At 41.6% G+C, this 253313-nt stretch overlaps 3 protein-coding genes, 1 long non-coding RNA gene and 1 other non-coding gene across 10 annotated transcripts; 2 read left to right on the forward strand and 3 right to left on the reverse strand.

Moving 5' to 3' along the window:
• Positions 1-13358: 13358 nt before the first annotated feature.
• Positions 13359-52785, reverse strand: LOC132378347 (uncharacterized). The gene is made up of 3 exons (XR_009506985.1): positions 52679-52785; positions 36075-36201; positions 13359-13655 (listed from the first exon to the last, which is right to left on the reverse strand). It is a non-coding gene; the product is annotated as an uncharacterized LOC132378347 (long non-coding RNA).
• A 55-nt stretch (positions 52786-52840) lies between these two features.
• Positions 52841-150020, forward strand: lars2 (leucyl-tRNA synthetase 2, mitochondrial). 3 transcript variants are annotated; one of them, XM_059945178.1, is made up of 21 exons: positions 52842-52994; positions 65787-66037; positions 67764-67892; positions 74896-74987; positions 78808-78868; positions 79893-79982; positions 85343-85486; positions 89209-89316; positions 89593-89752; positions 94967-95071; positions 96101-96216; positions 98118-98401; positions 103170-103268; positions 109317-109454; positions 113077-113180; positions 115119-115301; positions 116412-116581; positions 118841-118918; positions 127991-128102; positions 141670-141797; positions 147844-150019. In XM_059945178.1, exons 2-21 carry the CDS (start codon positions 65804-65806, stop codon positions 148021-148023), a joined length of 2715 nt encoding a protein of 904 aa, XP_059801161.1. In that variant the 5' UTR covers positions 52842-52994; positions 65787-65803; the 3' UTR covers positions 148024-150019. The 3 variants fall into 3 exon arrangements, with proteins under 3 accessions (XP_059801163.1, XP_059801161.1, XP_059801162.1); XM_059945179.1 differs by having other exon boundaries at positions 52849-52929; positions 147844-150020; XM_059945180.1 differs by lacking the exons at positions 141670-141797; positions 147844-150019 and adding an exon at positions 131779-131911 and having other exon boundaries at positions 52841-52994.
• Positions 59399-59505, reverse strand: LOC132378719 (U6 spliceosomal RNA). Its single transcript, XR_009507168.1, has one exon. It is a non-coding gene; the product is annotated as a U6 spliceosomal RNA (small nuclear RNA).
• Positions 134810-167644, reverse strand: LOC132378346 (uncharacterized). Of its 2 annotated transcripts, none has more exons than XR_009506984.1 (3): positions 167535-167644; positions 140865-140979; positions 134810-138839 (listed from the first exon to the last, which is right to left on the reverse strand). XR_009506984.1 is itself a non-coding variant. In XM_059945182.1 (3 exons), exon 1 carries the CDS (start codon positions 155108-155110, stop codon positions 153911-153913), a length of 1200 nt encoding a protein of 399 aa, XP_059801165.1. In that variant the 5' UTR covers positions 155111-158741; the 3' UTR covers positions 134810-138839; positions 140865-140979; positions 153212-153910. The 2 variants fall into 2 exon arrangements, 1 of the variants encoding a protein (XP_059801165.1); XM_059945182.1 differs by lacking the exon at positions 167535-167644 and adding an exon at positions 153212-158741.
• Positions 167645-199991: 32347 nt separating this feature from the next.
• Positions 199992-248414, forward strand: limd1a (LIM domains containing 1a). 3 transcript variants are annotated; one of them, XM_059945183.1, is made up of 9 exons: positions 199992-200298; positions 201477-202692; positions 219520-219621; positions 231906-231973; positions 234189-234251; positions 235879-236009; positions 242381-242432; positions 244302-244370; positions 247894-248414. In XM_059945183.1, exons 2-9 carry the CDS (start codon positions 201588-201590, stop codon positions 248026-248028), a joined length of 1725 nt encoding a protein of 574 aa, XP_059801166.1. In that variant the 5' UTR covers positions 199992-200298; positions 201477-201587; the 3' UTR covers positions 248029-248414. The 3 variants fall into 3 exon arrangements, with proteins under 3 accessions (XP_059801166.1, XP_059801168.1, XP_059801167.1); XM_059945185.1 differs by lacking the exon at positions 201477-202692 and having other exon boundaries at positions 199995-200298; XM_059945184.1 differs by lacking the exons at positions 199992-200298; positions 201477-202692 and adding an exon at positions 213649-213676.
• The last annotated feature ends 4899 nt before the right edge of the window (positions 248415-253313 follow it).

Consider the following 253313-nt stretch of genomic DNA (forward strand, 5'->3'; position numbering starts at 1 on the left):
GTCACTGAGGGTATGTTCATGCCCATCAGCTGCTGTAGTCCATCTACTTTCGGATTCAATGTGTTGTGCATTCAGAGATGCTCTTCTGCACGCCACTGTTATAAAACATCGTTATTTGTTTTACCTTCTCCTTCCTGTCAGCCTGAATCAGTCTGGCTATTTTCCTCTCACCTCTCCCATTCACCCACAGAACAGCGCTCACTGGATGCTCTTTGGGTATTTTGTTTTTGCACCATTCTCTGTAAGCTCTGGAGAATGTTGTGCATGAAAATCCCAGGAGGTCAGGAGTTTTGAGATACTCAAGTCACCCCGTCTGGTTCACATTTCTTCCCCATTCCGATGTTTTGTCTGAACAACAACCAAACCTTTTGACCATGTCTGCATGCTTTTATGCACCGAGTTGCTGTCGCATGATTGACTGATTAGATATTTGTATTAATGAACAGGAACACTGGTGGACCTAATAAAGTGGCCACTGAATGTCTATTAATCCTATTTCATTCTCCCCACCTTCTCATCACGTTCTACCACTCACCTACGCACTGGGGGCAATTTGCAATTTCCAATTAACCTACCAACCCACTTGTCTGTGGGATGTAGGAGGAAAATGGAGCAGAATCAGAACCGGATTTATTTTCACGGTTATATGACATGAAATATGTTGGCTTTGCAGCAGCAGTAGAGTAGAGAGATATAAAAACCTATAAATTATAGAAATAAGTAGCGCAAGATGAAGGAATAACAAAGTAGTGTTCATGACTGTTCTGAAATCTGATGGTGGAGGGGAAATTGTACATACCTCGTGCCTGATGACAGTAACAAGAAGAGATTGTGAGAGGCCGTAATAACGGATTGCACCTTGTTGAGGCACACCTTTTGAAGATTTCCTTAATGGTGGGGAGGGTTGTACCCATGATGGAGCTGGCTGAGTCTCTAACCTTCAGCAGTCTCTTGTGATCCTGTGCATTGGAGGCTGGAATACAGCTAGTCAGCAAGCTCTCCACTACACAGCTGTGTGACTCAAACTCCTATGAGGATAGAGCCACTGATGTGCCTTCACTGTGATTGCATCAATATGTTGGGCCCAGGACAGATCCTCTGAGATGTTGACATCCAGGAACTTGAAGCGGCTCACCCTTTGCTCCCTTTTCTGCTAACCCCTCAAGGTTTGCCATCAGTTCCTTGGTTTTGCTGAGATTGAGGGCAAAGATTTTGTTGAAAACACCACTAAACAACCTCAATCCTGTAAAGTTCCTCATTGCCATCTGTGCACCTAGAGGAAACCCACACGGTCACAAAGAGAATGTGTGGAATCCCCACACATACACACACACACGGGTCTCTTGTGCAGTGAGTCAGTGGCTTTACCATCTGAACCACTGAGCCAACCAGACACGACAAACAGAAATTAATCCCAGTCAGGAGTACATTATCTTGGTCTAATTTTGGCCAATCTTGAACAATGCTGCTCCCTAACTTAGAAAGAGCATATAAGGGAAGAATGTGTCAGAATAGGCACACAGAGTCTGTTAGAAAGTCTAAATCATGCTCGCCAGAATTGATGGAGATGGTGTGACCATGGAAACTGTTTATCATAACATATTCTGTAACTATAGAGAGAGTTTCATCATAAGGTTAACCAAAAATGGCAATAGGAAGGAGCTTTGTTCTATAATCTTTATCATACAGTTAAAGGTATGATTATACTGTTCACAGACCATCTGCTCAGCACAGATGAACAGAGCATTTTGATACAGAGACAAACAAAATAACATTCCATGAGGCCTGTGCAATTGTCACATTTCTATATGAAGTTTAGTCTAGGTTTCCTGATGAATATAGCCATCTGGATGACTGACACAATGGTTATTGAGAGGTGACATGAACAGTGACCATGGTGCAAGGAATAAACCTTCCAACACAATAGAGCTGATTTAAAGAGAAAAAAATAGCCTGCACCATTATTTTCAGGAACAATTATTTTCACGAACAATCATCTTGGTTCCTCAAAAGTAGCGAATAGAGATACAAACGTGATTTTTTTGACTTGAGCTATTTAGTATTATACAATGAAATTGAACATAAAAAAAGACCTTGCATTTCCATAAGCAAACACGAGGAAATATGCAGATGCTGGAAATTTCCTGGCTTGTTGTGTTCCACCAGCACTTTGTGTCTGTTGCTTGCATTTCCATAACATTTTTTTCCGATCACAGTTATCCTCGAGTTCATAAGCCAATGAAATACAATTGAAGTGCATCATTTTTGTATATCAACAGCAGCCAATCTGCTTTTAAGTCGCCAAATACCGGAATGTGAAAATGATCAGGTAATCTGTTTCAATGAAAATCACTAAGAGATTAAAGTTGGCAGGGACACCCAGAACAGAAGAGCAGTTGTGATGTCTCTCACATTCATCCAAAGGGGAAGACAGCTTTTGGTGAAATACAGCTCTGCTGATAGTGCTGAACTTTCTTTGGACCAACCTTTCCATGTGGTTTGGGGAAGGGCCCCGAATATTCTATTACCGTATCACCCCAGGGAGTGGCAACAAAGCCTTCAGCTTGAAAAAGTAGGTTAACACTACAGAATGCATTGTCCCGGAAGGAAAGGTTTTGCACAGTTTATTCTTGTATACATATTGTTATTGAAAATAAAGTTTATTTTGGTATAAAAAGAGAAATTCCTATGTGCTGAGGGAAGCCCTGAAGTTGGTGCAGCCGATACAGAGTCTCTGTGGGAAGGACCACAATCCAGGGTGAGACGGTAGCAGAGTAGTTAGCACAAACGCTTTACAGCGCCAGCTGTAAGATCCGGGTTCGATTCCCACTGCTGTCTGTAAGGAGTTTGCATGGTCTTCATGTGGGGTTCCTCCAGCTGTCCCGGTTCCCTCCCACATTCCAAAGATCTACGGTTAGTGAGTTGCGGGCATACTATGTCGATGCCAGAAACGTGACAACACTTGCTTGCCGTCTCAGCACAATCCTTGCTGATTTGATTTGACACAAATGACAAATTTCATTGTACATACGACAACTAAAGCCAATCTTTAAATCTTTAGTCACTGATGTGATGTAAGAAACTGGGCAATCTGTACACTGAAAACTCCCTGAATGTGGTAGTCGGTTACAGTATCATTTGGTAAGGGATAAATGTCACTTTCACACCTGGGATTAATTCTGCTGATTTCAGATAGGGCAGTGAGATTTTTGCATCCATATGTGAGAGCAGAGAGGGTTCAAGTATAACGCCTCATCTGAACGGTGGCACCTCTGAGTGTAACCACCCCTTCGCTGTGGCACTATGAGAGTTGCCACCATTCAGATGAGGCACCTTGCCCTCAAGCCTCTGGAGTAGGCTTCAACCCACAACCTTCTGACTCAGAGAAAAGAGTACCGCCCTCTGAGCACAGTGCACTGAAATCATGATGGATTATGAGAGTTGCCTGTCAATCAAAGTACTGCGTGGGCATCCCGCTAGGTTCTATTTATATCTGCAGGCATATAGAGAAGACTTAAAAGTAATGTTGCTATTTTTCGTGATTAAAATTTAATCCACAGACATTCTTTCAGCTTAAATTGTGATGGCTGAAGGAAAGCTTAGTCTACACAGATCGCAGAATTATTGAAGTACTGCTATATGGTTTGCTATTATCTGCACTCTCAGAATTGATTGCATGGTTAAGGAAGAATAAAACAAAATTACAGATGTTGCCTAATAAGCGCAACACAGAAACAGTAAAGGAATAAATAACTTAAGATAAGGTTATTAAAATATTCCATAGATTGAAGTTCTGTGTCAACAATTACCTCATACTTTTAACTCCAAGTATGCTGTGTTGGTTGCCCCGCAACCCTAAAGGAAAGTTCACCGCCGGCCCAATTATCATTTTACCTCGGTGATTATACTTGTATCTTTGCAATCGTACACAAAATGTGGAGATGATGTTGGCTTGGGGGTAGAGTGGAAACAGTGGGAAGTGGCAACTTCCCCTTCAGCGGGGTGGAATTAAATGAGGGAGGCGTCCCGCCTTGGTCTCCATGCCGATTCCTGATGGGTACATCAGGATCTTCAATAAGGGAGTTAAAGTTGTGTTGTGAATGACATCACTCTGCTGTGACATTTATCTCTGAAGTAAACCCTCAGCTGCCTGGGCCAGGCTGACCGCTGCCTTCTTGTGCAGAGTTAACAAAGCAACAGACACGAACATATCAGGAATGTCGGTTTCATACATCTTGGCTAAGGCTCTAACGTCATGATACCTTCTTTTCTGGGTGCATGTTTTCTTTGGAGCGCTTGCATTGTTCTACAGTTAGAACCTAGTTATTTCCATTTGTTACTTTCTTTACATGCACCGAAACCATGTGGACTGGAGGTCTATTTTAGGTTGATTATCTTTGGGAATCTGTGTGTATTTAACTAGCGTTTCCTGTCAAAATAGTAAGTAGGTTAGAAACTCTGCCACATCGCCGGCTGGCACTCTGCCTGAAACAACACGGGCAGCTTACCAAGCAGAGGAGATTTGGTTCGTCGACTGAAACACTTGAAAGCTTCGACAAATGTACCATGACTGGCGGCATCACCACCTGGTACGGGGCGGGGCGGGGCTGATGCACTAGTTCGAAATAAGTTGCAGAAACTTGTAAAGTAGTCAGCTCCTGTGTACTAGCCTCCGTAGTATGCAAGACATCTTCAAGGAGCGATACCTCAGGAAGCTAGCGTCCATTATTAAGGATTCCCGCCACCTCGAACATGCTCTGCTCACACTGTGAGCCACCGGGAAGGAGGTACAGAAGCCTGAAGGCACACACCCAGCGATTCAGGAACAGCTTCTTCCCCTCTGCCATCCGATTCCTGAATGGACATTGAACCCATGAACACGACCTCACTACTTCTTTCTTTCTGTTTTTTTTTCACTACTTATTTTAACTTAACTATTTAATAGACATATATGTACTTTGTGTAACTGTTTTTTCTCTATATTTATTTTTCATATATTTCATTGTACTGCTGCCATAAAGTTAACAAATTTCACGACGTACGCCAGTGATATTAAATCTGATTCAGTCAATTCACTTCAAAGGCCAAGGAGGGATTTGAAAATAAAAATGTGCACTTTAAAGTTGTCGCAGCGCTGAATAAGAAGACGGGAGAGAAAAGCGAACGGGACATGGTGTGAGTCAGGGCACAGACAGCAAAATGTCTGTGAACGGAGCCTTATGAAAGTTCATATTCAACCAGGTGGAAATAGGTAGACAATAATGTGAGGAACGATCAGAAGTTCTAATGGGGAGAAAATGACGTTAAGGTTATGCACAGACTTCAGTTTCATATATTGACTGGAAAGCAGAGAGATTGAGTCTGTATGCCTATAGTACAAGGTTTAAAGACAATTACATCGTTCATCACAATATTTTGTTGGCACCTAGCGAGATTTTGATCACTAACGTTCCCAGGAGTCCTTATTCTTTACTGTAAATGACATTGATACAGGAAATGCTCAAAGGAAAATATCGAAAATACTGAGATACGAAAGAAAGGCGATCAAGTACACCGGTGACATCTATTGATAATTAATCACTGGGACATAATAAATTTAGAACAGGATATTACAAGTTCACTAGGAAAGGATTTAGCTACAATTGACATCCAAATCTATGGGGCAGGAAGAAAGCTGAGCAGAGATTCCTACTCGCACACACTATGCTGTGGCCGCTGGCTAAAGCTGGAATGCAGAAGTCCAGATGCTGAAACGTAACCAGGAATTCTTTCCATTACGCTGGCGTATTAGGCTAGAAATCATTTCATGAACAAAAGACAATTTGAAGCACTCACTGCTATTAGCTCAATAGTTCAGTTAATTAATAGGTGCGGAATTACTGAATAGAGTCAGTAATGGATCTTGAACCTACTAAGTTGTTGTTAAAAGCTCACCAGTCTCACTCAGGTCCTTAGGGAAGGAAACATACAGTTTAATTCCAGACTCACTGTAACTCAGACATGCCCTCTGAAATAGCCGCCCAAGGCAACAAGTGCGAGAGTAATTAATATTAGTAAGTGTTGTCCTTGCTTCTGATGGTCACTTTCCATAAGAGAATAATATGTACAATGGGTACTCTGCTGAACACAGATTGTGGTGAACCTCAGACAGCAACCAGAAACTCTTGTGCTATGGTATTGCTATTCCAACTCTGTATTGCACATAAGGCAAGATACTTCTGCAAGAACAAGACAGTCCAGATTCTATGCTCAGCTCTTGCCATTCCTGCCAATGGAAGGTTGTCTCACCTTCCTAAATTAATTTATTATCCACGGGATGTGAGGAAGACTGGTATTCATTTTCCATCCCTGCTTTCCTTTGAGGACGTTCCCTGAACCACCACAGTCTTCTAGGTAAAGTTGCTCCGACAGGTGTTGACTGAGCAATGCTCAAGGAATGCCAGTATGCTCCTGCTGGAGCAGATTATTTGGGTGTTACCAAACTGTTGTTTGTAGGAGCTTACTGTACATGAGTTGGGTGCTATTTTCTACACTGCAACAGTGATTGCAGTTCAGGTAAATGCATTTGTTGCCCTCAAAGATGTTTTGTGACTTTCTAAGATAATGAAAAGACCTTATAAGTATAAAATGCTTTTTGCCTCCTTTAAGCGGCATAGCTCACTTCAAACTAGCATTATGTTTGGGTTAATATTGTTTTGCTGACCAATGACAGTGGCTAACTGTTCTTCTTGAGCCACACCTGAATTGTCCGGTTCCCTCTGCTGTCGTCTCTCCTATCCACCTTCTAAAAGGAGAATCTGATAATTTGTTCAGCTATGGCAGTGGATTTCCCACCATCAGCGCAAAACCTGTGCTTGGTTCGAGCTACCAGCACACAGAGAGTACCAGAACAAGGATTGATTACCTATTTCATTCAATGATCCTGCCTGTCTCCACCTAAACCAACACAGTCCTCCGGGAGCGGAAATCCCCTCAAACTCTGCCTCATCAACTAATGGCAGTTCAAAATGGTTTAACATTGTAGTTTTAGTTAGAGCTCCATGTTATGCCATTTAGTAGTTTTAAACAATTTCAATAAATGTGAGAAATCACATTTTGATAATAGCAAAATAATTGCCCAGCCGTTGCTTAGTAACATAAAGATAGGAATACATAACAATCTATTTTAAAAAATGCTTGGCATGTTCAATGCCTTATGAGGAAGGAGAAGTACATTAATTTCACTAAATCCATGCCAGCAGAGTAAATTCTTCCTCAGTACTGTAGACATGATGAGGCCAATAGGACAACGTGTAAAATAATACTGTGAAGACATTTTATAATGTAATGAATGAGGATGAAAAACATGTAGGTTACATTTTACATCAAACCTTGAACTGCAGGTGCAGAGCTTTTGATACCATTTCTTATGCTAGCAATAATTAAGTCTCTCATTAGTAGATAATTATGAGAAGAGATACAACAACTCACATGACACTTTCACCACAATGATACATCACAAATTGTTACAGTACTAACATTAGAATGTTCATAGTTTGATATCGAGACATATAAGCAGATATTAGGACAGAAATCCAAAAACTTAATCACATAGGTAGGTTTCATGGAGGGAGGAAGAGAGGGGGTGAAGGAGGTTCAGTGAAGAAATGCTGGAGTTTAAAGCTTCCGTTCCTGAAGGCAGAGCTCTAAGTGGTGAAAAGATTAAATCCGAGGATAAAAGAGGGGCAAATCATAGACACAAGACATTCTGCAGATGCTGGAGATCTTGAGCAAAATAAACAAAGTGCTGGAGGAACTCAGCAAGTGCGGTAGCATCTGTGGAGGGGAGTAAACTATCACTGTTTCGGGCTGAGACCCTTTTAATCAGGACTGGAGAGGGAGCAGGACAAGAATAAGAAGATGATGGAAGGGGAAGGAGTATAAGCTGGAAAGTGATTAGGTGAGACCAGGTGAGAGGGAAAGTAGGTGGGTGAGAGAGAAGGGATGAAGTAAGAAGCTGCGAGGGATAGGTGGAAAGAGTTGATGAAGAAGGAATCTGAAGAAAGAGAATGAGGAGGGAACGCAGAGGGAGGTTGTGGGCAGATGAGAAGAGAAGAGGTGAGAAATTTACCAGCATGGAGAATGGAAAAAGAGGGAATGTGGAAGGGGAGAAATATGATTCCTCCCTCTCCCCTCTCCCCCAACCATCCCCTCCCCATTTTCTAATTCTGGTCACTGCCCCCTTCCTTTCCAGTCCTGATGAATTTTGCATCAGTCTGAAATATCAACTGCTTATTCCCCTCCATAGCTCTTGCTTGACTTGCTGAGTTCCTCCAGCAGTTTATGTGTGTTGTTACAAAAGAGAGGCAATATTTGATAGTTTTTCATCAATTGAAAGAAAAATATTAAACTGTTTTTAATACTGTTTTACACTCCACAGAAGCTCCTGATCTATAGAAATTCAAGTGTTTTTCATAATCACTCAATCTTTTAGCATTTGCATTAGTTAGCTTCTGGATTATTCCAATGGTTGGTGGAAGAGCAATAGAATAGTCAAGTCCAGAGAGGAAGTTATCAATAATGCTAATGGTTTGTCTGTGTTTCAGTTGATGGCCAGGGAGAGTGTGGAAGCTATCAGACAACTGATTTATTCACTCCAGTTTTATAGAGTCATACCATGAGGAAACAGGCCATTTGGCTCAATTGGTTCATGCTAACCATGACCACAATCTAATCTTGTCCTATTTGCCATTGTTTGATCCAAACCCCCTGAAACTTTTCTTGTCTGGCTCTCTGCAAGTGTCTTAAAATATGGTTTATGTCCTGTATCTACTTCAGGCACTTTTGTTGGCAGCTCATTCCATATCCAGATCACTATCAAAGCCAAAATTGTGCCCCTTGGGTTCATATGAAATCTCTGTCCCCTTACCTTGAACCCATGTCCTCAAGTTCTTGATTTCTCAACACTCGGGAAAAGACTGTGTGCATTCACCCTAACTATGCTCCTTGTGAATTTACAAACCTCTACAGGATCACCCTTCGTTTTCCTGTCTTCCAAGGAAAAAAGTCCCAGCTTGTCCAAACTATACCTCAAACATGTGAGGTTTTGTCTAACCTGTGCTTATCTAACAATGAATGTTGAGCAACAAGCAACAGGACTAGTTGATACTGTAGTGTTGAGAGAATTGATGACGAGCATGAACCTGCTATCATCAACGCATACATGGAATCTGTCCAATCTTAATAAAACATCACTGCTTTCTGATCACTGGTTAGTTCAGTCTACTCTTCCATTGTAAACAGAATGATTCATAATCTGATGACCCCCTTCCTCACCTGAGTGTCTACAAGAATAGGAAGGAAGCAGCACTAATTATCCATTGGCCCATTCACTTCAAAGCCAACCCATGGCTTAATGAAGCTTGGTGTCACTGCTGCTTTCACCAGCATTGTAAAACAAAATAGTAGGGACTGAAAACAAAAGAACCCAGATGCTATTTCATTCTTTTTGAATTAATTTAAAGAGAGAAATTAATTGTCCTCAGACCGGCAGAGTAGTTTCCACTATTAGAAAATGCTTTATCACCACCTTTTGTTTTGAGTACTCGCAGTTGACAGAATGTTTGATATTAATATCTGATTCCTTTGATGTTGATACATCATTGTGTTTATTCGCAGGGAACTGAAAAGATCAGTCATCTGCAGAACTTACCAATAGAACGCAAGTCAGGGCACATTAGCATTTCTGCAGTAACTCCAATATAATTAAGTAGCTTAATCAAGAGTGTTATATAGCTCTTCAGCAATTCTTGAAACTATTCTGTACCTATTTATCCCTTTGTAAACTATCCTGCCATTCCCAAAGACGTTCCCCAATACTATTCTAATATCTTCCAAGCAACAATGTCATAGGAACATGGAAACATAGAAAACCTACAGCACAATACAGGCCCTTCAGCCCACAAAGTTGTGCCGAACATGTTCCTACCTTAGAAATTACCAGGCTTACCTATAGCCCACTATTTTTCTAAGCTTCACGTACTTATCCAAAAGATTCTTAAAAGACCCTATCGTATCCGCCTCCACCACCGTTGTTGGCAGCCCATTCCACGCACTCACCACTCTGAGTAAAAAAAGTACCCCTGACATCTCCTCTGTACCTACTCCCCAGCACCTTAAACCTATGTCCTCTTGTGGCAACCATTTCAGCCCTGGGAAAAAGCCTCTGACTATCCACATGATCAATGCCTCTCATCATCTTATACACCTCTATCAGGTCACCTCTCATCCTCTGTCGCTCCAAGGAGAAAAGGCTGAGTTCACTCAACCTATTCTCACAAGGCATGCTCCTACATCTCCCCACAATTTGGTCATCTCCCAAGCCTACCTCCGGGCAATCAAGTATTACCTCATCCAACCTTGCAGAACTCCTTTAGGATGCAGACTCCAATCTGTGCTGACACATACTCTGATGTCAGAATGCATAGCAACCCCTTGTTAAGGGTCCCAGGCATATGTTGCTGCAATATTGCTACAGCAATATGTTACGTGATTTTTCTCTGCTTTAGATAGGCTCGTAGATTTAGAGGTACTCTTTAATTTCATCTGCACTGTGCATGACTTACAAATCTGCTAAATAAATGATAGCATAATATAGGTCTAACATTTAGATAAAAAATTAGTCCTTTCATATTTGATCCAATCCTTTTGAAAACTCCTCCTTCTCTCTTAGGCAATTCCTTAGGATCAAGGATGGCTTGCTCCCATAAAACCATGATATAGGAGCAGTGACTGAAAATGGACTGACAGTTTGCTCCAGTGAGCTGCGCTGTAATTGTCTTCTTGCGATCAGGAAATAAGACCATAAGACCGTAAGATATAGGAGCAGTATTAGGCCATTTGCCCCATCAAGTCTGCCCACTATCTCATCATGGCTGATCCATTATTCCTCTCAGCCCCAATCTCTTGCCTTCTCTCTGTATTCCTTCATGTCTTGACCAGTCAAAAATCTATCAACCTCTGTGTTAAATATGTGTAACAGCTTGGCCTACACAGCTGCCTGTAGCAATGAATTCCACAGATTTACCACTCTCTGGCTAAAGAAAATCCTCATTTCTATTCTAAAGGGTCTCCCCTCTATACTGAGACTGTGTCCTCTGGTCCTAGACTGTCCCACAATCGGAAGCATCCTCTCCACATCCATTCTATTGAATCCTTTCCCAATTTGATAGATTTCAATTAGGCCACCTCTTATTCTTCTGAATTCTAGTGAATACAGGCTCAGAGAATTCAAAACGCTCTTCATATAAGAAACTTCCTTTGAACCTTCTCCAGCTTCAGCACATCTTTTCTAAGAGAAGGAGCCCAAACAGTTCACAATACTCCAGGTGAAGCCTCACAAGAGCTTTATAAAGCCTCAACATTACATCCTTGCTTTTATATTCTAGTCCTCTTGAAACAAATACTAACATCACATTTGCCTTCCTCACCACAGACTCAACCTGCAAATTAATCTTAAGGAAATCCTGATCAAGGACTCCCAAGTCCTTTTGCACCTCAGATTTTTGTATTTTCTCTGCATTTAGAAAATAGTCTACCCTTTTATTTCTTCTACCGAAGTGCATGACCATACATTTCCCAGCACAGTATTCCATCTGCCATTTCTTTGCCCATTCTCCTAATCTGTCGAAGTTCTTCTACAACTTCTCTATTTCCTCAAAACTACCAGCAGCTCCACCTATATTGAACTATCTGCAAACTTTGCAACAAAATCTTCAATTTCATCATCCAAATCATTGACATATAACATAAAAATAATTAGTCCCAATGCAGACCCCTGTGGAACACCACTAGTCACCGAAAGCCAACCAGAAAAGGCTCCCTTTATTCCCATTAATTGTTTCCTGCCAATTAGCCACTAGTTTATTCATGCCAGTCTCTTTTCTGTAATACCATGGGCTCTCAGCTTGTTAAGCAGTATCTTGTGCAACATCTTGTCAAAGGCCTTCTGAAAGTGCAAGCAATCCATGTTCCTTTTTAGGAAAGTGTGTGTGTGTGTGTGGCAGAGTGAGGTCTTGGTCTATTGGCAAATATTTGGTTAGTTATTACTTGTTAAACCATGGGTCTTTAGGACAGCAATGAAGGTACTCCATCCCTCTGTGGCAAAGAGGTCCAAGACAATTGGAGACCAGGCTTTGCTTGCAGATTAAGCATACACACATATACTCACAAGTATGGAAACATGCACTTAAGATTCAATGATAACTCAATAACCAACTAGCAGGAATGAAAACAAATTAAAAGGGCTTTTATTTTTATGGTGCTGAACTACTAAAGAATATATATTATATTAAGGTCTAAATAAAAGTCCAGTTCACTTCTAGGAAAGGCACCTCCAGAGGAAATAGTGAGCTTGTGGGTAACGCAGTCATTATTCATCAGAATTACACAATGGCTGTAGAGGTTAAATGATTACAGGAAATAGACTGTAGAGACTAAGTTTATATTCCTGCATAAAATGGAGATTAAAGATTGATCTAATTAGTTAAGGTAATTAAAGGATCCAATGTTTTCTTCAGTGAATCCACATCAATCTCTGTACCAGATCATTCAAAGTTGTAGAAGTTTAGAAATCTTCCCCTAGAGAATTTAGAGAGGTGTGGAATCAATAAAAAACTTCAACACTAAGTTTGATTGACTGTGGTTTGTTTGGAGCCAAGATAGCAGAACAGAGTTAACATACAGCTAAGCAATGATCTAATTGAAGAGCAGAAAAGATTCAAGGACTGAATGGCCCATCCTTGCTGCTCCCACTCACTGAATCAACAGAGTCTTATTAAAAGAAATGAAAAATATCATTTGCTATCCTCATGACAAGTTAGTGCAATCTTGAATAATTGCTGGGATGAAGCAAATAACTCTAATTGAATCATTGTTATGTTGCATAAGCCGGTGCAGCGAGTATAGAAATCGCTGATGCCTCCGAGCAATGACTTTTATACAAATTCACTTTGCTTCAAAAATGCAACACATAAACAATGTCCAATACTTTATGATATTAATTTAACTCCTAAGCTTGGTCGGTCATTTCTTATTATTTTAAGCCATGTGTACATCACAGTTTGGAGTCAATCACACAGACAGGCACAGGAATATAAGCTTCTACCAATGTTATCAGTTTTAATTCTGCAAGTCAACTAATGAAATTATGGTATTGCCCAGCGACACGGCTAACAGAGCCTCCACCTTCCAACTCCAGTGTCCTGGGTTCAATCCTGGTCTCTGGTGCTGCCTGTGTGGGATTTGTGTGTTGTCCCTGTGATGCATCATCAATAACTCTCTGAGACATGAGGCGAAATAAAGGCTTTTATTGGCTGGAAGAAAGAACAAGCAGCAATTGACCACCATACTACATCCTGGAGACTGAGAGGCCAGGCTCAGGCTCCAATTGCCTTTATACAGGGGTCTGTGGGAGGAGCCATAGGAGCAGTCAGCAGGGGGGTCGTGTCCAGACAGGTATACGTAGTTCACCACACCCTGTGACTGGGAGGGGTTTCTCCAGATGCTCCAGTTCCCTCCGTCTCCCAAAGATATGCAGGTTGGCAGCTTAATAGTCCATTGTAATTTGTCCCCAGCCTGAGGGTGTGTGGTGAAATCTGATAAGAGTTTGAAGTTCTCTGTTGAGAATAAAATGGAATTAATATAAATGGGTTTGAAGGTCAGCTGGTGAGTCAAAGTGATTGTTTTGGCATTGCATGAATCTGTGTCTCTAACTTTTACCATCAAGCACACAAAACTGTCAGTGTGTCCAGGCAATGTGGCAATACATCAGAATTTAAAATATATAATACTTCTTCTTTCAATTTCTATTCTCATGTTTCCTTTTCTGTTCCTGTGTGAGTTACCTCCCATCTCCATGATGGCAGTTCTGAATGGGGAGAATCTTCTAATAGACTGAACACAGGCTAACAGGCACAACTCAGATTCTCATTGTATTTTTTCATTCATTAAAATGTCCCAAGAAAATATGCAGGAGTTGTATCAAAGAAAATTTGGGGAGAACTTGTAAACGTTGTTTAGTTTCTATTTCAAATGTAATAATGAGAAGCAGTAATAAGAAATAAGTTTATAACTGCCCCTCCCCCGAACATTAACAAAGAAGTTTGCTGTTAAACAATTCACAGGAATGTATATGATGTTACCGTATAAAAAGAAAAGCAAGCTATTCCTCTGCATAATAATTACATTCTTGTTAAGATATTTTAAAGGACTAGAACAAATGAACAAAAGTATAGAAAAATCAAGGTTCATGCGATTTCAAGGAATCTTCTCCGGCGACATGCATTTCTACATTTATAATGTAGCTTCTTGCCTATCCCTTAATTTCATACAAACATAAGAATAAGAGGAGGAGTCGGCCATCTGGCCCATTGAGCCTGCTCTGCTATTCTATAAGATCATGGCGGATCTGTCCATGGACTCATCTCCACCTACCTGCCTTTTTCCCCGTGACACTTAATTCCCCTACTATGCAAATGTCTATCCAACCTAGTCTTAAAGATATTTACAGAGGGACCTTCCACTGCTTCATTGGGCAGACGATTCCAGAGATTCAGCACTCTCTGGGAAAAGCAGTTCTTCCTCATCTCTGTCCTAAATCTACTCCCCTGATTCCTGAGGCTATGTCCCATAGTTCTAGTCTCACCTACCAGCGAGAACAACTTTCCTACCTTTATCTTATCTATCCCTTTCATAATTTTATATGTTTTTATAAGCTCTCCACTCAATCTTCTGAATTCCAGCGAGTACAGTCCCAGGTGAATCAATCTCTCCTCATAGTCCAACTCCCTCATCTCTGTACCAGCTCTGCACCACCTCCAAAGACAGTATATCCTTCCTCAAATAAGGAGACCAGAAATGCACACGGTGCTCCAGGTGTGGCCTCCCCAGTACCCTGTACAGTTGCAACATAACCTCCCTGCTCTTAAATGTAATCCCTGTAGCAATGAAGGCCTTCATTCCATTTGCTTTCCTGACAGCCTGCTGCATCTGCAAACCAACCTTTGTAATTCATGCACAAGCACTCCCAAATCCCTCTGCGCAGCAGCAGACTGCAAGTTTTTTTTAACCATTTAAATAATAAAATAATCTTCCATTTTTCCTTCAAAAGTGGATGACCTCACATTTACCAACATTGTACTCCATCTGCCAGATCCACTCACTTAACCTATTTACAGCTCTCTGCAGACTCTCTGCATCTTCTGCACAATTTGCATTTCCACTCAATTTAATGTCATCAGCAAACTTAGATACACTACACTTGGTCCCCTCTTTCAGACCGTTAATGAATGTCATGATCAGTTGCAGGCCTAGCACCGACCCCTGAGGTCATCCCTCCATTAGTCCTTGGCTCTGGAATTCCCACTCTAAAATTCCCTCCACTTATAATTCTCCTTAAAACCTGCCTCTTTGAAGACCACAGGCACCCCTCTCCAGCATCTTCCAATGTGGCTGTTGTCCAATTTTGATAATAATTGATTGTAGTCATGTGAAGCATCTTGTGATACTTCTTGAAAAACATTCTATAAATTCTGATTGCTATTAATGGAAAGGGAGTTATCCCTTGACTCTGCTAAAACCAGGCATTGAAAGCAAGTGAGATTTTTGCAGCATGTCAAGTATGCTGTTGCACTGTTCTGCTCCGCTGTCCGATGGTGTCAATATGGATAGCTCTATTTGTCTGCTATGAGGAAACTGTATGTAAGCAATGCACTTGGAGGAAGAGCTAGGCATGTTATGATAAAGCTGAGGAATGCAGGAATTATGTATAGTGCCTTTAGAAGGTGTGACCTGTTGCTGAAAGGGCATGCCATGCTAATTCCCCTTAAACTGAATGATTTATGGTGGATGGCATGGTAGCACTTTACAGCCCCAGCGATCGACTGGGGGATCGGATTTCAGTTCCCGCCACTGTCTATAAGGAGTCCGTATGCTCTCCCTGTGACCGCATGGGTTTTCTCCAGGCACACTGGCTCTTCCCACTTTCCAAAGGCGTAGGTGAAGGTTAGTAAGCAGTGGGTATGCTATGTTGGCACTGGAACCATGGCGACACTGGCAACTGCCCCCAGCACTCTGAGTTGGCCGTCGACACAAATTACACATTTCATTGTCTCAATATTTAGATATATATGCGACAAATAAAGCTAATCTTTATTTAGGAAGCATATAAGAATTAGCCACAGTGCTGTGGAACTGACACATTTCCTTCTTAGAAGGAGATTTATGATTCGTGTTTTTTTTCCATCATACTAGTTTCTGAGTACATAGAACATCCAACAGTACAACACAGGAACAGGCCCTTTAGTCCACAATGTTGTGCCAAACCAGTAAATCAAATATACCCAAACACTACTCCCTCCTACCTACACAATGTCCGTATCCCTCCATCTTCCTCTCATTCATGTGCCGATCTAAATGTCTCTTAAAAGCCTCTAATATTGACCACTATAACAGGCAGCGCATTCCAAGCATTCACCACTCTCTGAGTAAAAAGCTTGCCCCTCACATCCCCTTTGAACCTACACCTTCTCACCTTCAATGCATGCCCTCTGGTATTACATATTTCAACCCTGGAAAGTAGATACAGTACTCCTTGTCTGCGCTATCTGTGCCTCTCATAAAGTTATAAACCCCTATCAGATCTCCCCTCAGCCTCTGCCGCTCCAGAGAAAACAACCCAAGTTTCTCCAGCTTCTCATGGTAGCACATGCCCTCTAAACCAGGCAGCATCCTGGTAAACCTCTTCTGCACCCTCTCCAACATCCTTCGTATAGTTGGACAACCAGAACTGTACACAATACTGTACTCCATAATGCCAGAGTTTATAAAGTTGCAACACAACCACTTGACTTTTGAACCAAAATCTGATAATAGCTTTAATCTGTAGACTAATTGAACTTAAGTTCTCCAGATCTATACTAAGTGTTTAGAATCAAAATCACTATGGTGCTTTGCACTTCATTATTAATTTTTGACCAGGGATAACCATTAATGAAATGTTGAAGTGTTAACTGGCTGAGCTCATTCCTCAAAATGGGTTCAAACAGAAAATCTCCATGATATCACATCTATCCATGGGGTCAGGTGGCGTTAGTTCACTCTCAATCTGTACTGTACCGAAAATACATGCTGCTAATTTAAACTTCCCTGTGAACATGATTATTTTTGGCATCCAAAGGCACTGATTGAACAAGTAAAGCTAAAGAAGCAAGAATAATGTGGCAAACAAGAATCCACAAAGCGTTGTGGATAAATTTAGACGTGTGGGATGGTGAGTGAACCACACAGTCTCAGAAAATCTCCATGAAATACAGCTGAAGTGGCCAGATTCTTGAAATTTTTAGACAACCCAGACTTGGCAATAGAAGTCCAAATGATCTTTAGCCTCTGGATGTCTGACAATTTGATAAAATTACAGGAAGTGTTGCTGTTCATCAGTTCAATAGAAAGGTTTTCAAACAGGGCTTAGAACACAGTGCAATACTTTATGACCTCCCTAGCAGCACCAGTAACCTGACAGATTCGACCGGTCACCTTGTCTATTAATCAAACAATTTATATTCCTCTGATCAGTTGTATCATAAAAATTCCAACGAGCAGAGGACTAACAAGTTGAAGGGATTCTGGAACCTCATAGGACAGTTTTGGAGTCAAAGTTGCCTGTGTTGAATCCAAAGAGTCCATATGACCAGAAGACCATAAGACATAGTAGCAGAATTAGGCCATTCAGCCCATCAAGTCAACTCCACCATTCCATCATGGCTGATCCTGGCTTCCACTCAACCCCATACACCTGCCTTCTTGCCATATCCTTTGATGCCCTTCTGCCTTAAATATACCCACAGACCTGGCCTCCCTGAGCATCCCACAGATTTACTACCCTCTGGCTAAAAAAAATTCCTCCTTACCTCTGTTCTAAAGGGTCACCCCTCAATTTTGAGCCTGTGCCCTCCAGTTCTGGATACCCCCATCACAGGAAACATCCTCTGCACATCCACCCTATCTAGTCCTTTCAACATTCAGTAGGTTTCAATGAGATCCCCATGCATTCTTCTAAATTCCAGTGAGTACAGGCCCAAAGCTGCTAAACACTCCTCATATGTTAACCCCTTCATTCCTGGAAACATCCCCGTGAACCTCATCTAGACTCTCTCCAATGACAACACATCTTTTCTTAGATATGGAGCCCAAAACCATTGACAATACTGCAAGTGAGGCCTGATTAGTGTCTTATAATGGCTCAGCATCATCTCCTTGTTTTTATATTCCATTCCTCTTGAAATAAGTGTCAACATTGCACTTGCCTTCTTTACCACAGACTCGACCTGTAAATTAACCCTCTGGGAGTCTTGCAAAAGGACTCCTAAGTCCCTCCCAGCCATTCCTCACTCCATGTCAGTATCTTTCCTGTAATGCCATAGGATTTTATCTTTTTAAGCAGCCTCATGTGTGGAGCCTTACCCAATGCCTTCTGAAAATCCAAGTCTATGACGTCCACCGGCTCTCCTTTGTCCACCCTGCTTGTTACTTCCTTGAAGAACTCTAACAGAATTGTCAGGCAAGACTTCCCTTTCCAGTAACCATGCTGACCTTTGGCTTATTTTATCATTAGTCTCTAGGTACTTCAAAATCTTATCCTTAATAATAGATTCCAACACTTTCCCAACCACTGAGGTTAGGCTAACTAGCCTATAAATTCCTTTCTTTTGCCTTCCTCCCTACTTAAGGAGTGGAGTGACATTAGCAATTTTCCAGTCCTCTGAGACCATGCCAGAATCAGGTGATTCTTGTGAGATCATGACCGATACATTCATTATCTCTTCAGCAACCTCTCTCTGGACTCTGGGATGTAGTCCATCTGGTCCAGGTGACTTATCCACCTTAAGACCTTTCAGTTTACCTAGCACTTTTTCTTTTGTAATAGCAATAGCACTCACTCCTGCTCCCTGACACGCATGGACCTCTGGCATACAGTTAGTGTCTTCCACAGTAAAGACTGAAGCAAAGTACCCATTAAGTTCATCTGCCATTTCTTTGTCCCCCATTACTAGGTCACCAGCATCATTTTCCAGTGGTCCAAAGTCAATTCTCACCTCCCTTATACTCTTCAGGTAACTGAAAAAACTTTTGGAATCCTCCTTTATATTATTGGTTAGTTTGCCCTCGTATTTCATCTTTTCCCTTTTTATAGCTTTTATCATTGCCTGGTGTTGGTTTTTGAAAGCTTCCCAATCATCCAATTTCCTACTCACTTTTGCTACCTTATATGTCCTTTCCTTGGCTCTTACTTAGTCCTTAACTTCCTTTGTCAGCTGTGGTTGCCTACCCCTGCAATTTGAGAACTTCTTCCTCTGTGGGACATATCTCTCCTGTGCCTCATGAACTATTCCCAGAAACTTCATCCATCTCTGCTCTGCCATCATCCCTGCCAGTATCCTTCTCCAATCCACCTGGCCAAGCTCCCCTCACATGCCTCTGTAATTCCCTTTATTCCATAAACCTATGAGTCCATCATTGTTGCTGCCCTATTCAAGTATGGATGGTCTAAATGACACCCTGAATGTCCCCTCCCATGTGGGGATGGCTTCCTTATTGTTCTGTCATAGTGTGAAAGCCCACTGGCAAGATGCCTCAGTGTAAAGAAATCAACCTTCTATTCTTGGGGTCACAAACAGCATCTTCTGTGGCAGATGGAAGATGCATGCTCTTCCTCTGGGAAGTGACTTTCTCCACAGTACTGCCTCCTTTCCTGTTAGTTGTCATTGAGTTTCTCAGATTGAATATGCCAAGTCTGTATTCCTATGCATGAATGGCATCAGTCCTCATCAAACTAAGCTACAGAGATACTGCATCACTGCATCTCCTTGAATCTCCCTGGGTTTCCTCAAACCTTTGCCATCTTTTGGATGTACCAGCATTTGCTTCAGCTAAAAGAAACCGTGGAGAACAAGGATTAGCATATGAAGCTAGGGTGAAGTAAAGATTGATGTTCAGTTGCAAAAGCAAATGCACCCAGTCAGATATTGTGCAAGAGATTTCATCAAGATAGGAAAATGAGTTAGATATGCCACAAATTCAAGCCACTACATTCAATGGATGAGACAGTCTCTGCAATCTCTATCAGATCCTCCTTGATTTATCAGGGATGTGAATGGACAAGCTCCTTCCTCCTGTTCTTCTACCTTCCTGCCATTCCCGGATCATTTCCCAAGCTCTTGCCCTAAGGAAAGGCTGAGCAAATTTGGGTTCTTTTCTCTGGACCATCGGAGGTTGAGGGGAGAGCCCATAGGTTTATAAAATCACGAGAGACACAGAGAAGGCAGTCGGGGTCTCTTTCCCAGTGCAGAACAGGCAAATATTAGAGGACACGCATTTAAGGTAAGTGGGGGAAAATTTAGAAGAGATATGCAGGACAATTTTTTTTACAAAGAGTAGTTGGTACCTGGGATAGGCTGCAAGGTTTAGTGGTGGAAGCAGATATGATAGAAGTACTTAAGAGAGTTTTAGATAAGCACGTGGATATCCAGGGACTGGAAGGATATGGATTATGTACAGATGGAAGAGATTTGCTGTAATTTGGCATTGAGTTCAGTGCAGAGATCAGAGCCAAAGGGACTGCTCCTTGTTCTAAGTTCTATATTTAAATATTCAGAAAGGTATTTACTTTCACCTGCAGCAACAAACAATCTGCTGAAAAATGTCAGTGAGTCAAGCAGAATCTTCGGGAGGAAAGGAATTGTCGACATTTCAGGTTGAAGTTCTACATCAGGACTGGTTCCTCCTGCAGATTGTGTGGCGATCCGGATTCCAGCTGCTGCAGTCTCTCGTGTCTCCAGTTTACCTTAACTGATCGTATTGCTTTGAGGCTATGTGCATCACATGGAAACGGTGGGGTTGATCATTCAGAATTGCGAGGTAGTGAATGCAGATGTCTTTTAACCATATCAGGGATTTCCCAATAGTCACACTTATAATGGACAATGAAAAATGGAATCAGGATAAAGATAGGAGAGCTGGAAATACTCAGAAATTCAAGCAGCATCTGAGGGGAGAGGGTAAACCTTTATGGTTCATTGACCTTTTAGTCCTGACTTTATCTCCTGCAAGTGTACACGCTGGAATACCTTCCTAGACCTATCCACCTCTACCTCTTTGTTCTTCTTTCAAATTCTCCCTGAAATCAAACTCTTTGACCATGCTTTAGGTCATTTTCCACACTGTTTCCTTATGCAGTTTGGCATCTAATTTTGTTTGAAGTACACTCCTGTTGAGTACCCTGGGAAACATTGGTCAATTAAAGGCAGCATATAGTTGTATGATGTTATTTTTCACCTCCAAATATGGATTCAACTAAATAAGCTCTGGTGAGAAAGTTAGTTTTTCAGAATCATGATGTCACCAGATCCTATCAATGCTGTTTGACCTCCTGGCAGCTTTCAGCATTTTCTGCTTTAAATTTAGATTTCCAACATCCTCCGTATTGTGCTTATGCAACAGTGAATGAAGAATAGTTCTTCAAAATCATGATGAGAAACTCCAATGAACTTCACTTCCCAGACATGCATGATTGCTTGGATGAAATAGATAAAGCATACAGCACTGCTGTGGATGTGGCTAATTGTCGGGCCATTCAGAGCCTCTGTTGCATTTCTCACAACATAATAGAAGTTGCAGTACTGGAAAATGTGTCAATACACATTCTATTTTAAAACTTACCTGGATGTTAATGTTTCTGATCTACAAAACGAAAACGTTATGAATTCTGCTGGAACAGCACGTGGAACTAGAACTGCAGGGAGGCAGAGTACCAGGGCAGTTAGCGGAGACGTTAGGCAGACGTTAGCAAAACTTCAGACAAAATTAGGAATCAAAAAAGTTGAGCATGGTGCGACCAGTATCCTGAGCTGACTACATAGGAAAGGCGGATGATGGTGCTGAAGACGAGGTAGCAGGTTTACCAACAGAGGCAATATGTAAAGAGGAGAGGCTGTTGACAGGGCAAAATTGCAGTCACGGGATGAGTTGTAATGTAAAAGGTGGCTTAAACCAAAAAGGGTGAATACAGGACTGAGTATGTTGTATGTGAATGTGTGCAGTATATGGAATAAGGTAGATGAACTTGTAGCACAATTGCAGATTGGCGGGTGAGAATTTGCAGACATCACTAAATCATGGCTAAAGGATTATAGCTGGAAGCCTAATGTCCGAGGTTGAACATTGTATTGAAAGGACAGGCAGGAAGGCAGAGGGGGCAGTGTTGCTCTGTTGGTAAAAAGTGAAATCAAATCATTAGAAAGAGGTGACATAGGATTGGAAGGTGTTGAATCATTGTCGATAGAGCTAAGAACTGCAAGAGTAAAAAGACCTTGATAGGAGTTGTATGTAGACCCCCGAACAGTAGTAGGGATATGGCCTACTAATTACAAATAGACATTAAGAAAAAGCATGTGCTGGAGCTTTTGGAAAGCATCAAGTTGGATAAGTCTCCAGGACTGGATGAGATGTACCCCAGGCTACTGTGGGAGATGAGGGAGGAGAATGCTGAGCCTCTGGCAAGATCTTTGCATCATCAATGAGGACGGGAGAGAATCTGGAGGATTGGAGGGTTGCAGATGTTGTTCTCTTATTCAAGAAAGGGAGTAAAGATAGCCCAGGAAATTATAGACCAGTGAGTCTTACTTCAGTGGTTGGTAAGTTGACAGAAAAGATCCTGAGATGCAGGATTTATGAACATTTGGAGAGGCATAATATGATTAGGAATAGTCAGCATGGCTTTGCCAAAGGGCAGGTCGTGCCTTATGAGCCTCATTGAATTTTTTGAGGATGTGACTAAGCACATTGATGAAGGTAGAGCAGCAGATGACTGTGTATAGATTTCAGCAAGGCATTTGATAAGGTACCCCAATGCCAGGCTTATTGAGGAAGTAAGGAGGCATGTGATCCAAGGGGGACCTTTCTTTGTGGATCCAGAATTGGTTTGCTCACAGAAGGCAAAGAGTGGTTGTTGACAGGTCATATTCTGCATGGAGGTCGGTGACCAGTGGTGGATGCGCCTCAGGGATCTGTTCTGGGACCACTTCTCTTCCTGATTTTTATAAATGACCTGGATGAGGAAGTGGAGGGATGGGTTAATAAATTTGATGATGACACAAAGGTTGGGGATGTTGTGGATAGTGTGGAGGGCTGTCAGAGGTTACAACGGGACATTGATAGGATGCAAAACTGGGCTGGAAGTGGCAAATGGAGTTTGACCCAGATAAGTGTGAGGTGGTTCATATTGGTAGGTTAACTATGATGGCAGAATGTAGTATTAATGGTAAGATTCTTGGTAGTGTGCAGGATCAGAGGGATCTTGGGGTCTGAGTCCATAGGACACTCAAAGCAGCTGCGCAGGTTGACTCTGTGGTTAAGAAGGCATACGGTGCACTGGCCTTCATCAACCATGGGATTGAGTTTAAGAGCTGAGAGGTAATGTTGCAGCTATATAGGACCCTGGCCAGGCCCCACTCGGAATACTGTGCTCATTTCTGGTCACCTCACTACAGGAAGGATGTGGAAGCCATAGAAAGGATGCAGAAGAGATTTACAAGGATGTTGCCTGGATTGGGGAGCATCCCTTATGAGAATAGATTGAGTGAACTCGGTGTTTTCTCCTTGGACCAACGGAGGATGAGAGGTGACCTGATAGAGGTGTATAAGATGATGAGAGGAATTGATCGTGTGGATAGTCAGAGGCTCTTCCCCAGGGCTGAAACGGCTAGCACTAGAGGACACAGTTTTAAGGTGCTTGGAAGAAGGTACAGAGGAGATGTCAGGGGTAAGTTTTTTACGCAGAGAGTGGTGAGTGTGTAGAATGGGCTGTCGGCGACAGTGGTGGAGGCGGATACGATAGGGCCTTTAAGAGACTCCTGAATAGGTACATGGAGCTTAGAAAAATAGAGGGCTATGGGTAACCCTAGGTAATTTCTAAGTAAGTACATGTTCAGTGCTGCATTGTGGGCTGAAGGACCTGTATTGTCCTGTAGGTTTTCTATGTTTCTATGAGATCTCAGGGTACTAGGAGGCATATGATAAAATAGGCCATAGTCAGCATGGATTCAAAGGAAAATCTTGCCTGAAGAAGTAACAAGCAGAATAGGAAAAGGAGATTTAGTTGATGTTGTGTACTTGGATTTTCAGAAGGCCTTTGACAAGTTGCCACGCATGAGACTGCTTAACAAGCTATGAGCCCATGGAATTACAGGAAAGATTCTGTTATGGTTGAAGCAGTGGCTGATTGGCAGAAAGCAAAGACTGGGAATAAAGGGAGCCTTTTCTGACTGGTTGCCTGTGACTAGTGGTGTTGCACAGCGGTCTGTGTAGTGACTTATTCTTTTTATGTTATATGTCAATGATTTGGATGACGGAATTGATGGCTTTGTTGCAAAGTTTGCAAATGATATGAAGACAAGAGGAGGGGCAGGTTGTTTTGAGGAAGTAGAGAGGCTACAGAAGTATTTAGACAGATTAGGAGAGTGCGCAAAGAACTGGCAGATGGAATACAGTGTCTTCTGCACTTTGGTAGAAGAATTGAAAGGATTGACCATTTTCAAACATGACTTGTAAAGGGACCTAGGAATCCTTGTGCAGGTTTCCCTAAAGGTGAATTTGCAGGCTGAGTTTGTGGTGAGGAAGGCAAATGCGATGTCAATTCAAGAGGACTGGAATATAAAAACAAAAATGTAATGTTGAAACTTTGAAAAGCAGTGGTGAGACCTCACTTGGAACATTGTGAGCCGTTTTGGGCTCATTATCTTAGAAAGGATGTGCTGAAACTGGAGAGGGTTCAACAGAGGTTCACAGAAATGATTCCAGGATTGAACAGCTCGACAAAGCTCGAGTGCTTTTGACGGCTCTAGGCCTGTATTCACTGGAATTCCGAAGAATGAGGGGTGACCACATTGAAATCTATCAAATGGTGAAAGGCCATGAAAGAGTGATTGTAGAGAAGCTGTTTCCTATGATGGGATAGGGAATAGAGGGACATCCTTTTAGAATTGAAATGAGGAAGAATTTCTGTAGCCAGCCAGCGGTGAATCTGTGGAATTCTTTGTCACAGGCAGCTGTGGAAGCCAAGTCTTTATGTATACATACCTAAGGCAGAGGATGATAGATTCTTGACTGGTCAGGACATGAAGATATACAGGGAAAAGGCAGGAGATCGGGGCTCAGAGAAAAACTTGATCAGCCATAATGAAATGCCAGAGCAAATTCGATGGGACAAATGGCCTAATTCTGCTCCTATATCTTATGGTCTTATGGAATGCAATTGTGCATTATTTCCTTATTTAGGCCAATGGCTGTATTTCATTTGGACTTTGAGGAGATTTGGTATGTTATCAAAGACTCCAGCAAATTTCTACAGATGTACCATGGAGAGCATTCTGACTGGTTGCATCAGAATTGCATTTGGAGGGGGTCACTGCACAGGATCAGAAAAATTTGCAGAGGTTTGTAAGCATGGCCGGCTCCATCAGGGGCACTAACCTCCCCACCATCAGGGGCACTAACCTCCCCACCATCAGGGGCACTAACCTCCCCACCATCGAGGACATCATTAAAATTCGATGCCTTCAGAAGGCGGGATGCCCACCACACAGGACTTGCTCCCTTCTCATTATACCATCAGAAGGGAGGTAAAGAAGGCTGAAAACCAGCATTAATCTTTTGTTTGCACAGCTTCTTTGCCTCTGCCATCAGATTTCTGAATAGACAATGAATCCATGAAAACTGCCTCACTATTTTTTTCTCTTTTTTGTACTACTTACTTAATTTTTAATAAGTTGCTTGTAATTTCTTATTCTAATTTATAGCATATTTTAAGTATTGCACTATCATGCTGCTGCATTATAACAATTTTCATGACATACTGTATGTCCATGGTAATAAATCTGCTTCTGATTCTGATAGGTTTGACTCCATTTGAAATGGCTCCATAACCATTCCTTTCTCTGTTCCTATTGTTACAGAACAATGGAAGGGACCTCTTGCACAGAGATTCTCAAATGGAATCCAATCCCCTAGAATGCAGAGTGGAGATGAGCTGCACATGCTCTCTCAATATCTGTGGTCCAATATCTCAGCCCTGAGATTGTCAGGTGTCACTCCAAAGATCGACAGACAGGAATGTAGGATCAGAAAGAGGTCCCTTAATCCTCTGAATTTTCTCTTGTCAATTAATGTAAGCATGACTAGTCTGTGACCTTCCTTCATATCCTTGTCCTTTCCTGTATATACTAACTCCCTTTGACTGAGAAATATTGCTCACCCACAGATTTAAAGGGATGTACTAGCCCAACTTTAATTGCTATTTGAAGATTTCCAAACTTCCGGCACGCATTACGTAAGACACATCACTCCTGAGAGATTGTGATACTCTCCAATCAGCTGAATTAATTTCTTTCTATCTGCAGTATCAGTTCTCCTTGATCTTTTGAAATTTTCAATCAAATCACTCTTCTACCTTTTGACTTCTGGAAGCCAAATAACCAAGGCTAAAATTCAGAAATTCCAAATCTTGTTATAAAAGTTAACAAATTTCACGACATATGCTGGTGATAATAAACCTGATTCTGATTCTTAAATTAAATTAAACACAACCTGCCACACCCCCATCTGCTGCTGCTTGGTTAGAGGATATAATGTTTTTTCTGAAACTAGCAAAGATTAAATTTACTCTGAGGGGGTCTGTGAAAAAGTTCTATTTGAAATGGGGACCATTCTTGTCATATTTTGGGAGTCTTAAGGAATTACCTACTAGTTGAGGGCATTTGATTGTACTTAGGAATTTGCCCCCTTTTAACACACATATGGTTTACCTCACAGGGTGGTTGATGAATTGTAATATGAGTGTATTCTGGATCATCTGACTTGTTGTGGATGTGTGTGGGCCTTCGTCTTGAAGGAGTGTTGGAGTATGGCTGTGAAATGTCCGTACTTGTATTTGTGAAGTGTTGTATTGTAAATACATTAGCTGCAATGGTATGTTCGGGGAGGGCGGGTGAGGGGAGTTTTGGTGAGGGGTAAGATATAAAAGTAAAACGGAGGAAAATGTAATGCATTACGTATTCTGTATTGTGTCATTCCTTCAATAAAAATTAAATTAAAAAAAAGAAAAAAACTAAACACCCACTTTCATTAAGGAGCAAATAGGAAACTCTTTCAATGCAGCATTTTTAAACGATGTATTATAATATTACAATATAGATGGAGAACTCTGTGATTATTAATCAATTTGAAAAAGGTCCTTTATCCAAAAATGTTTGAGAATGATTAACTGGATTCATAACAAACAATTTCTCTTACCAATCCTTAACAGGGAAAAAAAGAAAAAAGAATCTTGTACAGAAGTGATTTTAAAATCTCATCTTCTTTCCCTATCCAAAACTCAAATGTCAAGGGTCTTTCCACAGACGGATACAATAATACTGATTAATTCTCCAAATAATTATTATCAGATTCAACAGACAGGAAGATTCCTGGACCATGATGTGCTGGTCCCGCACTGAGCTGGGGCTGTGGCCTGCAACTAACAGGCTTTTGGATCGGCTGCAGTGATGACTGTCTTCGCAGCTGTGGACTCCTTCAATTCTGAATGTTATTGCCTTACTTTTATTGTTTGCTGGATTTGTTTTCTTTTCTGCACATTGGGTGTTTGATGGTTTCCTTTTTTAATGGGTTCTATCGGGTTTCGTTGTTTTGCGGTTGCCTGTGAAGATACAAACCTCAAGGTTGTATTAGTATACATACTTAGATAATCCATGTACTTTGAACTTTGAACTGCCTCTTCATGGAATCCTTAAAGCCCACCTTAGAGTAGATAGGTCTTTGGTTTAACATCCCATCCAAAAGATGGCACCTCCAAATGGCCAGCTCTCTCAGTACTGCCAAGGTTTCTCCAGAATGGTCTTCATCCCACAATCTTCTGACTCACCAAGCCGCAGCTGAAAATGCAGGGTTACTGCTTGAAACTCATGCTATTGATGTCTCATCATACCTCAGCCTAAGAGTTACGATCCAGTAATCTTGTGTGGTAGCTAAATGGCTAGCTACAGTGCCGCCAATCACTGATCAAGGCTCAAATCTCACCGCTAGCTGTAAGGAGTTTGTACATTCTCTCCATGACCTGTGGGTTTCCTCTGAGTGCTCCGGTTTCCTCCCACAGTTCAAAGATGTACGGTTAGGGTTAGTGTGTTGTGGGCACATTATGTTGACGCCAGAAGCATGGTGCCACCTGCAGGCTGCCAACATAATCCTCACTGATTTGATATGATGCCAACGATGCATTTCACTGTATGTTTTGACATACGTGTGTCCCCCGCTTTACACCACTTCGATTTACAAAAGACCTATATTGGTAACCTGTTTTTGCATTACAAAGAGGATTTTTGCTTTTACGAAAATTTTTCCCATATAAATTAATGGTTCTTCGCTTTACACCATTTCGGCTTAAGAAAGGTTCCATAGGAATGCTCTACCTTTGTAAAGGGGAGGACACCTGTACTTGTGACAAATAAAGCTAATCTTTTAATCTGAATAGTTTATTGAATCATCTCATATTAATCTTAAGAAGGTTTTATGCTATTTGCTAACGATCCTTTCCTAGAATTTAGGGGGAAATTGTTCCCACTGCATTCATGGATGAATTAACAATGTCATTTAATGTCAAGTCAAGTCACTTTTTATTGTCATTTCGACCATAACTGCTAGTACAGTGCATAGTAAAAATGAGACAATATTTTTCAGGACCATGGTTTACATGACACAGTACAAAAACTAGACTGAACTACGTAATTAAAAAAAAACACAGGGAAAGCTATACTAGACTACAGACCTACACTGAACTGCATAAAGTGCAGAAAAACAGTACCGGCATTACAATAAATAATAAACAGGACAGTAGGGCAAGGTGTCAGTCCAGGCTTCCGGTATTGAGGAGTCTGATGGCTTGGGGGACGAAACTGTTATATAGTCTGGTCGTAATAGCCTGAGTGCTTCGGAGCCTTTTCCCAGACAGCAGGAGGGAGAAGAGATTGTATGACGGGTGCATGGGGTCCTTCATAATGCTGTTTCCTTTGTGGATGCAGCGTGTAGTGTAAATGTCCGTGATGGTGGGAAGATGATCTTCTCAGCTGACCTCACTATCCGCTGCAGGGTCTTGCAATCCGAGATGGTACAATTTCCAAACCAGGCAGTGATGCAGCTGCTCAGGACGTTCTCAATACAACCCCTGTAGAATGTGATGAGGATAGGGGGTGGGAGATGGACTTTCCTCAGCCTTTGCAAAAAGTAGAGACGCTGCTGGGCTTTCTTTGCTATGGAGCTGGTGTTGAGGGACCAGGTGAGATTCTCTGTTAGGTGAACACCAAGAAATTTGGTGCACTTTACAATCTCTACTGAGGAGCTGTCGATGTTCAGCGGGGAGTGGTTGCTTCGTGCCCTCCTGAAGTCAACAACCATCTCTTTTGTTTTCTTCGCATTAAGAGACAGGTTGTTGGCACTGCACCAGTCTGTTAGCCGCTGCACCTCCTCTCTGTAAGCTGACTCATCGTTCTTGCTGATGAGACCCACCACGGTCGTGTCATCGGCGAACTTGATGATATAGTTCGAGCTGTGTGTTGCAGCACAGTCATGGGTCAGCAGAGTGAACAGCAGTGGACTGAGCACGCAGCCCCGGGGAGCCTCCGTGCTCATTGTGATGGTGTTGGAGATGCTGCTCCCGATCTGGTCTGACTGAGGTCTCCCAGTCAGGAAGTCTAGGATCCAGTTGCAGAGGGAGGTGTTCAGGCCCAACAGGCTCAGCTTTCCAATCAGTTTCTGAGGGATGATTGTGTTGAATGCTGAACTAAAGTCTATGAACAGCATCCGAACGTATGTGTTTTTTTTTGTCCAGGTGGAGGGTGGTGGCAATGGCATCATCTGTTGAGTGGTTGGGACAGTACGCAAACTGCAGGGGTCCAGTGAGGGGGGCAATCGGGTCTTGAGATGCCTCATGACGAGCCTCTCAAAACACTTCATGATGATGGATGTAAGTGCAGTGGGACAGTAGTCATTTAGGCAGGACACTGAAGACTTCTTCGGCACGCGGACGATGGTGGCGGTCTTGAAGCACGTTGGAATGGTGGCGCTGCTCAGGGAGATGTTGAAGATGTCAGTGAGAACATCTGCTAGCTGGTCTGAACATCCTCTGAGCACTCTACCAGGGATGTTGTCTGTTCCAGCAGCCTTCCGGGGGTTGACCCTGCACAGGGTTCTTCTCACAACGGCCACGGTGAGACACAGCATCTAGTCATTCGCAGGAGGGGTAGACTTCCTCGCCGCCATGTCATTTTCCGCCTCAAACCGGGCGTAGAAGTTATTCAGCACATTTGGGAGGGAGGCATCACCTGCACAGTCAGGTGATGTTGTCCTGTAATTGGTGATGTCCTGGATGCCCTTCCACATGCGCCGTGTGTCACTGCTGTCCTGGAAGTAACTGTGGATTAGCTGGGCATGTGCACGCTTTTCCCCTCTGACGGCTCAGGACAGTTTGGCCCTTGCTGTTGTTAAAGCTGCCTTGTCACCTGCTCAGCTTTAACAACAGCAAGGATACAAACTGTTCTGATCCTTTCCTAGAATTTAGGGGGAAATTGTTCCCACTGCATTCATGGATGAATTAACAATGTCATTTAATGTCATCACCTTTTGTCCACCTTCACAGCCAGATTCAGCACAAATCACATCATCAAGTTTGTTGATGAATCTATAATGGTTGACCTTGTCAGCAACAAAGATGAGTTGGCACACAGCGAGGAGGCAGGGGGGGCTTGTCAAATGGTGTGAGAACGATAACCTGAGTCTCAGTGTGGCGAAGACAAAGGAGATGATTGTTGGCTTCAGGAAGGCATAGGCTGGCCGCTCTCCATCAATGGCCCTGCTGTGGAGAGAGCGAAGAGCACAAAGTGTCCACGTAACAGGAAGATCTGACCTGGACCCACAACACCTCCTCATAAGTAAGAAGGCACAGCAGCATCTACACTTTCTGAGAGGATTGGAGCCTGCAAGGCATCCTGCCCCATTTCTCACAGCTTTCTACAGGAGCACCACTGAGAGTATCCTCTCTGGTTGCAACATTGTGCAGCACAGATGCTGCAGGGCACCCGACTGCAAGACCCAACAGAGGACAACGAAAACCACTGAAAGGATCATCGGGGTCTCCCTCTCCCCTGTTTGTTTCCTTTACTAGAAGCACTGCAGATGAAGGGCCTGAAGCATAGTGAGGATCCCTACCACTCATCCCACAAGTTCTTTGACCAACAATTGTGAGTAAGAAGGTACAGAAACATCAGGACTAGGGCTGCCAGACTGGGTAATGACTTCTTCCCTCAGGCTGTGAGACTAATGAATACCCTGATCCCACTGAGGTCTCATCACTAGGACAGCAAGCTGTTTACTGTTTACTTGTGCTGTGCACAATACATGCATTGTGAATTACATTTAATGAACTAATTTATGGTAATACCTTGATTTATGTGCTGTTTGTGATACATGTTTTGTGGGTCTAGAGGAACATTGTTTTATTTGGTTGTATATATGTACAGACAAATGACAATAAACTTGAACTGAAAGTGACAGGATATGGAATATTATGTTGAAAAATGTTTATTAAAAAATCCAAGTATATAATAACAAATCTCATTAAAATACAATAATGATTATTGAACTAGATTAGTGAAGGAAAAATCTTTACACACAAAATGCTGGTGGAACACAGCAGGCTAGGCAGCATCTATAAGGAGAAGCACTGTTGACGTTTTGGGCCAAGACCCTTCGTCAGGCTAGTCCTGACAAAGGGTCTCGGCCCATTCAAACATATTGATGCCCATTCAAAATAATTTTTATAAAGTGCAAAATTTAAGATATACTTTAATTTAAAATTCATCTTCTATATATTTAAATCCCTCTATGGACTTTCCCCTTTCCATTTCTGTCCACTTACATTTTCACAACCTCCTGACATCACTGGCTCCTCGAAATTTGGGCTCAGGAATTTCTAAACTTAATTGGTCTACAATCAGTAACTGTATCTTCAACCATCTAAACCAGGAGTTTCCAAACTTTTTTCATGCCGTGGACCAATATCATTAAGCAAGGGATCTGTGGACTCCAGGTTGGGAACCCTTGATCTAAACCATAAGCTCTTCAATTCCTTCTTTAAACCTACCTCTACCTCTTTATTTAATAATCAGCCTTCCCAGTGACTTCGGTGCAATAGCTTAAAATAAAACAAAACCTGAGTTTAAAGGTAATTAAATTTAAAACAAGTTGATCGTTCTACTTCATTGTAAACAATTTTCCACAGTAAATTTTGTTTCTGCAGAGGTAATATCGCATCATGTTCAATTCAATATTTTCATACATAAAACATGATAGGCTGACCCACACTGACCCTTATCATGTGCAGTCACTGACATACTGACATAATGTATGAAACACATGAAAAAAATTGCAGGACTAAGGGCATAGAGGGAGAGAATAGGATCAATTGATCAATCCTTCAAAGAGCTGGCCTGATCATGTCAGCTGAATGACCTCCCTCAGTGCTATACACCCAGGCACCTTTGATATCCAATAAAGTGGCCACTGAGTGTACTTCCATGGTTTTCAGCTGCTGTAGCCCATCCACTTCAAGGTTCGACTTGTCGTGTGTTAGGAGATGCTCTTCTGCACACCACTGTTGTAACGTGTGGTTATCTGAGTTACTGTCGCCTTCCTGTCAGCTTGGACGAGTCTGGCCATTCTCCTCTGACCTCTCTCATTAACAAGGCATTTTCACCCACAGAATTGCCACTGGATGTTTTTTTTTTGGTTTTTCACATCATTCTATGTAAACTCTAGAGACTGTTGTGTGTGAACACCTCAGGAGATCAGCAACCCCTGAGATTGTCAAACCATCCCATCAAGCACCAACAATCATTCCATGGTCAAAGTCACTTAAGTCACATCTCTTCCCCATTTTGATGTTTGGTCTGAAGAGCAAATGAACGTCTTGACCGTGTCTACATGTTTTTATCATTGAATTACTGCCACATGATTGGCTGATTAGATATTAGCATTAATGAGCAAGTGTACAGGTGTACCTACTGAAGTGGGCATTGAGTATAAGATTCTATTATGTGATATTTTGGATTTGAGAAAGTCATATCCTAACTTGACATTTTATCATTACGAATGATTGTCTGTTAATCAGCATGCTTCCTACAATGATATAATTCTTTATCAGTTCACCCAATGCAAAAACCATGCAATCTTCAAAATTAGGGCAAAGTCCTGTTTTTTTTTAAAGACTATGATGTGGAGATCGCTGATACACCCCAAATAGACGCCTCAGTGAGTCTGAGCCATGGGGGTCATCACACAATGATTGATTGCAATCTTATTATGAATAATATCTAAACACTTGCTTGGTTACCTGCTCGTGCTGTCAGGAGAAAAATTCTATTTTTCATGGAGGAAAAGACAGAAAAAAATGAAATGTGTTTTAGAAAAAAAGCCGAAAGGTGGTGCAGATAGACAGAAGAGCGAAAAGTAACAAACCAAATTATTTACGCTGGTGTTGCTTCTTATTCGGAAGATTAACTGAAAACCAAAATGAATTAGGGATTCATGAAAGAGCCAACAGCTGAAGTGGAGGTGGATATTTGGCTCATTCCTCATATTTATGCCTTTGCAAGGATTATCTGTCATCTTTCACATATCCTTGAATATATTGGAACTATTTTTTAAAAAAAATTCTGTAACTGAGTAGAAACAGCAAAAAATATTGCAATGAATTTTCAATTTTAGCTAGTCATAAATATTGTGGCCATGGGACATGAGCAGATATGGTAGTGCTGCATTTAATTACTTCCTTAATCCCTTTGAGATGATTGTTCATCATCAAGACTTTTGGATCTACAGTAAGAACAGGCAGCATTGGCTGGTTACATTTGAACAAAAGAAATAGTAATAGGAAAAGGACATTTGATCCCTCAAGTATGCTCCATCATTCAATTAAATCAGGCTTGAACTTCTCAATTCCACTTCTTGCATAATAATGAAATCCATGGACCCCTGCTGTGTTCATTGATAGATCAGCTGGACCTCCGAAGGTAGAAAACTCCAAAAATTCAGAATGAGAATCAGAATCAGGTTTAATATCACTGGCATATGTCATGAAATTCCTTAACTTTGTGGCAGCAGTATAATGCAATACATGAGAAATACAGAAAAAAAACTGAATTACAGTAAGTATATACAGGTATATACTAAATAGTTAAGTTAAAATAAGTAGTGGGAAAAAAACAAGACAAAAGTAGTATAGTGTTCACTACTAGAGGTAGTGTTCATGGGTTCAATGTCCACTTAGCAATTCGGATGGCAGAGGAAAGGAGCTGTTCCTGAATCATTGAGTGTGTGCATTATGTCTTCTGTACCTCCTTTCTGATGGGAACAATGAGAAGCGGGCATGTCCTGAATGGGGTTCTTAATGATTGATGCCATCTTTCTGAGGCACTGCTCCAGATTCACAATCCCCTGCATGAAGAATTTCTCTTGACATATGTCCTAAATGGCTCAACCTTCTTCTGAGACCGGTGTGCGCAGCTGGGAGAAATGTTCTCCCAGTATCCATTTTGATGAGCCTTTAGGATTTTATAGCATTCAATGATTATTATTATCATTACCAGGCGCAGATCCATGGTCTCTCGAGACCGACGGATGCCACCACCATTTTGATCTCTTGGACATATGGGTTTTAGTCTCTACTCAATCTGAAAGCAAGTGAAAAGAGCCTTCATTGAATCCTAAACACGGCAATGTGCAGCTATTCAAAGCTTATTGTCCAGGCTTGGTCTCACTCAAGGCCCTTTATAATTGCATACATCTTCTTGGGCTGGGAAGTTATCCATCTTTGCTTGAACTAAACATCTCATAGCGGCTGCGTGTAATCACTTTGTTTCCAAAATATGCTCAGATGACATGAAAAGAAACAAATTTTGGAAGCAGAGTGGAACATCCAGCACAACTCCTACATTCTGCATGGAGCACATGCAATCAAAGAAAGAATTTCTACTTCAGTGCCCTAATCCTTTTAAAATATGACAGACATTATTTCCTGTTTTGTTAGCAATGTTAGCTTTCTGAAATTCACAACAGGTCTTAAGTGAATTATTTGGGTTTTCTAGTGATTTGGTTTGATATCAGTTCCAAAACAAAAGGACTTATTGACAAGAAATATCCAAAAGAAGGGTCTCAGACCAAAATGTCGACTGTTTATTCCCCTCCGTAGATGCTGCCTGACCTGCTGAGTTCCTCCAGGATTTTGTTTGTCTTGCTCAAGATTTCCAACATCTTCAGGATCTTATATGTTTGAATGTTATTGTTTTCAGTTTTGTGCAAAGTGTGTTGAAGTTATGAACTCCTGGTTTGCTAAATCTCCCCATTTGCTATGGACAGTGCTTAATCAGCAGATTTCCTTATGCCATTAAAGGAGTCATACTTAATTGGACCCACACTTGAACTCATCCTTTCTTTCCCCGATTGGACAACATGGTGCAGAATCATTTCAGGTGATGAGCTAGACTCTATATGGTGAGGAGAGAGCAATTTAAGCAGTCTCAACGATGTCCTAATTGCGACCATTTATACGAATAGAGACATCCTGTGTGGAATTTACAGAACACGTTCCTTACTTTTTGTTACAGAGCAAGTCATTGCATAGTGGCTTTTTGATAGTTACTCCAGCTGAATAGTTCCTTCCACAGTGACAATGCAGACTCTGTCCATCAAGAGGTACAGAAGACATAATCCTCACTGTTTAGTGAATCCAAGCAAAGTCCATTAACGACTGTACATGGCCTTTTCTCAGCACAAAAGCCATTGATTCTGTCAACTAAGAGGTATAAAGTAAAATTCCTTTTAATCAAGAACCCTTTCACAAAGCTAAACTCTGGTGGCATTGAAAATTTTGCTTCTATTACCTGTGTGTTCCATGATGAGGTGAAAGCTATGATCCTTACCCAATTCCCTTACAGACGGATGTTCTGCAAGGCTGTGTTGCTGCACCAATTCTCTTCCAAAATTTCTTGCTGCAAATCATCATCTCACCTGCAACAGTGTTTGGAGAAGAGTTAATCCACTTAATGAATAAGATATTGTTTCAACAGGGGTGGGAATGGGGATAAGCTCCCATTATACTCATGCTCCCAATGGCATGCATCCCAAATATACTCTGACGACTGTCCAGTTCCCGGCCTTCACATGTGGCTTAGCTACTAAGCCTGGCAGAACTGTATCTACTGACAGGAGAAGGGGCAAAGGCAGGTTATTTGCGCCTTCAAACCAGTTGCTTCAGGCAGATGGGGCTCATCAGGCACTGTTGGCAGCTCATCTAGGGTAAGGAAAACTCTGATCTCAAACCTCCGCTGCCTTGCAGCTATGCCCACTCATATAGAAAGCTTCGGCTGTAAAGCTGGTGGGGCAAAAACTCCTGTGATGTGCTGCTGCCAAACTCTATCAGTCACTGCCTTTCTTTTGGATTCATCAGATGCATTGAGGAGCTTGAGATGTGGGCAGCAGCTTTCTCTCCATATTGTACTGCCCAGCTTGCATATCTAGACAACTAGGGCAATCCTGACCAATGGAGGCCTCCACTGTTTAACATTCATTGTCAGGGACAGAGGAGAGTCTTAGAAAGCACCACACGCTGCATGTCTCTCTGAGGGGACTATCTGGAGGCTAAGTGAACAACATCAGAATGAGTGGACAACTTTCCAAACAACTCTCCCCTCTCAAGGTCCAATTACAGTACATCACAGTGGATCAAACTTAATAGGCCAAGTGGATCCCACACTTAGCTCTTCAGTCATTTCGACACACAGAACTGCAATGAAAGTGAGTCATCCTCAACTGCGAGGGGCCATCTAAGAAGTAACACTGGCAGCATCCTCGAGAGTGCATCTCTGTTCCTGGACTTGGAAGGCAGGAGAAAGCTAAACAATGCATGTCATGCTCCATGGAACCACAAACAAAAAAAAAAATTGCCTCGTATGACACTTTTTATTATTAAACAGTGAGCACTGGTTCTAGATTCTCCCATTAGAGGATATATCTTCTCCTTATACACCCTGCAAATGTTTCACAGGATCTTATATTTTAATCAAGAACCCCCTCGCACTGCTAAACTTTAGTGGAAACAAGCCTAGCCAGTTTTCATATGGCAATCAGGCCACAGATTTGAGAAGTTCTCTCAGAGTAGCCTGTGTGAGTAAATGTCATGTTTCTCTCAATTGGTAAATACTGTAGTTACCATGCACCTTGGTGCCATGTTGTATGAAGTAGGTGATCATAGTCTCTGACCATGATTGTTCTTGGCAACTTCTACGGAAATGGTTTGTCATTGCCTTCTCCTGGGCAGTGCCTTTACAAGACGGGTGACCCCAGCCATTATAAATACACTTCAGAGATTGTCTGCCTGCCGTCAGTGGTCACATAAACAGGACTTGTGATATGCACCAGCTGATCATATGACCATCCACCACCTGCTCTCATAGGTTCACGTGACCCTGATTAGGTGCTACACCTTGCCCAAGAGTGACCTGTAGGCTAGCAGAGAAGGAGTACATGACACCTCCTTTAGTAGAGATGTATATACACCCTGTCGCCCCATCTGCATGAAACTGAGCTTCTTGAGAGTGGCTGGTACTGCACCCATCCAGTGAAACGTATTCTATCATGCTCTTAGCTTGTGCATTGAAGATGGTAGGAAGATCTCTGAGTTGATCTTAATGCCTCAGGATTTATGTAGCAGATCCAGTTGAGTCTTTGCCAATAATGAGCCTTGGAATATTGATTGTGGAGGCCTCAGTGAAGGTACAATGATTGAATGTCAAAGGTAGGTGATTAGGCTCTCTCAATGTGGAAATGTTTAGTATCTGGTACTTCTGTGGACTGGACGTTACTTGCCACTTGTCAACCCATGCTGAATGTTGTCCAGGTCTTTTTGGATACAGGCATGATCTGCTTCCTTTGTGGAGGTACCACAAATGGAACTGAACATTATGCAATCATAGAAGGAAGGTCATCAATGAGGTAACTAAAGATGGCTGGACCTAGTAAATCTCTGTGAGCATTGACTGCAGTCATTTCCTAGGACTGGGATAATTGACAGCCAACAATCACACTGCCTCTGTTTGTGTGAGCTATGACTCCAACCATTGTAGGTTTTCCCTGTGGATGCCCAGTGACTTTGGTTCTACCAGAGCATTTTGATGTGATGCTCAGTCAAATGCTGCCTTGATGTCAAGGGAGGTCACTCTTACCTCAGCTCTGGATTTCAATTCCTGGGTCAATGTTTGTACCAAAGACAGTAAGCTGAGCGGTCCTGGCAAAATCCAAACAAGGCATCACAATAGATCTGTGATGAGCTAATGCAGCTTCATGCACTATGGCCAGTTTGGCAAATGTTGTGCCTGTGACTGCACAAACTGCAGAGATTTGTGGACACTATTCAGCACGTCGCAGAAACCAGCCTACCCTCCATGGACTCTGTCTACTTTTTCGCTGCCTCGGTAAAACAACCAACATAATAAAAGACCTAACCCACCCTGTGCATTCTCTCATTTGCCCCCTCCCATTGGGTAGAAGATACAAAAGCCTGAAAACATACACCACCAAGCTTTTAACCTGCTGTTATGTGTGAGACAATTGAATGGTTCTCTTGTAGGTTAAATAAAACACTTGCATTCTGTTATTGTTTTCCCTCATACTATCTCAATGCAGAGTTGCAACAAATTAATCTGTATGCAAGACAAGCTTATTTATTTATTTATCTATTGAGGTACAATGCGAAATAGGCCCTTCCAGTCCTTTGAGCCACACTGTCCAGCATTCCCTCAGTTTAATCCTATCCTAATCACAGGACAAATTACAATGACCAATTAACCTACGAACTGGTACGTCTATGGACTGTGGGAGGAAACTGGAGCACCCGATGGAAACCCACACAGTCACGGGGAGAATGTACAAACTCCTTACAGGCAGTGGCGGGAATTGAACCCGTGTCACCTGTACTGTAAAGTATTGTGCTGATCACTACATTACTGAGTGACCCGGTACCGTACCCTACTGTTTCGTACTGTACCTCAGAACGTGTGATGATAATAAATCAACTTGATTGTAGTTTCTACCACTTTGTTGATGATTGACAGCAGACTAATGATGGCTGAATTGAAAATTGAGTAAGTGGCACAGTAGAACTGAACAGAGTACTCCAGGCACGGTGTCAAAAATCCCTAATACAGATAGAGCACAATCTCCCTCTTTTGTATTCATTCCCTGAGCAATAAATGATAATGTTCTGGTACTTTTCCTATTTATTTGCTGATCCTCCATTTTAGATTTTGGTGAATCATGCATCAGGACGTTCAGATCCTTCTGCACTCCATTCTGCAATTTCTCACCATTTAGATTATATTCTTTTTGATTTTTTTCCACATTACCCATATCATACTCTGTTACCAAATGATAAGGCCAATAAACAGAGAGCGGAACTTTAAATATTGCAAATATAAATACCACATGGAAATTCTGTATGTATAAAATGATTTACTATGTATGGAAGAATGAATAATTTTTGTTCATTATATATTTTTCAGTAATGTCACACAACATCCTTTGTAGTCCTGTTGAATCACTTTTACTTGTGTGCTGATAATGAGATGTATTATGACTGTCAACACCAGGTACTTGGAGAATAAAGTGGATACCTTAAGGGCTCTTGAATTGCTGTTACCTTCTGGAAAATGCAGTATTCAAGGAACATAAAGATGAATCTTTTAATCTTTCTTAAATTACCATGGAACAAAATATTGACAATACTCTCTTTGAGATGAGATTCTGATCTAATGACATTTTCAAAGTGCTTTGTAAGTCCCATATCCAATGGTCAGTGATCAAATTCAACTCAGGGGGACAAATGAGTTTATTGCTTGTTCATGCTTGTTCATGCTTAATTATTATGGGTTATATGTAAAAATATGTTAATTGCATATGTTATTATGCTACCAAGTGACATGTGCGCACCTTGCTTAGATCCAAAGCTGAAGGCAAGAGGCTGTGACCAGTGATAAACCACAGAGACTGGTGCTGCCTCACTTGCTGTTTGATTTGCAGGTTATAATATGGAGGAGGGTTGAATCTAAATACTGAATGATATTGATCAATCAATAATGTGGCAAAGAAATGGCGTACATATTATAATCTTGAAAATTGTGGAGTGAAGCATTTTGGGAGGAGGAATAAGCTGGGATGAACACAAGGAAGGCTACTGGGGGTATAGAGGAATGGAGCGACTTTGGTACCTATGCCTAAGGATCCCTGTAAGCAGCAGAATAGCTAGATAAGGTTGATCAGGAGGCATACCTAACACTTGCCTTCATTAGCCGAAGCATAGAATGTAAGAGTAAGGATGCTCTGGTATAAACACACAAAATATTAGTTACGCCACAGGTGGAGTGCTGTGGGTGGCGCTGATGCTATAGGTAGGACATTCCTGCACAGGACAGGGTGCAGACAAGATTCACCAGGATGTTCCCCGAGATGGAACATTTCAGTTATGTAGAGGTACTGATTAGGCTGGGGCTGTTTCTCTTAAAGAGTGTAGAAGGCGGAGGGAGGTGTACAATATAATGAGGGGTATAGATGCGGTCGTTAGAGAGAAACACCTCATTAGCAGAGGTATCTATAACGAGAGGTCAGGGGTTAAGTGGTCAGAGATTTTGAAGGGTCTTTAGGAGTTCTGATTCACTGGGAGGGTGGCTAAAATGTCAAACACACTGCTTGAGCAGGGTCGTGGAGCTTGGGACTCCCTCAACATTCAAGTATTGTTTAGATAAGCTTTTAAACACTTGCATAGAAGACCACCAGCCCATTGCTAGAAAATGAGATTTGAATAGATAGGTTCTTGATGACCAGCATGGTAATTGGAGTCGGGGGGGGGGGGGGGAGGGGAGAGACTAAAGGGCCTGTTTCCTTGCTGTGTAACTCTACAGGATGAAGAAGAAGAAGACAGACCTCAACTCTGAGTGGAGTCATCAGGACGCCATTTCTTTTTTAGCAGACTTTCTTATTTTTATGAGGCCTAGTTGCTAGCTCGATGCTCAACCCAGCACAGATGGAAAGCGTGCAATGGAGCCAGCTGGATTTGAACTCAGGAGCCTTCGCTCCGAAGTCCGGCGCTGATGCTGCTATGCCACCAGCCGGCTAACTCTATAGGATAGTGTATAATTTCTAAAGATCAGATGAAGGTTCAATTTAAAATTTCATTTGAAACCAGATGTCAGATTCTGGGAAATTACTTATTGATTCATTTGAATGATCCAGGAGATCTTTCTGGTGCTAAATTCCCTGAAAGACTCACAGTTCTGAGAGAGTTGTCACAAGGTCTAGCCAGAGACAGAAACGATATAGAGTGAGTCAATGCCTTATGAGTTATAATCTAGCTCTTTTATATACACTTGAATACATCTCTGACTTCACTGATCGCTGGTCTGCAATTAATGAACCTTTCCAGCCTTGATAAGTCTTTATAAGACTTGGTACAAGTTTTCTCACGACTGTTCACAGAAAATGCACCATCCAGTATGCTCAATTGTGAGAAATACTCCATTACATTAACTTCCATTGGTAATTATTCTGCTCACAGAGTTATATCATCCAAGCTTCTCCTGCAATGTTTGAGCTTCCTCTTGGGTTAGCATTTCACAGTGATCTGTGCAAGCCAGTTGGAGTCTACATAAGACAGCAAGCAAAATCCAGGACTATCCCTTAGCTGAATCTTAAGTACGTTTAACACTTCACCTCAAAAAATCCCACTAAAGTAACAAACTCAGGCTGATGCTTTCTGCAGAAGAGAGCTGGAACTCAGAGAGCAGTGCCATGAGGTCACTTAAAAGACCTACCAGGGTTCCTCAGAGCTTTGCTGGCAAAGCAGTTGGGATTACTGGCTGTCTTCACTCATGGGTCTGGGAAACAGAAGCACCAGGAGTGAAAAGAGAAAGGAAATGGGCTAGAAAACAACTAAAACAAGTGGTGTATGGTATCAATATTGGTCTATTATTGTCACATGTACTGAGGTACAGTGGAGAATTTGTCTTGCATACCATTCATACAGATCGATTCCAATGCAAAGCTGCTTTGAGATAGTACATAGGCAAATGATAGCAGAATGCAAAATTAAGTGTTAGTTACATAGAAAGTGCAGTGCAGGTAGACAATAAGGTGCAAGTCATACCGAGTTAGATTGTGAGGTCAAGAGTCCATTTTAATGTACTAGGGAACCATTCAATGGTCTTATAATAGTAGGATAGAAGTTATCCCTGAACTTAGTGGTACACGCTTTCAAGTTTTTGCATGTTCTGCCCAATTAGAGAGGGCAGAAGAGAGAATGTCCGGGGTGGGTAGGGTACTTGATTATGCTAGCTGCTTTACTGAAACAGTGAGAGGTACAGACAGAGTCCATAGAGGGAGGCTGGTGTCCGTGTTGTGCTGAGCAGTGTCCACAACTCTGCAGTTTCTCGCAGTCACGACTGAGCAATTGCCACACCATGCCACTGTGCATCCAATCAGAATACCCTCCCTGGTGCATCGATAAAAATTGGTAAGAATCAACGAGTACATGTTAAATTTCAAGGGATAGAGATGTTCTTGAGCTTTCTCAAGGTATAGAAGCATTCTTCAGCTTTCTTGCCATGACATCATCATGATTGGATCAGGACAGGCTACTGGAGAATAGAAAACAATGGAAGACTGCAGGAGGTACGTTGAGGCAACCGTATATAGGTGTGAAACTGATCACATCATATGTTTCACCACTTGCCGCTCTGCACTGAGCGGCCACAAGTAACTTTCCATTGACTGGGGTCCCTCAAAACCTTTTAAAATGTTTCAATACCACTTCTGTGTGTGGGTAGGTACTTACGTATTATAATTTTCTGTCAAAAGTGACAGTGATAGGCAGGGATCTGAGTTAGGAGAGGAGATAGAAAAATAGCAGCAGCAACCACTAGCTGGAGATACAAACATTTGTAGTTACGGTGCTTAAAGTGGGTGAGGCTATTGGGGGGGGGGTGTAAAATGAAGAGACAGTGTAGCCCTATGAATTTAGGGGAGAGATGGACTGGATGTGTAAATGCAGACAGTGGAATTTGAGATAGCCCCATGTTTACAAAGGGTGGAAAATGAGAATTTGTTCAGGGGGCTATCTGATTGATAAGCATAATTCTATGAAGGACACATCCCCCCCCCCCCACCAGTGACAGCGTCTTCAAGAGATGTCGCCACAAGAAGGCAGTGTCCATCATTAAGGATTCTCACCATCCTGGAGAAATGGGAGGAGGTACAGGAGCCTGAAGACTCACACTCAACATTTAGGAAGAACACCTTCCCTTCTACTATCTGATTTCTGAATGGTCCATGAACACACAAACACTATCTTGTTTGTATTACTTATTTATTTTTTGTAACTTATATTAACTTTTATGTCTTGCATTATACTACTGCCACAAAACAACAGATTTCACAACATATGTCTGACAATAAACCCGATTCTGATAAGGATTCTGTAAAGCTGCGGTATTTCACTAAAAGTACGCTGCATAAAAAGGTTAACAGGTTTAGCCAATGCAAAGATAATGTAAGCATAGATTACTACAACAGTGGCTAATGTTGGTATTGGCCGGCAAACAGAAGATGACAGGTAAAAATGCTGGCATTGCTTAACAGACAACTGGATGTTATAATGAAACAGATGGGGGATTATTTTGCATTTGAAATTTAAGGTGAGAATTAAAACTCCGATGTCGACCTTGCAAGCTAAACATCTTTTGAAGGTAAAATGTCCACAGGAATTTAACAGAACAATTTCTGTCAAATCCACATGATTATCTTTGCCTTCATTCATTTCAATAAAGAAAGACAGGATATCAAAGTACTAGCTCGGTACAGCTGAAACTCTGGTAATGCTTGAACGATTCCTGCAATATATATAATCATCAATTCATTAACCAGATGAATAGTTTTAAGACTCTAACCAATTTATATTAAATCCTATCTAAATATAGTTCAGTGAAAATCCAATTAAGGGTCAGCCTAGGCAACAGATTGCATCAATCCATTACATCTGCCCTGAGTACGACGCAGGGATTTGGAAGGGTCTCAGTGTCTTAAGAGATCAAAGTATTAACCTGGTTGCTCTGATAACAATCATTTAGACTGGTGGACTATTTCTGTAGCTCAGCAGCAGGCCCTGTGATAGTGATTGTGAAAAATTATGTCAAGATTTGTAAGTAAGGACAATGCAGTGATCATGCAGAGGACGTGATGACCAATCAGTATTCTGGTCAGATCTGGTGGCCATTTCAAGTGGTCAGTTCAGTAATCAATCATTGTAGACGGTACAGGTGATTTGATGAATGGAAAGAACAGTGAGAATATAGGTGGCCAATGAAGTTGTCAGTGTAGGAATTAGTACAAAGAATATAACAGTGGTCAAAAGTAGTGATCAAGACTACTAGGCAGGTTAGTGATTATTGCTATGGCTGGTACAAAGCCATGGCTTTACCTTTAGGAATGGGCTCACCTGTAACCCAGCCCACCATCACTACATACACATCGCCTAGCATCACTTTAAGTATGTACAATCAGTCTATGCACACAGCAGTTACTTGTACATTGTGTTTTATATTTATATTTATTGAGATATTTTTTAATGTGTTCTTTATCCTTCTTTGCATCAGATCCAGGGTAACAATCATTTCGTTCTCCTTTGCACGCGTTCATTGAAGAATGACAATGAAAAGTCTTGAATTTTTAATCTTTAGACCAGCAACATCACTAATAAATTACAAAGATTGTCATTGTAATATGTGGGGAACATCATAAAGGACTCCTCCCATCCTGCACATGGACTGTTTGAACTGCTTGCGTCTGGTAGGCGCTTCAGATCCCTCCAGACTAAGACTAATAGGCACTGGAGAAGTTTTTTCCCTACTGCGGTCACTTTGCTGAACAGTTAACTGCCGGTTAACTGTCGGCTAACTATTACTTGGATTGCACTACCTGTATGTATAATCTATATTTTCATTTATATTTATCATTATTATTGTTATGAGCAGAGAGACAACATCTGCCGGAAGTAAATTCCTTGTATGTGCACAGGTACTTGGCGATTAAAGTCTGATTCTGATTTTCACTAAGAAAAGGGACAAATGATTGAAGCTTTCTTGTGTGTAGAATGGAAATGTTTGGAGTTACTCTGTGGCACACTAGATAAGTGTTTACAAACTCCATTAAATGATTTAAAGCTTTTACAGCACCTTTTATAATCCTTTTACAGACATTGACCACTATGACAGATCTCCGATAGCTCGATTCCATTGCCCTAATATTTTCCACAGCCCTTTCTTTACCGTGTATTTTTTAATATTAATTTTAGAAATGACCATGAATTCTGTTCCTTTCTGTTTTTTGTAACCTAATCATTTTGTAACCTAATCACTTAAGTAAACTTTTTTTTTCTGATTGACGTAGTTTCTTTTCTCTTCTGCTGATAATGACTTTTTAAAATTTACCACATTGGGACATAAGGGTATACAGATGCTGGATCCAGGAACAACAAGCAATCTACCAGTTTTGAAGTTTTAATGACCAGGCTGGGATCGGTACAACGTGAATAAACATTTTTTTGCTAATCTGTATTCCCCTGATTTATTTTATCATAATCTTGAAAATACTTGTCACTTCTCAGTGAATCTCAGGGTTGTATATGGTGACATATACATATTTTGATAATAAATTTACTTTGATTTTGATATCCTCCTGTTTGAAAGAAGTGTGACCTGAGTTGACTTGATTACTCTACATAAATAAAGTCAAGGGATCATTTTTATGAAACTCACGTCCCTTTAAAGCCAAGGAAATATTTATTTCTGATAATGAGAGGCGTCAGAATTCTGTAGTGTCATTTTTAAAACCCATATGTAAAATTTATTACAAATGAGTTAGACATCTTTAAATTGAGGACAACAAGGAGATGAAGAGATGCTAAGAGAGAGAATAATCCTTATCGGATTTGCAACATGCAAAATCTACCTTCCGCATCTGTTATATTTGGTTTATTCAAAGGATACCTGGAAAATTGTCCTCACAATCAAAAGCCTGGTTGCAGTTGGATTTATTTTTCATTCATTCATCTGAGCATTGTTAACAATGGCAGCATTTATTATCCAACCCAATCTGTCCTCGCCATTGATGAACTACTTTTTCAGGGAGTCGGACTATGAAGGCATGGGAGTGCAAAGGGCTCGGAACAAAGAGGTGTGCAGCTCAGCTTTCCTTACCTGGTCACATTATTTAAAGCACACCCTGTAGAGAACTGTGCAATGCTGCTGATCTCTTTTGCCATCTTTCTCATGAAACTATGGTGGGATTCAGTTTCCTTCACTGTGGAAAGAATCCCTTTGGCTTCACAGCACCAAGGTACATATCACTAGAGGCAGTGAACATCCTGAATCCATTGTTGAAATACTTCTTAATTTTCTTCCAGCTCTAAACTCCTCCCAATTCTTTTTTTTGGGGGGGTTGGCCTTTTTAAGAGATAGCTCTTTATGTGTTGTTATTATGTCTGCTGCTGCCTACCTGACAACAAACCTGGAAGTGATAAGATCAAGAGGTGAGTGCTTATGAAGGGTCTCAGCCGGAAATGTCAATTGTTCAATTCCCCTCCATTGGTATTTATTTATTGAGGTATAGCACTATTGGGACCCTTCAATCCACACTTGTGTAGCAAACCCTAATTTAATCCTAGCCCAATCACAGGTTAATTTACAATGACCAATTAACTTACCAACCAATACATCTCTGGACTGTGGGAGGAAACCGGAGCACCTTGAGGAAGCCCTTGTGGTCATGGGGAGAACATACAAAGTCCTTATAGGGAAAGGTGGGAATTGGACCAGATCACCTGTACTGTAAAGCGTTGTGCTAACCACTATACTATCGTGCCACCCTGCTCTCTGAGCTGCTGAGTTCTTCCAGTGTTTTGTGTGTTTTGCTCTGGATTTCCAGCATCTGCAGAATCTCTTGTGTTTAAGATCAAGAGGAGGTTGTGTTAAAATGTCAAATCATATGTAGCACAATTCCTGCTGTGTGTCCCGCAGTTCACAGAATATCACACTTTCAAGTTACCCCAGAGTTATTATCTGGGCATTAAATCTAATCCAAATATCAGGTTTGAGATCACTGACATTTGTTTTTTTTTTGTAGCAGCAGTGTGGTGCAATCCATAAAAAGCTATAAATTACGATAAGAACTAAATATTCATGAGATGGTTCATTTTCCATTCAGAAATCTGATGGTGGAGGGAAAGAAGCTGTTCCTAAATCATTGTGTGACTTCAAGCTCCTGTACCTCATTCCTGATGGCAGCATTAAGAAGAGGGTATGTCCTTAGTGATGAGGGTCCTTCAGCTTTTTTAGACATTGCCCTTTGAAGATGTCCTTGATGCTGGGAAAACTAGTGCCCATGATGAAGCTGGCTGAGTGTACAATTCTCAGCAGCTTTTTCCAATCCTGTACAGTAGCCCTCCAGATGGTGATGCCACCATTTAGAATGCTCTCCATGGTATATTCATAGGAATACCAAATATGCTCAAACTCCTAATGAAATCTAGCCGCTGGTCTGCCTTCCTTGTAATTGCATCAATATGTTAAGCCAGGATTGAACTTCAGAGATGTTGACACCCAGGATCTTGAAACTGCTCACCCTTTCCACTTCAGATTCCTCAATGAGGACTGTTGTGTGTTCCCTACACTTCCCCTTCCTGAAGTCTACAATCAGTTCCTTGGTCTTACTGACGTTTAGTGAAAGGTTGTTGTTGCAACACCACTCAACCAGCTGATCTAGCTCAATCATACATGCCTCTTCATCACCATCTAGATTCTGCCAACCACAGCTGTGTCATCAGCAAATTTACTGATGCCGTTTGAGCTCTGCCTAGCCATTGTCATGGCTACAGTGAGAGTAGAGCAGTGGGCTAAGCAGGCATTCCTGAGGTGCGCCAGTGTTGATTGTCAGCAAGGAGGGGATGTTATTTCTGATCTGCACTGACTGGTGGTTTCCCAGTTAGGAAATCAAGGAACCAGTTGCAGAGCAATGTAGAGATGCCCAGGTGTTGGAGCTTGTTGATGAGAATTGAGGGTATGATTGTATTGAATACTGAGCTGTAATCAATAAACAGCAGCCTGACAGAGGTATTACTATTGTCTGAGCAGTCTAAGGCCGAGAGGAGAGCCAGTGAGATTGCATCTACTGCAGACCTACTGTGCCAATAGGCAAATTGCAGTAAGTCCAAGTCCTTGCTTAGACAGAATTTATTTCTGCCATCACCAATCTCTCAAAAGCACTTCATCACGGTAGATGTGAGTGCAACCAGATGATAGTTGTTGAGGCAGCTCACCGTGCTCTTCACGGGCACTGGTATGATTAATGCCCTTTTGAAGCACTTGGGAACCTCCAGATGCAGCAGTGACAGATCAAAGATGTCCTTGAATACTCCCACCAGTTGATTGGCATCCATTTTCAGATCCTACCAGCTTCACTCTTTTGAAAGACGTTCTGACATCAGCCTCTGAGACAGAGATTGCAGGGTCACCAGATGATGCAGGGATTCACAAAGGTTAGTATTATTCTCCCTTGCAAAGCATGCATAAAAGGCATTGAGCTCTGGGAGTGAACCAATACAGTCATTTTAGATGTTAGGTTTCACTTAACATCTATTTCTCATTCCAAGGATACTGATGTCCGACATGATTACAAGCCAATGTTTTCACTTCAGATTTCCAGACTTTGTAGTAGTAAATTGGCCTTGGATCTCTAGTTTCATGCGGGTGCTGGTGCAGAGGCCAGGGAGTGGGGAATGCTTCATATTTTGCAGAGAGGTTAAAAAGGTCATTTGTCTTCTAAAAATTCTTTTATTTCCTTCGTACTTTTGATGACTCATGAGATCCCAATGTTGTTTAGCTGCAAACCTTCATCAGTTGAGGTAAAGAGCATAAAAAAGGAGGTAATGAAGGTACAACTTTCTAAAACTTTTATTTGTCTACAGTTCCAATATTGTGTGCATTTCAAGAGGCTGCACCTTGGGAAGTTTGAGGGAATCTAAGTTTTTTATTCCCTCAAAGGTGAGAAGGTGGTGGAGGCAGGCACTCTCATGAAATTTGAAAAATATCTGAATGAGCATTTAAATAACCAAAAGAAAACTTGCTATAGAGCAAGTGCCAGGTTAGTAAAGATGGGTACCTGATGATTGGCATGAATATGATGAGTCAGAGGACCTGTTTCTGTGCTTTATGATGCTATTATTTTAAGGTTAGTTACTGTTGTGTGGTACACGATGCAGCATCAATCAGTAAGATTTGTAAGTGGAGCCACAGGAGCAGTCAGCAGAGGGGCGTGTCCAGGCACATAACCCAGTTACAACCTATATACATGGTTTATCACACAGGAGAAAGGGCAAAGGCCAGTTACTGGAGTCTTAAAACCAGTTACTTCGGTCAGATGGGGCTCACCAGCCATGGTTGGCAGCTCATCTAAAAAGGAAACTCTGATCTCAAACCTCAGTTGCCTTGTAGCTATACCCACTCATGGAGAGTAAACTCCGTGAGAACATTCTGGAGCTGGAGTCCATTAGGCAGTCCTACATAGAGTTCAATGTTGACTGGTACCTCCTGCGATGCCGCTGGTATCAAACTGTATTGGTCTCTGCCATTTTTTTGGTTTATCAGATATGTAGAGGGGGGAGGTTGCTACATGGGCAACAGCTTACTCTTCATATTGCCCAGGCTTGCATATCTGGACAGCTGTGACACAATATCCATGGTCAACTCTGACTGACGGAGGCCTCATCTCACCTCTAGCTTTTGTAGCAGTACTCTCAACCTAGATTCTGGTGTTCATCTTTCCTGTGTGACTTGAACCCACAACCAATGCATTCAGCTGAGATTGCTGCTCATATCCATCTGGGTACAATTCGATTGCTTGTAGTTAATGGATCTCTTCTATTTAAAATGGGCTCTCCTCTACACTCTACGTACATAATCCATTATAATTTTCCTAATTCATATTCCTAATCCTCAAAGACTGAGTCCCAGTCAGGAAAAACACAGTAGAGAATATTTTGTTATGAGTGAAGAGGATGGCCAAATTGCCAATGACTTTAAAAGTGACACAAAGATTGGTATCGCTAAGAATTCAGTGGGATACAGATCAGTGACAGACATGGTCAGAGAAATGGCAGATGTAGTTTAATCTGGGCAAGTTCAAGGTGAACCAGTTTGAGATATCAAATATAAAGGGAAAGCACACAGTTAAGGGCAGGACCCCAACAGTGTTGATGTACAGAGGGATCTTCAGGTCCAAGTCCATAGTTCCCTGAACGTGGCCACACAAGTCAATAGAGTGGTAAGGAAGGCGTATGATATGCTTGCCTTTATAAGCCAGGGCACTGAGTTCAAGAGTTTGGAAGTTATGTCACAGTCTTATAAAACTCTGGCTAGGCTGCATTTAGAATATTGCATTCATTTCTGGTTGCCCCACTATAGGAATACAGAGAGGGCTAGAGGTTTAACAGGGCATGGCCTGGATTAGAGGGCACATACTCTAAGAGGTTAGACAAACTAGCACAAAACCTCCTCCCTCACCACCTTCTTGCTCTGACTCTTTTTTCCAGTCCTGATGAAGGGTCTTACTCTGAAATGCCGACTATTTACTCTTTTTCATAGGTGCTGCCTCGCCTGCTGAGTTCCTGCAGCATTTTGTGTGTGTTACTTAGACAAACTAGGATTGTCTTCTCTGGACCTGAAAGATTATAAAATTATGAAAGGTATACATAAACAACCGGCATCTTTTTGCCTGGAATGCACTGCGTGGGGTGGTGGCACAGTCAGATACAATAGGGTCATTTGAGAGGCTGTTAGATAGGCACATGAATAGCAGAAAATGGAGGTACAGAGAACACGTGCAGGCAAAATGTATTGGTGTTATTAGTTTAATTAGTTCAGCATAACACAGCTCCCAGCCCTGGAGGACACCTGCAGCTCACGCTGCCTAAGGAAAGCTACAAGCATCTGTAAGGACAATACACACCCATGCAATCATCTGTTTGAACTTCTTCCATCTGGCAGATGTTATAAGATTTTCTATGCCCGCACTTCCAGACTGAAAAATAGCTTTTTCCCCAGAGCTATAATTGCTCTGAACCAATTGATCAAGCATCATCCATAAATTTGTTATATTGCTACTTTTAATACTGGTTTTATGCCTGTCATGCATCTGAGTTGCGCTTTTGTACTGGCTGGTTACATGATTTTATTTATTTTATTTGTTGTTTTATAGCATTGAGTACGAGAGTTGCAAACTCATTTTTGCTGTATTGGTGCATGACAAGTTGTACTATGCAATGACAATAAAGATACTTCAATTTCAACGTCATGGACAAGGGCCTGATCCTGTGGCAGCGATGTGCAGCAGTTTCTCCTGCAGTCACACATCTTCTGCTACCCGGTTTCAATCCTGACCTCGGGTGCTATCTGTGTGGAGTTTCCATGTCCTTCCCACTGACTGCTTGGGCTTTCCCTGTGTCATCCAGCGTCCTCCCACATCCCAGGAGCACAATGGCTGATAATGAACATAGATGATCCAGACCTGAGATGTTAAATCGATTTCTCATTCCACAAATGCTGCCTGGTTCTAATATTTTCTTACTTTACTTCAGACTTACAGCATCTGCAATTTGTTTTCTTTTTAGCTTTCACTTAAAATTGAGAGTATTAATCACCTTCACTGATGTGAATGCTCTGAGCCAGCACAGAGTTGATGGGTTGAATGGCCAACAACGCCACACAAGGAAATACAGCCGTAGAGTCAAAATCGAGGAGAAAAGCAGGACAAATCAAACTTACCTCAGGTTAGAGCAAAACTGAGAAGGATTCCGCATAATGGGGCATAAACACCATGAACAAGTTCACAATGCCCTGCAGATAAATACCTGCCTTCTGACAGCCCCGGCCAGCTCAGGAGCACGGCTTAGGCGACTGTCAAAGCCGGTCATTTAACTGTTGGGCATGGAGCTAGCAGGGATGAAGCGAAGTTAGTGAAAGGTGGGACAGGGATGGAGAGTGAGTGGCGGGGGAGAAAGAGTGAAGCGTTAATATGGTCCTCCTACATTGGATGGCTATCCCTTTCATTACGATGTATTTTGCCCTGAACAAATATCCGACTCTGATGCCCCGAACTACCGGAATGATTGATCCTGGAACATTATTTCTTCCAGTTATACAACAGACTTCTTGGAAAGAGAGGACGAGGACTGCACTGCTCGATGCTGGTCTGTCAGCCGACAACAAACCTGCAAATCGAGGATTGCAATGCGAACGGACGACCTCCGAATTTACCCGCCAACCGAAACGGACTCGCAGGGCTACGAGCCCCTGCCCAGGTGCCGTCCACACCAACAATGCGGAGCACTTACTTTTGAAGTACTTTTGGCAAATCGGCCGCGTTTCTCTGCCTGAGCCGCTGCGACAAAGGGGAACGGGTCACGTGACACACCGGCTCCGCGGTCCGGGAATGGTGTCAATAAAGTTTGCGCGCCGGCCGCCGTTTCAATAAAGTCTTGTTGCGAGCAGGCAAGATGGCGGCGCCCAGGCGGTGAGGTGTATCGGGATGGATGCGGTGGGAAGAGCGAAAGATTAGCATATAACATCTTCAAAATGTTACCATGTGAGCAGTGAATAGAGACTGATTGTTCAGCTTGGTTTCACAGTAACGCGAAATTTATTCCCCAAGTGAGTCTGAGTTCTGTTTATTCTTAATTGTCCTGTACCTCCCTGGTTTAATTCTTGTGGGAGCTGCACTGGGAGCATTGGTTCTGCTCATCATCGAGCCGACAAGAGGCCAGGGTTAAGGAAAGGCAGGTTAATTGCTGAGATTAATTGCTTGTTTTCCTAATTCCTTAATTCTTACCTGAGCTGAACTCGGCGGTGTGAGTCTGCTCATCACCAGGCACGCAGGAAGCCAGGCTAAGGAAAGGTAGGGGCAGGGATGAATTGTTCGTTCCCCTCTTGGTTTACTTTTTATTCATCTTGTAAAGTTTAATGGCGATTACCGCCACCTACTGAGTAGGGAGTGTGAAGCGTAGAGACAGGGAGTATACTCATTAAATCCACCCCCTCAAAAAAAATACAACCTCAAAAATATCAAAAAGTCAAATGTTTTTCAGAAAGTTAAATGTGAATTTCTATACATTATGGTGGCAGTGTTATCCTGACAAGCCTTCCATGTTAAACTATGTCCTAAAGATCTCAATTTAGCAATTAGATGTTTCCTTTGCACCTCAAAAACTGCATCCAAACAACATGCTGCACTATTTTTGGACATGCACTCCCTGTAAATGCCCGTATCATGCATATTAATTCTGAACAAGGATTTACTCAACCTAGTATGTCCAATATGTAAGAGTGCAAGTATAACTTCTCTTCTTTAGTGCCCATCTCTCAATTGAGTTTCCACTATCTTCTGGATTTTATATAAATGCTGTCCTTTCTTTCCTTTATTTCAACTTTGTTACCACAGTGATGGAATAGACTTTTAATTACAACTTTCAACTCCCCTATATGCAAAGGCATCTCTACATTTTAAGTGATTATTTGGCTAGAACGTCTGCCACCTTCAACCCCTATGTGGGCTGGGACTCATAAGAAATATATACATAAGCCTAGATCTTGCAGCCTCAAAAAATGTTGTCCAATCTCAAGAACAATGACTAACTTTAAGAACTGGGCTGCAGTACCCCCTTGTACAATTGGACCCTGAATTTCCTTACTTGCAGACCCCAGTCAGTTTGAATTGGCAAAAACATCCCAACCACAATTTCCATCAGCACAGGAGGACCACAGGAATGTGTACTTGGCCCTGTGCTCCACTCGGTTTACACCTATGACTGTGTGGTGAAGTACAGCTCCAACACAATATTCAAGTTCTCTGATGATACCACTGTTGTAGGCCTTATCAAAGGTGGTAATTAATCATCACACAGCTGAGTAGTGTAATAACAACAAACTCTCACTCAATATCAATAAGACCAAGGAATTGATTGTAGACTTCAGGAAAGGGAAATCAGATGTCCATGAGCCAGTACTTATCGGAGGAGCAGAGGTGGAGAGGGTCAGTAACTTTAATCACTATCTCAGAGGTCCTGTCTTGGACCCATCATATAAATGTAATTTCAAAGAAAGCATGACAGCTCCTCTACTTCCTCAGATGTCTGTGGAGATTCAGCATGTCATTAAATCTTTTTTTAAAAAAAAATTTTAATTGAATTTTCAAATAGGTTACAGAAAGAAAAAAAAATTATCAACCCTTCCCCCTTCCCTTAACCCCTCCACCCCCCAACATATCCCTATAGAAAAAAAAGAGAAGAAAAAAGAAAGAAAGAAAGAAAGAAAGAAAGAATGCCTGGATATCGGAAGATCCCCACATGCTCCATGGAGTTCATAATAGCTTTAATATGTATATTTATTTTTATTACTTTCCCCAGATAACCAATGATTTTATCTTCGGAGCACCTATATATTTAATCCTATTTTTTTGTAAATAAGGGCGCCAAATTTTCAGAAATATTTCATATTTATCTCTTAAATTATGTAATTTTTTCAAGTGGAATGCAGCTAAAAATTTCGTTCTTCCAACGATCTATACTTAAGTAGGAATCTGATTTCCAAGTAACTGCAATAGCCTTTTTGGCTACCGCCAATGCAATTCTTATGAATTCCTTCTGATATTTATTCAATTTGGATTTTGATTTTATCCCTTCAATATCGTTTAGTAAAAATAATGTTGGATTATGTGGAAGTTGTATTCCAATAATTTGTTCCAGTAAAACTCTTAAATTTGTTCAAAAAGGTTGAATTTTAAAACAAGATCAAGCAGAGTGTAAAAAAGTACCAATTTTTTGATTACATCGAAAACATTGATCAGATAAATTTGAGTTTAATCTATTTATTTTTTGTGGTAATATATATTTGATGTAAAAAGTTATATTGTACTAATCTTAGTCGAACATTTATTGTATTTGTCATACTGTCAAGACATAATCTTGACCAAATTGTTTCATCAATTTTAATATTCAAAACAGTTTCCCATTTTTGTCTTGACTTATGAATTCCTTGTTTAATTGCCTGTTTTTGAATCTAATTATACATACCAGAAATATTTTTTAAAATTTTTCCTTTATGAATTAAAGTTTCTATTTCATTAGGTTTCGGCAATAACATTGTTTGACCCAGTTTATCTCTTAAGTAAGCCCTTAATTGGAAATAACAGAAAAGAGTGTTATTTGATATTTTATATTTATTCTTTAATTGGTCAAATGACATTAATATACCTCCTTCAAAACAGTCTGCTATATATCTAATCCCTTTGTGAAACCAGTTATATGAAAGTTGATTATCCATTGTAAAAGGGGTAAGTTTATTTTGAATTAAAGGTCTCTTTGCTAATAAAGATTTCTTTATCTCATCATCAACATTTATCTTATTCCATAAATCAATCAAATGTTTTAGTATAGGAGATTCTTTCTTTTCCCATATCCAGTTAGATTTCCATTTATATATAAAATCTTCTGGTATATTGTCTCCTATTTTATCTAATTCTTTTCTAATCCATGCAGGTTTATCTTCATCAAAAAAAGATGCAATAAATCTAAGTTGATTTGCTTTCTAATAGTTCTTAAAATTTGGTAATTGTAACCCTCCTAGGTCAAATTTCCATGTCAGTTTTTCCAACGATATACTTGACATCTTACCTTTCCAAAGGAATTTCCTGACACATTTATTTAACTCTTGAAAAAACTTCTGTGGTAATTGTATTGGTAGTGTTTGGAATAAATATTGTAATCTAGGGAATATATTCATTTTGACAGCATTGACTCTACCTATTAATGTTATTGGTAACATCATCCATTTATCAAGATCCTCTTGAATTTTTTTCAATAATGGCAAATAATTTAATTTATGTAAGTTCTTTATATCATTATACCTAAATACTTTATACCATTTACTGGCCATCTAAATTGAGTTATTAATCGACATTGACTATAATCTCTTTTAGTAAGGCGTAGAATTTCACTTTTATCCCAATTTGTTTTGTACCCTGATATTTTCCCATATTCCAATCTAGAAGATAATTTACGCAACAAATGCAATGGGTTAGTTAGATAAATCAGAACATCATCAGCAAGTAAGTTAATCTTATATTCCTCCTGATTAACTCTGAAACCCATAATATCTGAGTCAGTTCTAATTAATTCAGCTAATGGTTCTATCACCAACACAAATAAAGCAGGTGTCCAGTTGACCTTGTTAACTGAAATGATGTTGAAATTTGGCCATTTGTCACCACTTTAGCTTTGGGGTTAGTATTTAAGGTTTTAATCTATTTTATAAAAGATACCCCTAATCCATATTTTTCCAATGCCTTAAATAAAAAATCCCATTCCAATCTATCAAATGCTTTTTCTCCATCCAAAGCAACTGCCACACACATTTCTTCCCTCTTTTGTGCCAAATGAATTATGCTAAGTAACCGAGTTATATTATCTGCCGATTGTCTATTTTTAATAAATCCTGTTTGGTCCATGTGTATTAATTTTGGTAAGTATTTAGATAATCTATTAGATAAAATCTTTGCTATTATTTTATAGTCCGTGTTTAACAAACAAATAGGTCTATATGATGTTGGCTTTAAAAGATCTCTTGTAGCGGTGTGCTACACGCAGCGCTAAAATTACGACACTGAGTTGGTAACGGCAGTCGAAGGAAAAACTTTATTCGAAATCCCCAGCCTCACTTTTAAGCCTCTCTCAACCTGCCCCCCGTGGCGCAGAGGCTCCAAAGCTCTGTGCTCGCAAATCCCCGCAGGCTATCTCCCTTAGCCGGAACGCTGGCTAATTGTGAGCCGGTTCGGATGTGCCAGGAAATGGGTCTGGAGAAGATCCGCGTGCCGTGCAGGTTTGCTGCAAAGTCCTGAATGTGCGGCACAGGGTAGCAGTCCGGTGTGGTAGCCTCGTTCAGCCTGCGGTAGTCGGCGCACGGTCTCCAGCCTCCCGTCGCTTTGGGCACCATGTGCAGGGGGGAGGCCCATGGGCTGTCGGACCGCCGGATGATCCCCAACTCCTCCATCCTCCTGAACTCCTCCTTTGCCAGTCGGAGCTTGTCCGGGGGAAGCCGCCGAGCGCGGGTGTGGAGGGGTGGTCCCTGGGTCGGGATGTGGTGCTGTACGCCGTGTCGGGGCAGGGCAGCTGTGAACTGCGGAGCCAGAACTGAAGGAAAATCCGCCAGGACCCTGGTGAAGTCATTGTCGGACAGCGTGATGGAGCCGAGGTGAGGGGCTGGCAACTGGGCTGCACCCAGGGAGAACGTCTGAAAGGTCTCGGCGTGTACCAGTCTCTTCCTGGGCAGGTCGACCAGTAGGTGGTGAGCCCGCAAAAAATCCGCACCCAGAAGCGGTTGGGCTACGGCGGCCAGTGTAAAGTCCCACGTGAACTGGCTGGAGCCCAACTGTAGCTGCACCTGACGGGTGCCATAGGTCCTTACTGTGCTGCCGTTCGCGGCCCTCAGGGAGGGACCCGGTGCCCTGCTGCGGGTGTCGTAACTCGTCGGAGGTAAAACGCTAACCTCAGCACTGGTGTCAACCAAAAAGCGGCATCCTGAACGCTTGTCCCAGACATACATTAGGCTATCCCGATGGCCAGCCGCCGTAGCCATCAGCGGCGGCTGGCCCTGGCGTTTCCCGGGAACTTGCAGGGCGGGCGACAACGGCGGGCTTCTGCGCCCCACCGCTGGTGGTAGAAGCACCATTGTTCGTTGGGCCCCCCACCCCTGCCCCTGGGGTTAGCGGTCTCTGCGGTCGGGCCTGGACTGGTTTGCTGCTGGGAGCATGGCCAGGTGATCAGTGAGATGGATGCCCCGCTCACCTTCTTGGCATTCCACAGCAAGTCCGCCCGGGCTGCCACCTTCCGGGGGTCACTGAAATCCGCGTCGGACAGCAGCAGGCATATGTCCTCGGGCAGCTGCTCCAGGAATGCCTGCTCAAACATGAGGCAGGGTGTGTGTCCGTTGGCCAGAGACAACATCTCATTCATTAAAGCCGATGGAGGTCTGTCTCCCAAGCCATCCAGGTGCAGTAAACGGGCAGCCCGCTCGTGCCATGAGAGTCCGAAAGTCCTGAGGAGCAGGGCTTTGAATTCCGTGTACTTGCCGTCTGCCGGGGGCTACTGTACGAACTCCGCGACCTGGGCCGCTGTGTCCTGGTCGAGGGAGCTCACCAAATAGTAGTAGTGGGTGTCTTCGGAGGCAATCTGGCGAACGTGGAATTGGGCTTCAGCTTGCTGGAACCATAGGTTCGGTCGCTGTGTCCAGAAACCCGGCAGTTTCAACGAAACCGCATGAACAGAGGCAGCATCGGTCATTTCTGGTCCAAAAATCGTTTGGACCGTCGGGGTCACCAATTGTAGCGGTGTGCTACATGCAGCGCTAAAATTACGACGCGGAGTTACCGAACTGCAGTCGAAGGAAAAACTTTATTCGAAATCCCCAGCCTCACTTTTAAGCCTCCCTCAACCTGCCCCCCGTGGCGCAGAGGCTCCAAAGCTCTGTGCTTGCAAATCCCTGCAGGCTATCTCCCTTAGCCGGAACGCTGACTAATTGTGAGCCGGTTCGGATGTGCCAGGAAATGGGTCGCCACACTCTGTCGTTATTTGGCAATACTATTAAAATAGCTGTCAAAAAAGATTCTGGAAGTTTATGCGTTCTTTCCGCTTGGTGTATTAGCTCCATAAAAGGAGGAATTAATAAATCTTTAAACTTTTTGTAAAATTCAGGTGGAAAACCATCTTCTCTTGGAGATTTATTACTCTGAAGTGATCCTAGAGCTTCTTTGACCTCTTTTAATGTAAAAGGCACATCTAATCCCTTCTGTTCTTCCGAATTCAATTTTGGGAGAGTTATTTGTGATAAAAGCCTTTCTATCTCAACAATATCATTTTGTGATTCTGATTGATACAGTTCAGAATAAAAAAATTTAGAAGTTTCATTGATTTCTAAAGGTTTATAAGTAATTTTATTTACACTTGTTCTAATTGCATTTATCGTTTTGGAAGCCTGGTCTGTTGTTGTTTTTTTTTACTTTTTAAAATTTTTTATTTTGCTTCACGAATTTGCATGTCATCCTCGCGTAGGGGCCATACTAATCATCTCTGTATCGTTCCAATTTTAGTATATGTGCTGCGGAAGCTAGCACCTGGTCTGTTTTTAACTGTCAAGCAAGAATCTTGTGTGATCTTTCACCTAGTTCATAATATCTCTGTTTAGTTCTCATAATTGCCTTTTCTGTTTGGTATGTCTGAAGTGTATTATATTGTCGCTTCTTATTAACAAAGCAAGTCCTGACGAAGGGTCTCGGCCTGAAATGTTGACGGCGCTTCTCCCTATAGATGCTGCCTGACCTGCTGTGTTCTACCAGCATTTTGCGTGTGTTTGAATTTCCAGCATCTGCAGATTTCCTCGTGTTTGTTCTTATTAACAAGTTGTCTTTGTTTTTCTTCTGTCATATATCTTTGAGATTCTTTTTCTAATTTTGTAATCTTTTTCCAATTGATCTATTTCTACGATATATTCCTTCTTAATTTTATAAATATAACTTATTATCTGGCCTCTCAAATATGCCTTCATCACTTCCCATAATATAAATTTATCATCAACTGAATGTGAGTTTGTATCTAAAAAAAACTGAATCTATTTTTTCATAAAATCACAAAAATCTTGATGTTTTAATAATATTGAATTAAATCTCCATCTGTAAATTGATTCCTCTTTATCCATCATTATTATTGTCATTATCAAGGGGGAATGATCTGACAATATTCTTGCTTTATATTCCATATTTTTCGCTCTGTCTTGAATATTCGCTGATAGTAGGAAAAAATCTATCCTTGAATAAGTTTTATGTCTATTTGAATAAAATGAATAATCTCTTTCTCTTGGGTTAATTCTTCTCCATATATCAATCAAATTTAAATCTTTCATCAATGATAAAGTTAATTTTGCTACTTTTGGTTTTGTAACAACCTTTGTTGACCTATCTAAAACTGGGTCTAGACAAAAGTTAAAGTCTCCACCTATTAATATTTTATCGTGTGCGTCAGCCAAATTCAAAAAAGCCTCTTGTATAAATTTTACATCATTTTCATTTGGTGGATAAATATTCATAAGAGTCCATAGTTCTGAAAAGATTTGACAACGTATAATTACATTTATCTTCCTGCAGAATCAATTAATACATTTTGTATTTTAATTGGTAAAGTTTTGCTGACCAAAATTTCAACTCCCCTCGCTTTTGAATTAAATGAAGCTGCTATAATACTTCTGACCCAATCTCTTTAATTTCTGATGTTCTATCTCTGTTAAATGTGTTTCTTGTATAAAAGCTATATGTATTTTCATTTTCTTAATGTATGTTAAAATTCCTTTTCTTTTCACTGGTCCATTAAGTCCATTAACATTAAAACTTAAAAAATTCAGTAAATTAGTCATTATTTTTAACGGGGTTACTCCAGCCTATAATAATACATAATATTTCAGCTCTCATAGTACCTTGGGGAATTATTTTAAAATTCTCCATGTTGCTATGTGTCTCCCCTCCGATCATCCAGGCAAAGAAAGAAAGATAAAAGAAAAATATATTATAAAGAAAAAAAAACAACCCCCCCCCCCCCCCGCTAATACTGTGAATGAAAAAAAACACAACATTAACCCCCTCCGTTGTACAGGTCATGGCAATCGCCATGATTACACATGTGAATCCCGTAGCGATCAATCCGAAGTTCCCCCAGCTCCCCTGTAACATAAAAAAGTATGTATAAGAGAAGAAAAAATAATGTCACTCGATTAATATTTCTCAAATTTTTACCTTTCTCCCCTGTATCATATAATTAAAAGTTTATTTCAATATTCTTCTGTCCTTAATGTCCATCAACTCACTTCAGTGTTCCCGTCTTCATCTTTAATCTGTTTCACTTTGAAATCTTTACTGTGTCTAGCGAATATTTGGGAGTTCTTGTGCAAACTCCTCTGCATCCTGATGATTAGTAAAAAATCATCTTTTTCCATCATCCAAAAAAATTATCAGTGTTGCCGGGTGGCGCAATTTAAATTTATAACTCTTTTCCCATAAAACTTTTTTCGCTGGATTAAATTCCTTCTTTCTCTTCAAAAGGTCATAACTTATATCAGGATAGAAAAGAACTGCTTTCCCTTCTATCATCAATGGCCCATTTCTCCTTCTGGCACATTGGGCAGCTGCCTTCAGGATCTTTTCTTTATCTTGATATATTAAGCATTTTATCAAGATTGGTCGTGGGTTTTGATCAGATTGAGGTTTTGGTCTTAAGGCTCTGTGGACCCTTTCGATTTCAATCAACTGGGTTCCCTCTTCCATTTCCAAATTTTCCAGGATCCATTTCTGAAAAAATTTTATTGGATCCTCTCCCTCTATCCCTTCTTTAAGACCAACAATTTTAATATTATTTTGTCTACTAAAATTTTCAAGCATGTCTATTTTTTCCAACAGTCATTTTCTTTCTGATGTCCAGGCAAGAATATTATCTTCCATTTTATTCACTCTATCAATAGTGCCTCCCGTTATTTCTTCTAGCTTTTTAACTTTCTTGTCCATTTTCTCCTGTTTTTTCACCATTTTATCAGTCTTCATATTTTTAATATCTTCTTTTATTATTTTTAATGTTTTTAATTCTTTTAATTCATGCATTATTTGTGCCAAAGCTTCTCTTATGTCTCCAGAATATCTTCCACTTCCTCTTCCTGTTGTTCTTCTTTTGCCTCCTCATCTTCATCTGTATGTTCCAGAGAATCCGAATCCACCTTGGGTTCATTTTCACTTCCACTTCCAATCGTAGCTGGGATTTGTAGTTCAAATTACTCATGTTTGCGCATGCCCTTTCCTTCGCGCACGCACATTTTCTGTTGTTCCTTCTTGGAGACTGTTGATGTTGCCGCCGGTTTCTGTTCTGTATCGCCAGAGGTGAGATGCACTTGAGTCCGAGGCTTCTTCATGGTGGCCGGCTCAGCTTGTACTATCTTCAAAGTAGTAGTTTTCTTCTTTGTCTGTTTAGGAGGCATACCTAAGGAATATCCTGAGTAGTATAGACGTAGTTTTTAGAAAATGTTTACTAACTTTTCTTCACTTAAACATTAATTTATTAGTTTTTTACGGGAGAGCTGGATTTCCATGTCTCGATCCTATGTCATCACGTGATGTCCCCCCATGTCATTAAATCCTTGGCAAGCTTCTACAAATGTATGATGGAAATTGTATTGACTGGCTGCATTACAGCTTGGCATTGGAACTTCAATGTCTTTGGGTGGAAAATCAGATAAAAGGTAGCGGATTCAGCTCAGTACATCATGGGTAAAGCCTTCTCAACCAGTTACTTTTTTGTAGATTTGTTGAGTATGCCCACAGGAAAAAGAATCTGTGAGCTGTATGTACTCTGATAATAAATTTTACTTTGTACTTTGAACTTTCGCCTACAATTTGAAATACCTGAATGAATCAGAGCACAGAAGTACATAATGGCATACTTCTTTGATCCATTCCAAGGCTAAAATGATAGCAACCATCTCAGACATGAATACTGATACTTCGATAATTTTTCCTTAATAACCATCTGAACTTTGGAACATAAACCCAGAATCCCAAAATGACCTGTCACTGATCTTTTGAACCATCTGTGTAGATATGTAAGAAAGCATACTATCTGCTTTGCATATGTATACTGCTGAACTTCCTGTGCCACTGATTTTCAATCATTCTTCATCTTGGTCTTCCCTTGAGGGCTAAATCAACCATAGGCAGAGAGGAAAACCATGGAAGAATGACAGAAGGGCTAACACTGGGACCACATTCTGCATTAAGCAAATTTTATTCCCATTCATTTCCCATCCATCAAAAACTGAAGACTTTATGATTGCAATATTCCTAACACTCTACTAATGTTGCCAATACTGGATGACCAACTTTATGTTCTCTTACGTTACCCAACGAACCATTGGTAACCATAACCTGCACAGATGTAAAGGTACTTCACTATTGCCAAAATTGGGGATGATTTAATAGCACAACATAAGCAATACATCCATGATCAAAGACAGATGTCGTTAAAGCAATATATATTTGTTTAAGTGACTCCTACTCCTATGCGCACCCCATTCACACCCATCTAAGCACCTCAGCACCTTAAGGGCTGTTTTACACTTCTCCAGAATTTTACTCACATGCAGCTTCCATGTTATCCTTGTGCCCATCCGCATACCTTGAAACTTTACACTGCATCTTGTTCAAAAGATTTACCATATTACTTGGGATCAATTGTAGGTGTAATGTTTCTTTTAGAAAAACAAATAATTTGAGTTTTTGCAACAGAAAATTTAAACCTCCACCAACTTCATCATTCCTCTACTTTATTAATAGCTGTCTGCATTTTCCTAACTATATAAATTTATATTCCTGCCTGTCTTTCACACTGCATCATTTAATAATTTGGAAATGAGGTAACATTTAAGAAAATGTCATTAATTATAATATTAAGAAGGAGTGGGCTACACACACTCCCTTGTGGAGTTCCATTCTCTATCTCACATTTCTTAGAGAATGTTGTTTCCACCCTAACTTTTATCTTCTTATCACATAAAAAATCTTGAATCCAATTAAATATTCTACCACCTATTCACATTTTTTCCACTCAAGCAGGAACCCTTTTGTCCACGGTTTAATACTTGTGGGAGCTGCACTGGGAGGTAGTTTTATCACACCAGCAGGAGGTCAGGACTAAGGAAAGTTAGGCACTGGGATTAAAGCTTGTTTGCTCCACTGTGCCAGTCTCATAGAACATGGGAAACAGCAGTGTAGAAATTAAAAGCTCTGAGTTTGTCCAGATTTCCAGCATCTGCAGTCTCTTGATGTTGCACAGAAATTATTTTGCATCAGTGAAGAAGAACAGTGCAAGTGTTTGAAAGGCACCCTAGGTCCCTAACAGCTTGTCACTTTAATTTTCCGTCTGACTATAATATCCATCTTTGGCTCCAACATTGCTCCAATGAAGTTCAAAGTAACTTTGTTGAACTTCACCTAATTTTCTGATTTGGCACATACACCTTTCAAGACTCAACACAGAAGTCAAAGATTTCCTGTTTTTACCGTGTAGTATTCCCAGCATTGAAAAACTCTATGATAAAAATTGTTACCTTCAAGGACATTTGGGATTGGTGCTAGATTTTGGCCTTGAGAGTGAACCTCATAACAAACACCTGAAGGAAATAAACCCCCAGATGTGATTGCTGAAGTATCCGTGTTTGCTTGGCAGGATGTATTATTTTGTTACTTCCCTTCTCTGTTTGGCCAGTGGATTATTGCATAAACTGCAGTTATTGCAAATTCAAACCAAAACACAAAAATCCTGCACACCAGATAAGATCAGTGGTGAAAACAAAAACCCTAGTTAACTAAAAATCCAGAAAACACACCCAAAATACTGGAGGAACTCAGCAAGTCAGGCATCATCTATGGAAGTGAATAGACAGCCAACATTTTGGGAGTCTTGGCCCGAAAACTCAACTGCTTATTCTCCTCCATAGATTCTGCCTGGCTTGCTGAGTTCCTCCAACATTTTGTGTTTGTTGCACAAGATTTCTAGCAGCCACAGAATCTCTTGTCTTTAAAATCAGGAAACAAATGTGTTTTAAGTTACAGAGAGAAGAAGGGGTGGAGGGGCAGAATGAATGTCAGTGATAGGGTGCTGACTGAAGTGTATTATTTAATAATACAGCAGATAGAACAGAAAATAAAAATGAAGCCAAAGTCTAGTCACATCTGTGGAAAAGGAGATTAAAATAAGAGATTAAAGGGGTTATCTGAAATTATTGAATTCAAAATTAAGTCCTGAGGACCAAGAAGAAAGATGAATAATTTATGTTGGGCGATGCTGGAAAAATGTAGGAATCCTGACATATCAAAATTTCTTTGGAGTGAAGAATTACAGTGACGGGGTCTCGTTTCCCGCAAGGACAAGGTATTATGGAGGGACCATTTTCTCTGTCAATCTCATGTCCGCTTTTTCATTTCCACCAACCATTCCCCAGACCACTTTTCCATGCAACAGTTGAAGATTCAGAACCTGTCCTTTTATAGCTTCCTTTCCTATCTTTCAGAGGTTCAGGCAATCCCTCCAGGTGAAGCACGATTCGCTAGGATTTCTCCTGCTTTAGTGGATCACAATTAGTGCATATGATCTGGGCCTCTGTCCTTGCAGAACCCAAATGCAGATTCGATGGCCTTTTATTTAAACATTTTTGTTCAGTGTGCGTTATCCATGTCCTATTCCTTCCTCCATCAGTTGCTTATCTGATATCCTCTTAAATTTATCATTAGTGATCCCTAAGAGTAATCATATTGAGAGTGGGCTTGCATTTTTTCCTGTATTGATAATTTGTATTTGATTTTTAAAGGCACCTGATTTGTAAAGATGAAGGGTGTCTTGTGGATGTTGAGCCGTCCTGCTTGCTGCTTGATGAGACCCATTTGTGGGTGGCACCGTTTACTGAAGCCAAATGGAAGACAAGCACTGGGATGCAACAGAAATATTTACAGTGAGACAGGAATATGGGAGAGAGACTATCGACCCCAGACTCGAAAAAGTGTAGAAGGATATTGGCAATCAAGAATAAAGGAACAATTTCAAAATATTTTGGAAACTGATGTAAGTATTTCACTTTCACAAAAAAACAATCAAAATGTTTCTGGAGTTGTGTCTGGTGCTCTTGATACAACCTCTACATTGGTGAGACCCGTTGTACATTGGGGCACCACTTCATTGAACACCTCCGCTCCATCTGCCAAAGCGAAACGTCCTGATGGCCCAACATTTTAATTTCTGTTTCCCATTCCTGTTCTGACATGACAGTCTATGGCCCCTTCTTGTGCAATGATGAGGCCACTCTCAGGGTGGAGGAGCAACACCTTATATTCTGTCTAGCTAGTCTCCAACCAGATGGCATGAATGTCAATTTCTCCTTACAGTAAAAACAAAAATTCCCTCCCCCTTCCCCCTTCTTCTATTCCACACTCTAGCCTACTACATCTTCTCACTTGCCTGTTACCTCCCCCTGGGTCCCCTCCTCCATCCCTTTCTCCTGTGGTCCACTCTCCTCTCCTATCAGATTCCTTCCTCTCAAGCTCTTTACCTTTGCCACGCACCTGCCTTCACCTTTCACCTTCTAGCTATCCTCCTTCCCTCCCTGAACCGTTTCATTCTGGTGTCTTCCCCCTTCCTTTCCAGTCCTGAAGAAGGGTCTTGGCTGGAAATGTCAACTATTTGTTCATTTCCATGAGTGTTGTCTGACTTGCTGAGCTCCTCCAGCATTTTGTGTGTGTGTTGATACAGAATGTTTGCAGGTTTGATGCACAATCATGTGTCAAACTGAGATTAAGATAGGAAAGAATGTAGAAGCAAAAATAGCCATTCAGCTCCTAGAATCTGAAGCATGGGCTGTAAATGTAAATGGGCAGTAAACTTGCCAGTTCCAGTCAAGCCCTGAATTCTCTCTGTTCTTGCTGAATAATTTACCAATGCGTAGGCAATTAATGATCTGTTCTACCAAGCCTTACCAGGTATGGACTGTGCAAAAGACAAAGATCCAGTTGAGATGAAATATAAAACAAAAACTGCTTAAAACACTTAGCAAATTGGACACATAAAAGGTACAAAATAAACAATTCAGGTTATCGGCTTTTCGTCACAACTGGGAAATACTACAAATAAAACATTTTAGTTACAGAAAAAGTGGGGTGGGGTAGAGGGGGGAAGAGTTGATTGGAGGGTCACTTTGCAGAACAGCTCTCTTCAGACCCCAAAAGTAACCACAAACTTCCAGTTGCTTGTCACTTCAATCTCCCATTCCACTTTGACCTTTGTTCTTAGCCTCTGGTACTGTTGTAATGAAGGTTGAAATAATTTTGAAGATTAGCACCTCATCTTCAGGTTTAGTGCATTACACATTTCAGGATTCAACACTAAATTCAAGAGTTTCCTAGATTATCAGCATTCTGGTTTGTACACTACCTCCAGCAGTCATTGATTTTTCAGTTATTGTTTTAAGTCAATGACCTTTTAACAGCAGAATGCGTACATGTTCAACTAAATTTATTTTAGGTTTTAAGAACAGAGGGTTTAGCTTTGATTTAAATAGAATTTATTTATTTATGTGACTTATAGACTTGATTGAAAATAGCACTTGTAACTAGTTATCTGATGAGGTGCCACAAGTTAAACAAATAAATAAATAAATATATAGAATATAATTATCTTGCATTTTCTATCATGGTAATTTTTTAATGTACATACTGTTACTAGTTTCCATTGAAGCTTTATAAGCTTAAAACAGAATTATTGTTCTCTACTATTTCATGCATTATTTTTCTCATAGAAATCAAAGCCAAAGTGTTATGTGCTTTCGATGTTCCCATATCCTTCTGGGAAGCTCCATATGGGGCATGTTCGAGTGTACACCATCAGTGACACCATGGCTCATTTCCAGAGAATGCGTGGCTATCAGGTAATTTGATTGCTTTGGAATATCTGTCTGGTTTAAAATGGTAACAGCAGTTTGTATGTTTATTTGGAGATATTGCCATTTGTCATTTTTAGCCTGTAGGGAGATAAAAGAGTGATCCTTCTTGTTCACTTGTTAAAACTTATATGATCACACCCAACAGATTAGCCTTGTATCAAGCCAAGATATACCAATTTACTGACCTCATCATTTATGGTTTCACATGGTCTAATTTTTCCACCCCTCTGCATATTAAAACAGGTTTGATTTATAAATTTTAATACTTCTTATGAAAATCCCTTGACCTGATATATTAATTTATTTTTCTCTTGACATATGCTGTGCAAACCTGCTGAACACTTCAAGCATTTTCTCTTTCAGGTCATTAGAGTTTGCCCCTTTCTGCTTCTCAGCTCACATTGTATTAGTATGATGTTTCTACTTCTGCACTGACATATATGCTGTCTTACTATTTCTCTCATTTCATTTCAAGAGCACTGATTAATGCAATTGAATTGCTTATCCATTTTGCTAATCATCTTATCTCAAACAGCTTGGTTTTAAATTCAAGCCATAGCGAGGATATAGCATGGGAACTGGTTTCTCCACCCAGAGTCCATACCGACCATCAAGCACTCATTCACAATAATTCTATGTAAATTCAGTTTTATTGTCCCCACCCTCCCTTTAACTCCTCTGAGTTTACACCACTCATTTTACAGTGGTCAGTTAACCTATCAGCTGCATATCTTTGGGATATGGAAGGAAGCCAGAGCTCCCAGAGCAACAGTGCGTATGTGCAAACTGCAGGGAGACGCAGAATTGAACCCAGTGCTGTAAGCAGTGGCTCTACTGCTGTGTCACCCAATTTATATTGCTTTTGTTAGCCTCTCCTAAATGTGCAAGTGTTGTCTAGAGTTGTTAGTAATTAATCACCGCTGTTTTCCTGAAATCTCCTTTTAATTTATACATCCCTGTTATTGCGATGAGTCTAGACGCTGACTAATCCCTGCACAATGGTCCAAAGGTTCTCTGATTTCAGCAGAGCAGATCACCAGCCTGAGACATTGTTCTGAAATAGTGACTCTCCACAAAGCTGAAAATAACTGACATAATTAGATAAGTCCTGTCAAGACAGATGCTTCAAAAATACTTCATCGTTGAAATATTCTCCACTTTGCAAATGTCTTCTTCAAGCTTGACTGAATTTCTATGGACTGAAATCTGTACTTTAAAAAATTGAGTAATCCTTATCCAGGTAATGTGCTAGAAAAATGTCCAGCTAATTGACAATTAATACAAATGGGTTGATATCATATTGTGATATCATTATAAAAGACATTGTGAAAAGGACAGTAAATGTGTTTAGATTTGGCAGTATCTGTTTAAAACTAAGGTAACCATATATTACAAGATCCCACATTTTTAAATAAAAAGCTGAAGTTTTAAGATTATCTAATGTCATTTATAGTGCATAAATGTAGTTGAGAATGAAATCTTTGTTACCCTGGATCCAGTGCAACACAACATGATAAGGAACACAGTAATAAACAAAACACCCGAGGCGAGGGATGGGCCGGTTCAGCTTCCTGTTCCTCTCTGCGCTGAACTAAGAGTCTGTGGACAAACTCTCCTTGTGGACCAGCTCAGAATGCTGTTTGTTTGCATGATTTGGTTTTTTTTTCTCTCTGCATATTGGGTTTTTGATGGTCTTTTAAAATTTGTTTGGGTTTCTTTGTTTCATGGCTGCCTGTTAGGAGACAAACCCTACGTAAATACGGTTGTATAATGCATACATACTTTGATAATAAATGTACTTTGATCTTTGAAATAGATGAGATGGCTTATTTGATGAGTATTTGTATGTCCATGAAGTGATGCTAGACACAGGAGTATCTGTACTAAGGTGACTCTGACAGGAAATGGTGGTGGGGGTGGGTTGGAGGTTTTGATAAGCCTGACTGCTTTTAGAAAGTAACTGTCTTGAGTAACTGGTGGTCCTGATGTGGATGCTACACAATCTTTTCCCTGATGGGAGTGGGACAAACAGTTCATGAGCAACGTGGGTGACAAATACCCAGGATATTTACAGTCAACTGAATTTCTTGGCAGATGTAGCAAAGTACAATTTATGTTATTTTATATAAATAAATATAAAATACCGACTGACCAGCCAGTGGTGTAATGGCATCCATATTGGACCACGAGGCCAGTGGTTCCAGGTTCGAATCCAGCCAGCACCTTGCATGCTTTCTATTTGTGCTGGGTTGAGCAAATGCTAAGGAAATGGCAAGGTTGTCACCTGATACACCACAAAGTGTAGAGAAGAACAACAAAAACAATATTGCAATTCCCTTTTATTAATTTCTCAGGAGACAGATTCTCCTCTGACAACTTCTACAAACCCACTGATTCCCAGTTTCCTCAACTACAACTCTTGTCACCCTGTCTCTCGCGTGGAAGCAAGTCTGTTCTCTCTGTTCCTCAGAGGAGAAGATGAGGCTTTCCACTCCTGGACATCTGAGATGTCTTTCTTTTGAAAATGAGGTCTCCCCCTCCAGTGATTTGATGCAGCCCTCACACGGATTGCTTCTATTTCCCATATGTCTGCCCTCACCCCATTCCCACCACCTCTCCCCTGCCAACCCAGACATAGCAGAAATAGGGTTCTTGTCCTCACCTATCACCACATGAGCCTATGGAGCAAACATATTCTCTGGAACTTCCACAATCTCCATATGGAATCCCCCACCAGGCCTTTCTCACCCCTCCCCTCCCCTCCCCTCCCCCTTTCACAGAGATCACTCTTTCCTTAACTCCCTTGCCCACTTATCCCTCCCCACCGATCCTCCTCCAGGCAAGTTTCCCTGCCATCATGCTAAGTGTTACACCAGCCTCTGCACCTCCTCCATCAACACCATTCAGGGCCCTAAACAGTCATTCGCACGTGAATTTGTCAGTGTCATTTACAGCACCCAAGCCACCTCTTTTGCGTTGGTGAGGTCCAAGGCAATCTGCAGGAAGTTGCTTCATCGAGTTGCCTTATCATTCAGAATTTCCCAGTGGCCAGCTATTTTAATGCGTCTTCCCATTCACATGCTGACATGTCTGACCACAACCTCGTCTACTATCGGGTTGAGATGATACATAGATTAGAGGAACACCATCTCATATTCAACTGTGGTAGTTTGACTTGACAGCATCAACATTGATTTCTCTGACTTCCGGTAACCTCTGCCCTCTGTTCCCCTTTTATTCCTTTATCCCACTAGCCCCATTACCCTAGTTTTTTCTTTCCTCTGACCTACCCATCATTCGTACACCCCCCCCCCCCTCCAGTTCCCTTCCTCACCTCCTTCCTTTGATTCCATGGGTCACTGTCCTCCCTGTCAGATTCCATCTTCTTCAGTCCTTTGACAACTCCACCTATCACCCAGCAGCTTCTTACATCATTCCCATCACCCCCATCCTCCCCTCCCTCATGTCTCATTCCACCTCTTCTCCCCACCTTTTTGTACTGGCTTTGCTCCTTGGCTTCTCTTACTTTCCAGTTCTGAAGACGGGTCTCATCTTGAAATGGCAACTGCCCAATTTCCCCTGTAGCTGCAGTCTGACTTGCTGAGTTCCTCAAGTATTTTATGTGTTGTTTCAGTACAGTAGAATCTTTTTAATGATACTATTGGAAACTAAAAGCCAGAATCTACAAGAAATACAATTGGATGGCTAAGATACAGCAGAGTCATTGGAACATTCCCAAGCTGCTGTAATTACTAAACACAATCAGATTTTCCCTTCTTACCCTAACTTCTGCACACTGCAAATGTAAATTCATTCTCCCACTAATCTAATCTGCCTTTAGTAGGTTGTCCACAGCAGAAGTTCAATCCTTTATATTATTTGTTTCTTAACTGAAGTGAAAAGCCCATAGTTTTCTCAGCCTTTGTATAACAGAGGATTTTTAAAGCTGGTTTTATCCAGTAACGCTTTTCAGAACCACTGTTTTCCCGCTCTGCGGGACGGCCAAAGCTGGGCACAGTATCACAAACACAAGAAAATCTGCAGATGCTGGAAATCCAAGGCAACATACACAAAATGCTGGAGAAATGCAGCAGGCCAGGCAGCATCTATGGAAAAGAGTAAGTAGTCAACTTTTTGGGCTGAGACCCTTCACCAGGACGAGGGGTCTTGGCCTGAAACCCTCAACTGTTTGCTCTTTTCCATACATGCTGCCTGGCCTGCTGAGTTCATTCAGCATTTTGTCTTGGGCACAATATTTTTTAATGTGGTCTGGCAATCATAAAGGGAGGGAGAATAATCTTTCTATTACTTTGTTCCACAATACATCTTCGCATATTAGCTCTTCTAGTAGCCGGTATAATTGGACGTGGAAATTTAGTGACTCATACATTATAGCCTCAAGTCTTTCCTTCCTTCTTCCCTCAGCAGCTTTAGTTTGCTTTATATTTAATAAATCAGCTTGGAGACGGGCCTTACCATAATCTTGCTGTTAAACTTATCTATGCTGAAAGCCAATTAACACATGCAGATCCATTTTCCATTCTCACTTCGAGCAATGCCTGTATTCTGTTCTGATCACGTACACTCCCAATAGTGCACACATCTTTCATGCCCTCCTTATAGTTTCTCTCAGTATTTCTGCAATTTGTTTCTCCTTTTCCTTCCACAAAATGCATTATCGGATTAACGTGCATCTTACCAATGGACGATCCACATTGGCCTATTTTGTGTTACAGGTTTTCTATGTTTCTAAATCACTGATAAATATGAGGCACAGTAGCTCTCCTCTGATTTTTGCTGCCCTCCATATGCAGTTGTTCCTCACATAAAACCACTGGAAATCTGTTGAATCCACAAGGGAGAAGAATCTGGTTTCATATCTAGCCCAGTATCTGATTAACAATCTCTAAAGCTCGGACCCTTCTGTTCACGTTGTGGGGCAAACAAACCGAGGTCTCCATGAAGTATAAACCATGGGAAACATGGCCTGCAAAACAGGGACCATTTTCTTTCGTTCTGAATTCTGCAGCCCAATTTATCATGAGTTCACTATTTCAAATACGAACTACTTATTGCATGATAGCATCAACTGTTAATGCTCAGTGAGTAACATGGCATCATCCTCAATAATGGGGTTTAATGTCAAGCAGGCCATTTGATATCGCTGACATATTTTAGGATTCTGCAGAAATATAAACAACAGAAAGGAAAGCAGCTTGAAGGTACATGAAGGCAATAAGAACGAAGTACATATGATAAATAATACTTAAGATAAAATGAAATATTATAGGCAATAAAACCAAACTAATTAACAAAAGCAAATGCTTAATAAGTTTATTAAATATAACAAAAACAGAAGGGAGGATATAGTCTCAAAAGGTTCTAAGGGCATTTTTTACACTGATTGCTAATGTTGTCTGTAGTAAATAGCCTTAAGTATTTTTAAACATCTTTTTAGTAATTACCATGTTTGTTTAGGCAGTTATCGGGAGATAGTACTGAATCCAACATGATTTATAAAAGGTACCAATATGTGATGTAAATAAATAATAAAGGGTATCTATTTAGTGGCAAAGCAGAGTTGTCTTGTTTGAAATCTCAAACAAGTTTTCCTTCCTTAAGAAAGAGATCAGTTGTCTTTCCAGTTTCTGAGCTTTTGTGCTGTGGTATTTGGTAGAAAGCAACACGAAAAGGGGGAGGACAAAAAACTCATCTTTAAAAAAAAGTCCTCTTATTCCTTGGCATCTCCTTTGGGACCAATCTGACCAGCAAAACACTGCTGTGCCATTCTCACAGAACCCCAAGCCAATAACATAAGTAAATGAGAAGGCCTTTTACATTATTTTCAAACCATATGATAAATTCAGGTATGAAAATGAGGGTGCTTGGTATTTCCACAATTTCTGATAACACAATTCCTGTGTTATCAAACTTTGTTTAATAAACAGCAATTCTGGACATTTTACTGTCTAAATGCAGGTTCTTGTTCAGCAACTAAGGTTGCTAAGATCTCAATAGAGCAGGATGTTCGAAGGGAAGTAAGAACCATATCTGATGATCTAGGAAAAACAACTCATCCAGCGATGAAAAGTAACTGGGAAGAATTAGATAACGTAAGCTCCTGTTGCCCTGGGCAGGCCTTACTTAGAAATGCCATGGAAATTTTACCTGGAGGTTTTGGTTTATAGGGCTACAAACACTTCTCTGCGTGTTCTCTGAACTGAAACACTTATAGATGAAATTAATGTTCAGCAAATTATCATCCCTTATTAATATAGAATCATTATGCAACTATATAATAGTTGTCTTGCAAAAATAAAACATATCCAAGCATGGAAATGTTCCTGGATTTGAATTCCTGTGCATGCAGAAGAAACACTGATCATATCATAAAGTAACAAAATGTAACTTAGAAAAATATGTTAATTTATTTAAAGCCAACTTTTAAGTTTCATTAAACAAATCCTTTGAGCTTTTAAAAAATGTTTTCGTGGGATATTGGTATCACCATCAGTATTAGAGTTTGTTATCCATTCTTTATTGCTCCTGAACTGAACATTATTTCAGAGGATATTTAACACTTGGTCTCATTGCTTTGAGCATGGAGTCCAATAAAGATCGGATTGAGCTGCGGCATATTTCCTTCCCTGAAGCATGTCAGTGAACCACATGGGTTTTTATAACAATCTATAAGTGTTTTGGCTAATTTTATTGAGTCTTGTTTTTCTTTCTGAATTAGCCAAGACAAGTTCTCTTTCTAATGTTTTGAAAAGCCTTATTCAAAGTACATTTATTATCAAAGTACGTATACAGAATACAGCTCTGAGATTCATCCTCCCATAGGCAGAAGGGTATCTTAGCAATGAGAGGCTGTTAAAAATACTAGTCTTTGACTGTGAACTTCACAGACCACTGAAAATACATTTAAAAGAAAAACATATTTATGTTACGAATAGGAAGATTTGTAATCTGGTTGTCTCATTTGCAGGTTTTGCATCCAATGGGATGGGATGCTTTTGGCTTGCCAGCGGAAAATGCTGCAATTGAGCGTGGCTTGGATCCAGAAGAGTGGACAAAAAGGTAAGGCATCATTCTGCAAATGTATACAGCTGAACTATTTTGTACTTTTTTTTATTAGAATGATATCCAGTATATTGTTCTTGGAGGTGTGGTAATACACTGTCACCCTGAAACACAGTTGTCTCTCAGGCAAAGGCTCTCCCACAGCAATGTTAGGTATGGATTTTGGGTATATTTATCCTGCAGCTGTGATGAAGTGCCAATAGATTACCAAATCATGATGGTGCATGTCTGTTGGGGGTTGGGGAGGAATTTGCTGTCCATTTATCGGTTATGCCAGTCAATAGAGATTTCAGGTTTGGAATTTGCTGTTGCAGTAGCCTTGGTAATAATAGTGCAAATGTGTTTATAGTGAAGTCAAACATACAATAGAAGAATATTGCAAAAAACAAAATAACTTTGGGAAAACTGAAATAAAAAACAGAAACCGCCAGGGATACGTAGCATATGAGTCAGCATTGTGGAAAGAGAAGCAGAGTTCTGATGAAAGTTAACTTCATTTTCTACACCAATGCTGCTAATCATATTGAGAATCTTTAGCAATTTCTGTTTTTATATTGGAAGTATGAAGGGATAGAGCATATTTGTGTGAGCATAGACTCTGATTTGTTCATATAAACTTTTAAAATATTCACCTAAATGTTTTAACTAATATTTTTTAAGTTTATATGACTAAATTGGGGTGGTGTAGTGATTATCGTGCACTATTATAGCTCAGGGTGTCCTGGAATTTGGAGTTCAATTCCGGCACCATTCTGTAATGAATCTCTGTCCTCCCTGTGCTCCCCAGGTGCTCTGGTTTCCTAGCACAATCCAAAGACCTACTGGGTTGGTTACTTGGTCATTGTAAGTTGTCCCATGTTTAGGTTAGGGTTAATTGGGGTTGTGGGCTTGCTGAGGCAGCATGGCTCAAAGAACCACAAGGGCCTACTTTGCACTATCACTAAATAAAGAAATAAATGATAGGTGAGGCTGAATGTGTTGTTTCTCTGCCATGAATTCTGTGTAATAAACTGAAAATTTCTCCCCTGCTCATTCAATGATGAAGACTTCTGCTTTTAAGAACTCAAATCATCTGTGGCCACAGAAGACATTCATCCCTTGGTTGGAGTCCTTTCACATGCACTTGTCAATTGTGTTGCAATTTGGCTGTGTGGCAAAATCATTTCCTTGAGCTACTATCTTAACTTCAATGCAGGTTAGATGCTTGGTAGAGTTTGCATTTCTTCACAAATGATGCTGCTGCCACCAAGGCTTCTGTTGAAAGAAGGCTATTAGGATAAGTTGGTGGCATGGTAGTGTAGCAGTCAGCATAACTCTATTACAGGACCAGCGACCTGGGTTCAAATCCCACCACTCTCTGTAAGAAGTCTGTGACAGCATGGGTTTCCTTCACATTCCAAAGAAGTACAGCTTCATTGGTCACATGGGTGTAATTGGGTGGTGTGAGCTCATTGGGTCAGAATGGGCTGTTACCATGCTATATATCTGCAAAAGTACAAGGGGTGATTGATAAGTTTGTGGCCTAAGGTAGAAGGAGTCCGTTTTAGAAAACCTAGCATATTTATTTTTCAACATAGTCCCCTCCTAAATTTACACACTTGGTCCAGCAGTCGTGGAGCATACGGATCTTGGACCTCCAGAAAGTGTCCACAGCAGGGGTGATTGATAAGTTCGTGGCCTAAGATAGAAGTTGGTGAGTTATACAGCTCTTGTTACATGCACATGCATTTCAACTCTTTGAGTGATTATGCAGAAAGCTGAAGTGAATAACCCAACAGGGGTGATTGATAAGTTCGTGGCCTAAGGTAGAAGGGTTATTAACTTCAAACTTTCTGCATAATCACTCAAAGTGTTGACCTGCATGTGCATGTAATGAGAGCTGTATAACACAACTCCTTCTACTTTAGGCTACGAACTTATCAATCAACCATCTGTGGACATTTTCTGGAGGTCCAAGATCCGTATGCTCCTCGACCGCTGGACTAAGTGTGTAAATGTAGGAGGGGACTATGTTGAAAAATAAATGTGCTAGGTTTTCTAAAATTGACTCCTACCTTAGGCCCCAAAGTTATCAATCACCCCTCGTATGTGAAGGCCATGCTGATGTGCTGCTTTAATTTACATTTTAGTGAATTTTTTCAAATGTTTATAGGAATAAATCAGGATCAGGTTTATTGTCACCGGCATGTGTCGTGAAATTTGTTAACTTAGCAGCAGCGGTTCAATGTGATGCATAATATAGAAGAAAAAAATTAATAAATCAATTACAGTATACGTGTATTGAGTAAGTTAAAATCGTGCAAAAACAGAAATAATATATAATAAAAAGGTAAGGTAGTGTTTAAGGGTTCAATCTCCATTTAGGAATTGGATGACAGAGAGGAAGAAACTGTTCCTGAATTGCTGAGTGTGTGCCTTCAGGCTTCTGTACCTCCTATTTGATGGTAACAGTGAGAAAAGGGCATGCCTTTGTGCTGGAGGTCCTTAATAACGTATGCTGCCTTTCTGAGACACCGCTCCCTGAAGATGTCCTGGGTACTTGTAGGCTAGTACCCAAGATGGAGCTGACTATATTTACAACCCTCTGTTATTGTATTGTTGCAACTGAATTAGAAGGACAATGTAACTTCTTAATATTTTCAACAGGGTCTGTTTAGCTTAATATAATGTGTGGGAATCTAATATTACTAAGGTGGTCTTGGGATTCAGAAACTTGATATCGACATATGTAGATGTAAGCTGAGCACAAACCTGCCGATGATGTGGTGGGCTGAAGATAAAAGGCAAGGAAAGGTTCAGCCTGTACTTTTGGAAAGCTCTGAAGATAATTGGATAAGGGAACGGGAGAATGTTAAAGATGTTTATGATATGTCTGCACTAGAACAGTATATTCTCCCAAGAGAACACTTCTTCATGAAACTAGATAACTTACAAGATTTTTATATTTCCAGAGAGGTACCAGCAACTATTAACATATATTGAAAGATTGTATTCCATAGCAGTAACCCACTGATTTAAAAAAAACTTTAAACAGCTGCTTTTGCCACTTTTACTGTACAATTTATAGTAATTTTGTGCACGTATAGCACAATACAAATGCATAAGCTATATTTACAAGTCAGGAAACAAAGTTTTCCTTTTTAAATAATTGTCCTCTGATCCTCGAACTATTACAAAACACTTTTGGGAAAGAATCACCAGTAATTCAACCATAACCTGCTTTGCAGTTCCTGAGCATCATCAGTTCAACTTAAAAGGAAAAGGAAGGAAATTTATATTAGAAGGACCAACCTATGTTTTGGATTAGTCATAGTTGTGTGTTAGGTCTTCATTTTAGTGTATTTTGCATTTTGCAAGGTTATGTGCCTTTGTAAGTTGGAGAACGTCATGGGTTTAAAAAGTGCCAGAAGGAAGTGTGGTTGAGTTGTCATAGTGCAACCTGTAGGTTGTTCACCCTGCACCTACAGCATTGGTAGTGGGAAAGACAAACTCCTGTACGTGGATGCTGTTGAGCTATTTGAATGTTGTTGCAGTTGCTCTCAACCCTTTCAGTGAACAATCCTCCCACTTTATGCTAATTTTTACATTGTAGTTAGAAGGAAGACTCTGAGGCGAATGATGCACTGTAGAATTTCAAATATTTACCTGATTTGACATCCTAGGAAATCTTTGGCTTGAAATATCTGAATCTGCGGTGTGCGGACTATTGGGTGCATTTTCACGTCAGTTTCTACAAGCAATAAACTTAATTGATGTGCATCTGTATGTACACCAACAAAATATAACTAAGTGTCATTAAATATATATTTCTTTCTAGTAATATTGCACACATGAAAGAGCAACTTCATGGACTTGGACTGTGTTTTGATTGGAATAAGGTGAGTGATGACATTGGTGAGGAGTTAGTTTTGAAATTGTTTTTAAAAAAATAATGAAAATCGTCAAGCTAGTTTAAAAGCTACAGGAGAAACATGAGAATACATAGTAGAGCTGCTCCCTCACCCCTCTATCTACAATAGTTGTGTGGTCATAAAATAGGGGACAAAAATAATAAAGTATGTGTGATGGATCACCACAAGGCGTGGAATCAAATATTTCTCGATTTTCTGCCTTGTTGCCATGCTGAGTTGTGTAAATGTCATTTTCGAACTTGTTATATAACACTGATGGAGTGTAAACTGTGTAAAACCACAAATAAGTAAACAAGACATAAACAAAAACAGAAGTTTAAATATTAAAATAATCTTAAAGGGCTTGCAGGACCATGGTGTTCACATATCTAGATTATCAAAGCAAACAATTTATGGAAATCTGTTTGCAATCATAGTTAGTCCTGGGATCCATTTCCTTTTTTTTGTATTAGATGTCTTAGAATCTTAATGCTACGAAAGGCTACAGAAGACAGTTCCAGAATTTTATAATCTTTCTAATAATGCTAGAAAATCACACGACAAACTTAAATAGCTAACAACAAGCTTCCTGGTAGTTTTCCTGTAATATTGCTGACTGAGGAGTAAATATGTCCCAGGACACCAATGTTTCTTTGTTCTTCTTTGTAATTGTGCTGTGTGATGTTTTGTGTTTTCCTGAGAGATTTGAAGAAGTTTCGGTTTGACATCTCAGCCAAAAGATAAAGTAACACTTCCTCAATACCGTGACAGAGTGCCAGCCTGAATTTTTATGCTAGTCACTGGAATTGAAATTCAGCCTGTAACCCTCTGTCTTACCACAGAGTCATGTCTCATACAGAGCTGTGCAAAAAGCTTGCACGTGTACAGCGGGCTGAATATTCTTTATTTTGTTGAAAGGTTATCTCGTGATTGTCAAGTGCATACGTGATCATTTAAAATATGTTGTAATTTTGTTTTCCTATGTTTTGATCTCTTCTTTTTTTCCTTTTAGGAAGTGACCACCAGTCAATCTGATTATTACAAGTGGACACAATTCCTCTTCCTCAAACTGTTTGTGGCTGGCATGGCTTATCAAAAGGAAGTGAGTTGCAGTCAGATTTTATTTATTCAGCAATGAAATATGAGCATGAATTATAAGGCTCACATTTGTTGCATTCGCAAATGTTCATCCATTAAGTAACTTGATGTTCTTTGTATGCTATTAATCGTCAACCACAGGTAGGACTGAGAATACTGCATTTTTCCTTCTCAAGGAGACACGAGATATACAAAATTATGAGGGCTATTAGTAGAGTAAATGCATGCAGGCTTTTTCCACTGAGGTTGTGTGAGACTAAAACTAGAGGTCATGGGTGAAAGGTGAAATGCTTAAGGGTAACATGAGAGGGAACTGCCAGTGGAAGTGGTGGCGCCTGTTTGATTTCAACATTTAAGAGAAATTTGGGTAGGGACATGGATGGGAGTGGTATATGGAGGGCTATGATCTGGGTGCAAATCGATGGGACGAGGCAGATTAGTAGTCCGGCATGGACTAGATGGGTAGAAAGGCCTGTTTCTGTGCTGTGGTATTCTATGGCTCTCAGATTCTATGTCTAAACCTGGATGGATGTTTAACAACTGTTTTATGGTAAATCATTATTGTTTTTCTTTTTATTTCTGACTTATTGAATTAATAATTCTTTAGATAGCATGGTGAGATTGTATCATGTGGTTTTGTATCAAAATCTTCAGACAGAATGTTCATTAACTTTTTCTCTTAGTTCTTATTCCAATGGAGTGAGGCAAATATTTCAAAAAACATTACTCATGCAATTTGTAGCTTTGAAATCATTCAACACATCTTATTTATTACAGAACAGATGGATGATCTGTGACTCATTGTGATGGTATTATCTATCTTAGGGTTTATTTGTGCTATTCCTGTTGGCTGCTAGTTCAGGTTTTTCTGACTCTCAGTGTATGAAAATATCTGTATTAGTGAGTCGTGATGTTGCCTGTTAGACACAGACACATCAAAGAGAGGAAATTGAGAATTTCATTTGAAGGTTAGGGTTCCCTGAAGGTTAACCTGTCGGTTGAGTCAGAGGTAAGGAAGGCAAATGCAATGTTAGCATTTATTTTGAGAGGACTAGAATATATAGAATATAGACTATTGAATGTTGAAAGACCTCAAAAGAGTGGATGTGGAGAGGATGTTTCCTAGAGTGGGGGAGTCTTAAGACTGGAGGACACATCCTCAGAATAGAGGGGTGTCCTTTTAGAATCTTTTAGGAGGAATTTCATTGAATCTGTGGAATTCATTGCCATAGGCAGCTGTGGATGCTAAGTCATTCAGTATATTTAAGACAGAGGTTGATAGACTCTTTTTTTTAAATAAATTTTTTTATTGAATTTTCAAATGGTTACAGAAGGAAAAAAAACTAGCAACCCTTCCCCCCTCCCCACTAACACATCCCTGTAGAAAGAGGAAAAAAAAGAAAGAAAGAAAGAAAGAATGCCTAGATATTGGAAGATCCCCACATGCTCTATGGAGTTCATAATAGCTTTAGTATATATATTTAATTCTTTCCCCAAATAACCAATAATTTTATCTTTGGAGCACCTATATATTTAATCCTATCTTTTGTAAATAAGGGCGCCAAATTTTCAGAAATATTTCGTATTTATCTCTTAAATTATAAGTATTTTTTTCAAATGGAATGCAGCTAAAAACAAAATCTATTTTCATTTTCTTAATGTAAGTTAAAATTCTTTTTCTTTTCATCGGTCCATCAAGCCCATTAACATCAAAACTTAAAAAATTCAGTAAATTAGTCATTATTTTTAACAGGGTTACTCCAATGTATAGTAATACCTAACTTTTCAACTTTCATAGTACCTTGGGGAATCTTTTTAAAATTCTCCGTGTTGCTATGTGTCTCCCCCCCCTCTCTCTCCCCCCCCCCGATTGTCCAGGCAAAGAAAGAAAGATTAAAGAAAAATAGATTATAAAGAAAAAAAATAACAAAATACCCCCTACTAATGTTGTGAATTAAAAAAAAACACAACATTACCCCCCTCCGTTGTACAGGTCATGGCAATCGCCATGATTACACACGTGAATCCCGTAGCGATCGATCCGAAGTTCCCCCAGCTCCCCCGTAACATAAAAAAGTATATACAAGAGAAGAAAAAATAATATCACTACTCTCGATTAATATTTCTCAAATTTTTACCTTTCTCTCCCTGTATCATATAACTAAGAATATATTTAAATATTCTTCTGTCCTTAAACATCCACCAACTCCAGTCACTGTCCCTGTCTTCATCTTTCATCCGTTTCACTTTTAAATCTTTGGCTGTGGTTAGCAAATATTTGGGAGTTCTTGTGCAAATTCTTCCACATCCCGATAATCAGTAAAAGATCTTCTTTTTCCGTCATCCAAAAAAATTATCAGGGTTGCCAGGTGGCGCAATATAAATTTATAACCCTTTTCCCATAAAACCTTTTCACTAGGTTAAATTCCTTCTTTCTCTTCAAAAGGTCATAACTTATATCAGGATAGAAAAGAACTATTTTCCCTTCTATCATCAATGGCCCGTTTCTCTTTCTGGCACGTTGGGCAGCTGCCTTCAGGATCTTTTCTTTATCCTGATATCTTAAACATTTTATCAAGATTGATCGTGGGTTTTAATCAACTTGAGGTCTTGATCTTAAGGCTCTGTGAGCCCTTTCAATTTCAATTAACTAGGTTCCTTCTTCCTTTCCCAAAATTTTTGGAATCCATTTTTGAAAAAAATTTATTGGATCCTCCCCCTCTATACCTTCTTTAAGTCCAACAATCTTAATATTATTTCGTCTGTTAAAATTTTCAAGTACATCCACTTTTTCTAACAACTGTGTTCTTTCTGATGTCCAGGCAGAAATATTATCTTCCATTTTATTCACTCTATCAATGGTGTCTCCCATTATTTCTTCCAAGTTTTTAATTTTCTTGTCCATTTTGTCCTGTCTTTTCATCATTTTACCAAACATAATCTTCAAATTTTTAATATCTTTTTAAATTACTTTTAATGCTTTTAATTCATGCATTATTTGCACCAAAGATTTTTTTATGTCTCCAATATCACCTCCAACCCCTTCCTGTTGCTCTTCTTTGTCTCTTCATCTTTGTCTGATTTATCCAGAGAATCTGATTCCACCTCATATTCACTTTCACTTTCAGTTCCGATCATAGCTGGGATTTGTAGTTTGGGTTGCTCGTGTTTGCGCATGCCCCTTCCTTCACACATGCGCAATTCCTGTTGCTCTTTTTTTTGAAACGGTTGATGTTGCCGCAGTTTCCTGTTCTGTATCGCTGGAGGTAAAATGCACTTGAGCCCGAGGCTCTTTCATGGCTACCGGCCTTGATTCTTTTCCAACTTGTGTTGTCTTCAAAGTAGTAGTTTTCTTCTGCTTCTGTTTAGGAGACATATCTGAAGACAATCCTGAGTAGTTTATAAGTAATTTTTTTAAAGTATTTACTAACTTTTCTTCACTTAAACATTATTTTACTAGTATTTTACAGGAGAACTGGATTTCCACGTCTCGATCCTACATCATCACGTGACGTCCCCAATAGATTCTTGATTAATCAGAATCAGGTTTATTATCACTGGCATGTGATGTGAAATTTATTAACTTTAATCAAGGCATGTTATTTAGACAATTTTGGGAATTAGTCAAGGCATGAAGGGTTATGGGAAGAAGGCAGGAGATTGGGGCTGAGAGGTAAAAATGGATTAGCCATGATGTAATGACAGAGTAGACTTGATGGGCCAAAAGGCCTAATTCTGCTCCTATACCTTATGGCCTTATGGTCTTATAAAAGCAAGGTGTAATCCTGAGGCTTTATAAGGCATTGGTCTGGTCACATTTGGATTATTGTAAGCAGTTCTGGCTGTGATGTAAGAATGATGGTGCTGGCTTTGGAGAGGATGCAAAGAAGGTTTATGAGAATGATTGTGAATGAAAGGGTTAACATATAAGCTTTAGAGTGGACATAGAGAAGATGTTTCCAATAGTTGGGAGTCTCTAGGACGAAAAGGCACAGCCCCAGAATAGAAGCGCATCCCTTCTATTGTTTGCACAAATTGTTCTTTTCTTGCACATTGGATGTGAGGTTCTCGTGGATTCTATTGTGTTTCTTTGTTTTGTGGCTGTCTGCAAGAAGATGAACCTCAAGGTTGTATATGGTATACATACTTAGATAATAAATATACTTTAAACTTTGAACTTTAGAACAGAGATGAGTAGGAATTTCTTTAGCCAGAAAATGGTAAATCTTTCGAATTTATGTCACAAGCAGCTGTGGAGGCCAAGTCATTGGGTATACTTGAAGTGAAGGTTCTTAATTAGTAAAGGCACCAAAAGTTAACAGACTGAAGGCAAGAGAATGGGATTGAGAGGGAAAATAAATTACCCATAATTGAATGGCAGAACAGATGGGCCAAATGGCCTAATTATACCACATCATATGCCGTTGTGGTTATAAGTAATGATGGTGGTGCTTAAGTGGTTTAAATTAAAATATCTAAATCTTGGTGGTTAAGTACAGTATATTGGGTTTAATCCAATGTATTCTTAAATTTAATCGTATGCATTACACAGTTGAGAGTGATTCTGAATTTCAAGTAACTTTTGGCACAAAGTGGGGGGGGGGGGTGTTTTGTGATCATTCTTGATCATGCTGACTAAAAGTTAGCATGTCCCACTTCTCAGGTTTCACTCCTTAGCCTTTTAGTTAGACCTTGTACGTCAAGGACTAATTCAGGTTTTTATTTAAATGGCGTGACATTTTCTCCCTTTAAGCTTCTTTCTGCCAAAACACAACCACATTGAACTGCAAAGGATGTTGTTGCCATAAAATTTATGTGGGAACTATTGGTCAGCAGCACTATTACAGGAAGAAGCTATATGAAGTCCTAATGAAGGGTTTCGGCCCAAAATGTCGACTGTTTACTTTTTTCCATTGATTCTGCCTGACCTGTTGAATTCCTCCATCATTTTGTGTGTGTTGCTCGGATTTCCAGCACCTGCAGATTTTCTCATGTTTGTGATAGGAAGAACCACAAGTTTAATGATTGTTAAAACTGGAATGTATACTTAATGCTCTGGTCAATTTGTGGTGTGTTACTCCAGAGCCTTTGCTGAACAAGTTGTTCTGAGCAAATTCAGGACAAGTCATTCTGTGCCATATAAGCTAATATTTGGTAGAATCCCAGTTTGATCTATTGCCTTGTTACTCCCATCCCTTCTGCTTTGTTTCTTCCCCAAAGCAACACTGCTCTTTTACTTAGCAAGATAGCTTGTCATTGGCACAAGTTTGTAGTCAGTGAACTGAATTCATTGCATCCAGATAAATCCATGAAGCTGTGAATTTTGTTTCGTTGTGTTGTGATGCAATTTCCAATACTTTTCAGGGACTCGTCAACTGGGACCCAGTGGATCAGACAGTGTTGGCAGATGAGCAGGTGGATGAAAGTGGCTGCTCCTGGCGCTCTGGGGCAAAGGTTGAGCAGAAGTACCTCAAACAGTGGTTCATAAGGACAACAAACTACGCTAAGGTGTGCAGGTCACGGAGACAAAGAGCTGAGCATGCAGTGTTTTCTCTCTCCTGAAATAAATAGCACTGTTCTCCACTGCCAGCTGCCTTTTACCTAAATTAATAGCTGTTTTCTGAATGATCACAGAAATCCTTCTTTTGGTTTGGGCAAGATAATTGTCATTGGATCATTAAATCTAGCAAGTTATACCAGTTCATTTTATTTTAAGTGATATGAATGATAATCTTGATCATAGAAAAGAGATAAAGTATATATAAAATGTTCATTAAGTGCATAACTTGTCTGGAGGGCACGGGTTCCCAAACTTAATGGTATTGGTCCATGACATAATAAAGGTGGGACCCCTGATTTAGGTATTTGGTTGTTATAGTGTCTGGTGTTTGTTATGATACTCTCACTTCTGAAAGTTACAAAATCTTGACTGACACCATTACAGTCCAGTGGATGTAATTCACTGTTGATGTTAAATTCTAGTTCCTGTACCCTCTCAGACACTACTCAGAAGGAGGCAATGGCAAACTACTCTGTAGAAACATTTGCCAAGAGCAATCATGGTCAAAGACCATGATCGCCTACGTCATAGACACGGCACATAATGATGATGAATTAAATAAGCCCCACATTGCCCTTTTTCCTCAGTATTCGTCAAAAACCTGAAAAATAACTTCTGGTTTTGTTTAGATTACTGTCTTTGGAATCTAATTGCAGTAGTGGCTCCATTTAATAAAAAAAAAAGGAGAAATTTTGTTGGAAAGGTTTATCTGGAGGCTTTGAAAGACCTGCATAAGTGCAAACTTTTTTCTCTTTCTCTAGTGACATTGATCTTAATGAATTTAGAACAAATCAAGATTGATTAACTTCATCCGTGTCTGTTCCGTTTCGTGACTCCACCACCCATGCTGCCTTCACCCGTGTCTCTTCTAATTCACATGCAATTGCAATTCACTTACTCCATCCTCCTGCCGCCACACCAAGGGTTAGGTTCCTCTTGTCCTCACCTACCACCCCATTAGTCTCCTGGTACTTATCCTTGCAAGCAGAACAAATGCCACACTTTCCCCTACATCTCCTTCCTCACTACTATTTAGCGCCCCAAACAGTCTTTCCAGGTGAGGCAACACTTTATCTGCAAGTCTATTGGGGTCATTTACTGTATCCGGTGCTCCCGGTGTGGTCTCCTGTATTTCAATGAGACCTGACATTGATTGAGAGACTGCATTGCCGAGCACCTTTACTCTGTCTGACACAAAAAGTGGTATCTCCCGGTGGCCACCCATTTCAATTCTGTATCCCTTTCCCTTCCCGACAAGTCAGTCTATGGCCTCCTCTGCTACCAGGAAGAGGCCACACTCAGGTGGAAGAGCAACACCTTATATTTCGTCTGGGCACCTCCAGCTTTATGAGATGAACATCGATTTCTAGAACTTCAAGTAATGGCCATCCCTCCCCATTCCCTATTTCTATTTTTCACTCTCACCTTATCTCCTTACCTGCCCATCACCTTCCTCTGGTGCTCCTCTCCCTTCCCTTTCTTCCATGATCTTCTGTCTTCTAACAGATTCCCCCTTCTCTAGCCTGTTATCTCCTTCAACAATCAACTTCATCCTTCCCCCTTCCCGGTTTCATCTATCACCTCGTGTTTCTTCCTCCCCTCCCTCTGCCTTCTAACTCTGACTCCTCATCATTTTTTTCTCCAGTCCTAATGAAGGGTTTTGGCCTGAAATGTTGACTGTACTCTTTTCCACAAATGCCGTCTGGCCTGCTGAGTTCCTCTAGCATTTTGTGCATGTTGCTTTGACTTCGCTCTCTCTGGATTCTTCTTAATTTGAATATAAATTTAAAATGGTGGACATTTAGCTTGCAGCAGAAGAAGTGGAAAGACTGATAATAATCAGGAAGTTTAAGATTACTCAAAGAGCAACAATCAGCAAAAACTAGAATCTTGAAACAAAAGTAAAAAATAGGAAAGAGACGCAGCAAATCTATCTGCACCAATACCAGAAAGAGGTGGATCATGCAGATCCTGTTTGTCATTCTGATGGTGCCCACAACCTGACACCATCTCTCCCTGTATCTACCCCTACTGACACTTACAGCATATTTATGTTGTAATTCTGTACATCTGACTTCTATTTCTGAAGGAAATGAAATATAAAGTAACCAAAACTGTTACCTCTAGTCCCATTATAAACTCTGTTCCCTTCTTATTGACTGCATCCTTTCTCTAATACACTGGAATTTAGAAGGATGAGAGCAGATCTGATTGAAACATATAAGATTATTAAGGTAAAAACACAAAATGCTGGCAGAACTCAGCAGGCCAGACAGCATCTGTGGGAGGAGGTAGTGACAACGTTTCGGGCCAAAACCCTTCATCACGAGTGAAGTAACATGGGATGGTCAAGGGGGGATAAGAAGTCGGGGGAGTGATAAAGTAGAGAGCTAGGAAGTGACAGGCTGGAGGGAAATGGGCTAGGGGGAAGAATTATGGGAAATAAAAGAGAAAGAAAGATAGAGCTGGGGAAGATTATAGTGGGGGGGGGGGAGAGAAAGAGAGTGAAAGAGAACCAGACTAAAATTATAGATAGGGATGGGGGTAAGAGCGGAGCAGGGGTATCAATGGAGGTCTGTGAGTTATTAAGGTATTGGACATACTAGAGACAGGAAACACGTTCCTGATGTTGGGGGAGTCCAGAACTGGAGGCCACAGTTTAAGAATAAGGGGAAGGCCATTTAGAACGGAGTTGCGGAAAAACTTTTTCACCCAGAGAGTTGTGGATCTGTTGAATGCTCTGCCTCAGAAGGCAGTGGAGGCCAATTCTCTGGACGCTTTCAAGAGAGAGTTAGACAGAGCTCTTAAAGATAGCGGAGTCAAGGGATATGGGGAGAGGGGAGGAACGGGGTACTGATTGTGGATGATCAGCCATGATCACAGTGAATGGCGGTGCTGGCTCGAAGGGCTGAATGGCCTACTCCTGCACCTATTGTCTTCTGTTTAATACCTGTTTAAAACTGAAGCAGTCTGCTCACTGCCTAAGTTTCACATTTGGCTCCAAGAAGAGATGTACACTGTATACCTGCGTATTGCGCAGACCATGGATTTCTTTCTAATTGATGTTACATGGCATCACTTCATCTCAACTGATCCGCTGAAGTGCTCATGCATATTTTTGCTATATCCTGACTTGTCTATCACCACCAAACACATTTAATTTTCTTTCCCCATGATAACTCGTGTAACAATGTCAATGAAAACTCTGCAGCTAATGCCTTAACTCTCATTAAGTCTCATTCATTATAACCTCTGAGCTTACTCAGCTATACCAACTGAGTAGTGGTTCAATTCGATCCATGGTGTAAGCTTTTCCTATCTATGTGACCCACTTCAGCCCAATAATCTTTGGAGATCTTTAAGCTCCTTTCAGTATAGCTATGTTATCGTTTTTGTTTACACGACTTGCTTCAGTTTAAAGTACACCAAGTATCTGCATTATTTGGTCTAACCTCTTCAGCATCTCCACCTTTTCATTCCTTTTATAAAATCTGTATCTGTGATTCATTCTTAGAATATTTCACTTGTCAGCAGAATAATTTATTCATTGAACAAAATTGTTAATTTGGTTAGGATCATGAGGTAGCGCACGGCCAAGGATAGTCTGAAGGTTGATGTGTGTGATTCAATATTTTACTAACTTTTAATTCAATACTTTTGTGTTTTGCAGTCTTTGCTGGATGCCCTCGAAGACCTTCCTGATTGGTATGGTGTCAAAGAAATGCAAGCAAACTGGATTGGTGCTTGCACTGGATGCTACTTTGACTTTGAGTTAAAGGTATAAACAACTTTGAGCTGAGTTCCTCTATTTTCTTGTTTGCCAGGTCTAAAGCTTTTCATTCTTTCACCAGAAAGGATGGAAAGTCATATCTGGGAAATACGTACATTGAAACTTGGATTTATTGTTTTATACATGTTAACTAACTTAAACAGTTAAATTTTATGGTTTTGGAGAAGGATTGAATATAGAAACACAGACATTTTAAATACAGTCAGCTGCATGAAGTTTCCCGTTTCTGTATGATTCAAAAAGTGTGAATCTTTTTTTAAATAGATAGATGGAAAATACATTGGTGAAAAGCTTGCGGCATATGCCTTCTCGCCAGATGCTATTTATGGAGCGTCACACCTCTCTCTCCTGCCAAGTCATAGGTTGCTACATAGCAGCAATAAGTTGAGACATTTGCTTTCAGAGCAATTCGTATCTGACTCAGGTAAGGTTTGGTAGAATCTCCTGTGTTAACAGAACCTTAAAAACTATTTGTTATCCCTGGAAGAGGACTCCACAATCAGGCTTGGGAAGCCCTGAACTGCTTAAAAATTGGGGAAAGATGAAATGAGCTGGAAAGGGATTGTGGACTTTTGAGAACTGAAAGACATTTTGGTATGAAACTATTTCCCTAGTTCATCCTCACAGAGTGATTGTTACTTTGCCAAGGTCAAGGAATCTCTTCGTTTATTATTTTGAATGAAAATCAGGTCTAGTGTCACCGGCATAGATCATGATATTTGTTGTTATGTGCAGCAGTACATTGCAATACATAATAGTAAAAAAGTAAACTGCGGTAAGTATAGATATATATATATATAGAGAGAGAGAGATTTAAAAAATTAAATAAGCAGTACAAAAAGTGAAAACAGTAGTGAGGTGCTGTTCATGAGTTCAGTGTCCATTCAGAAATCTGATGGTAGAGGGGAAGAAGCTGTTCCTGAAATGTTCACTGTGTGTCTTCAGGCTCCTGGACCTCCTCCCTGATGGTTGCAATGAGAAGAGGTCGTGTCCTGGGTGATGGTGATCCTTAATGATAATTTTTCTAGCATCTTAGCATCATTGACAAGGCCAGCATTTATTTCTCCTAAAAATAAAAGCAAAACTGCACAGTTTGGAAATCTGAAATAAAAACAAAAAAATACTCGAAAATCTCAGGAATGCATGCAGTATTTGTGGAAAGAAACAGTAAATGATTCCTTCATCACAATTAAGAGAAAGAGAACAAGCTAGTCTTGGTAGCAGAATAGGAAAGGAGGGAGAACAACATGCAGAACAAAGGGAATATCTAATGGAGTGAAAAATAATGTGGTCATTAAATTAATATAATTAACATCATAACATTATCAACATGCTGTATCACACAAAGAAGTTTAACTGCCCATTTAATGGCTCCATTATTTCACTATTATACATATTTCAAAGTTTCAAAGTGCATTTATTTTCAAATAATCGATAAAATATACAACCTTGAGATTTGTTTACTTACAGGTAGTTGTAAAGCAATGAACCCACTTAAAAAAATATAACCAGCCCTCCCTTCCCCCCCCCCCCCCCCCGCCAGTGCCCACAGAGAAAGTGAAAGCTGCTGCCATCTTTTCTAGCACCATCTTAAACTGAAACTATTAGGTTTGTTCCACCCGTTTATATTTCAGATAAACTTCTTTGGCACAGGTCATGTTGAGCTCATTGAGAGCAGTGACTGTTTTATTATCACTGACGTGTGCTGTGAAATGTTTTGTGGCTGCAGTATATAGGTCAACACATAGAATTACTATAAATTGTAATAAGAATATATATTTTAAAAATAAGTAAGTATATAGTGTGCAAGATAGTGAGGTAGTGTGCATGGGTTCATGGACCATTCAAAAATCTGATGGCGGAGGGGAAGAAGCTGTTCTTAAAACATTGAGTGTGTGTCTTCAGGCTCCTGTTCCTCCTCTCTGATGGTAGTAACAGGGCATCCTGACTTGTGCCTTACCGTAACTGGAATTGCTTTGGGATGTTAGGGGGTAAGTAACCAGCTAAAGGATGCTTAGTCTCCAATTGTCAGTTCATGCCGAAGGAGCTTCCAAAACTGTACCTGAGAATGAGTTGATGTTTTCAGAAATAACTTGGACAATCGGCAGAGAGAGAAAGGAGTAAAACTATAAGTGTTGTTGTAGAATTATTTTTCAGATATTTCCCATGGTCTCTGATCAAGCATGCCTGTTTTGCATGAGCCAACAAATGCAACATCACACGGTTTAATTCTTGTCATTACAAACCTGACTCAAGTACAGAAGTAATGCCCTAAGTGATCCAGGACATCTTTACCCTTTGCAATCTTTTGCAGCTACCTAAAAGCACTTCAGCTTGGTTCATGGATGTTTGACTGTAACACACCCTCAGTGCTGACTACAAAGATTGCTTTTGCTCCCACCTCTCTGAGGTGTAATGGTGACTAATTGATATAGAATGCCAGCAACTGACCCTATTTTATTTGTAGGTGAGAAGTTGTTTTGCATTGAGTCAGCTTTTGCCTGAGCATAGACCAGTACTACTGCTAGATTAAGGAACGCAATGCCATACCCTTCAGAATTAAAAACAAGGTCATGCTTGTGAAATATGTTGTTTGAACAGGAAATTCCTATTGTATCTGTTTCCTTGTAATGTAATTTAATGTCTAAAAATTATATTTTCCCCTCTAAATGTTGAACTGAAGGAGATCTTTTCACAAGATGTCTTCATCAGGAAGTGTCTAAAATAGGAAAATACTTCTGTGTGATCAGGTTGTAGTATGGTTTCCCATAACCAGCTGGGCTGCTTCATTTTCCAGTCCCAGCAAAATGATTCAGGCAGAAAAAAATAACAATCTGGAAAGCCGTTTTCGTGGTACCTTTTAAAGTTTCTCTTCTGTGAATTACCATGAAATCAAACTGTCAGAGTATTTACTTGTTTGTTAGCAAAGTGAAATTTGCCTGTAAATATTTTCAGCAATCTTTGTCACGGTGTGATCCATTAAGTTGTGTTTTGCCATATATTAACAAACTATGAGCTTTGCATCTGAATTGCACGGCAAGAATTTTCTGGTGTTTTTTGCTTCTCATTACAAGATACTTTCTGTTTTGTTGGCTAGCCACTTTGTCTATAAAGTACAAAAGATCTGTTATTCGTGTAATTTGGGCTACTGCCTTAATGTGACTAAATGGGTCAAATTCCATTTTAATTACACATACTTGTTGACAATAACCAGTTGCGGATTGGCTTCCATTTTCCTGAAAAAGCCAATGAACTTAAATTTGGGGGGGAATTACACTATAGTATCATCAGGAATGTTAACAGTTAACAGTAATTTGCTTTGCCCAGAAATTCAAGCTTAAAGTTTTTACTGAAAGCCAGAACTTATTGATCTTGTGTGATGAGGTCCACTCAGAAAAACAGCTGCATATGTATTAAAAAGAAATTTTAATTCTTTCAATGACCACAGGCCTGACCAGTTACCTTCCACCACCGCCTTCCTTCATCTGGCAGAACTTGCACCCACACTTAATAATTTCACTTTCAGCTCCCTCCACTTTCTCCAAACCCAAAGTGTCGGTGTGGGCGCCAGTTATACTTGTCTTATTGATGACTACTTGAAATAGTCCGTATTCCAAACCTTCCCTGGTAATGAATAATAAGCCCTACTTGGGCTTCCAGCCTGGTACAGGTATTCATTTTACTGGATGTTTTGATGACAAACTCTGCCATCTTCATCAGGGACGATGCATGGGCATGGCTAGTCTGGTGGTAGTTATACCGCATCATTCGTCTCTCCTGATTGGTTAGTCCTCATCCAATCAGGTTTCTGCTGTCCCACCTGATTTATAATTGAACTCCAGTTCTTACTTAGAGCAAGACCTTTGTCTTTGTTAAAATTCTTTTGCTCTTGTTTTATTTCAATGGCTTCCTTCTTTGGGCGGTCCCAAAAGCTATTGGCTCTGGAACTCGATTGTAAACAAGGTGGGACAGCAGAAACCTGACTGGACAAGGACTAACCAATCAGGAGGGACAAATGACAGGAGTATAAATACCACCAGACTAGACCTGCTCACACATCATCCCTGATGAAGGTGGCAGAGTTTATTTGTCATGTCCGCTGGGAAAGCACTAGATCCTTTTTCACACCCCTGGTAATGCTCCCCAACTCTTTCTGTGCTACATTGCCAACTGCATTGGTGCTGCCTCATGCACCCGTGCTGAGTTTGTCAACTTTGCCTCCAATTTTCACTCTGCTCTTAAGCTCCATTGGTCCTTTTCTGACATCACTCTCCTCTTTCACAATCTCTTTCTCCATCTCTAGAGACAAACTCTCTACTGATATCTCTTATAAATCTACTGATTCCCACAACTATCTTGACTATACCCCTTTTCACCCTTTCTCCTGTAAAAATGCTATTTCCTTTTCCCAGTTCCTTTGTTTCTGCCACATCTGTTCCCAGGATGAGACTTTATAGGACATCTGAAATCAGAAATGTCCTGCTTCTTCAATGAGTGGTGCTTCCCTTCCTCCACCATTAATCCTGCCCTCACCCACATCTTCTCCATTTCCTGGATATCCGCGTTCAGCCCATCTTCCTGCTGCCTTAAAAGGGACACGCCCCATGAACCTCTGTATCCAGCACATTGTTCTCCTCAATTTCTGCCATCTTCAATGGGATTCTACCACTGAACACATCATTACTTCACCCCCACTCTCCACTTTCCACAAGGATTGCTCTTTCCATGATTCTTTTGTCGATTTATCTCTCCCCACTAATCTCCCTCCTGGCACCTATCCCTGTGTGCAAAAGTGCTATACCTGCCTGTTCCTCCCTCACCTCCATTCAGGGCCCCAAACAGTCTTTCCAGTGACTTCACTTATGAACCTGTTGGGGTCGTCTACTGTGTCTGGTGTTCTTGATGTGGCTTCTGTTACATTGGTGAGACCCGAAGTAGACTGGGGGACCAGTTTGTCTTGTACCTTTGCTCCATCATCAAAAAGGCAGGATTTTCCAGTGGCCAATGATGTGAATTCTAATCCCCATTCCTATTCTGGAATATCATTCCATTGCCACCTCTTCTGCCATGATAAGGCCACTCTCAGAATTGGAGGAGCAACACCTTATATTCCATCTGTGTAGCCTCCAACCTGATGGCATGAACATCGATTTCTCCAGCTTACGGTAATTTATCCCCCACCCCTTCTGTCTTCTTCTATTCCCCACTCTGGCTCCGCTCTTAGCTCTTCTCCTTACTTGCCTCTCACCTCCCTCTGGTGTCTCTTCTCTTTCCCTTTCTCCTATTGTCCAGTCTTCACTCCTATCAGATTCCTCCTTCTCCAGCCCTTTACCTTTTCCAACGATCACTTCCCAGCTTCTTCTTTCATTGCCCTTTGCCACCCACATGGCTTCACCTGTCACCTTCTTTCTTATACTTCTTCTCCTCTCCCCATGACCTTTGCAGTCCTAATGAAGGGTCTCGGCCTGAAACGTCAACTGTTTATTAATTTTCATAGATGTTGACTGACCTGTTGAGTTGCTCCAGCATTTTGTGTTTGTTGCTCTGGATTTCCAGTGTCTGTAGAATACCTTGTGTTTTTGAAGATAAATTGATGCTTTAAGAGCCTAATCCTGATTCATTACTAATTGTTTTCCAGATTGTCAAACTTCAGTAACTGGTGTGAATCTTTTAAATGGTCAAGAAATTCCTCTTATCATTTCAGCCAAGAAAGAGTTTGAAGGCCATCTAGACACTGTCATAGGTAAAGCATATTTTTCTGCTTTAACTTGCCCTGAAAGGGAGAGATATTCTAGATCGTTTCATCTCTTGGCAAATGAGTAAATTTCTGAGGTGAACTGTTATTTTAAAATGTACTTTATCTTTGCAGCTGAAGGTATGATCTCCAGTGACAGAGCATTTATATTTGGAGATCATCCATAGGCCAAGATTGGTGGAGTGCTTAAATCCTGATTGGTGATAGGGCTGGGGAGATTAGAAGGCTGGGGAGAGGCAGATCCATGGAGGGATTTCAAAACAAGAATGAGTGGTCTATTTTTTCACTGCTAATATCCATATTAATCCGCTCTATCATAGAACTTTGAGAATGTTTAAGCAATTAGTACAATGAGATATTTCCTTTGTGACAGGAATGGGGTTAGTGGGATGCCGGGAATCTTCTGTTACCATATTGGTTAATGTCGCACGGGGGATCTAGGAGGAGCATAAGACCTCATCCCAGTAACGGTAGAGTGCTTCTTTCCATGGAGTCAACTGCAATGAGAAAGGGGATTTACCTTTCCATAGTATTGTTCAGGTCAGCACAAATAGCTATATAACTGTACTTTAGGAACCACAACAACGCTTCATGCTTAGTAAATAGCAATGTGATGTTGATCAGGTAATTGTTGCAGAAACATGTATTGAGGAATTAATACTGGCCTGGATGCTAATGAGAACACCTGTACTCTTGTTGAAATAATGCCATCAGATCTTGAGCTCAGCTGGTAAGCTGTCAGGATCCCGTTTTAACATCTCACCCATTAGACTGCATCTCATGATAGAACAGTGCACCATCGGTACCCTGTTCGAGTGTCAGCTGAGACTCGTGTACTTGGGTCTCCAGAGTAGGGTTTGAAATGTCGAACTTCTGACATAAAGTACCTCCCACAGCTCTTAACTAATGCTGACATGTTGTGGTTCAGAGGGGAAGAGATAGGAAAAATTGTGCTCCTTAATAAGAACCTATTTTAGTCAAATCTTTGACACATTTCTGTTTTTTATTTAAACAAAGGTATTCCAAGTGTTAATCCAGAAGATGCAGCAATTGCACAGAGGTTCTGTCTGCCATGGCGAGAGGTCTTTGAAACTTCACCTGACGGCACAGAACGTTTACAGAATTCTGGTGAGGTTAGTGTTGTAGTAGCTAGGGCTGTGCTTTGGGTCTTCATCTCACCCTGTGCATCATCTCTGTGTATGGAAGAAGTTTACTTGAGTGCTTCCAAGGGTTCGGTTGCATCAGTGTACCAGTGTAGCTAAGGTTTCCCATCCAAAGGCTTAGATAAAGTTGAGCAAAACTACTCAGAAGTTGAGGAGCCGACAACTAGAGAGCACAGGTTAAACTCATTAGTAAAAGATCTAGAAGTAACTTAATGAAATACATTTAAACAATTTGCATTTGCAGATACTAATGGATAAGATATTACATATACATTTACTAATGGCCTTCAAATGAGTTTCTGGTAGAAGAATATTGGCAGAATATGGGGAAAGGGTAGAGGAATGATATTAACTGGTTTGCTCTTTGAGAGCCTCCACAGATTTGTTGTGCTGAATGGTAACTCCGATCCTCTGCTATTCTATGGCTACTGAACACTAAACATATTAAGCTAGTGAACATGCAACTTTATAAAATTCTGATTAGACCGGACTTGAAATATTACGTTCATTTCTGGTCACCTCATTGTAGGAAAGATAATCCAGGCAACATACTGATAAATTTCTTTAGCATCCTCTCTAAAGTTTCCACTGAAGCCGGAACTTGAGAGGGTGCGGGGGAGATTTACCAGGATGCTACCTGGATTAGAGAGCATGTTGTATGATGAAAGGTGAAGCAAACTAGGGCTTTTCTCTTTGGAGTGAAGGATGAGAGGTGACTTGATAGAAGTGTATAAAAGTCATTGATAGGCAGGACACCCAGGGTGGAAATGGCTAACAGGAAAGGGCATAATTTTAAGGTGTTTGGAGGACAGTACAAGGGGGATGTCAGACGTAGGTTTTTTGCACTGTGAGTGTTGGGTGTGTGGAACACTCTGGTATGATTGGCGGTGGAAGCAGATACATTAGAGACATTTAAGAAACTCTTAGATAGGCACGTGGATGGAATCAAAATGGAGGGTTGTGTGGGAGGAAAATGTTAGATTGATCCTGGAGTAAGTTTCATTTTTGGCATGAAGGGCCCGTACTGTGCTGTACCGTTCTATGTTGTTCTATGTCAATGTGGTGCTTCCAGGATTAGGTGGAAACCCTAGGTGCATGCGTACCTACAGATACTTTTCCTGAAACTGCTGTTTCTCACTGGCAGAGAGTAGTGGCAGGTAGATGGCAGTCCATGGTATGCCAATAAGTGAAATATTTTCACTGGTCAAAAGAGTGTGGTTATCAATGTATTTTGTTACCCTAGAATTAGAAGACAACAAAAGTATGCAATAACATATTTCCATTCTGCCCTTTTCAACCTCAGGATTCTCCAAAGCACTTTGCAGTCATGTGGTCTGACCTGCTGAGTATTTCTGCATTTTCTGTTTACATTGCACTCCTTTCTGATGTGTATTTAATATTTCAGTAATAGTTGAGTTATCTTGTAAATATGTTGATGATTAAGCATTCTTTTTGCTAAAATAATTGTGGTTATATGTACAAAGTACTTCAATAGCGTACGTCATGACAGTATCACGTGATACATGCGCGCCTTGCTTGAAGTAAAGAACAAACTAAAACTCTCATCTTTTGGCTCTCTTGTTTTCCTTTAAATCCATTTAATGTTTTGGAGTTACAAAACATAAGACTTTCCACCTTGGAAAAGAAACAATCATTCTTTCGTTACTAGTGGGTCTGAACCCTGGAACTTCATGCCCAGTCGCACTGCTGAAGTGTCTACTAGGACTTGCAACAGGTTAAGAAAATGGCAAATCGTGACCTCTTGAGGCCAGTGGAGATGGGAAATAAGTGGGCAACATCAGATTCTGGAAATGGAATTAAATTGCTCCAATTAGTTTATAATGTTAAATCAGGCTGTGTTGATCTTTCAGTTTACAGGACTGGACAGACAGTCTGCAACTCAAGCCATACTGAAGCGTGCACAAGACCTTGGAGTTGGTGGCTATCTTACAAGTCCAAAAATGCGTGACTGGTTGATATCCCGGCAACGTTACTGGGGAACACCTATTCCTATCATCCACTGCCTGTCTTGTGGTGCCGTTCCAGTCCCTTTTGAAGACCTGCCTATTCTTTTACCTAAGCTTAAGTCATTTACAGCCAAAGGAATTTCCCCACTATCTACAGCCTCTGAATGGTTAAATTGTACCTGTCCCAAGTAAGTAAATATATTCTGTTTCCTCAACAGGTTGGTTTTTGCTTATGGAAATTTAAAAAAAACTGTACTGGGAATGCATGGAAGATTGAACATGAACTGATTTTGCATATTTATGGCATACTTCTCAACTTATGGTCATTCCCACATGTTTTATGTTGGAAATAAGAAAGGCAAATTTGTGAACAGCAAGCTCCCTCAAGCAACTATGATAATCACCAGATAATCTTATTGAAGGATAATCATTCTCTTGCACATGGAAGTAATTTCTCGTAACTTCTTCAAAATGGAACTGTTTAGATCCATCCAGTAGATATTCATGTCTCTCATAATCTTATAAACCTGTCAGGTCTCCCCTCAGCCTCTGCCCTTCCAGAGAAAACAGCCCAAATGTTTCGAAACTCTTTTTGTAGTGCATGCCCTCTAATCCAGGCAGCAGCCTGCTAAGCCTTTCTGCCCCTTTTCCATAGCCTTCATATCCTTTCTATAACAAGGTGACCAGAATTTGCAATACCGCAGATGTAGCCTAACCTGAGTTTTAAACATAACTTTCTGACTCTTGAACTCAGTGCTTCAACTAATAAAGGCAAGAATGCTATATGCATTCTTTACCTATTAACTTGTGCAATCATTTTTATGGAGCTGTTGTCTTGGACATCAAGATTTCTCTGTACAAAACAAGCTGCCAGAGGAACTGGTAGAGACAGGCACAATTATGATATTCAAAAGACATATGGATAGACACATGAGTAGGATAGTTTAACTCATGGGACTAACTCAGTCAGGCAGATTGGTAAGCATGGATGATTTGGGCCAAAGGGCCTGCTTTCCATGCTGTTAAACCCTAAGACCATTCACTGGTAGTTTGCAATTACAAAAGGAAATTTTTGGAAACTTGATGTGAAGACATTATAAACTGTAAAGCCCATTATATTACACTGTATATTAATTGTTTTTCCTTCTCCATTTAAGCATGTGAAAATTTGTACTGACTTAAATACACAAATGGGAAAATGTTATCACAAAGTTTGGATTAAAAAAGGACTCCACGGGATTTATGTTGTCAAAACAGTATTTTGGTAGATTTGTTGGTTGTAAAAGAGCACTCATATCATCAAAGCTAAAATAATACTTTGTATCAAATATGTTGTTTGATACCAGGTTTACTGTCTAATGCTTGCTTGAAAATCCAATTGATAACCAAAGCTAAGCACATGAACCCAAAACTTAATTAATTTTTAACCATAATATTTTAAAATAATGGATTTAAGGATAAGCAATACTGAAACAAGAGTAGATCCTTATTTACTAACATAAGATATGACCTTCTGGTTAGTGAATTAGTAACTAGAGTGTATAATGTTTTAATATCTCCATCAAAAGTCAAGACAGTGAAATCGGATCAGCAAGTGAAATGTTGTGGTTATCATAATGCTTTACAGCGACAGCGATCGGATTTCCATTCCTGCAGCTGACTGTTAGGAATTTATGCATTCCCACCGTGACCATGTCGATTTCCTCTGGGTGCTCCAGTTCCCTCACATATTCTAAAGATGTAGAGGTTAAGATTAGTAAGTTGTTGCTGCTGGAAGCATGGCGACACTTGTAGGCTGGCCCGGTACATTCTTGGACTCGGTTGGTCGTTGATGCATTTCACTGTATGTTTTGATGTACATGTGACAAATAAAGCTAATAATAATCTTAACAGATACTGTGATGGATGCTGAAACTAGGTTGGATGTAAATCCTTCATCAATTTTAAAAGGATTTGCAGGAAATATTTTGGGGCCAGAATAATTAAATAGCTGTCGAGGAATAGGGTTAGCTGCATTAGAGGTCAGTTTGGGTACACAATTAAAATCTGGCTGGCAAATAACCTGAACCCCAGTGTCTATAATTAATTTGTTACCTGATTAGCACCAGGATTCCTATATCGTCTTACAAATGCAGCACACTCCCACTCGAGCAAGAATGGGGAATTTCTGACACCTCTGTGTTTCTGCTTTTAAAACTTGTCCCATCCCACTAGCAAGATAACATTTATGTATAAAGAAGCAACTCTGAGCTTAGTACAGTTCAATCAGTCTGGTGAATTATTAGACGAGCATAAAATGCCTCAACTAGTAACACACAAACAGTTGTAGTTCTTCCTGTCAATACTGAGTACATCATTTAAACATTCACAGTCTAGGTTCAAAAAAGCATATGAACCTCTGGGGTGATGCCTTCTGCAGAAACTATTTGGAGTTCCAGTCAATGAGATGAGATTGGAGGTGTGGGTTGTAGAAGTGCCCTGCCCTTTAAAAAAGGCACACAAAATCAGGTTACTGACCAAACCTGCTCTTCTCAAGAAAGATCTGTTTATGTGCACCATGCCTTGATCAAACAACTTTCAGACCAACTTAGGCGAAGAATTGTAGAGATGAATGAAGCTGGAAAAGGCTATAGAAGCATTTCAAAAGACTTGAGTGTTCATCAGTCCACAGCATGAGAAATTGTCAACATATGGAGGAAATTCAGTACTGTTGCTACTCTCCCTAGGAGTGGGCTTCCTGCAAAGATCGCACCAAGAGCACGATGTGCAATGCTGAGGAAGGTGAAAAAGAACCCAAGCGAAAGACCTGCAGAAATCTCTAGAACTTGTTAAAGTCTCTGTTCATGTGTCCACTATAAGAAAAACACTGAACAAGAATAGTTTTCGTGGAAGGACACCACAGAGGAAACCACGGCTCTCTAAAAAAAGAGAATGCTGCACGTCTCAAGTTTGCAAAAGACCACCTAGATGTTCCACAACACTTCCGGGTCAACGTTCTGTGGACAGATGAGACAGAAGTTGAACTTTCTGGCAGAAATGCACATTGCTGTGTTTGGAGGGAAAACCTCGTCCCAACTTTGAAGCATGGTGGAAGGAGCACTGTGGTTTGGGGCTGCTTTGCTGCCTCAAGGCCTGGACAGCTTGCAGTTGTTAAGGGGACAAATGATCCAAAACACAAGAGTAAATCTACAACAGAATGGTTTAAAAAGAAATTTGTGTTTTGGAATGGCCGAGTCAGCGTCCAGACCTTACCCCAATCGAGATGATGTGGCATGACCTGAAGAGGTCTTTTCATGCAGGGTATCCTGGAAATATTGATGAACTGAAACAGTTTAGTATGGAGGAATTGTCTAAAATTCCTCCTTGCCATTGTGCAAGTCTGATCAGTAGCTACAGGGAACGTTTGGTGGAGGTCATTGCTGCTAAAGGAGGTTCTACCAGTTATTAAACACAAGGGTTTGTATACTTTTTCCAAACTGGACTGTGAATTAATAAACAATGTGTTCAACAAAGACATTGTGTGTTATTAGGCTAGGCAGATTGTGGTTGTCTATAATTATGACGTAGATGAAGATCAGACCACACTTTATGAGTAAATAATACAAAAAACCAGGTATCTACAAAGGGTTCTCAAACTTTTTCTTGCAACTGTATATGTGTGTGCCATCCTAATTACTCTTGGTGGTAGTGAGTTTCACATTCTAACTATAGATTCACTGTTGGATTAGTAGAGTCCATCTTGTATACTGTATGTGCAGCCTTTTTTCAAAACTTACACTAATTCCAATTCTCACATTGCGTCCATACTTTCATAAGACCTGAATATCTGGTCCTTCCCTTTCTCTGTAACTGCTTCAAGCCCGGTATTGCTTTGCACACCACAAATTCAAGACTTTTCAACATCCCAGGTTTATTTTTTCCATCTTTGGCTGCTATGGTTAGAGCTGTTGGATGCAGGTGTCTTGGAATTGTTTCCCTAATTGCTGGTGTTTTTCTTTCTGCCTCTAAGATGTCCCTTTACTGTCTTGTTCATGTGCTGTTCACTTGCTGTAATATCTCCTTATGTAGCTCAGTATCAGTTTTGCTGAAAGATACTTCTTCGATGTTTTAGAGCAAGCTTTACTACATCTTGTGCACCATATACAGTTAAGGATGGTTATACCAGCTTACTTTTGTTTGAAACAAGTAGGATTTCTTGACTATTTGATACTCCAACACACATTTACTTCTCTTTCTAAAAAAAAATCACACAGTTCAGTAATAAATTTTTCCACTGAACCCAGTAAGTTTAAGGAGAGCTTGAGAAAGCACGCCCTGATAACTTTCAAGGATGTGTAGGGAGAAGAGCCAGGTGGGTTTCTAGGAATGGAGGGTATTAGAGCTGGGCATTTTCCAAGGAAGTGCAGGAATCAGAAACCTGGGTGAGGGAAATGAAATGTGGAAGCAAGGTCCCATAAGTGAAAGCAAACTGGGACTCATGTGGCTGGAAAGGAGCATGGGAACAGGGACCCTAGTATGTGAAAGGTGGCACGGGAATTAGCACCCATTAAGCCAAATGTGAATCTGTCAAGATTTTCAGATAACGGTTTATTAACAGTAAATAGAAATTGTTTTCATAGAGTACACTTGATGCTGGCCAGTGTATGAAGACTGAAGCAAATAAAGAGAGTTTAATGGAGACTACTCTGGCTCCAGTTCGGAGTTCCCATCCAGGGGTCCATAGACCCCCCCCCCCCGGTTAATGTTAGGGGTCCAAGACATAAAAAAGGTTGGGAACCCCTGCTTTAGATGGATTTCTATCTTCCCAATCATTTGCCTGTGGTTAGTTAAGTTGTTGCCTTCTCATGGTGCTTGCTGTATCAAGGCTTGAAATGCTGCCTAATTCACTCAACACAAACCCCTTTTGTTTCTGGCTGTAAAACTTGCAGAGCTTACAGCTTGTCTCTTCCCGTGCAGGTGTAAATGCCCTGCCAGACGAGAGACCGACACCATGGATACATTTGTGGATTCTGCCTGGTATTACTACAGATACATCGATCCTCATAACAGTCTGAAGTGAGTTTGAAAATGACCCTCTCTATATTAGTAATTAAATATATTTCCCATGCTTTTTCTGCCTCATTCCTTGCTGGAATTAATTTCATTTAGTCTGGGGCAGTGTTGTATCACCATAATTTACAGCACAAAAGGCAACTATCAGGTAATACCACTCTTCAGCTCTTACTCTCTGAAGATTATTGGTAGTCAAATGCTTCTCAGAGTTAGAATCAGGTTTAATATCACTGGCATATGTCATGAAATTTGTTGTTTTGTGGCAGCAGTACATTTCACGAGCTTCCCCGATGGAGAGCTACCACATTTTAATAAAAAGATCTACAAATTACAATAAGAAATATATATAATTAAATTAAATAATTAGTTCAAAAAAGATAGGAAAAAATACTAATGAAGTGTTCATGGGTTCCTTGCCCATTCTAAGATCTGAAGGCAAAGTGATTCCTGAAATGTTGAGTGTGTGTCTTCAAGCTCCTGTACCACCTCCTCCTCGATGGTAGGCAATGAGAAGAGGGCATGTCCTGGTTGATTTGGGGTCATTAATGATGGGTGCTGCCTTTTTGAGGCATCACCTGTAGAAAGTCTCTTTGATGCTGAGGAGGCTAGTGTCCAAGATGGAGCTGGCTGAGCGTACAACTTTCTGCAGCTTTTCCCGATCCTGTGCCCCTTCGTACCAGACTGTAATATAGCCAGTTAGAATTTTCTGCACACTACATCTGTAGAAACTTGCGAGTGTCTTTGGTGACATACCAACTCTCCTCAGACTCCTAATAAAATATACCACCGCTGGGCCTTCTTTGTAATTGCATCAGTGTGTTGGGCACCAGGATAGGTCTTCAGATATGTTGACACCCAGGTACTTGAAACAGCTCACTCTTTCCACTGCTGACTCCTCAGTGAGGATGGGTGCATGTTCCCTCAATTTATTCTTCCTGAAGTCCTCATTCAATTTCTTGGTCTTATTGACATCAAGTGCAAGGTTGTTTTGAAGCACCACCCAACCAGCTGATCTGTCCCACTCCTAGAAACCTCCTCATCACCATCTGAAATCCTGCCAATAATAGTTGTGTCATTAGCAGCTTTAGAGAAGGCAATTGATCTGTGCCTAGTCATGGGTGTAGAGAGAGTAGAGCAAAGGGATAAGCACATAAGCTTGAGGTGCACCAGTGTTGATTGAGGAGTAGTTGTACAAACTTGTTCCGATCTGTACAAACTGTGGTTTCCTGGTGAGGAAGTCAAGGATCTCATTGCAGAGGGAAGTACAGAGACCCAGGTTCTGGAGCTTGTTGATTAGAACTGAAGGTGTGATAATGTTGAATGCTGAGCTGTAATCAATATGAAGCAGCAATGCATCCAGAGAATGCATCGTGATGGCTTTCTTGAGCCGTATGTTAGTGAACTTACAAGGGAAAATACTATCTTAGATCTAGTCCTGTGCAATGAGACAGGTAAGATTAATGATCTTGTCATCAGGGATCCTCTGGAAAAAGTGATCATAGTATTTGAATTTCGCATTCAGATGGAGGATGAAATAGTTAGGTCTAAAGCTAGTGTATTATGCTTGAACAAGGGAGACTACAACAGGATGAGGGAGGAGTTGGCTAATGTGGATTGGGAGCACAGGCTATTTGGTAGGACAGTTGAGGAACAGTGGAATACTTTCAAAGAGATTTTTCACAATGCTCAACAAAAGTATATTCCAGTGAAAAGTAAGGACAGTAAGTGTGGGGAGAGCCAGCTTTGGATAACTAAGGAAATAAAAGATAGTATCAAATTAAAAGCTCATGTGTACAAAGTTGCAAAGAGTAGTGGGAGACTGGAGGACTGGGAAAACTTGAAAAAGCAACAGAGAACAACTGAACAAGAAATAAGGAAAGGGAAGATAGAGTATGAAAGTAAATTAGCTAAAAATATAAAAACAGATAGCAAAAGTTTCTATAAATATATAAAGCGGAAGAGGGTGGCTAAAGTCATCATAGGTCCCTTGGAAGACAAGAAGGGGAAATTGATATTGGGTGATAAGGAAATGGCTGAGGCATTGAACGACTATTTTGTGTTGGTCTTCACGGTGTAGGACCCATCTAATATGCCAAAGAAGGATGTTATGGATGAAATGGGAGGTGAGGACCTAGATAAAATCACTGTCACTAAAGAGATAGTGATGAGGAGACTAGAGGGCCTGAAGGTAGTTAAGTCCCCTGATCCTGATGGGATGTATCCCAGGGTGCTGAAGGAATTGCTGGAAGTTATAGTAGATGCGTCGATAATCATTTATCAAAACTCTCTAGACTCTGGGCAGGTCCCAGCAGATTGGAAGACAACAAATATCACGGCATTTTTTAAAAAAGGATGTAGGCAAAAGACGGGCAACTATAGTCCAGTTAGCTCAACATCTGTAGTCAGGAAAATGCTTGAAGCTATCACTAAGGAAGAAATAGCAAAACATTTAGAAAGGAGTAGTCCATTAGACAGACACAGCATGGATTCAGAAAGGACAGGTCCTGTTTGACAAACTTACTGGAGTTCTTCGAGGACATAATGAGTGCAGTGGATAGAGGTGGATGCTGTATACTTGGATTTCCAGAAGGCGTTCGATAAGGTGCTGGACAAGGTACGGATGCATGGAGTTGGAGGAAATGTATTGGCATGGATGGTAGATTGGTTAACCAATAGAAGGCAGAGAGTTGGTATAAATGGGTGTTTCTCCGGTTGGCAGTCAGTGGTGAGTGGGGTGCCGCAGGGGTCGGTACTGGGCCCGCAGCCGTTTACCATTTACATTGATGACTTGGAAGAGCGGACTGAGTGTAGTGCAGCAAAATTTCCTGATGAAACTAAACTGAGTGGAAAAGCAAATTGTACAGAGGATGTGGAGAATCTGCAGAGGGATATAGACAGGATAAGTGAGTGAGCCAAGGTCTGGCAGATGGAATATAACGTTGGTAAATGCGAGATCATCCAATTTGGAAGGAATAATAGAAGAGCAGGTTATTACTGAAATAGTGAAAGATTCCAGCATGCTGTTGTGCAGAGGGACTTGGGAGTGCTTGTGCTTAAATCGCAAAAAGTTGGCTTGCAGGTGCAACAGGTTATTAAGAAGGCAAACAGAATTTTGGCCTTCATCGCTAGAGGGATTGAATTCTAGAGCAGGGAGGTCATGCTGCAACTATACAGGTTACTGGTGAGGCCACACCTGGAGTACTGTGTGCAGTTCTGGTCTCCATACTTGAGGAAGGATATACTGGCTTTGGAGGCAGTGTAGAGGATGTTCACCAGGTTGATTCCAGGGATGAAGGGGTTAGCCTATGAGGAGAGATTGAGTCGCCTGGGACTATACTCTCTGGACATTCAGAAGAATGAGAGGGGATCTTATAGAAACATACAAAATTTTGAAAGGGATGGATAAGAATGAAGTAGGAAAGTTGTTTCCATTGGTAGGTGAGACTAGAATTTGGGGACATTGCCTCAAGATTCAGGGGAGAAGATTTAGGATGGAGATGAGGAGAAACTATATTTCCCAGAGAGTGGTGAATCTGTGAAATTCTCTGCCCAGGTAAGCAGTTGAGACTTCTTCACTAAATATATTTAAGATACAGTTAGATAGGTTTTTACATAGTAAGGGAATCAAGGGTTATGGGGGAAAGGCAGGTAGATGGAGCTGAGTTTATGGACAGATCAGCCATGATTTTATTGAATGGCAGGGCAGGCCTGATGGGCCGGATGGCCTACTCTTGCTCCTATTTCTTATGTTCTTATGTAGCAAGGCATAGGTATTGTTGTTATCCATGTGGTCAAGGCTGAGTGGCATGCTTGTGAGGTTGTATCTACTGTAGACCTATTGTGACGATATGCAGATTGCAGGATGTTCAGGTCCTTGCTTAGGTAGGAGTTGATTCGAGCCCCGTGACCTACCTTTCAAAGCATTTCATCATAGTAGTTGTGAGTACAGTTGAGACAGAGTGAGTCGCCGCGACTGTACTTAGCTCACTCTGTGCTCTTCTGGGGCACTTCTATGAATGTCATCCTTTTGAAGCAGGTGGAAAACTCTGACTGCAGCAGTGAGAGACTGAAGGTGACTATGAACACTCACAACATTCGATTGGCATAGGTTCTTTGAGTCCGACCATGTATACTGCCAGGGCCTGATGCCTTGCAAGGGTTCATCCTCTTGAAATATATTCTGATGTCAGCTTCTGACACAGGGATCACAAAGTCACCAGATGCTGCAGGGATTTGCGCAAGTGCAGTTTTATTCTCTCTTTCAAAGCATGCATAAAGGGCATTGAGGTTATCTGGGAGTGAAGCATCACTGCCATTCATGACGTTAGGTTTCGCCTTGTAGGAAGTAATGGCCTGCAAACCCTGCCAGAGCTGACGTGCATCTGATCCCATCCCCAACCTATATAACCATATAACAATTATAATTGTTCAATTGGAATAACCTCAATTGGAATTGGTTTATAACTGTTAAAAGAGCCTTCTGTAGGTCATACCTGGACCTCTTATATAATCCTTGGCTCATACCTGGAACTCTAGTACTTGAGATTTTTTAAAAATGTCATGAGAATTTCTGCCTCCATGCCCTTTCAGATCGTGAATTCCAGCCCGTCCCTATCCCTACTCCTGAATGTGAAAGGAAATTCTTCAAATGCACAGTCTTTAGAAACAGGAATAGACCATTCAAGCCCTCTGTATTTTGTTTTCCCATCAGTTAAATAGTAGCTGATCAATACTTTACTGTCATTTACTATACTGTGCCCTAACAGTTCATTTATCCCACATTTCAGACTTTATGGGGAAAATGTTAAGGTCCTGCACTATCCCTTGGGCAAAATGGTTTCCTCACAATCCCCCTGAACACATTTGCTCTAATTTCAAAGTAATGTCTACTTCTGGACCTGCTATCAAGGTCTAGTTTCTCTCTGTTTAGCTAATCAATTCCTTTAACCATCTTATACACTTCAAGTAGATCACCCATGACCTGTAATGAAAGGAATACAAGTTTAGTCAATGCAAACTGATTCATAATTTAATCGTTTAGCTACCAAAGTACAGTGATTAGAAATCCAAATGTAGTCGATACTTCGGTACAACCTCTACCCCTTCGAATACCAGCTAAATTCAGGCATTTCTTAAAGTCTTCACAAAGGGCATCTTTGTTTTTTTTCCAGTTTGCATCAAACCATTCAATGTTATTGTGCTATTATAAGTACAAAGTTAAACCAAAGTGGGGGGGGGGGGGGGCATATTAACAATGAAGTGTAGAGTGTTTTACCAGAATGATTCTGGAGTTCATTTAGAGGAAGATTACACAAGTTAGGTCACGTACTAGAACTAGGTGATTTAATCAAAGTTTTGAAGGAATTTGGAGGAACTGTTGGAGGAGAGGAGAGACTAAGTCTTGTCATAGTTGGGAAATACAGGACTCTGGATCATAATCTAAAGATTAAAGCCAGGAGTGAAGTTAGGAAACAAATGCTGGAAAGAGTAGTAATTTAGCTTCCAAGAGTACCACAACCTGGTCGTAGAGTTTGTAGACTTGTGTGCTTCATTGACCCAGAGAACTATGTTGGCTAGAGTCAGGCTCTTGGTAGGGTTACCCATGCCAAACAGGTCAAAGGATAGAGGCCAGACTAAGAGTGGTCCACCACTCCTCCAGGTTTGGGGTTCAGCTCAGGTATTTGCTCAGAGAATGGGTTTGGATTATTTGTGTGGTTCCGTTTCATGGTGGATGTAAGTAATGTCTTATTAGATGTAGATGAAATTCCTTTAAGGTTAATGGCAAGAAAGTAACACATATTCATTTACAATATGTGTGGCAGTGGATGGTTATTCCACTAAAGATAGCAGCAGTAATAATCTGTGTTGTAAATTTTCATCTGGTTGCTTGGTTCATCAGTTATCCAGGAAAATTGAGGTTGGGATTTTTTTTAAAGGAAGATATTTATTTGACAACCAAGGTATGAATATGCAGTGTCAGTGCCTGTATAGCTCTTAAAACAATGCCCATGCAATGAACACAACAGCTAACTGTAACTGCTTATTTTTAAGGCCCTTTGACAGTTCATTAGCAGACTTCTGGATGCCTGTGGATCTGTACATTGGAGGGAAAGAGCATGCTGTTATGCATCTATACTACGCAAGATTTATTAGTCACTTCTGCAATGATCAAAACATGGTCAAACACAGGCAAGTCCATTTCTATTCAAAAGGTGTAAGAAACAAAGGTGTGATGTTTCTTCCCAACTGTTTCATAGTCTCTTTATCCATCTGTCATACGAGGCCATTGGAATTGAACTCTTGTGTTAGTTTTATTGTGCTATGATGTATGGAGAGGATATTTGTTATTGAGTGTACTAATTCTCAGTCATCAGCTGCAGTAGCAGGTATCTGTCCCTAGGCGGGACAATTGAGCCATATGCCCATATGTTTCCAACAGTGTAGGAAGAAGCTTATAAATGGCATTATCGGTTTTATACGGACGCTCTTCAGGATATGATTTGGCAATTAACTATTCTTCTACAAATCTCGGGTGTGCCTTTTTCAACAGTCATGTTTATGGCCATCATAAACTTTTGTGAATGTTTAAACTGAAGGAAGAATGAGTTGAACACCGATTGACAATGCACTCCAAGTTTGTTGGAAAGAATGAAAGTGGGGGTGGCTACACTTGACTGTAAACTTAGCAGAAAACTTTTGACCACCATCACAAAGCACAACTGACTGTACTGCAGGAGGAACTTCCTTTCAGATGAGATGTTGAAATGGGGTCTAGTCTGATCTTAAGAACCAAAGAGCTATACTACATTGAAAGAAGCTCTCTGAGTCTGTGCTGACCAACACGTGTCCATTCATACTCAGCCTGTTTTTTATTCTCCCCTCGACTCCTTGCAGATTCAACTGTTCTGCTACACACTGGATGCAATTTACAGTAGCCAGTTAAATTATCAACCTGCAAGTCTTCAGGATGTGTGGGAAACCCCAGAAGTTACAGGGAGAATGTGCAAATCTCACAATGACAGCACTTGAGGTCAGGATTGGGCCTAAGTCATTGGTGGTATGAAGCTGCAGCTTCATTTAACTGCACTCCTCCATCATCCTTAACAACACATAAGTGGTAACTTACTGCTATTTTGAAGAGCAGGAGTGTTATCCCTGACACCTTGGTTACATTTATCCTTCACAAAACAATGAACAAATTATCAGATATCACATTGTTTGTTGGAGTTTACTTGCCAGACAGACTGATGTCACAGAGTACTTTTGTCACAAATGAAGTTTTTTGGAACAGTAGGAAATGTAACAAATAATTTGCTTACCATTAGCTCCCACAAGCAGCAATATGATGATGAAAAATGAATCTCCCACTGTTAGAAGGAAACAAATTGACTATGGACCCAGTGATGATTTCCCTGTGCTTATTTTCAGAATAATCCTACACGATCCATCAGAAAGCAGACGGGGCCTCTACTTAAAGCATAACCACATCTCTGAGAGTGCAGCATTCCCTTGGTTTTCTATTTAAGCCACATATTTTGGCTCAAGTCTTCAGAGAGCAATCTATCTATCCCTCACTTGACCAGTTGCATGTGGCCTTAACATCTGTTATTGAGACATGCCAGAGTCTACCATCATGGAAAGTCACTTAGAAAATCTTAAAGTAATCAGAGCAAGTTCACATAACTTTATTGAAAAGAACCATATCTGGAAAAGTTGCTTAAGTTCTTCAAGGATATAATGAGCATTGTTAGTAGAGGGGAACTTGTAGACGTAGTACATTTGAATTTCCAGAAGATATGAAAAGCAGGTGCACAGTTAAGAACTTATGGTATTGGAGAAGTGTGTTAATGTGAATTGGAAATCAAAAGAATCTGTGTACACTGGACATCTGAAATAGAAATTAAAGACGTTGCCTGAATTGCTGATTCTTTCCAGCATTTGTGATTTTGATAACATGAATTGAAGACTGGTTATCACGGAAAAAAACAGAATTGGAATAAATGGGTCTTTTTCAGACTGAAAGAAAGGTAATTCACAGAGGTTAACTCTTTAATTCAAGATTCAAAATATGTATATCATTACCTTATCAAAGTATGTATGCGGTATAAAACCTTAAGATTAATCCACCTGCAGGCAGTCACGAAACAAAGAAACACTATGGAACCCGTTATCCCCATTAATCACTTGGAACAGGAAGCAAAATGTGGCCTACACAAGCTTGCTAATGACTTGAAAATGGGAGGGAAGATCATGCTACAAAGAGTGTATTTGGACTCTAGATATAGAAAGGTTGAGTGAGTGGGCAGAATCTTGGTAAACTGATTTTAGTGCAGGTAAGTTTGAGATGATGTGCTCCAGTATGAAGAATCAAAAAACAATATGTTATATAAGTGGAAAGAGACTGCAAATGCATTAGGTATAGAAGAATTTAGGTGCTCCTGGGTGAAACACAAAAAACTGGCAGAAAATGCAGTAAATAACTGATGTGGCAAATGGCATGTTGGCCTTTTCTGCAAGAGAGGGAGAGTATAAAAATAGAAAAGTATTCTTTCAATTGTACAAGACAGTATACAGTTTTGCTCCTGTTATTTACAGAAAGATAGGCTAGCAATGGAGGCAGTGCAAAGGAGATTAATTTGGCTAATTCCAGGGATGAGAGTGTTGATGTATCACAGGCAGCTTTGGAGTTTAGAGTAATAGAGTATTGCAGCACGGACATAAATCCTTCAGCCAACTAGTCCATGCTGACTACGGTGTCCACCCACCAGTAAAATAAGGGGTGATCTTCATGAAATATGTAAAATATTAAGGAGGAATGGCAGGGTAGGTCTAGATTTCCACAAGTGGGAGAATTTTGAACGTAGGAGCATAGTTACAAGGGAACAGTCATTTAAAACTGTGACATATCTGAAGTTCTTCTCTGAGGATAATGAATCTCTGGAATTGTCTGCCCTAGCAAGTTGTGCAGGATAGATCACTGGAAGTAATGCAGGAAAGGTAGATTAACTTTTGACAGGTCGGAATTGAGAGCTTTGTAGATCATGAATGATAGGTTAGTCATGAAGGGACCAGGTCACCTCCTCCTGCTGTACTTTTTTATGCATATTCTTGCTTATCTTTATAGCAAGTTGTACTTTTAGGTGAATTATATTTTTATTTAGCTGGATTGAGTGAAAAAAGATGAAAGTTCTTTAAAATCATGGTTACTTTCTCTGTCGTTTTAGCTAGGTAAACATGGACTGTTTTCTGGAGCTAGGTATAAAAGGGCTGAGGACCAATTATACCTAGATCCACTGACACCTTGTTTTTAATCCATGCTCAACAGAAACTGTCCTTTCTCTTCTTCTTGGGCCACTGCCAAACCTGGTAGACGTTTCTTTGCAGAATGCATTATAAAAAAGAAAGCTAAAGTAGTGTTGTCTTTTAGTATGAAAGAAAAATAAATGTGGATGCCGGAAATATTTAGCAATTTAGGCAGCATCTGTGGAGGGAAAAACTGAGTTAATGTTTCATGGCAGGGGCCTTTTATTTGAACTGGGGAAAAAAACGTAAGTGGTGAAACGATTTTTAAGGTACAGGGAAAAGACAGGCCTGAAAGGGTATATTGCTGGAAAATGCAGCTGACGGTTTCTTCTTAGTATTTTAATTTAAATTTTTTTGTCTTTGCTTTTCCCAATACAAGTCAACTGCAAAACCATTTTCCCTTGGTGAGAATAACTGTTCATTTTGTTTTTAATCGGTTTTCCTACTGAACAGTGCTATGGTGTTTTAATAAATGTCATTCATCTGTCATTCTCTGGTCCGGGTGCAGGGAACCTTTCCACAAACTCCTCGTTCATGGACTTATCAAGGGGAAGACCTATCGATTGCCGTCAAATGGCCAGTATCTGAAGAAAGACGAAATAAGTTTCAGTGGTATGTGATTGGATAAGGGAAGTTACCAATGATTTAATGTGGATGTTTAAAGAAAACCACCTGTTTTAGAGCAAACACGAGGAAATCTGCAGATGCTGGAAATTCAAACAACACAAACAAAATGCTGGTGGAACACAGCAGGCCAGGCAGCATCTATAAGGAGAACTCCTGACGAAGGATCTCAGCCCAAAACTTTGACTGTGCTTCTCCTTATAGATGCTGCCTGGCCTGCTGTGTTCCACCAGCATTTTGTGTGTGTTGTCACCTGCTTTAGATCCTGTTTACAGACTGGCATGCAAATATGGCAGGTTAAATTATTTGGTCCATATTATTATACATTTTCCTTCTGGACAGATAGTTTCAGGTTATTTTGATAACTATTTCAATTTATATAACACATAATGAAAGAATAAAAAATCCAAAGTACTTCTGAAGATAACTTTGATGTCACCCCTCACAATATCAGAGCAGATGTATGAAGACTTTAAAGAGTATAATAAAGGAAAGAGATGTAGGTAGATGGAGGTTTGAGCAAGAAATTCCTGTGATAAGGGCCTTTGCAAATGAAGACATGGTTGTGAATTAGACAAATGGTGAAAGAGAGTTATAATGCTAATACCCCAACACTGCCTGAGAGAAGTGCATATATGCTTATGAAGTGAAGGCAGTTGAATTGTTTATGTATGAAAGTGTAATTGTAGACACCTGAAGCTATTCCCCGGGTTCATCAAAACTGGTTTCATCCTCCTGTGTTGTCTGTACAGTTGTATCCAGCGCCTGTCATATCTGTTGGTACGCTAGCTGATATCTGCCAGATTTTTCAAGTATATTGTACAGTTACTTATTTCTCATTGTTATTCTGCTCCAGCTTGAAGAATGAGTTTTGAGTTGTGGAGAGTGACCTCAATGCCAATTAGAAAAGTAATTTTCCAACAAACCTAATTTACTTTTCCTAAAGACCTACGTATTTTTCAAGTGATACAGAATTAGGTTTATTGTCACTGGCATATGTCAGGAAATGTGTTGGTTTGCGGCAGCAGTACAGTGCAACATGACTATCGGCTACAATAAGAAATATCTAAAAGAAAAGTAAGTACTGCAAAAAGAGAGCAAGATAGTGAGGTAGTGTTAATTGGTTCAAGCACCATTCTGAAATCTGATGTTGGGTTGGGTGGGTGGGGGGGTGGAGAAGCTGCCCCTAAAATGTTAAGTGTGTGTCATCAGCCCCCTGTACCTCTCCCTGATGGCAGCAATGAGATGAGGACATGTCCTGGGCGTCTTGAGTGCTAATGATGGATGCTGCCTTTCTGAGGCATCACCTTTTCAAGATTTCCTCGGTGGTGGTGAAGTTTCTGCCCATGTTTGCAGCTTTTTCCAATCCTATGCGTTCACACCAGACAGTGACGCACTCACTTAGAACACTGACTGTTTTTGATCAGTATCAGATAAGCTGGGTGTCTTTACCGTGTCTGTGCTTTGTGGTAATTCGACAGCCCAGTTCTGCTTTATCAGGTAAGGGTGGAGTGAGACATTGTGGTTATGTTACTGAAACGAGAGAGGTGGAAACTGAAATTTCACCACAGCAGCTCGCAAATTCAAATTCTGTTGATTTCTTGTATATATCTAGATTGACAGATTAGTGTCAGTATCACTGACCATGAAACAAATGGATTATCTCAGAAATCCAATTGTTTCATGCATCTCCCGTAATGAAGGAAATCTGTCACCCTTGCCTGCTTGGCCTTAATGTGATTCCAGACCCATAACAATGTGGTTGATTTAAACCTGTCATCTGAAAACGCTGCTTTGTTCATTGCTTTGAGAATGACATTCACATCTTGTGGAGAATTAAACCAAAGACGTAGCCTCATGTTTGGACGCGACAGACTGAGCTCAGAAAATGAATATTTATTTGGCCGTTTTTATTTTTCCTCCAAGGTCCTGATCCAGTCCACGCTGAGACATCAGAGAAACTCCAGATCACCTGGGAAAAGATGAGCAAATCCAAACACAATGGCATTGATCCAACGGTAGTAATCCAACAGTATGGGATTGATACTGTGCGCCTGTATATTCTCTACGCTGCCCCTCCTGACCAGGACATTTTATGGGATGTTAAAAGTAAGTGACTTAGCTAAAGCAGCCAATAAATGTCTTATTGTTGTTTATATGGATGACACCTTCCGGGACAGAGCCACCTCCTCACCATAAACTCCCTCCCTTCAATTTGGCTGCAGCATGTATCTTCTGCAAAATGTATCCATTCGTCCAGGTTTCTTTAAGAGGATCGCCCAAATCCATGTCCTGGGCCACCTAAGGTAACAAAGGAATCATTGGAATGGGAACACTATCACTCGCAAGTTGCCCACTAAGCTAAGTAAAAAATCTGTCACCATTTGATACCATCTATCCTTTGTTCATGACTGTGTCAAAAGCCTGGTATTTTAACTTTATAGGAGTGTATTTGTACCTTCACACAGACTGTAGAGGTTCAAGGTAGCTCACCACCACCCTGAGAACATTTATGGACACACAGAAAATACTGGCCTTACCAGCGACACTCCCATCCTGCAACTTAATTAGGAATATAAACCTTAGATTTTATATAGATTTGAGAGAATAATGAATATAAACTCTGGGGCTCATAGTGTTGACAAGACAGCAGATGCTTGGAAGTCTGAAATAAAAATAGAAAATGCTGGAAATGCTCAGTGGATCAGGCCTCATCTCTGGAGAGGAAAACTGACTTAGTATTTCAGATTTATGACATTTTATCGGAACTGAGAAAGGTTAGAAATCAAATATGGTTTAATTTGCCGGGGAGTGGAGGGTGGAGGGAACGAAGGGAATGTTTCTGATTGGGCAGAGAGATCAAACAACAACACATTGTGTCAGTGTTGGTAAAGGCCTTCTTACTTGCAAATTAATGATTGATTAATTAATGATTGTGTTAAAAAGGAGATGAGGAACGGCAAGAGTCTTTCGTAACTGATGAAAAGTTTTTTTCACCCAGGTTCTGATATGCTGAACCTAACTGGTTCTGTCAGTGTTTTTTGTAAAAGAGGATCAGGCAGATTCTGGACAATGAAAAAGTCGCACATTATAAATAAAATGTAATATATGACCAAGAGGGAAAGCTCTGACAGCCAGCAAAAGAATGCTGACCTGAGATTGTGAGGTGCTGGATGGAGCCTGTAGAATATTTACTTGTTCATCATTCTCTCCCGTCAGCGGATGCCATTCCTGGTGTGTTGAGGTGGCAGGTACGGCTCTGGACACTGGTAACAAAGTTAATAGATGCTCGGAGTGCTGGAGTAATCCCTTGTCCGGACCTCCTCAATGAAAAGGAGAAATCAGAAGCCAAGAAGATATGGCAGAGCAAAAACTACACAGTTTCACAAGTAAGCATGTGTGTCTTACTGGGTTACCCTACCAGTTTGTGTCGTTTCTCTAAGACTTTGAATGCTTGGGATTGTTGCGGAAACACTCCTTCAAGATGGGTACTTTGAACTGTTCTGCTTGTAATGGTCAATTATTTTTATGTCTGAAGAGCCTGTACATAGTTAACAAAAAGAAGCCATGAAATTGCTTCCAAAATTCTCTCCTCCTTCTTCTTCGCTCCATTCCCTGTGTCGATAAATACAAGCAATGTTACTTGAAATTGATATGTATGTTCCAATATATATTTCATTTACGGCTGTGATGTTTTGGAGTTTCTCACAAGATATACAGTATACGATAATTTATAAAATACAAATGGATGCTCATTTTTTATAATGTTCAGAGTTGAGATTAATATGTGCTTGGAAATTAGACAGGCAAATAGTATGGAGCTATTGGTTCAGCCCCAGCCTAACTCAGATGTAGGGTAGGTTCAAGGACACAATGGTTTTCCACCGCTTCTATTTCTTGCAGTTAGGACTAACCTATTCGATCTTAGCGGTGAATTCTCAGTGAAGAGGCACAAATTGGTGCTGTGCGGGCTACTTGTGCCTTTGTGACTCCTAATGTCCATCCTATCTCTGCCTCATGATGTTATACACTCCTATCAAGACAGCCCTCAGCCTCCAACCCCCCAGGATTAAAAGAAAGACTGTTTGATATGTCCCAAAAGAAATGGCCATAGCCACACTTTAGATCTGTAGCAATTAGTGGGACACCATTACAGCTTGGCAGTCCAGAGTTCGGAGTTAATTACCGGTGCTGTTCTGTAAGGAGTCTCTGCACATCCTCTCCTTGGAATGTGTGGGATTTTCCTGAGTGATCCGGTTTCCTCTCTCAGTCCAAAGACAATACTGGTTAGATTAATTAGTTATTGTAAATTGCCCTGTGATTATGTTACGGTTAATCGGGACTGTGTGGTTGCTGGGGCAGCATGGCTAGAAAGGCTGGAAGAACCAACTTCGCACTTATCGCTAAATAAAATAAAAATAAAACACAGTAAGTGGAGATGAAGAATAATTTGTTCAATGTGGGAATGTAGTTGGAAAAACCTTGTATTTGCTTTCTTCTTTAAAGTGTTCATTTTACTTCTGAATAACAATGATTCTGCTACTGGAACAGTTATTAAAAACATTTTTGCATATCGATTGAGGGTTAGAGATAGCTGCGATAGTTCTTCTTGCCATCCAGTTCAGTTATGCCCTTGAAAGTAAAGCTCAACAAATTCTTGCTATCTTCATGAGAAGGGAGAAAACTGCCAGTGTAACAGGGAAAATGGGGGTGATCTTTTCTGATCTGTAATCTTGTGATTGGGAGATTATGGATAAGTCGTTGCTTATCACTGGTGAAGCTTGCTCTGTTAATTCCCACAGCAGAACTTAATAGCATCAAGAAATTAAAGCAAGCCAAAGTTACAATCCTTATTTTTTTACACAGAGAGTAATAGGTGTGTGGAACGTGCTGATAATAGAGACAGATAGATTAGGGATGTTTAATAGACTTATTGATAGGCACATGGATGAAAGAACAATGGAGGACTATGTTGGGGGGGGAAGAGTTAAGATGGATTTATTTTTTGTTATTTATGTAGAGATACAGTGCAGAGTAGGCCCTTCGAACCCTGTGAGCTGTTCTGCCTTACAACCTGTGACAATCCCAATTTAACCCTAACCTTATCACCGGACAATTTACAATGACCAATTAACCTACCCGGTACGTCTTTGGATTGTGGGAGGAAACCCGAGCACCTGGGTAAACCTGCACATTCCACAGAGAGGATGTATAGACTCCTTACAGATGGTCTTAAATTCCAAACTCCAACACCCCGAGCTGTAATAGCATTGTGCCTACCACTACGCTACTGTGGCACCCATATCGTGGAGTAGGTTAAAGGGTCGGCACAACATTGTGGGCTGAAGGGCCTGTGCTGTATTATTCTGTTCTATATTCTAAATCATGGCACTCCATACAGTATAGCAACACCCCAGCTCTCCCTTCCCACCCACCTCTGGAGTGGCATTTCAGCATCAATTTTCTGATTCCATCAAGCTTGCTGCAGCTGATCTCAATCATTTTAAATCCCCCTACCAGGGTAAAACTGCAGTAAATGTGTGCCTTTGTTTCTAGAGCAGAGGATAGTGGTCTGCAGTTTCCAGCTGGCCGGCCAAGCATTGCAACAATTGTTTTTAATTGTGTTTCCCTTGCTTAAATGTGTTTAGGTAACCAGCTACATGACCAAGGATTTCCTGCTGAATGCTGCAATATCCCGGCTAATGGGCCTCACAAACACTTTATCAGTAAGTGCAGTTCCACAAATCTCTAAGCGCAAGAAGCAGGAAGTTAGTGACTGTAAGTATCTCAGTCAGGGGAAGGACACATCTGTCAAGCAACTTTGAATTGTAATGCTAAGAATAAGAAAATTTAAAATGGAATTGAAATTAAATTTCCATTTTTTTTGTCTTGACACTGTATATGGTTTTCAAATAACTTGTACTTCTGTAGAGGATCATCTTATGACTCTTGCGTTTTTGGAAGCAAAGCCCATAAACAATGGCCTGTTCTGTACTCAACTGTTCAATGTTCTAAAACACGGCACTCCGAACACTGTAGCAAACTCCCCCCCGAGTCATCCCTGGAGTGGCATTTCAGCATCAGTTTTCTGATTCCATAAAGTTTCCTGGCAACTGTACTACAGCTGAAAGCAAACATTTTAAGTATTAAGAGCTCTGTAAGCTGTCAAATGGAAGCCAGGAATTTCCCACAGGGAGGAGAAGAAGATGACAGAGCATCTCGCTGAAGTGTTACAAGAGGACATGAAGCAAGTCCTGTTTCCTCTCTCCTGACTTCAGCTAGTCTGTTAGGAGGGCAGAGCAGCAGGTGCAAAATGCACTACATCTGAATTAATATTAGGGAGACAAGTAAGTTTATTTTTTTAAGAAAATAAATGCCGTTAAGGGCTGTAAGAATTGAGAACGAGAGGGAGATCATATCAGTTCATACTGCACAGAGATTCTTCAATTCACCAAGTTGAGTGTCAACCATCCATTTACATTAATTCCATTTCATTCCCCCTATGTTCCTTACTGCCTTCATCTGTTTTGCAGTTGTTCTAACTCCAGTGAGGTCAGGGTTATTAAATGGATGATAAATATGACTGGCATTAGTGAATAAGAGGATGCAGAGATTACTCATGTTCAGAGAAGTGTCTTCCAGATCATCCACCATTTAAATGGAATAAATAGATCTTAGTTTCATTCCCTTTGAATTAAATGGTGGAGGTTGTTCATCGTTTCCAGTGATGACAGGAAACCTATGTGGGAGAGTTTTTTTAAGTAGAAAACCTATTGCACTGGGTGAGTTCCACTCTCTTGACTTCAGAAGTTCAAGTCCAGTGGTACGAACAAGCACCACAAACTGGGGTCTTCCTTCGTTGCAGTGGATGACCATGACATTTCCTGTGCTTTGCTATGCCCTTCGCTCTCCACAGAGCCTTCCGAGCCATTGGATTGCACTGTAGATCTCATCCACCCAAACCGCTGGAGCTGACTTCAGATGCTAGGACAGGCGCGCCCCTATCTCATCGGAGTATGTGGCCACTGGCTACCCTCACCTGTGTGCTGGGCTGTGGCCGCTAGCCCACGCCAACAGCTACTTGGAGCCGCTGGTGAGAGCTAAGTGTCCACTGGGGACCAAAGGTGAGTGAGCTGCCCCAGAATGGACACGACAGGCCCCTTCAACCAGAGGTGCCACCCATCCCTGGACACCCCATACACCCCAAATTAAATAGGTAGCTCAGACTAAAGGAGCTAGGAAGTGAGAAGAGGGGAGTAACACATTTGTGCAAGAATTATCTGGCAGAAGTGTGGTGAGGTGGTAGGCAAAGCACAAATAATTAAGAGTGAAGCTGCTGTGAGCCAGAACTGACTTACACTGCTCCTCCCTCCACCCACCTCAAAATCAATCGCACCTCTCAAAACTAACTAAAGGAAAAATGGTCTCGAATAGAGAACTGAGTTTTTTTTGTTGTTGAGATATTACAGAAAGCTAAGTATCTTTTCTATACCCGTGCTCAGTATTTGAGATGCTGATTTAAACTTATGTACAGAATATTAGTGCCTGTTAGTCAGTTCCTTTTCTGCAGTAGGTTTCCTCGAGGTATAAAGCTGTGCATCTGTTGTTGAAGTATCAAATTCTATTCATTTTTCATTCAACTTTAATTGCAATCCAAATTATTTTGTTAGCCTTCAGTTGAGATTCAACTTTGTAATTGCAAAAGTCAGCTTACAATTTCTATTATTTTGACTACGCTATTCTATTATTTCTACATCGTGTCAATGACTGCATCAATGCTGTTTTTTCCATGTATACCGAGCTCATCAATTTCATCATTTTTGCCTCCAACTTTCACTCTGCCCTGAAATTTACTTAGTTCATCTCTGAAACCTCACTCTCCTTTCTCGATCTTGCTGTCTCCTTCTCTGCAGACCAGACTATTTATTGCTATCTTTTATAAGCCTACTGTCACAGCTATCCTGACTATGCCCTTTCTCGCCCTGTCACTTGTAAAAATATTACTCCCATTACTCAATTCACCTATCTCCACTGCACCTGTTCTCGGTATGAAGCTTTCCACTCCACAATAGGACATCTAAGATGTCCTCCTCCTTCAATAAATGGGATTTCTCTTCCACTTCCACTGATGCTGCATTCACCCACATCTTCTCCTTTTCCTGTACATCTGCCCTCACTCCATCCTCTGGATACTATAAGAGGGATGGAATTCCACTGGTCCTTCTGCCAACTACAACAGCATCATCCCATTAAGTACGTCTTTCCCTCCCTCCTCTACCACTCTCCACTTTCCATTGGGAATCTCTCTCTATGTGACTCCCTTTGTCCAGTTGACCCTCCCCACTGATCTTCCTCCTGGTACTTACCCCTGCAAGTGGGACAAGTTCTACCTCTGGCACTGTACTTCTTCCCTTACCACTGTTCAGGGCCCCAGACTTTATCCAAAAGAGGCAACGCTTTACTTGCAAGTCTGTCAGAGTCATCTACTGTATCTGTGCTGCCTCCTCTACATCGGTGAGACCTGGCGCAGATTGGGTGGACTGCTTCGTTGAGTACCTTTGCTCCATTTGACACAAAAGGTGGGATTTCCCAGTGGACACCGATTTCAATTCAAATTCCCATTCACATTCTTACATCTCAACCCATGGACTCCTTTTCTGCTATGATGAGGCCACTCTCAGATTTTAGGAGCAACACCTAATATTCCATTTTCCCAACAAAGGGTCTCGGCCTGAAATGTTGACTGCTTGTTTCCACGGATGCTGCCCGACCTGCTGAGTTCCTCCAGCATGTTGTATGGGTTGCTTTGACCACAGCATCTGCAGTATACTTTGTGTTTAATATTCCATCTAGTTAGCCTCCCACCTGATAGCATGAACATAGATTTCTCAAATAATTTCTCCTCCTCCTCCTCCCCCCTTTTTCTATCCCCCATTCTGGTTCCCCTCTTAGTCCCTTCCCTTCTCCTCACCTACCTGTTGCCCATCACTTCCCTCTGGTGCCCCTCCTCCTCCCCTTTCTTCCATGGTCCATTTCCTGTCCCATCAGATTCTGCCTATCACCTCCCAGCTTCTTAGCGTCTCCTACAAACCACCTCCATTTCCAGACCTACTGAAGGGTCTCAGCCTGAAACTGTTTAATCCCCTCCATAGATGCTGCCTGACATGCTGAGTTACTCCAGCACTTTCTGTGTGTTGTTCAGGATTTACAACATCTGTGGTATCCCTTTTATTTATTAATTTATTTTATTAACATTTTGATTCAGCCTTGAATCCCTGTTTGTGTTTCTAAAGTTTCTTTCATTCTCTTTATCTTTGTTTTTCCTTTGGGGTACTTGCCTCCAAGTGCGATTGCCACAATTAGTTTCCATATTTGAATTCTTGTTATTTTGATGGGTATCCAATTGTAACCTAACAGATGGAATGAATTCTATTCCAATTAATTACTCAATGAAGTTTTCTCAAGGGATAATCTGTTTAAGGTAGAAACTCACTTCGTTTGTTTCATACGTAACTTTTGTTCTCCTTCCTCTGTTGACTTGTTCATTCCTTTATTTTCCTCCCTCTCTCCCATATTTTGATCTCCATTATGAGTAGTGGATAAATACACTTAGTGGCCACTTTATAAGGTACACCTGTACACCTGCTTGTTAATGCAAATATCTAATCAGCCAATCATGATGGAGTGACTCAATGCATAAAAATATGCAGACATGGTCAAGAGGTTCAGATCAAATATCAGAATAGTGAAGAAATGTGATCTAAGTGACTTTGACTATGGAATTATTGCAGGTCTCAGATGGAGTAGTTTAAGTATCTTAGAAACCTTGGGATTTTCATGACAATGGTTTACAGGGAATGGTGCAAAAAACAAAAACCGTTCGGTGAGCAGCAGTTCTAAGGGCAAACTTGCCATGTTAATGAGAGGGATCGGAGGAGAATGGCCAAACTGGTTCAAGCTGACAGGAAAGCACGAGTAACTTAAATAACCATGCATTACAACAGTGGTGTGCTGAAGAGCATCACTGAATGAACAACACGTTGAACCTTGAAGTGGATGAACTGCAGCAGCAGAAGACCACACTGGGTTCACTCCTGTAACCAATAAAGCGCCCACTGAGTGTAGGTGCAAGCTATCAATCCTTAAAAAGAAATTTAAAAAGAAATCACTCGAGCAGTTGCCTTAGCAATAAACTATAAGAGAAATACTGTTCTAGGTATTGAGAAAGATGTTGGCATCCTCTGCACTCTTCTCTACTTTCCCACTCATTTCCACATCAGTTGGATAAACAAATCTGTGAAAGCATTTTTTGACATGCAGAGCAAGGCAATCATTTGGGAATAGTTTCTGCCTGATGAATAATGTCTAGATTTTTCAATAATAATTAAAGGAACCCCTTTGACCAATATCCAAGCCACTAGACTTTTGGCCTGCAGATAATTAACAGCTGACTTGTTACCTTATATAATGTATGATGATGTTTTTCATTGGATGCAGTTAGTCCTAATCTCCTTTGATATATTTCATTGAACTTTCCCTGTTGATTTCTATTCAAAGAGCTCCTCAAAGAATGTAGTTTATGCAATTCTTATTCCCCAAGGCCAAACTGGTTTCTTATGGTTGTTTTTTCATGATCTTGATGGAAATATTTTGAATTTATTTTTAAACTTGGAAAATATTTCTCATGTGTGAAAGTGCAAATTTGAACACAATCGCTTTTGTTGTTTTGTATTTAACTAATTTTGAGAAGCACTAATGTTGCAGTCAATAATTCCGGACAACATTTCTTGTTCTCTATCATTGACCCCAGTAAATCTTAATCCCCAACATTCTCAACTTTACCGCCCTCATTCTCGCTTCACCCTGCCCTGCAGTTGTGATAACCCTGTATTTCTCTAAAGTTAGCTTCTTCATTGTTGGCCTAAGCTTTAAAGACACTAAGTTAAACTTTTTTCAGATTGCACTTAAAAGCTTTCTCTGCTTTTTCACTTCCTCTTATCAACTTTCTCAAGCCTATTTTCATCTAACTTTCTCTCTTTCATGTCTGCAAATCTTAGCAACATTTCCTCTTTCATTTCCAGCTCATCTTCTGCTGTATGTTTCATTCTGTTAAGAATCACTGTAAGAGACCTTCTGCGTAGGAAAACACCAGTAAACCTGATATCTGTAAGAGTAGAATCAGTATTTTGAAATCCATGAGGACGTAGTAGAAGAGAGAGAAAAGGCCATGGGAAATTGAGACCTGAGGAAGGTGGTGCTTGTGTGAGCATAGTGCATGATAAACTGTGGATAATGTTACGGATTCAAGCAACAATAAATATATGAGTGAGGCAGGGGTTTTTATAACAAATAACACACTTATTAAACACTGAAAACAACCCCCCCCCAAAAGTAAACAAACCACTCACGTAACCGGAAATCGTGCAGCAGCTTAAACAGTTCTTAAAGCGATGTTGCAAAAACAGTTCTTCAAAGTAGTATTGCAAAAGTTCAAAATGCTCACAGTCCATTTAAGGGAGAGACTTTTTTAAGAAGATTTAAATTCTCTTTCACGTTGTGTTGCTTCGGTTCCCAAATCGAACTTTTCCCACTAAGAATTTACGTAGATGGACAAATGGAACGGCTTAAAGGCACTGACCTTTCCCTTACAGAACTGTTCCCAATCCTTTCTGCTATTTCACAGGGATTAACACGAGAACAGTCAACGAATTCCTTCCGAATGAGGATCAAACAAGGTTGAACCTGTTTCACCGTCGAAATCGACTTTCCTCGATCTTTTAACTCCCGAACTCCGATCTTCACTCTCCACTGATTCTCAACTAGCAGTATTGTAAAGAAATGGCTGGCAATGACCTTTTAAACTTTAGGCATTAGATAAAACTTCATCTTTCAACTAAACTGCGTCATAACGTTAAATCACGCAGTGGCATGAAGTCAACATGGCAAATCCAGCCACGAACTGCCCCTCCTCACAGGGAAGGGTCCTGCTTTTATACCCTGTAAAAAAAAAACCTGTCACATGACCTCTACTGGCGGGAAAATGACGTCACTCCACCATCATAAGACCATTACCTCAAGTCCAGTATAGCTTCAACACCTGTCACGTGACAAGTACACCACTGTGTCACGGGTACGTAACAATATGAATGAGATTTCATGAGACATCTTTGCCCCATTTAGTTGACCTCAGTAAGAACTTGTGGTTTATGGTTTGTTTAACAACAATAAACCTTTTAGCCTTAAGAAAAGATATATCTGTAACATAATCCATAAATTATTTGTTACGCTTTCCACCGCTATCTATAAGATGTTTGTGCATTCTCCCCATGACTTTATGTGTTTCCTCATGGTGCTCCAGTTTCCTTCCACATTCCAAAGACACACGGGTTAGTAGGTTAATTGGTCACATGGGTGTAATTGGGCAGCACAGGCTCATTGGGCCAGAAGGGCCTGTTACTGTGCTGTATCTCTACATAAAAAAAATTAAATAATGTTTCTGACTGTTTAAGACACAATAGTCATTGATTTCATGGAGCAGTACCCCATTAAATTTCTGGGTACTTATTAAAGCCAGTTCATTGAAAACTCTATTTGCAGATCCTGTTTCATTATAATCCATAACTTCTGTTTTAAAGTTATCACGTTGGGTGACACCTGAAGAGGTGATGTCTTACAATGAATAGATTCTTTGCAGATTGCCTAAACTGGCCACCGAATGCCCTTGTATAAATGCTTCCTGAAAAACATACAGAATTTCAAACATCTGTAATGGTATACAGGATTTTTTAAAAAAAACAGCATAATTTTAATCAACACAAAATGCTGGAGGAACTTAACAGGTCAGGCAGCATCTACGAAAATGAATAAACAGTGGGTAATTTGGACCGAGGCCCTTCATCAGATGCAGCCTGACCTGCTGAATTCCTCCAGCATTTTTTGAGTCTTGCCCTGGATTTCTAGATCTGTAAGCTCTCTTGTGTTTCTAATTTTAATCAAGCCATTGTATGTCTCTTGCCATCATCATAATTTTTTTAATAATGTATTTCCAAAAGTTGAGAATGGGATTCAACTTTTTTGTTCAGAAAATATTTTGAATGAAACAAAATTGGATTGTTTAGTTTTGAAACTGTGCTGTTTCATGTTTCCATCTTGACTTTGAAGGACTCTCAACACTAAGGCACCTTTTCAGGTGATTTGAGAAAATGTGGTCAAATGTATGGTTAAATAAAAAAAGATGCTATATTGTGGAAATATATAAGATCAACATTTCCATTACCTTTCAGTTTTAAGTTTAATGTACTTACTCTGTATAAATAATTTATTAAACTAAAGGAATAATAAATGAATTAGTGGGTGAGAAAGTGACTGTTTAGAAAGATGGGAGCCAGTTTTTTTTTTATGTTACTTCAGCTTTCAACAAACACCAGCTGAATTTTAACTTCGGAGCCAATTAATTAGCTCCACCTGAGTTGGCAAAGGTCATTTCAAATGATGTGCTTTCCTGAAATAAATCATGTCTCTAGAGGTGAACAATGCAAGTGAAAAATGCAGAATGTTATTTTTTTCTTTGATCGAAATGATTTCTTCATCTTTTTATAACAATGTTGAACTTTGGCAAGCATTCCGTGAAGACAGCATCACATTGAGAGGGCACACAACCTCTATCTACGCAATAAGTAGATGAGGGCTGAAGAGTCATATTTGGTTCAGACAGGTCACAGAGGAGGTGTTAGGTTTTGAGAGGGTTATTGGAATGAAGTTGCAAATAATGGCAGTGAAAGGTGAAGGGGTGAGGGACTTTGTGGCATAATTGGTGATGGTGGGGGTGATATAATTGGTTGGGGTGATGTAAAATGAAAATGGAGTGACTGTGTGCTGCATTTATACCACAGCCCAACCTGTCAGTAGCAACAAAAGATGTTTTTCTGGCTGCACTACTCTATATTCTCCCGCTTATCCTAAAGAAAAGAGCCTGGGAAAGACAGAATTAATAAAGCTTTTGGAATTATGGATACATAGAAGATAGCGTACAAACAAAGAGAAGATATTGATTCTTTATAAAACACTAGTTGAACCACAAATGCAGCATAGTATCCAATACTGATCACTTCAAGATGGATATGAAGGGCCATTGGAGGATGCAGAAAAGTGAATTTATGATTTAGAACTTGTTAACTAGAATAGTAAAGACAGCATCAGTGAAGACTGTAGAAAGGAAATTGGGCTGGGACATGTTAAAAATTCAGCTGTTTAGAATCAAAATGAGAAGAAATTGGGGCAATAGAGTAGTGTAGAGGTTAGCACAATGCTATTACACCATCAGTGCCCGGTTAAATTCCCGCCACTGTGTGTAAGGAATTTGTACACTCTCCCAGTGAACATGCAGGTTTCCTCAGGGTGCTTCAGTTTCCTCACACACTCCAAAAGAGTCTGGATTAGTAGGTTAATAGGTCACATGGGTGTAATTGGGTGGTACGGGCTCGTTGAGCTGGAAAGGCCTGAATCTCTAAATAAAATAAAATTCTTTATCCAAAGCTTAGTAAAATCTTTGGCAGTCGCTCTCTCTTAGGAGTCTGTCAGTGCTCAGTTATTGAGAATTTTCATTTCTGGTATTATTACGTTTTTAAACAATAAGGGGATTCAAACATACAGGGGACAGATAGGACAGAGGATCTGCTGTGATCTTGCTGAGTGGTGAAATAGCCCCCTCTCATTTCTTAGCTTTTTAAAGAATTAGTTCCATTCATACAGTAATTGAAGGCTTTAATTTTTTCTTCTCTCCTGAACTTTTCTTTCAGCAATCTACACCTCAAGTAATTCTGCATAGCAGTGAATATGAAGAAGCCCTAGCTGTCTTGTGTATTCTGGTGGCTCCTATGGCTCCACATCTGGCATCAGAGTTATGGAAAGGTAAAACAAAGAAAGCATTCCCCTTTTCTTTCTCCAACAAAGAATTGCTTTTCAAAAAAAAATTATAAACCCTGTGCATGAATGTAATGTTGATTTCATAATTGAGCCCTTTGAACTTACATTTCCGTTACTGGAAAAGGGTTATTAGTTGCTGTAGTGAAGATATTCCTATGGTGACATTGAATATCGAATTCCAGAATTTTGATTTGGTGACAAAGAAAATAAGAATATAATGGATTCCAATTAATTGGGCAATCACTTCATCAGGGCAGCTGCTTATTTGGGACAGCTCTTAAAGAACAAAGACTGATTGAGAAAATAGCCAGGATTTCCTTTGTTTACTTGGGACACTCTGCTGCTTAACTGGGGCAGCAGACTGTCTCAGAACACTTTCTTACTAGCGTGCACTTCGCATGAACTTGTCTGGCCATTAGACACTACACTGTGCTTAGAGCGAACAAATTTTAAATTGGGTCAGTAAGTATGCTTGTGTTCAAAAAGCAGCGATTTTTGTCACTGGTAGTTGGTGAGTAACAAGCAGCAGGACAATTCAGAACTGTTTTGCGCACCTTGGTTTCAAGCATTCAGGCATGGAGATGTCAGAAATGGATGGGGGGAGGTGTGGGGGAGGAGGGTGAGGGAGTGAAAGTGGAACAATTTCACTGCTTCAGCAAGTTAGGGGCTGTGAAGAATTTGAAGGTATTGACAATCATTTTGAATGTTACAATGAAAATGAAGATTTGAAGAATGCATCATCGAAAGCATTGTATAAAGGCAGTTCATTATTTGCACTTAGTGTCTGTTAATTTTGTTAATTTTAAGTCAATCAAAAGAACACGGTAACATACACTGGATGAATTCCTCCATTGATAACTAATAGGAACTACAGTTTTATAATACTGTAGTAATATTTTTTGCATTCCAATTTGTTCTGTATTTCACATAAATGCATAATTTGTGACTCAGTTAAACTGTAGTTTGTCTTTTTATACATTTGTAACTATTTCTATGAAACTTTGGCTAACTGGGGTATCCATTTAATTGGGCCAAAATGTACTGGTCCTGATGCGTCCCAATTAGAAACATAGAAAACCTACAGCACAATACAGGCACTTCAGCCGACAATGTTGTGCCAAACATGTACTTACTTTTGAAATTACCTAGGGTTATGCATAGCGCTCTATTTTTCTAAGCTCCACATACCTATCCTGGTCTCTTAAAAGACCCTGTTGTACCTGCCTCCACTAGCATCAATGGCAGCCCATTCCCCGCACTCATCACTCTCTGCATAAAAAAATTTTCCCTGACATCTCCTCTGTACCTACTTCCAAGCACCTTAAAACTGTGCCTTCTCGTGTTAGCCATTTCAGCCCTGGGAAAAAGCCTCTGATTATCCACTCAATCAATACCTCTCATCATCTTATACACCTCTATCAGGTCACCGCTCATCCTCTGCCGCTCCAAAGAGAAAAGGCCAAGTTCACTCAACCTATTCTCCTAAGGCATGCACCCCAATCCAAGCAACATCCTTGTAAATCTCCTCTGCATCCTTTCTATAGTTTCCTCATCCTTGTAGAGAGGTGACCAGAACAGAGTACTCCAAATGGGGTCAGACCAGGGCCCTATATGGCTATAACATTACCTTTTGGCTCTTGAACTCATTCCCACAGTTGATGAAGGCCAATGTACCGTATGCCTTCGTAACCACATCATCAACCTGCGCAGCAGCTTTGAGTGTCCTATGTATTTGGACCCTAAGATCTCTCTGATCCTCCACACTGCAAAGAGACTTGCCATTAATACCATATTCTGCCATCATATTTGACCTACCAAAATGAACCACCTCACATTTATTTGGGTTGAACTTTTCTGCCACCTCTCAGCCCAGTTTTGCATTCTATCGATGTCCCACTCTAACCTCTGACAGCCCTCCACACTATCCACAACATCCCCAACCTTTGTGTCATCATCAAATTTATTAACCCATCTCTCTGCTTCCTCATCTAGATCGTTTATAAAAAATCAGAAAGAGAAAGTGTCACAGAACAGATCCCTGAGGCACCCCACTGGTCACCAAACTCCATGCAGAATATGACCCATCTATAACCACTCTTTGCCTTCTGTGAGCAAGTCAATTCTGGATCTACAAGGCAAGGTCCCCTTGGATCCTATGCCTTCTTACTTTCTGAATAAGCCTTGCATGGGGTACCTCATCAAATGCCTGGCTGAAATCCACATACACTACATTTACTGCTCGTCCTTCATCAATGTGTTTAGTCACATCCTCAAAAAATTCATTCAGGCTCACAAGGCATGACCTGCCTTTGGCAAAGCCATGATGACTATTCCTAATCATATTATGCTTCTCCAAATGTTCATAAATCCTGCCTCTCAGGATCTTCTCCATCAACTTACCAACCACTGAAGTAAGACTCACCTGTCCGTAATTTCCTGGGCTATCTCTACTCCCTTTCTTGAATAAGGGAACAACATCTGCAACCCACCAGTCCTCCGGAATCTCTCCCATCCCCATTGATGAGCAAAGATCATCACCAGAGGCTCAGCAATCTCCTCCCTCGCCTCCCACAGTAGCCTAGGGTGTATCTCGTCCGGTCCCAGTGACTTATCCAATTTGATCCTTTCCAAAAGTTCCAGCACATCCTCTTTCTTAATGTCTATATGCTCAAGCTTTTAGTCTGCTGTAAGTCATCCCTACAATTGCCCAGGTCCTTTTCTGTAGTGAATACTGGAGCAAAGTATTCATTAATTGTTACCAGGTCAGACAGTGTGCAACCGGAAAGGTTATCTGAGGGTGTTAGAGTCTTTTGTGCTGTTTCCTTTGTCCTTCATGACAAAAGTCACAAGTTTGTGTGATGAACTTCACTGATGCTGTAGATTTTGTTATTGTTCCATCCTGGCAGCAATGCTGCTGGTCAATAATACTGAAGAAGATCCCAATCACGGGAGCTGCTTTATACTAGATAGTGATGATCCTTTTGTGTGTTGTTGGAGCTGCACTCATCCGGGCAAGCAGAGATTATTCCAATACACTTCTGATCTGTTGCATGTGAATGGTGAGAAGTCATTGGAGGATAATATTGTTTTGAATAGATACTTTGATATTCTTAAGTGTGACCTTGCATCCAGCTCTCATGTTGTCAGCAGCAGCAGGGATTAGGTTTCATTGCTGCCAGGTGTTTCCAATCCATATCTGCCTTACTTTTCATTATGAAGAATGCTACATCAAAATGAGATTGCCTTACTGTGACTTGTTGCTTTAGGTGTTGTAGTGTATAGTACTGTGTTAAAGTCTGAGACACATATATATAGCTAAGGTGCCTGGGACTTTTGCACAGTACTGTATATTGATTAAAATAGGAAGGTAAACAGAAATAAGAATACTTAACTTTATATTAGCTCAGTAGTATTAAGTATTATTTGGTATCTGGGAAGACATAATATACAGTACTATGCAAAAGTCTTAGACCCCCCCCCTAGCTACCTAGGTAGGGGTGTGTGTGTGTGTGTGTGTGTGTGTGTGTGTGTGTGTATATCGCCGAAACTAAACTCGAAAACACTTGTTAGAAGTCAGGAGTCCTATTTGCTAATTGGTAATTCTTTTCATTGGATTTAGTTGTTGTTGGTAAGGCTGGCATTTATTTTCTGTTTCCAACAGAGAGAATGGTGCTAAGCTGTCTTTGAAGTCACTGCACAGAGTCATTTCCATATTGCATCAGAGTAAGGAGTTCTAGAATTTGGACCCAATATTTTTCATTTCGGGAAACTGTGTGACGATGTGTGGTTTGTCCTGAGGTACATTCACATATTTGACATTTTCTCTTGTTTTACTGAACTTCTCATAATAGAGTCAAGTTATCTTAAGGTTGATCAATCATGCGCTATTATTTCTCCAGATGACTTCCAGCTGCTGCTTAGCAAACAATTACAGGAACTGTAGATACATATATATTTCTTTACATCTTCCTTCCTAACTGAAGGTTATTTTTAGTGTTTGGCTTGCCTCAAATCGACAGTTTGTTTCGTGAAATCACAGGCTGGCAATTCCCTTTAAATAGCAAGTATTGTTGTTCCTATCTTCCGCAACAACCGCCATTAGGTGTCAGCTGAGGCTTGTTGGTGAGCATTCCTGTGTTCCATGTGGCCTCAAGTTGAGTAGAAAATTGGAGGTTCAGACCAGTCCTTTGGACAGATTGCAGTGCTGCCTCTCAGATAAAATCAAGGTCCCATTGGCTCTTGGATATACTTAAAATATCCTGTGGCACTTTTTTTTAAAGAAGAGCAGAGAGTTGTGACTGATAGTTGTCATTCAACTAATATCATTTCAAGTGCTTAAAACGTGTAATGGAGTAATGTTACATGCATCCAAACCAAGCATTGTACACCGTCAGTACCTAATAACACAACTCTGGCCTCATTAGAGAGTTGCAGTGTTTTTCATGCAGGTTATTGTCAGTAAGCTTGCTAAATTCTAGAGAAGGCAGCAGCAATCACATGCAATTGGTACACTGACTGTTCTGCTGTAAAATGCTTTTTTAAATCTTTTTTTGATCCTGTTTGCTAGTTGATTGTAATTAGATCCTGTTTCGAAGGGTTTATTTTACCCTTGCTGTTTGGATTTGTTATGAACCCCGTAACTGGGTTACTTACCAGCAAAGATAGAGAGGTCCGTTGAAGTCTGATGGTACTATTTTAACAGTATTTATTGATAAAAATACACAAAATAATATCAATGCAAACATACAGATAATATACGTCGTCAATACTAAATCTAAAAGCGCAGGTATAATAGTAATCAATAAGAAATAGCTCTATCGTTGTCTAGGGGATAATGTATTGTCCGATGGAAATATAAAAGTCACTGTAAGTTCGTTCAAGCTGCAGCGTTTTGGTTTGAGAGAAAGACGGGTTAAAACTTGCCCAGTCCTTTTATGATGTCAATCCTTCGAGAGTCGTTGGGAGTTGGTTTCCCCATTGTTAGCTAAAAGCCGTTCTTCTGTGGTAAAGGACACGGTTCCGGGGCAAATGGAACCGAACGCACATGGCCTCCCCACCGGCTTCCGCTGTTACGGGATCGTTAGCGTTTCTTCTGGTGTGTCTGAGGGGCTGTTCCCACAGACCCTCTTTTATCCTGACTCACAGGGTCTCAGATGTCAATCAGGTTGAGATGATGCAATCTCTCCACCAACCTCCCCCTCGGTTCATTTCCTGGGGCTTCGATGCATTGTACAGGATGCAATACACAAGTCCGGCTCCAAGAGACAATAGCCGGTATCAATGGGTCCATCTTTCGGAGGCCAGGTCACATTCCAATCTTTGTGAATTCTGCACGTCTTTCTCTCATTTCCTGGGTCTCCTGGACTGACTCCATAGTGATCTTGCGATTCTCACAAAGGAGGGGGCTACCCCGCACCCTTTGGCCCCTCAGAGCTGTGGTACATTCATAACACCCCCTTTCTTCAAAGCGTTTTCACCAGCGGTGAAAACAAAGTAGTACAGAGTCTTACAGGATTTTAGAACCTAACACAATACAAAAGTTTTTCTTTTCACTACAGAGTAATACAGTTATACATTCAATTCAGCATCTAGATAAACAGTCCGCGAGCACATTATCACTTCCTTTAATATCTTAACATCTTGTACCTTACTAAAGTCTTGTAGCGTCAGACTTCAATTTAATAACCATCTATTTTTTTTTATTTCTTTCCTTCAGCAAACAAGAACTAGAGAGTTGTGATCTTAGCTTACGTGTATTCTACAAAAGTTCATGCAAATACTAATCTTTCTGTTGCTTTCAAACTTAACAGGCAGGCTTCCATGGGGCTGTCTTTATTATTCACATGCTTTGTCGAAATCCCGTAAAGCCGGCTTTTGCTATTTAAAAATGGCGTCCCCATTAATCCTCGCCACATTCCCATGTGGCGAGCTTGGGTACCCTGGTGAAATAGGCTATCGCCCGCTTCTTTCATAGGAGTTATTTTATCAACACTGTGTCCCAAACTTAGACCATCTTCTGAATTCCACCCAATTCTTTAATTTTACGCAAGTTGCTAGCTTTCTCTTCGGGACCCTTCAGGCTATTAGCTTTCAGTTTGAACTCTTTGTTCAAGCAGCATTTCAAATTCTGCCTTTTCACACCACACTCTGGAATAACAATAGTACGGGGGGCCCCGTCATCTTCCGACTCAATCTGTAAGCGATCCGCAGGCTTTAAATTTTCTTCATTCGATTTGGGAACTACATATTTCCCGTTTCCTTCAATAATAATATTCATCTCCTCACTTTTGATCTCTGCATTAACTTTTAACACACCTTCGAGCACAAACACTTGGGAACTATCACTTCCCACTATTACCAAGGTTAACCCTTTCTTCGCTGAACCAAGTCTGTCTGACCCACAAGGACTGCCTTCCTTGCAAACTGAATCAAATACCTCAGACTTTTTCTGAGTTCCATTACTAGGTTCAGTACCACGTGCATCCACATCTTGGACACATTCCAACGGGACATTTGCCTCTTCCAAGTTTTCAATACCTCTACCCGGTCCAAATTCTAAATTCCCCTGATTCTCCCAGCTACTCTCTGGGCAACTTTGTCTGATCAAAACCAGACAGATCATCCATGTCCAACCCTGGACCTTTTAACAGCTCTATCTGTTTCTCATCTTTATCTTCTGCCTCTAGAACTTTTCTCCTCGCTAAAGGCAGGTCTACCTCCTCTCCCTTACCCTCTTTCACTTTACTACTCTTCATTTCCAATCTTTGTGAATTCTGCACGTCTTTCTCTCATTTCCTGGGTCTCCTGGCCTGACTCAATAGTGATCTTGCGATTCTCACAAAGGAGGGGGCTACCCCGCACCCTTCAGCCCCTCAGAGCTGTGGTACATTCATAACAGATTAAAGTATGTACTTCAAGTTAATTTCACTGCCAACTACTTTATTTTTCTATTGCATTTCCTTCTCTTAATATTTTTGAAGACCACATACAGTGAGAAAGCAGCCTTATCACGAGCTCCAACCTTCGACACGGTTGGGTCATTTTTTTCCGAAATTAAATTAGCAAAAGTGGAAAATCTGAAGGCAACATCACTGAGGTGTGACAGCCAAAGACCTTACTTATTCCACTTTCATTAACGTTACTTATTTTCCGTAGACAAATGGCCTTAAGAGATGTGACCCAGACTGGAGCCCGCTGTTCACATTTCTTAATGGTCCATACATATCAGGTCGAGATCTGTGTGGATTTTGCTGACTCAGACAGCAGCAGAGCTGAAGACAATATCCTGTATGACTCATAGACCTCAGTAAGTGTAATTGGTCATATGCAAGGACCAAAATAAAGCCCGAATGCAAAAGTTGACAGATAGAAAGGTCATGCCTCCCATCTTTGTCAGAGCTGTCAAAGGTTTTCAAAGCATCTGAAATTCTCTTGATATTCAAGAAACTGTAATGATTCTAAAATTGATGTAATGTTTAAAATATAATTATTTTTAAAAAGTCAAAATACAATTTATTAAAAAATACTTTTTCAAGCAAACAAAATAGTTAAGGAAGAGAATGCAAGTTCCCTTTCTGCCTTGAAGCTGTACATGTGACTTTCAAATGATTAGGCTCACACATTCTGCTCCAGATCTTAACAATGAGTGTGGTATCTGAGAAAATATTCCCCAGTGTTGTTGTGGAGTCCAACAGCAGAGTCCATCCAGCAAATAACCATCGGTGCTTGACTAGCATGATCAGGGCCCCCTAATTTCACACAGGAGTTCCAAAATTTGAAATTCACACTTAATATGGATAAACTGCTAGAAAAACCAAGGCCTTGTTTTTATTGTTTGGAATACTTTATTGATAGACAACTTTTTTAACCCAATCTCTTCCATGTTTGAATCAGCTTTGCTACTTCATGGTATTTCTATAGTCTATTCTGTTGTTATACAAATAATTTACTGACCATTAATTGTGCTTTAATTCTTTGGAAATTATTTAACAAATTAAAAAGCACAAGTTTTCACCTTTCATTCACAAAGTACTTAACAATGACTCTCCTGAAGTTAAGTTTGTTAATTTATGAAAGCCAAAGCTAAGTACAAAAATCGAACACAAGAATGTAGCTGTGCAATTGTGAAGTAATATTTTGTGCCTGTGGTAACTGAAGGTATTAAGACTTTGGCCACATGTTATAATACTGTCCAGTTTCTGTTGATCAGTCATTTCTTCTGATACATTAATGTTTGGTTAAAAATCTGCTTGGTCAATCTGTTTTTAAATGGCTGATTTTCAGAAAACTTATATTTAGGGGAGGCAGACCTTCTGATCTATTTTCAGCATATTGAATGACAAAACAAAAATAGATTTCTATCTGCCTTTTAAATCTCATTCAGAATGATCTACTGTCAGCTATGTACAGTTTGAAGTATAGCTCCTTTTCTCATTTTTATCGATTAAAGTCTTGCAATACACAGCTTGAGAGTTGGCCTGGACTTAGATCCTGACTCTGATTGGGCAGTTATTAAGTAGTGGCCAGACCGAATGTTTTACATGATCTACCCACAACAATTATGGGTCTCAATACAGTAGCATGACCCCACTTCAGTCTTGGACAATTTGGGGCAAGAGAAAGTTTAGATCTTTCTATTAATTTCAGTTTTCTTAATTCTGCTGCAAGTTATTCGGTTGCCCTAATGCCCATGCTGACCTTAGTGTTTAAGTGTACAAGTTTCCTACAATACTTAATTGCATGTAATTGAGCAATGGGGCTTGGTGAGGAAGCTCCTGAATGACTTTGAGTATTTTTATGACACCGTTTAACCATGTGGAGAGTGTCTGGCATCTTTTCTGTTTGGTCTGTAAATGCTGCCAGTGAGGACATTTGATTGCTGAATTCATTGGCAGAATTCAGATGAACTTCTGCACTTGTTGCTCAGTACTAGGTAGGTCTTTGGATTCAGAAAATGGAAGTTAGAACAGGGTGTTAGGGTAAGTACAGAGGTTCCAATCATGTTCAAACCAAAAGTTAATTTATTATCGAAGTATGTATACTGTATACACCTTGAGATTCATCTTCTTACAGGCAGCCACAAAACAAAGAAATGCAATAGAATCCACGAAAAGCTACACACAACAAAGATTGATAAATATCCAAAATGCAATAGAGGACAAATTGTGCAAATAATAAAAAAAGTAAAATAATGCATAGAGCATGAGCTGCAGAGTGCCAGAAGTGAGTCCACCACTTGGAAATGTACTTGCTATCATAGGGTATGCAGCAGCCAAATTGTCCACAGTAGGCTCACACAAATAGCTGATGGTAATGGACAGATCATCTGCTTAAGGAACACCAATTGGGAGTGAAGAATTGAACAGAACATGAGAGATCTTTGTTTCTTCTTAGAATTGTGTCATGCATTCTTGAAAGAGTAGGTGGGCCACTCAGTTGAGAAACAGCCCATTCAACATTGTCGCGCCTCCTCACTGTTGAACTGGAGTGTCTATCTAGATTTATGCTTGCACTACTCTGGACTGGGATTTGAATGCACAAGCTTCTGACTCATTGGAAGGAGTGCTAATGTTAAGCCACAGCTGATTTTCATTTAATGGCTTGGATGTATTTATGTAATAAAGAAAATGGAAACCATACAGCTTGAAGACTGTGCAGGGTTTTAAAAATGAAGTTTCCTCAACTTGTTCTGTTTTCCCTTGCATCTGCCAACTGCCTATCTGATGAAATATGTTCAATGTGTTTCTAATCATTTGTTGGTCACAGTCATGTTTTGATAGAATAAAAGATTGGATTGACAGGGTGATTGCCTAGTGAACATTGCTGGCATGGAAGTTTCAATGCCATTACAAGATTTCAACTTAATAAAGGGAAAATCGTACTGATCTCTACGCCAGATTTCCTGATTAATGTTCTCATTGGTAGATGCTCTGAAGCTCTAGTGGCAATATATGACACATAATTATATACTTGTTTTACATCGACACTACACCTTTGAATTGGGTATATTTTCAAATGTTTCAAAGGTACATTTAATGTCCAAGAAATGTATACAATAGGCATCCTGAAATGCTTTTTCTTTGCAACCAGCCACAAAACACAGAGGAGTGCCCCCAAAGAATGAACGACAGTTAAATGTTAGAACCCCAAAGTCCACACCCCCCCCCCCCACCAGCTCCCCTCCGTTCTGTGCATATGTAGCAGCAAGCAGTGATCCCTGCCTCCCCACCACTGGCAAAAAAGAAGCATCGTCACCCACCACCGAGCTCTCAAGTGTGCAGCAAAAGCTACAGCAAAGACAGACTTGCAGTACTCCAAAGACTACGCGTTCACCCGGCATTCGACATGCCATAGGCTCTCTCTCTCTCCCTCTAATAAGGCAGAAAGAGATGTCTCCGTTTCACAGCAAAAGGGGAGGCATAACAAACAACTCGCTGGTTTATGATATTAAAAGTCAGTTGTGTCGCTTTTTCTGAGCTCTGTGCCCAAAGATCTCAGGTCTCTGTGCGCACAGCCAAAGATCTTCTGGGCCCAGGACATCGACCTTCGATCCGCCCGTCTCCAGAGCCCCGAGGTCCTAGGCCTCTAGAGGCGAGCTGAACACTTAGGCCGCGCCCTTAGCACGTTAGATAACAGCCAGTCGTGAAACCCCGAGAGCGGGTCCCATTTCCGCAAAGAACCAATGTCACCTTGTAACTCCAGGTCAGGGTCTTCGAAAGAACCCTGAAAGGGAAAAATAAAGATATTAAAGATAGAAATGAAGCTGTTCCGAAGATGCAAGCAAAGGAATCACTGTTTAGCGCCATCCTCACTAAGCTCTGCCTTCCGTGACCTGCTAAAGTGGTGGTTGATAGATTCTTGATTAGTGAGGTCCTCAAAGGTTATGGGGAGAAAGAGAATGGGGTTGAGAGAGATAATAGATCAGCCACGATGGAATAGCGGAGCAGACTCGATGGTCTGAGTGGCCTAATTTAGCTTCTATCTCTTATGTCTTACATCCATCCCACCAACGCCATGCTTCTTTCCCCTCCTCCCACCCACTTCATCTGCCTGTTTGCTGACTGGGTTCCTCTCCCCTGCTGTTCCTGTCTATCCAGTCCACCTCCCTATTTGGTTCCATGACCTGCCTTTATTTCATATCAGCTCCTGTCACCTGCAGCCCTTTGTTGCCTCCATCTATCACCTCCCATGCTCTGTCACCATTCCATTCCTTCCTTTTCCATCTGTCTGTTATCCCTTCTCACTTGGATCCACCTATTGTTTGATAATTCTTGCTTCACTCCTTCCCTTGGTTAGAGTCATAGAAAAGTACAACTCAGAAACAGGTCTTTCAGCCCATCTTGCCCATGCTGAACCATTTATACTGCCTACTCCCTTTGACCTGCATTGGGACCATGGCCTTCCATACCCCCACCATCCATGTATCCATCATAACTTCACTCAGATGTTGAAATCGAGCTTGCCTGCACCACTTGTGCTGGCAGCTCGTTGCACACTCTCACCACCCTCTGAGTGAAGAAGTTTTCTCTCATGTTCCCCTTAAAGTTTTTACCTTTCACTCTTTACCCATGACCTGTGGTTATAGTCCATTCAACCTCATTGGAAAAAGTCTGCTTGCATTTACCCTATCTGTACCCCTGATAATTTTATATACCTCTATCAAATTTCCTCTCAGTCTTCAACATTACAAAGAATAATAGACAATAGGTGCAGAAGTAGACCATTCGGCCCTTCGAGCCTGCACCGCCATTCTGAGATCATGGCTGATCATCTACTTATCTACTTGCGGAAATGGGACCCACTCTCGGGGTTTCACGACTGGTTGTTATCTAACGTGCCAAGGGCGTGGCCTAAGTGTTCATGAACTTCTACCTTCCCACAGTGACTAACTTCAAAACTGAATAGAGTCCTAACCTATTCAGTTTTTCCTCTATTAATATAGATATAGAGCCTCAACCTGAAACATCAACTGTCCATCTCCCCGCACAAATGCTAAATTTATCCTGCTTTTTTGCACTAGGTTCCAGCGTCTGCAGTCTCATGTTGCTCCAAGTAATTATATTGCAGAGGTGCTTGAGTATCATGAGCTTCTACCTTTCCACAGTGACTAACTTCAAAACTGAAAATGTTATATAATTCTACAAAACCGTCTTTCACAACAAGTTGGATCACCACAAGACTTTCAGTTTATCAGTTCTTCTATTTGCAACAAGTTACTGATTATTCAGTGAAGACGTGCTTACGTGGCCCGTTCCTTTGGATTATCTCATACCCTTCTATTCCTTATATAATCAAGTTGTCCTGCAGCAAAGAATATTGCTCAAAAACATTTTTGAGTTTAGGCAATATTACGAGATGCAGTAAATCTACCTGGGTTCAGGAATTTAATTCTTACCAGTAGGAGCGAACCAATTCCATCCAGTAAGCCTGCCTATTGAATCTCACTTCACTTCACACACCACTTTTTCCTTCCGCTAGGGTACATATCATTGCCTCCCCCAAACCTCTGGTAATATTTGCTTTAAGAGACCGCATAGTAACATGATGTATTTGCACTGTGGCAAGCATGCTAACTTGCTCTGTCCAGAAGTTTGTTATAATTGCACTGGTTTGCAATATTTTCCAAAGTTTATAGTTGAGTCTGCACAGTAAGTCTGATAGTATCCCCTGCATGCCACAGTTCAGATCAAATCTGGTTGTTAAAATTGGCCGAATGGTTAACTAATGTTATACTTGGCAAGAACCTACCCATTAACAATTATAGTAATGGGTGTCTCCTCCAGCAAAGCGCCATTCGTTGCCTCCTGATTCTTCTCTAGACACCAGGTTTGCAAGCAGCATTCATTAGTAGACCCGAGAAGTTCTGGAGTGGAAAAAGAAAAATTAAAGATACAAGACAAAAATGGTCAAAGAAATCAACAAATGAGGTGGAGTGGAACATGATTTCGTGAGTGTGGAGTGAAAGGGTGTAGTGCAATTACTTAAATGCTTTCACAGGTCAGCATTTAAAATTATCACCTTGAATCCTAAAATGTAGTATGTGACATGTTTATCTAAGCAACATATCCAAATTTGGATTGGATACCAAGTTAGTTTAGTCTATTAATTATAATAATCTCTTTGATGAATATATAACCATTTACCATTGCTAATTAAAACCTTCTTTGGAAATGTGTATTTTGCAAATTTTCTGCCAGTTTTCCTACATCTACATCAATGATCACACTTTAAAAAGTATTTCATGGCTGCAAAGGATGATGAAAGATGATACAGGAAAACAAGTTCTTTCTTTCTTTATTAAGATTATAATTCATGTTAATTATAAGTCACATCATTCATAGTATGCGTGACTGGCTTTTAATAAACGCTGTTGAAGGGACCAGTACCATGATACTCTGTTGTCGCATAGTTTGAAAATCCAGTTTTGTGCGGAATAAACAGTATTTCCTTCAAGGTGTTGCTACTGCCACCATCACCACCAGCAATCCTTCTGGGAAACTACTGTTTAGTTGTTCTGCTGATGCACAAATGAATGATTTTCTTTGTGTTGCAGGTCTTTCCAGTATTCAAAATAAACTTGTCACTCATTACCAATGGGACACAGATGTGCTTTTTCAACAATGGCCAAGCCTGGATCCAAAGTATCTGCAGAAGCCAGACACTGTGCAGATGATAGTCAGGGTAAGAGCAGAAGCGTGAAACAATCCTTCCACATGGTATACTCATGTATATCCCTTATCTACGACACCAGACCTCTGTTGTTTTTTTTGCACCACTGAACTTGTTTCTGTTTATTTTTAAGTCTCTCTGATATATTCCAATTTATTTTGTTCCCAAGGAAACCACCTCCTTGTGTCTCCAAGGTGGGTGATGCATTGGAAGCTGTAAAATATGACTTTTTTGGCTTGAAGTAACAGGAAAAATCCATTCAGTCCCAATTTCTTCCTGTTTGTACCATGGCTGATCTATGGTCCGGTTCCATATCTATCCATCTCCCTGATGGAGATACTTCTGTGAAGACAGGGAAACATGGAGACATAGGTCTTTCAGTGAGCAGGTCATGATTTCCTGATTCCAAGGGACAGTAGATGGATTTTTTTATGCTCTCATTTGCTACTTAATTCTCAACATATTTAATTCTCAGAGATGAGGAATTTCTTGAGTCAGTGCGGTGAATCTGGAATTTGCTGCTACAGGCGACTATGGAAGCCAGAACACTAGGTGCATTTAAGGTGGAGTTTGATAGGTTGTTGATTAGTCAGGGCGTGAAAGATTACGGGGAGAAGACAGGAGAATGGGGTTGAGAGGGAAATGGATCAGCCATGATGAAATGATGGAGCAGGCTCAATGGACCAAATGGCCTAATTCATCTCCTATATCTTGTGGTCTAACCTTTTGCCATCCAAGGTTTGAATTATGCTTGTCTCATCTGGGAAGAGAGATCACTCTTTACCAAGTGTAAAGTTTCCTCGCAGAAGAAGAAGGGAATGTGATATTGATGCTGTGGCTCTGGCTTGTAATGGTTGACAGTCCCCTGTCCTTGGTCAGAGTAGTATCTGCATCTTAGTAGATGGGACTTTTTTCCTTATTTTACTCATTTTATGGGGATCAGATACCATATCAATAATCATGTACAATTGGTCACTTTGTTGTAATAATTACATTTGTCAGAGCCTCAAGGACCTGAAACACTAGTTGGGTTAATCAGTAAATAGCAATATCTTCATCAGTATCAAAATGATACTTTTATCAAGATGCCTTCATAGAGATTTCGACACAAGATTTAGGAAGAAGTTCTGTTGCAGTTTTGAAGTAGTATCACACTGTTAAAAATTGTGTATTTCCAATAAGATTTTAAACCAGGCCTCTTTATTGAATGTAAATCAGTGGAGTAATCTCTTATAATGGAACAAATATTTGTCTCTTAGACATCACCAAAAAGAGACCATCTGGTCATTATCTCTTGCTGTTTGTGAGAGATTAGCCATGTCAAGTTGGAGTTCTTGTTCTTCTTTGAACATGTGCAGCTTCCCCACTTGAAAGAGATTGAACGCGCCTACCCGAAGGTTTTTTAACCAGATTCCACTCAATGACCAAACAACTTTTCCTTTTTTTTCTCCTTTTATTTTTCACAAGTGCGGCAGTTTGATAGTTCCGTTGGTTCCATCAGTCATTAGTCATAAGTCATAAGGTTAGTCATAAGTCAGTCATTAGTTTAGTCATAAGGCATAAGGTGAAAAAACTGGCTGCCTCTCGGACTTTGTAGATGAATTTCTACCTGCACAGTTTCCGTTTCTCTAATGGACCGTTATGGTCTCTGACTGTTATGTTTTCAAACCGGGTGAACCCTCCCAAAGGTTCCGAAGCTCTTCTTAAGCTTCACGCTGTTTCCGAGAAGCGCCTGTGCGCGATGATCCCCGTGGCGTAGCCAGCACTAACCCAAACACAGTGACAGCAGTGCTCTTTTCCACAAAACAGTCTCTCATGTTACTTAAAGTTCAGCATCTTACCGCAGATTCCAACGCTGCTCCCGGACTGCCGCCGTGACGCTGCGGGCCCCCCCAATGTTCCGGGCAGAAGCAGCACTCAGGCAATAGGTTCCGTCCGGTCTATCAGTGAATTCTTGCTATTACTTTTAAATATTATTTTCTTTTGCTTCTAGGTCCCAATACTTTCTAGAAACTCAAGTTTGGCTTGACAAGCCATGTCCAGTTTGCTTCTTAAAAGAAATTTGTTGTGATGCCAAAAACCTTGCCCACCATGTTCTTTTCTCACTTGTCAATGCTCATTAAAGCAGTGGCATTGTTTCAGCAGAATCTGACTTTCTAGCCATATATTTTTGAAGAAACATTAGAAATCGTAGCAGGACTAGACCTTTTTAGGCCCTAGAGCCTGCTTCAGCATTCAATAAGATCAAGGCTGAGGATCGACTGCTTTAACCTTACATCCTTTAATTCCTCTAAAATCCAGAAAAGCATCTTCAGCACACCAAGGTAAAGAATTGCAGAAAATCACTATGCCCTGAGTGATTGAAGACTGCTCCTTGATTCAGTTCTATGTGGCCTTTACTTATTTGGAAACTGAACCTTGGTCCTGGACTCTTCAGCTCTGGGGAAACTCCTGCAGGCATCTATTTTAATGAGGTTGGTTCTCATTCTTCAAAAGAAGAAGAGCCCAGTCTACTCAACCTCTTCTTTATGATAGACCTCCATCTTGATGCCATCTTAAAAACAAATGGGTGTTTTTATTTCTGTAGGATTTTTTACTCTGCATGTTGGTGCAATAGCATAATCCCATAATGAAGTTACATGGACATTTTCAATTTGGTATGAAAAATGTGCATCTGACTTTATGTTTAACAAATTTTTTTTCTGCATCATCACAGGGCATTTCAATAAAACTACTTTCATGTTGAATTCATCTCCTATTTAAAAACATTCATTGCCTTGTGTCTCTGTCCCTCTCAAGAGTTCAACTGGAAATTCTAAATCCAGTTGAATTCTCTGTGATTATTCTCTACACGTGTCTCAACTTGTCAGAGGATTTCTGTTTTATTGAAATCCCTCAAGACTATTGTAAGTAAAAAAAAATGCTGTCCATTTTTATCACACCTAACATTTCTCAGCTTAGCTGTGACTCTGCTATGTTGAGACACGAGAATGTGTCAGTGACATCTGTGTCTCATTCTTGCATTCAGTCCTGCAGAGTGTAATAAACTCTTTGCAATCCCTGCACACCTTCAGAAAGCCATCAAATTGTACAGACAGAAGTGGGCTCTTTAGTCTACCACAACCATATGGACCTTTAGCTACCTCCACCAATCTCACTTTCCTGTGATAGGTCCATGTCCTTTTTCCTATTGCATATTCATTAGCCGGTCTAAATGTCCCTTAAATCTGGTGATTGTATCTGATTCAAAGGCACATGGCAGCAAGTTTGAGATATCAATGACTCATGTGTAAATAAAAAAAAAAGCTTTCCCTCAGATCTCTATTAAAACTCTTCCTCTCACCTTAAACCTAGGGCATTTTCTTTTTGATAAGTCTACTGAGGGAAAGGTAGTGGTTCCTCTACCAAAGGAAGTGTAAAGCACTCCTTCCCTCTGCTAGCCTGAGGGTCACCCTTGCCCAAAGTGTAGCACCTGCTTAGCCCTCCGATCTGGATCATGTCAAGCCATGGGAGCAGGTGGTGGATAGTCGTATGAGTAGTTGGTGCAGATCACAAGTCCTGGTTATGCAACTGCTGACACCAGGCAGACAATCTCTGAAGAGTATTGATAATGACAGGTCACTCATTTTGTGAAGACACTGCCCAGAAGAAGACAATGGCAAAGCACTTCTGTGGAAAAATTTGCCAAGAACAATCAAGGTCATGGAAAGACCATGATCGCCTTCGGCATATAACAAGCAAGCAAACTATGGAAAAAAAGATTCTGACTATCCCCCTATCTATGCCTCCTAGAATTTTATACACCTCTATCAGGTCACCTCTAAATCTCGTTCGCTCTAGAGAATAGAAACGCAGCCATCCAGTCTCTCGCCATAATTAAAGACCTTCAAACCAGGCAACACTAACTTCCTGTTGAATTTTCTCTTCTCTCTCCATGGCAACCACATACTTCTATTATCTGGTGATCAGAACTGCACACAACACTCCTGTGGTCTGACCAGGGTATTTTTTCTATTCTCCCATTTGAGTGAGTTAAGTACAGATTAGCACTGCTCTAGATATAGGATACTAACCAAATGCCCAGAGTTCTGCATGCAACAAACAATTTTTACCACACTGACCTTGGAAAGATGAGGTTCTCAGTGCAAGATCTTGTCTTATCTTTCATTGTTCATTACCTTTGTACTGGCAATGCTACATTTTTTTCTGAAGTTAGCTCCGAACCTGGTTTAATTGCTGACCAGCTCTGCTTTGCTGATCATGGCCAATACAGCTGTAATTTAGTGCAGTGGTTAATGGCTCCTGTTTGTAGGCAGCAGTTTGCCTGAATCTGCTCGATTAGGGAAATGTTTGCATCCTGTTTTTCCTCCTTGCACTGACTCACCTGATCTCTTCACACTTCCCACCAATCCTGTGATGAACTGCAGACACAAATTAGATTGAACAAGGGTAGGACCAGATTTGGCTGAGATTCCCCAGCACTGAGTCATCCGTCTGTCATTGCCCAATTTCACAGATGAACATTGGCACAATGCCAGAGTTTGGAACAGTTCCTAGTATAGAAATAACATAATAATAGGGAGAAAAACGGCAGAGGTGGAGGTGAAAAGAGAACCGAATATGGACAGCGTATCTGTGCTGTTTGTCTGTGAATTGCTGGATCCATACTTCTGTTAAAACTGCAAGGTATTAACGTCGTGGAGAACTATATGTCATTGAAGCTCCGAATCTGCATCTGGGTTTAATCGTAGATGATTGAGATGCAATGACAGGAAACACGCTAGCAGGGTTTCAGAGGGCCCAGCAGTAACTGTGGTGCTGTCACCATATTCTCTTTGCAATGGTAAGTCAAGCTTTGGAATGCTTGCACTTAATCTAAGCAGGAGATTTGTAAGAGGACAGACTATGGGTAGATTTTTTCAAAATAGAAATGGGAAGGTCTTTTTTCTTTCACTATCAATAGCTTGGGGTCCTGCTTTTTATTCATTGGATCAGAGGGGAATGAAGAAAAGGTGGTAGGGTCCAGAATCCACAGTGTGAAAGAGTATCGGAAATTGACAGTCACCCATTTTACAAAGCCAGGGCTACAGACAAAGCACTGAGAAGTCAGATTTAGGCTAGATAGCTTTTCCTGGCAGCTGAATGGTTTCAGATTTCTCTCCATGGTCTGTACTGCCGTGATGCGGCCACACTCAGGTTGGAGGAGCAACACCTCATATTCTGTCTGGGTAGCCTCCAGCCTAATGGCATAAACATCAATTTCTTTAACTTCCAGTTATTTCTCACCCCGTTCCCATTCTCTCTCTTTTTTTCCATTCCCCATACTGGTTACTTTCTCGTCTCTTCTCTTTATGTGCCCTTTGGCTCCTTCAGGTACCCCTCCTCCTTCCCTTTCGTCTAGGATGCACTGTCCTCGCCTATCAGATTCCTCCTCCTTCAGCCCTTCACCTCCTGCCAGCTTCTTACTTCATTCCCCACCCCCCCCTTCCCATCCACCTTTCCCCTCATCTGGTGTCACCAATCGCCTGCCAGCTTATACTTCTTCCCCTCCCCCACCTTCCTATTGTAACTCCTACCCCCTTCCTTTTCAGTCCTGAAACATCGACTGTCTATTCCCCTCCATAGATGTTTCCTGACTTGCTGAGTTTCTTCAGCGCTTTGTATGGTTTTCTCAAGATTTCCAGTGTCTACAGAATCTCTTGTCTTTATAAATGTTTTTCTTCTGTACATTAAATGTCTTTCATCTTTGCATATTGGGAAGAAAACCATGAATGGGTGAGGCCCTACAGTGAGAATCTTAGAAGTTACTTTGAGGTGTTCTGGAGGAATTTGACTTCGGGAGGGGGGTGGTGTTGGTGTAATATTGAAAATGAATTTAGCATCTAATCCACATTTGCTGGTATTACAAAGGTCAAATGTTCATTTTATTATCAAAGTATGCATGCATAATACAACTTTGATATTTGTCTGCTCCAGATATCAGAGTGGCAGTACAGAGTAACTATGTCTGTGACTGATCTAATGCTATGTTCAGCTATGTGCCATTTCTCCCCAACAGATCAACAACAAGGTCTGCGGCTCGGTAGACGTGCCCCAGGAGGTGGTCAAGAATGCAGAATGGGTGCAGAGGTTGATCCTACAGAGTGAACTGGGGATCCGGCAGCTGCAGGGGCGCCCCATCAAGAAAGCCATCCTGTCTCCCAGGGCCACTCTCATCAACTTTTTAGTGGAAGATTAAAGTTACTAGAGAAGCCATGCCATGGGTATGACTTAAATTGTCACTTTATAATAGCAAGTGTATTGAGAGCCGGGCCCTCAATTTACCAAGAAGGTCGATTTGATGGCTTGTATTTTGCTGCTGTCAGCTGCTTTCTCCTGTCTGGAAATCTTCAGTTAAGGCTATGATCGACAAGGCAGTGAGTTGCTTCATCTCCATGACAAAACTCTGTTAATAATGATGTTTATCATTCACTCCTCCAGGCTAGAATAAAGGCCCTGTGATAGAACACAGAGCTATACTCACAAAATGCTAGAGGAACTCTCCAAGTCAGGCAGCATCTATGGAGGGGAAATAAACAGTTAATGTTGACTGTTTATCCCCCTCTATAGATGCTTCCTGTCTTGTCTCGTTCCTCTGGAATTTTGCTAGATTTCCAACCTCTGCAGAATCTCATGTGTTTGCAAGAGAAGGCAACAATCTGCTGCACAAAAGAGTGGACAGAAGTTTTAAAGTGATCACAGATGTGGAAAATCTGAAATTAAAATGAGAAAAAGGCTGGATAAATTCAGCAGATCAGGGAGTGTCCACGGAGAGAGAAGCAAAGTTAACCTTTTGCTGAGTATTGTCTGTTTTTATATAAGACTAAAGCTGTTGGTTTTTGTAATCAAAGCATTTTGGATGTACTATTTTACAATGTTAATCACCAAACCTTTTATGTTCTAAACATCTTCAATTGTTTTGTAAAAAAAAGTGAACTTCATATTGAGTAAAAATAAAATACTAAGTATTTTTTTAATGGTGAAGTATTTAAATGGTGATCAAGGAAATTTCAAGAAGTAATATTACTAAAATTGCATGTGTTTACTGTTAATACATGGGTCATTTTCTTACTTATTAAGCAAAGTCATAGTTTAAGTGAAAATAAATCCTCTTCCCCAACCACAATTTCTGTAGTCTGTGAAAAGGCCAGTTGCTGTGATTGTTTGTTTGATCTGATTAAGTTTACCAGTTCAATGTAACTAAGTGCCTTGTACATAAACAAAACACTAAAAAAGTTAACTCTGCAATCCCCCTTATACTTTCCTTCAAATCACCTTAAAATTGTTACCCCCGGTTAGCTATCTATGCCTCTTGCCTTGAATACCTCCATCAGTTCCATTAGTCACCTCTCATCCTTCTTTGTTGCAAGAGAGAAACATTAGTTTGCTCAGCATATCCTCATAACACATGCTCTGTAATCCAGCCTGCATCCTGGTAAATCTTGGTAAAACGCTATCTAAAGCTTCTACATTGATCCTATAAAGAGGCAACTAGAACACAAGTATGGTCTAAGCAGTGTTTTATGGAGCTGCAACATTGCCTCGCATCATGTTTGATAGATTAAAGGGAAAATTAGAAGAAAAGAATGAGGATGGGGGGGCACAAGAGAGCAAAAGATTAAGTGCAGGGATGTGGGGGAGAGAGAGGAGAACATGGAGACTGTTAGAGAGTCAGAATACAGAGGCTTTTGAAAAGGTGTGAAATACAGGGCCAGCTAGGTCAGGATACATCAATGAAAAGATAAAAACTGACCTAGTAGAGCAGCTGACCTAGGTGCAACAAGCACAACATGCTGGAGGAACCCAGCAGGTCACACAACATCTATGGAAAAGAGTAAACAGTCGACCTTTCAGGCTGAGACCCTTCATCCTGATTTCCAGCATGTGCAGCTTTTCTCATGTTTGTGTAGTAGAACAGATGAATGACGTATAGCAAGAATTGCCAGTACTGACGCAGGGAGAGACGATAAGTTCGCAGGCATTATAGATTTTGATGATGAGTCTGGGAGTCTGCAGTGTTCAAGACGGAAGATGAAAGTTGCTCAAGCTCACATTGGGCTTCACTATTGGATGTGTTTCTGCTCCTTTAACGTTGGCATGTCTAAATCCTGCAACGCCATACGGGCTACAGAGATTTAAGAAAAGCCAGCCAATTGCCACCTTCTTAGCAATAGTTGCCAACAAAGCTGATACTGAATAGATTAAAATTGTGCTCTCTCATAACTGTTTGTCCATGAGACCCAACTCCTACTTCCTTAACACATTCTCAGTAAAGCTGCTCACCACTCATCTCCTTTGCCTGCAAGCTGATCTCGTTAAAGATACTTTCTAAGAAGGATCTACTGTTTTCCCAGGGTGCATAGAACATAGAAATTTACAGCACGTTACAGGCCCTTCGGCCCACGATGTTGTGCTGACCATGTAACCTACTCTAGAGACTGCCTAGAATATCCCTAGCACATAGCCCTCTATTTTTCTAAGCTCCACTTACCTATCTGAGAGGCTCTTAAAAGACCCTGTTGTATCCGCTTCCACCACTGCCACCGGCAGTGCATTCCACACACCCACCACTCACTGTGTGAAAAACTTACCCTTGACATCCCCTCAATACCTATTTCCAAGCACCTTAAAAACTATGCCCCCTCATGTTAGCCATTTCAGCCCTGGGGAAAAGCCTCTGGCTATACACATGATCAATGTCCCTTATCATTTTATACACCTCTATCCATCGCTCCAAGGAGAAAAGGCCCAAGTACACTCAACCTATTCTCATAAGGTACACCCTCCAATCCAGGCAGCTTTCTTGTAAATCTCCTCTGCAGTCTGGATAGTACCCACATCCTTCCTGTAGTGAGGCGACCAGAACTGAACACAGTACTCCAAGTGGGGTCTACCAAGGTCTTATGTAGATGTAACATTACCTCATGGTTCTTGAACTCAATCCCACGGTTGATGAATGCCAGCACACCACCCTTCTTAGCAACAGTGATGAAAGTGCCAGAGATTGTCGTCGAAATGTCAGTTATAACCAATAATTGTATCCAGCTGGAAGCCCAAAAGAGGTTTATTGATACTTTCTACTTGAATAGCATCAACAACCCTTTCCAACACCCTTCTCAAAAGATGCGCTATCCTATTGTCATTGCAATTTCCCCCTTGCCCATGGCCTGTTTGTCAGAAAGTCGACATCAGTCTATAAACCACAGTTATTGAGCATGGCTTATGTATTTTTGTTACTGAAGCATAACATTGTAAGGTTTTAATGTTAGTCTTAGAAATATAATTATCTGCAGATGTGTAACTGTGAAGTTTTTCATGGTATTTACAATAATTTTTGAACTCACAATCATTCTTTATTTAAAATTATGACACAGACCTAATATATTTAAAGCTAAATGTTGAGTAATACTGACAGAAACAGCTGTCTCTGCTGCTGCTGTCATTAGTTACTGATGTGAGTATGTGGGTAATGTTAGGGAGTATACTGGAGTTATGTGAATACAGCAGATATTAATTCAAACAAGAACCAGGCTTCAGTTCTTACTGTATACATAAATCAGTTCAGGAAGCTTGCAATTAGCCTTCAGTTATTTTGTAAATTGCAAGCAGTATATTGAAGTTAAAAGCATCAGTTGCTCTATAGACTAAGAGATTACATATGCAACAGCCAAACATTAAGACAATGAGGTTGTGTTAATTGGCCTGCATCAAACTAGGCAACAAGAGCTAAGTTAGTCACAGGAAATGCTGGAGGAACTTGGCAGACCAGGCAGCATCTATAGAAATGAGAAAACAGTCAACGTTTAGAGTCAACACCCTTCTTCAGCACTGAAATGGAAGGGGAAATAAAAAGGTGAGGGGAGGGGGAAGAGGCTAGCTAGAAGGTGATAGGTAAAGTCAAGTGGGTGGGAGAGGTAAAGGGCTGGAGAGGAAGGTATCTGATAGGAGAGAAGAGTGGCTAAGTTATTTGCGCCATTGTGACTTGAATGCAAGCTGGCAGACCATAAGATATAGGAGCAGAATTAGGCTGTTCAATGGCAGAGTCCTCTCCGCCATTGCATCATGGCGGATCCCAGCTCCCATTCAATGCCATATACCTGCCCTCACGCCATATTACTTGATAACCCTGACTAATCAGGAATTTGTCAAATTCAGCTCTAAATATACCCATGGACTTGGCCTCCACGCAGTCTGTGTCAGGGCATTCCACAGATTCACCAGTCTGACTAAAAAAATTCCTCCTTACTGCTGTTCTAAAGGGTCACCCCTCAATTTTGAGGCTGTGCCCTCTAGTTCTGGATACCCCCACCAGAGGAAACATCCTCTCCACATCCACCTTTTCTAGTCCTTTCAAAATTCGGTAGGTTTCAATGCGATCCTCACGCATTCTTCTAAATTCCAGTGAGTACAGGCCCAAAGCTGCCAAATGTTCCTCATATGTTAACCCCTTCATTCCCGGAATCATCCTCTGGACTCTGTCCAATGACCTTTCTGAGATATGGGACCCAAAACTTGACAATACATACTCCCAAGCACAGCCTGACTAGTGTCTTATAAAGCTTCAGTATTATCTCCTTGCTTTTATATTCTATTCCCCTTGAAATAAATGCAAATATTGCATTTGCCTTCTTTATCACAGACAACCTGTGATTTAACCTTCTGGGAGTCTTGCATGAGGAATCCTAAACCCCTTTGTACCTCTGATGTTTAAAATTTCTCCCCATTTAGATAATAGTCAGCACTATTGTTCCCTCTACCAAAATGCATTATCATACATTTCCCAACGCTGTATTTCATCTGCCACTTTTTTGCTCATTCTTCCAATGTGTCTTGAGTCCTGCTGCAATCACATTGCTTCCTCAGCACTACCTGCCCCTCCACCTATCTTTGTCTTATCCACAAATTTTGCCACAAAGCCACCAATTGCATTGTTTAAATCACTGACAAACAAAGTGAAAAGTAGCGGTCCCAATACTGATCCCTGAGGCAAACCACTAGTCATGGGCAGCCAACCAGAAAAGACCCCCTTTATTCCCACTCACTGCCTCCTGCTTATCAGCCATTCCTCTATCCATGCCTGTTACGCTATAGGAGTTTATCTTGTTAAGCAGCTTCATGTGAGGCTCCTTATCAAGTGCCTTTTGAAAATCCAAGTAAATGACCTCCACTGCTTCTCCTTTGTCCACTCTACCTGCTACTTCCTCAAAGAAGTCCAACTGATTTGTTGGGAAAGATTTCCCTCAAAGGAAACCATGCTGACTTTAACTTATTTTATCACTAGTCTCTAAGTACCCTAAAACCTCATCCTTAGTAATAGACTCCAGTACTTCCCCAACCACTGAGCTTAGGCTAACTGGCCTATAATTTTCTCGCTTTTGTCTTCCTACCTTCTTAAAAAGTGGAGTGATATTTGCAATTTTCCAATCCTCCGGGACCATTGCCAGGTTCAAGTGATACTTGAAAGATCATGACCAATGCATCGGTTATCTCTTCAGGAACTTCTTTCAGGACTCTGGGATGTAGTCCATCTGGTCCAGGTGACTTATCCACTTAAGACCTTTCAGTTTGTCAAACACTTTTTCCTTTGTAATAGCAAAGACACTCACTCCTGTTCCCCAAACCCTACGGATCTCTGGCATACAGCTAGCGTCTTCCACAGTAATGACAGAAACAAAGTATCTGTAGTATCTGAAAGGTAGTGGGGAGACCCAATTATTTGCTTCATCTCTGAAGACCTTGGTGTCCATTATTTTTAAGAAAATGGCGTCTTGAGCTGATGGAGCAAGTTTATTATCATGCTCAGTTTGAGCAAAGACTGACTGACCCAGCATCTTGTTGGTTTCTTTACATTTGTTAAAGCCTTGTCATGCTTCCTTAATACACATGAAACTTGTGCAGGGTTGAAAAATTGAATGGCGGCTGCTCTCTAGCACATTGGTCTTGAGTGTGCTAACCGTCGGTTTGTGTACATTGCCAGGGCACACCTCTCCTATCACCACCCAGCCCAGATGCAGGTGTTGCGCAAAGGGGGCGTCGTGTGGTCCATTGACCTGCTGCCTAACCTTGTGCACCTGGAGAACATCTCTTCATAATAGCCAGAGTATTTCTGCTTTTGGATCCAGTCCTGGGATGTGCTTGGCAATGTGGTGGAGATGTAGCACCGCACTTGGCGTCGGGATCTCAGTGTGGCTATTCAAAATTTCATTGCACTCTAAAAGTGGAGGGAGACAGATAACAACTTTACCATCCAGGAACTCGAGCTGGAAGCCTTCTGCCTTCCTTCCATAAGTTTCCACGCTGCCTGAGCAAGTTCTAAGGTAGTATGGGAACTGATTACTCTCAATGTTGAACAAGTCAAAGAACTCTGGACTGACTAGTGAGCGATTGCTCTGATCGTCCAGAATTACATAGGCTTTGATGGCCTTGTCTTTGGCTCCCTTAGGGTACACCTTAGTGAGACAGATCTTTGAACAAGAACGGCTTGACTGAGCTTGACCACAAACTTCTGTGCAGCTCGAGCTGACAACGGTTGTCCTGGAGTGAGCCTCTCCCTCCCCGCTGTCCTGTTGTGAGGGTGAAGGAGCGTTGTCGGTTTGCGGTAACGGGCGGGAATGCATGGCCCCATCATGATTAGTGCTATTACATTCCGGGCACTTCACGGAGATCGTACACTCTCTAGCAAGGTGAGAGGTAGAGGAACAGCATTTAAAACATTTTTTTCTCCTTGAGAAGGGCCATCCTCTCTTCAAGGGGTTTTTTCTGCATTTTTTGAGGGGGTGGGGTTTGTTATGCAATGGACAGTTCTTGCTAGGGTCATTGTTAGTTGTAAAGACTTCAGTCTTAAGCACTGAGACAGGAGTATTAACGTTGAAATTATTTGAAGTGGATTTAACTGGCTTGGTGTAAATTGTACTGCTACCTGGACTCATGAAGCTCGGGTCGTTTCGCTTCTTCGTCTCCTTGCACACAAACCTAATGAAATACTCAAAGGGAGGAAATTGAGCATCGTTCCCTTCCTTGTACTCTGAGCCAACAGACACCCACCTCTCCTGCAGCCCAAATGGAAGTTTGTCCACGATTTGTCTAATCCCGGATAAAGTATCTAGGTATAATAGACCAGTTAAATAGCCGTCTTCTTTGGCACCTTGAATCTCCATGAGTAAATCTCCGAGCTCTCTTAACTTAGTGTAGTCCTTGGCTGACACCTTAGGAAAATTTTCCAGACGTCGGAATAGTGCCGCTTCAATAATTTCAGGGCCGCACAGCACTCCCGAAGTCTCTCCCATGCTTTGCGTAAGGCTAGCTTGGGGTTGTTAAAGTACACTGAACATATGCATCTCACCTGTTCGCATTATTCTTTTCCCAGCCATTTCGCCATAAGATCCAACTCTTGGGTTGCTCTGAGCTGGATTCCATCGATAGCATTGGTGAATGTGGAGTACCATGCACAGAAATTTTCAGGTTTATCGTTGAACTGGTATAGTCCTGAAGTGACGAGATCTCGTCGTGCTAAATACTGTGCCATGGGTTCAACTGCAAGTGTCATGCGGGCTGGGGGAATATGTCGGCAGGTATATGACTGAGGGCGTACATCTGTTATGGAATTCGCTGTTCTGAATTCAGCCTTTGCCTCTCTTCTCGCCAAATCTGTTAAGTTTGGTGTCGAGAAGTATTTGTCATCAGCCCTCTCATTCTTGAAATCATCGCAGAGTTGCAAGGGTAAATTGTCTTCCTCGGATGGATGTGATGCAATTGGGCCTCTCTGAGACTCCTCATGAAATGGGGCGTTAGCGTATAAGTATGGAGAGGAAGAACGAATTTTCAAGTCTATTTGAGATCGGACATAGTCGCTTGTGCGTTCCAATCTGATCTTTTCGGAAGTAGATTTTACGTCAACCAGATTGTGCATTTCTTCAACATTTTGTATTAACTCTGCTTCCACCCTGGCAGCTTCTGCTTCTCGGTGTAGCGTCAGCACTTCTAACTCTGACTCTATCCTTACCTTTTCCATTTAGTTTTCGGCTTCTCTGGCCGCTTTCATTTTCAATTTTGCTTCTTGTTCGGTGTAGAATGCTCGCACCTTGGCAGCTTCTGCCTTAGCTCTTGCATGGGCGGCCTTACTTGATGATGCCCTACTGCCACTGTCGCTGGATGGCAACGACTTGATGCTGGATCGAGTTGTCATTGTAGCACTTGAAACACCTGATAGTGTTACCTTTTCACTGTAGTGTTCTTGCTCGGGTGTAAAAGAACTCTGAACTAAACACCGAGGTAAACTGTAGTCAATGAAGACAGGATCGCAGTAAGATTAACCGTTTACTGTTCACTTTTCCACATTAATGTATGGTGAAAACTGTTGATAAAGCAATACAAAATATATACAGTATTTGTTTCCTTCTTGATATCACATTTACATCGTAAATACTTGCAAAAGTAAAACTATATTACATTAAAGTGCAACATACAGTTAGAATCTACCTACACCATTGACTGCTTTAAATACACTTCAACACAAACTATCCACAACTCTTTAAATAACAAAAACATAAACTTTATCAACCATCATTACTTTTAACAGAATCAGCATTAACATTTTTAATTCAACATATCGATTATCTCATGAACTTATGGTGATGCTTCACTAATGTTTCTAGTGCGTAGAAAGAAAACTTTTCTAGCGCTGATCCTGCACATGTGAGCCCCCTCCTTCCCGTTTCTCCAAACCGGTATTTTCCCTCAACGCGGCGAAACCGGGTGTGACATCATCGCATGCTGCGATATATCACAGACAACAAATTTACTTTAAACAATCTTAACTTTAACTAGAAAATGATAACAAACGAATTACTAAAGTGAAAATATTATAAACTAAATAAATGCCATAAAGGCAACACAGTATCTATTAAGCTCATCTGCCGTTTCTTTGTCACCCATTACTACCTCGCCAGCATCATTTTCCAGTGGTCCAATATCAACTCTCACCTCCCTTTTACTCTTTATATAAGTGAAAAATACTTTTACTATCCTGCTTTATATTATCAGCTAGTTTGCACTCATACTTCATCTTTTCCTTTCTTATAGCTTTTTTAGTTGCCTTGTGTTGGATTTTAAAAGCTTCCCGATCATCCAACTTTTGCTACCTTATATGTCCTATCCTTGGCTTTTATGCAACCACGGTTGCCTCGGGACATATACTGACCTTGTGAACTATTCCCAGAAATTTCAGCCACTGCTGTTCTGCCGTCATCCCGCCAGTTCCTTCCTCCAATCCACCTGGGAAAGCTAATCTCTTAGGCCTCTGTAACTCCCCTTATTCCATTGCGATACTGATACATGTGAGTTAGGCTTCTCCCTCTCAAACTGCAGTATGAATATTATGATCACTGCCTCCTAAGGGTTCCTTTATGTTAAGGGGACTAATAAAGTCTGGGTTATTACACAACACTAATTTAAGATGGCCTTTCCCCTAGTAGGTTCAAGCACAAGCTGCTCTAAAAAACCATCTTGTAGGCATCCAACAAATTCCCTCTCATGATCTGACACCAACTTGAATTTTCCAATCCCCTTCCATATTGAAGTCCCCCATTACAATTGCGACATTATCCTATCACATGCCCATTTCAGCTCCCTTTGCAATCTCAGCCCCACATCTTGCCTACTATTTGGAGGCTTATATATAATTCCCATGGAAAAGAGTACAGTCGATGTTTCAGTCCTGCTGATGTCTTGGCCCAAAACATCTACTGTACTCTATTTCCATAGATGCTATCTGGCCTGCTGAGTTCCTCCAGCATTTTGTGTGTGTTGCTTGGATTTCCAGCATCTGCAGATTTTCTCTTGTATACGATTCCCATAATAGGTTTTTTTTACCCTTTCAGATTCTTAACTCCACCCACAAAGATTCTCTGAACCTATGTCACCTCTTTCTAAAGATGTAATTCCGTCTCTTACCACAGACCCACACGACTGCCTATGCCTTCCTGCCTGTCATTTCAATACAAAGTATATACCTTGATGTTAAGCTCCCAACAATGACCTTCATTTAGCCATGACTCAGTGGTGCCCACAACGTTATACCGACCAATCTCTAATTGTGCCACAAGTCCATCCACCTTATTCCAAATGCTACGTGCATTTAAATACAGCACCTTCAGACCCGCAATCTTCGCCCGTATGAATTTTGCCTCTGTGGTATCATATATCATAATACTTTGCTCTGTCTGCAGTTGTACCCAGTCATTGACTTGTCCTTCCTTACATTCATATTACATAATACATCATCTACTTGTAAACCTGCTGGCTTATCCTCAGTTCTATCATACTGGTGCCCATCCCCCTGCTATATTGGTTTAAACCACTCCCAACAGCTCTAGCAAGCCTGCCCACAAGAATATTGGTCCCTCTCGGATTCAAATGCTACCTGCCCCAGAAGATGTCCCAATGATCTAGAAACCTGAATCCCTGCCCCAGCTCCAATTCTTCAGCCGCACATTTATCTGTCAATTCGTTCTGTTCCTATCCTCACTGTTGCGTGGCATAGACAGATGTTGTCGTTTAGCATATTAAATGCGGTCACATGTATAGTTTTGGTACACTTACCATATTTATGTACTTAGAGACAGCCCTGACAACATTAATTTTGGCTGCCTGGCTCTCTGTCGTTGAAAGGTTTTAGAATATTTCCTCCATTTTGACCTCAGAGGTGTCTTATCAATTACAATGTGCTTCCACTATGTATTTCAAAGAAGTTATTTGACCTAAAATACTGAAATAAATGAAGTAACTCTTGAAATTGTATTGAATCACTGACTGTTACCTTTGATCTTAAGGGTATAAAAATGTGATGTTCATTTGAGTTTGTGAGCCTCCATTGAGAGTCTCTACAGGGTGATGGCAGCTCGTTGTGCTGAATAAAGACTTTATATCACCAGCTGCAGTGTCTCTCTGGTGACTTTGATCATAGTCTCAACAGGTAATATTGCCACTTCTGAGTCAGATCATTGTGTGCTTGAGTCACACTCTGGTGCCTTGAGCTCAAGGCTGATGCTCCCCTGCTAGGGTGGGGATTGTGTGTGTGTGAGAGAGAGCGAGGGGGTGGGGGATGGGGGGGGCATGCTAGTGAGTTAGACCAAGATCTAAGATTCAAGTTTATCACGTGTACATTGAAACATGCAGCGTAATGTTTGCGTTGACGTCAACACAATCGAGAGACCAAATCATAAAATGCACTGAGCCCCTAAAAGCTTTCTCCAATGGCTGTGAAAGATGCAAAGGCGTTATTTCTAAAGAGAGATCTCTGTAGTCTCCCTACCAATATTTATCCCTTCACAAGCATTTCCAAAACAGATTTTATGACTGCTGTTGGCTGAATGCAAATTAACTGCTGTATTCCCTGCAATACAGAAATGGCTCTATCTTCATGCTGTCTTTTCTCCTCTGCAAGTTACTGTGCTTTCGGGCTCTCACATTGGCCATGAAACACTTTTATGATCTCTTGATAAAGTTGCTAAAAATGTAACACCTTTCTCTCAACAAAAGATTTTCTACCATTTCACACCAATAGACAGCTTTCACTGCAGAGTATCTTAATTACTAAATGAACTGCGTTAGAAATTTCTGTGAATCGAACATTATGCAGTCAGGGTTCCAAATAAGATCATGTCAGCAGCTGATTCTGTTAGTGCAGCTCATTTAATGCTGCAACAAGGATGTTATGAAATAGAAAACTGATGCCATCAGAAGATATTAGCTGAAAATGTAGGCAACAGTCGGCAGGTCAGGAGGCAATGTGTAAAAAGAGAAATAGAGTTAAGTTACACATTAAGGGCCCTTTGTCCTGTTCTGTCCAAGGGTCTTTGACCTGAAATATAGAGCCTGCATCTCTTTCCATGACTACTGCCTAACCTACTAACAGTTTCCAGCATTTTCTGCTTTTATTCCAGTTTACCAGCATCCATAGTTTTTTTGATTTTCAGATCACCAAAGCCCTGGTTGTAGAAGTTGGCCCTGATGAGGCTATGAGACTGGTATAGAGGCCGGGTAGTTTGCGGAGAGAACATCGGAGTCTCGGCAAGGCTACCAGTGGCAGAGTGATTAAATTCAGGGCTGTTTAAAACAAAGAGGATTCACAAACACTGAGGGTCATAACGGTGTAGGAGGAGATTGGGTGCTTAGTCCACTGCTCCACTCTCTACACTCGCGACCATGGGACTAGGCACAGCAAAGAGCAAATTTCACAACATAAATCAGTGAAAAAAAAGCACAAGCTTCTGGTCTTGCCCTGATAAATGGTCTCAGCCCGAAACGACGATTGTTTATTCCGCTGCTGCCTGAGTGACTGAATTCTTCCAGTATTTGGTCTGTGTTGCTGAGTGACAATAACCCTGATTCTGAGGAGAGTGATTGTGCTTTCGTGGTTTTGAGGATGACGTTGAGAACATGATCTAAGATCAAGGATGACAAAGCTTGAGAACAGATTTTGGTAGTGGGCAACAGTGGTCTCATGTTTAATGGAGTAGAATGAGGGAGGGTGGCCATGTCTGCAGTGCAGTTGTAGGCCTGGAGGGGCTAACTGTGAGTACTGTAACCGTCTGTAATAGATGAGTTCAGGCCGTGTATTGGAGATGGGAATCTGGTGGCTGAGATGATGCCTTGAACGTGACCCACAAAATTCATCCGGGGACTGGCACGGCACCAAGGTACCGAAAAGGCTGGTTTAAGTTTTGACAGTTATCAGGATTGAGTTGGTAAGTTCAAGTCCAAGTGCAAATTTATTGTCATTCAACCATAGACACCACCAAACCAACGTTTCTTCTGGCCAAGATGGACAACGTATAAGGTAATATTACTAGAAATGAATTAACAAATTACGGTATGATGGTGGCACGCCCGGTCGCTGTGGCTTCTCTGAATCCAAACAAAGGTGTAATTATTTGTCCTGTTCCTCTTTTTTACTATCACGAGACACTGCTGGATATTAAGAACGCCGAGTATTGTAGGTATCACTCGCTTCATGGAGGAGCTGTTTATATGTAGCGAGGACTGGTCAGCCTGCAACTTCCTAAGGTTCACAGTCACCTCTTTAGTCTGGTCCACACTGAGATTCCAGTTGTTACACTCCACCATTCTGCCAGCCACTCTACCTCCTCTCCATATGTCATCTCGTCATCGTTGTTGAAGATGCAACCCAGTGTTGTGGCATCAGCGAACTTGAGGATTTGACTTGAATTGGATCAAGCAGCAGCATCGTGAACAGTAGTGGGTGGAGCACACAGCCCTGGTGCTCAGTGTGACAGAACTAGAGATGTTGCTGTCAACACAGACTGGCCGTGGCCTTTCTGTCAAAAGGTCTTTCGGTTACACTGAAAGGTAGTGAGAACTAAGGAGGACAGTTTAAATGCTGAGCTGAAGTCAATAGGCAGCATCCTGCCGTATGAGGCACCATTTTCCAAGTGGGACGGGGCAGAGTGGAGTGCAGGGATTGTGGCATCGTCAGTGGACCGATCTGAGTGGTAGGCAAACTGGAAAGAGGCCAATGTAACAGGGAGATGGGATTTACTCTGATCTAACCATAAGCAGCTGCTCAGTGCACTTCATTATTACTGAGGCCATGTGCCTGGACAGTAGACGGCACTACCGAGGGACAGTACGTGTGACCTTTCTCTTTGGAAAGAGATTTCTGTTCCTTGAGGACGGACGGCAGGATGAACAATGTGACAACCTAGAGGCAGCAAGATTCAATGCAAAGATGGAACCAGACTGTGATGAACTGAAACGAAAGCAGAAAACGCTGAGAAACACTCAGCAGATTATAAACACAAGAGACTCTGCAGATGCTGGAAAGCCAGTGCAACACACACAGAATGTGGGAGGAACTCAGCAGGTGTGGCAGCTACCGTGTAAAGAGAGCTAGGAAAGTGAAATAAAGAAGTCTGAAGTTGCAGCTTGACTGAAAGAAGGATGGACCATTGGACCATAAAACCATAAGACATAGGAGCAGCATTGAGTCTGCTCCACCATTCTGTCTTGGCTGATTTGTTAACGCCCCAAACCCATTCTCCTGCTTTCTCCTTGTAGTATTTGACTTTCTTACTAATCAAGAACCTATCAACCTCCGCTTTTAATAAACCCAATAACCTGGCCACCACAAATGTATTTCAGAGATTCACCACCCCCTGCCATATTAGTATAAACCACTCTCAACAGCTCTATCAAACCTGTCAGCAGGAATATTGGTCCTCTTCAGATTCAAGTGCAACCTGTCCCTTTTGTACGGGTCACACCTGCCCCAGAAGAGGTCCTAATTATCCAGGAAACTGAATCACTGCCCCTTGCTCCAATTCCTCAGCCATGCATTTATCTGCAATTTCATTCTATTCCTATCTCCCTATCGTGTGGCACAGGCAGCAACCCCAAGATTACTACCGTTGAGGTTCTGTTTCTCAGCTTCCATCCTAACTCCCAGTATTCTGTTTTCAGGACCTCTTTCCTTTCTCTGCCTATGTCATTGGAACTGATACGTGCCATGACTTTTGGCTGCTCACCCTCCCAGGTCAGGACATTGTGGATGTGTTCAGAAACATGGGGGACCTTGGCACCTGGGAGGCAAACTACCATCTGTGTTTCTTTTTCATGTCCACAGAATTGCTTATCTATCCCCCTGACTATAGAGTCCAGTATCACTGCTGCCATCTTCTTCAGTTCCCTACCCTTCTGAGCCACAGGGCCAGACTCAGTGCCAGAGGTACAGACACTGTTGCTTCCCCCAGGTAGCTCCCCCCTCCCCCTCAACAGTACTCAGAATGGAGTAATTATTGTTGAGGGGAATGGCCACAGGGGTGCTCTCCACTACCTGATGTTCTCCCTTCCCTCTCCTGACAGTCATCCAATTATCTGTCTCCTGTAGTATTGGGGTGACTACCTCCCTATAGCTCCTGTCTATCGCTGCTTCACTTTCCCTAACAAGCTGAAGGTCTTTGAGCTGCAGCTCCAGCTGTGTTTCGATGCCCCTGGTGCAGATGTGGCCCTCAGGGAGGCTGTTAGTCTCCTGGAAATCCCACATCTGACACCCAGAACAGAACAGCGGCTCTATCAACAGCCCCTATCCTCTCAAGAATTAAATAAGGAATAAGGAATGAACTTATCTACTTAACTTGCCTCCAAAGAAGAAGGAATCTGATAGGAGAGGACAGTGGACCATGGAAAGCAGGGAGGAGGAGGGGAACTAGAAGGAGGTGTTGCACAGGTGAAGAGAACCAAAGGGCCGGACGAGTTACGGGGATGGTGAAGCACCTCGGCCTGAAGGATTGGACCAGTGAGCACTGAATATGACTCTTCTAATTTTGTGTTTTATTTTCTGTGTTTTTGCTTGTTCTTTCTTGTTGCCATTTGTGCGATCGGTTTTTTTTTTGTGCGTGGGGGTGTTGATGTCCTTGTTGCTGGTTGTGCGATTTGTCTTTTTGTGCGGGGTGGGGGCAGGTTGACGTTTTTCTCTGAACGGGTTCCACGGCTGTTTCATGTTTCGTGACTGTCTGTGGGGAAGATGAACCTCAGGGTTGTGTACCGCATACGTACTTCGATAATAAATAGACTTTGAATCCTTACAGAGATGCTGCCTGCCTTGCTGAGTTCCTCCTGCATTCTCTGCGTGTTGCTCAAGATTTCCAAAACGTGCAGAATCTCTTGTGTTTCTGCAAACATCAGTATAAATAGGGTGAAACGGATTTCAATGAAATGGGTTAATATTCAGTCTGCGTTCTGTAAATGCTGCGTTCAGTGGCTCAGAAAGTGCAACACCAGGCTATAAAATCATTACATTGACAAATGAAATAAGTCCAGATAAATACCCAGGATGCCAGTGTTAGAACTGTTTGGCAGCCATTTGTAAATTATGTTGGAGAGCAACTCCAAATAAGGTATCAGGAGTGGTTTAGAATGCCATAAATGGATGTGGCAAGAAATAATGGGAAATCTGTAGTCGTACAAAAAGCAATGCATCTCTCATATAAAATGAAAAGGAATAGGGTGAATAGAGACACTATAAGGTCACAGCATAGTCCTCAAGAGCAAATCTTCAGCATACCTAACTTCATCAGAGCTCTACATTGTTGGTGCTATGTTCTTTAATTTGAACTCTTTGTTCATGCACATGTCAGTATAGATGAAAAATGCTTTGAGTTTTGGAAATAACGTTCCTTCCCAATTCTCTTCAGAAGTGTAGGAAATCTGTTTATACCTAGGTTTCATTCCCCTCCAGATGTTTTCTGAACAGCACACAAGTGACATATTTGTTGGGTCTTCTTTTCATTTTCTCACAATCTCAATTTGTTTTTCGACTGTGCCTGGGTAGATCAGTTCTGATCTCCTTGAGCGCCTGAACCCGAAATGTGATCTACAACCCAATGACTGTAAGTCATTGAATGTCCCTCAGATGCATTAGACTAGCCACCCAATTAGAAATGAGCTCTGCACTTCAGAAGGGCCCAGTATTTATATTTTTTTCTGTTTAGTTGTCACTTCACCCTGGTTAAAGGTTCGGTGCCATCTGTTTCTCTGTTCATGTCATTTCCATTCGGAACTTTGTGGAGTGAGTCCAACTTCAATGATTTAAAGCACCAATTTTCTGTGCTGTCACTCCTGTAGTGAGGGGACGCTACATTACTGAAGGTGATACCTTTCAAATGAAATATTATTACAGGGTCTGTCGTATTCCTGCGATTGTGTAAAGATCTTGTGGCTTCATTTTGTGGGACTGTAGAGAAGTTCCCATTTAATTGCTGTGGCAGAAAGGGAGGCTATTTGGTTCATTGGACCATAAAGCAATCCAGTTCCCTGACTCTATTCCCATAGTCCTCCAGATTTATTCTCCTCACATTGATCATCTCCATTTCCAACAGGTTCCCAATCATTTCTACTCACTGCATAAGAAGTTCTTCCACATTCTTCCTGGAATCTATGGATAAGGCATTTGGGCCTTGTTTAAACCTTTAAATCAAACTCCCTCTGTCTGTGTGCCATCAGTGGAAGCAATATTTGTTGTCTCTGTTTCAGAGGCCGATGTTAGGATGTCTTTAAAGAGAGTGAACCCTCGCAAGGCGGAAGGTCCAGATGGAGTACCTGGTAAGGCTCTGAAAACCTATGCCAACCAACTAGCCGGAGTATTCAAGGACATTTTCAACTTCTCACTGCTACGGGCAGAAGTCCCACTTGCTTCAAAAAGGCAACATTTATACCAGTGCCTAAGAAGAATAATGTGAGCTGCCTTAGTGACTATCACCTGGTAGCACTCACATCGACAGTGATGAAATGCTTTGAGAGGTTGGTCATGACTAGACTGAACTCCTGCCTCAGCAAGGACCTGGACCCATTGCAATTTGTGGCTAGGCATAGATCAAATTTCATCTATAAATTTGCTGACAATACAACCATTATTGGTAGAATCTCAGGTGGTGACGAGTGGGAGTACAGGAGTGAGATGTGCCAACTAGTGGAATGGTGCTGCAGCAACAACCTGGCACTTAACGTCAGTAAGACGAAAGAGCTGATTGTGGACTTCAGGAAGGGTTAGACGAAGGAACACATATCAATCCTCATAGAGGGATCAGAAGTGGAGAGAGTGAGCAGTTTCAAGTTCCTGGGTGTCAAGATCTCTGAGGTTCTAACCTGGTCCCAACATATCGATGTAGTTATAAAGAAGGCAAGACAGTGGCTATACTTCATTAGGAGTTTGAAGAGATTTGGCACATCAACAAATACACTCAAAAACTTCTATGGATGTCATGGAGAGCATTCTGACAGGCTGCATCACCGTCTGGTATGGAGAGGCTACTGCACAGGGCCGAAAGAAGCTGCAGAGGATTGTAAATTTAGTCAGCTCCATCTTGGGCACTAGCCTACAAAGTACCCAGGATATCTTCAGGGAGCAGTGTCTTAGAAAGGCAGCATCCACTACTAAGGACCCCTAGCACCCAGGGCATGCCCTTTTCTCACTGTCACAATCAGATAGGAGGTACAGAACATGAAGGCACACACTCAGCGATTCAGGAACAGGTTCTTCCCCACTGCCATCTGATTCCTAAATGGACATTGAATCCTTGGAATCTACCTCACTTTTTTTTAGTATACAGTATTTCTGTTTATTTTGCACGATTTTTAATCTATGCAATATATGCACACTGTAATTGATTTATTTATTATTATTATTATTTTTAAAATTTTTTCCTTTATATTATGCATTGCATTGAACTGCTGCTGCTAAGTTACCAAATTTCACATCACATGCTGGTGATAATAAACCTGATTCTGATTCTGTTTCTGCTTGTCTATTTTATCCAAACCTGTTACAATCTTCTACAACTCTGCCAATCTCTCCTCAATATCCCTTGCTTCAGGGAGAACAATTCCATCTTTTCCAAAAAGACCTCACAATTAAAATCTTCCATCCCTTGAAATATTCTGAAAAATTTACGCTTCACCCTTTGAACTATCTTCAAGTCCTTCCAAAATTGTGGTGACCAGACTATTGTTCTAGTTTTGGTCTAATTAAAGCTTTGTAAAGTTTCAGTATAACATCCCTGCTTTTGTACCCAATCCCATACCCTTTGTTTATGGAGCCCAATTACTCTCACATTATGTTCTGCCAAGTTCTCAGATCTATATACTTGAACCCTCAAGTTCATCTATTCTGCCTCTCCCCACATGCCAAAAAAAATCAATTGGCATTTCTCAGCATCAAATCCCGTCTGCCTATTCGTGGTACGTGCCACCCAGCGCCAGGAGTTTGGCCCAAATCGTGACTTCATTCTTTTGCAAAAAGTTGTCATCACCTTCACCTTTGGCAATGTGGGCAGACTTTGAAATGTTACTCTGTATTCAGTTATGCTTGGGGATCAACGTTATCAGCAAAGCTCCTCCGCTAAAGAGATCTTCCTTGATCAGTGTGTCTGGGCTCAAGTAGGAATGATGCTGCATCATTTACCATGACTTGTTCTTTTCTTTAGGCAACTTAGCTACATTTACACAATATTAACACTGACATCCCCACTCCTTGAGCCAATCTTGTGTCAATCAATCTTTTAAATGGTTCACAAGATTTTTGCTTGAGGATTTTACCTTGGGTGTCTTCCCCCTTGGCCTGGCCCAAAATTATCTTTAAGTTAGTATCTATTAAAACATAATTATCTGGTCTTTATCACTTTGCTACTTGTAGGATGTTGCTAATATATGCTGTCTATAAAAGCTTAGGCATTCTAGAAGAGACACAACTTAGGAATGGAAACCTTTTTTTTTAATTATGAGAAAGGGGAAAACCACAACTAATTTGTACATGATCACACAGACTTATGGACATTGAGTAAGAGCGGATGTAATTCAACTGTGTTGTTCCTACAAATAAACAGAACTATACACATTTCAGTTGCAATTGAGGAACAGTTTAACATTTCAATATTAGCTATGTTCTTTAAAATAATTTTGGAAGAAGAACCAATGGAGAACATAAACTCAAGATATTCTGCAGATGCTGCAAATCTTGAGTAGTCCTGATAAAGGGCCTTGACCCGAAACATCTCCACTACCTATTCCCCTCCAAAGATGCTGTCTGACTTGATGAGTTCTTCCAGCAATAATGGAGGATTTTTTTTCATTAAAGTTATAGTGTCTAACAAAAAAAACAAATTGCAGCAGTTACCGAATGTGGATTTTCTCCCTTACCTGTGAGAGATTTGCAGCTTCTGGGCTCAGTTGGAGAACCGGGTGTTCTCTGTGGTGCAGAGCAGGCTGGGAAATTTAGTGGAGGCATTCAATATCCTAATGACTTTGGATGGTTCCAGGCTGAAGATCAGCTTTGCTTGACAAATCTTGGGATGCATTGTTGCCTTGCAAGTGGTTGGGATTTGGAACGAATTTCTTGATGTTCAGTGGTAATTTTAAAAAGGCTATTTTCATATTCTATAGAGTGGAAGTTTATTTTAAAATCCAAGTCAAATGAGACAAAACTAAAGGACACTGTATCTCTTGTCCATAAAATGCAGGTTTCATTCCATGCATAGAAATAACTCAAATTTGAGATTTGAGATTGTTTTCTTAGCATGAATCATACCTTTGTTTATTTTGAGCTGTGATAGATGCATTGTAGTGCTGGGAATAGGTATCTAAAGCAAGATGAACGTCTATTTCCTGCCCACGTCTAAAAAAAGATCATTTTTTAAAAGTTTAGGCTGACAGAATATCCACAGAATCTCTCAGAAGATGTGGCAAAAGACAGCAGCAAGCCAATGTATGTTCCACATTCCCTCACTCAACACACCTTGGAGCTCACAGTGTTCTCACTGTATGATAAAATCGACATTCTGACTGAAAACTGCAATATATAAAGTGTATGATCCTCCTCTCTGATACCTGTGCTCTCTGTCACCATGTACACTATGAAGCTTCCAAATTTGAAAGATTGAAAGTTGCTCTCCAAGGTCTTGATGACAATTTCATAAATGTCCGGAGAATTCCCCTTCCCATCTTATTTGGCAATATACAATGTTCCTTCATCAATGATTGGAACTCCTTGCTGTACAGCACTGTTGGTGTATTTCACCAGGCAAATCACCATCACCATGCCTCTGGCACTTGGGCCTAGTCAGTAAATGCTGATCTTGCCAACAATAGCCATGTCCCATAAGTAAATAAACTATTAAAAATAACACACTTAACTTTGAGCTGTTACAGATAGAATTAATTTTCACCAGAAATCTGTAATGAGGGAGTGTACTGCTGCATCAAAATGCAGGGCTAAGATGATACACAAGCCTTTACTGAGAGAGTTGTGAATGTCTGCCTTTCTCTGTTCAAGAGGGCTGTCAATACTTGCTTGTTAAATACAACTAAGGCTGAGATCAATAAGCTTTTGTCTCAGAAGAAATCCAACGGTATGAGTGGGAATCTGGGATTAAGGTAGACAATAAATGATACATATACATATTGGTGCCAGAAAAGGGCCAGTAACATCATGAAGGATCTCACCCACCCTGCTCATGGACTGTCTGTCCTACTCCCATCAGGGAGGAAGCTACGTAGCATCCACGCCAGGACAACCAGATTCAAAAACCATCACTTCCCCCAATCAGTAAGGCTGATCAACACCTCCCCACCCAACCATTACTACTTGATCATTTCCTGTCAGTCACCTTATGTGCAGACACTCCTGTGCCTCGTGTCATTTTATGAACATACAATCAATCTATGGATATAAGCTATCTATGTATTTATATTTATTGTATTTTAATATTATTGTGTTCTTTATCTTAGTTGTGTTTTTTTTTGTGCTGCATTGAATCCAGAGTAGCAATTATTTCATTCTCCTTTACATTACTGTACTGGAAATGAGATTAAACAATCTTGAATCTTACTGAATGATGGAGTAGTCCAAAGGAGGCCTGTGGTAAGCTGCTTCTACGTATGTTCTCAAACAATTAAAACTGAGCTTCAGGAACATATACTGAGCCAGGGCTGGAGGACGTGAGTAATAAGAAAAGATTGAATGTTAGGGTTTTATTCCTTGGAACATAGAAGACAATTTGATAGAGGTATACAAAATTATGGGGGTGCAGATAGGGTTAAATGCAAGCAGGCTGTTTCCACTGAGGTTGGGTGGGACTACAGCTAGAGGTCATGGGTTAAGGGTGAAAGGTGAAAAGTTTAAGGGGAATATGAGGGAAACCTCTTTAGTCAGAGGGTCTTGTGAGAATGTGGAGCGAGCTGACAGCTCGAGTGGTGCATGTGAGCTCGAGTTCAACGTTTGAGAAAAGTTTGGATAGGTACGTGGATGACAGGGGTATAGACGGCTGTGGTCCAGTTGCTGGTCGACAGACTAGGCACCTTAAATGATTCGGCTTGGAATAGATAGGCCAATGGGCCTATTTCTGTGCATTGCTTTTCTTTATAGCAGAGGTGATTTATGGAGTTTAACGTAACTATCCCAAGTTTTATCAGACTCAGGAGTCCAATATTACCATTGACATGTAGATTTCAGAAGGATAAATCATTGGAGGTCACACTTGATCCATTACTCCTTGTCCTGTCTCTTTCAAAGAGCAATCAATTGGGTCTCACTCCCCCCCCCCCCCTATTCCTCATAGCTTCGGGTTGTTTCTTCTCAGGTATTTATGCAATTCCATTTCTTTCACTCTTATTAAGTCTATTTCGACTACACTCACAAGCAGAACATTCTAGATCAACACATCTCATTGTATTTCCTCATTTTACCACTGGTTATGAAGTCAATTATGATTTTTGGGCTGATTTCTGTCGTACTTCAAGCAAGATGAAGAGTCTAGTCAGGGAACTGATTTGATGAGTCTACCTTTCAAAAGGGTATTTGTTTTGAACCAAATAAATTTGGAGGGAAAATCTATATGGAAGACTTCCACTGCATTTCATACCATTGACAGACACCTTGTAATTGGGATAGGTCAGGGAAACACGGTGAAATTGCTTCACATTGAACTTTGAAACATACAAAAAAAATATGTATACAGGTCTTTCAATAGCAAGACATCACAAGTACTTCACAGGAGGTTTAGCAAATGCATTAAACAACTTAAGGTATCAAAAAAAATGAAGCAAAGAGAAAGGTACTCTTCTCCCTGGCAGCTAATCTGATTAACCACTCTAATTATCCCTCGCCACTGACCCTTCACGCTCTCTATCTATTACCCCATACTACACTGCAAATATTTTAAACCACTTTTTATAATGCTGTTTACATTGTAAATATATGCTGGTATTCACGTATTTCACATTTTATTCCATATCCGTACTTTAGCCTCTAACTTTGATTTTTGTACAATTATTTATACATTATAATTGTTGATTGGTGCTTTTTTTGCATGTCACACCTCAACCGACACACCACAGCAAGTTTCTAAAACGTGTAATATCCAAAATGCGGCAAGTGAAGTTGATTCTTGATTTTAGATCACCTGGTGGCTGTCGCAGTTAGTAGGCCTGCTGTCTCACAGTGCCAGAGACCTGAGTTGAATCCTGACCTCGAACGCTGTCCGTGTGGAGTCTGCACGTTCTTCATGTGGCTACATGAGTTATCTCCAGGCGCCGGAGCTGGGAGGTAAATTGCCCTGAGTTTGCAGACAGGATCAGTGGGGGGGAGGGAGGAGTTGTTGGGAATATTGGGAGAATGAAAATCAGGTTAATGTAGGCCTAACGTAAACAGGTGGTTTGCGGTGGGCAGTCTGGATAAACTGAAGGACCTCTCCCTACGACTGAAACTCTAAATGCTGGAGAAGATAATGGCGGAGGGGCAAGATCATGAAGACAACTCAAAACGGGGTGAGAATTTTATAGTTGACGCATTGCCCAAATGAACAAAGTGGTGAATACTAAATCTTAAAAACAGCAGCCATGAAGGGAAGCTAAATACATATAAACCACAACTTCAACTAAAATTAAACATCTAGAACCAAGCAACAGTTTTTAGAAAAAAAGAATGAGTTAGATGTAAAGTTGGTATGAAACCCTTTACATCATTCACTATCATTGAATATAACTTTTCTTCCACCCCCGACCTTCCCAAAATTACTTAGTGCAACTGTTAATTCCAATTGTGAGTAATGTTTTTTTCAAACTATCTGCTAGGAAAGGATTGTGGTGTTCCTGTTATCATGTTACTTCACTTACTTTATCATCACCAAACAATTGATACTCGAGCGTACAATCATCACAGTGATATTTGTTTCTCATCTTGCCCTGATTTTAGCATGTATTTCTTCATGTCAATGCATCTACATCCCTGTATATGTTCAGCATGCTAGGTGGCTGTCAGTGGAAATTCAGGATTGTTGAAATTTGGATAACTCCCCCCACATACATTATTGTTGCTTATCGCAAAATACTTTCTATGAGCAGACTCCCGTCCCCAAGTGGCATGGCTGCGTAGTAACTGAAATGCTCCTGTGGATACAGCCTGTGTTGCCATGCAGCCGAAATTGAATGCAACAAGAAAAAGTTTACGAAACGAGAAAGATTTTCTTTGTTGTACCCATTATACCCATTAATTAATAAATTAAATCAAAAGTACTGTATGTGATTTTTTGCGGTTTTCATTCTAAATATTAATAGTATGTATTCAACAAACAAATAATTTAAAGTGCTGCGTAATTGTCCATGTAAAATTTCCTGCTCAGAGCAATGGTTAGTCCATGCATTTGTAAAAAAAAATTAGAGGGAATATTGCCCCTGTCCCAGATGAACAAAAGTGTATGCACATTATGAATGGAATGTTGTGTGACTCAGTGTAATTACTCCCCATATTCACTGCTCAAGATTTCCTGAAAGCAGCATAGAATGATCACTTAATGCTCCTGATTTCTCCAGTGGCCAGAAAAACAAGTTGCTAACAAGCCACATTTTTCAAACTGAACTATGAGTTGTTTATTTAAAGAAAGAAGGACAGAGGCAAGTTCAAAGAGCAGATGAAAGGACAGGATTTTACATCGTTTTCATTGGCAATTTCAAATGTTTTTCAGAGACCTAGATTAACAAAATCAAACTATTGGAGGACCAAAGAGGTTTGGGATCCACCTACATGCATGATTAAGATGTCACTGATAGGAAAAGAAAATAAGAAACAAAGTTAGTGCTGATTTTTATTCCTAGGGCACGTATAATTTCAGTCTATGGGAATGTGGTTAACTCTTAACTTTCCGTCATGTCCTGAATCCTGGTATTGAATTGAAAAACGAAGTTAGGAAACATTTCTGCATGTACAGGGCAGTCGAAATATGGAAGCAATTTCTGCAAATGTCAACTGATCTTTGTTCAATTGTTGTTTTTAATAACTAAGGATCTTAACATACTTTATACAAAAGCAGGTTTATGGATTTGGGTCAGGGATCAACTGAATTGAATGGCAGAAAGGAACAAGTGGTTAAGAAGCTGAAACTACTTGTAACAGGCTGGGTATCCTGCAGAAAGGGACTTGCCCTCTGCCTGACCAAATTCCTTCTGTCATTAATTAGGTACAGGTTAGAAGAGTGGTGAAGTACTTCTGACTTGTGTGGATGAGAATACCTCCAACAACACAAGAATACTACACCATCCCAGACAATGTGTCCTGCTTTTTAACATCCTATCCATTGCTCAAAAGGTACACACCCTCTGCCACTGGCAACCACGACAATGCGCGCCCAAATTACAAAATGAGTTACAATTTAGTAAGGTCCCTGCAAGGTAAACCCACAAACCCAATGCAGAAAGACCAAAAAGGCGACAGATACACTATAAGCACTACCACCTCCAAAAAACATACTGTTTTGACTCAGAAATAAATCGCTGTTCATCCATTGTCATTAGATCTGAATACAGGAACTCATCCCCATTAGTATTGTGAGAGTAACTGCTCTTGAGCATCAGCATGGTTCAAGAAAGTACCTCTCCACTACCAGCTCAGATTAGTTTTAATTGCCACATGTGCATTGAGACATCAAAGCATACTGTGAAAATCATTGTTTCTGCATCAACCATCAACATAATCCGGGGGGGGGGGGGGGGGGGGAACGTCACGTGATGACGTAGGATCGAGACGCTGGAACCCAGCTCTCCCGTAAAAAATCAGTAAATTAATGTTTAAGTGAAGAAAAGTTAGTCAATACTTTCTAAAAGTTACTTATAAACTACTCCGGATTGTTTCAAGTTATGCCTCGCAAACAGAAGATGGAGAAAACTACTACCGTGAAGCCAAAGCAAGTTGGAACAGAATCAAGGCCCACTTCTGCCGAAGAACCGCGGGCTCAGGTACATTTTACCTCCGGCGATACAGAACAGGAAACTGTGGCAACATCGACCATTTCTAAAGAAAAAGACCAACCAGAACTGCGCAAACGTGAAGGAAGGAGCATGCGCAAACGAGAGCAACCTGAACAACATATTCCAAGGATTCTGCTGGGGTTAGACTGCAAGCGTCACCATGCTTCCAGCGCCAGCGTAGTACGCCCACATCTTACTAACCTTAAATGTACATCTTTGGGATGTGGGAGGAAACCAGAGCACTGGGAGGAAACCAACACTGTCATGGGGAGAACGTACAAACTCCTTACAGACAGAGGCGGGAATGGAACCCCAAGCAGTGATTGCTGGTTGCTGTGAAGCAATGCGCTAACTGCCACACTACTGATTTAACTCAATGCTAAAAGAGAATAAGCAGTATTCAAGCAACACACACATCCAATGTATCAATGTAAGCTGGTCATGTAGAAGACAGGAGGATTATCATTCCTGCTGGTTTCAATACAAAGCAAAACTGGGTGGCCAATTTTAGGTCAGAATTTATTTAGGTAGGAATTAATCTAGAAATTGTCAGCCTTTTTTAATTTCAAAAGATCTAATAAATAATATCAGTAAAACAAAGGAAACTTACTGCTTCATCTGATGCTTTTATGAATCTTAATCTGTCTTAAGCATGTGTTTTCATAATTTTTCCAAAGCTCTGACAAACTGGAGCCTGAAGACCCACACACAATGATTTAGGGCAACACACACAGAATGCTGGAAGAACTCAGCAGGTCAAGCAGCTTTTGTGGAAAAAAGTACAGTTGAAGTTTCAGCCCGAGAAGTCTATGGTACTTTATTCCATAGATGCTGCCTGGCCTGCTGAGTTCCTCCAGCATTTTGTCTGTGTTGCTCGGATTTCCAGCATCTGCAGATTTTCTCTTGTTTGTTTACAGTGATTTAGGAACAAATTCTTTCCTGCCGTTGTCAGAATTCTGTTCGGTCTGTGAAACTGAACACCACTTTGTTATCCCTACGTAACTCTCTTGTCCAAGGTGGGGGGTTATATGGGAGGCATGGTTTGAGGGTCGGCACAACATTGTGGGCTGAAGGGCCTGTAATGTGCTGTACTATTCTGTGTTCTATTTTCTATGTTCTAAACCTACTGTCTTTCAAACTCCTTCAACTAAATTCAGAAACACTTTTTAATATACTTTATTCATCTAAAACTATCTGAAATCATATGAGCAGAAACAACTATAAACTTTAGATGTGAATTAAATATTTTCCATGTCTCAAAAACTCCTATTATCAAACCTTGCATCTCCTAAAATGATTTCACTTCTCTAATGCTCTTTATTAATGCAATGTTATGAACCAGGAGCAACATTGTGAAGCCTTTACTAGACACTGTAATTTTACTGATACACTTTTTAAACATGTCTCTTCAAGATGGTGAACTATCTATAAACATTAGACTAGCTTATTGTACGTGAAATTTATAAATAATCATATCACATTTACAATGAGTTACAGCTTATTTCATAGAAAGGCTTCATAAAATGGGCAATGGCAGAGCATGCCATGTCAGTAGCGCTTGTGGATAAATACAGGAAAATCCCTGAAATTAGTGGGGAGTTTTGCTACCTTACCCTTATTTTCCTTCACCGAGGATCATAAGCATGTCGCAGCTTGTGAGTTCTTGAGATCCAGAGAGCGCTGTCATCTGGACTTTAGCTCTATCCAACCGAGGAATCAATGATGGAGCTGGCAGAAGATGGTGACACATCACAACACCGTGAAGACTGAAGAAGAATGCAGCAGTGAAGGGTCTCCAGTTGTCTTGCATTCCAGCCCACTGGACTCTGACCCTGATTCTGTCCAGAACCATGTAGTGACTCCCCATGCATCAGATTCCTCATGTCAAACTAAGTCAGACATAGGCATTTCCATCCAGGGAATGATCTCTTAGGAGAACATCATACTCGACTCAATAGATAACACGATTACTACCTCTAATTTTCACCCCAGAGTTTAATCCACTGAAATATGTCCCACCTTGACAGGTTGAAGAGATTTGTGCATTTTTACTTTGGAAGGAAAGAATGTAGTTATAGACGATTCTAGTTAGTTGACTGAGTCAAAAGCTTTGGGTTAATGTCCTGCTCCAAGCATAAGTGCTGAAATTCAGTGGCTTGTCAAAAAGGGTCACTCTCTTTGAATTAGATGTTAACTTAAGTTCCTGTCTTCCTCTGAGGTGAACATAAAGTGTACCGGACAACATGATTTTGAATGAAAGAAGGGGGAGTTATTCTTGTGGTGTCTTGGACAGTATTTATCCTTCACTTACAAGTCACTGAAACCAATCATCGAGTTTCAGCCAATCATCACACTGCTTGCTGTACACGATCTGGCTGCCACGTTTCCTACCTTAAACCAGTGGCTGGATTTCAGAAGAAGTAATTTTCTGTGAAGTTGCTTGCAACATCCTGAGGTCATGACAGCGCTCTGCAGAATTGTACTGGAAGTGGTATGAGGAGAGAACGTTTCCACACAGGAGGATTCATCAGCTGCCACACAGAAGTAATCACTCTTTCTCGCAATGTCAGCTGCTGCAGTGTGGAGCATCAGAAATGGTTCCGCCAGAGAGCCTGGACTATTTCAAAAGGAAATTTGACAATTGCAAACGAGAAAAGAGAATCTGATGAAGTGCTCAAATAAAGGGGATTCCTATGAGGCTGGACGGTGTGTTTCTATGCTGTATGTCTTTCACAGATGATTAAGTCAAGAAATCTAACCACCAATGGTAATATCAGCCTCTGTTGTTAGACTTCCAGCATCTGTAGTTTTGATTTTTATCAATTGTTGTGCATCCGGAAGGCTATTAAACCCAATAGGCCTCTTCAATTGCCAGGCAATGATAGCGGTTTCCCAACCCCAGAATAATTAGTGGACCAGATGAGATTTAATGACAGTTCTAACAAGGTTTAACTAATGTTACGAATGTGTTGCAACTCTGAGGGGCTGAAGGGTACAAAGTTGCCCCCTCCTTTTTGAGAATCGCAAGATCGCTATTAATTCGGGTCTGAGACCCAGGAAATGAGAGAGAGACGTTCAGAATACACAAGGTTTGGAATGTGTCCTGGCCTCAGCGAAATGGAACCATTGATAACAGCTATTGTCTCTTGGAGACGGAATTGTGTATTGAGTACTGTACTATTCATTGAAACCCATCAGGGGACAACCAGAGTGGGCTGGTTGAGGCATTGCATCATCCCAACCTGCTTGACATCTGAGACCCCGTGAGTAAGGATAAAAGAGGGTCTGGGGAACAACCCCTTCAGACACATCAGGAGAAACGCTAGAAATCCCGTGACAGCGTTTAATAGCGACAGTCGGTGAGGGGCTCACGTGCGTCCTTCCCTTGCCTGGGTTGGCAGGCTCACCACGGAAGAACGGCTTAGCTAAAGGAGAGGCCACAAGTGAACGGCCACACCAACGGGACTACCGACGGATCGAAATCATAAAAGGAAAGCCGGCAAGTTTTTCTCCCAAATCTCTCTCTCTCTCTCTCTCTCTCCAACCATTGCAACCCAGCGGTCCCCAAAGGCTGAAGCCTGCATGAACTGAGTGAACTTTATATTTCCATCGGACAATACAGTATCCCCTAGACAACGATAGAGCTTATTTCTTATTGATTATTATTATAGGTGCACTTTTAGATTTAGCATTGACAACATATATTATCTGTATATTTGCATTGATACTATTTTTGTGTATTTTTACTAATAAATACTGTTAAAAATAGTATCATCAGACTTCAACGGACGTCTCTATCTTTGCTGGTAAATGACCCAGTTACGGGGTTCATAACAACGTGGGGCCTCGTCTTGAGATTTGATACCAAATTGGAGGGCCAGTGAATCGGGCTTTTAAGTCCAAACGTGGGTCTGGTTGCGCGGGTAACCAGACGGGAAACCAGCAAAGATGGACGTAGATGAATTTATAGAAAACCCGACTCTGGAGGCGCTAGAGGCGGCCACAAAGTCAGACTTGATAAATATTGCGAAAGGACTAAATCTCGCAGAGGTGAGGTTGTCGATGAAAAAGCGGGAGGTGCGGAGGGCCATAACTCAGTATTATATTGTGAAGAATGTGCTCTCGGCTGAGGTATTGGAAAATATCCCTGAAAAGGTACCAGCTAGTGGGACGGCTCAGTTAAAGTTGGAGAAATTAAGGTTGGAACATGAAATTAAGTTAAAACAGCTGGAAGCAGCTGAAAAGGAAAAAGAAAGAGCTGAAAAAGAGAAGGAAAGGGCCAAAAAAGAGGAAAGGGCCAAAAAAGAGAAGGAGAGAGCCGAGAAGGAGAGGGAGTATGAGGACAAGGAGAAACAGAGGCAACATGAGATGGACCTGGAGAAGTTAAGGCAAGAGTGAAGAGCTCAAGGGTCTGACCAAGAGGAGAGATTTACTGTTAGTAGGGAGTTTAGGTTAGTACCTCCATTCCAGGAGACAGATGTTGATAGCTATTTCTTGCATTTTGAAAAGGTGGCAGTGAGTCAGAAGTGGCCCAAAGATCAGTGGGTGGCGTTGTTACAAAGTGTGTTAAAAGGGAAGGCCCAACAGGCATATGCGGTATTGTCCATGGAGGAGGAGGAGTCTGAGAATTATGAGAAAGTAAAGGAGGCCATTCTTCGGACCTACGAATTGGTACCTGAAGCCTATAGACAAAAGTTCAGAAATTTAAAGAAAAGGTGGAATCAGACGTTTGCAGAGTTTGCCTATGAGAAGGGTGTGCTCTTCGATTGTTGGTGTGCAGCAGAAATGGTGGAAGATTTTTGGCGTCTCAGGGAGTTAATTCTGATTGAGGAATTTAAAGGTTGTGTTTTGGATGATATCTGGATGTATTTGAACGAGAAGCCGAATAAGTCCATATTTGAATTTGCTAGGTTCGCAGATGAATATGCCCTAACCCACAAGACAAAGTTTTCCTCAAATAAAAGTTACCAGAAAGACCGTGGGAACGGTAGAGAAAGCCCGCCGGCTGAGGCAGAGATCCAGCCGGGAGCTAGTGGTAAAAATAAGGAGGAAGAAAGGCAAGCTGGCAGGAGGGGTCCTGGCTTGACCTGTTTTAATTGTGGAAAGGTGGGTCATATTGCATCTAAGGGCTTTGCTCCGAGGAAGGAGGTAGGAAAAGGGAGAGCAACAGTCCCTAGAGGATGTGTTGTGGTGATCAGTAAATTGACGAGAAAGCCCCAGGTAGACAGAATATGAGAGGGGCGTGAGAAATTTATTTCAGAAGGAACTGTATCTGTGAAAGAGGGAGACTCACCAGTTCCAGTGCGGATCTGGAGAGACACTGGAGCTGAGCTGTCATTGATTCGCAGTAAGGTACTAGATTTTGGTCCCAAGACTGGAGAGGTAGCTTTGAGAGGCATAGGAAAAGGGACAGAAGCGGTGCCTTTGCATAGGGTCGTTATAAATTGTGAGCTAGTATCTGGACCAGTTGAAATCAAAATTTCCGAGAACTGACGTAGATACCCTTCTGGGTAACGATTTAGCTGGTGGTGACGTTTGGTCAGCCATGGAGCTGACGAGCCAGCCTGTAAGTGTTGAGGACCCACCCCTAGATTCCAAGATCTATCCCGCATGCACGACCACTCGCAGCATGTCGAGAAAGGCAGCTGAGAAAGAGGCCAGTATCGATTTGGCTGAGACGTTTTTACCGACCCTGTACCAAGAGGGGTTAGAGGGTGGTAAAACGGAGAATAGGAAGGTGAAAGAGAGTAAGGGAGAGGAAGTAGACCGGCCCTTAGCCAGGAGGAAATTTATAGAGGCACGGAGTAAAACTGAGAAACAGATAAGGCTGTTAGAAGGTCCAGGGTTGGACATGGATGATCTGTCTGGTTTGACAGAACTGTTTGAAGAAGTTGAAAATTTTAAAGGTGTTCCCGATAATGAAATGAGGGCAGTCCTAGATGAAAAGGATGCCATTACCTTGAAGAAGTCTGCTGGGTTGGCAGATGAGGTTGTTTCAGCCCGCAGGGTTGAGTTTACTCCAGAAGGGAGTTGCCCAGAATCTGGGAGGATCAGGGGAACTTAGAATTTGAAAAGGGTACGGGTATTAAAAGCCTGGAAGAGGCAGATGTCCCGTTTGAGTGTGTTCAAGATGTGGATGCATGTGGTACTGAACCTAGTAATGGAACTCAGAAAAAGTCTGAGGTATTTGATTCAGTTGAAAAGGAATGCAGTCCTTGTGGGTCAGATGGACTTGGTTCAGTGAAGAAAGGGTTAAACTTGCTACTCGTGGGAAGTGAGAATTCCCAGTTGTTTGTGTTCGAAGGTGTGTTAAAAGTTAGTGAGGAGACAAAAGGTGGTGATGTAAATCTTATTATTGAAGGGAAAGGGAAAAGTGTAGTTCCTAAATTGAATGAAGAAAATTTAAAGTCTGGATTGATGTCAGAAGCAGTAACCAGGCTGCAGAGACAATGGCTTGGTAACACGGTGCCTGCGAATCAATTACAGGTTGATTTGTAATGTAAAGGTGCCCCACACGCTATTTTTATTCAAGAGAGTGCTGTGAAGAGGCAGAATTTGAAATGCTGTTTGGACAAAGAGGGATCTCTTGCAGATTTTAAACTGTAAACTAATAGCATGAAGTGTCCTGAAGATAAAAACTAACGACTTGCTTAAAAATAAAGAATTGGGTGGAAATTCAGCAAATGGGCTACGTTTGGAACACATTGTTGATAAAATAACTCCTATGAAAGGAGCATGCAAAAGCCTATTCCACACTTGTGCGCAAGCTAACCACGTGGGAGTTAACTGGAAAAGAGGCGAGGGTTGACGAAATGCCACTTTAAATAACAGGATCTGGTTTTAAGGGATTTCGACAAAGCATGTGAATTATAAAGACAACCCCCATGGAAGATTGACTGTTAAGTTTGAAAGTAAAATACAGATTAGTATTTGCATGAACTTTTGTAATATACACGTAAGCTAAGATCACAACTCTTTAGTTTTTGTTTGCTGAAGAAAAGGAATAAAAATAGGTGGTTATTAAATTGGAGTCTGATGCTACAAGAATTTATTAAGGTACAAGATGTTAAGATATTAAAGGAAGTGACAATGTAATCGTTAACTGTTTAGATGCTGAATTGAATGTATAACTGTATTACTCTGTAGTGGAAAAAAATTCTCTTGTATTGTGTTAGATTCTGAAATCCTGTAAGACTCTGTATTAATTAATTTTTACCTGTGGTAAAAATCTTAGAAGGAAGGGGGTGTTATGAATGTGACGCAACTCTGAGGGGCCGAAGGGTACAAAGTCGCCCCCTCCTTTCTGAGAATCACAGGATCGCTATTAATTCGGGTCTGGGACCCAGGAAATGAGAGAGAGACGTTCAGAATACACAAGGTTTGGAATGTGTCCTGGCCTCAGCGAAATGGAACCATTGATAACAGCTATTGTCTCTTGGAGACGGAATTGTGTATTGAGTACTGTACTATTCATTGAAATCCCTCAGGGGACAACCAGAGTGGGCTGGTTGAGGCATTGCATTATCCCAACCTGATTGACATCTGAGACCCCGTGAGTAAGGATAAAAGAGGGTCTGGGGAATAACCCCTTGAGACGCACCAGGAGAAACACTAGAGATCCCGTGACAGCGTTTAATAGTGACAGCCAGTGGGGGGCTTGTGTGCGTCCTCCCTTGCCTGGGATTGGCGGGCTCACCACGGAAGAACGGCTTAGCTAAAGGAGAGGCCACAAGTGAACGGCCACACCAACGGGACTCCCAATGGATCGAAATCATAAAAGGAATCGGCAAGTTTTTCTCCCAAATCTCTCTCTCTCTCCAACCATTGCAACCCAGCAGTCCCCAAAGGCTGCAGCCTGGATGAACTGAGTGAACTTTATATTTCCATCGGACAATACATTATCCCCTAGACAACGATAGAGCTTATTTCTTATTGATTATTATGATAGCTGCACTTTTAGATTTAGTATTGACAATGTATATTATCTGTATATTTGCATTGATACTATTTTTGTGTATTTTTACTAATAAATACTGTTAAAAATAGTATCATCAGACTTCAACGGACGTCTCTATCTTTGCTGGTAAGTGACCCAGTTACGGGGTTCGTAACACTAACAAATTAAATTATTAACATTTTAAAGCTCTTGTCTGCTCTGATATGATTTGAACTCATGTCTCCACTGCATTGATCAAAGATGTTGGATTATTAATCCCATATTCTACTCAGGGTGTTGACATTGGCATGATGTACTGTATGTAGTAAATAGGGTGGAGCTGGATCTGGTCTGCAGTAACTGCACTCCCAACTTTCCCTGAGTGGGGCGGACAAGGTCTGTCTCACTGGCCCTGTGTGTTCATCACTTCAGGAGTGATGGCAGTGAAGTGTGGAGGTCCTGTGCTTGAAACACTCTGATAACCTCAGACTGCTGGCAACAGAACTTTGTCACTTCAATACTTCACGTGCCTTTGATGTATAGGCATTTAAAATATTTTAAAAATTTAAGTAAACAATTTTAATAATCATTTTGAAACATTTAAAGTAAAATATAATGCCTTCATTAGTCAACATAGAAGTTGGGAAGTCATGTTGCAGCTGTACTAAACTTTGGCCAGGCCACATTTTCCAAACTCTGTGCAGTTACGGTTGTTGCATTATACTAGACACAGAAGCTTCACAAACAGATGCAGAAGAGGATCTCCAGGACATTCCTTGATCTCACTTTCAAGAACTCTTCATTTCATGTTTTTGATATTTATTTCTTATTTTTGTACAATTATTTTTCTTAATTTATTTTTGTATTGGCACAATTTGTTGTCTCCTGCACACTGGTTGTCCATCCTTCTCTGCAGCCTTTCATTTATTCTATTTATTTATTTATTGAGTATGCCCACAAGAAAATTAATCTCAGGAGTGTATATCGTGACATGTATGTACTTTGATAATAAATTTCCTTTGAACTTTGGGATTAGGAAGTACTAGTTACAACGAAAGATTAGACAAACTTGTATTGCATCAGAGACTGAGGAGGTGACTTGATAGAAGTATAAAGGCATTGAAAGAGGAGACAGAGTCTTTGTCCCTCGGGATAAAAATTTCACAGACTAAAGACATATCTTAAAGATGAGAGGGGAAAAGTTCATAGGAAATTTATAATTTTTTTTCCACACAGAACATGGTAGGTGCTTAGAACTTGCTGCCATGGAAATGGTGAAAGCAGATAGGCAGCCAGCTTTAAGAGGCATTTGGAAAGACACATGAATGGAAAGGGAATTGGGGATATAGATGACATGAAGCGAGATATACACTACAGTTTAAATTAGCATCATAATCAGCACAGATATCATGGGCCAATGCTCATATATGTCCTATAATGTTGTACTATGTCCAAATAAAGTTAAAAAAGGAAAACATAAAATTTAACACTTAAAGGCCACTTAGAGATCATAAAAAATCTTGAAGCAAGATAATTTAAAACCAAGAGCAACATCATCTTAAACACAAGAGATTCTGCAGATGCTGGAAATCTTGAGCAGCATGCACAGAATTCTTGAGGAACTCAGCAGGGCGGGCAGCATCAATGCATAAATAGACAGTGTTTCAGGCCAGGACCCTTCATCAAGACTCATGATATATTTTATTTGTGTTTGATTATTTATTTAGAAATACAGTATGGTAACAGACACTTCTGTCCCAACGAATCTGTGCTGCCTAATTACAGAAATGTGACTAACCTACTAACCCGCCTTTGGACTGTGAGAGGAAACTGGAGCACCCGGAGGAAACCCACACGATTAGGAGGAGAATGTACAAGCTTCTTACAGACAGTGGTGCAACTAAATCTGAGTTGCTGGTGGAAGTTCTCAGCCTGAAATGTCAACTGCGTATTCTTCATAGATGCTGCCTGACTTGCTGGGATCCTCCAGCATTTTGCATGTGCGGAGTATTATCATCTCCTCTCCCAGCCAAGTATTCATTGAAATCGGCAGGCCTTCAGGTCCTGTACCAAGGGGAAATCCAGTATCTCTGGGCTATGGAAGCCAAGAAACTAACAGATTTCAGCCTCCAAATCTGTCCACATGCTTGGGACTCAGTACATTCGTGTAAGTGTGCATATTGCTTCAGATTAAGTGGACGAATGCCAGCAATTCCATTTGGTACTGACTTTGTCAGCCAGGGTTACTCATCCAATAGAAATTCCACTGAGGAAATTGAGTATAAAATTAGAGTAATTTCTCTTCATAATGTCTTGTAGTTTCTCTGCAAACAGGCCATATGTTGCTAAGGGGAGATTTTTGACTCAAGACGTCGCTGGCCAGGCTGTACTCTGCTAACAGCTGATTCACCTAGAGATATGCCACGTTACCAATAGCAGGAAGGTGTTCTGCAATTTCAGATCTACGTCAGATGTGTGTCTAAATATATACACCCGAGGAAGAAAGAAAAAGAAAGAGAAGAAACAGAAGCAGTGATAGGCCATACCTGTTCTCTGTAGAGTGTTGGTAATGGCTGGGGACACTGTCTTTACAAGATGGGTGACCCCCGCCATTGTCAATACTCACCAGAGACTGTCTGCCTGGCGTGACCAAGACTTGCAATGTGCTCCAGCTTCCATCAAGTGTGCATCTAACACCTGCTCCCATGGCTTCAGTGACCCTGGTTAAGCAGGTCCTGCACCTTGCCAAGGCTGACCTGTAGGCTAGTGATGGAGTGCCTTACACTTCCTGCTGCTTGATTGAACTATCGATTATTGTTTTGCTGTTGAGTGAGAGTAGACTAATGGGACAATAATTGGCCAGTTTGTATTTGTCCTGCTTCTTGTGGACAGGACGTATTCTGGCAATTTTTCACACAGCTGGGGAGATGCCGGTGTTATAGCTGTCCTGAAAAAGCAGGGTCACGTTCCGGAGCGCATGTCTTTTGTATGTGTGCCAGAATGTAGGAAATTCCGAAAGTTCATTTTCAACTTTGTGTTAAATGGCCAACCTTCATTCCTGACACTCTGCCCCCAGTTACTGACTCATCACTGAGAGAATCATAGTGGTTAGTGTATCGCTATTACAGCTCTAGAGATCTGGGTTCAGTTCTACTGCTGTCTGTAAGGAGTTTGTACATTCTCCCAATGATCATGTGGGTCTCCTCAAGGATGCACCAGTTCCCTCGCCCATTCCAAAAAGACATACAGATTAGTAGGTTAATTGGTCACGTGGGTGTAATTGGGCTGGAAGGGCCTGTTACCAGGGTGTATCTCTAAATAAAATAAAGCCTCTTGTTAAGTATTGTGAATCCTTCACTGAATCTCAACACGATCACCTCCGATTCTTCAAACCTTCGGTGACATGGCTGATCTTCCACAATCTTTCTTTATAGGACAGCCACCTTAGCCAAGGAATTCACATGCACCAACTCTAAGGCAATATGTTGGTCTCCATATCTAGGCACTGAAACTGTAGTTGGTATTCCGATATATCCTCAATAAGGCCTTCTGCGATCCCAGCTAAACCTCACTGATTTTATTCTCCAACAGAACTTTTGCAATATTGCCATTTTGAACTTTTATACTTAACTGAGAGACAGGGTCCCATAAGACCATAAAACACAGGAGCAGGGTATGATCATTCAGCTCATTGAGCCTGCTCCACCATTCGATCATAGCTGATTTATTTTCCCTTTCAAACCCATTCTTTTCCATTCTCTTTGTAACCTTTGATACCCGTATTAACCAAAAACCTATCAACCTCTGCTTTAAATTCACCCAATGATTTGGCCTCTACAGCCATCTGTGGCAATAAGTTCTAGAGATTCACAATCCCCTGGCTAGAGAAATTCCTCCTTCTATCTTTTCCAAAGGGATGTAATTCCCTCTGTTCCTGGATTCTTTCAAAGTTGGAAACATTCTCTCCACGTCAAGTCTCTCTAGGTCTCAGTTTAATGTCTCATTCAGAAGATGATATATGAAACGGAGTGACACTGGCCATGTCATCCTCGGCTTTGTGCTCAGCTCCTCAGAGTGGAACTGGAACTTGGAATCTTTTAATTCAGAGGCAAGGGGGCTACCCACTTAGCCACAATGAATAAAACAGAATCATACGAGGAAATTGAATGAATCCTAATGCTATTTTACAGTATTTTACAGTCCTGATGAAAGGTCTCGGCCCGAAATGTTGACAGTGCATCTCCCTATAGATGCTGCCTGACCTGCTGTGTTCCACCAACATTTTGTGCATGTTGCTTGAATTTCCAGCATCTGCAGATTCCCTCGGGTTTGCTATTTTACAGTAACTTCTACTTTCTAGCCTTGCAGCTTGCAATTCTTTCGCCAACAATCTACTTTCATTAAAAAGAAGAAGTGGTTACAGCCCAGTCCATCTCTGGTAAAGCTCTCCCCACCATTCAGTACATTTACATGGCCAGGTGTTGCAGGAAAGTAGCTTCCATCTTCAGGGACCCCCAGAACCCGGGTCGTGCTCTCTTCTTGCTGCTGCCATCAGGAAGAAGGTTCAGTAGTGAGGACTCACTCCACCAGGTTCAGGAGCAGTTATTACCCCTCAACAACCAGGCCTTCAACCAGAGGGTATAACTTCACTGGCCCATCACGGAACTGTTCCGACGACCTATGGGCTCACTTTCAAGGACTCTTCATCTCACGTTCTCAATATATATTGCTTATTTATGTATAATTATTATTATTTGTTTTTGGTTTCTTTTTGTATTTGCACAGTTTGGTTTTTCTTGCACACTGTTTGACCGCCCTGTTGAAGCAGTCTTTCATTGATTGCATTATGGTTATTGGATTTACTGAGTATGCTCAGGGAGTATATGGTAATGTATAATGTATGTACTTCAATAAAATTTACTTTTGAACTTTGAACTTGTTCTCTGAACTTACTTCAGAAGTTATTTTGTTAATCACCATCAGTCATAAAATCATGCATATTGCCAAGCAGATAGATTGTCAGCTATTATGATCCGTCAGCTATCTAAATATTACCAAATATTGCGCCAGTTTAAGCAAAGATAAAGATTGCAGTATTGACCTCGTTCCAGCAAGTTTTAGTGATAAGAATATAACAGTTTGATATTTAACATATTGGGAATTTTGTCTTCACTCTGTGCAATGTAACTCTATGACTGTATCATTTGTTATATTGTTCATATAAGGTCACAGTCTCCCAATTGACCATTTGCCAGAGATACAGAGAATAATGTTAGCTGGAATACCAAATAAGCAGTTTGTCTTCAGCTTACACAGACTATTTATATTTTCAGAAATTTACTGAATTAATGTATATCTCAACCTTCCCTTTCCACGAGAAAGAATCCCAGTCCTGTTTGGTTTTATCTGATACCCTAACTTGAGTTCTGGTATCATCGTTGCAAATCTTTCTGCATTTTTCCAATGCCTTCATATCCTTTTCCTCTAATATAGAGACTTGATAAATGGATGGGACTCCAGGTGTGATCTAACCAATGTTGTGAAGTATATACATTTAACAATTTTTTGTCTTTATCAGTAGGGGTGTCAATGGTTACTGGGAGAAGGCAGGAGAATGGCATTGTGAGGGATAATAAATCAGCCATGATGGAATGGCAGAACCGACTCAATCAGCCAAATGAGCTAATTCTGTTCCTTTGTCTTATGGTCTTTGTGTGTCCATAGTGGAGATATTCAAAATATTATACACTTGTATTGATTGGTAAGCTTTTTTCTTCTATTCAGCCCAGTGCAACAGTTATTCCTGATTTAGCAGCTTGGCTTTGATTTGTCCCATTTGGGGAGATAAATTGCACCAAGTCATCCATTGTTTCCTTCTGCAAAAATAAGAAACTCACTTTACATTTATGGTGAGCCATAATCTACCTGTGGTTCCAAACCTGGTGTGGGATGGTGACTAGTAAGCCTTTGTGTTTTAAAAGGTTTTACTTAAAACCTTTTGTGTTTTAAGTATATTCCAGTTAACATAATGATCAGGAAAAACATTTATATAACATATTCCATGTTTTTTTCAGGTCATCCTGCCATCCCAAGGCACTCTGTGGTCAGGCATCATCACTGCTATGTCATAGGAAATGTGGCTAATTTGCAGAGGAATACTTGCAATGGAATTTGTTTGTGACTCCGAGTGAGAGATAAATACTAGCCGAGAGAGTTGAGAGACTCCTTTTGAAACAGTGATGTTGTATCTTTGGCATTCATCTGAGAGAGGAAAGAGGGCCTTGGTTTACCAGCAGAAGTGAAAGATGGCACTTCCTACAACGCTGCACTGTCCCGCTGCTCTACTGAAGTATCAGCCTACATTCTGTGATCCAGTCACTGGAGCGGACGAAAATTCTCTTCCATCCACTCTAGGAACTCTAGGGCTTTGTTTGTTACTATCCCTGGGATAATTGAAGTATCCGCTTAACCTTTCTCTGTAGTTCTGATGTTTCTGTGTTTTCCCCCCATGTTCTTCCCAGTACTTGCTTCCCTATTGTGTATAACCAGTGGAAAGCCTACAACACTGTCTGCCCGCAAGGCCTGTGGAGGATCATGTCAAAGTTCCGCTGCCCCGCCAAATTCATTCAGATGGTACACCAGTTCCATAATGGCCAGAGAATCCTCTAAGGCGTTCCCAGTCACCAGTGGTGTCAAACAGGGCTGCGTGCTTGAACCCACGCTGTTCAGCATTCTGTTTACTGCCATGCTGAATGATGCCTTCCAGGATCATGATGTGGAATCAGCCTCAGGTTCCGAGTGGATGGGAAGCTCTTCAACCTGAGGAGACTCCAAGCTATTACCAAAGTGAGGGAGACTGTTCTGAGAGACTTCCTCTTTGCCGATGTCTGCGCCCTTTACGCTGGCTGGGAGCCAGAGACACAAGTCAACATGGACAAATTCTCTACGGCTCGTGACAACTTTGGTCTCACCATCAACATCAAAAAGACCGAAGTCATTAACCAGCCTGCTCCTCGTGCACCGTACACAGAACCCAAAATCACAATCAAAGGACTGAAACTACAGGCCGTGGACCAGCTTACTTACCTTGGCAGCACCCTCTCCCGAGCAGTGACTGTTGACACAGAAGTTAACTGCAGAATAGCAAAGGCAAGTTCTGCTTTCGGTCAACTGCACTCCACTGTATGGGAATGCCGAGGAATCAGACCAGCAACAGAACTTAAGGTTTACAGAGCAGTGGTACTTTCTACCCTCCTGTATGTCTGTGAAACATGAAGGCATGCAAGACAGCTCAACCATTTCCACATGACTTATCTTCGCAGAATATTGGGCATCTGTGGTGAACGACGTGTGCCTGTCTGGACACGCTCCCTGCTGACTGCTCCTGTGGCTCCTCCCACAGACCCCTGTATAAAGGCGATCTTAGCCTGGGCCAGGCCTCTCAGTCTCCAGGATGTAGTATGGTGGTCACTCACTGCTGGTTCCTTCTTCCAGTCAATAAAAGCCGATATCTCGCCCTTACGTCTCAGAGTGAGTTATTGATGGTGCATCAGCATCAGATGGCACGACAAAGTAGCAGACACTGAAGTTCTCTCTAGAGCAAGTCTACCATCAGTCCAGATGCAGATGAGAGCACAGACCCGGTAGGCAGGTCATGTTATCCGCATGCCAGACGAGCACATACCCAAGCAGCTCCTCTTTGGGGAACTCTCTGCTGGAAGACGCTCCCATGGAGGGCAGAAGAAACGTTAAAAGGACACACCGAAGGCCCCCCTGATGTCGCTTGACATAGGCACAACCACCTGGGAAATGCTGGCACAAATCCGCTCTACCGGGCGCGGCCTCATCCACGACGGCTGTCAAGCTTACGAAGCAAGGCGCACTGCTGAAGCAGAACATAAGCACGAGCTGCGCAAGTCCAGAGCCACCAGCGCAACAACTGCGGTGCCTGCACACGTCAGCCCAACATGTGCCAGGGCATTCCGTGCCCGAACTGGCCTGACCAGACATCTTCGGACACACCGCATCCAGTCTCAAAGTGATGAATGGTGTCGAGGTCTTCCTCGAAGACGATGGACGAACAACAGAACAACAATAACCAGTGGAGTCATAGTCTCAGCTCAATGTGCTCAGTTTCTCCAGCCATTTGCTTTTTGCTCAATGCTCCTTTGTTCTTTAATTCAAAGCAAGTGGATTCTTTCCTTGGCTTTTCACCTCGGCTTCCAAGTACTTTCTATCCAGGAATATAAATGTCCCCATCCTTCTCTTTCAGCTGTTTCTCTGTTAACACCATTACATATTATTGTTATCTGATGATTTACCATGTTCTGTGCAGCTATCTTTTTCACTCAAGTGACATCTTAGATTGCTTCACATTTCCTTCTCTGTTAATCCTTCCTAATGAATTTGAAACAGACAGCTCATGATAAATTCAATGCATAAATATGACTAATAAGTCCAATATAGAATCCAAGGACAACTCATTACCCTGAGGTATGGTCAAAATGATTAACATAAATGTAATTCATATAAACATAAAGCACCACAGGAGACCCTTCTGCACATCAAAAAGTTGTGCTGGCCTTTGAGTGACATAGACTCAGCGGCCACTTTACCATCTGTACCTAATAAAGTGTCATCTGAGTGCTCGTCTCTGGTCTTTTGCTGGTGTATCCCATCCACTTCAAGGTTCAACATGTGGTGCCTTCAGTAATGCTCTTCTGCACACCACTGTTGCAACATTGGTAATATGAGTTACTGGCCAACTTGAACCAGTCTGGCCATTCTCCTCTGACCTCTCTCATTACCCAGGCATTTTTGCTCATAGAACTGCTACTCACTGGATATTTTTATTTGTTTGTTTTGTTTTGCACCATTCTCTGTAAACACTAGAGATTGTTGTGCATGAAAATCCCCGGAGATCAGCAGTTCTGCGATATTCAAACCGTCCCGTCTGGCACCAACAATCAAAGTACTGTCAAGGTAACTAAGATCACATTTCTTTCTCCTGTTCTGATGTTTGGTCTGAACAACAACTGAACCTCTTGGCCATGTCTGCATGTTTTTTTGCAGTGAGTCGCTGTCAATTGATTGGCATTAAAGAGCGTGCGTACAGGTGCACCTTATAAAGTGGCCACTGAGTGTACCCTAACTAGATCTTCTCTTTCCACAGCACTCTGGAAATTCTTTACCCCAGGTGCTTATCCCCTGATATCAAATTGCTGTCTGAAAATTATTATCAAAGTTAATCCAATGTGTAAAGAACCAATTTTAACATAAGCTTTCTCAACTTGTTCTGCTACCTTTGATCACCATGTGAGTATATATCCTGATTACTTTCTGTCACATTCAGTTAATGGACCCTCTTCTCATCTTTTATGTCAGAAAGGAATCCCATTCTTCCTTGTAATAAATGCTGTCTGCATTAAATTTCATTGCATTTCACTGAACTTAATTTCCTACTGACGTCCATTAGACAATGTTATGAGGGAGGAGAGATGGAAGGTTAAGTTGAAGGGGGAGATGACATAAAGAGAAAAGGAAGCTTCAAAGAACATAAAGACTGATTATGGGCAGTTTGAACTTCAGCCAGTTTCTGTGCTGTACATTTTCTGTAATGCTAACACCTGTTTTTATAAGGATTAACACTTAACACTAAAGGGGTTAACTGCTCTCTTGTAAAGGAGCAGCCATTTTAGACCACAAATTCTAATTGGTGTTAAGTATGAGGTCAATTAGCATTTAATAACGGTTTGTGAGATTTTTCCACTGGGGTTTGGAAGAGTGACAGATTACTTCATTGAAATATGTAGGATGCTGAGGAGTCTTGACGGGGTGCATGAGGAGAGGCCGTTTCCTCTTATGGAAAAGCCTAGATTTTCGGTTCACTGCTTAAAAATAAAGGGTTGTTCATTTATGACGAAGATGAGGCAGTTCTCTGTCTTTGTCAAACGGTCTTGAGTGGAGTATCTTTAAGGCAGAATTTTGAGCGCTTTTAAGGAATAAATAGATATACTCACAATAGGGAAGGGGTTGAAAGGTTACCTGGTTACACAGGAATGCAGAGTTGAATTTACAATCGGATCATTTATGATCCTTTCAAACGTCAGCGCAGACTTGAGAGGCAGGCTCCTGCTCCTAATGCTTACGCGTGTTTCAACGTTTGTTAAAATGAGGCTTTAGCTCAGGGATTTCTTTGATTCCTTTCTGATTGTTTTCTTTTCTGCAATCAAGCACAACTTCTGTTGCCTGGGATTTGTGGAGTATAATGGTTGGGTGAGGATGCAAGAATTTTGATAAAGTCTAGCAGAAGCTCCACAGCATTATTCACGGTGAGCAACAGAGATTATTCATGGGAGAAAAACACTCTTTAAAGTCAGCTGAACTGAATGTGGGGGAGCTGAATATAATAGTCAACAGATAGTTAGGAATGAAAGACATTCCTTTCCTTTCATGTCATCTCTGTAGGACTAAGGAGTTAGGCTATCTGAATAAATCCATTTCTGGTTACATTGGATTTTGGGATTTTTATTGGCATTCAAAGCATTAACAATCAAATATTTGCCCATTATTGTTTTCAGATTTTAAAGGTAGAAAGCATTGCATTATTGCATTTACAATGGTGTGAAGTTAAAGAAGAAAATTTAGCAGAATCAGGTTTAATATCACCGACATATGTTGTGAAATTTGTTGTTTTGCAGCAGCAGTATATTGCAATACATATTTTTAAAAACTATAAATAATTATAATGAATATATAATTAAGTAGGGCAAAAAGTGAGCAAAATAAAATAGTGAAGTTGTGATCATGGGTTCATTGTCCATTCAGAAATCTGATGACAGATGGAAGAAATGGTTCCTGAAATCTTGAGTGTGTGCCTTCATGGCCCTGTACCTCCTCCCCAATGGTAGCAATAAGGAGAGGGCATGTCCTAGGTAATGGGGGGGGGGGGTCCTTATTGATGGATGCTGCCTTCTTGGGGCATCACCTTTTGAAGGTGATCTCAGTGCTGGGGAGGCTAACGTTTACAACTTTCAGCAGCTTTTTCTGATCCTGTGCAGTGGCGCCTTCGTACCAGATGGCGATGGAACCAGTTAGAATACTCTCCACTCATGTAGAAATTCGCGAAAGTCTTTGGTGACAAGCCAATACTCCGCAAATTCCTCAAAAATGGCCGCTGCCAGGCCTTCTTTGTAATTACATCAATATGTTGGACCCATGATAGATCTTCAGCGATGTTGACACACAGGAACTTGAAACTGCTCACCCTTTCCACTGCTGATCTCTCAATGAAGACTAGTGTGTGTTCCCTTGACTGACTCTTCCTGGTGCACAATCAATTCCTTGCTCTCACTGATGTTGAGTGCAAAGGTGTTGTGGTGACACCACTGAACCAGCTGATCTACCTCGCTTCTCTATGCCTCCTTGTTCGCCTCAGAAATTCTGCCACCAATAGTTGTGCCATCAGGAAATTGATAATTGGCATTTGAGCAGTGCCCAGCCCCACGGTCGAGGGTGTAGAGCAGCTGCACACATCCATGACGTGCGCCAGTGTTGATCGTCAGCGAGGAGGTGATGTTATTTCTGATCCACATTGAGTGTGGTCTCCCGGTGAGGAAGCTAAGGATCCAGTTGCAGAAGTCCAGGTTCTGGAGCTTGTTGACTAGAACTGAGGGGTGTGATTGTGTTGAAAGCTGAGCTGTAATCAATGAACAGCAGCCTGACGTGGGTATTGCTATTGTCCAGGTGATCCAAGGCTGAGCGGAGAGCCAGTGAAAATGCATCTGCTGTAGAACTGTTGTGGCGATAGGCAAACTGCAGCGAGTCCAGGTCCTCGCCAAGGCAGGAGTGATTCTGGCCATGACTGTCCCCTCAAAGCACTCCATTACAGTAGATGTGAGTGCAACTGGGCGAGAGTCATTTCAAAGGCAATTCACTAGGTTAGAGTGTAGAAACCGGCCCTTTGGCCTTACTGAAAGGCAGCTCACCCTGCTCTTCTTGGACACTGGTATGATTATCATCCTTTTGAAGGAGGTGGGAAGCTCAGACTGCAGCAGTGCGAGACTGAAGATGTTCTTAAACATGCCCATCAATTGGTTGGCGTAGATCTTAAGCGACCTTGCAGGTGCCCCTTCGGGGCCTGGCACCTTGCGAGGGTTCACTCTCATGAAAGATGTTCTGATGCCAGACTCTGAAAAAGAGATCACAGGCATTCATCCGTCCTTCAAAGTGACATTACTTTGCTCTCCCAAACAGCCAAGAATTTACAAAAGAGCACTCCAAACCGAAAGGAGGGAAACCCAATATCAGCACATCCTTGATGAAAAGAGTAAACCTTCGTAACCAGCAGAGAGTTACTGTGTCTACCCAGATGTATCTATGGGGAACAGGGTGGTCAGATTGATGGACGCCACCCAGAGGCATGGAGCTATGATCTGGATTTCAAATTCATCCAGAGCAGCTGAAAAAATTAAATTCAATTAAATTTGGGTTTAAAACACCAATATCATGAGGGCCAAATCGAATGAGAAAATAGCTGAACTAGAAACACAAGGTAAGGGTTTAAATGAGTGTGTACTCTTGAATTAAATGACGTGCAGGGAAATCTCATCCAGACTGTATCATGAAGGGGACAGAGCAGACAAATGTAAGAGACAGCAGCGCATTCAGTTGAAGTGACCTGAAAGACTGAAAGTAAAGGCAAAGATGCAGAAACTAAACAAGATTTGGACAGCTTATGGCTTTTAATGAGGTCAATAAAAATGAAAGCAAAATCACAAAATGAGTTTACTGCACATGTGTGAATGTGCAGATTGAAGTATATAAGATTGGTGAATTACATACACAGATGGGAATATGAAATGTGGATAACAACATAACTCCTGGCTCAGAAAGAGGTAGGATTAGGCATGAAATATTCCTGGCTAAAATATGTTTAGGAAGGGGGAGGCGTAGCTGTGTTGATTAAAGAGGATATTACAATGCTGGAGAATGATGAAGTCTTGAGTGATAAAGGACAGAATCTCTTTGATTAGAGCTAAAAATAGTCCAAGAGAAATAATACTGCCGGGCGTATTCCATAGGTCAGCAGCAAATATCCCTGCAACTATTATAGAGTATTTGGAGCAGAATTAGATGTGGCCTAATAGGTATGGCTTATGGTCTTATGTTCTTGATTAGTCAGGGCATGAAGGGTTACAGGGAGATGGCAAGAGATTGAGGCTGAGAGGGAAACGATCAGCTACGATGAAATGGTGGCACAGACTCAATGGCCTAATTCTGCTCCTATATCCTATGGTTTTATTTTCATTCCCTAGAATGAGGAATTTTAATTACCCCATTGTAACTGGACTGGCAATAGTATTAAGAGTGGAGATGATGAAGAGATTCTAAACTGTATTCACAATCAGATTCTGTTACAACAAGGATGGGAGGCATTGCTAGATCTGGGTCTTGAAAGCGAAGTGGGTCAAGTATAGCAAGATACAGTAGGAGAATGTTTAGGAGATAGTGATTAGAATATTGTAAGGTTTGGGTTAGCTTTGTAAAAGAAAAAAGAGCCATACAAAAATATAAATTAATTGGTGGAGCCAAATTTCAATGAATGGGAGTGGCCCTGGCCTTCGTATATTGGAATCAAGGCCTGGCAAGTGAATTTGTAAATGATCAATTGGCTGACCTTTAGAACGTTGCTCCCGTGGTCTGAGGCAGGTCTCTCTGTGGAAGAGGCAGCTGAGGAGAGATTTGATAGAAGCATAATAAGTAATGAGGAGTCTGGATAGCAGGAGGCTTTTCCTTTTCATGGAGAAATTCAGAATGAGAGGCCATAGGAATAAATAAAAGGGAAGAGAATTAACAGAAAACCCTTTTTGTGCAGCATGTGGTTGGAATCTGTGACGCACCCTCTGCAGAAGCGGCGGGGGGAGGGAACTGGATGATCACATGGTGAGAAAAATTAGTGACACTGCTGAGAAAGGGCCAATGGCTTGCTCTGCTGAAGAGCTGGTACCGACAGGATAGGTTGAATTGCCTCCTTCCGTGCTATCGCACTTAGATTCTAAGGTGCCCCTTGAATGGGCCATTTCGGAGTCAACCTTAGTTTCAGGTTTAAAATCAGAGAATGCTTTCCTCCTGCCCACAAAAGACTTGTAGGGTTGCAGGTTAATTTGCCAGCGTATATGGCCCCCGGTGTGTAGGGGAGTACAGCGCAGTGGCAGAATCAATGGGGAGTCAATGGCAATGTGGAGAGCGTAAAATGCCATCAGTATAAACAGATGCCTGATAGTTGGTGTGGAGGGGGCTGAAGGGTTTGCTTTCAGTGTCACTGTGAACAGATATTGACTGACATGTTCAGGTTTTCAGCATCAGCATTATTTTACATCACAGATTTCATTTCAGTGATCCAAACACAGTGAGCTGGCATTTTCTGAGTCTAAACTGTGGTGGGATTTCATCTCATGTCTCTAGATCAATCGGCTAAGCCTCTGCGTGCATTATCTCTCTACTACAGCCCAGTATTTTCCGAGTATGATGGCAACATAGCAGTTAAATGAAAAGCATGTTAATATAAAGAACTGGGCTGACAACTAGAATCCTGAGTTCGAATGCCACCATGGCAGATGTGGAATTTAAATTCTGTTAATAATCTGCTTTTCCCATCTGACACAGGGTTTTCAATCAAAACAAAGGAAACAATAAATGTATATAGGGTGGGGAAACCACATTAGACAGTATGGCTGGAGCTAGGCAATGGCTAGCATTCAAAGATATCGTACATGATTTGTGACAAGTATATATTCCTTTAGGCACAAAAGCACAACAGGAAAAGCGACCCAAAAGTGGACTACAAGAGAAATTAAATATAAAAATTGGGCCAAAATCCAGAAAACCCGAGGATAGCGGGTGGTTTAGAATTCAGCAGAGGATGACCGAGAAATTAATGAAGGAGAAATAAAATTAGCGATTAAACTAGCACGAGACTTAACATCAGACTGTAAGACTTTGTGCATAAGTCGTTGTGAGGGCATATGACAGGAAGAAGAGAATTCAGTAGTTTAATCGTTCCATTTAATATCAGAGAATGTGTACGATATACAAACTGAAATTCTTGCTCTTCACAGACATCCACAAAAACAGAAGAGTCCCAAGGAATGAGAGACAGTAAATACATTCAACCCCCAAAGCCCCCCCTATGCCCCCTCCCAAGCAAAAGCAACAGCAAAGTGTCAGCACCCTCCAAGCAATCCATAGCAAAGACCCCAAGAAAGACCACGATCCTGACCAGTACAACTCATTCACCCGACAATTTGACATACCACAGGCACTCTCTCCCTGTTAAAGGGGGCAGAGAAGTGTCACACAGCGAGAGGGGAGGCTAGCAAGACAGCAACAAAAAACAACTTGCTGAGTTGTGATGGTAAAGCCTGCCACATTGCTTTTCTCCCCCTGAGTTCACCGACTCAAGAACTGGCAACAAACTCTCCCCCACCAACGAGAGAAGGCGGGTGATCCGAGTAGCGGGGCCTCCGACAGCTGATCCGCCATTCCTGATGTTCAGTTTTCTCCTGCGATGCTTCAGTCGGCGACACCAGCATAGAATCGGCTCAGGCCCCAGGGCCGCAGAGCCTCAGCACCCCGAGGGCGCACTTATCTTCTCGGCCTCCTCCTTGGGATATCGGAAAATGGCCAGGGGAGCGGAAACGATTGCCATAAGGAACCGAAGATTGGGTGCAGTCTGAATTTATAGTGGGCGAAGAGGGAATGTCCGAACAATTAAATAATAGCATGGACGAAGTTACTGAAAATTGTTGGTACTTAAATAAATATTCAGAAGTAAAGGAAATTATTATGACTACAGAAATACGTCTTGTTAGGTTAATGAACCTAAATCTGATGAATCCCCACATCCGATTATCTGCATCCCAGAGTTTTATACAGGGTAGCAATGGAAGCAGAGGGAGGCCAATTTATTGAGGTCCTCCGTCGGTTGGGATTGACCATGGATGTTTACATCCCAGCTGCGTACATGATACGCAATCCTGGGCAGTATGATATTGAGAGCAAGATTTTGCCTGCGCAGCAGCCCCACCCCTCCTCCATGATGAATCCAGGGGAACGAGTGACTGGCACCGTCTGGCACCGCTGGCATTGCAGGAGCTGCCAGCCAGTGTTGAAATCACATGTCAAGCTGCCTCAGGAGTTCCAGCTCTGCACTTTCCTTCGGGATTTACTCCCGGAATCTTCCCCTTGAGTGGGTGTAGCTGCAAGGCAGTGAAGGCTTGAGATCAGATCTCTTTCTTCTCCTAAATAAGCTGCCAATCGCCGCTAATGAGGCCCCATCTGCTCGAATTTTAGGGTGCCAGTAACACACCTTTGCCACTTCTCCTGTTGGTAGAAATGGTACTTCTGGGCTTGGTAGCTAAGCCATGCGTGAAGGCCAGGAGCTGGCAGAGGCTATTTGAGACGTATGACATTGGGAGAATTTAATAGGTAGTGAGAGGTTATCCCCAATACCAGGTTACCATCTTACACAATTCCGGACTGTTTCCTTCAAATTAGGGGGAAGTTTCTTAGAAACAAAAGGAGAAAGAAAAACAGGTAAATCCCAACCTGGTAACCGAACATTGATAACGGGGACAATAGCTATTTGAAATACTTTTATTGAGCAGAATCAAACCTAGAATTTGGAGAGGAAATTATGCCTGGAATTCTTTATAGGTGGTATAGGTGAGGGGAAACCAATGGGTGCCCTGTGTTTGGAGCAACACCCACAAAATGCTGGAGGAACTCAGCAGGTCAGGTAGTATCTATGGAAATGAATAAACAGTTGACGTTTTGGGCTGAGACTCTTCAGCAGGATGGGAAAGGAAAGGGGAAGTCAGCAGAATAAATCAGTGGGGGAGGGGAAGGAGACTAACTAGAAGGTGATAAGTAAAGTCCGGTGGGCGGGAAAGGTGAAGGGCTGGAGAGGAATGAATCTGATAGGAGAGAATAGCAGACCGTAGGAGAAAGGGAGGTCGGAGGGGCACCAGGGGGAGGTTACAGGCAGGTGAGAAGAGGTAAGAGGCTAGAGTGAGGAACAGAGTAAGAGGAAAAGGGGAGGGAAAAAAATTACCTGAAGGAGAAATCAATGTTCATGTCATCAGGTTGGAGGCTATCACGTATTGTACCTCTACCCTGAGTCACCATATCATTACACAATAGGTGGCCATGGACTGATATGTCAGAACAAGAAAGGGAATGGGAATTAAAATGGCCACAGGGAATCTGATTTTTGGAGGATGGAGTGGAGGTGCTCGTCCCTCAATTAATGACGGGTATCACCAACGTCGGGGAGGTTGCGTCGGGAGCACAAGGTACAATCGTCGACCGCAGTGGATTCACAGGTGAAGTGTTGCCTCAGCTGGAAGGGATATGTTGGAATTCCGGTAAGACTTTCTGAAACAGGACAGGGTTAGAGAAGATAAAATTAGAGAAATGCACTGACGTGGACTATGAGTTGGTTAGCAGATAGAAAACATCAAAAAAAGTAATAAACAGGTCTTTCTGAGGACCCCAGTTTCTTCCCCCAAACCATCAGATTCTTCAATACCCAGAGGCTAGACTGACATCTACATCATTTATTATTATATCGAAATTTGTCCTCTACTATGCCTATTGTCTTGTTTATTAATTAATTATTGTACGGCCCTGCACTGTTTTGTACACTTTATGTAGTCCTGTGTAGGTCTGTGGTCTAGTGTAGTTTTTGTGTTGTTTTACGCAGTCCAGTGCAGCTTTGTGCTGTCTCACACAGTCTAGTGTAGTTTTGTGTTGTTTCATGTAGCACCAGGGTCCTAGAGGAACGTTGTATCGTTTTCACTGTGTACTGTAGCAGCAGTTTATGGTCGAAATGACAATAAAGTGCGACTTGACTTGTGTGCAGGATGCGGTCAGTAACGTGCGGCAGGAATTGGTGTTGGGGCTGAACCACTTGGAATCTTTAATAACGATCTGTCTGAGAAAACCAAATATGACATTTTGAAGATTGACCTAGATGGGAAAAACTAAGTGGGAATACAAATAGTGATGGGGTGCAAAAAAGCTTCGAACAGAAGTGGACACACTCAGTAAGATGACAACAATGTAAAATGTGTGAAACACTGATGTACTTGGGCAGTTAAGTTGTTTTTGTGGGTGTTAGGGGAAATCAAAGGAATTGAGGAAAGTTGCACAGAAATGGATTCAGTTACGATCTTATTGAACGTCGGAACAGGCTCGACGATCCGAATGTCTTACTCCTGCTCCTATTTCTTATGAATGGTAAGATTTTTTTTAAATTGTGAGGTCTCGGCACGGTTTCTCTTTAAGACCAAGATTGCCAGCGCATTGATTTGCACTCGTTCTCCAGCGAAACACCTCCCGGTCGGTGTCCGTCCGCTCCTCTCTGAACTATTTGCCGAGTGCTACATTCCTGCCTTGTCCCTGTGGGTGCCAGTCACTATCTGGCCGTTGGTGTTGCAAGCTATTTGCGCTTCGGCCTGCGACCGCCGCCGTCCGTGGCGAGACTTTTAAACTTTCTCTTCCTAGAAAGGAAGTCAAACTTCAGGAAAGTTGCCTGAAAAGTTGGAGGCCGGCTTCCGCGTTGCGTGGCTGTTTGCGGGCGATGGGATGGTGGGAGTAGAGAGGCGCCCGGTGATCGAGAGGGGAGCGGTGGGGCGGCTGCCCCGCTGTGTGTGCAGGGGAATCCGGGTAAGCACTCGGCAAACCTTCCAGATGTTGTAATTCTGCTTTGGAAGTGATTTTTACCCCCCCCGCGGCGGAGTTTATGGGGCAGCTTTTGGGCTTTTTCATTCGATAGGTAACAAGGCGGGGAGCTGAGGTTAACGTATCCTGTTTGGAAATTATGGAGGGAGGGGGTTAGTTAATGTATCCTGGGAACTGGGGTACGGGGGAGGGGCTGACATATCCCGGCCGGGAACTGGGGGGTGGGTAGAGAAAGAAGGGGGGTATTGTTAACATTCCGGGGCTGGGGGTGGGTGTGGAGGCAAGAGAGCCAGGAACTCGCGGGGAGAGGGAGGGAAGGGATGGCCACTGTATCCCTGGAACTGGGAACGAGAGGAGAGAGAAGGGGGGTGGCGTTAATGCGTCCCGGGGTTGGAAGCAAACGGAAGGAGATTTCGCGCATCCCGAGTTCGAGAAGTGTTTGTGGCGAGTTTAATGCCTGGCGGGATTGAGGACAACATGAACTGCAGGTGCCGGAGTCCGGAGCAAGTACAGAGCATACAACTCAGTGAGTTAGCCAGCCTCTTTGGAGGGCAGTGGTGAAAGACCCTACACCAGGGCTGAAAGGGAGCTGGAAAGATTTCTAGTCAACAGGGGTGTGAAATCAAAGCTTACCTGGTGCTACACACAAAATGCTGGAGGAACTCACCGCTGAGGCAGCATCTGTGGAGGGGAATAAACAGTTGACGTTTTGGGCCTGGACCATTAAGGGGACCCTTTATTCACCACCATAGATGGCTGCCTGACCCACTGAGTTCCTCCAGCATTTTGTGTGTTTGTGTTGCTCTAGATTTCCAGCACCTGCAGAATCTCTGGTGTTCATGATTTACATGGTGCTAGGTGTAACTGTCCTGTCCACCTATCACTACAAACCTCTATTTCATCCCACTCCATGCTGCCCTCCTATCTCCTCTACCCTCCTCCCCTACTCTATTTCACCATCCTTCCTGTACCCTTTTGGTTATGATGTGGAGTCTCATGGGTTGAAATGCATCTTTTGCCTCCATAGATGCTGCCTAATTCTCTGAGTTCCTCCAGCATTCTGTTGTTCACAGTGACGAGGCAAAAGTAGTTAGCTCGGGGTGGGGGGAACCTAATGGGTCTGTAGACTTCAACTGTGTTTCTGTGTCTCTTCTTCCCCACAGGCACTGTTAGGGTTTTGCACCATTAGCACAGGGCAGTGAGTTTAGCAGGGTAAGAGTGGACCCCCCCCCCCCATTGAAGGTTAGAGTGCACCCCCCCCCCCCAACTGAAGCATGGATAAGTACGAGGATTTGGGGCTGGAGGCCAGCAAGTTTATTGAGGACTTGAATATGTATGAGGCATCCAAGGATGGGCTCTTCAGGGTGAACAAGGAGGCTTGCAAGCCCGAGTTCGAGGAGACCCGGCGGGTATTCGCCTCGAAGATGAACAGGATTCACCTGCAGAGGCAACAGGAGATGTTACTCATGGGAAATCCACAGGGGGCTGCTGCCAGAGTCAATGGCGGCTTTGGCCCAATGGCCAATGATCCCGAGAGCGTGCCCTCTGCTGATAGAGCCCGGCCTCAGAATCGCCTCAGTGGGGAGCTTGGAGCCAAGCCTCCAGTGTCTGCCACACCAGTGTCCAACCTCCCCGGCCACCCGGGACAGCCTTTACCCAACCGATACTCTCAAGACCTGACCCTCAGGCCCAGCCTTTGTCATGAGAGTTCTACCACTGAACACTCAGGGCCTGAACCCCATGGCCCTCCCTCGAGTGTCACTCCACCTGGTGCCCCAAATTATTCCCAGTCGAGCCCCAGGTCAGGCTGTCACCAGGATGGTGACTCGAGGTCCAGCCTGGTCAGTCCTCGATCCAGTCTCCTGGAGACCCATCAGCTCTCCTCCAGTCCAAAAGAGGTAATCCAATTTCAGGTCAGCCCTCACTCTGCCCCAGGTGCCGGTGAATCCGGCAAGCACCGAGCCCTACCCCAGCATAGTCAACGCAGCCCATCCGTTTCGGCGAACCCTGGCCCGGACTGGTCCGAAATCAACCATCGCGCCCCCGAGATTGATGCCCGGCCGTCTTGGGCTGGTCCCAGACCTGCCAGTGTACCCAGCAGTCTGGCCATGGGCCTGCCGGATGCTTTTGCCCAGGCCCACCCTGGGGCTGTTTCCTGTCCTAGCTCCCTGGCCCCAGTGCAAACCCACCTGTCCACCTCAACCCTGAACCATGATCCAGATTACAGCACCCAAGACTCTGCCTCTAAGGTACGCCTGCCCTGTCAGCCTCTCCTCATGCAGCAGGACCCAGGACCGTCAACAGCCGAATTAAAACTAGAAGCTCTCACTGAGCGTCTGGAGCAAGAATTGGATGCACACCCCAAGGCAGAGTATTTTGGTAAGCTTTCATTGATGTATCTGTTGCTAATTTGATCACTTCTTTGCCAATTCTTTTACTTTCAATCCCCCCAAACTTTCTTCAGCCCTCTTAATCCTCTCAAATCTCTCTACTCCGATTCTGCCCTTCAATTGCTGGCACGTGACTTCGAACCACCAAGTCTCTAACTCTGGATTCCTTCACAAACTTCTTTCTTAGATATTTCTCAAAACCTGCTAGTGGTCACCTGCCTTGGCCAGGAGCTCTTTTTTTTTGTAAGGTAGTAAAAATCATTCCATGGTTTTTCTGGAAAGTTTTGTCAGTGGATGTTATTGGCTAGAATTACCGTGTGAATTGTGTCCATTTAAGCAGGTTTCCTAAGTGTTCTGCCAATTTTGGGGTGTTTCTTGTAACTGTTCCGCTGTCCAAGAGGCAGTGTTGATTAAAGATTACCATGGTATGGGATGAAGTTTTTTAACAGCTGCAATTAGTATTTGTTGGCAATAGTGTTGGTTCTGTCACCACAACCCATGCATTCATTGTATGTGTTGCTATTTAAGGTGGCAATTGGAATTTATTGAACTTCGAACAAAAGCCAGTTATGAGTGTTAGGATCTTAAGTGAACGTGATGTTCTCATCCTTTGCACATTTGAGTGGCATGTTTTATGGTTTTGTAGTGATCATTAAAAGAAAATTGCCTTTTTTGTTCTTAAACTAATGTATAAAAGAAAGTAAATTACATCTGGAATTTAGCAACTTGTGCCTCTCCTAGGTCTTCAAAAACGGTAGAGCTGCCTAGTTAGTCCGAGAGCTCTCAAACTTTTGTCCCCTCTTCAGAAATTAAATGCAATCTCTTTTCAAAAGTTCCTTTCAGGTAACAATACGTTGCAGATTATATCAACTCTCAGTGTACAGGAGTTCCCTTATTTCACCTCTGGCTCTGTCATCAAGTACATTTAAGTCCATTTATAACCCATTTACAACTGGAACTAGTGCCTCCTACTTATCCATGGAGATAGAATTGGAACTGGCTTGCAGTAATTTCTGAGGTCAAACCTAACACAGCCACAAAAGGCAGGATTGTATCATTCCCCCCACCTTTTTAAAAAAAAAAATAAATTCATCTGGGCAAGTTGACCAATCTATTTGTCCCTCTTGTTTACTGAAATGTAATTTCAAATTGCACTGATAATTGCAATGTAGTACACGTATGACTAGGAACAGTGAGAGCAATAGAAGTGCAGATTGAGTTTGAGGTACGCATCCACTCAGCAATGGGCTGAAAGTGATAGCTTAACTCCACTTTGGGTTGCGATTGCCCAGAATGTGCTTGTTCTGATGTGAAGCAATATCACAATTGCAACAGCATTCGATGTAAACATGTCCCGAAGGACAAACACGTTTAGCCGAAGCGGTGATTAAATGTATCATTGCTTTTAGCTTTGCACAAATCCAGTAGAACAGTGGCCGTTATTGTGCCGCTTGATCTGGCTGTGCCCAGCCTGCTCCTGTGTTCCATGTACATCGTGTTATTTGATTTGGCAAACAGAAATTCAGAAGAGATTGGCCCAGTACCAAACGTTTGTGAAAGAGTTCCAAGCTGCTGTTGCCCCTCGTGTGATGTTTTCAGCAATTTTACTCCTAAATAGATGGGGTCTGGCTTTCAGACTCTGCATAAGAAAGCAAAAAGTGGATGTTGGAAACCTGAAATAAATACGCACAGTGCTCGAAATATGCAGGAGATAAGATCTTTTGTGGGGAGATTCAGTTAACCTTTCCGCTGAAAGACGCTTCGTCGTCTGCCCTAGAACATTCACTTTGCCTTTCCTGTCTATTGATGCTGCCTGGCCTTGAGTGCATTTCTTCCTCAGTTCTTTGCTCCCAAACAACAGAAACTGTTTCTCTCCATGCACCTCATCGGGTTTCCTTAATATCTTAAACTTGTGAAGTTGACCTAAAACATTCAAAATTTGAGGTAAGTGAATGTAGTTCTCATTTTCTTTCTTCAAAACCTATATATCCTTTAATAGTTAATATTCCACTCTCTAAGATCCCATTGCCAGTTTTACACCTGTAAGTCTGTTGTTGGAGCTCCTTTCTGTTCCTGTTCAGAGCTCCACTTGTCAACTTGTTTGCGTACATGGCTGGTATTTAGGGGAGCAATGAATGTCCCTTATTGCCGCTTCCATAACAATTTATTTTGGACCCATCAGGTTGTTAGCCCTGAGTTGAACCCCCTAACCCGGAGGACTGGTAGACCACTTTTAGTGTGGCCCCTACCCTTTGATCTGTTTGTCTTGGTGATCCTACCAAGAGCCAAAGCAGAAAGCCTTGACTCCAGCCAGTGTAGCTCTCTGGGTCATTGAGGTTCGTGGTCCTCCCATGTTGTGGAGGTTACCAGTGTGTACTTGAGGTTGACCTATTTAACTATAGTCTGGTAGTTATTGAATTTGGGGCATAGGATGTGCAAATTTACCACCCTGTAATGTAAAGAATATGTTATTAATTCTATTTATTTACTTTTGCAGTAGGAAATTCTGTAATCTCTCCAATCCAATTATTCTAATTTAGTCAATGGCAGTTGCATTTTTTCCCTATTCAAACAATTCCCAATGGTTTTTGCTAAAGTTGCCAGGCAGAAATGGTTGAAGCAGAATTCCTTTCTTCTTTTTCCAGTGCAACATTGCTATTGTGGATTCTAGTTCCTGTTTGTATTCACTCTATTTCAGAGAATAATAAGGATAAAAAGTTTGCCTTTGTTGCATTTTTTTTTCAAGCTTTTGTGGTGCTTTTGGAAGCGTTAAACAAGAAAGAGTTGTGAGTCACACTGTTCAGGTATCTTCTGGTGTAATGTTACAAGATCGGGTGACAAGCAGGCAAAAACTCCCTGACCTTTGCCCAAATGTAGTGAGAACTGTTGAAAGAGATCCCCAGTGGTTTATTTAAGGGAGGTGTGAGGGTATTGACTTTGCCTGTCATACCTGGCATAATGCAGAGTTTTGTGTATCGTACACTCTTCATGATCTCGCTCATTTATGTGATCTCCAGCTTCAGGGATTAACACACCTGGCTCTCATAACATTTATTCACTGAGGGCAGTAGTTCCAAGAACAGCTCCTACAAAAAAAAGAGCCAAACTGGAGAAATTAACAAATTCAAACATAGATGCATGCAGGTGACTCCTTCTCCCCTCTCACTTCTTCCACACTCCTCCCCGCAGAATTAACAAATTCCCCAGCAAACTAAAATGTGGAATAGTATTTGTTCTGAGGCGTGTGTGTGTTTAGAATCAATACAGTTTTTATTAACTTGCATTTCTTGACGCACATGCAGATGATACGCAAAATTGTGACGCAGACTCTTCTACCTCCAGTTTTCCCCCTAATTTGGGCCTTGAAGGCCCACAGTGGTACATTTATTTGCCAAGATGATTAGTCACATTATCACATTATCAAACAAGATTTGGCGTTAAAGCGCTAAGTTTTATGTCCGTTAACTAAGATCCTGATCAAAGAAGGTTTAGGAGAAGGCACCAGAAGAGGGATAGAGAATTCCGAGTAATGTGCTATGTCAGCTAAGAGCGCCAACCTCCAACTGATAATTATGTTGTCTGTTACGTGTGTGAATGTTTTTTTAATTGCTTTGATTTGTCCGTCAGAGTGAAGCTGAGCAGCATTCTCGGCTTGGTTCCCCTTGACCACTTCAGGGAGGGGATTAAAGGAATTCTTCTCTATAATTACCTCAGGTTTCTTAACACTTCACTCCCCACATTCAAAGATTTTGTGTCGCTCCCCTACTATTTCACCCACATACTACCAACTTGGCAAAATCATCCAGGTGAATGGTGCCAAGATCTAACTTGGCACACCATGCTCCCCCACATCCCTAACCTTGTACCATTGATGATGGAATGCTAACCCAACATTGGCTCTTCTCCAAAGACCAGGTCAGTGCAGCCACATTCCACAAAAGCTGACATTTTTGAAAAGCATTTTTGCTTTTTCATCATTCTGAATTTTTGATAATTTCTTCTTGCAAGCTCTCTTCCAGTTTTCCCACTTTGCAAAGAAACGTTTTAGGTTGTAGCCTTTTGACTGCCAACACACTTCAGTGTGGGGAAGGAAGCGTTCAAGCTCTTCATCACTACCTTGGCATAACTGGAAAAATATTTTACTATTTAATGGATGAGCTTTAATCTTGTTGGTAGTAGATATCACAAGGGTCACGCTTGTGAAAAGTCACTGGCTGAGGTTTTGCCTGTGAGATGTTGACGATGGATTACAAGCAGACTTGGAATTTCTTTTTTCATAAGTGCCACTAAAGCAGTATGGCAACCTGTCGTATATCGTGCTCCATCTGTTGCACAAGAAATCATGTTCCTAATAGGAATACTTTTATCCTATGTATACATTTTGAGCTTGTTGTAGTTTGATTCTCTGTTGATATTTGTTTTTAAGAGAATCTCTTCATAAATTTTTCCATTTTTGATCAACTGTACATATGCTATTAGCAAAGCCTTGTCTCATTCAGCTGACTCATCCAGTTGTATCCCAAATTGTGATTTTGTTTTTCTTTTTGTAGCTTTGTTCAAAGCTAACACTCAGTCTTCACTCATTTTGTCAGTACAGTGAACTACAGAGTTACTGCTCAGAGGAATTGATTTTAAAATGCTGATATCCATTTTGAGAATAGTGGTGAGCACTTCTGGTACAGCAGACAATCTTTCACCAATTGTATGAGATTTTCCGCACTTTTTTATCATTTGGATATATTTTAAGAAGCAATGATACCACTATGAAGGTCATTTTTAGCTTTCTTGGCATATGACTTGACTGTACAATGCTTTTCAAATGCTTCTTTCATCTCCTGGAATTGAGTAATACAGTAAATAGTCTTTTATGGAAGCGATCCTGCAATTTTGATGGTTTCATGGCTTCATTAGACAGTACAATATTGCAACCAAGACACTTTGTCATTGATCTGACAGGAACGGAATGAAATCATACTCCAGGTACTTAAGATTGCATTGATGCACTTTCTGTCGTTTCTCTTTCTTATCAGATTTAGAATTCACGGCTTCACTGCCTCCAGACCCTTAGGGATAGTGCTGTAGGTATTTATCCATCAACAAATAATTAACACAAACTGGGAATGCCTTTTGGATGTTGACGATGGGAGCGAGTTGACACGGATGGAACGATGGTAGTGGCAAACAAATGTCAAGGCGAAGATGAAGATCACAACAGCGAAAATTGTGTTGACAAAGATTCAGATTGGATTCTGATTGTTAGGATAAAGCTGGTGTTCGGCAAGCTACCTTTATACTATTCCAGTTAATGTGATTGAACAACCGTGTAAGGTCTCATAATCCCTGAAGATGGTTCTTGACTGCACCTATGAAGCAGAGGTCACTTTGAACACCTCGAGGAACCCTTGGGGTTGGCAAGTTCACTGGTTCCATTTCATCATTTGGTTCCAGCCAGCATTGTATCATTATGTGACCTGTTTTCCATTGATTTGTAGAGAAAGTTGAAAGGGTGTTTGAGACTTACCAACTATTAAACTGCGTGAAATCGTTCCCTTCAAGGGGAATTATTGGGCACCCTGGTTACTAATTTATGCATCCCCGAAGACGTCTGTGTGGTTGGAAAGGTCGGATGAGATTGCTGAATTTCAGAAGTAGGGTGACGATGAGTGCTCACCACCTGCAGAGCTACGGTTCTTTGTGTTCCAGAACCAGAATCAGAATCAGGTTTATTATCACCAGCATGTGATGTGAAATTCGTTAACAGCAGCAGTTCAATGCAATACATAATCTAGCCCAGAAAAAATAAATAAATAAATAAAATGAAAATAATAATAAATATACTATAATTGATTTACTTATTTACGTATATTGAATAGATTTTTAAAAATGTGCAAAACAGAAATACTGCATATTTTTTTTAAAGACAAGGTTGTGTCCAAAGATTCATTGTCCATTTTGGAATTGGATGGCAGAGGGGAAGAAGGTGTTCCTGAGTTGCTGAGTGTGTCTCTTTAGGCTTCTGTACCTCCCACCTGATGGTAACAGTGAACCCTTGGGCACTCTCACTTTTTTTTAAATATACGGTATTTCTGATTATTGCACTTTTTAATCTGTTCAATATATGTATACTGCAATTGATTTACTTATTTATTATTTTTTCTCTCTTCTATATTATGTATTGCGTTGAACTGCTGCTGCTAAGCTAACAAATTTCACGTTACGTGCCGGTGATAATAAACCTGATTCTGATTCGTCCTCCAATTTGAATTGTACACCACAGTTGTCATTGACTTCGTCAAGACCCGTGTGGATGCCTTTGGGACATACTGGACATACCCATACAAGAAGACATGGTTGAACTATTTTTCTCGTCTGTTGAGGACTAGGTAAGTGGTGTTTGAGACTGGTGATGCAGAACATTACAAGATGTCCAACTGTGACGTATGGAAGGCTAGTTTAAGAGTGAAAAAACAATTCCAGTTGAAGTTAAAGACTGAATTAGATGCACATTAGTGCTGGTAGGCTTTGCAAGCCATAGCTTCCTACGAGGTGAAACCTAACATCATGGAAGGCTCTGATGCTTCACTATCAGATGAGCTCAGTGCCTTTATGCATGCATTAAAAGGGTGAATAAAACTAGACCTTTGTGAATCCCTGCGGCATCTGGTGGCTCTGTGATCCCTGTCTTGGAGGCCAACGTCAGAACATCTTTCAAGATGGCGAACCCTCACAAGGCTTCAGGCCCTGATGGTGTACCTGATAAAGAGCTGGCGGGAACGTTCCAGGCCATCTTCATTCTCTCACTGTTGCATTTGGAGGATCCCAGCGGCTTCAAAGGGTGACAGTCATACCTGTACCCAAGAAGAGCAGGGTGAGCTGCCTCAACATCTATGGTCCAGATTCACAGCCTTCAAATGTGAAGTGGTTTGAGAGGTTGGTCATGGATAGAATCAACTTCTGCCTAAGCAAGGACCTGGACCTGCTGTAGTTTGCCTATTGCCTCAGTAGATCTACATCAGATGCAATCTCACTGGCTCTCTTTTCAGCCTTGGATTACCTGAACAATAGCAATAGCTACACCAGGATACTGTTTATTGACTACATCTTGGTGTTCAACACAGTCGTACTCTCAGTACTAATCAACAACCTTGAGTACTGGGCCTCGGTGCCACCCTCTGCAAATGCATCCTTGACTTCCTCATCGGGAGATCACAGTCAGTGCAGACTGGAAATACCATCTCCTCCTCATTGAGAATTAACACTGGTGCGCCTCAAGGATGTGTGCTTAGCCCACTGCTCTAGTCTCTCTACAGCCACCACTGTGTAGCTAGGCACAGCTCAAATGTCCAACTCTGAATTTGGTGATGGCATGACTATTGTTGGCAAAGCTTCAGATGGTGACAAGGAGGCTTACAGGAGTGAGATGCATAGATCAGCTGGTTAAATGGTGTCATACCCAGCAACCTTGCATCGAACATCAGTAAGACCAAGGAATTGATCATGGACTTCCGGAAGGGGAAGTAGAAGGAACACACACCAGTCTTTAACAATGTATCAGTGGTGGAAAGGGTGAGAGGTTTCCAGTTCCTGGATGTAAGTATCTCTGAAGAATCTATCCTGGGCCCAACATATTGATGCATTTTCAGAAAAGGCACTACAGCGATTATTTCATCAGGAGTTTCAGGAGACTGAAGACTCACAAATTTTTACAGATGTACCGTTGGAGAACATTCTAACTGTATGCATCACTGTTGATGTGGAAGGGCCAGTACACAGGATCAAAAAAATCTGTAGAGTCTACCAGCTTCATCATGGGCACTATCCTCCCCGGTACTGAGGACATGTATCATGAAGGACCCCCCCTTCATCCAGGACATGTCCTCTTCTCATTGCTACCATCAAGGAGGTGGTTCAGGAACCTGAAGACACATACTCAAATGCTTTGAATGGATAATGAACCCATGTACACTACCTCAATATTTTTTTGCTCCGTTTTTGCACTAATTTAATTTTAAAATATATTTAGCATTTTTTAATTATGTATTGCAATGTACTGCTGCCAATAAGCAACATATGTCATGTGATATTAAACCTGATTCTGTATAAACAGTGAAATGGTGGTCAGGAAACCAGGAAGAACTCTTCTTCAAAGTGGTATCTTGGGATCTTTTGCATCCTGTCAAGAACAGCTTCTGTTTCAAACTTGCTTATGTGCCAGCACTCTGTCAGTAATACACTAATCTGACAGCACAGTTCATTGGACTCGAGGATGATATTGACCACTATTCGAGCTCAAGCAAACAAGTGACGCACAGACAGAATTAGTTCAGCCTTCTAAACATTGGTTAGATATGAGCTAATATGGAAAGTTCTTAGCCAGTAGATGACGTGGTTGTTTGATTTTAATTACAACCTATATCTGATATGTTATAGGTTCTGTTGGCTTGGAGTTCCTTAGACATTGATAATAAAAGGAAAATTTTTATATTTTTGTTTTGCTTTAAGTGGTTTGCAAGAGTTGGATTACCATTAACTGCAGACTAGTAATCATGGGCAGTAGGAACTCGAAGGTGCCCCTTTATAAACAGCAGTCAGAGATCCAATTGAACTTTTTATTCACCTAAGAGCCATCATTGATCCTGGGGAACTTGTGTGAACAGGTACCCATTGATACATCAGTTGCTATTAAAAACAAATTTAATCTTACACTGTATATAACATGAAATTAAATATTGAATGCATGAGTAATTTTCATTTTTGGGATGTAGATGATGAACTCTGCTATTGCCCTTGAAAAGATGATGGTGAGCTACATTTTGAATCATCACCTCCCTCTGGCAAAGTTCTGCCGTTGTGCTATTAGTGGGTATTTAAAAATATTTAATCCCAATGATGATCAAATGATAATACAGAAATACACTCAGTGGCCTCTTTATTAGGTACCTGAGTGCATGCCCATGGACTCGTGCTGTAGCCCATCCACTTCAGGGTTTGACATGTTGTACTCTTCTGCACACCACAGTGTTAACACGTGGTTATTTGAGTTACTGTCACCTTCCTGTCAATTTGAACCAGTCTGACCATTCTCCTCTAACCATTCTAATTAACAACCCAGAATTGCCACTCACTGGATTTTCTTTGTTTTTTTTTCCTGCACCATTCTCTGAAACTCTGAAGTCTGTTCTGTGTGAAAATCCCAGGAGATCAGTAACTGAGATACTCAAACCATCTTATCTGCCACCAGCAATTATTCCACGCTGAAAGTCATTACGATCGTATTTCTTCCCCATTCTGATGTCGGTCTGAACAACAACTGGGCCTCTTGACCATGTCCGTATGCTTTTGTGCATTGAATTGCTGACATATGATTGGCTGATTAGATATTTGCACTAATGGATAGGTGCACCAAATAAAGTGGTCACTGAATATATTTCCAAGTGTGACTGGGAGGTGGATCCACAGGTGTTTCAGCTTACCTGAAGACCTTGTCCTTGATAACAACTGCACGATAGTGTCAGACGAACTTGGATGAGTAATGGCGATGTATTTTATTGCTGTCACTGATTGCAGCTGCAGTTTGGAGATGAATATTTTGGTTAGGTAATCGAGGTGTTACTGACGGCAGCTGCTTTGTCCTGGGCAGCGCCGAGCTTTCTGAGTTGTTGAATCTGTGCTCATCCTGGCTTGCGGAGAGTAATTCTTCAAGCTCTGGATGTGTGTCCTGGAGATGGTGAAAAGCTGTGGGGTGTCAAAAGATGAGCTACTTGGCCCACATCTCATCTGGTCTTGTAGCCACGGTATTTGTGTGGTTGGTTCACTGCATTTCTAGTCAATTGTGACCTTGTATGTTTATCAATAGTAATGTCTATGAATGTGGATGATTAGTGCCTCAGTTACTCATTACCCAGTGTTTATTTTTTTCAATTTTTATTTTATGTATTTAAAAATACAGCTTGGTAAACAGGCCCTTCCAACCCAACAAGCCTTCAAATTGCACCCATGTGATCAATTAACCTACTAACCTGCACACTTCGGGAATAAAACGGAGCACCCAGAGGAATTCCACACGGTCACGAGGAGGATATACAAACTCCTCAGAGCTGGCGGTGGAATTGAACCAGGATTGCTGGAGCTATCGTGGCAACTGCTCTGCTGCAGTGCTGCCATTCTAGTTGCATGCTGCTGATTGGCCAATTCCAAAACACCGTCTCGGTCGTGCTGCTTTGCAGTGTGGGTTGCTTCACTTCCTGAGAAATTGTGCAATTTAAATCCCATTTCCAGTCCTCGGCAAAATTCCTATTTCTGACCTGATAACAAATGTGAGGTGTGGGGGAGGTATCAGTGCTGCAACTGAAGATGTTTGGGTAAAAAGCTCTGCTGTGGACTCTTCATCTCATGTTCTTCGTATGATTTATTTATTAATGTTTATTTGTTTTTGTATTTGCACAGTTTGTCAGTCCTTGTGTGTAGTTTTTCATTGATTCTATTGTATTTCTTTGTCCTGCTATGAATGTCTGCAGTAAATAAATCCTGGTAGTATTTGGTGACATAAACATACTTGGAAAATAAAATTTACTTAGTACGTCGAACTATAAAGTATCTGGTATGGCTGCAGGATTGTGTCTTGAGACTTCTTTCTTTTTAAAAGATTAGGTGCTGTCAACCATGGAATGACACTAGCATGAATGTTTATTTTAAAATTTGGTGATTTAAAAGAAAAATCTCCGGTATGTGAGCTTGATTGGCAGTTTTGTATCAAATGTATTTTATTGAGTAAGAAATGAGTGTGTTCAACAGGGATCACCTCTGAATAATGCACCCTAGTTAAATAATTATATTAGTTTAAATTTTATTTAATGGTAAATATTTGTCATCACTGCAGTGGCCCTCCGCTTGGTGAGGTAGTGTTTGCACAGATGATTAAACACTGCAAGCTTTCTGGGATGAAGAGCAAACCCTTTCTATGTACATATTAGGTAATGTAAAATAACAAGCTTAACACTCAGCACATTCTTCTTCTTTGGGTGGATTTAGCATGGGGTTTCACTTCCTCCTGCTGGTGAACTGCTCAAAATGTTTAGACTTCTATGTTAATGGCGCGTTTTAAACTTATGAATTATACTATTATACATTGGGTCAAATGGCCAAATTCTGCTCCTTCAAGTTTAATCGGCCATTCCATCATGTCTGATTTTTACTATTCCTCTCAATTCCATATGCTTGCCTTTTCCCTGTGACCTCTGACACCCTTACTAATTAACTTCTGCTTAACATATACTGTACTCGCTGACTTCATTTAGCTTGGCTTTCAAATGGTGTAACAGCGAAAAATGCACTAATTATCAGAATGCTAGGGAAGTTCCAACATTCTAATTTTGGAGTGTGCTCTAGTTGGCCGGCTGGTGGCGCAGTGACATCAGTGCTGGACTCCGGAACGGAGGTTCCCGGGTTCCAATTCAGTTGGGCCGTTCCTGAGTACGCTTTTCATCCGTGCTGGGTTGAGTGTTGAGCTTGCAACTCGACCTCGTAAAATAAAGAAAATACAGTCGGCCCTCCTTATCCATGGGGGATTGGTTCCGGGACCCCCCCCCTCCCCGTGGATACCAGAATTCGCGGATGCTCAAGTCCCTTAGTTAACATTTCAGTGCAGTGGTCTTTAGGACCCAGCGGAACCCTGGACTGTATTTAACATGTCTCCTTGCAGTGGACATTAGCACCTGGTGGTCTGGTTCAGAAACAGTGTTTCTGTTCACGAAAATAATCATGTTCGCGATTGAAAATAAAGTGGAAGTAATAAAGCGATCGGAAAGAGGTGAAACACGATCAGTCACCGGAAAAGCGTTAGGCTTTCAAATATCAGAACAATTTTAATGGAGAATGTGAAAGGCCCTGCCCCAATGAAAGCTACAATTATTACTAAGCAACACAGTGGTTAAATTATTGAAATACCTATGTTTCTTAAGTGTTTTATATGCATAGAAAGGTAAAATATGTACTATATACTAAGAAAAGCATTTGACCAACTGACGCTAAATAATACCGGATGTACCTGTTCCGACTTCAAATCCGACTTAAAGACGGACTCAGGAATGGAACTCATTCATAACCTGGGGACTGCCTGTACTTTTAAGTCATTTCTAGATTACTTATAATACCTAATATAATGTAAATGCTATGTAAATAGTTGTTATACTGTCTTGTTTAGGGAATAATGACAAGAAAAAATAGTCTGTATGTGCTCAAGCAACGAGTGCTGGAGAGAGAACTTCCGGGTTTTCCCGATCCGCGGTTGGTTGAATCCGCGGATAAGGAGGGCCGACTGTACTGCGAAATGTCTGTGTGAGGAGTGGCGTGCCACACACTTTCATTCGCGCCTTGTAAGGCATGAAAATGCCCGATGCTGGCCTCTCAGGCCTGAGGCGACATTCTTTCCCTCCCTCCCCACTAGTTCGATGTTTACCTCAGTAGAGTAAGTGATGATCTGTCAATTGAGTTTGAATATCTGTTTTACTATGAGATAATGCTTTTGAATGTTAAGGCTCTGAAGCAAGCCAGGAGCCGTAAAGTGATCATAAGTCAGCTGGAGCATCTTTTGATGGATCAAGGTGTGATTAAAGTTGTAGCATCTTCCTCTACTCTGACGATTCACTAAAGTAAATACTAAAGGACATATGCTTAAGGTGGTGGGGGTGAGAAGTTTTAACAAGGTTCAAGTGAGAAGTGTTTTTTTATCACACACAGACTGGCAAGTGTCTGGAATGAGCTGCCAGGGGAAGTAGTAAAAAGCAGATAAAATGGCACCATTTAAGAGGAATTTAGACAATGACATGAACAGACAGGGAAATGAGGGATGGAGACAATGTGCAGGCGGATGTGCAGTTTAAATTGCTATCACAGTTGGCACAGACACTTTTGGCTAAAAAGCCTGTTCCTGCGCTGTACAATTCTATATTTTTCAAACAGGTGATGGTTAAGGTCAACTCCACATTTGCATAATAGAAATAGAGACACGAGTAGGCCATGTGGCTCCTTGACCTTGGGCTGCCATTCAATAAAATAAAAGCTGTTTTACCTCCACTTACCTCTGTTCTCATGCCTTAATCACTCTCATTGATTCAATATCCATTGATCTCCAAATTGAATATACTTTGTGATTGAGGCTTCAGGGTAGATAATCTGAAAATTCTAATAGTTTTCCTGTGTTCCTTACAACTGATTAAGTTCTCTTGAAGAGAAATCGCGTTGTAATGTGAGGGAGTCAGCAAACTTATTTATAGCAAGCTCCAACAGACTGGGACCATAAGATCATCTGGTTTTGTGATATTGGTTGAGCCCTAAGACAGGGTGGGGATGGTGAGGGCGGGGCAGAGGTGGGGAATAATATTGGCCAATATTAAAATTTGCCTTGATCTTGGATTAAGGGCAAATAGGGATGGGGAGGGAAGTTGTCATTCAACAGGCAGTGCATCCAACAGGGATGTCATTCCAGATATTTGTGCTTAAGTTGGTGGAACGGGACAACCCACAATTTCCTGATGTGGAAGTCACTGGTCTGAATAAGTAACCATTGCAGGTGGATGAGGGGCAAGGACAAGTTCCAGGGAGATGTAGCATGGAACCAGGCCCTTTGGTCCATTGAGTCTACACTGCCCACTTTACAGGAACTCTACATCAATCCTTCTTTTATTCACCCTTACATTTTCTTCAACTCCCTCCCCCCCCCCCCCCCATTTCTAACACTTGCATAAGCTAGGGGTAATATACAGTGGCCAAATAACCATCTTGCACATCTTTGGGATCTTGGAGAGAAATGAAGATAAAAAAAAACAGCTATGAGAAAAATGTAGGCAGTTCACATCAACAACATCTGTGCTCACGATTCAACTTTGGACTCCATAGCAGTGGTACTATGAGATGTGTCACTCTGCTTGGGAGCTCCAAATGTATAGGGATTGGGAAGTTGTTGTGAGAAGTTCACTGGCTGCATCTTAATAAAATAGGATCATCTCAACTGGATGACAAAGAGGCAGATTGGAGGTAGATGACATGGTTATTCTTGTAGGTAAGAGTTATCGATTACTATAATGATGCCAGTGGAAAATGATCTAAAATTTTAAGTGCAGATAGGGAAATTAGGTTGGATAGGGACAAACATGCCTCTGATTTGGAAGTTGTACTATAGTCAAGATTTTTTTTGACGGGGCCATGACAAGGGCATATTTGTAAGAGAGGAAAAGCATTTGAGCAAAGACAACTTGCCAACAAAACTGAGGAGAGAAATTGTGTTATTTGTAGTTTGACAGGAATGAGGTTAAGGGAGCAAGAGGTGGATTTCATGAATAAAATTAACTTGGGGGTTTGAGCTGAGAAACCTGAGGGTCATGTGAGGGCAAGGGGGCAGCTATGGAATATGTTTAAATGGTTAGGCATAGGGGACGAGTGAGATGTGACGGAGGCTTGAGATGGTCAATGTCTTACTGACCAGGAGCTTCCCTCTAGTAGATGTTGAAAGGCAGGGAGGAGGGATTAAGGAGACCTAAAGAAAAAAAATTATGGATTGACCCTTTTTAGCTACAGGTTAATTCTGTAGCAATTAGCTGTTCGGGCACCATTTGGCAGATGGTCCGTTTGTGCCTGCTGATTAAATCATTGCAAAGTGGAGTGATTATGGCTCAGATCATCAGACCTACATTTGAGAAACTGTTCAGAGCAAGGATGATTTTATAAACCATTGTATCACATCACATCGGAGCTATCATTGTTTGGGCAGGAAAGGTGCGCTTTAGATTCAGAAATAAATATTCACCAGTTAATAGGCTCACAGAAGTGAGTTCTGCATTCTTCTGAAGAGGAAAAGGTTTGATATCTTTTGAAGCAAATAAATGGTCATTACTTATGGGGCTGAATCATTTAATCAGGAGGTAGATCTGTAGGGACACCATTGGGGAAACCATTGACCAATCTTTAGAAGGACATTGATTCAACTTTAGTCCTTTATTTGTGTCATTGTATTTGGTGTTCCCCAAGCTCCTCTGTGGAGTATTGTTGCAGAGGATTGCCTTGGAATGAGTGTTCTTTCCTCCCTTACATTATAAGGAACATACCTGCCTTGGCCCACAGAAGTTTGCTGAAATGGCAGTTGTACCAGTGACATGCAGACTGTTCGGGTAGATATGTAGTGCTGTTGAAATAAGCTTAAAAGGAATCCTAAATTTAGCACTGTTTATTTATTCATGGAATGTGAATATTATTGATGACTGTTGTTTAATGTCCTTGACTCAATCAAGGATCACATCAGTAAGAGCATAGAATTCTTTCCATTAAGGATCAATTTTTTTGAAATGCAGTAAGTTCATGGTCATCATTATCAATAAAATTTTAATTCCAATTTTATTTTATTTCAAGTATTCAGCAACTACAGAACACTGGAGTGACTCAGTGGGTAAGGCTGAATCTTTGGAGGGAACTAGACGGATGATGTTTTGAGCAGAGATCCTTCATCTGGACTAAGATAAAGAGGGGGTGAATTGAATGGTTGGAGTAGGAGCCAGCAAGTGATAAGTGAGGGGGGTGTGGGTAATTGGCTGATGAGAAAGTGTTGAGAGTGGGATGTGAGCATTAGCTTTCAGCTTTTTCAACATAAACTACCAGCAATAGCTGAGATTTTATTCAAATACACAAATTAATGTTCTTTCACTGTTGTACCAAGCACTTCTCTCAACGCAGTTAACATTCAATGCTCTCACTGGTTCCTCTCAGATTTCCTTCTCCGTTGGCATTGTTGGTTGGAATGAAATTCTCAAATTCAGCATTGTAACAGGAATGGAAGCTTTTAGTCTGGAGAACTGTTCAGTCATTGAAAAGTACAGCACAAACAGGCCCTTCAGCCCATTTAGTGCAGACTATTCTTGTTGACCTGCACTGGGACCACAGCTCTGCATGAAGATGGAAAGGGGGATTTTGGTCCACTAGGTCTCTTGCTGAATGAAGTACACATTTTTACACATTCCTAATCTAACACACTTTATTCTTAGTTTTCTGTCAGCTCCACCAAGGGGCAGTTTAAATGGTAACTTAGCCTGTCAGCCTGACCATATTTTCGATGTGGGAGGAAACTCGTGTCCATGTGCAGAAAATGTACATGCCACAAAGATAGTACTGTGGGTCGTTATCGAACCTGGGATGCAGAGTCGAGGGGCAGTTCTGCCAGCTGTGTCACCCTTTGAACGCCTGGCTGTGCTATGTATGGATTTTGTTTGGTCAAGCTGTGATGAGGGAATGGAATGTAGTTTCTGTTGCATTTAAATGTTTGCACCTGTATAGTGCCTTTCATTGTGCGTGTCAGTGCACTTTACAGTCAGTGAAAACTTTGTAGGATTAATTGCTATAGGAAGCATGGCAGCCATTTTTTTTTTGTACATGCACGTCCTCTGTTTTGTCTTTAACACAACCTGATTAGGAGATGTTGATTGGTGGATATGTACCGTTTTTTAAAACAAACTGGGGTTAACGCTTCAAAATGTTCTTTTATTTTCTACTGTCTGAGAGCAAGCAGGGTTTCTGCTTAACGTCTTGTCCGAAGGGAGCTCCTCCCCTAACTACATAGGATTCCTTCAGTAATGCTCTGATATTTTTGTACTATGGGGTTTGTACTATTGAAAATAATTTCCATTAATCTACGGTGCTGCCCAAACTGGACCATTCTTCTGCCTCACTATAATTCTGTAATTAGTGTATAGCTTTGAGTACTGGGTAAGCATGGGTAAACTTTCTGCTGTTGATCATTTAAGGTGAATGTTTCTTCTTAACTCTTTCCCAGGGACTTGTGTGAAGTGTAACAAAGCAGTGTACGGAGCACACCAGGCATGCCAGGCCATGGGGCACCTATACCATGACACCTGTTTCACCTGCAGTGCCTGCAGTAAGTAACGCTTCATCTGATTGATTCTGTGAATGACAGATGATGGTTTGTTTGCTGTTTGATGTTTTGAAGAATTGTGCCTCTCAATACCCTCTTAGTTTTTCAGATTTCCAAGAGCAAAGACATTTGGCCCATTGAATCAGTGGTTAATCTCCTGCTTTGTTGGGCATTTTCCCTCCATCCTCAAAAACGGGGCTTTCTGCTGGCCAAGCTTTGTAATTCTCTATCCATATTCCAGTTCTAACACATCTGCTCACGGCCTCCTCTTCTGCCATGATGAGGTCACTCTCAAGTCGGAGAAGGAACACCTCATATTCCATTAAGGTAGCCTCCAATTTCTCCAACTTCCAGTAATTTCTTTTCCTCCCTCTCCCTTTCCTCATCTTCTGTTCCCCACTCTCTGGCGTCTTATCTCTTACCTGCCAATCACTTCTTTGTGCCCCTCCTCCTTCCCTTTCTCCAATGGTTAACACCCCTCTTCACCTATCACCTCCCAGCTTCTTACTTCACCTATCACCTTCCAGCTTGTACTTGCACTCCTTCCCCTTCCCCCAACCACCTTATTCTGGCATTTTCCCATTTCCTTTCCAGTCCTAATGAAGGGTCTTGGCTCCTAAATACTGATTTGTTTGTTCATTTGCATAGGTGCTGCCTGACTTGCTGAGTTCCTCCAGCATTTTGTGTGTGTTTTTTTTGCCTCTTTTTCAACACTCGCCTTAAATTTGGACGCTCTGTTTATTGCACCTGGGAAGCAGTTTATTTACTCTGTCCACAGACTTCATGACTACAATACGTCTTTCATAACTGTATTGCCTTTTGCTGCTGTAGGGAGAACAATCTGCTACTTTGATTCCACCCCCCCACCCCCACATAACTTATCCTTGGAATTATTCTAGTGACTTGTACTCTGCATCCTCTCAAAATCCTTGTGTCTTGACAGTGGTACCTAGAATCTGATCCCATTCCAGTTGGGATCAAACTATCTTATGTAAGTTCAGCATCATTTCCTGGCTTTTGTACTTCCCGTAGTGTGCTTATCAATGCCAGGATGCTATATGGTATTAATCTATATGACAGATTAGGATGAGTTCCATTATTTGTACTTAAATCAGGGTCTACTCAGCAGTGCATATGGATTGTCTTTGAAACATGTGTAGAAAAGACTGCTTTTTGATGATAATGGTTGTGATGGTGCTATCTTTAAAACTCTGCCTACTTCTGTTCTAGAATCACATTATATCCCTGTTCTTTAGTTGGTTTCCTATAAATGAAGATGCAGAGTATTAATTTCATAGCCAGCAAACTGACTTTTGAAAACCATCCACATAAATCTAGCTTTAGTGTACTGATACCTCGGGCATGATTTAAATTTGGTGATGACAAAGAGGCTAGATGAGAAGCGCTAAGATCTTGAGGATTATGGGAATGGGAAAAGGTGAGACTAGGGGAAGCGAGAATTTAAAAATCAAAGCATTTTTTTTCCCCGGAAGCAAGGAAATATTTATATAAAGAGGAAGAGTTGCAGATTTTCATTAGGGCAGGAGGGATCGAGGGATATGGGGAGAGATCTGAAATATATTGAATTTGGAATATTGGATGTTACTGAATGTTGGATTGATTCAAAAGGTCAGATGACCTCTTTAATCGATTTTCTGTGTCTGAAAGTGGCAGACACAAAAAGATAATGGACAGTAGATTTGCCTACAGCAAAACAGGCAGCTGTTTATATTAAATTATTTAAATATAATAGAAGCAATAATGAAGAATTGCCTCCATTAAGGGAATTGTCACAAACTGTTTGGAAAGAAGCTGAAAGATCAAAGCTTTTAGTAAGAGTTGTCCTCAAGATGTTCCATGTTAATCAAATAAAGCAAATTAAGGTTTGTCCAGACTAGTGAAGAAAGGTGCCTTTCTTTCCTTTTTTGAATTCCTAGTTCCAACCTGCAGCTTTAACATCTAGTGTTAAGGTCAGATTATACAATGGTCAGCCATGCCGTTAATGAAGCAAAGGTTCTATGGGGAAAAAATGGCTATATGGAAAAATGGTCCTGCCGGAGGGTCTCGGCCAAAAACGTTGAATCTACCTGGCCTGCTGAGTTCCTCCAACATTTTATGTGTATTGTCATATGCTAGGCTAGTTTGAATTGGCCACAGCATTTGAGGGATTTGCATGCCCTTGAGGGAAGGGCTGCTGCTCTCTTTGCCCTGTTCTTACATGTGACTCCAGAGTCACTGCCGAAGTTACTCTATCCTTTTTGAAATGATCCAGCAAAACCACTCCGTAGAGTTGGAGTGAAAGATGGAAAATAATGTCTTCTAGCGATGTGCTACACACAGTGCTGAAATAACGACAAGCAGTCGGTAAGTTGTTTGGAGACTAGTTTATTCAAACTTCGCGGCGCTGGCATTTAATCCCTAGCGCCGTCAGAGGTGCATTACCAAAGTCTCCCCCTGCGCACTGGCTATTTGTGAGCCGGTTTGCCTGCACAGAAAGTGGGTCGCCACATAACCCCCCCCCAGAACCGGCGATACACCCCCCCCAATGTCCACAGTCTGGATCAGTCTCTGTTTGGGAGGTCTGCCTCTGCGCCGCGGTGCCTGAAACTCGACTGGCTGAGCCAAATCCACATGGGCTGGTTGAGTCGGTCCACCGTGAAAACCTCCTCTCTCCTCCCAATGTCCAGAACGTACGTGTTTATCACGAACGTTGTTGTTTATCACCTTGAACGGCCCCTCGTACGACCGCTGTAGCAGTGCCCAGTGTTCGCCCCTTCGTACAAACACAAACTTACAGTCCTGCAGGTCTTTGGGTACATGGGTCGGGGTCCGTCCGTGCTGTGAAGTCGGTACGGGGGCCAGGTTGCCGAGCCTTTCACGTAGCCTGTCCAGGACTGCTGTGGGTCCTTCCTCTTGCCCCCTTGGGGCTGGTATGAACTCTCCCGGGACGGCCAGGTACACCAACTCGGCCGACGAGGCGTGCAGATCCTCTTTGGGCGCTGTACGAATTCCAAGCAGGGCCCAGGGAAGCTCATCCACCCAGTTAGGTCCTCTCAGGCGGGCCATGAGAGCTGACGTCAAGTGATGGTGGAAGCGTTCCAGTAGTCCGTTCGACTGTGGGTGGTAGGCAGTAGTGTGGTGTAGCTGCGTTCCCAACAGGCTGGCCACAGCCGACCACAGGCTGGAGGTGAACTGGGCGCCTCTGTCGGAGGTATTGTGGGCCGGTACCCCGAAGCATGCTACCCAGGTTGCGATCAGTGCTCGGGCGCAGGAATCGGCAGATGTGTCGGTGAGCGGGACCGCCTCTGGTCACCTCGTGAACCGGTCTACCATAGTTAGGAGGTACCGTGCTCCTCGGGACACTGGTAGGAGCCCCACAATATCCACATGAATGTGGTCGAACCTCCAATGGGTGGGTTTGAACTGCTGCGGCGGGGCTTTGGTGTGCCACTGCACCTTGGTTGTTTGGCACTGTGCGCACGTTCTGGCCCATTCACTGACCTGCTTGCGAAATCCATGCCACGCGAACTTGCTGGAGACCAGCCGGAAAGTTGTCCTGATAGATGGGTGCGCCAAACTGTGTATGGAGTCGAAAACTCGCCGCTTTCAGGCTGCCAGGACGATGGGGTGAGGTTGGCCGGTAGCCACGTTGCACAGGAGGGTCCTCTCACCTGGGCCTACGAGAAAGTCCTGCAGCTGCAAACCTGAGACTGCAGTCCTGTAGCTGGGCATCTCGTCATCTGCCTGCTGCGCCTCTGCCAGTGCTGCATAGTCCACCCCCAAGGACAGGGCCTGGACAGCTGGTCTGGAGAGTGCGTCCGCCATGACGTTGTCCTTTCCCGAGACATGCTGGATGTCTGTTGTGTACTCGGAGATGTAGGGCAGATGTCGCAGCTGGCGAGCCGACCAGGGATCGGACACCTTCGTGAACGCGAAGGTCAATGCTTTGTGGTCCGTGAACGCAGTGAACGGCCTGCCTTCCAAGAAGTCCCTGAAATGCTGGATTGCCAGATACAGTGCCAACAGCTCCCGGTCGAAAGCACTGTACTTGAGTTCGAGTGGTCATAGGTGCTTGCTGAAGAATGCCAGGGGTTGCCAGCGCCCCTTGATGAGTTGCTCCAGCACCCCACCAACTGCTGTGTCAGATGCGTCCACCATGAGGGCGGTTGGAACGTCCGTTCTGGGGTGCACCAGCATCGCGGCATCTGCCAAGGCTTCCTTGGCTTTAATGAAAGTGGCCGCGGGCTCCTTGTCCCAAGTAATGTCCTTGCCTTTACCCGACATCAGGGTGTACAAAGGGCGCATGATACAGGCTGCTGAGGGGAGGAAACGGTGGTAGAAGTTCACCATACCAACGAACTCCTGCAGGCCTTTGACCGTGTTGGGCTGGGCAAAGTGGCGGATCGCGTCTACCTTGGCGGGCAGAGGTGTTGCCCCATCTTTGGTAATCCTGTGGTCCAGGAAGTCGAACTGGCATTTGGCCGGGTTGATCGTGATCGTGAGGCCAAAATCAGTTACGCGGGAGTTGAGCTGGCAGAGGTGGGACAGATGCTCCTGACGACAACTGCTGGCTGTAAGGATGTCGTCCAAATAGATGCACGCAAAGTCCAGGTCGCGTCCCACTGCATCCATTAGCCGCTGGAACATCTGTGCGGCATTCTTCGGGCCGAACAGCATTCGGAGGAACTTGAACAGGCTGAACGGGGTGATGAGTGCTGTTTTGGGGATGTCTTCGGGGTGCACCAGGATTTGATGGTATCCCCGGACGAGGTCTACTTTGGAAAAGATTTTTGCCCCATGCAGGTTTGCTGCAAAGTCCTGTATGTGCGGCACAGGGTAGCGGTCTGGAGTGGTAGCCTTGTTCAGTCTGCGGTAGTCGCCGCATCTTCTCCAACCCCTGGCTGCTTTGGGCACCATGTGCAAGGGGGAGGCCCATGGGCTGTCAGACCTCCGTACGATCCCCAATTCCTCCATCCTCTTGAACTCCTCCTTCGCCAGGTGGAGCTTTTCCGGGGGGAGCCTTCATGCGCGGGCGTGGAGCAATGGTCCTTAGGTCGGAATGTGGTGCTGTACCCCGTGTCTGGGCATGGCTGCCGTGAACTGCGGTGCCAGAATCGATGGAAAGTCCGCCAGGATTCTGGTGAATTCGTTGTCCGACAGCGTGATGGAGTCCAGGTATGGGGCTGGCAACTTGGCTTCACCCAGGGAAAACGTCTAGAAAGTCTCGGCATGTACCAGTCTTTTCCCTTGCAAGTCGACCAGCAGGCTGTGAGCTCGCAAGAAGTCTGCCCCCAGGAGTGGTTGGGCCACCACGGCCAGTGTGAAGTCCCACGTGAACCGGCTGGCGCTGAACTGCAGCTGCACTGTGTGGTTGCCGTAGGTCCGTATTGTGCTGCCGTTTGCGGCCCTCAGGGTAGGTCCTGGCTTCCTGTTGCGGGTGTTGTACCCCGTGGTGGGGCAAGACGCTGATCTTTGCTCCGGTGTTGACCAAGAAGCGGTGTCTCGACTGTTTGTCCCAGACGTATAAGAGGCTGTCCTGGTAGCCAACCGCCATAATCATTAGCGGCAGCTGGCCCTGGCCCTTGCAGGGCGGGGACAATGGCGGGCTTTTGTGCCCCACCGCTGCTGGTAGAAACACCACTGTTCACTGGCCGCCTCACTCCTGCCTCTTGTGTTGTGTGCGCCCCCCTGCCGGGCCTGGTCTGGTCTGCTGTTGGGTGCGTGGCCTGGTAATCTGACCAACGGATGCCACACTCTCCCTCTTGGCTTTCCACAGCACGTCTGCCCGGGCCTCCACCTTCCGGGGGTTGCTGAAATCTGCGTCAGCCAGCAGCAGATGTATGTCCCCCGGGCAGTTGCTCTAGGAACGCTTGCTCGAACACGAGGCAGGGCTTGTGTCTGTCAGCCAGGACCAGCATCTCGTTCATCAATCCTGACAGCAGTCTGTCTCCTAAACTGTCCAGGTGAAGCAGTCGGGCACCCCGCTGATGCCCTGAGAGGCCAAAGGTCCCAATGAGCAGCGCTTTGTATGCTTCATATTTGCCGCCTTCCGGGGGCGACTGTATGAAATCTGCAACCTGGGCGGCCATCTCCTGGTCAAGGACGCTCACCACGCAATAGTAACACGTGGAATCAGAGGATATCTGCCGAATCTGGAACTGGGCTTCTGTTTGGCTAAACCACATGCGTGGTTGCAGCATCCAGAAAGTTTGCAGTTTGAGCGAAACTGCGTGAACAGATGAAGAGTCAGTCATCTTTGGTCCAAATCCCGTTTGGACCATCGGTGTCACCAATGTGGCGGTGTGCTACACACAGCGCTGAAATAACGACATGCAGTTGGTAAGTCGTTTGGAGACTAGTTTATTCAAACTTCGTGGCGCTGGCATTTAATCCCTAGCGCCTGCCCTCTCCGGGCGGAAATGACGTCAGAGGTGCATTACCAAAGTCTTCCCCCCCGCGCGCTAGCTATTTGTGAGCCGGTTCACCTGCGCAGAAAGTGGGTCACCACAGTTTGATCTTGCCAGCAATTCCCATATTCTGTGAATCAATTTAAAAAATCAGTGGAAGCAGCTGATTTAAAGCTTGACGAAATGAGGATGCTAGAACCATCTCATGAGTTGTTAAATTACATTCCCTGAGCTCTAACAACAGTTGGAGCAAATCCACCTCAAGGACTCCCAACGGTTCAGGGGGGCATCTCGCCACCTCCTTCTCAAAGTTAGTTACTAGTGGCAGGGCCAGCACCCTCAACATGTGAATGAACTAAAAGCAGGTTTTCTAGTTGTATGTGAGGACTGAATTCATCACAACCAAGAAAACTCACCATGCCTCTACTTCCTCAAGGGATTGAAGAATTCTGGCATCTCTCCGTCGACCCTTAACCAATTTTTACTGATGTGTCATGGAAAGCATTCTGTCTGGATGCATCGCAGCTTGGGCATGGCGGCCGCTCTGTCCATGACTGTAACATTCTGTAGCGTTGTAGAGACAGTTCAGCACTTTACAGAAACCATCCTCCCTTTCATAGACTGACTATACCTCAGTAGGGCAGCCAGCATAATCAGACCCACTCACCCCGGACATACTCTATTATCCCCTCTCCTGTCAGACTGAAGATACAAAGGCCTTGAAAGCATGCTCTACTAAGCTGAATGATGGCTTTTGCCTCATTGCCACAAGACCAGGGAATATTTTCCTGTTACTACACCATGACCTGTTGAACGTTATCTCCTCATGTGGCATCCTTTTTCTACACTCCACATAGCCCCTGAAGTTTAAAAACTATTGTTTACATTGCATTTTCCATTCCTCTAGCAAAACAGACTAGTTTTCAAGTCGCTAATTACTGCTATGTTGGTGAAAATACAGAAGTAGTTTGTGCAGAACCAGTTTCCACAAAGAGTGTGATAATAGCATGGCTCCATGTTTTAAGTGTTGTCAACTAACAGTCAACATTTGGGCCTCTTTCTGTTTTTAGGCGTTTTCTTGTGTGCCTGAGGGAGTGCATGAGGCCTTCTGGCTTAATGCAGCTTCCTTAAGGATGAATAGTATCACTCACAAAGCACACAAAATCCTCCAGGAACTCAGCAAGCCAGGTAGCTTCTATGAGGAAAACAGTACAGTCGACGTTTTGGGCCGAAACCCTTGTCCTGCTGAAGCATTTCGGCCCAAAACGTTGACTGCTTTTTTGCATAGATGCTGTCTGGCCTGCTGAGTTCCTCCAGCGTTTTGTATGTGTTGCTCGGGTTTCCAGCATCTGCGGATTTTCTCTTGTTTGTTAGTGTTTCTGATGCTTGTTTCTAAGTTAGTTTTTGATTCTAAGCAGCCCTGAAATGGGGCTAACAATGAAATCAACAGACGTTAAAGATTATTGATGAATTCCTTAAATTAGTGAGGTCTACCCAGAGGATGGGCATGGTGTTGTTGAGCAGTAGGTGATCTAAGTGAACATTCTTATCCTCAGCATCAAGGCAAGTTTGTGCTGGGACACATCATCACTGATCTAACCTGCTAATCAGGTGATTCAACTTCAGACACCCTCGCCCAGGTGCTCCGGCCAGGGTTAATCAGGTCTTGGCTTGTGTCCCAGCAACTTTGGTCCACAGGTCACGCCTCTTGATCCATAGCCTTTTGAAGGCTTGATCAGCAGCCTCTGAATTGGTCCTGATGGCTTTTTGCAGCCCCTGTAAAGCCGAGGAGAGAGTAGGTTCTGCAGAGCGAGCAGCCAATAAAACCTCCACACCCACCTCTATAGCCTTGCATCATTAAAGGTAACGGGAAATATGGATGCAAATGGCCTTGGATGTGTTTAAAATTTCCAAATTATTTGCCTGGAAATTGGGGGGGGGGGGGGGGTAGGGAATTTCAGACTGCGATTTGGACCAGCAAGATGACATTGAGTCCATTTCTTGTCTTCATTGTTGTATTCCCTGTTGCCCACTGTTGGGGAGAGCTGACTGAGGCTTCCAGGATATTCAAATCCCTGGTCAAGAAGAGAAGCAATTTTCATTTCAGCACACGTCGGCAGGAATGAATTTGTTTATGGAGGAAGTTAAGGTTTACAGCCATGGTCAAAATCTTTGTAACATAATTTTGGCATTGGATCGTGTAAGATTAAAGTTTTCAGTATGATTATGGGTTGAAACCTGCTCTTACAGGCACTGCCTTTTCATGTTCCACCCACTGGTTTCTGTGGTGTGTGTGTGTGTAGGCAGCTGCACTTTTAAAACACCCGTTCCCTTCCCCCACCTCCCGACAAATTTGGAGCATTCTGGAATGTTCACAAGGCTCGTGAAAAAAGTTACTGCTGTTGACTGAGACCAAGATCAGTTGCCTCTTATTGGTTTAAAATAGAGATGACGCTGTTAGCCCTCTGAGAGCCAGAATTTTATGCATCAAAAGACAGTCCGAGGGAGACTTGAGTGGACCACATTCCCATTATAATTTGCATCAATCAGTTTCAGTACCATGTGGATGTCATTGATTAGCTTCTGTTCAATTGTCAGATAGACTGATTTTAACTGGGGGGGGGGGGAATAAATCTGAATCTCCTGTTCTCCCCTTCCTCCCAGCTCACTTTTTCTCCCATTTGATCCTTCAGTCTTTTTTCCTAACTTGTTTTCCTTTCTTGCTCGTTGCCTGTTTTCCCATGTATTCCTTTGTACTCTTTCTTAGTTTCTTTTTGATACCTTCTCCCTCATGCGGATCCCTCTGTTTTGTGTCACTTTCACCCTATGCCGCCCCACCCCATGAAATATAACCGATGACGTTTGAGAACCCTGAGGAACAAGATCGAGACAAAGCCCAGGCTGCTTGGCAGCTGCTCCTGCTGATGACCGAAAGGCGCACGATTGTCCTTTGTTGGGGGAAAATCTTGTAGTCAGTTTGCAAATTCTGGGCATTGAAAACCCTGCCTTCTTAAAGCCTAAAATGAAAGCTGAAATTGAGTTTTTTTTTACAAGTTGCTTGTTGATGGGTTAACATTAAAACCTTTTGTAAGTGCAGACAGGATTTAGAATAGAAAAGTTGGTGACTAAATCTATCAACAGGAAAACTTTTTGTATGAATCAGAAGTCCAGTTAAACTCTGGTACCCTGTTACCTGGCTATTCAGAAATCCTGAAGGTTTGGCATTTGCTTCACTGGGTAATTTTTCTGATGTTACTTTTTTAAGCTCACGCGGTTCACTAGAAAATTTTATTACACCATTGTGTAAAAGCTGGAACAAAAAAGTTAGTGAAGTGTGTCGGTCTATTAATGGAAACAATATTAAATAGTCCAGAAAATCTTGTGATCTAGCATTACCAAAGTCTTGACTATGCCATATTAATGGAATTTTTCCTCCACAAAGAGTTACATTTTTATTAGCACTCAGTTTTCAAAATCTGCACAATAACTTATCCAGTCACCCTGTTTCAGGAAGGATGTGATACATAGGAGATTCACCAGCATATTTCTGGGGTTGCAGTGTTCTGGAGAGACTGGATGGGTTGAGTTGTCCCCTTGGAATGGGGAAACCTGATTTGCAAATTGTTGAAAGCAAAATAACTTTATGAAAGGTGTTGGCTCTTCATTTCTTGCCATAGATGCGGCCTGACCTGCTGAGTTCCTCCAGCATCTGACGTGTTGCTGTGAATCTGCACACATTTCCTGTTCATTGCTTTTCCTACATTCAGATAAAGGAAAAGGAGAAGTACTAATGCAGCTAAGGACAAAACTCTAGAGGGACTCAAAGTCGGGCAGCATCTTTGGAAAGGAATAAAGAGTTGACGTTTCAGGCCAAGACTCTTTATCAGGATTGCTGTTCATCTTCAGGAAGTGACATCCATCCCTGACATCCCCTCTTTACATTACTACCATCAGGGAAATGGTAAAGGAGCCCAAAGATCCACACTTATGGGGATTCAGAAACAGCTTTTCCCCTTTGCCAGCATATTTCTGAATGGTTCATGAACGCTACCTCATTGTTCCTGTAGAATGCGGTGCTGTTGATCCTGAAGTTCTTTGAATGTCACGAATGAGGTGTAAATCTTGTGATTATAGCAGTTTTATTGGGTGTTCATAAACAACAAAAAGTAATAGTAGCCTGTCTACAGTAAGAGAAAGCAAAGGTGAAGGAAAAGGCAAAGAAGTTATGGTCAGCTTTACTAAAAACCGGAGAGATAAAACACATTCCAGTGATAAGAGCAAACTTATGAAATAGCCAGATTGAGTGCTGTGACACAGGCGGCAGAGAAACTTCTAGAAAAATACAGTCAGCTATCCTACTATTTCACACACACATTGGTCATTATATAAGATTATAAGCAAGCATAGGGAAATTAAGCTGCTTAGTTGTAACATGTGTCTCTACACTGTACTGATGACACATGACAATAAATATGCCATATGTCAGTGATAATAAATCACCTGCAACCACGAGAAAATCTGCAGGTGCTGGAAATCCGGAGCAACACACAAAATGCTGGAGGAACTCAACAGGCCAGGCAGCATCTATGGGAAAGAGTACAGTCGACATTTTGGGCCGAGACCCTCCATCAGGACTGGAGAAAAATGATGAGTCAGAATGAGAAAGTGGGGGAGTTGAAGTAAGGAGCTGGGAAGTTGATAGGTGAAAGAGATACAGGGCTGGAGAAGGGGGAATCAGACTGGAGAGCACAGAAGGCCTTGGAAGAAAGAGAAGGGGGAGGAGCACCAGAGGGGGTGATGGGCAGGTAAGGAGATGAGGTGAGAAGGGGAATTGGGAATGGTGAAGGGGGAAGTTCGAGAAAACGATGTTCGTGCTATCAGGTTGGAGGCTACCCAGATGGAATCTAATTCCACTCCTCCAACCTCAGTGTGGCTTCATTGCAACAGTAGAGGAGGCCATGGACGGACATATTGGAATGGGAAGTGGAATTAAAATGAGTGGCCATTGGGAGACCCCCCTTTTGCCGACAGGTGGGGTGTAGGTGCTCGGTAAGCAGTCTCCCAATCTACATTGGGTCTTACCGATTTACAGGAGGCCTGGCCTGGAGCACTGCATACAGTAGATGATCCTAACAGACTCTCAGGTGAAGTGTCACCTCAACTGGAAGGACTGTTTATGGCCCTGAATGGTAGTGAGGGAGGAGGTGTAGGGGCAGGTGTAGCACGGATATCCTTGCAAGGATAAGTGCCAGGAGGGAGATCAGTGAGGAGGGACGAATGGACGAGGGAGTCATGTAGGGAGTGATCCTTGTGGAAAGCAGAAGTGGGAGGTTGGGGGAGGGGAATGTGCTTGGTGGGATTCCATTGGAGAAGGCAGGATTCTATGAATTATGAATCACATTTGCGTCTGTGGGTATTGGTGGCCATTGTCAAATTGTGTACTAGTCACATTGCAGTGAAAGTACTTCCCATAAAGGCAAAGTGGCAAACTGACAGAATAGTACAGAAACTTCCCATTAGTTATTACTAGGAAAACCCTCAAAATTTCATAGACTCATTTCTTAAGAGAAATCAGTGTCTTGTTGATCTTGGCATGATCATTTTCACGTCTCAGCCTCAGGATGGTGGTAGTGAATGTGGGACGAAAGTCAATCTAATCAAAGCCCAGTTTGTAACAAACTTCGTGTCCATCCTCTCAATGTGTGGACAATCTGGAATTGGCTATAGCTGTTAAAATGTTATGACAGGAAAACTAGCAATCCCTTCTGGTTAGTGGTCCTGCGATTGTGTGTTTTCTGAACCCGGTGTTACTTCATGTATTGATTTCCTATGCATTCATCTGGTTTATTTCTGATCCTTAAATGTTGTATGCTTCCATAGGTAGAAGATTGCGAGGCAAAGCTTTCTACTTTGTCAACGGCAGGGTATATTGTGAGGAGGATTTTCTGGTGAGTTACATTTCCCATGCGGCAACTTGGTATTGACAGGCAAGTCCAGAATTCTGTGATCATCCCCAAAATAAATTACCACTGCTTTGCAAGCCTACCTTCAGCCTTCAAAGTTTAATTAATTATTTCCCCAAAACACTCTGCCTCTCGAATTCTCAACTCTTAAGCTGCTGTGTCTACCTCTCTTCTATTTCCCTTTCCTGTTTGGAAGTCCAATTTTGTTTGATGATATTGCTGTAAAATACACTGGGATGTCTCTTTTACGCTGAAAGTGCCGTGCATATTGTTGGTGCTGCTGTTCTTTGAGGCTTTACAGGTCGCCCCTGGGCAAGTATAGCACCTGCTTAAACCCCTGCCCCCGATCAGGGTCAGGTGAGGCAGGTGATGGATGGTTGTATGAGCATCTAGTGCATATCACAAGTCCTGGTTCTGTGACCACTGACGCCAGACGGACAATCTCCAGTATTGATAATGGCTGGGGTCACCCATCTTGTAAAGACACTGCCCAGAAGAAGGCAATGGCAAACCACTTATATGTAGGAAAAATTTGCTAAGAATAATCATGGTCAAAGACCATGATCACCCATGTCATACAACACGGCACGATACATAATGCTGATGATGACCACTGTGTTCGCTGATTGTGTATATCCAGCAATCTCCATCTCCATGTGAGGAACTCCGGTGCCCAGTGCAAACAAATTGGTTAAGCTCTGCTAAATCATGATCCAAGCATTGGTATTTCGGCATATTTCAGGTGGAAGGTCAATTGCAGTGTGCAAGATCCATGTTTTTGAATGGACTTGAGTACACCTGGTCAGAGTGAGCTTGAAGTGCTTTGTCCATTGGTGCAGAGGAGTTAACTGTACCCTGAAATGGGTGAGGTTCTACTGATTAAAGCAACTTGGACTTTACTTCCCGAAATCTCAGTGAACTCTGCAATGATGCTGGCTGCTTTACTGAGGCTGCAAGAAGTACAGACAGTGAGCAGTTGAGAGGCTGGTTCTGGTGATGTGCTGAGCTGTGTCCAGCCTCTCCTCTGAGGACTCTGTCTGTGCCTCAGTAAAACAGTCAGTGCAATCAAAGACTCACCCACACCGGTCATTCTCCCTTCTCCTCTCTCCTAATGGGCAGTAGATACAAAAGCCACCAGGCTGAAGGACAGTTTCTGTCCCACTGTTTTCAGACTCTTACACAGATCTCTTATACGATAAGATTGCCTCTTTGCCAGCAATCTGATTCATTACAGTGCAGAACAGGCTCTTCGAGCTGTGTTGCCCATTAACCCAGCGATTTAACCCTAGCCTAATTACAGGAACATTTGCAATGACCGATTAACCTACTAACCACATGGGTTCAGATGGTAATAGGAAACTAGAGCACCCAGGGGAAACCCACAGGCAAATGGGAAGGACATACCAGCTTGCTTACAGAGGGTGCCAGAATTGAACTTTGAGCTCTGACATTCCGTGCTGTAATAGTGTCATGTTAGCCACTATGCCACTGCGGTGCCCCTTTGTTATTTTTTTTTACCTTATTCCAGCTCGATGCAGTATGAAATAGTGTGATCCGTATGGACAGTATACAAGACAAAATTTTCTCTGTAAATTGGTACGTGTGACAATAATTAAACAATACCAATACCAACCCCACCCTGTGCGACACTCAAGGCTGATTATGTTAGGTTAACAATTATTCAATTGGTGAGCTTGGATGAAACATTTTATGGTTGCCAGAACTACTAAAGTGTATTCTGTCCCTCATTTAAGTTCTCTTCAGTACTCACGGGACATGGTCCTCCCTGGCAAGGCGAGGCTGGCATTGGTTTTCCCAATCCATAATTGCCCATGACCTACTCTTGTATTAGCGAGGGTAATTGTGAGATGGTCACGTTGCTGTGGATTTCTGCCCATCTAAGTCTTGTGAAGACGGCAGATTTTATATCTTAAAAGATGTATTTTTAAGAATAATTTGATTGTTCCATTATCTCCATTACTGACATTAGCATTTTATTCAGAATTATTCAATAACTGAATTAGAATCCCACCTGCTAGGGCGGGGACTTCAACTGGTCTCTCAAGATTTTAGGTTTCGGTCTCCGAACGACTAATCCTGTGGTACACACTATAACCTCTTTCACCTAAAGATTCTGTTGACCTGCTTATGTGCAACATTAGTATGCAAGTTAGTTACTTAATTTTCTCTTCTTCCACAGTACTCTGGTTTCCAACAGTCTGCCGACAAGTGTTTTGCTTGTGGCCACCTGATAATGGACATGGTGAGTTAGAGTATAATTGTACCATTCTTTGTTAGAAATTACATTCTTTTTAATTCCAGAATTTCTTTGAACCATTTGGTTACCTATCCTTCCTTGTTCCTTTCATCCCCATGGATATACAGTCTCTAACTCTGGAATGTCCTCTAGATTTCTCATCTATTCAAATTCTGCTTTCTGCTTCTTCATTGTTTACCAGAACGTCAGCGCGTGGACTTCCTTTACAGAGAATTCTTGCCAGAAATTTTGAAGCTGCTTATAAACAGAATGCATGTGACCTGTTATTAAATATGATATTTTAATTTGGAATTTTGAGGAACTTCTCTATTTATTTTGTTTGCTTTTAAACTGATATAATTCTAATAAGAAATTTTTAAAAAGTTACTGGAAATCTCAATAGATTGAACAGCATTGCTGGAGAGGGAAATGTTGAGTATTTTAAGTTAATTAACTCCAATCAGAACTAGGAATTCTGTAGAATCATAGCCTCTGAAAGCCATCCCTTTAGAACAGAGAATTGAATTGACTTAATTACATCCTTCATATACATGAGGAGTGAAAATCTTTACATTATCTCATTCTAAATGTGAAATTTATAGCAATTTATAAATAATGTGTATAACAATATAACATAGAAATACAGTTGTGTCAGCCTGAGATAATCAGTCTTCTGGCCTGGTGTTAGAAGCTGTCCAAGAGCCTGTTGGCCCTGGCTTTCATGCGGCAGTACTGCTTCCCTGATGCAGAGAAATTTCTTTTGCCAGAGGCTGGTAAATACCACATGATTGTGTATATATAGCAGAAGGTGATAGGTTCTCGATCAGGAAGGGTGTCAAAGGTTATGGGGAGAAGACAGAGAATGGTGTTGAGTGGGATAATAAATCAACCTCGAAGGAATGGTGGAGCAGACTCAACTGGCTGAACAGCCTAATTTTGCTCCAGTATCTTGTGGTCTTAAAATAAGTCCTTTGGCCGACCAAATCCATGTTGACCGTCAAGCCTGTTCACTTTTCCTACACTAAACTCATTTTAATTGTCCTACATTCCTGTCAAATTCATCCAGGGTTGTATCACTCTCCTGCACATTAGAGCCCCTTTTCCAGCCAATCGTTCTATTAAGCTGAATGCCATTGGGACGTGGGAGGAAATGAAAGAATCGGGAGGAAGCCCATGCAGTCACAGATAATGTTCAAACTCCTCTCAGGCAGGAGGAGAGGTCAGGATCAAATCCAGGTCACTTTTAACTGTGAGACAGCCTGGTGACAACAGAGAGAAGGCAATAGAGTTTGTCCATTGTAACTCAGCTCTTATGAGGAGATGAATGTGAAGGGGGGGGGGGGGTAAAGTTCTGAAACTGAGATAGGAAACATTACAGTAATGGGGAATAGACACCACATGTGAAGAAAGAAATATGGCATTGCCAGTTGATGATCTTTCAAGCTATATCTAATGCAGGTTTGAATGGCTGTTCATTTAAAATTGCTATAATATTGGAAAATCGGTAAAAGTCCTGACCAGAAGTTTAACTTTAAATTGCGACTTGCTACATATTGCAGGGATTTTTTAATTCTTTTCCCCTCAGAGTGACTGCAGCTTGTCTCTTATCAAAGATTCATGTTTTGTGTGTTAGATCCTTCAGGCCTTGGGCAAGTCTTATCACCCTGGTTGTTTTCGCTGTGTCATCTGCAATGAGTGCCTAGATGGGGTGCCATTCACTGTAGATACAGAGAACAAGATCTACTGCATCAAAGATTACCATAAGTAAGAACATCAATCATTTATTGAATACTGATGTAATGCTGTTGTTTTCACGTGTGTGTGTGTGTGTGTGTGTGTGTGTGTGTGTGTTCGCTCATTGCCATTTGAAAGAAAATGCATACTCTTTCCTTTCATCACTACGTTGATTAGAAAGCAAGGCTGCCTACAGGGCTTTTCACTGGAGGGTAGGAGCCCTATAATGTGAATAGTGCAGGGAAGCTTGGGGCTTGATTATTGTTATAGGAGGTTGGAGTTGTGTCAATGGATTGCCCCTAAAAGGAGTTCATTTTGGGAGTAGCAAGAACTTGATCATCTGTACTGTTCACCTTGTGAACTTTCTGTTCTTAATACAAAGAAATGGAAGGTGTACAGCCCTTTAGCTTGTTATGCCATTTAATTGATAATGCTCTGTACATGAAATAACTCCATCAACCTATCTTTCCTCTGCCGTTCGTAATGTCTTTGGTTAACAAAAATCTGGTTTTAATTTAATAAGTGATGAAGCATCAATTGATGTCTGTAAGAGAATTCCAAATCTCTGCCACGCTCTGTAGAAGTATGTCGCAATTTCACTGTAGGGCTGGCTCCAATGATCTGTTAAATTAAATACAGAAAAGAGAACTGATCATAGGACATTATATGGGGCGTCTTTACCCATTTCTACCAGTTCTGAGAAGATTCACTCATGTGCCACTCCACTGTATGTAGTTTTAAATCCATCTTTTGTTTAAAAATGTGTCTTTGCAATGACAGGTAGCAATCATTACCCATCCCTAATGTCCTAGAGAGGTGGTCAATATTCAACCACCTCTCCTCCAAAAACTTTATCATCACCTCACTACAGGAAGGATGTGGAAGCCATAGAAAGGGTGCAGAGGAGATTTACAAGGATGTTGCCTGGATTGGGGAGCATGCCCTATTAGAATAGGTTGAGTGAACTTGGCCTTTTCTCCTTGGAGCTACAGAGGATGAGAGGTGACCTGATAGAGGTGTAGAAATTGATGAGAGGCATTGATTGTGTTGATAGTTGAGGGCTTTTCCCAGGCTAAAATGGCTAGCATGCGAGGCCACAGTTTTAAGGTGCTTGGAAGTAGGTACAGAGGAGATGTCGGGGGGCGGGTTTTTTACGCAGAAGGTGGTGAGTGCATGGAATGGGCTGCTGGCAATGTTAGTGGAGGTGGATACGATAGGGTCTTGTAAGAGACTCCTGGATAGGTACATAGAGCTTAGAAAAATAGAGGCCTATGGGTAACCCTAGGTAATTTCTAAAATAAGTACACATTTGGCACAGCATTGTGAGCTGAAGGGCCTGTATTGTGCTGTACATTTTCTATGTTTCTATCCACTTGCCCTCTCTTAGCAATCTCTCTCTAACAGTATTGCCTCCAAATTCCTTCCCGAACGAAGATGGTTATGCTTTCATTACCTCAGTATCCCGGAATTCTTTATGCAAGACAACAATTGATAGACCATCTAAATAATCAGTAATAGAAAGGAATGATTTAACCACAGATGCTGCCTGGCCTGCTGAATTCCTGCAGCATTTTGTGTGTGTTGCTTTGGATTTCCAGCATCTGCATATTTTCACTTGTTAATGGGATGACAAGGCCTCCGTCAGTCAGGGTCGAGCATGGATGTTGTGTCCTAGCTACGTTGTGTCACAAGCCAGGGTGGTTCAAGAAGGAGAGCAAGTTGTTGTCCATGTAGCAAGCTCCCCCTCTCCATACATCTGATGAGCCTAAAGGAATGGCAGAGACCGATACAATTTGGCGCCAGCAGCATTGCAGGAGTTGCCTGTCTGTGTTAAACTCAGTGTAGGGACTCCAGCTCTGGATTCTTCTGTCAGGGTTTACTCCCGAAGCCTTCCCTGTGAGTCGGTTAGCTGCAAGGCAACGGTGGGTTGAAATCAGAGATTTTCTTCTAGATAAGCTGACAACCATGGCTGACAAGCCACCTAGAAAACCTACAGCACAATACAGGCCCTTTGACCCACAAAGCTGTGCCTAACATGTCCTTACCTTTAAAATTACCTAGGGTTACCCATAGCTCTCTATTTTTCTAAGCTCCATGTACCTGTCCAGGAGACTCTTAAAAGAACCTGTCGTACCCGCCTCTACCACCGTCACCGGCAGCCTATTTCACACACTCAACACTCTCTGCGTAAAACAAAAAAATAACTTGCCCCTGACATCTCCTCTGTACCTACTTTCAAGCACCTTAAAACTGTGCCCTCTTGTGTGTGCCTTTTCAGCCTTGGGGGTGGGGGGGGGGGGGGGGGGAGCCTCTGACTATCCACATGATCAATACCTCTCATCTTGAGCACATCTGCCTGAAGTGACTGGTTTAAGGCACCAGTTACATGCCTTTGCCTTTTCCCCTGTCAGTAGAAATGGTTCTGCTGGGCTTAGTAGCTAAGTCACTTGTGAACTCCACGAGCTGGACTTTGTTGTCAGAGGCTATTTGAGGTGCATGCCATTGAGAGCATTTAATGGTGGTGGGAGCTTATTCCCACTACCACCCCCAGCTATAACAATTTTAAGAAACTCGTGTTATTAATTTAACCGAATGCTTTTGTCAGAATCTCAATACTATCCTGGTTAAATAGTCTTAAGTCATCTATTACCTCTGAGCACATTTAAAATAAGATGTATCATCCAGAATTTATAGGAAAATCAGTTTTTTTTTTAAAAAGTGGAATATCCTAACATCTTGTATTAATGTGAATTAAAAAATATAGATATGGAGTTTGTTAAAGGTTCTGTATTTTATTTTCAAAGACATTGATTGGAATTGAGTAAATTAGATGCTTTTTTTTTTCCTCCAAGCTAAGCATAGTTAGAGCAAATTAAATGTGAGAGTTGTTTTGATTGAAAGAGCAATAAAACCTCACTTTTGACTTGAGTTATTGGCCAGATTTTGTCTTTGTATCAACCAAGTAAGATGCTGGAGACTTGAAGCAGGTTATAGAGAGCATTTGTGGGGAGGGAAAAGGTCTCGCCAGAGCTAAAGTAAAGTTACAAGCCGGGTAGACATGGTGTACTTGGTTTTTTAGAAGGCCTTTGACAAGGTGCCACACATGAGGCTCCTTAGCAAGATAAGAGCCCATGGAATTACAGGGAAGTTACTAGCATGGGTGGAGCATTGACTGATCTGCAGAAAATAAAGTGGGAATAAAGGGATCCTATACTGGCTGGCTGCCGGTTACCAATGGAGTTCCACAGGGGTCGGTGTTCGGACCGCTGCTTTTTACGAAGTATGTTAATGATTTGGACTATGGGATTAATGGATTATTGGCTAAATTTGCTGATGATACAAAGGTAGGCGCAGGAGCGGGTGGTGTTGAGGAAACAGAGCCTGTGGAAAGACTTAGTTTAGGGGAATGGGCAATGAAGTGGCAAATGAAATAACAATGTTGGAAAGTATATTGTCATGCATTTTGGTGGAAGAAATAAATGGGCAGACTATTATTTAGGGAGAGAATTCAAAATGCAGAGATGTAAAGGGACCTTGTGCAGGATACCCTAAAGGTTAATCTCCTGGTTGAATCAGTGGTGAAGAAGGCAAATTCCTTATTTTAGGAAGGATATACTGACGTTGGAGAGGGTTCAGAGAAGATTCATGAGAATGATTCCAGGAATGAAAGGGTTACTGTATAAGGAACGTCTGTCAGCTCTTGGGCTATATTCCCTGGAGTTCAGGAGAACGAGGAGGGTATCTCATAGAAGCATTCCAAATGTTAAAAGGCCTGAACAGATTAGATATGGCAAAGTTATTTCCCATGGGAGGGGAGTCTAGGACAAGCGGGCATGACTTCAGGATTGAAGGACATCCATTTAGAACAGAGATGCGGAGAAATTACTTTAGTCAGAGGGTGGTAAATCTGTGGAATTTATTGCCATGAGTGGCTGTGGAGGCCAAGTCATTGGGTGCAGTTAAGGCAGAGGTAGTTTCTTATTAGCCAGGGCATCAAAGGGTATGGGAGAAGGCAGGGGAGTGGGGATGACTGGAAGAATTGGATCAGCCCATGATTGAATGGCAGAGCAGACTCAATGGGCTGAATCGCCTACTTCTGCTCCTATATCTTATGGTCTTGTGGTCTAAAGTTTACTGCTTGACCTCTGTCCTCAATATTTTCTTTGTTTGGCTGGTGTAGTTGTGATAATGAGGGAAAAGAGTGATCCCTGCCAGCAGATCAGCCCAACGCAATGCCAGCAGGGTGAGGTTCCAAAATAATCTGGAGCAAAAAATATTTTCACTTGTTGCAAAATCAAGTGATAAAGAATATGACGAGCTGGAACATAAGGAAATGTAATAGAGCTAATGTGTCCTTAATTTATATTTTGTGAATAATAAGTTTAGCTTCCAGGACAAACTTGGCATGCTAGACATTGCCCCAAGCAGATAGAGGAGGATAATCTGTATGTTATGGACGGAAGATACACAAAACACTGGAGGGACTCAGCAGGTCATAGAGCTTTGATGGAGAGGACCAAAAAGCCAATGTTTCAGGTTGAGACCCTTTGTCAGAGCTATTGAAGGGTCCTGAAATTAAGCGTCTTGGACCGAAATGTCGGCCGTATATTCCTCTCCATAGATGCTGCTTGACCTGCAGGGTTCCTCTTGTCGTTTTGTGTGTGTTATTCTGGACGTCCAGCATCTACAGAATCTCTGTATTTAGGGATGGAAGATGCTGTGTGCTATACTGGATCCAGTTCCAGGTAGGTGTTGATTGTCACCAAAAGCCTAAAATTGTAAAATTTGCTTGAATTTCCTTTGAGAGAAAATAGACATAAACCGTCCCAGTTGATGCTTTAACTGTGACAGAAGGTTTTCAGTGGCATTTATTGACTTTTGGAATATTCGGTCATTTGTTCTTTTATCTTGGGGGTTATGAAGGAGAATTCATGTCGCCCCTTTTTGTTTCTACTGATTTGTTTAATTACAACTGTTGTTCAGATACCAATAAACAATTAATAGTGAACGACCAGCTGGCAACTTTGCTGCCACCATCTGGTTCTAATTAGGATAACAATTGCAGATGGAAAGTATTTTAATAAATAATTTTCAATATCATTGTGTGTGTGAGAGAGTCCCAGTGGAAGAATTTCTTAATGATAGAAGCAGTGTTTGTAGCTTTAAGCACAGATCTGGGTTTCTGAGTGTGAGTATGTGTTTTTCTTTCCGTCTGTGCATGCGTGTAATTTTGTTCTTGCGCATGTGGACCAAACTTTAATACCTTATCATTATTAGTAATTATCAGAAGCCAGTTCTGGTAAAATGTTATCAGCAACAGAATTTATTGGGTCTTATTTCAGAAGTTTTATTGTAGCACATTACCTGTTCAACTAATGTGAAACTAATGCGTGGCTTGTTCAGTTTTTATGATTGTGTCTGGTTTTTATTGTAAGATGAGAGTGTAAGATTAGTTTTGTCGTATGTACATGGGAACATGCAGGGAAATGTGTTGTTTGCATAAACAACCAACACAGTCAGAGGATGTGCTGGGTGAGCCTGTCAATATTGCCATGCTTTCAGTGGTAACATAGGACGTCCACAACTTACTAACTCCAAACAGTACGTGTGCCTGTGGAATGTGGGAGGAAACCGGAGCACCCAGAAGAAAATCATGTGGCCACAGGGAGAACATTTAAATTCCTTCCAGACTGCAACAGGAATGGAACCCCCATTGCTGCTCTGTAAAGAGTTACTTGCTGCTGACTTCTCTATTGACAGGGGAAGAGATGTAGGACAGGTTGAATGGTTACTATTATCCAAATTGCTTGTGTTTTACTTGCAAAAAGTGCACAGAAATAAAGTGGCACGAAGATACCCAGTCCTACTTTGGATAATTGCTTTTAAGACTGGTATGAGTTAATCTTGGGCAGGGTGGCTGAGAGGCATTTTACTTTTGCATAAGTTTGCTGTTTCTGTATGAATATTATTTAGCTACTGTCAGTTGAATATGTGGCCCTAATTAGAAAGGAAACAAGCAAATGTAAAATACATCTTCAGGAGAAGACAGTTGCTGGGACGGTAATTCTGTAGAATTTGCTGGGGTTTTTTTGCGAGGCAGAGATGAGAATATTTCAAAAGCATTTAAATTTCAGTGAATGTTTTCATGTGGAATGTGAATATTAAAAAGGTTAAATTGGAAAATGCTGTGATTCTCAGCAGAACAGGTGGTGTCGGTGGATAGAGAAGTTGGTGACATTTCAGATCAACGACTTTTCATCAGCACTCTAAAACTAATCATAATATTCTGCACCATTTAAAACACATAACAGCTCTAGCATAATGTTTGGTCTGAGAAGCATCCAGTGCTATGAAATTCATGTGCATTATATATCCAGTGATGTACATTCTCTCCCTTTCAGAGTATTGGCTCCGAAGTGTGCAGCATGTGGCCAGGCTATTCTTCCTGCAGAGGTCAGTATTGCACTGAAAATATTTTTTCTCTCTGGTATAATGTTCAACTCCACTGCTGATGAAGTGAAGTACACATATTTTACTGATTTGCTGTGCTCGTGCCATGCTGGTCTATGAGAAAGCCCTTTATTAATAGGAGACCACTTTCTCGCCTTGTTGTATAGTTAATCACTTGGCAGTTCAGTGAAGGAGCCTTGAATGGCCGAATTGCTGTAAAGTTGTATATGTTTGTTGTCCTCTGATCTCTGGCCTGTCCAAACGTAATGCTAACAATTTTCAATATTCATAAAAAGTGATATGTTGGCATAGTTGTTAAATTATGGGACCCAAAGAATGGAAGGATAGTCTAAATTAATTTAAATCCATCCACAGTTTAATTGCTGATTTAAATAATCAGAACAAGCTACTAATAGATGATAATTAACCAACTTTTCATAAAATCTATTTGGTTCATGCTTTCGCAAAGGGAAACTGATTTACTTAACTGGTCTGGCTGGTAAGAATGTTGATGATTCTTAGTTCCTCGTTTAAGCTTAGGCAATAAATAGTGACCTCATGAAGCCACAACTCAAATAAATAAAGGAAAGTCAGATGAAGAACATGTGATGGAAATGGAGGTGAATAATGCAGTTACTAGAAGTCTGAAAACAGAAAATGCTGGAAACACTCAAGGTCAGACAGCATCTGTGGAAAGAGATAAACAGTAAACTTTTCAGTTTGATGCCCTTTGTCAGAACTGGAAAAGGGAATCATCAAAAACAAGGGGAAATCTGCAGATGCTGTAAATCTAAGCAACACACATAAAATGCTGTTAGAACTCACCAAGCCAGGCAGCATCTAAGCATCTATGGGGGGGGGGGGGGGGGGAAGTAAAGAGTTTCCATCAGGACTGGAAAAAGAGGTGAGAAGTCAGAATAAGAAGGTGGGGGGAGGGGAAGAAGAAATACAAGGGAGTGGGTGACAGGTGAAACTGGGAGAGGGGGAGGGGTGAAGTAAAGAGCTGGGAAGTTGATTGGTGAAAGAGATAAAGGGCTAGAAAAGGAAGGGAGAGGTGAAGCCTGATGTAGATTGGATGACTGCTTTGCCAGGCACCTGTGTTCCATCAGCCGGAAAAAGTGGGATCATCCAGTGGCCTCCCATTTTAATTCTCCTTCCCATTCCCATTCTGACATGTCGGTCCATGGCTGCCTATACTGTCGCAATGAGGCCACACCTGGGTTGGAGGGCCAACACCTTGTATTCCGTCTGGGTAGCTTCCAACCTGATGGTATGAACATCGCTTTTTCGAACTTCTGGTAATGACACCTCCCTCCCCCCCCCACCATTCCCCATTCCCATTTTCCTCTCTTACTTTATCTTCTTACCTACCCATTACCTGCCTCTGGTGCTCTTTCCCCTTCCCTTTCTTCCATGGCCTTCTGTTCTCTCCTGTCAGATTCCCTCTTCTCCAGCTCTGTATCTCTCTCACCGAATGACTTCCCAGCTCTTTACTTCATCCCTCTCCCTCTCCCGGTTTCATCTATCACCGACCACCTTATATTTCTTCCTCCCCTGCCCCCACTTTCTTACTCTGACCTCTGTTTTTTCTCCAGGCCTGATGAAGGGTTCTGGCCCAAAATGTCAACTGTACTGTGTTTCATAGATGCTGCCTGGCCTGCTGAGTTCCTCCAACATTTTGAGTGACTGTGACCCGTCTATCCTTCCCAGGTGGACTTGAGTAACTGTGGCAGTTACCAGAGAAACTAGAGAGCCATCCCTCATGTCCCAGCCAGCAATATCCCTTGTTGCTCTCATCATTGAATATGAGGCGTTTTGAAGGGGAGTAAGTTAATGCTAAGTATATAAACACCAATTTTATTGTATCCATAGGGATCTGATGAAACAATTCGTGTTGTGTCCATGGATAAGGATTATCATGTGGAATGCTATCGATGTGAGGTATGTCTATTTTAATTGCAAGAAAATGTAAGAATCCAGGTGCAGATCTGGGATCAGGAAAGGCATGAGTGTCTCAGGAAAGAATAGATTAGGAAGTAATATTCTAGAGCAGGGGTTCCCAAACTTGTTTTAATGCCTTGGACCCCCTACCGTTTACTGAGGGGCCCATGGACACCAGGTTGGGAACCCCTGTTCTACGGAGTTGTTACATGCTCATCAGGCCAAATGCCTTTTGCTACTTCTACTTGTCATGTAAACTATCAAACTTTAAAATTATTGTGTTTGAATATTGAAGAATAAAAGGTATAATGCGATTCTCACGTCTCAAATATCATTGCATGAAGAGAGATGTTAAGATCTGTATCTGAAACCAACAACGTCCAATCAGGATAGTCTGTCATGGTTACTGTCCTCACAGCAGCAACATTTGCTATGGGATTTGATAACGATATACAAAATCCTGGTGAGTTTAAATAGAGCAGAAAGAAAGGAACTAATTAGCAGAACTGCCAAGGATGTGAGACAGATTTTTAATGGTTAGCAAAAGGTCCCGGAGGGTGATTTTAAAAATAAAATGATTTTACAGAGCTTGTAGATATCTCCTGAAAAGCAAATGAAAATTAATTGCAAGTTGATAATTTTAATTTTGTTGTTAAATAATAGAATACTAATGTTTTCAACCCACCCAACAAGACACTACCAGCATCTCTCGTGTAACTTAAAATTCTTATCACGTTACATGCCTGTTCCACCATTCAATAAAATTGGCATTTCATTGCCAATTTCCTGCATTGACTTCTTATTTGATTTATAGAATATACTTAGTGATTGAGTTTCTACGGTCCCTTGGGCAAAGGATTTCAAAGATTTGTTACCTTCTGGGTGAAGAAATTTCAGTCCTTGATTAGCTCCCCTTTTTTTTTGAGATGGTCCTCTAGTTCAAGTCACCCTAGCCAGGGGAAATACCAGCCCTGTCAAGAACATAGAGTTTTGTATGCTTTAGTGAGATCAAAGTTGTAATAGACCATTTGACTAACTAAATATGGTTCACAGACTTATGAGAATATTGCTGAAAATGGTTGGATTTTGTACAAAGCAACAGATGCCAAGTACTTTTTAATCTCGATTAACCATTGCTCCTCTTCTGTCATATATTTAACCACTTGGCACTTTAAAAGTCAACTTAGCCATGGTAATTGATGCCAAATTGGTGTCAGACCGGGGGTATCTGGAATAAACTGTAACTCTTTTGTTGTGTGTACTTGAAGTGTTATGATTAATCCTAATCTAATGTGAAAGGTGGTATACTTTACCATTTGATAAATGATGTGTGTTACAAATGCCCCCTGAATAATTTCCATCCTCAAAGTTCAATTTTAACATCAATTACTCTGTGGGAATAAACATATCAATGGCGATTTTAGAACTTTACATGGCAGTGGTTAGCTCAGCGTTGTACAGTACCAGTGCCTTGAGTTCATTTCCTGCCACTCTAAGTTTGTACATTCTCTCTGTAGGGTTCCTCCCACAGTCCAAGGATTTGCAGGTTGGTAGGTTAATTGGTCATTGTAAATTCTCCTGTGATTGTGATGGTGGCATCTGTCGGTCTCGAGAGACCATGGATCTGCGCCTGGAGTTTCCAGGGTGCAGGCCTGGGCAGGGTTGTATGGGAGACCGGTAGTTGCCCAAGCTGCAGGCCTTCCCCTCTCCACGCCACCAATGTTGTCCAAGGGAAGGGCACTAGAACCCATGCAGCTTGGCTGCCGGTGACGTCGCAGAGCAATGTGTTGTTAAGTGCCTTACTCAAGGACACAAACACGCTGCCTCAGCTGAGGCTCGAACCAGTGACCTTCAGCTTCCTAGTCTGATGCCTTGCCCACTAGGCCACGAGCCAACACAATCACAATCCTGTGATTAAGCTAGGGTTAAAATGGGGGTTGCTGACTGTGCTTCGAAGGGCCAGAAGGGCTTGTTCTCTGCTGTCTCTTAATAAATAAATTTTTGAGAGTTAAATCCATCAGTGTTGAACACTGACAGTACCAGAGAAAAATCAGAATTCAAATTCCTGTAGGTGTTCTAGGTGTGTTAATTTTGATCACCTTTTGTGGCTCCATGACTAGTGAGAGGAAGTTCTTGTTTGAAGACCCTTGCTGGAGTAGTGCCCTGTTTGAACTTCACAGTGTTGCTGTGGAGTGTACTTGTCCTGGATCTGCAAAGGAATTTGGGTAAGGCTGGCGTCCTGGGAACCTTAATGTGGGTGACCACTCCTTCTGTAATCTCAGGATTGCACGTGACAGAGAAAAGCATGTTTATCCTCTAAATCTCTAACATGTCTGAGGAGCAATCCAGCCAGGCATGTCCTTCTCAATCCAGGCATTCCTGTGATTTTCCCCCCCGCCCCCGTCATTTAAGTTACTTTGATGGTGTCCTATCAGCTGCCTATACAATTACTATCAAACAGTGCACCCCAAATTCAGATAATTTGCTAATTCTTTCTCATTGCCTCTTTATAGCTATTTGTGTTAAATCTTATGCCCTTTTGCAACAGGGTGTGACAATAGGTACCTTCTCTGCTTTGAGAACTCTTCTGTTTAATGTAAATAACTATATCCAGATCAGTTGGATTTATGGAGTATGCTTTAATAAATTCTTAGCAAGCCCTTTTATGTAATAGCTTGGAGACTGCTACATGGATTATAATCCATGTGGCAGTCTATTTTGTATATTTACCTGCTACTTAATATAAAATATCTAATACAGTAAAGTACTTAAAGCTGGAACCAGCAATGCCCTGGATTTCTTGCTTGTGTGCAGGGGCACATTTTGATCAGAGAATTAGGGGGTTAAATCCATACAAGCACCAAAGACTTACATAATTCAAATGCCTTAAAAGGCCATCGTTTACATCCACATTCACGAAGAGCTATTCAGGTGAATTTCATTTTCTAGTTTTCAGCCAGTGTCTCGCATTGAGCAGGTACTTTTGATGTCTCTGTCATTTTTCAGGTCTTGGTCCCGTCATTTTAATAAACATATTTCTTTCAACACTGTTCTGATCATTCTTCAAATATTTTAAATCTCTATTCCCAGATCATTAACCCTCTGAATGTGAATTGATCTTTACTATTCACCATACCTGGGATTCTTTTTCACAATTAAATTTCCATTGGCTTCCTCTTTTTTTAATGAAGAAATTCCAACCAAGTTAATTTCGCTTCATAACTAAGTTTTGTCACCGGTGGCTGTGTTATTCATAAATTGTCTCTGCTGCCTCTGTAACAAACTGCAGCTATTGAAATTCTAAATAATGAACAGAAAATAGAGCAGATCAAGCCAGGTTAATGAAAGATTAGGCTTCTCATGAAGCCAGGCTTCATGAGAGATATGTGCAGTTTCATTTTGGCCTTTCTTCCTGCGAGCCTTAATCCAGTCACTTGGCCAACACAGTTGATGGAAAATTCCAGGCTTCTCCATTGCAAGTTTTCATTCAGTCTAACCTTGGGTTAATGTTTTCCTTTTTCAGGACTGTGGCATGGAGCTGAATGATGAGGAGGATCACCGTTGTTATCCATTGAATGGACATTTACTATGTCACACCTGCCACCTAAAACATATTGACAGTGAGACACCTGGCTCTATCTACCAGCCTAAGTACTAATGTGTGGCTTGCTGCAAGACCATTTGTGTTGGTTCAACACTGCAGCACTTCATCAGTGCTGAGAGAACGAAGGCAGTCCAAGCAAACTTTATGCTTGACTTCCTGTGGGCTTCAGAGACATGGGACATATCTGCCTGTGGATACATAATCCTTTTGAGTGATCAGGAAAGGGTTATCCATTATGGAACGCCGTTTTACTTGTAATATTGCAGGCAAACATTTGTTGCATCAGATTTTAATTCAATTAAATTCACAAGGAATATTGCAAAAGGTTATTGATTTTAGTGATTCCACACATTAAATTTGTTGTACTGCTTATTTCCCAAGAGAATCTGTGAAGAATGATCAGGTGCAAGATTGTAATAAAGTAATTACAGTAGAACATTTCCAAAATTGTGTTCATCTTTGCTGTTTTTTGCTCTGATTTGAGCTTTATGTATTTCACTTGTAAAGCAATCTCATGAATAACTATGGTTGCTATCACACCAATAATCTTAATTTGAACAATATCCTTTTCCACGCTTTCCAGTTATTCTAGGGTCTTGACGACAAACTGTTAAAATCCGACTCCCTTGTGTCATGTAACTTACCCTGAACATTTCTCTGGATTTTCTGCCATTGTGATTTTGGGCTCTATAATATTAGATGCTCACTGTAACTAATATTTTAAAGAAATAATTCTTCTACGAAGGCTCCTAGAATATTGAGATGAATTTAGAAAGGTGCTTAATTTGTACATTTATATAGTTCTGAGGTTTTATACAACCTGCATGTATTTTAATGGGCAATAATTTAAACAGCCAAAAATCTGGAGTGAAAAAATTGAGAACAATGAAAATTGCAGTTTCACAAGATTGTCTGAAACATGCTTTCATTCTACCTACACATTACAATCAGCTGTCTTTTTTTTAAAAAAAAACAGGTGGCCTTTTTCTTAAAAAAAATATGCCTTGTTATTTGGGGGCCAGGAGGTGGGTGCTATTAATTTGGTATAGTGGTTATCTTTTTTTTTAATTTGATTTTATTACTATGTCACCAAAATTCCTCTGAACAAAATATGAAGGGGAAATATTCTAGAAACATTTTCTTTTCATACTGGTGATCTGTTATTTTTGTTTGATGGAAAGAAGTATTCCAATTTATTAGAAGCAGACTAATGAAATATTCATGCACTGTGCACTTTAAATAGGATCTCTAGCTATGGCAATTTGTATTTAATGAAAACAGTTACAAATGGAAGGATTGTGGGGGTGGTTACATTCACTTTGATTTCAAAAGGAATTCAAAGCAAACTCAAACATAGAATTTGATGCTTCTAATCAGTTTCATGGAAAACAAACTGCAGATACTGAAATTCTAAATGATGGAAAATACAGCAGATCAAGCCAGACTAACAAAACTGGTTTGAAATGTCAGCTTCACAAACAAGAAAATCTGCAGCTGCTGGAAATCCAAGCAAAGCACACAAAATGCTGGAGGAACTCGGCAGGCCAGGCAGCCTGGCGAAGGGTCTCGGCCCGAAACGTCGACTGTACTTTTTTCTCCATAGATGCTGCCTGGCCTGCTGGAAATGTCAACCTTCACAGATGAGTGAGTTGGGGGTGTAGCAGGATGTGAGATAAGTGGTACCAAAGATGGGAAAGATTTGAGAGATGCAGAGAGTGACAATAGTGAGGAAAGAGATGGATCTTGCAAGATTCTTAAGCAAGAACATGGAATAAAAATATAAAATACTGATTTAAGATGGTGCTGGTGGAACTCAATGACTACTTGCTGGTGGCAAATAAAATAACTAAATACTTTATTAATCATATTTTTTCTGGTAAGTGATCCCTGCAAACAATAGCCTGTAACTTCCCCGTTAAGAGTTGAGCTTTTGAACTGTCTGTACAACCTGGCATATTTTTGCAGTGTGAACTGAAGGTAACGGGCAGTTGTGACATGGCATGTACAGGCTGAATCAAGGGGGCTGGGGCAGGGTCTGGGCTGGACAACAGGGGATGAGCCAATCTATGGCCATTGCTGGAGCTGACATGGAGGCAACTCGATACAGCAGGACCAACGAGGCGGAGCTTGGGCCCGAGGGTGTGGAAAGACTCAAGGTTTGATCGGTGTAAGTGCAGAGCCGAACTGTAAAGGTCAGGTATGGGCCAAATTGAGGCGGAGCAGCTCGGGCCCAAAAGCATAATGAAGCAGCAAGGCTTGGGTCTCAGAGTGAGGAATGAAAATTTAAGTGCTGGGCCAGATTGAGAAAGTCAGGGCTGAAGGTGAGGGAACAGGCTGGTTCAGCTCGCTGCTCCGTGCTGTGCTGAACTGAGGTGGTGGCCTGAAAGTAACAGCCTCTGAATCTGCCTGGTTGTGGACTCACTTTTGTGAACTTCCATTTCTGAATACTACTTGTTTACTTCTGTTTGCACAATTTGTTTTTGCCTCTCTGCACTGTTAGGGTGTTCAGTCTTTTGTTTTAATGGGTTCTATTAGGTTTCTGTTTTGTAGCTGCCTGAAAGAGATGAATCTCAAGGTTGTATAAAGTATACACACTTTGATAACAAATATACTTTGAAATGCTGGAATTTCCCAGTTGGTAAGGTAGTATCTGTGGAGACAAAGTTGTCTTTTAGTTTAGTGACTTTATTATTCTCATTCTTACTCTATGGCTGTATTTCCAAATTCAATTCTGAGGATGCAGTTTTTCATGAGTGCCGTTTGTTAAGATATTTCCTTGACTAGTTGGTATATTCATGGCCCGAAACATGCCGAGCTACTCACTCAAATGGCCTCTTATACCATGACACAATTTTAGAGCACAGAAATGGGGTACTTGATCCAGTAAGTCTGTGATGCAGCTTCTCTTTAAAAGTGTTTTCAATCTTCCAGGCAGTACCTGTATATTAAACAGCACAATCTTATTCACCTTTTATTTTAGCATTTTTATTTCCATAGTTTTGCTGCTCCTTACCTGCTTATTAGGATGTTTTCTCCATACTGAATTTAATCTTTCACCATTGGGGGAAAACAAGCCTTAAGCTGTCCAGATATATTCCCAACCTTAACCCCCTGCCCCCCCCCCCGAAAGCTGCTATTTACTTTTATACATTTGCTTCAAAATATAAAGGTTACCATTTGGAAAATCATTTGGCCACTGTAAACTTTGATCCATCATTCCGAAGTTTATTGGTCAGTATTTACATAGAACATTACAGCACCTTACAGGCCCTTTGGCCCCCAATGTTGTGCTGACCTCTTAACCTATTTCTTACTCCTTGAATGTCAACAGGAGAAATAATGACCCTCAGTAAATCCCTAAATTGCTACCTGAGCACTGATGGCCATCTTTTTGAGTGACATTCTGTGATGAAGGTGCATTCACAATACTTCTCGGTAAAGAGTTCCAGGATTTGGATCTTGTAGTGATGAAGGAATAGCTATACTTCCACCAGTGAGGATAGTGAAACCTCGAGGGGAAGTGCCTGAATTGTCATATTACTTTTGTTTTCCTTCCTGTTGTTTGAGATGATGGGTCAAGGAAGTGCTGTCAGAACCATCAGCACAATAACAGCGTACCAATACTGCAGTTCTCAGATAGTATACACTGTACAGTAGTCAGTGTGCTCTCGGGGAATGAGTTTCAGTCAAGCACGACACTCTCTGGGTATACTCTCAGGTATTGCCTGGGTGTTTCTGGAGCAATAGTCAGCAGCTTTTCACCATGCAGGCAATATGGAGTATTGCATCACGTTCTTCGCAGATGGTGAATGTTTGTGTGCGCGAATTGGAAGATGCCTAAACTCAACATAATACTAGAGGAACTCAGCAGGCCAGGCAGCATCTATGGAAAGGAGTAAACAGTCAATGTTTTGGGCCGAGACTGTTCATCAGGACTGGAAAGGAAGGGGAGAAGTCGGAATAAGAAGGTGGGGAGTAAGTACAAAGCAGCAGGTGATAGGTGAAACCGGGGAGGGGGGGGATGAAGTGAATTGCTGGGAAAATGAATGATGGAAGAGATAAAGGGCTGGAGAAGAGGGAATCTGACAGGAGAGGGTAGAAGACCATGGAGGAAAGGGAAGGGGTAGGAGCACCAGAGGGAGGTAATGGGCAGGTAAAAAGGAGTGAGAGGGTAACAGATGGTGAAGGAGGGGAGTGGGGGAGGGAATTACCGGAAGTTTGAGAAATCAACGTTCATGCCATCAGGTTGGTGCATACCCAGACAGAATACAAAGTATTGCTCTTCCATCCTGAGCATAGCCTCATCCTGATATGAGAGGAGGCCATGGACTGGCATGTCAGACTGGGAGGCAAAATTGAAATGGGTGGCCACTGGGAAGCTCCAGATGGAGAGAAGGTGCTCGACAAAGTGGTCTCCTAATCTACATCAGGTCTTACCGATATACAAGAGGCCACATCGGGAGCACCAGATACGGTAGATGACCCTAACAGACACACAGGTGAAGCGTCGCCTCACCTGGGAGGTAGTCATGGTCTTGTTGATGGCAGAATTTCAGATGGTGACAAGGAGGCGTAGAAGAGCCAGATAGTACAACTGGTTAAGTTGTCTCATAATTACATTCCTGCACTCAATGTCAGTAAGACTGAGGAATTGACTGGACTTAAGGTGGAAGAAGTAAGGGCAACACATGACAGACCTCATAGAGGTTTCAGCAGTGGAAAGGGTGAGGATTTTCAAGTTCCTGAGGTCAACATTTCTGAAGATTTATCCTGGGTCCAACATATTGGTGCAATTACAAAGAAGGCACAACAGCGGGTATGTTTCATTTGGAGTTCATTAGAAACTTAAATTAGTGCTAATAGCAAAAAAAAAGTGAGGTAGTGTACATGAATTCCCTGTCCATACAGAAATCTGATGGTGGAGGGGAAAAAGCTGTTCCTGAAATGCCAGGGTTCTTGTACCTTCTCTTTGATGGCAGCAATGGAAAAAGGGCCAAAGAGCTGGAATTGTGTATGTTACTTTGGATTTCCAGCATCTACAGAACTTCTGTTGATTTCTCTAATGTACAGGAGACCAACAGCCATAATTTCTGCTAGCTGCAATAGGCTTCCATTACCAGTCTATTCTTTAAACCCTCTCCCCCATCAGCATTCCAAAGCGACTTCAACATCCTGATCCACATTTTTATCTCAACTGACCACTTCCTACCCAACCACAGTAGAAGCATCTGACATTTAAGCTCTTCCTTCCCCAGCACCCGGGGGGGGGACACAATAATTCACTTGCACCTTTCGCAAACACCCTCGCTGTTTTCTCCACCCCGTCCCCCTCTATTTCA

This window comes from Hypanus sabinus, chromosome 20 (assembly GCF_030144855.1).
Source record: "Hypanus sabinus isolate sHypSab1 chromosome 20, sHypSab1.hap1, whole genome shotgun sequence".
Lineage (NCBI taxonomy): Eukaryota > Metazoa > Chordata > Chondrichthyes > Myliobatiformes > Dasyatidae > Hypanus > Hypanus sabinus.

Coding starts and splice junctions, on each gene's coding strand:
- lars2 (XM_059945178.1), top strand. CDS start 65,804: ATGAAGGGTGTCTTGTGGATGTTGAGCCGTCCTGCTTGCTGCTTGATG. Junction 98,402..103,169: donor TTAAATTGTACCTGTCCCAA/GTAAGTAAATAT, acceptor CTTCCCGTGCAG/GTGTAAATGCCCTGCCAGAC. Junction 113,181..115,118: donor AGACGAAATAAGTTTCAGTG/GTATGTGATTGG, acceptor TTTTCCTCCAAG/GTCCTGATCCAGTCCACGCT.
- limd1a (XM_059945183.1), top strand. CDS start 201,588: ATGGATAAGTACGAGGATTTGGGGCTGGAGGCCAGCAAGTTTATTGAG. Junction 231,974..234,188: donor ATTGTGAGGAGGATTTTCTG/GTGAGTTACATT, acceptor CTTCTTCCACAG/TACTCTGGTTTCCAACAGTC. Junction 236,010..242,380: donor TGCATCAAAGATTACCATAA/GTAAGAACATCA, acceptor TCTCCCTTTCAG/AGTATTGGCTCCGAAGTGTG.
- LOC132378346 (XM_059945182.1), bottom strand. CDS start 155,110: ATGGGAGAGACTTCGGGAGTGCTGTGCGGCCCTGAAATTATTGAAGCG.